The sequence below is a fragment of the Salvelinus fontinalis genome, chromosome 4 (assembly GCF_029448725.1).
Source record: "Salvelinus fontinalis isolate EN_2023a chromosome 4, ASM2944872v1, whole genome shotgun sequence".
Taxonomy (NCBI): Eukaryota; Metazoa; Chordata; class Actinopteri; order Salmoniformes; family Salmonidae; genus Salvelinus; species Salvelinus fontinalis.
In genome coordinates, this window is record NC_074668.1 from 47,911,830 (window position 1) to 48,157,928 (window position 246,099).

Here is a 246,099-nt window from a genome sequence, read left to right on the forward strand (position 1 = left end):
TCTTGCAACCTTTTCGGTTACTAGTCCAACGCTCTAACCACTAGACTACCTGCCACCCCAAATATAGGTGATCAATGTTTATTTCTAGGCAATGTATTGGCCTAAACTATACTTTAATCATCTGTTTGACAGCCCGCAGGATGAAAAATGCCGACCACGCCCCATTGATCTTTGTCTGCGACCCACGGGAATTGAGCCTTCTCTAGTAGGTAGCCCTGTCCTTGATGCCATAGATGCCAACGAATTGTGGCGTAACTGAACTGCGGAGTGTTTCCACGCATGCGCATTTACACACTGTCTGTGAGCTAGCAACTGGCTATCAATATATATTGAAATACGTTATTGGAGCAGTTTTTCTTTTATTGTTTGGTAGGGAAATGGGAATTCGTTATGAACTGTCACTAAGACGAAGACGAATCGTTTCTATGTACGCCATGGATGTATCGTGTCTAATGTCGACCAGAATGCTAACTACAGTTTACTAGCCTCTAGCTAGTTTTCAGTTAATTCATTGACGTCATTGCAAGAAGAGCGTCCATGATTATTTTATGTGGCTAACCAGCTTGCTTACAAAAATGTATATTTTGTATACGATTATTACTTCATTAGTTTGCTATTTGATTTTGAAATGGATGAAAATGAGGAGATATTGCACGGACTTGAAAAGACTGGATGGGAAAACAGTTATCATTACTGGTAAGGCAGATAGATAGCTAGCTAGCAAATTGGCTAACCTGGTAGCCGCGCGTGCGCCGAAATGGACTCGTTTTAGCTATGTAGACCTAGCGCCAATCGCACATAGCGTAGCTACAATCAGTACCACAGAGTTTCTGGCACTACGTCTGTTAGCTCAGAGGTTTTCAAGCTTTTCTTGCCCAGGGACCACCACCTAGTCGAACCGGCGACCCCCATTAGTAAAACAATTGAAATCATGTCTTCTCATCAGGTATATGATGATGGCAATTAGAAGTAATAAACATTTTAAAATTAATAGATTTGGTAACGTTACAGTTTCGTTATTGTGACCACATTGGAGAACAGTTCATAATAATGTCTGGAACGGAGGTAATAATGGAATGCATCAAACACATGGAAACCATGTGTTTGCTATACTTGCTACCGTTTCAAATATTCTGCTCCAGCCATTACTACGAGCCTGTTTTCCCCAGTTAAAGTGCCACCAACCTCCTGTGAGTGACAGGTATAAACTAGAAAGATATCTTGGTGGCACAGAGAACATTTTGCTGTAAAGCACATTTTCTGCAATTCTAAAAGAAGAAAAAAATCAATTGATCTGGGAGAACATTTCGCAGTTTTGAAGCTAATTCCCAGCAATTATACAGTTTGTCATGGAGCTGAAAGACGATGTTTCTGTTTTAAAGCAAATGTTCTGCAATTCTATGTATTTTGCCAAGGGTAATGCTGTGTTCGTCTGCTCAAGCAATATACTAAAGTCATTGGGCATTTCCCCTGAATACCCAGTTTTGGGAATTTTCTATACTCCCTGACTGTCTACCTTTTATTTGATTGTTAGTTCTCAAATATGGTATTGTAAAAAAATATATGTATAGTTATATGCTTTCTATCTGGTTTTGGTTGTTTAAGTTGACACAAACTGTTTTTCCATCCTGAAAATTACCACTTGCATGGCACGCCTAAGAATTTTCTATACAGAAAAACACTAAATGGCTCCAATGACTGTAATTTCCTCCGTATTAAAGGGATAGTTTGAGATTTTGGCAATTAAGTCCTTTCCCGAGAGTCAGATGAACATGAACAGCTAGCTTGCTAACTGTTTCTGTTGATTTCCAGTCATTGCCCTAACACTAGTTAGCATTGGCTTGTGAAACTACATTTAGCTTCCTTCATACTGGATGCAGAGACATAAGAATGGTGTCCACGGTGTTATTCTGTTGCAGCTAGCGATATTCATAAAATATATATTTTTTCACATAAAAAAAAAAACATGGGGAGCCACAGACCCCAGTTTGAAAACTCCTGTGCTAGCTAATACAATACCCACTTGCAAAGGTTGAGTGATGCATGAATTGATCTATTAACATGAAATAAAACAGGTAACACCTCTTAGGGTTGTTACTAGTTACCGCAGGCACAAAGGCATAAACTCAGCTTTTTTCTACAATTTCTCTTAAAATGTAATTTTAACCTTAACCACACTGCTAACCTTATGCCTAATCCTTACTTGAAATGAAGACCAAAAAGCTCATTTTTGTTTTTATGAATTTATACGATATAGCCAATTTTGACTGTGGCTGTCCTGTCTAGTGTAAACCCTCTCAGAGGGAGGATTAATGTATTTTTTTTAAAGTCACTGAGTGCTGTTAGCAACCATACCCCCCTTATTCAGATGTTTAATTGATGATATCCTCTTATTTCACGTTAATATATTATCACTGTTTCGTTTTTTTAGACTGTAGTCTATTTCACATCATTTCCTGTACATTAGAGCTACATCATTGGACATTATGGCTTTGTAATAATAATCATCATCCATTCTCTCCCTCCCACCCTACCTGTCTCTTTTAGGTGGCAATGCTGGCATCGGCAAAGAGACGGCGGTTGCCTTGGCGATACGAGGTGCCCGTGTCATCATAGCTTGCCGTGATGTGGACAAGGCTGAGAAGGCGGTGAGGGAGATCAAGATCAGGGGTCACAACGTTAACGTCCATCACATGGAGTTGGATTTGGCCAACATGCGCTCCATACAAGACTTCTGTAAGACCTTCCTTCAGAGAGAGAAGAGGCTGGACATCCTCATCAACAACGCAGGTGAGAGAGAGGAGTCTGTGACACCCTCATAAAGAAGCCCTTAGACCACAGGTGTCAAACTCATTCCACGAAGGGCCAAGTGGCTGCGTGTTTTCGCTCCTTCCTTGTACTTTATTAATGAATTAGGTCACTAATTAGTAAGGAACTCCCCTCACCTGGTTGTCTAGGTCTTAATTGAAGGAAAAACCAAACACCTGCAGACACTAGGCCCTCCATGGAATGAGTTTGACACACCTGCCTTAGACTCTTTGGCATTCAGAGCAGAGGTAGTAAACTCAAACATTAAGCAATCTCGCTAGCTAACCTCCCCCCTCCACTCACAGCCATGCCCAGCGTGCTGGACTGGACGGAGGACAACTTCAGCATGTGTTTCGGTGTAAACCACCTCGGCCACTTCCTGTTGACCAACCTACTGTTGGGCCGCCTGAAGGATTCGGCCCCCAGCCGCGTGGTCACGCTCACCTGCTCCAACTACAAGTACCAGAAGTTAGACTTCCAGGACCTCAACTATAACCTGCTGCCCTTCTTCACCTACTGCCGCAGCAAGCTGGCCAACATCTACTTCAGCCAGGAGCTGGGTAGAATGATGGAGGGCAAAGGAGTGACGACATACGCTGTGCACCCTGGTGAGGCTTGAAGCACTACTGTAAACTTAGATTAAATTTGTCACACTGAGACGATGATAGATTATGACTATTTAAAATAATCTAATGGCCAAGAAGACAGAGAGGAAAGGGGTGACCACCTACGCTGTGCACCCTGTTGAGGCTTGATGCACTAGTGTCTGTAACAGTGTTTCCGATGTATTAGTTTAGCTGTGGTCCTGCGCCATGGCAAAATCATTGCTGCCACTGCAAAAACATAGTATTTATACGAAACGTACTTTCAATACAGTTTTGTTATGCACATTCACTTTTCCTCTGTGCATTCGAAAAGTATTCAGACCCCTTGACTTTTTCCACATTTTGTTACTTTACATCCTTACCTAAAATTGATTAAATACAAAATGTTCCTCATCAATCTACAAACAATACCCCATAATGACAGAGCAAAAACAGGTTTTTGTAAATGTTTGCAAATGTATTAAAAATAAACAACAGAAATACCTTATTTACATAAGTATTCAGACCCTTTGCTATGAGACTCGAAATTGGGCTTAGGTGCATCGTGTTTCCTTAGATCATCCTTGAGATGTTTCTACAACTTGATTGGAGTCCACCTGTGGTATTTTCAATTGATTGGACATGATTTGGAAAGGGACACACCTGTCTCTGTCAGGTCCCACATTTGACAGTACATGTCAGAGCAAAAACTAAGCCATGAGGTCAAACGAATTGTCCGTACTACTCCGAGACAGGATTGTGTCGAGGCACAGATCTGGGGAAGGGTACCAAAAACTTTCTGCAGCATTGAAGGTCCCCAAGAACACAGTGGCCTCCATCGTTCTTAAATGAAAGACGTTTGTAACCACCAATACTCTTCCTAGAGCTGGCCTCCCGGCCAAACTGAGCAATCGGGGGAGAAGGGCCTTGATCAGGGAGGTGACCAAGAACCCGATGGTTACTCTGACAGAGCTTCAGAGTTCCTCTGTGGAGATTAGAGAGCATTCCAGAAGGACAGCCATCTCTGCAGCACTTCAAAAATCAGGCCTTTATGGTAGAGTGGCCAGACGGAAGACACTCCTCAGTAAAAGACACGACATCCCGCTTGGAGTTTGCCAAAAGGCACCTAAAGGACTCTCAGACCATTAGAAACAAGATTCTCTGGTTTGATGAAACCAAGATTGAACTCTTTGGCCTGAATGCCAGGCGTCACATCTGGAGGAAACCTGGCACCATCCCTACGGTGAAGCATGGTGGTGGCAGCATCATGCTGTGGGGATGTTTTTCAGCGGCAGGGACTGAGGGACTAGTCAGGATAGAGGGAAAGATGAACGAAGCAAAGTAGAGAGAGATCCTTGATGAAAACCTGCTCCGGAGTGCTCAGCTCAGACTGGGGTGAAGGTTCACCTTCTAACAGGACAATGACCCTAAGCACACAGCCAAGACAACACAGGAGTGGCTTCGGGACAAGTCTCTGAATGTCCTTGAATGGCCCATCGAGAGCCTGGACTTGAACCCGATCGAACATCTCTGGAGAGACCTGAAAATAGCTGTGCAGCAACACTCCTCATCCAACCTGACAAAGCTTGAGAGAAACTGCTGAGAAGAATGGGTGAAACTCTCCAAATACAGGTGTGCCAAGCTTGTAGTGTCATACCCAAGAAGACTCAAGGCTGTAATCGCTGTCAAAGGTGCTGCAACAAAGTACTGAGTAAAGGGTCTGAATACTTATTTAAATTTGATATTTCCTTTTTTTCCTAAAAAACTGTTTTGATTTGTCATTATGGGGTATTGTGTGTAGATTGGTGAGGAGAGAAAACAATTTAATCCATTCTAGAATAAGGCTGTAACGTAACAAAATATGGAAAAAGTCAAGGGGTCTGAATACTTTCCAAATGCACTGTAGATCATCTGTCCTGGTACAACATCGTTCTGCAGGTTATTTAGTCCGGGTACAACACCGTCCTCGATACTGCTCTCTAGTCACTGGAGAGACAGGCTGAGCGTGCCAGTCACTGTTACGGAATACAAATTAGGAACTTTGTCATTCCTCATCCTCACCCCTCAATTAGTAAAGTCTCAACCTTTTGGGCGGCAGGTAGCCTAGTGGTTAGAGCGATCGACTACTAACCGAAAGGTTGCAAGATCGAATCCCCAAGCTGACAAGGTAAAAATATGTTGTTCTGCCACTGAACATTTAAAATAAGAATTTGCTCTTAACCTGTCTGGCTCTGGCGTTCCGCCAGCGGAACTCCTCCCACATTCCACTGAAAAGGCAGAGAGCGAAATTCAAAAGATATTTTTTTTAGAAATATTTAACTTTCACACATTAACATGTCCAATACAGCAAATGAAAGGTACACATCTTGTGAATCCAGCCAACATGTCCGATTTTTAAAATGTTTTACAGCGAAAACACCACATATATTTATGTTAGCTCACCACCAAATACAAAAAAGGGCAGACATTTTTCACAGCACAGGTAGCATGCACAAAGCAAACCTAACTAACCAAGAACCAACCAAACTAACCAACAAACAACTTCATCAGATGACAGTCTTATAACATGTTATTCAATAAATCTATGTTTTGTTCGAAAAATGTGCATATTTCAGGTATAAATCATAGTTTACATTGCAGCTACAATCAGAAATTGCACCGAAAGCAGACAGAATAATTACAGACACCAACGTCAAATACCTAAATACTCATCATAAAACATTTCTGAAAAATCGATGGTGTACAGCAAATTAAAGACAAACATCTTGTGAATCCAGCCAATATTTCCTATTTTTTAAGTGTTTTACAGCGAAAGCACAATATAGCATTATATTAGCTTACTACAATAGCCTACCACACTACCACATTCATTCATCAAGGCACGTTAGCGATAGCAATAGGCACGTTAGCGATAGCGAATAAACCAGCAAGATATATAATTTTGACTAACCTTGATAAGCTTCATCAGATGACAGTCCTATAACATCAGGTTATACATACACTTATGTTTTGTTCGAAAATGTGCATATTTAGAGCTGAAATCAGTGGTTATACATTGTGCTAACGTTGTGCTAACGTAGCATCTTTTCCCCACAACATCCGGATATTTTTCTGACACTTTTTCTGACACACATATTCTGACCAAATAACTATTCATAAACATAACTAAAAAATACATGTTGTATAGGAAATGATAGATACACTAGTTCTTAATGCAATCGCCGTGTTAGAATTCTAAAAATAACTTCATTACGACATCCAGCTTAGGTATAGAGAGAGTACCCAAAAGCTGGGCGCAAACGACTAGTTCACATGTACAACAGATATATGAAATAACATCATAGAATGGGTCCTACTTTTGCTGATCTTCCATCAGAATGTTGTACAAGGGGTCCTTTGTCGGGAACAATCGTTGTTTGGTTTTAGAACGGCCTTTTTCCCTCTTGATTTAGCAAGCACACTTGCCAAGTGGCACGAATCTCTCCATCGTCAACAAACGGAAGAGAACGGAACACGGCAAAACTCCCGAAAAAATTTCAATAATCTGATTAAACTATATTGAAAAACATACTTTACGATGATATTGTCACATGTATCAAATAAAATCAAAGCCGGAGATATTAGTCGTCCATAACGTCAGCTTATCAGAAGGCAAATCCAGGTCCCTCCTCGCGCTCTCCAGAAAACAGGAAACTGGTGACACGTCATGCCAAGAGCTATAATTCGAGCCCAGATCAAGTTACACACTCCATTTCTTCTCTCACTGCTTGTCGACATCTAGTGGAAGACGTATGAAGTGCATCTAAACTAATAAATATCAAGGACTTTAATAGGCAGCCCCTAGAACAGTGCATCGATTTCAGATTTTCCACTTCCTGTCAGGAAGTTTGCTGCAAAAGGAGTTCTGTTTTACTCACAGATATAATTCAAACGGTTTTAGAAACTAGAGAGTGTTTTCTATCCAATAGTAATAATAATATGCATATTGTACGAGCAAGAATTGAGTACAAGGCCGTTTAAATTGGGCACGATTTTCCCCCAAAGTGAAAACAGCGCCCTCTGTCCTCAACAGGTTTAAATGACTTGCCTAGTTAAATAAAGGTAAAACATTTCATTTTTTTAACCTGCCTGCACTAGTCAACCCTCTCCCCTCTCCCCTAGTCAGCTAACTTCTTAGAGAAAATGTTTCTGTTTTAAAGATAATTTCCTGCAATTCTACACATTTTGCCATGGGAGAAAAATGTGCAGTTTTATAGTTAATTTAGTTTAATTCTAAACGTTTTTCCATGGCTTATGACATGTTTATATGCTATATGGTGAGGGGGCCCAAGCTTTAGGGGATAGTCTCAGCTTTCTGTAAGTATACATATTTCTCAACTCTTAATTTTGAGGAAATACCACCACTTTACAAACGGAGTAGCCTATGTAATTTAGATGATGCGCTGGCAGAACGGAACGGAGCACGCCATTTGCGATGAATACATGAAGTAGCTTATAGACCTACCCATGGAAAGTTTTTGTAGGACAATCATTTTACTGTTAAATTATAAATGACTTTGAGCTATAATATCATATTTAGAGTTAGCAATCTAGCTAATGTGTTTTGAGTTCCTACTTCCTTAGGTGGTTATTTATGTAGCATATATTAGCCTAGGCCAATGTGCACAAAAAAAGATGCAAGCAAAAATACATCTGGTAATTCTGAATTCTATTTTGACATGTTGCACATCACAATATCCATCATGGTGGCAGGTAGCCTAGGGGTTAGAGCGTTGGGCCAGTAACTGAAAGGTTGCTGGTTCGAATACCCGTGCCGACAAGGTGAAAAATCTGTCGACGTGCCCTTGAGCAAGGCACTTAACCCTAATTTGCTACAGGGGAGCCGTAGTAGGGGGAGCCGTAGTACTATGTGACAATAAAACATCTTATCCAGCATTCATGTTAGATGAAATAGCTAACTTCTATCATGTCTTACTTGGCACTGGAAAAACTGTCTAGAGCCCTGCAGCTAATGGAAAATAACTGCATAAAAAAATACATAGTTATTGAGTAAAATGGGTCAATTTATTGTGATCTATTTTTTTCTCTAACCTGCACAGTATACTGTATACTGAAGCATTTATAATATAAAATCAACTCCCCCCTCTGCTACTACAATTTCCAGAGGAAACACTGGTCTGTATACTGTAGATTATATACGAATACAGTCATAGCTATAGATCAAATAGTCATATAATGAAACGGCCAGGGTGATGGAAGAGATGGGCTGACTATTTGTCTCACAGTGGCATGCACACAGACATGGTTTCAGAAAATGGAGGCACAACTCTCTTGTCGATTGAAAGTTAATTGGTAAGTGATTAAAAATGTAAAAAAGAAAAGACAACACATTTTTAAACAAGGATAGCTACTTGATACCCCCATTTTGGGGCACAGAATCAGTGTGTGGGAATTATTTTATGCATCACACTTACATCTCCCTCCGTTTTCCAGGCTATGTTCAGAGCAGTTGGACATATCACTACTCCATCCTGTTCCGTATGCTGGTGCAGGTGATCATGTTCATGTTTTTCGTGCCGTGTGAGATGGGCGCTCAGACCGTGGTCTACTGCGCCGTGTCGGACGAGGCTGCCAAGCACAGTGGGGGATACTTCACTGACTGCCAGCCCGCCACGCTGAGACCTTTCGCCAGAGACGCCGGTGTGGCCAAAAAACTGTGGGAGGCCAGCGAGGGGCTGGTCAAACTGGCCTGAGAAAGGATGAAGGCTTCGGAAGGCTTGTAGACGTTTTTAGCCTGGAATACTCACTGAATATCACTCTGTTTTACTACTGTTTTTTTAAACAAAAACAATGGTTTAAGGGGTATGATATTCAGTTTTGGATTTCCAGTCCAAGAGTGTTTTCCAGGTTTCTTGAAATATTAATGACTCAAATAAAAAATACATTCCCTCACACTGTTGGCTTGCAATGTTTCACTGTTATGATGAATAAAAGTTACTGACTGTTAATGTTTTGATCAAAGCATTAAGAAGGTCAGTAGACCAAAATGTTAACGATCAAATTATACTGTGAAGCTTTGCAAGAAAGAAATGTGTGGGGACATTATTTTGGTCAAACTAGCCTGAAATTACTTTTATTGTTTTTGTTATTGTTTAAAAAAAACATTTATTTGTCTTCAGGGGACCTTATTGTGAAGTATGTCTGTGTTTCTTTTTATGAATGGGGAAAGCATTGTTTAACATTTTTATGGTTAGCCTTTTTATTGCTGTCCTGAAACACTTGAATGGTGATGTAAAACATGGCTGATTTTTTTTCTGTTGCAATAAAATCTGTGGCAATAAAGTCCTGTCTGATGTCTTGTTATTAGTCAAAGGATACTTGTATGTTTTTTTTCTTCAATTAGAGTGTACAGGGAATGTGGTGTTGTTTAGTAGAGCACATTTCAGAACACTCGGTAGGAGAAGCATGCAGCTGGTGTCCACAGAGAAACAGATCAGGGGAATTGGATGTGCTTCACCAGTTCCTGAAAGAGGAAGATGAGGCCAGACTGGCTGCACTGAGGGAGAAGGAGGCGGGAAAGATGATCGCCAGAGAGATACTGAAATGATCTCAAAACATCATTGCACTGGAGCAGAAACTCTCCAAAAAAAGAAGCTGTCATTTCTCACAGACTAAAAACACACCCAGACAAGCTACAGTGCACACTGCCGGATCCACAGCTGGTCTTAGGAGCGGTGATAGCTGTGGCCAAACACCTGGGTAACCTGCAGTTCAGAGTCTGGGAGAAGATGCAAGGGATCGTCCAATACACTCCTGTGATTCTGGACCCCAACACTGCTGAATGTAGGCTATATCTGTCTGATGGTCTGACCAGGATGTGAAATTTATGTAAAAGGCAGCATTTCCCTGACAACCCAGAGAGGAACTGGGCTCTGAGGGGTTCAGCTCAGGAAAGTACAGCTGGGAGGTGGAGGTGGGGGACCAGAGAGTCAGTCAACAGGAAGATGGAGTTATATGTAGGCCTAATGTATGGAGTCTCGGCTTTACGGCTGAAGAGCAGTGAGTATTGGGCAGGCGGTAAGACTCCCCCTCTAAGGAGACCCCAGAGGATCAGTTTTCAGCTGAACTATGACAGCGGGGAGGTGTCCTACGAAGCCAAAGGCATGACACACATCTACACGTAAAGACACGTTTACTGATAAACTGTTCCCATACTTCTCTATAGGAAAGCCCTGATATACAGATCTGACAATCAGAGGTGTCTCTGACAGCGATGTAGTCCCGTTGAGGTGTGTGTGTGATAAATATTAATGCTTTGTTTTCTAATGAATATGTTTTTCTGTTTTGGTAATACACACTAAGAACTGTTTATTTATGCGTAGTGAATCACAGAGTAATGCTTTTAGGGTTGGGTTGTAACCCTGCTCTCATGCTGGGGATGTTGCACTGCTAGGTTTCCGTCATCTACATGTAACTGTTCTGGCTCATAATTACGGCCAGAATAGATCAAATGGAATGGCATCAAACGCCTGGAACCCATGTGCTGGATGTATTTGATACCGTTCCACTGATTCCGCTCCAGTCATTACCACGAGCCCGTTCTCCCCAACTAAGGTGGCACCAACCTCCTCTGGTTTGTTATGAAGATTCATGAAAGAAATAGATAAGCTTTGTACTACAAGTCACCAGATTTCTACACAAGACTAATTTCACTGAATAGGACTTAGAGGACAAAGGCCAAGGGCATAATGTCTGTGATCAGTTCAAGTTTAACTCTAGGAGAGTAATATGACAGTGTGTGTTTATAGAGAGATGATGACATAGGGAGGATCAGATTGTCTGTATTTGTAAATAATTTCTCCAGAGGTCTGTTCTGTATGATTTCTATCTCATTAGTTTTTGTTATTTCAAAAATAATTTTTCAAAAGAAATATTGACTTTTAAATATTGAATGAATAATATATGGGTAGCCTTATGCTTTATCTGTATATGCTTTACTAATCAATATCAAGTATGATATTCTGATTTGAATAATATCACATATTATTTATCATGAATCATCATCCTGTTACATCAAACTATGTATGAATCGAAAGTATAAACTGTTAACCCAGTTACACTGTCAACATTATATTATTGTAATATTATTTGCTAATCTCTGTATTGGATTAACCATTGAAAAACAAACAGATTTCTCCTCTCATCAATAAAAAGCAAAAGGAGGACGTCTGACCATTAAAATAATCATTAACTTATTTTTATTTAAATTGTCATTTTATTGATAACACCTTAACACATTTCCTTAAGTTTGAGAAACACATGTAGCACATTGGGGTAGCACAATAATCAGAAGAATCAGAGAAATATAGGTTAAATATATTCTACAGAAGAAACCCAAACGGACAAAAACAAAACTAAGACCCAACTGCAGAGAAATTATTGAATAAAGTTTTTTAAACAGAGGGACTAGGAAAAGAGTTAAATAAATACTACAGAGAGATACTAGCTCAGTGTTGTCAGTACAGGTGGTCTAGTCACTGGATGGATGCACTTTGTATTCCTATTGTTTAAAATGTTTCCAAAATTAACTAAACGAAACATAGTCCAGTGGGTTCTTCCCTCTAAAGTCTATTGGAACTGATTGCTTAAAAGTTTGCTTTTTGGAAAGTTACTTCAGCATCCACAGCCTTTACAATCTCAGACAAATCTGCCCCCCTATCAGCTAGTTGTGCTTAATTACATGTAAGAGTGCTCTCTAATGGGGTTACAGAGGAACTGCAGGTGTGCTTTATGTATCCTTTTTGAGTAAGTCATTATTAAGTGCTGTTCCTCTCAAAGGGCTGAATCCTAACTTCCATTTACAGTGGTTCCTCATTTAAAAGTTGTGTCATACTGTTGTGCAGTATGCTGTGGCTAGGATTCAGTGCATCGCAGTGCATGCCATTAATGATCATTTTAACCACCAGAGGGCATCTTTGAGCCCGTCTAGGCCTACTCCATTTTCTACTATCTTTGATTGTTGCTGTTTGAGATGATGCATTCCCTGTAAGTAAAATGTCCACTTAGTCTACAGTACCAGTGACATCAATGCAATACTCTGTTAAAAATGTACTTAAGTGGAAGATAGGATTTCCCCCCAAGTCCACATGCAAGTTCAGTTGAGCAGGAGTCACTGGAAATGCTTATGGTTTCGAGGTGATCCTCTCTCTACTGTATGTATAAAAGTAAACCACTCTGGATTGACAACATTGAGCTCCATATAAAAGCATGCTATAGAATCATCATTACATGTTCATCATCATCATCCTTGTCATAATCATCAATATCAAAGTCAGCCTCTCATCTATCTTTGTTATGTCGTCTCGAGACAAAAATAGTTTTATGCACTTAAAAAGCTCAGAAAATAGATTGAGAAAGGTTTAGTATACCAGCATTCAGTAGAAAATGAAAAATTAAGAGACAAATCAGGGTTAACACCAAAACTAGTGTCCTGTTGACTATCATGCAAAGAAATGCCAGCTAAGATGCTAGTTAATACATGCTGCTTTGTACATGCTGATATTTCTTATTTTTTTGGAGAGGGGGAAGAGGTCGGTTCACATGTTTGGTTAGCTCGATCACTCAGGAACACTTCAAGGGACATTAGAAGAGGACCTCCCTTTACATTTTTTTTAATTCAACCTTTATTTAGGCAAGTCAGTTAAGATCAAATTCTTATTTACAATGACGGCCTACCGGGGAACAGTGGGTTAACTGCCTTGTTCAGGGGCAGAACGACAGATTTTTACCTTGTCAGCTCGGGGATTCAATCCAGCAACCTTTCGGTTACTGGCCCAATGCTCTAACCATTAGGCTACCTGACGCCCCAAATCACAATGCAACAGAGAGTAATTTAACATTTACGTGAGCTGTATATCGAGGGGAAAACTAAATAAAACATTGAAGAAAAAGCACATAACTGACCAATAAAATAAATAAATAAATAATAAAATAAATATAAACCTGAGGACTAACCAACCGGCTGACCGCCTCACTATCCATTGAGATGGTCAAAATTGTCGGGCCAATAGTGATGAGACACTTCCAAAGGCAGCCAATCACAGGCAGGCATAGCAACTATGGTGGTAGGACGGCAAAAAAAAAACACTCACTTAGATCCAAAATGTGAAACTTCGATCAACTTCCTGGCTGGCTATATGTTGCAGACACCTGACAGATCTCACAGCGTCTGGATAGGCATTTAACATATCAGCTAACCCCATCCTATAATATATTATAGTAATCGGATACCCGACTGCACAGTCCACGATGTGACACGCAAACCATCTGTTGATGAAATGCAACGACTGTGATATAGTCGGCCTGCAACATTACCAAACACTCCAGAGCTGATTTTTCTTCATATACATATACATGGGTGTGTGAAGCCATCTCTTCCTATAACATGTAAATCCACCTGTCCATCTCTCGCTGGCACAAACACAATGAGTAGTAACACTAGTCAATAACATGCAATAGTAACACAAGTCAATGAAGATGATATTACAAATGTGAAAATATAATAATATACATAAAAATCATAACAACTGTAAGTCGTGGACTGAAGGCAGAGGACTGATAGGACCGCTGAAATAAAGCCTCTCTCTCCTCTAAAATCTCCATCATGTGGAAAACCAACACAGGAGCTATCCCCTTTTACACACTGTCTTCTGGATACCCTGAGACCTCAGTCACATTTCTCCACTCTAAAATGAGCAGCAACAACTAGAGACCACAGGACAGAGGGACAAGGTGTATGCAAAGTAAACACCCACACATGTACTTGACCTCACCACTAAAAACACCTGCTACCTGCAGACTGCACAGGCCCACATCTCTCCAAACCAACAGCCTTGCCTGTTAGCTCTCCATTAAACCCCACTAAACATATTAAACAGGCATGGAGCCCTAGGCACGGCTCTATGCAATGCACGACCTCAGTAGCGATGCAGTTTCCAGATTTTATATAGGTTCAGAGTGCAACTGGCTCAAGGTTGACGTGTGAGAGAATGGACAGTTGCACCTTGCGACGCAGTATGGATTTAAGTGTGTAAAGGCTTCATCTCTCCTCACCAAAGGTTCTATAAAATATCCCTGTACAGAAAGATGAGATGTGAGAGGTGTTATAGGTACTGGTACTGTTTAAAAGAGACTGCAAAACTGTTTTAAGATGTTGAATAATAAGTAGTGAAGCTGATATGTATGGACACTATAGCATAATACTGATGTGTTATTGTTTATTCACTTGTTCTATAGCGGCTGTAAAATTCTATAGAGGCCTCATTTGCAGTGTGTGCAGTGCAGTGCAGGAGGTGCAGTGCAGTGTACTGCAATATCTAATCGAACCACCGGGAGCACTGGGGATCACAGAGCCTTCCCACACACCAACGGCCAACACCAGAGAGTAAGAGAGAACCGGTAGGTTTATCCTCTGAGATATGTTAATAATAATAATAAACACAACAAAGGCAAAAACATGATTCATGTGAAATACAATAAAAGCTTCTGTTACTGTTGAATCTCATTTCGTACAGTTGATTGTGACCAGACGACGGAAGACACCAAACCAAGCCAACCCCATTTCCAGCTATTCACATTACAAAGCTGAAAATTCAAACCAGTTGATCAAACCGGCCACCTGTGGACTAATAATCCCATGTACTTGGTTCCACACACACACACACACACACACACACACACACACACACACACACACACACACACACACACACACACACACACACACACACACACACACACACACACACACACGTACGCACAGAAACACACACGCACACACTTCTAACATTCACACACTCGCTTCCTCCACACCACGTCAAACACCCCCCTCCTCCCCAACGTTGTTTTTCTTAAACATGAGCTTTGGTCTAGTATAATAGAATAGATTAAATGCAAGGAGCTTATACAAAAACTGCCAATACCATTTTGTCACTTAAAAGCCACAATAGAAAACAGCCACTGTGAATATTGAAAAACAACATGCTTCCTTAAAAAGATAGAGAAAACTAAAGATTTCCTTCAACTCTAGAAACCACTGGCATCAATCATTTGAATTATACAAATTACATATACAATTTCAATTGTGTAATAGTAATAATCATAATAATAATAGATTTGACTTAAAACTTTACATACTGTATTTCCTGTGTAGTGTTACCCAACACAAGTGAAGATTCACAAGAGGAAGAAGAGGGAACATCATGTGACATAAGACAAAGAATCAAATGCACAATGCGGCCAAGAAAACACCCCAACACCCCCCATCATACCCCTTGAAACACTCCCTACCCACAGCCCAATATTAGCCAGTGGTTGTGTTGGAGGAGTTGGGGTTGGAGAAAAGGGGCAAAACGTGAACTGTCCAAAGTTTTGGCTTGAGGGGGAGAAGGGGGTTGTTGTTGGAAAAACAATAGATTGTTGTCGGATGGTTGGTTGGTTGTTGAGATGGTTGTTAGTGGGTACAGTGGCGGGTGGCGACAGGCAGTCGTAAAAAAGAGATGCATGCTAGGTAACTAGTGTGGGAGGCGTCTGTCGCTGCGGACTCAGAGCCACCCGACACTGGACTTGATCTCCCTCTCCCTCTCTCTCTCCAGCAGAGCACTCGTGTTAGATGTGGCTATGACATTCTACTCCTGAAACACAGGAGACACAATTTAACAGACATTTCCATTTCACGTCTTATATTCCTGAAAACAAGTTTTCAAAACAGTGTGTCTGTGCATGACTGGGAATGTGTGTACACGCACATGACACAAACATGTTCTACACACCTCACTGGAGTGGCGCGGCAGGCGCACCCGAGCAGTGGAAGTGAACGTTCTGCCACTTGGAGTCCCGGCGGTGCCATACCCTAGTCTCCTCTGATTGGCTGGAGCGCGGATGGCCCTGGCCATCAACGAATTGAGTGAGGCGGATGTAGGCGATGCAGGCAGCGTCCTCTCCAATCAGGTGGACGTGGGGATTCAGGATTGTGGTGTGTATAGGCTTACTGTTCTTAGACAGGACTGGAGGGAGGGAGGGAGGGAGGGAGGGAGGGAGGGAATGGTAAAGAAAGGGACACAGAAAGTAAAACACTAAATCGAAATGGTGATTTGAGAGAATAGGTTCGGTCATTCTACATCTAAAGATCAAAAGGTCCTTCAAGAAAATGAGTCCCAAACTACAGTATGATATCGCTTTCTGGTTCTCCCCCAATCCTTGATGCTGGATTAGGTGCATGTGTTTCCCCCAATAGAATATAAAGCATCTCTGCAGTTCTTACGGTTCTCAAAGTAGAATCTGTGGAAGTCCATTCCCTCCACCAGGTTGCCCAGGGCCTCAGGTTCAAAGGAGGTCAGACCAGGATCACAGATCTTACTGGGGAGAGGAAACACGCATTCATGTCGTACACATACAGGCACGCATGGACGCACACACACATTCTGATACATGCTCACACTAAAAATGACTATCAATCATAAAATCCTTCTTCTAACCATCACACACACACACACACACACACTGATGAACTCACGCGTATGCCTCGAAGTCTCCATTGTTGACAGCCTCGATCAGCTGTTCAGTGATCTTGATGATCTCTTGTTTGCGTGCTGTAGGAGGAACACAGCATAGAGTCAGACACACACGCCAGTGGAGAGAACTAGTTGCGTGCAGTTAATGTGCACAGTATCCACCTCAGACACCCAAACACACACACAAACCAACAATCTTGATCACGCTTATAATAAGCAACAAATCCCGTATTGCAGTTTTTTTCAATCACTTTGGTGCAATTTTCAAAAGTATTTAGTCAACTTTCACAATGATCTTCAAAAAGGCAGTTATTTCATACCTCTAAGCACATGTTCAATTGAATAAGTAAAACACAAATTCATATAGTCTCCTTTTCACCAGACTTAAATCAGTGTTTCATTTAGAAATACATGTTTCGCATTGTAATACACGTTCATATAAAGTAACTGCTTTTCACAATGCAATGTTCACATTACATTGAGAAGATATCATTATGTTGTATTTTGGTGATGAAATCAATGTTCTCATAGTATTTCACAGAAAACTTATATTTTGGATGAATGTTTGTGTGGTGAAAGATGTATCCAAACACAATGAACGAACAATGAAAGGTGTTGAATATGAGACTTGCGTTACAAGTTCTGAGTTTTGTACTAAGATTTTTGAAAAGGCACCACAGCGATTGAAAAGAAACTGTAACCAACACCAAAACGACAAACAAACACAACCAGTTGATAACTCTGGCATTATATCACTCTGCAGTGGATGTTAGTTGCTACATGTTACACCACACAACTCACCATTTTCACTTCTAATAACAAAAAAAACAGCACACAGTTAGTTGTGTTTTCCTTATTTCCCCTAGGTAGGATCCAAAGACCCTAAAGCAAATAAAGGCCTTTACAGCAAAACTCAAAACACGCTGCAAACCCACCAAAACAATCTATTCAAACCAGTAAGCCTAGAGGCCCCTTTTACCCAACAGAGCTCGGCAAGAGGCCAGCCTCGCCTGATATATAAGGCTAGAGAAACCCTCGTTAGGGCTTTGGAGTGCTTACCAAACACGAGTGGTGTCACAACATGCCCTATACTATACCGTGAGTACAGCCTTCTGATTGGCTGACACTCTGGGGTCAGGGGTCATGTCCAGTACTCACTCTGAGAGGTGAGGGAGAGGCTGGAGGGGGACATGGAGGGAGGAGGGGAGGTGGGGTGTGATGAGGGGGGGCTGGGCCTGGGGGCTGGTGCCACCTCTACCTCGGGGGGCGCAGGTTTGGCGAGGGGAGGGGCTGGGGCAGGCGACCGGCGAACATTGCTCACTAGGTCTGAAAGACGGGACACTGGTCGCAGGGACAGAGGGATAGAGAAAGAGAGAGAGAGAGAGAGAGAGAGAAAGAGAGAGAGAGAGAGAGAGAGAGAGAGAGAGAGAGAGAGAGAGAGAGAAAAAGGAAGAGAGCGCAAAGGAGCAGGAGAAAGAGGGAGAAGGTGTAGGGGTAGAAAATATCACAAAATTAAATGACGGTGAAATATTTTTTTTTTTTTATAAGTATAAACAGAAAAGGGACATGTTCCATTCGAAATTGACTTATTACAAACTGACTTAGAAGGAAGAATATGAAACATATTCATGAAGACCTCTCAAAACACAGATCCTTCTCTTATGAGTGAATAGGGTTCCATTTCTGATGCGGCCCTGCTTGTCTAAATACTCTGGTCCTGCTATAGTCTACTTACGCTGCATGGGGGTGTGAGCCATGGGTGGGGAGGCAGCGACAGAGGGGTTGACTGGAGGGGGTGGAGGTGTGCTGGTGGCCGCTTCCCCGTCAGACATGGGCCCTGACGCCTTGCGTACAACGCCAAACAGGTCTGACAGCTTGGTGGCTGGACGGACGGACGGACGGACGGACGGAGGAGGGGGGGGGGTGATATGAATGAACTGAAAAAGAAACTGAATAGATTCACACAGAAGACGGCATGCCAAAAATAAGAATAGCGCAAGCAGAAACAGAATCCCTGCATGCGTCCATTGGGACTATGATGCTGCGAGGTTGCGGTTCTGTATTTGTCCACACGAGGGAGACAGTGAGCTGCTACACACACAAACACACATTGTGGGCGGAATAGGGATGGCTCCAAATCAAAAGACAGGAGAGGGGGATGGACAGGTGGAGATAGAGAGAGGGGAGGAGTGAGTGATGAGATGCATCAGATCAGTGTGTGCATCTTTAAGTCTCTCTACATGGATGCCACAGACAGCTATTGTATGCTAGGTTAGGCTAAATGATGCTTTTAGGCTAGGTTAAGTTTAGTCACTGAGTTGAATGTGACAGTGTGGTGAATCTAGTCATCTTTTCCTAAAACAGGCGTTATTCACAACAGTCTAAGGACAGGACTGTGTTTAACATTTATATTAGCCTTTGAAAGCCTTGGATGGGGCGCCTAAGCGTTTTTTTTTTTTAGATTTGAGAGAAATAAGGTTTTTGTGTATATGGAAAAATTATGGGATATCTTATTTCAGCTCATGAAACATGGGACCAACACTTTACATGTTGCATTGATGTTTTTGCTCAGTATATGTATGTATGTATGTATGTATGTATGTATGTATGTATGTATGTATGTATATATATTTTACACACATTTATTTTACTAATATGTATTTGTTGTCATTCATGTGTTGGTGTCAAACTGGTGGCAGTTGTGAAAAAAGTCAATAGTTGGAAGAGTTCCAGAGTTCATTTAAAGGCTGCCATTGTGTGGCCTGTGTGCACATGTATGCCAAAGCCTAAATGGTTTTGTATCCGGCCCACTGCCCTTTGACAAGAAAATTATGAAACTAAAGGTGTTGATTAGATGCTTTTTACATTAACTGAATTATTTGATTAGATGCTTTTTTAAATTTCATTATTGTCTCTTGAAGCATATGGTCTATCTATTAGAAACTCATAGACAATACGGACACAGATATATTTATATATGAATCGTTTTAAAATAGTTATTAAAGTGTAAATTACCAAAGTTACCATAGATTGCCATGCATTTTCTGTTAATGACCAAAATCAACAAAGATTCTGGTAACTTCGGTAGATTACCGGTAGTTTTGCAACCCTAGTCAAGCCACTCATCATTCAAGGTTTCAGTGTTCTAAAAAGATGATATGATGGTGAGTATACACACAGGGGGGTTGTGTTAGCACTAAGTCTTGTGTGTCTGAGCGTCTATACGGAAGTGGGTATGTGTGTGTGCGCGTCACACTGCACTTCGGGGTGTGCTGACTTACAGTACATAGCGGGCGAGGGGACCTGGGGCTGTGGGACAAAGGTGTCAGGCTGGGACTCGGTCTTTACTGAACTGTCTATACTCTTCCCTGATCACGCACACACACGCACACGCACAGGACGACAGATTAACGAGAAGAGATAGAGGGAAAAAAAGGAGAGGGTGAATGAATGAAAGAATGAATTAACAAAAGAAAGAAACACAAGATTGAGCAGGTGGATGGAAAACAAAGGGATAAAAAACCTACTAATGATTTCCGAGCTCTGTATTTAATCAGGTTTATTTTCTGTATCAGTAGAACAGATGTATTATTATACGTATTTGAAGGCAGTATGTGTGTGTGTGTGTGTGTGTGTGTGTGTGTGTGTGTGTGTGTGTGTGTGTGTGTGTGTGAGTTATTAAACACCTCCCCATGTCTTTTCCATTTCCCCTTAGGTCTATGTTGTGGTAAGATGTCAATAAGGTACCTCATTTGTTATGTGGTTTAATGGGACGTTAATGGCCAGGCTGTCACCGATATAATTATGATCACAGTGATAATGACTATGGATGTGTCCCATCCTATTCCCTATACACTGAGTATATAACATTAGGAACACCTTCCTAATATTGAGTTGCACCCCTCCCTTTTGCCCTCAGAACAGCCTCAATTTGTCGAGGCATGGACTCGACAAGCTGTTGAATGCGCTCCTCAGGGATGCTGGCCCATGTTGACTCCCACAGTTGTGTCAAGTTGGCTGGTGGACCATTCTTGAAACACAGGGGAAACTGTTGAGTGTGTCTTGCCCATTTACCCTCTGAATGGCACACATACACAATTCATGTCTCGAGACTTGAACGTACTTCTTTAACCTGTCTCCTCCCATTCATCTACACTGATTGAAGTAGATTTAACAAATGACATCAAAAAGGGATAGTAGCTTTCACCGGGATTCACCTGGTCAGTCTGTCATGGAAAGAGCAGACATTCTTAATGTTTTGTATACTCAGTGTATATGCACTACTTTTGACCAGGGCTCTGGGCACTATGTAGGCAATAGGGTGTAATTTCTGACGCAGGCCATGATAATTGGGAATAGTAGTAACACAGATGAACACCGGCATCTGTATGCTAGGCATATCTGTCTACAGCACAGGCTTTCCAACTAAGCACAATGTCATTCCTCTGACTGCTTGGAACTAGTGATCTGTCTACGGTCTAATACAGTAATACTGTCGAATACAGTAGACAGGAGAAAGAGCAACAAGTGATGTCCTATTCAGAGAGTAGAGACGAACATACCAGGAACATACCGTACCATACAGATAGATAGTGTACTGTAGTAGAGGAGGAGGTATTCTGCCCAGCTCAACAATCCACCAACCCAAAATAAACTTTGAGCAAATCCAGTTCACTTTTACATGCCAGTCGACTCTTCATTGTCTCGTCACAATCATAAGCACGCATGAACACACACCCAAACACACACATACATTATACGCACACACACACACACACAGACATACTCACCCGTACAATCTAAGAAGTCCAAACACACACAACCAGATAACCTATTAAAACATGAGCACAAAATCCAACCAAACTCCCATGCCGTACTCTCTCTCACCTCAATCGAGTAGATTCGTGTCATGATCACATCAGACTAAAGTAGTGAGACTTACGCTACAGTAACAGCACATCTATTAGCGCTCTGGTGCTATGTATCCCAGGTGGCGCTGCTACAGTAATGCGTCTCCGACTCCTCCACATGGCTCTGTTTCCTGCCACAAGCTAAATATACACACAAGGTGCCCTTGGCCTGCTTCTGTGGGGGGCTACTAGTGCAGGGAGCTGGATACCTAGCAGTGGCACAGAGAAGGACGGTACAAAACAGCTCACTCTTACTTTGGGGGTTAGAGTTTTGGGGTCGGAGCATAAAAGGAAGGTAGAATTCAATATGTCAGGGAACATCAACTAGATTCAGCCGTGGGCCATTTTTTTCTTGATCGCTGGTCTGGGGGACGGAATATAATTACAAATAATTTGTAGATTGCAAATTGACCGCAAGAAGCCCAAACGTTTGACTAAAAGATAATAATTTCAAACCTTGCTTACATTTGTATACGGTCATATGTCTCTGTATTATGTGTGGGGATACTTGGGGACAGATTTCTTAAATTAAAATCACTTGGAGCTGATTTTCAGTCTTTTATGTCCAACATATTACAGGGCCGCCAGTTGGGAAACCCTGCAATACAGTCTCTACTGTAATACTTCACACTGGACCACCACATTAGTGACCTGCTTTAGGGAGATCTTATTGTTCTCAGCTCATGGACACACACATACACACCTCATTGGAACTACATCACTGTCAGAGCCAGATCTGATTGGCAGATCTGTACAGTGGATTTCTTCACATTCTATTGTGTTACAAAGTGGGATTAAAGTTGATTTAATTGAGAAAAAAATTCCATGATCTACACAAAATACTTTGTAAGGTCAAAGTGAGAAACAAAAATAATATTTAAAAAAAAAAGTATGAGAAATGTAACACTAATATACCTTGATTAGATAAGTATTCACCCACCTGAATCAATGCATGTTAGAAACACCTTCGGCAGCGATCTTCTTGAGTTATTCTAAGAGCTTTTCACACTTGGACTGTGCAATATTTGCCAATGTTTCCTTTAAAAAATTATTCAAGCTCTGTCAAGGTGTTGGGGTTCATGGCTAAATCTTTCATGGATTTTTAAAACATTTTTTAAACTATATATTAGGTTTCCCATTAGCCAACACCAATGGTGACAGCTTGACTTACTGGGGTCCGACACATAAAGAAAAATACATTACAGACAAAAGACTACAATTTACATACATCAAAATGTACTGTAGTGTGTGTGTGCATCTATCAGTTATACATACTGTACATTTCAGTACATACACACAACAAGTAGGTCACATGGGGGAGATGCGTTGTGCCGTGAGGTGTTGCTTTATTTGTTTTTTGAAACCAGGTTTGCTGTTCACCTGTGCTATATAAGATGGAAGGGAGTTCCATGCACTCATGGCTCTGTATAATACTGTACTTTTCCTTGAATTTGTTCTGGACCTGGGAAGTGTGAAAAGACCCCTGGTGGCATGTCTGGTGGGTTGTGTGTGTGTGTGTGTGTGTGTCAGTGCTGTGTGTAAGTTGACTATGCAAACAATTAGGAATTTCCAAGAGGTGATGCAGTCAGTCTTTCCTCAACTCTTAGCCAAGAGAGACTGGCATGCATAGTATTTATATTAGCCCTATGATTTCAACGAAGAGCAAGACATGAGGCTCTGTTCTCTGTTTTCAAGCAGATTTAAGTCAAAACTGTAACTTGGCCACACAGGAACATTCACTGTCTTCTTGGTAAGCAACTCCAGTGTAGATTTAGCGACAGGGTCTAGCAGTGGTTTCACGCACAATGAAACGCTGCATTCACGGCTTATGACCTGCTTGGAGCAGCTCCTCTTTGTACAGTAGCTCAGAAGGACACGTATACACACAAACTCGGACAACATCCACACAGATCTTATTTCAACCCACATGATACTGTCTCCTTCGATACTCAGCTCCTGTGTACTCTACTGGGTACAGTGCGCTACCTTGACCCGTCTCTCTACTGTCTCCCAGGGTCTCCAGTTCTTACCTTTGACATCTTCGTCCTCCACAGTGTTGCTGCTGTCAGATGACTCCTACAGAGGGGAGGGAGAAGCGCCATCAGAGAGGAACACACTCGACACACACACGTACGTGCAGGCACACAAATACACCCACACAGCTATTGAAACACACACTTCTTATTAAGAACACACATAAAACATGCAAATCGCTAACTCAATTGCCACTCTTGTCACGGCTTCGTGAAATCAAATCCACGTTCAATTAATTCAAATCAATGAATCAATTCATCAAATGACAGACAAACACCTTTGGGATGAGTGTAAGTTTAGTCAACGTCTCATATCTGTCTTAGAGGGACCAACAAGGATTGAGGTATACAGATGTAGGATCTTCAATTTGAGCCAGTTTGCTACAGCAGGAAAATAATCCTGCAGCAACAGGAAATGTGAATTATTACGTGGATTATAGTTAACGGAAATATTTGTAGGGGTTGCTAGATTTTTTTCGTAAGCGAAAATCAAGTCTGAAATGTCAAAGTAGAAATTACAAACTTCAGCGGCCGTTTTAAACCTCAAATACACTACAAGGAAAAAAATGTCCTCATTGCAGGAAATTCTCCTGCAATAAGGTTATCAAATTAAGATCCTACTGTCGGAGACACCTACAGTATTCAGGACGACTCACAGAGACACAGTACACAATGAACAGACCTTGACTTCAACAAAACAGCAGACCATGACTTCAATAAATTACATCTGACAAAAGCATTTAGCTTAAAGCGTGAACCTGTTTCATGTCAGTAAACTCACCCATGGGCATCCCACAGAAAGCCGCATCACTTCAGGATCCAACCTCTAACCTTTTACCTCAGCTTGACCCCCTCCCTCATCCCATCCACCTTCCAGTCCCCCTGCTGCCTAATCTCATCAACATGCTCCCAGCTACAGCTTCCAACCAGTCGCCCCTTCTGTTTACTTCCATTCCCATAGAAATAGAATCACCACCCATCACAGAACATTGACCTGAATGGGGATACCCGTTTTAGTCATTCCATTTCTATCTTCACTCCCACTTCATCTGTCTGTGTCTGTGCAGCCTGCCACTAGATAGAGATGTGAGGGCAGGCCACAGAGATACATTAATTATATGTGGTAGGCATCAATGTGGCATCCGTTCACCAATCTATTCCATTAAACTACTAGCCTAAGCTGTTTCTCTCTGCGAAATGCTGTGTCTGTATCTCTCCCCTGACCTGCCAGAGGAAAAGTTTGAGACTTTTTCCTATATGGCACCATATTCCCTATACAGTGCACTACTTTTGACCAATGCCCTATGAACCATGGTCAAAAGTAGTGCACAATGTTGGGAATGGGGTGCCATTTGGGATGCAAGCCTAAGGAGCTCTGGTTTCCAATTAGTGGATTAAATGGGCCTATTCCCCAGCATGATAGGATATGGATACTGGGCCCTCATTTGGAACACTTTTACACTGGAGAATTCCACAGAGGAGTTTGTGATTGAGTGTGTGTCGTGTGAGAAAGAGAGAAGAGGTCACCTGTGTGTGTGTGTGTATGTGTGTGGGTGCGTGCGTGCGAGTGTGTGTTTGTTCTTCCGTCTCCCAGACATAGGATGTGCAACAAATGGCACACTATTCCCTATATAGTGCACTACTTTTGACCAGCGTCTTCAAAAGTAGTGCACTACATAGTGAAAAGGGTGCCATTTGGGATCAGCCATAGCTCTATTGCATAGGCTACATACAGAACACGAAAAGAGACTGTCACTGACAAACAGATCAAACAGATTGATAGATAGATGGAAATATCATGAAACCAGCTGATACATAGCCTACATTACAAACATAAACACTGTACAAGCTCACAATGCCAGCCCTAGCCTGGTCAAACAGACCGAGTGACTGCTGCGCTCATGTTTCATTCCACTTAACAGAATGTGAGCTATTGCAAGGTTAGGCTGGTTCCAATGGGCACTCCACGTCATTTCAACATGGATAATTGGGTCATATTTAGTTGAGACATTGATCACTGAGATTCCAACCTATATTCAGTTTGGTTGTCAACGCAACCAAATATCAACATTTAAAGGAGATGTACTGTACCTACTGCTTGGATAGTTCCATCTGTGCCACTGACTTAGTCTGGCTTTAATTTGTCTACAAATGAATCATTGATGGTAATTGGATTCAAGTCTCCATCTCAACCAAAAATCTAAGTTAAAGAACAGGACTAAATCAAATCAACCTTTTAATACACTTTAAATAAAGCAATTTCATTTTGTCCTATTTTTTTAAAATATTTTTCTTAAAGAACATATCAGTTATTCATTGGAAAGACAAACTGGAATTAAAGCCAGACTAAGTCAGTGGCACAGATGGAACTATCCAAGCAGAAGATACATCTCCTTCAAATGCGTTGACAACCAAAAAGATCACTAAGGATCATTGCATTTTAAATCAACTAGAGCTTGCAACCCTAGGCCTATTGTAATGCCAATTTTTTGTTGAATTCTGGGTTGAGTTGAAACAATAGCTTTTGATGACTTTGCAAATGCTACATAGACGTACATAGCATCATTGATAAAGTATGGTCACAATTCATTTGCTCTGTAAAAGCTATTATTTGGCATGACTTCGAAAGCAACATTGAATCTATTTTGTTTTTAAGTGGAGATCTCGTAACAGTCACTCTCACGATAGCACATTGGTAATAGTCAAACATCATAGCTGGGCTGGGCTTGGTTAAAACCCCGGATGGGAGACCAATGGGTAGCTGTAGATAGATCAATTCTCCAGTCGGAGGTGCTGCCCAGCCTATAGTTTTTAATCTGATAGTGGACGTAACGTTGAAGATCTGACAATGTTTTAAAGGTACAAATACAACATGTTTTATTCAAAGTGTGTCTATGTTGAAATTTGATTATCGTGACATAATCCTGTGGTTGAAATTTCACCCTCAAAACAACAGTTGATTACTTTTTTCAAATCCAATGTATTTTGCAAGCAGATTCCACATCAGAATACGTTGATAAATTACGTTGAAACAATGTTGATTCAACCAGTTTGTGTCCAGTGGGGTGAAAGCTGTGATGATTTACACAAGGCCATTGGTTGGTTTCAGGCTATTACATAAATCCTGTAGTTCTGGTGTACTAAGCAAGGCCACATGGGGACAGTATTGTGTACACACACACGCGCACACGCACACACACACACACACACACACACACACACACACACACACACACACACACACACACACACACACACACACACACACACACACACACACTCTCTCTTAGAGACAGATTTAGTTCTGTAAGAATTTGCCTCAGTGTAAAGTAACTTTGCACCTCAATAAATAAAACACAAAGGGATAGAACTGTAGCGGTTTGATTTGAAAGGTTAGTGAATGAGAGGTGTTAATTTAAAAAATGGTTCGTAAATCTGTCCGTCGCTGTCTGTAACACATTTAAGTCCCTGAAGAACTGTGTGGACTAATATTGAGCACATTTTTACATTCAAAGATCCAAGTTTAACCAATCAAACTATTGGTTTCCAATTGACATTAGTGTGTTGAAATTGTCTCCACACAAACACACATGCATACTCAGTATACACGCTATTAGAGATGTGCTTAGCGGGGTGCTGGATAAAACATAAATAACAGTGCATAATTGCACACACCCACACACACAAACACAGGCACACAGAGCCTACAGTACACGCCTCTGTAATGACACACACACAAAGATGTGGAACGGGGGGGGAAGCAGATCAAAGAGAGGATGAGAGGGAGGACAGGAGAAGGGGGATGTACCTTAGTCCCATCCATTGGATTATGGATAACAGTGGTCTGAGGCTCCTACAGAAAGAGAGGGATGGAGGGAGAGAGAGAGATATGGAGGGAGATGGAGAGGGAGAGCGAGAGAGAGATGGAGAAAAAGAGAGAGATGGGGAAGGATGAAAACAGAAAAATGGGAGAGAGAGGTCGAGGTAGAAAAAAGAAAAGAGGGGAGGGGAAACAGGTGGAGAGAAAGTGTGAAAAAGAGAGCGAGAGGTATGCGTGTAGAATGACGATGAAGCAAAAGGCGAGAAAACTGGTTAAGGCTGGAGGTGAAGGAGGGATGAAGATTCTTCTGGAGTGATAGAGTTGAGGGGGTGGATGAGCTGAGGACTGTCAGTTTTTGTCAATTCAGAAAACACACACACGCTCTGAGCATAGGGAGAGAAACATTGCTGAAACGTAGAGAGAAAAGTCTGTGCCACACAGTTACACGCACACACACACACACACACACACACACACACACACACACACACACACACACACACACACACACACACACAATAACATCACAGAAACCCTGCAGGAATGTTGCACCCTAAAAAAAGCACATAATGTACAGTAAACCATACAGTATGAAGAAGCCACCTCTTGAACAGACTGTACCTGACACATAACATTTTGGTAATATGGGCACAATCTCATGGAAACTCTCCTGAAATAGAGCCACCACATTTGGCAGCTACAGCTGGTTCATTTCCAGAGTATGACGAACACTTAAAGGCATCGGGTAGCCGTCCTATTGCCTTTGGCCAGCATTTACCGACGATTCTACATGTTTAATCGCCACCGTTCTTCGACACCCAGCAGGTGATCACTAACCCATCGAGGCCATCCGCTGCTTTTAGCCGTTCGTCGGCACAGTGGTTTTGTCCAAACTGGAGACTGAGGAGTCAATTGAGGTCATTACAATTCGAGTGTTGTACTGTAGTGGATGGGTACATCAGTGTCTGCAACTGAGTGTGTTTACGCGGCACAGAAGAGTTTGCAGTGCTGTCATGGTCAGTGCAATAACAGCTACTCTGAAATACCATTGCACTCGAACAGGACCCAACCTGCCTTAGAAGGATGTTTTTGCAAACATCTAAACAGCTAAGCAGATAACGACTCTATCCTTGTAATGGTATTTCCTCTTCAATCTCACTCTGTTTCCCTCTCCCGTCATCTCTTTCTCTCTTTTCATCTCTTGCCCCTTCTACCTCTGTTTCCCTCCCGCGCCGACTCTCTCTCTATTCTGACAGTTGTGTTAGAAGACGTGTTTGACACGCATGACACACAGGGACACACACGCACACACTTTCCACCACACCATTCTGAGCGCAACCCCCCTAGGATGTGACACCTTCCGATGACCAATCACCAGCCAGCTGTCTCCTGCATGATGATGACATTATTGTCATGACAACGGTCACCCGGGGCAACAGCTTGAGGAACAAGCAGAGAGAGAACAAGTCAGGGAGGGACTCACTGACTAAGAGTTTTTAAAAAAGAAGAGGGGTTTGTGTGATATTTTAAAGAGGATAAGGCTTATAATCACTGTCGGGCACTCATAAACCTAGTCTACCTTACACTGCCTCATACTTCATGCACAAGCCCGATTGCATAACTAGGTCTTTTCCAGAGGCTTTCAAATACCACTACTACAACAATTACCTAAACTTCCTGTACCTCTAAACCATTGTCTATAAGTTTGGGGGAAATATTCTGCATCAAAAGAGAGATTATGTGAGATTTTACTTAAAGTATCAGTATCTATTAGTATTAGTATAATAGAAGAGGCTACAGCACCAAATAGCACAATAATGAGCTACGGTAGCAGAAGTCCCCCCCCCCCCCCCCCCCCCCCTTCTCCTCCCACACACAGACACACACACCAAGCATTAAAGGGCAAATGTGAGGGCTCCTAAAAATATGCTGATATATGGCTGCATGTGTTGTGCTGGTGTTGCGTATGGTAGAATGCCTGTCATTTCCCCCCGTCTTTCTCCAGCTCTCTTCTCTAACTGGCCTGATCCCTGTGAAGTGTATCACCCAGTAGTCAGGCAGATCCTCCACATGGTTCACCATAGGCCACCCAAATGAACAACTAGTCACAGGAGAGGCAGTGATTCAGTAATATACGGCAATTTAGCACTTTTATCCAAGGTCATTTAAGAGTGAATGTATTCAGGATATCTAACCAACGTGGAAAACAAACCCACATTGAAACTCTGGTGTTGCACCGTGCTCCAAGTAGCTTACAACCATCTAGCAGTTTTATTGGCATAATGTTCACCAATATTCTGTAGATCTCTGCTATAGGGAAGAGAGACGAGTGTCAGACAAGAGACAAACAACCGCCCACAGTCTCAGATCTCTGCTCCTCTCCTGTCGAAATACCAAAAGAATCAAAGGCTGCAAGATTATGGAAGGAAACGCACACAGTAACAGTTGGTTACAGTGAAGCGACAGTTGGCAAATCTCTATAACACACGGTGGCAATCTTTAACAGGGAAGCACATTTTGACACAACCTGGCATTTCTGGCTTCTCTCCTTGCAGAAAGCATCTGACACACACTTGACAGAGACAACGAAGAGCCATCGAGCCAACCACAGCTGCTCCAAAGTGACAACAAACATCTGAGACCGACGGAGGGAAAGGAGGGAGGGAGAAAAGGAAATAGGACGAAAGGAGGGAGGGACGGACAAACAGTCAGAAAAGACAGACGACAGATAAACGGTTAAACGGACAGACAGACCGACAGACACACAGACGGACGGGCAGAGGGAGGAGGGAGGATTAAAAGTAAATACCAGAACAGGAGTAGGGACGTTTCCTTTAGGGCTGGTGACTATGCTGTTTTTGGTGCTGTTTGTCTGTGGTGTCTGGGGCTGTGCAGGTAGAGGGGAGACAACACAGGGTTAACAACAGTGGCTGGTGGGGTGAGATACTGTGGATGGGTGATGGATGGGTCGTGGTGGTGGTGAAGGGGTTAAAACAAACAGACCTGGGTTCAAGTACTATTCAAAGTCTTTCACTGAGCGTTTTGTTCTACCTTGATCGTTGTTTGACCAGATGATGAGAGAAGTGATGGTTTTAGCTGGCATGGTGTGTAAGATGTAAGATAAAATACAGCATCACAGAAGATCAAGGGAAACAGAGCAGCAGTGACGGTCAAGCAGTTTGTTAGCCGTGTGTTAACCATGGAGAGAGAGAGAGAACAGAGAGAGAGCGAGAGAACAGAGAGACAGAAAGAGCGAGCAAACAGAGACAGAAAGAGCGAGAGAACAGAGAGAACAGCAAGAGAACAGAGAGAGAGAGAGAGAGTAAGCTCGAGAGAACAGAGATAGAACAGAGAGAGAGAGCGAGTGAGCGTGAGAGAACAGAGAGAGAGAGAACAGAGAGAGAGAGTGAGAGAACAGAGAGAGAGAGCGAGAGAACAGAGAGAGTGAGTGAGAGATAGAGAGAACAGAGAGAGAGTGAGAGAACAGAGAGAGAGAGCGAGAGAACAGAGAGAGTGAGTGAGAGAGGGCGAGAGAACAGAGAGAGAACAGAGAGTGAGAGAGAACAGAGAGAGAACAGAGAGAGAGAGCAAGAGAACAGAGAGAGAGAGACAGAGAACAGAGAGAGAGAGACAGAGAGAAAGAGAGACAGAGAGAGAGAAACAGACAGAGACAGACATAGAGAGAGACACGGAGAGAGACAGAGAGAGAGAGAGAGAGAACGCAGAAAGAGAGAGACAGAGAGAGAGAGAGAACACAGAGAGAGAGAGGGAGAGAGTGAGAGAGAGAGAGCGAGAGAGACAGAACAGAGTGAAAAAGAAAGTGAACAGAGAGAGAGTGTGAGAGCGAGAACAGAGAGCAAAAGAACACACACAGTCGTCAGTGAGCGAAAATTGCACCAGGGGCTGGCAAACAGACACCGATAACAAATCAACATCTATAGAAAATCCACACACATACAAATACAGCCACAAGATACACATAAGCAGTCACACACACTCACACAAATCAACCAAAGCAGTTCTCCAGCTCAGACAAAGCTTCGCTCATCAGCCATCAGATCTTCATACGCAGTAGCTCACTCATCCAGAACACAGAAACACATACAAAGAGATACTTTCTTACACGTTTGAGTAAAACCCCGTTTCAAATTCCAATCATCTTCCCAGCTGCAGTAGTGGCATACAGCACACAGCTGAGATCCTGAGAGCACGGAGAGGAGGTCATATGTGTATTCATGTCTAGGGTTCGAGTTCCACTGGGACATCTCTGAGGACACTCTGATCATCCACAGACAACGGCGCACAAATAGCAGTCCAGGCCCGGGGCAAAACATGCTAACCTCTCCAATTGGGAATATAATGCTGTGACACGGCACACTTTCCCTCGTCAGAAGGGAAAGGTAGAGGTTGAAGTTAGGTTCGGTAGATGAACTGAACTCCAAGCTCATAAGATGGGGGGAAAAAGGGAAGAAATATAAAGAGCACTTCCATGTAGGACTCTGGCAAACTCAAGGTGGGAGTGGAGGTGGAGATGGGGGGAGAGGAGTGGATGAGGAGAGTGAAAGTGAAGAATCGAGGAGAAAAGTGGAACGGCGGAACGAGGGAGTGGGGAAAAAGGGAGGGAGAGAGAGGGAGGTCCAGGGATGTTAAAATGGCATGCTCACCATGTGCCGCACAGCGGAGCTGGACTTACGTTTCTGTCCCGGGCGGAGAGAAAGACCGGACGACAACAGACGAATGGCAAGTAGTGAAGGATGAGCATTTCAAATAAAATGAGAGCCCTGGTTAGTGAGCATGGTGGACCAATAGGCTCAAAACCCACCATAAAGAAGTTCAATTTCACCAGTTCAAGAGAGCAGAGGAAAAAGAGGATCTCACATAGAAAATGTAACTTCTATGGTTTCTCAAGAAAAAACATAGATAGAAAGAAAGAAAGAAAGAAAGAAAGAAAGAAAGAAAGAAAGAAAGAAAGGGGAGGGTGCGCAAGCGGAGGACAGGAACAGAGGATGGTGTGGCGTGAGGAATACAAGGAAAAGAAAAAAGAGAAAGGTGCGGGAGCAGCTAGGGAGGAGCCCTGACTGGGAGTAAAATCACCAATCGTTCTCTTGTGATGAGGAAAGAAGGAAAAGAGTCTTTCGTGGAGAAAAGAGCAGGAGGGAGAAACAATTACGTCGCAAAGAAAAGCTATATAACTGATTTGTTAAAGGGATACTTCAGGATTTGGGCCGTTATCTACTTCCCCTAAGTCAGATGAACTCATGGACACCATTGTCATGTCTCATCTATTATGAAGGAAAATATCAATTTAATACACATTCAAAAGTGGCATCCATTATGATTAAAAAGCAGAACAATAACCTTTAAACTGCATTTGCAATCTACAGGTAACTGACAAAATAACGGAAACACCAACGTAGTGTCTTAATAGGGCGCTGGGCCACCACACGCCACCAGAACAGCTTCAATGCGCCTTGGCATAGATTCTACAAGTGTCTGGAACTCTATTGGAGGCATGCGATACAGCAGCCTCACAGCAGTGCAGTAGCAGCTAGTGCCAGAACAGCACAGAAGAGAAGAGAGCACAACGCGGCTGAAGCTGGTGTTTGACTGGTGTGGAAAACGTCAGGTGCTGTCCGGTTCTGCATTACAGAGCAAGAAAGAACAGAGGACACAAGGATCTGGGTCAGAGGAGCGATACAAACAGGGAAATAATTATGAGAGAGGGAGCAAAGAGAGAGAAAGAGAGGGGGGAGGAAAGAAGAACACAATTGAAATATTTTAAAACTGTTAGGCTGAGTTTGTCGGGGGGGGGGGGGGGTCTGTTGCTAGGCAATGATGAGCGTGGCACAGAGAAGAGCAGGGGAAGTGTGTGTTGTGTGTTTGTGTTTGAGAGAGAGAGAGAGAGTCTATTTCTGGCCGGTCAGTTTCCAGGGTTCAGACTCATGGCTATTCCTGGAACTGGTGTCACATTCCCTACTGAGCACACACACACACATACACACAAACACACACGTGCACACACACACACACACACACACACACACACAAACACGTACACAAGCTCCCTAATTTACATACTCACAAGAACAAACATGCTCATACTATTCCCCAACCTCCATCCGCTCTGCCTTTCCCCCGCCCACATACACATGCACACATGCACGCACAATGCGCGCAACAATGTGTTGGTGCATTAGGTGAGATGGGGTGAGGATGGTGACAGAGATTCATTAAGGCTCGTCAGCCAGCCGGAGAGGGTTTCAAATGGTTAAAGAGCAGATGGGGTGAGCCGGAAATGGAAACCGTGATAGAGGGGGAGGTGGAAAAGAAAAGAACAGAGGGATGAGATGGGGGGGAAAAAGAGAAAGAAAGAATGCTGGAGTGACAGATGGCATAAAATTAACAAAAAAGCGTAAAAGACGGGGTGCAATGAGGAGACACAGGCATGAACGGATGCACACTCTACACTTGAAACCACTATTTTGTGATGGTTGCAAATTGAGTCAACACTCTCTCCCACACACACACACACACCACAGTCAGCCACCACAGCACACACTGACATCAAGACAGGACATTCACGAATCACTGAGCAAGAGACACTTTCAGCTACACAGAAACACGCAAGCTAAGCAAAAGCAGAGAAAGAGATGTAGAGAGAGGGAGCGAGAGAGGGAGTGAGGGTGGGGGGGAGAGAGATAGCCACAACCAGAGAGGGAATAGAGAAGAGGAAAAGAACCAGGGGCTGGATTCACAAAACATGACTTACGAAAAAACTTTAAAATTCCTGAAGAAAATAAATAAGAAGGTTATAAGATGGTTCGTAAATGCAATTCCTCAAAATGTTGTTGGGAATCCGTCGTTTTCTCAGGAACTTTGAAAATACCTTTCAGAACTTCGTAAATATCTTCTTATGTGGCATTGACATTAGCGACGTGCTTGAAACCAATAAATACGTCTATGTGACAGGGATGATAGGATTTGGTTATTTTGTTATTGTTCACACATTACAGCCATCAGACTAGCTATATCAAAACCAACAGTGGATAACCAAGGAAAGCGCAATAAAAACTTAAGCAAACAAAGAGCTTGAAGTGATGGTGGAGGAAATAGCAGCCAGGAAAAGGTTGCCGTTGGGGAGACTTGAGACCAAAAAGAGAGGATGGGCGAGAGTGGCCGAGTCTGTCTCTCCCATCAGGGGTATAGCAAGGGACAGTGACGCCGTAAAAAGGAAGTCCTCCGACATCAAGTCGGCTGCTAAGAAGAAGGGAACTGAGAGACCATTTATGTGGACCAGCTGGAGGAGAAGGTGTCGTCCATCATAGAGATGGTGGTAGAGGGACTGTGCGACCGGTAAGTTAGGTAGCTACGTTAGCTAGCTAGCTAACGCGTAACGACACTATAGCCAACATATCTAACGACATTAACGTTAGCTAAGTTAGCCAAGTTATTCTTTGTAAATTGACAAGATAGTGCTAGATATTAAACACTTCTGGAATATTGTAATATATTGTTAATTACTAGCTAGCATGTTTCATTTGTTTTCTTGCTGTATTTAAATATCCGGTAGCCAACTGTGTCTGTGGTGCAATAAAACGTTTATGGTTACAAAAGTACCCATTCGTCTCAAGACACGGGTTTAGCGGTCCTAAAGCTAAGTACATTTCCAAGAAGAAATCCTAAAACCTTATTATCTTCTTACCTTTTTTCTCAGGAAGAAACATAGGGGAAAAATGAAGAACATTTCCAAGAACTTTATTGAGGAATAGTAACTTTGTTTAACTTTCTTCACAAGTCTATAGTTAAGGGAAAAAAGGCAATTAAGAAGAAATATCTTCTTAAGAAGGTTTTGTGAATCCGGCCCCAGGGCCTAAACCCCTGATAAGTTAAACGAAGAGAAAGAGGAGGAGGAAGATGGGAAGGTTTGGAGCAGGAACGTGTAAATTGAACAGGGCCTTACCTTGACATCTGCCTTCTTGTTGAGCAAACTTTTGGCTGCTGCAATAGGAAACAAAAGAAGAGCGACAGCAGGTCAGAGACGCAGAGAGAACACAGGAGAGATCACATAGAGACAGCGGCATCAACCTGTAGGAGTCATGTTCATTGGACTGCAATTCAAACAGAAGGCAACTGAGGCCTTTTATTGACAAGATAGGAAAGTTAATTTAACTGTGTATTGTAACGCTGGAGGTGAAAGAGAATCAAAGACAGTAGGAGCTTAGAGGCATTAATTACTAGCATTGTGGTAGCAAGGGGACAAGGTAGTCATCTGTGACATGATTCAATTGACGGACCACTTATATAACTACTTGAGAAGCACAATGTTCATTAAAACACAACAATAGACGGCTTCCTAAGTACCATTGTTGGTAGGACAATAACATTAAGAGTGGACAATGTGTTATTCCCTTATTGGACTAAACTATTACATCCTCCTAGTGGGAGAGGAGAGTAGAGGAGGTGTGTTCACTGATACTATGGGCAGTAGTCCGATTAGCACAATACCCATAATCCTCAGCAACAGGGGAAATGTCATACAGACAACAGTCAGTATCCTCTCCAACTACTTCACCAGGACACACACACACACGTGTAAACCTATGTAATAGAAACAGACACACACACATACTTGTTCCTGGGTTAGGCCCAGCGAGGGTTGATGTGGGTTGTTGCCGTGGGCAACAGAACCTCATTTTAGGAAACTGGTTAATTAGTTAATGAGGCAGAGATAGAAAACGAATTTTGGAGAGAAAGAGACAGATTCTGGAGTTTGTCCCCCTGGTCCCCTTCAGGGCTAGAGTCCAAAATGGGTCCTCCATCCATTACATTACCAGCGAAAATGTGCAATCGGATACTTTTGAAAAACTAGATGCTTACTTCTAGGATTACTTTTAACTTCAGAAAGGATGTTTACAAAGAACAATGACACCTTTCTGTTTTCTCAATGACATTCAAATCAGCAACAAAAAAAAAAGGCGCAGGTTTAAGTTTGTTTCTGAGTTTGTCAGAGACCACTATAACGACACACCAAATGCATTTGATGGATCGCGGGAAGAGAGCAGGAATAGGCTTTTGTAGGCGTCAGTCCAAGCTATGTCTTCCAATGGTGCGACTGCTGTCGGCACCCAAAGGTTATACATCCAATTTGAATAAACGCTTGGAGGTAAAAAGGACAGTTGTGTAGCGTGTAGCTATATGTGTGTGATAAGAATATCACTATATAGCGCAATTGTGGTTGTTGTGGATGGCTGTTCACAAATGTAATCCTAAATCGAATTTGTGCCAAGTCCCCCAAAAAATCCATAGGTCTAACGGTCACATGCTCAAACTTGCACACGTAAACATAAAAAAAAAACAATAGGCCTATAGCAAATTCAGCATTTTTTCACACGCAAATAGCACATTTCGGTAGTGCTCAAAGCATGCCATTCCATGAGAGCAGCATTTCTTTTTCAACTCGAAGCAATGACCCCAATCAGTCCTCCATGACAACAAAACATAAACAACAGAGTAGGTTATTAAGTCCTTAGTTTTTGGGCTATGTCCAGCTAAAACAATTGGGCCAATCTATATTTCCAAGTTGAAGAACAAGGGTCATTAAATTCATTGGAATGACTGAAAATCTGATAGACTTTGTTTTTTAAATGTAAAGATATGGCCTAATTGTATTATCAATAGAAAGCAATGGGTTACAAGAAGCCTACATAACCATCCCATAAAGTAAAATTCAACATCAATTTATGGCCAGCTATGCACACTCTAACATTGATTTATCCTGCAATAAATGTTGTTCAATTGGTAATATAAATTGTTTTCTTCTTTTAATGGCTCTGAAGGGCAAAGTAATCTAAAAGTAACCGGAAGTAATCAGATTACAATATTGAGTTTGGGTAATCCAAAAGTTACGTTAATGATTACAATTTTGGACAGGTAACCAGTAACTGTAACGGACTACATTTAGAAAGTGACCTACCCAACCCTGCCTCCCAACACACACACGCGGCATCTCACTGTACTTGTGCATCCTTTACCTCGCTGTCAATCAACATTGTCTCATCAAGCAGGTGGGCTCTATACCTGTCAGAGTAAGACTGTCCCAGTCTCACTCCCCTAACTCTACTAGACATCATCAGCTCCACTGCTACTTTTAAAGGCCTGAGTCACATTGACAGTCTAATCACATCCTATCACAACATCAACACTACCACATTACATAAAACGCTATTTCTGGCATTCTGGATTATTCTCTTCTCTCCTCCTTTTTAGCTCTCTCTATATAGCTCATGCTCTCCCCTCTCTCTCTCTCTCTCTCTCTCTGTGTAGCTCTGTCTAGCTCTCTCTATCTACACACAATGCACACAAATCTGCAGTGAATTTTAAATAGAGGTTTGACTTCCATGAGAAACTAATTTCTGGAGGAATTGGAAGCAAGCAAGAGAAGCCTGTTCAAAGTGTGCTTGAGGCCACGAGAGGAGAGGAGATGGCGATGAGACAGGAGAGCCCGCTCTTTAGAAGTCAAAACATGGTGGTGGGTGTGGAGAGAGAGACAGAGAGAGAGACAGAGAGAGAGACAGAGGGAAAGGAAGACAGAATGAAAGACAAGAGGATAATGCAACTCGCAATTTATTTTCCTCTGCTTTTCCCCTTCCTTCCTACACAGTATCCCATTCCTCTTTCCATCTTCCTCAATTGATATAGAAACTCATTTTTACCAGCATACAGATAGCTAAATGTGCAAATTCCTCCGTTTACTAGGTACATCGGGCAGCACGATAATCACATGGGCCCTGTTTCCCAAAAGCATCTTAAGGCTAAGTTCATCGCTTGAACCTTCATATGAGCATCATTAAATCTCCGAGCTATTTCCCAAAAGTAGGGCTGTGGCGGTCATGACATTTTGTCAGCCGGTTATTGTCATGCAAACAACTGCCTGTCTCACGGTAATTGACCGTTAATTAACAAATACGTTTTGCATCTCTGGCTTCTAAGCATAGCCTAAAGCCATGAAGCCGACAGAAACAGCTGTAGGCTATTTTGCGCAAGGGAGCAGAGCATGAGCATGATATTTTTCCCTTCCACGCTGAGTGGTTATGAAAAGGGAGCGAGCTGAAGAAAAAAAAATCCATTGAGGAACTATAGTCATTCTCAATGGATGTAAAAACAGACTTTGTTTGATTGCCGTTTGAGGTGAAGAACACATTACTTTGAGAAGCTCCACAGCTTCGTAATAAATTCATTATTTTAGGTAGGTCTAAATAAATATTATGACATGAAGAAAATGTCAGAAGAACAGAATAGCATATTCAGAGTCGTCCTTATGTCAGGCCCTGATCTGGCTATGCCATAAGAACAATACAATTGATTATAGGTGAATAAAATAGAAAGGATATTTTCCCCCAAACAATTTCAGAGGGACTGAGCACACACGGCTATTCTGTTTTGAGCAGTTAACAAAGAAACGGGCCGATTCACAAAGCATTACTTCCGAGAAAGCTTAAGCTGCTTAAAAAAAGTTCATAAGATAGTTTGTAAATGCAATTCCTCAAAATGTTCTTAGGAATTCATAGTTTTCTTAGGAACTTCATAAATATCTTTCTTAAGAACTTCGTAAATATCTTCTTATGTGGCATTGACATTAGTGACGTGCTTGAAACCAATAAATAAGCCTATGTGACACGGATGATAGGATTTGGCCCACTATAATAAAGTGTTGGTATTTCAATTTTATTACATTTCTTTTTTTTGCTTTATGTCTCGAGAATAAAAATGTTTTAGTTGGCTCGCGAACCCTTTACACACAAACAAAAAAACATAATTTTTCACACATTATAGCCATCAGACTAATGTTAGCTACTGTACATCAAAACCAAAAATGGATAACCAAGGAAAGTGCAATAAAAACTTCAGTAAACAAGAGCTTGAAGTGATGGTGGAGGAAATAGCAGCCAGGAAAAGGTTGCCGTTGGGGAGACTTGATAACTGCAGAGACCAAAAAGAGAGGATGGGCGAGAAAGGCCGAGTCTGTCTCTCCCATTAGGGGTATGGCAAGGGATAGTGACGCCGTAACAAATAAGTGGTCCGACATCAAGTCGTTAACGTTAGCGTTAGCTAAGTTAGCCAAGTTCTTCTTTGCAAATTGACGAGATAGCGCTAGCTATTTAACACTTCTCGAATATTGTAACATATTATTTAATTACTAGCTAGCTAGATAATGCGTGTTTAATTTGTATTCTTGCTGTATTTAAATATCCGGTAGCCAACTGTTTCTGTGGCGCAAGAAAACATTAATGGTTACAAAAGTACCCATTCGTCTCAAGACAAGGGTTTAGCTGTCGTAAAGTTAAGTACATTTCCAAGAAGATATCCTAAAGCATCATTTTCAAGAATCACATTTCTTCTTAACTTTTTTCTTAGGAACATTTCCAATAACTTTATTGAGGAATAGCAACTTTGTTTAACTTTTTTCTTAAGTCTATAGTTAAGGAAAAAATGCCAGTTAAGAAGACATTTCTTCTTAAGAAGGTTTTGTGAATCCGGCCCCAGGTCCTCCATAGTTATTTATGCAACTTTAGTTGGGATACAAACTTTATGGAAATATGTGTTGATTTCTAATACATTTTAAGCCTGCATGATGCAACTAATGATTACAAAAAAGTTGTATGAAAGGGAAGCGCTCTGCTGTGGTTCTTGCGCAGACTGCACACACTTCATCAGTTTCTCCTTCACAGTTTGACAAGGACTTGATAATATTCTCACAGACGATTTTCAATATAATCTGGTCTTTACATATAGCCTACTAATATATATGTGTGGATTTATTTCTTATTCAGAATGGCCGACAAAAAAATAATATAATAATCCGTAGCCTGCACTCGAATAGCGAATGGAGGTTACGTGCAATTATGTTTTTGATATGCTAGGTGGGCTACACCGTTTGTAAAGCGGATTAATGAGCTTAATTTTTAAAGAATTTAGCAAAAAATATACAGTGCATTTGGAAAGTATTCAGACCCCTTTACTTTTTACAAACTGTATTACGTTACAGCCTTATTTTAAAATGGATTAAATTATTTTCCCCCTCATCAATCTACACACAATACCCCATAATGACAAAGCAAAAACAGGTTTAATGGATTTTTTTGTAAATTCATTAAAATAAAAAAAACTGAAATAACTTATTTAAATAAGTACTCAGACCCTTTGCTATGAGACTCAAAATGTAGCCCAGGAGCATCCTGTTTTCATTGATCATCCTTGAGATGTTTCGACAACTTGATTGGAGTCCACCTGTGGTAAATTCAATTGATTGGACCTGATTTGGAATCATCAATGAAGGTACCCAAGTCTCTGAATGTCCTTGAGTGAGAAAGCTGGCCAGTTAAAACTCTGTTTTCACACATTATTGCGCAGTGGCTGGGCTTATAAGAAGATGTTTCACTAGGCTCTGTAGGCTAATTGGCTCTCCAACAATGTTCCAGGGGTCTTGTGCCTATTGGCTACTTTTTAAGTTATTTGGACATTTGCGATACAAACCTTATCAAAACATATAGGCCTATGGGCTAGGCAACATGATGCATGTGACTACATTATGATTTGAAAAAGTCGCACTGGGCCTCATTCACAAGTAATAATATACTCACCATTCAGACTATTGTCAATTTAATGTTGTCTTTATATATACTAAATAATATGTGCGGAATTAGTTTTGATTTAGAATGAGCCGTTATCATACACCTGTCGGAACAAGGGCAGGGGGTAAAAAAGACGTAATCCGTATGCACTTGAATAGCAAATGGAGGACGCTTTTCCCATGGTTCCTTTTTCATGGCAGCCAGGTAGGCTACTCCGGCTGTAAAAGAGAAGCAATGTGCTTAATATATGGAAAGTTGAGAAATAAATATAGTAGGCATATAGAATGCTGATGGGATCCTCTTTTTAATAGAGGCCGTCAAATCTGTTTTCTCACGCAATTGCATAGCATAGCCTATAGAAATGTTGCGCAACAGGAGCACGTATTTTATTCCATGTATCAACCAGCTATGAGGAGCTGGCTCTCGCTGCGCTACAGGTGACCCTATTCCGCTCAAACTCTGACTGCCAGGGTTCTCGTGAAGTGTTTGATTTGATTTTCAATAGCATTTGCATTGATGTCAGAGTCATTAAAGGGACAATAGAGCGCCGAGTACCGGGCATTAGAGACTGGCCATTAGCAAGTTTGGTAGGCTACTAATGAGCATCAGAGGCATCAGAGAGCAGTTTTGGAGAAACCTAATTACTATGACTCAACGGTTCGATGCGTTCCATACCAGGTCACTTTATATCAAATCAAATGTAATTTTATTTGTCACATACACATATTTACCAGATGTTATTGCGGGTGTAGCGAAATGCTTGTGTTCCAAGCTCCAACACGACTCTGATTTCTCTTCATTACGCACAAGTCTTTCACCTTATACACAGAAGATCTCTGTTAAACATAGAATCAATATGTTTATCTGTCTTTCTGTGACTGCCGATAACTTCAAAGTGGACAACAAATACAATGTTACCAATGTCTTTGCATTGTTACACACAAGCGAATTATAAAATTATGCTTCAAATGAAAACCCGAGATGACTGCATCACGGTTTTCATTCAATTTCCTTGTATTTGGCTCTCTATCATTTTCTCATCAATATATTTCATGATGTGTAGCCTACCGTGCACAATGAGCACAAATCTTAATTTAGTGTATTATTATAAGATATGCATTAGAATAAGCAGCCTCCATATTTGCAGCCATAGGTGATATCTCTCTAGGAGCAGATCCGTCGGCAGTATTGTGGAATAATTATAAAGTTAAGGTAAGATTTGAATGGAGAAAGCAGATCCGAGAGCAGCACTGCCTTTCTTTCGATCCTTTCAGTATCGACACGCCTCAACGATGCACTTAGCGAACGTTCTCTCTGCGTGGTGTTTTGGGAAACACGTTACATTTTCGGGCCTCTGTAGGAAAGATGCATCATTAAAACACTCGTAAGCCTAAATTCCATTGCTATCGGGAAACTGGGCCCAGCTCTGTTATCCAAAGAGCACTGTTCGAATGTCAAGAGCGGTAGGATTTGTGTGGAGTTTTCCTCCACTGCCTCTCACTGGCATGTTTTCATTAAGGGACATAAGTGTCAAGTGCATTCTCGCATCTTGTTTGAAGTCTCAGAGAGAAAGAAAGATAGAGAGGGATGGATGGAAGAGAGAAGAGGGATGCTTTTGCCCCAGCATTTTTCACACAATATTTATTCCAATAAACGGACATTGTTTTTCCTTCCACTATAGAACAGACCAGAGCATTCTATCTGAATAAATAGAAGCTTCTGGAACACTTTCAGAAAGCTTAGACAGACTCTAGAATGGAAGTGGTCTGAGCTGCAGAACAACCACTGAGTTGCAGTCATAGACAAACACTATTTAGCCCTCTTTGTGTTTACATACATCATTGGTTGCAGTTACATTCACTCTCAGATCGCTCAGATAGATTCCATAAAATGAGAAAAAGTAGAATTCCATGGTGTTTTACCCCAACCTGTAAACCCAAAGGTCATGCTGTTCTTAAACCCTGTAGAGCAGGGGTAGGAAACCCTGTTCCTGGAGTGCCCTAGGTACTGCAGGATTTTGTTCCAACTAGGCACCACACCTGACCAACTGAGCTAATTGATCAGTTCAGTGATTGACTAAATTCAACACACTTGGTCTTCCAGATCGGTTAAATCAAAAACATGAAGTGCCTTCGTCACTCCAGGACCAGGGTTGCTTACCCGTGCTGTAGAGGAAGCAAGAAGGCTCCTTACCTTGCCACAAATTACAGAAGCAAGAAGGAAGGAAGGAAAGAGGGGAGGAAGAGATTAAGAGAAAGAAGACAATGGGTCATATTGGTTAATACCCATTAAGATGGTCACTTACATTCCTGTAAATAGCAGGCCCTACAGGAAGAAGCAAGGATGGAGGCTGATTTGTAAAAACCTTTGCCTGTCTGTCTGTCTGTCTTGTGCCACTGTATATGTCTGTCTGTCTTGTGCCATTCGGTATATGTCTGCCTGTCTTGTACCTGTCTGTCTTGTACCTGACTGTCCATCTTGTGCCAGTCTGTAAGCATCCTGATGAAGGCATCAAGCCAGAATTATTTAGGTTTTTCATAAGAAGAAACATTTCAGTGAACTTCTTTTTGCCTCTTGGGAGGCTAACTGTATCCTGTGGATCCTGTGCGTCTATCTCTGTCTCTCTAGTGGAGGAGGAGTAGATCTAATGTGGAGAGACAGACAGGTCAGTATGAAGTTGCAATATTTGATCAGTCTTGTGGAGACAGTGGGAAGTGGAGAGGACAGCAAAGCTGATTGCATCAGCTCTATCCCTACGCTGTAAACATTATATACATTAAATTGAACAGTTAGCCAATGCTAGTATTGCTGAACATACAGTACAGTAACTAACAATAAAATGTACTTAGAAGACTGATAGAATCTTTCCCTACACTAGACTGTGTAGTGGTTATTCTATAGCATTTGTATTCATCAATTGTGGTGCAATTACACACTCAACTACTGGCAAACTAGCATCCTTCTGTTGTTATGTCATACACAAACTTTGGATCGTTACAGATATAAAAACTATTTTTCATGAGAAGCCCCAACCTTGCATCTTTCACTGTGTTAACCACGAGTCATATCCCTGTAACCCCCTGTGTTAGAATGCATGCACCAGTCCAGTGCCCCATGCAGCATTCATCGACAGCACATGGGCCGTTCCATCCTTAAAATGACGGGGGTAAACTTTCCAGTGTTATTAACAGAGAAAAATTGAGGAAAGAGGTAGAGCAGGGGAACAAGGAAGGAAATAGAGGTATTATATGAAAAGAGGCAAATGAAGATGGGATTGAAGCTGTATGGAATGGTGTGTTAGAAGGAAAATTAATGAGAGAGAAAGAGAGATCAGAAAGGGAGAAGAAGGACGGGTCTTGTTGGGTCAGGCATGCTCCACTGTGCTGCTATGTGCAGTGAAGGAATGGAGAGATGGAGCTGGAGAGGAGGAAATAGCATGTGAGTGGAGAGAAAGAGGCCAGGTGGCCAATGAGGTGTGGCGATGAAAGTGGCATGCTCTGAACACCCATGCTAGGAGGAAAGGAGAGGAAGAGAAGAGAAAAGAGGGAGGGAGTGAGGAGGGTAGCACCCCCAGGTGTGCCGGGCTACCTTGTTCCACCAGCCCAGTGGTGGAGCCCGCTGCCGCGGATGCAGCTGCCGCAGCGGCAGTGATACTGATTGGAGCGGTGGAGCGACAGCCGACTGTTTGTGTCCCACACACACAGTCGCCACAGAGAAAGCGGGGGGGGGATAGTAGAGAGAAGGGAAGAGGAGAGGAGGAAGTTGGAGGGATAGAGGGAAGAGGGCAGAGAAGTAAGGAAGAAATGGAGAGAGGGAAACAAATATGGTTCATTAGTCCAAAAGAGAGGCGGATTAATAGAGCACACAGAGAAACACAATCCAACACAATATCTTCCTGACAGAAGACATAAGTTGTCCAAGTTCTCCCAATGTAGGTTATTTTCCTCTATACTTTATACATCACTGCCACCAACACACTGAAATAAAGCATCAACAGAGTTCATTGCGAAGTGACTATTAGGAGTGAACACAGCTAGTGATACATCTAACACCATCATCTAATACCCGACTGGAACAGTTCATAAGGGTTAGAAGGAGATGTCAAGGATACCTAAGCCTTTATCTTTCACTTCTCTTGTCGGCCCCTCTCTCTTTCCATCCCTTCTAAGACCCCCTCCCATCTCGCCTCTCATTCTCTCTTTCACATCCTACTCTATCTCTTAAGCCTTCTCCACCCTCTCCCTTATCTACAGATGTAGGATCTTAATTTGAGCCAGTTTGCTACAGCGGGAAAATAATCCCGCAGCAACAGGAAATGTGAATTATTAATGTGTACTATACTTAATGGACATTTTTGTAGTGGTTGGTGCATTTTTCGTCAGGGAAAATCAAAGTTGAAATTACAAACTTCAGAAGCCTTTTTAAACCTCAAATACACTACACGTTTTACATTTCCTGCAATGCGGGAAAGTTCTCCAGCAACAGGGTAATCAAATTAAGATCCTACATCTGTATCTCCCCCTTTCTCTCGTCTCTCCTTTTCACTCACATCTCCCTTTCCCTCATCCATCATTCTTCCTCTCCTCATCCATCATTCTTCCTCTCCTCTTTCTACCTTATCCATCAACCCGTCTCCCCTTGCTCTCCCCCATCCGTCTCTCTGTCTCTCATATCCACCTCTTCTCTGTGATTCATCCCTGGATGACCTAACTCTAAATAATGGCTCCTCTTCCTGAGGAGATGAGGGTGTTGGAGTGGGGATGCGGCACACGGGTGTGCGTGCTTGTGTCTGTAGGTGCTTGTGTGCGTGTGGATAAAGCCGGGGGAGGACCTCAGATCATTTTACAATTTAAGGCCTGCTGTTACGATCACAGTGACTCATGTTCACTGAAGCAGCAACCTCCCAGACAGACAGACCGACCGACTGACACGCTGCTGATTGTGTAGCATATGAAAATGAGTTATATACTGTTGAAAATGCACATATTTGCTACTGGACTCAACTTCCCAAATAGCTGCCACATCTGTGTGCATCTTGTCAGTGGCCTTTTACCCCTTGACTTTAGGGAGAGTTAGCTGATCCTGACTCTGTGCCTAAGGGCAACTTCTAGCCAGAGCCCCACACCCTTGCGGGTTCCACACGAAGTAAAGAGTAGGTGTGTGTGTTGACGCAACACTTACCAGAGAAGTTCCGTGAAACCAGCATAGCTGTGAGAACGGCCCCCTGAGAGAGGAGAAGAAGAGAGGAAAGGGTAGGGAAGGAGAAAGAGGAGAGGTGGTCAACCCAAGACTGCTTTATATGACAGAGTCACTTCAGATTATAATATTGTGCAAATCTTTTCCATTCATTTGAGATTCAGGCATATAGCTAGTTTCAAGTTTTAATGACAGTGAGATGCCTTACATGCTCTAAACCCAACAATGCAGTAATCAATATCAATGTAGCTAAATAGCTACAAAACAGGCTGTAGCTATAGCTGTAGAACAAGTGGCATGGAATCGTCTTGACTTAAGAAAACTTTTGAGGTCTGAAAACCACTCACAAATGAATTGAAACAGACACAGAATACCAAAGTCATCCACTGACCTTGAGTTTCCTCCTGGCGTTGAATTTCTTCAGGCACTCCACGGTCTCCTGTCTGTGCATCATGGATGCCACTGTAGAACGTTGCTGTGTGTGAGAGAGAGAGACAGGGGGATAAAGAGAGAGACAGACAGAAAGAGATAAAGAGACAGGGGGATAAAGAGAGAGACAGACAGAAAGAGAGAAAAATAGATAAATAGAGAGAGAGAAAAGAACAGAGGGAATGTAAGTCACATGAGTCAAAAGTCACGGAGACTTAGTTAAATCTTTGCGCCTTTGTGTGTATGTATATGAGTGGGTGTTTATCTCTCCTGGATATATTACAATACATAGTGACATGTGTACTTACGCAGACCCATGGGTGTTTGAGGGCCTCCTGGGCGGTGATCCTCTTGGCAGGGTTGATGGTCAACATCTGGTTAATCAGGTTCTTAGCCTCTGGAGTGACTGTGTCCCACTCTGGGGAGGGAAACTACACACACGCACACACACACACACAAACACACACCCTGGCTTGATCAGGTTCTAGGCTTCTGGACTCTCCATTTGTCTATATAATACTATATCATTGAAAAGTATTACAGTGGTAATCAATACAATTCTATCAGCAATGTTTCAAATTTTCCACTGCTCTGAACAGGTCCCAGGTGAGTGCACTCGCTGGCCAATCAATTACATTGAATGATCAATTATATAACTAAGTACCAGGCAGAAGAGAAAGCCAGCAGACACACAGCCAGCGTAATACCCTTAGTAAATATACTGGGTACTCCTCTCCATATAAGACTGTGTTTATAGATGTGGTGTAAAAGTGTGCTATCGCACCATCCTTACTAAGATAATGTATGTCCCATATAAATAATGTATTCACAAATAAATATATAACATTGGGATGTGACGGCAAATTGTCCGCAAGCGATCTGGGACAATGTGTCTTTTAATAATAGGTTTTGGGGTGTTAAACGTCATCGTAGCTCAATGACAATCTCCATGACATTCTTTCCTAAAATGGGACTAGTGTGCTCAAGGTACTGTAGGCACTTTCTCGCTCCTCTAAACTATTAATGAGGTGATTTAGTTACTTCTAAAAAAGAAACGGGGGAAGAGATAGAAAGGAGACGCTGTAGGGAAGAGAGTGGACGATCGAAATAGGGAGAGGGTAAAGTGAGTAAGATGAGGTGTACAAAAAGAGAGGAAAAGAAAAAGAGCGAAAGAAAGAGAGAACAGGAGAGAACAGGAAAGCAAACAGAGAGCAGTGTGGCAGTTAGAAAGTTAAGAAGTAGAGGGGAGTGAGGAGAGGAAAGGACAAAGAAAGAGAGGAGGACATGACGAAAGGAACGGAGAAAAGGAATCGAGTGAGGGGATGAGGAGAATAGAGAAAATGGAGAGGAGACAAGAGAAGATAGGAGAGGACAGCAGGTAGCAATGGAGAGGAGAGCAGGCCTAGTACAATCTTGTATAACTCACATCGTATGCCCCGGCTTTAATCTGTTGGTACAGTTTGTGCTGGTCCTCGTCCCAGAAGGGAGGGTAGCCCACCAGCAGGATATACAGAATCACCCCTGAGAAAGGGAGACAGAGAGAGCGTGAGAGACAGAGAATGCAAGAGAGAGAGAGCGAGATTGAAAACGAGAGAGAGAGTGAAACACACAGATGGAGAAAAACACAGAATCAGCATTTTTTTATTAATATTTACTTTGCTTTTGTGTCCAAGCATTTGTGTCTGGGTGTGAAGGTATACATGTGTGTATAATTTCTGTGTGTGCATGTTTCTGTGTGCCCAAAAGAGTGTGTGTGCGTGTGTGTAAATGTGTGAGATGCTCACCGCAGGCCCAGATGTCCACAGGTTTGCCATATGCCTCCTTTCTCAGAACCTCAGGGGACAGGTATCCCGGTGTGCCAGCAAATCCTGCAGCACGACAATACACACACACGCACGCACGCACACACACACAAACAAACACACAAATAGAAAAACAACTCCTCACTCCAAGCTTAGCACCGTCACCCCTAGTGGGATGAATAAAGGTTGGAAACATGCTGGTGTAGAACCACAGATCTAGGGTCAGAACGTACCAAACCAGGCTTGCTGATCCCCCTGTACCTCGATGGCCAGGCCAAAGTCAGCCAGCTTGACGGCAGCATTCTTGCATTTGCTGGCCAGGAGCAGGTTCTCTGGCTAAGGGGAGGAGAGGGGCGCTAAGGTTACCCTGCTTTGAACTATAAGAGAAAGGAGAAGGGGGAGAGACGGAAGACAGACAGACATCCAAACACTCTTGTGGTGTTTAATAGTGGATGGCCACCCAGTTTATTTACACACATACACAAACAGTAACAGAAAAAACACATAGATGTACCACATGAAAACACACACACCGGAACACCTATAGTTTGCTGTGGTTTAGGGTATATTGGTTTGGGCTGTGGTGTGGTGTGGGGAGCTGGTGGTGCCACCCCTCTCCTCTCTCTCTGTCCCAGATAGAGCAGCCTCATTACTCTCTGTCAGAGGGTGACTCTAATAAAGGGCTGCTATCCCCACTGTCTCTCTCTCTCTCTCTCTCTCTCTCTCTCTCTCTCAGTACAGTACGTGTCTCTCTCCCTCTCTCTCTTTCTTTCGTTCTTCTGCTTTCGCTCTCTCTTTTTCTCAGTTTCTCTCTTTTTTCTCTCTTTCTCTCCCTCTCTCTCTCTCTCTCTCTCTCTCTCTCTCTCTCTCTCTCTCTCTCTCTCTCTCTCTCTCTCTCTCTCTCTCTCTCTCTCTCTCTCTCTCTCTCTCTCTCTGCAAGGCTACTGTGCTGTAGACCTACTGTAGCCTAACATCACTCTACATAATAGAAATGTGTCACCCTATTCCCTTGCCTTAGTTCCCATTGCTTGGATGTTTGCAGATCTGAAGGGACTGGATAGGTATAAAGGATGACTTCTGGCATATTTACTTCACCTAGCTAGTTTGTATGATAGAGAGTGAGGCACTATCTAGCCCAGACACACATTATCTGTTACTTCCCTCGCAAACACACGCCTGTAGAGAGTGTGTGAGGTATAAACACTGTGTTAAACAGTGTCACTGCTGACCCTGCATTGCAGTAGCTCATGTCATTGCAGCCTGTCTTCCTCTTTATGTCTCATTATTACCCCCCCCCCCCCCCCTCCTCTCTCTACCTCTCTCCCTAACTTGTTTGGAGCCGTAATAATACTGACTGTGCATTTTCTTTTTTACCTTGGCAAGTCAGTGAAGAACAACTTCTTATTTTCAATGACGGCCTAGGAACAGTGGGTTAACTGCCTTGTTCAGGGGCTGAACGACAGATTTTTACCTTGTCAGCTCGGGGATTCGAAATTGTAACCTTTCGGTTACTAGTCCAACGCTCTAACCACTAGGCTACCCGCCACCCCAAATGTGGCAATAACAACAAAACTTGGGCTCTGCGCTGCTCGGATGCAGAGGAGAGAGAGAGAACAGAAGGAGAGAGAGAGAAAGAAAGACCTCAAAAGAGAGAGAAGGAGGAAGAGTGAAAAAGAGAGTGAAAGAGAGACAGGGAAAGAGATAGAAGAGAGCGAGAGAAAGAGAGCGAGTGAGTGAAGGGAGAGATAGAGAGAAACAGCAAAAGAGAGAGCGAAGGAGAGGAAGAGAGAGAAAGAGAATGAGGGCAAGAGAAAACGAACGAGAGAGGAACTGTAATCCTGAGGCGGTTACCTTACTTGGTGTCATCTCCCCCTCAGCCACATCATATGATTCAGGGTTTACTCATTTGTATGGAGAAAATTAAAACTTGCCAACACTGCAAGCACTAGGATAATCCCTGCTATGATTGTGGGTGGAATTTAGATTAACTACAAGCTTCCAATAAATAGATTTCAATATCCAAACACAATGTCCAGGCCACGCGCACAAACACACAGAAATTCACCACGCACAGACAGACAGACACAGAGACAGACAAACATCTTTCTCTGCACATCGCATAATAGCAGCCCTCTGCAGCAACACACAAATCTAGGTCCTTCCCGCCTTCCCTCCCTCCTTCCCTCCACACACACAATAAAGTGGGTTAGGTGAGGGAATGCGAGTGTGAGAGATTGCTGCGCTGGAGAGCAGTGAGGGCCTGTGTGTGGGTGTCTGGGATGGAACGATTCCCAGCTCTCTCTCTCTTTCTCTTTCTCCCTCTCTCTTTCTCCATCTTTCCTTTCGCAGGAGCAGAGTGGGAGCTGTTGCAACATTCCAGACATGGCTCTATCTGCTCAGATTCCTTCTGAGGGAGTGGAGGAGAGGAGAGAGAGACGAGATGCAGACAGACAGACAGACGGGCAGACAGGCCTCCATTGAAATGGCAATCCAATTGTGAAACCAGAGTAATTAAGTAATTTAGCCTAATTTCTCTGTTTTGGGACTTTAGAAGAAACATATCAACAGAAGAGTGTGCCTTCTTTGTAGTCGTGCTTTACTTTTCACACTAATCAATTATTCATAATTGTTTGGTGGTCCCAACTTGATTTGTTATTTGCTGATTCGCGCTTCCAAGACGGGAGTGTTCGTCTCACCACTCAGATACTCTCAGAGGTTGTCCTCAGTCATATCACACTATGACCTACTGGGTGAACCGCCCCAGTATTGCGGACTGTAACCTGATAGGTGTGGCCGCTAAATAAAGAAATAGACACAACAGTTCTGATAAACACAACACTACTTCAAGAGGAATGCTGCCACAGCCCGGGGGCCCGGGGGCCACTGGCATTAGCATAAAGGGCAATTCCAATTCCAAACTCCATTTTGGATGAGACTGACTTTTATGACCAAAATGTTCTTATTTACACTTTGTAGTCAATATTGAGAGTATAAAAAATGTTTATGACTCATATCGACGCCACATAGGCTGTTTTCTAAATGAGAAGTTGTTTTTTAAGGATAGTTGCTCTTTAACAATTTCCATTAAACATTTTACAAAAAAATATTTCCTTCAATAGTGCAGATGCAAAGTTTGGTAACAGAATTGTGTTGTTTTCTGTTTGTGCCGTAATTCTGACACCATCTGCACTGTTCAAGTAAATGTGTTTCTGTAAAATAAAATAAAATATGGCGGAAATTGTTCAAAGTAGTCCTTGTGCAAAGAGTTCTATGGTTTATTTAACTTTGCAATCATTGGTTTTAATTTTAAATACATTTTTAAGTGAAAAATCTGAGTCTCAGCATCACTCTGTTACTGTGGAATTGCCCATAGACTACAGCGGCAGACTAGCATCATGAAAAACAAGGTATAGCTTTAATAATAATAATAATAATATAATAATAATAGTTATAATAACACACAAGCTTGCTCACAGACCCCCAAGCATACACACAGACACACAGGATAGGACTGAACAGGAAAGGACTGCCCTGACCGCAAGCCAATCACAGTAGACTCAGTAAACGGCAACTGCTTCTGTTGCAGTAGTTTCATCTATAAATACAGTCTCACTGGAAGCTATACAACTCCATTGGAAGCACCATAGAGACAAATAAATTGGACAAAGCGATTGCCATTTAGAAATCCGTAGGCTATTGGGAAACAGAATAGCATGGGGCTCATTTTAATACAGCAGCCTGAAGACTAGGAGAAACAAACCCTGTTCCAAGAGAGGGCTGGCATAGTACAGCACAGCATAGCATAGTTTAGCAAAGCATAGCAGAGCCATCAGTCAGCTAGCGTAACACGCACGCATATTGGCATTCTCCACAGACTAGGAGAGGTGCTGTTTCAACAAGAGGACAGGAAAGAGAGGGTCTGCATTTGGCAAGGGTTAAAGCTGCTGTTTCAACAACAGGAGAGAGATAGGGGAGCAGCATTTGGCATGACACAACCAGATAGGCCAAAGGTCACAGAACACATGGTGCAGAGAGAGATGGTGCTAAAGTAGGTGGAGAATCTGACCTGACTGCTTTTGATTGTTTTTTTAATATGCAAACTAATGGGTAGGCCTGACAAGCTACAGCATAACAGAAGATACAAAATCCTTATCTAAAGCTACAATCCAAACAGTGATGCAGGAAAATGTCACTTACACCAACACACAAATAGAGGATAGACACACTGGACACACGCTGAAGGGGCAACAGTTACCCACACGCACACATACACATTGGACACACACAGGAGACAACATACAGACAGTAAGGTGATACCTGTCACTCACCTTCAGGTCTCGGTGCACCACGCCCATTTGATGGCAGTGTAGCACCGCCTCCAGGATCTGCTGGATGCAATGACTGCATGCAAACACCAGGGGGCGCATGTTAGTCTGAAGAGCATTGCTACATTCCCGTGCAAAGACCAGGGGATGGGGGGGGGGGGGGGGGGGGGGGGACTTCTATCACACAGACACACCTTCTTGCAGCCTCATCCAACCCATGGCAAAGTTAATCGCCCAATGGTTTGGCAATAAGAGCGACCAATTATCTAAAAGATGAGCTACCAATTAGGTGACCAATAATCTAAAATAATTATATAGATGTGAGCAATATGGTGGTGCCTTGTGGATTGGAGTTCCCACCATATAACTGGTCTTCACCCATCCAATAAATGAAAGATCAATGGTCAACTTTCAAGTAAAAAGGAGAAGTCAACATCAAATGTATGATGATTTTATGAAAAGGTATGAGAATTTATGAACATGTATCTGTGTGGGGAGGAGACGGATATATGGTAGAAGGCCTGGTACATGTGTGCATAGATAGGTAGCATTTATATTATCATGATCCAACACAGGGAGGTGTGCTGCTGCATGCACACACGTGTTGGGTTGGAGGGGCTGTGTGAGAGAAAGGGAGTGTGTTGAGATGCAGGAGTGTGTGTGTGTGTGCGTGCATGTACGTACGTGTGTGTTTTTTGGGGGAAAGGGGAGGGTAAAAAAGGTTCAGTGGTTGGTTGGTTGGGTTCTTTGTCAAGCAAAATGTCAAATAAAAGTAAAAACTACTTAATTCTAAGAGCAAACTCTAAATTAAACGATCTGCAGTGTGTAGTTATTTCAATCTATTGATGCAATATACTTATCTAGCAGTGGCATCTGCAGAAGATGTGTGTTGAAATAGACTGCAGTAAATCATTATTTGTGTCTAAAATACACAGTACATAGAATATTGACTTTTCAGTATGCAATTAAGAAATCATATACTGTCTATGAGATATAATGCCACCAAGTGAGAGAGAGAGAGAAAGAGAGAGAGGAGAGAGAAAGAAAGAAGAGGAGAAGAAGAGAGAGGAATATTAGAGATTAAACAAGGGAGAAATAGAGTTTGAGAAAAAGAGAGAGGGAAGGAGAGAGAGGATATTATGGGAGTGTCTTGGTGTGAGCTAGCTAGCTGATTGACTCCGGCTTGGACCGGCCTGGCAGTAAAGTTCAGGGCTATATATTACGATCCCTAGTCTTCACCAAATGAATAAACACTAGCCAGGTCACATCCGCAGGCAGCACAGTGTGTGTGTCAAATCTAATTTTATTTGGTCACATACACGTGTTTAGCAGATGTTAATGCGAGTGTAGGGGGGAGGGGTGTGTGTGTGTCTATGCACATAGACAAAGATATCTACCTACAGTTGAAGTCGGAAGTTACCATACACTTAGGTTGGAGTAATTAAAACTCGTTTTTCAACCGCTCCACAAATTTCTTGTTAAGAAACTACAGTTTGGCAAGTCGGTTAGGACATCTACTTTGTGCATGACACAAGTAATTTTTACAACAATTGTTTACAGACAGATTATTTCACTTATAATTCACTTTATCACAATTCCAGTGGGTCAGAAGTTTACACACACTAAGTTGACTGTGCCTTTAAACAGCTTGGAAAATTCCATAAAATGATGTCATGGCTTTAAAAGCTTCTGATAGGCTAATTGACATAATTTGAGTCAATTGGAGGTGTACCTGTGGATGCATTTCAAGGCCTACCTTCAAACTCAGTGCCTCTTTGCTGCTTGACATCATGGGAAAATCTAAAGAAATCAGCCAAGACCTCAGAAAAAAAATTGTAGACCTGCACAAGTCTGGTTCATCCCTGGGAGCAATTTACAAATGCCTGAAGGTACCACGTTCATCTGTACAAACAATAGTACGGAAGTATAAACACCATGGGACCACGCAGCCGTCATACCGTGCAAATCAATCCCAAAGGACTTTGTGAAGATGCTGGAGGAAACAGGTACAAAAGTATCTATATCCACAGTAAAACGAGTCCTATATCGACATAACCTGAAAGGCCGCTCAGCAAAAAAGAAGCCACTGCTCCAAAACCGCCATAAAAAAGCCAGGCTACGGTTTGCAACTGCACATGGGGACAAAGATCGTACTTTTTGGAGAAATGTCCTCTGGTCTGATGAAACAAAAATAGAACAGTTTGGCCAAAATGACCATCGTTATGTTTGGAGGAAAAGGGATGGAGGCTTGCAAGCCAAAGAACACCATCCCAACCGTGAAGCACGAGGGTGGCAGCATCATGTTGTGGGGGTGCTTTGCTGCAGGAGGGACTGGTGCACTTCACAAAATAGATGGCATCATGAGGCAGGAAAATGATGTGGATATGTTGAAGCAACATCTCAAGACACCAGTCAGGGAGTTAAAGCTTGGTTGCAAATGGGTCTTCCAAATGGACAATGACCCCAAGCATACTTCCAAAGTTGTGGCAAATGGCTTAAGGACAACAAAGTCAAGGTATTGGAGTGGCCATCACAAAGCCCTGACCTCAATCCTATAGAAAATTTGTGGGCAAAACTGAAAAAGTTGGTGTGAGCAAGGACGCCTACAAACCTGACTCAGTTACACCAGCTCTGTCAGGAGGAATGGGCCAAAATCCACCCAACTTATTGTGGGAAGCTTGTGGAAGGCTACCCGAAACGTTTTACAATTAAACAATTTAAAGAAAATGCTACCAAATACTAAGTGAGTGTATGTAAACTTCTGACCCACTGGGAATGTAATGAAAGAAATAAAAGCTGAAATAAATCATTCTCTCTACTATTATTCTGACATTTCACATTCTTAAAATAAAGTGGTGATCCTAACTGACCTAAGACAGGGAATTTTTATTCTGATTAAATGTCAGGAATTGTGAAAAACTGAGCTTAAATGTATTTGGCTAAGGTGTATGTAAACTTCCGACTTCAACTGTACATCTCTGTCTCACTCCAAGACAATATATTTGACGTTATATATGACACTGTAGAGTACAGTAAATAACATCCTCCACATACAACACCCGTTCTGCCAGTCACATTCTGTTAAAGGTCCCCAAAGTACACACATCCCTTGGTCGCTCGTCTTTTCAGTTCGCTGCAGCTAGCGACTGGAACGAGCTGCAACAAACACTCAAACTGGACAGTTTTATCTAAATCTCTTCATTCAAAGACTCAATCATGGACACTCTTACTGACAGTTGTGGCTGCTTTGCGTGATGTATTGTTGTCTCTACCTTCCTGCCCTTTGTGCTGTTGTGTGTGCCCAATAATGTTTGTACCATGTTTTGTGCTGCTACCATGTTTTGTTGCTACCATGTTGTTGTCATGTTGTGTTGCTACCATGCTGTGTTGTCGTGTGTTGCTGCCTTGCTATGTTGTTGTCTTAGGTCTATCTTTATGTGTGCTGTGTTGTCTCTCTTGTCGTGATGTGTGTTTTGAGCCTATATTTATATATTTTTATTTTTAATCCAGTCCCCGTCCCCGCAGAAGGCCTTTTGATTTTGGTAGGCCGTCATTGTAAATAAGAATATGTTCTTAACTGACTTGCCTAGTTAAATAAAGGTTAAATAAAAAAATAAAAAATATATTGTTTCGATCACACACCACTTTTTTTTATGTGAAATAATTTTTTATCATCTGTAACCCTGTGTTAGCCTTGTCAAACTAAAGTGAAAAAGATCTCTCGTCCCTGCGATTCAAAAAAGGCGTCCGAAGAGAGAAGGAGTAGGGGAAGAGAAGAGGAATCGAGGAAGATCAGAGTGAACAAGGGATGGGTTTAGAGACCTGGGGCCTCATTTATAAACGCTGCATATGCACAAAATATGTGCCTAAACATGCGTGTGCCAGTTTTTATGCAAAAGTTGGCATTTATAAAAACTGAACTTGACGTGAGAATGTGCTATCCTCCCGCAAACGTTAGACCATGCGTACGCACAGTTTCTACTGGTTGAGATATTGCATTGCAAGAAGGCAAAAGTAGCCTAGAAGTAGCCTTGTGCAAATGGGAAATATATGTTAACACTCTTATTCATACAAAAAAATGATAGCTAAATATAATAAGATGTAATCATTTGCCATTAGTGAGAAGAACAAAAATCGATTTATTTTATCTTTGCATTGGAAAATAATTCTAAATAGTCATCTATTTCCTGTTATTTATTTAATTTCCATGATCATGGAATAAATTCCTCACCTTTTCTGACTGTGATATGGTTTCATACTTCTGAAATAGCCTACCAGACCTACAACAAGTTAGGTTTCCATTCGTCCCTTTTCTCATTTAATTGGACCCACTTCACAGAAGTAAATAGATGAGCTATTTCAAGTATTTTGCTCTATGCGATCCGATCCCGAAGCGCAGTTTAACAGTAGAACCTTTTCCATTAACGTTTGTAGGCTCTCTCTGAATATTGCAATGTCAAATTTCTCGAGTAGACAATGTTTCATTTGTAAACATAATACATATATCATAACCATTGCAGAATAACTTATTACAAAAGATTTCCATGCGCATCTGTCATTTAATTGGGCCTATTGATAAGCTATAATAATTTCAAGTTAATGCTCCATGTATTAGAAAGGGAGCACAGTTTATAACACAGTAGAATTTAACAGGTGAACAGACAGTTGATAATTTGCATTGAAGTGTGTAGACTACTGTAGTAAAAGAGTAGACAATGTTTCCGATTTCCCGGGCAGTGCAGCATATTTAGGTTAGGTTAAAAGTAAACACAAAACATTATTGAATTCAAACAATCTGTTTACAGGTCCACAATAATTTGCAATAGATTTTTTTGTCTTTCGGAAACTTTCTAATACAACAAAATGTCACTGCAAAAGAAAACATTCTGCCAACAAGACATTTGATCAAGTTCGCCATTGCTATTGAGATACCGTCTCGGCCTAATTCTAATACTTCCAAAGTATACAGCAAATAAATACATTATTGGCACCATAAAAGGTGAATGGTGGCTGTTTTTCAGGCGGTGCGGTTTGGGACGCATCCTCGGGAGTGAGAAACGGTCGCTGAAGCCTGAGAAGCTGGGCAAGTGCACTGGTGGGGGTCCCAGGTTGAGGGGGTTGGAGGGGGGCGAGGGATGAGGGGTCAAATGTTTCGGGAGGAGGACGGAGGACGAAGTCAGACAGTCAGTGCAACAAGAGCAACATAGAAAGGCTAATGCAGGAACCTTAGACTAAAATAAACAAGCACATCAAGACGCAACAGAGCAACAGACAGACTGAACGACTGGCAGAAAAACACACGAACGGACAGGGAGACTGAGACGGAGGAGGCGAGGGTGCAGGCAGAGGTGCAGGGGGTGGAGATGTCGGGCAGAGGACGGGGGGAGGAAGAGGAGTGCAGCTGGTCTCTACACATACTGACCTTCAGGTCCCTGTGCACTATGTCATGTTGGTGAATGTGATGAACACTGTCTAGAATCTGAGTGATACAGTGACTGTGAAGACAAAACAGAGAGGCGGAGAGGGAGAGATGGAGGAGAGGGAGAGATGGAGGGAGGCAAGGTGGAAGAAGAGAGGATGGGAGGGTGGAGGAGAAATGTGGACAGGTGAAAAATATTGGCAGGTGAACATGATTTTGAAAAGCAAGAAAAACAGTGAGGACGGAATATTGAACAGTATGGACGGAATATTGAAGAGTGAAAAAAGAATGCACATTTGATGGATAGAACAGAGAAATGGAGTAGGAGAGATGGCAGATATGTTGGAGCCAGAAGGGTAGAGGAAGAGTAGGGAGGGCAGGTGGAGATGGAGAGAGATGGGAGGAGGAGATGAAGTGGATGAATGCAGTGAGGGATTAGGAGACAAAACCGTTTTCAACATGATGAGACACAAGACTACCAACAACAGCACAGCCAGATGTGCTTACAACATAGAGAAAGAGAAGAGAGGGAGGAGAGAGAACGGGAGGAGAGCAGCGAGAAAAGGAGGGAAACAGCTTGAGAAAAGAGGGAATAAGAGATGATAGAGGGCAAGAGAGGAGGGAGAGATAGGGAGAGTAAGAGACTGACATGAGAAAGTGAACAAGGCAGAGAACAGAAAATGAGAAAGAGAGAGATAGAGGAGAGCAGTGGATTGATGTGTAACTGTTATTTCAACCAACAAGTGGATGGAAAAAATTGCGCAGTGAAGGGGTTAATGTGCCTTACCACTCGTGTGTGTGTGTGTGTGTGTGGTGAAGGAGTTAAATGTGCAGGATATAATGTGACTAATAGCAGAACAGGAAGACAGCCTGCAGGATGGATACTGAGTGGGAGGACACACACACACACACACACACACACACACACACACACACACACACACACACACACACACACACACACACACACACACACACACACACACAGACGCATACGTGGACATGGCAAGCACTTAAGTACTTAAGTTGGAGGTATCTGTACCAATATACCACGGCTAAGGGCTGTTCTTAGGCATGACGCAACGTGGATTGCCTGGATACAGCCCTTAGCCGTGGTATATTGGCCATATATCACAAACCCCCAATGTGCCTTATTGCTATGATAAACTGGTTACCAATATAATTAGAGCATTAAAAATAAACGTTTTGTCATACCCGTGGTATACGGTCTGATATACCATGGCTATCAGCCAAATCAGCATTGAGGGCTCGAACCACCCAGTTTATAAAGTAGTTTATACCAGGGGATTTCAAAATGTTCTTGCACAGGAACAAACAGGCGACCCAGGAACCCCCATCATGTTAGCGACCCCCCCCAAAAAAGAAATCACGTCTTGTCTGATCATCATCAGGTGAATGATACTGGCAAGTAGAAGTAACTGGTTGCCAGTCATTATTTTGACCTCCCAATTAATATGAAGAGGAAGTGTAAACTCTAACTTGGTCTATTAGCTAGAAAGGTATCTTGGCAGCGTAAAGAACATGTTGCTGTTGTAAAGCAGATTCTCCCTGACGGTCTAGCTTTTATTTGATTGTTGATTCTCAAAGATGGTATAAAAATAAAATATATATAATACCAGTGAAAAGTTTGGACACACCTACTCATTCAAGAGTTTTTCTTTATTTTTTACTATTTTCTACATTGTAGAATGCCAAGAGTGTGCAAAGCTGTCATCAAGGCAAACGGTGGCTACTTTGAAGAATCTCAAATATGAAATATATTTCGATTTGTTTAACACTTTTTTGGTTACTACATGACTCCATAATGTGACCCGTTTCAGGAAACTAGGCGTATATCACGGGTCACTACTTCACAGGAGAGCCGTTTGAAAGTAAACTTTTTTTTGGTGTCAGAAATGCCTTCTTGAACATGTGAACTTTCATGTGCCTTAAATAACAAACTTGTATACCACCTGTAAATACGAATAACCTTTTTAAATTACGAGCCTAGTTGGTTTAGCCACAGAAAAAGCCATGATTGGCTGAGATAATGAGTGGGCTGGAAATGCTGAGAGATAAGTTTGGTTTTGTATGCCATATAGCATGCTTCTGTCTAATTGAGCTGGTCAGTATGTCTAGGTAAAACTGTCTAACGCAGCTTTTATTTTTTATCGTGTAGTAAAACTGCAAGTGTTGCTCTCTACTTTCTGGAGGACCGAGTTTTGAAATCAGTGGAATTTGAGTACGATAGCTAAGGAGATGGAGAAAACCCCTTTCTCTGGATTACATCTTCAAACTAAGGGCAACCATGGCATCCGACAGGAGACGCGTCCATCCATGAATGATGTATACGGACGGGTAAGACAGTCTAGCTAGCTACATTTTCAGATATTACACGTTTCTAATATTGACAAAGTGGTTTCATTTACGTTAAAGTATGCTGTAAGCTAGCTAGATAATGTTAGCTGGCTGGCTCGCTAGCTAACATTACGTGTATGATCTTATTATTCATATCTCAGAGCTATTTGTTTGGCTAGCTATAGCCTAATGTTAGCTAGCGAACATTGAACCTGGTTGGTTAGCTACCTGCAGATTCATGCAGGGTAGTAATGTCATGAGTAGGAATTATGGTTCATTGTTTACCTTGCTAGCTAGCCACATGTCTTAACAAAAGACAACACTATGCAAGTAACCATTTCGGGTGCGTTCGTAAATTCAGTCTGGCCATCTACTCCAATTTAAGAGCACTCTGGTCTAGTGTGTCAAAATAACTGATGAATTTATGAACGCTCAACACCCGTTGAATTTGCCGGTGTCAGTAAACATCGGCAAAGAATCTGAATTAAATTGTTGCCAGCAGCACAGTTACAGTCACCAACGTTATGGATAACATGAAAACAGCCTAACCAGCTCTGCTAGGGTGAGTAAAATGGTCAGAGTGTGGTGTTCTCTCATTATGTGTCTGGAAGTAGCTAGCAAGCTAGCCAATGTTAGCCAGTTATCTTGGGTGCTTGACTGCCGTTGTGAGGTCAGAACATTCGAATCAACCCTACTCATCGGCCAGAGCGTCCAGTGTGCACTCAGCGCAAAACGCTCTGAATTTTTCGAACAGACAATCTGACAGCACAGTTGCAGTCACCAACGCTCTGGATAACATAACAGCCTAACCAGCTCTGCTAGAGAGAGTAATGTTCCATGAGCTGTTCTCTCATTTGTGTCTGGAAGTAGTTGGCAAGTTAGCTTGGGTGCTTGACTGCTGTTGTTAGTACATAACGCTCGGATCTACTCTTAAAGAGATAGGTGGTGCTAAAACTTAAGACGATGTGAATGATGCTGAATGGGTGTAGACAAAGGGCTCTCCAGTAGTAGTACCAAATCATTCAAAGGCCATTTTCTCAGAAGTGAGTTTACAAGTTTATCAACTTTCAAAGCATAATTATTTTCCCATTGTTCCTCAAATGCAGTGTATGATATGCCATTTAGTAGCTCTGAGTCTCTAATTTTATCCAATGTAAAAAAACACAAGTTCAAATTATGCTACATAAAACCGATTTGAGCCGGTCGGTCACGTGTTATTTCATAGTTTTGAGGTCTTCACTATTATTCTACAATGTAGAAAACCCTTGAATGAGTAGGTGTGTCCAAACTTTACTTGTACTGTATATATGTAGTTCAATATCTTTTCTGCATGCTTTCTATCTGGTTTTGGTGGTTTACGTTGACAAACTGTTTTTCCATCTCGAAAATTAGCACTTAGGCGGCTGACCTAAGAATTCTCTACACAGGAAAAACGATGTAATTGGCTCCAATGACTGTAATTTCCTCCATATTAAAGGGATAGTTTGAGATTTTGGAAATGAAGCCATGTATGTACTTCCCCAGAGTCAGATGAACAAGGAACAGCTAGCAGACTAACTGTTCCTGTACACTTCCAGTCATTGCTAGTTAGCATTTTCTCATGAAACTACCTCTAACTTCCTTCATACTGGACGCAGTGACATACAAATGGTATTCTGTTGCAGCTAGGGAGGATTATAAAATAAAAAATGTTCACATAAAAAAATACCCCCCCCCCCCCAAAACTAAACAAATTGCAGACCCCCTACAGTACCTCCGCAGATTTTGCAACCCTAGAGTGGAATAATGCTCTGTTATGAATCAGCTCAGTGAGTTTATTGGAGACGGTCTGTGGTTATTAGATATGCCGTAAGGGGACATTTAAGTGCTTTTTAATCAGTGAGTAGAGGGGAATTTTCTGATTACAATCCGTGCCCATTTGACGCTCTCTCGCTCCCTCTCTCTCTCCATCCCATGGATTTCTCTGTTTACTAGGTCCTATGGAGGACAGAAAAACCCCAGTCACACTCTTCACACTGCCCATATATGTGACTGGGTCAGCAGTTTGAGCCACAATCGCACTCTTGTCTCAGAAGGACAGAAAACAGAAAGTAGCCTCAATTTGATTTTGGGTGTATTCATATTCATTGAGCTAACAACGTCGAAAACATTTCGCTTGTGTCTAATGCCAGAAAACAATTAATATCCTGTTTTTTTGTTTTGCCATGGCAACTCCAGTACATGACAGAAAAAATATATCTACAATTTTAAGCTATACATTTTTTTTTGTGTGACTAATTATGTCAGCTAATTAAAAGGCCCAGTTATCGCTGGTCTCCTAGGAAACAGGGGGCAAGGCTGACCTGGATGACTGACACACACACCTACTCTCATCATCTCCATATTCACACATTGACATTCAGTGCATAGACAGATGCACACTTGTCTTTACACATACTTTGTTTCACACACACACCCCAACTTTCACACACAGGTCCAAACACACACACACACACACACACACACACACACACACACACACACACACACACACACACACACACACACACACACACACACACACACACACACACACACACACACACACACACACACACACACACACACACCCTTACCAGTTCACACACTAACCAATGTGTGTGATGTGCCTCCTCCAAACAGCCATTGTGTGTGGGGTGTAATATCAGGAGTAAAAGACTGGCTGAATACACTCACTGGAGAGATAAGGCAGTTTTCTTGCCCCACCCTGCCCTGTGGTGTGTGTGTATATGTGTGCTACAGTACTGCTCTGATAGGGTAGCTGTAGAGGTGGCCACACTGCGTCAGTGAAAGGAAGAGAGAGATGACAGAAAATGAGAGAATCTGGGATAGGGGGAGAGAAAATGAGTGACAGAAAGTGAAAGAGAATGAGAAAGAGATAGAAAGAGGGAGAAATAAAGAGAGAAAGAGAGAAAAAGATAGAGAGGAGGATACAGGAAGCCCAGAGAGAGGCTGCAGAAGGACAGGGTGTGTATAGCTTCACCGTTATAGCTCATATCATGCTTATAGCTCATATCTGACTGGACTAGACAGTATGGCTACTGAGACACAGACGGGGTCAATCTCAATACTCTCCACTGGCTTCCTTCCCTTGGTCCGATGTCCTTATTATTGCTTATCTCAAAGAGCTAGATATCTGACAGCGATGACATTCCACTTCTCTTTCCCAGAGCTTTTGATAATAGTGCTTCTCTTGCACCTTATCAAACCAAGTCAGACCTGAGAATAGGAAGCTGCTTCAAAGTACTGACAAAGATAGTACAGTTTGAAGATAGGCAGAAAAACTGCCTCTCAAATCCCTGATCACACTTGTAGGCGATGTCTTGGCGACGTTAGCTAGCTAAACTCGTGCAGAAACACGTCACCGGGTCTAACGGTCGTGTTGCCCCAAACTGTGCATGTGCAAGCCGTTAAATCAAAGACACTCCTTTGATATAAAGTTGATGAAAATGAAAAGTTGTTAAAAAAAAAAACGAGAAAATTAACAACTAATTAACAACTATGTACGGATTTTTTACTTCTCCCATTGACTTGCCAAACCCCAAACCCTGGTCTAGTCTGCTAAGTCTACTTCGCAAGTGGCCCCGGAAGTCTCACGATGTTGCGCCTCTGGTTTTCGAAACACTGGTGTATTGAGATTCATGGTGTGGACAAGAAACAAGGCAGAAGAGGATGGAAGAAGCAAAAGGAGAGTGGGGTAGTGAAAGGAGAACAAGAAAGGGAGATGAGTGAGAAAGCGATAGAGAAAGAGAGAGAGAGAGAGAGAGAGAGAAAGAGGGAGAGAAAGAGAGAAAAAAGAGAGAAACTGAGAAAAAGAGAGAGCGAAAGCAGAAGAACGAAAGAAAGAGAGAGAGGGAGAGAGACACGTACTGTGTGTGCCAGTCTTACCTGGCATCAGCCTCACTGTAGTACTCTCTGGCTACGATGTCCTCGAACAGCTCCCCTCCAGTCACCCTGTCAACAAATCAGAAACAAGCTCATTAACCAATCAGAGAGCAGCTCATCAGCATTCCCCTCAGTCAGGTCTGAAGCCCCTCTCGCTCCGGCTTGCTACACCAGGACTCCCGTTACCCTCGGCAACCCTACTCTCGCTCATCCTCTCATCCCCAGTGCCAGCTGTTACCATGGAAACTAGAACTAGTACGGTTAACCGGCGGAATCTCATGGGAGAGAGCGAGGGAGGGAGGGTATAAGAGAGGAGAGTAGTGTAAAAGAGTAGGGGGATTTTAGTGAGTGGATAGACAAATGACAGAGGTGTAAAGAGGTAAAACATTTGTAAAAAAGGAGAGGAGAGAGAGAGAGAACTTACAAGTCAAACAGGAGATAGTGGAAGCCTTCCTCTGATATACTGTCATGAAGACGAACTGAAAGAGAGAGAGAGAGAGAAAGAGAGAGAGGGAGAACTAAGCCATGGAGGGGTCAAATGAAATCTGTATACATTCACATTTAGTCATTTAGCAGACACTCTTATCCAGAGCATCAATCAGCAATCGGTGCAGTCAACCAAAATAGCTAAGACAACCACATATCAAGATCATTGCAAGTAAAACCTTTTTCCAAATAGCTTTCTGATTTCAAACACATCATGGCATTTGGATTAAAGTGTACAGTATAAGGCTCAATGAAACAGTGGAAGAGTATTCTTTGATACTAACGTAGCTGTCCGAGAGCTGTATGTTCTTGTGAAAACGGGGGATAAAGAATGACTTGGAACAAGCAACAAGAAGAAGTGCGAACAATCAGGTAGTGCGAACACTGCAAAAGCATTAGGGGGCAAAAACTCCCCAAAAATGTAAACTCAAGGCAATCTCACGCACGCCACGCGTAGAAACGTTAAAAAGCCTTTTATTCATACTTGGCCAGTAATAATGCATGGCAACGGAAGGATAAATCAAAACGCACCGAGGCCAGACCCAGGAACCTGAGCCTTCCGTCGCCATGGTACTGAATGTGGAATAGTCAAACAAGACGTAGATATCAAAACTTTGTGCCGGCTTAGAGATTCATATAGATTCATTATAGATGATAGATTCATTGAATCAGCAAACTTTATAGTACAGAATATATGTATACATGTATGTATATAGATAGATATAGATATATTGAAGATTGATAATGGCAGATTGAAGCAGCATATTGCAGCATACTGTAGGCAGGTGGCATTGCTTTGGTGCGTTGGTTAGTTACAGAAAGACTCACCGATGTTGGAGTGCTTGAGCAGGCGACAAATACGGGCCTCTCTCTCTAGCTTCTGGTGATCTGAGGAGGAAATAACAAACACTTACACACATAGACCTGAATACTGTAACAGATGCAATGTAAAGTTATATACGTTGACTACACTTTATTTTGGTGTAATACACAAATGCACATAAGTGTAACAGAACAAATGGATACAACTCGTATGTCAGCATCTCTTTAGTACAGAGCCACTGGCTGCTTGGACTAGGGAGGGACCCAGACCTAAAACTATTTCTAACAGAGTGGAGTTGACAAAATGTAGACTGCCTAGTGACTGACTAACTGCCATGGAATGCAAGTTGGAGATTATCATAAAAGTTACATAAGTTACATAGGGTTTGTCGGTAAACAGATGTTCAAATCGTCATACCGTTTCTGTACCATACCGGGGTATACAGTATTACCGGACGTGCACCCCTCAAATGTATGGGGCAATCTTGATCCAGGAGGGGATTGAATGTCTCTAGTCTGGGTACCAGTCTTTTTAGCTAACATTCCACTCCTTGCCACTCCATGTCATTGCCAAAGAAACGGGCTTTTCGGCAATCTCAACGTTCAATATGCAGATGAGTTTATGGTGGAGTTGCTCATTGGTCGTTGGAAATAACATTCATATTTTCCATGACAACATCATGAGCCTCAAAAATATAATTATAACAAAGTTAAAAATAAACATTTAGCTGTTAGGTAAGCAAGAGAATTTAGACATGAGCTAGCACATTTTGACAGATTGGTTTCCTCTGGACAAACAAAAAATGGATACCAACATGTGTGGAGAAAAAAAAAGGTGATATAGTTCCAATTAAGTGATAATGCCCGAAAAATCGATGTTCGGAGGACATATTGGCACGGGTGTTGTTAGGCGCGGAAAAATGTGCCAATATACTGTATCCTCTAAACACCGGCTTCGAGACATTATCTCTTTTATACAATGGGTTATCAAAATATTCAAATAATGATTTATGAAAAAATTATTTATTCATACGATTTCATCCTTACACAAGAAATAGTCCCAACACAAATCTAGGGTTGCTACCCAAACCGGCTTGTTGTTCGGTCTATCAGTTCGGTTGCCAGAGACGTGACCCAGTTGTTAAGTCTTTTTGTTCTATATCTATGGAGATGATCCAGTCGTTCGTTGTAAATGTTCTATTGCCATACTGGCTGGCAACGTTCTTATCCCTTGCTTGCTAGATAGCCAACTACGGCTAACTTACAGTTACTTCAAACAGTACAGCCAGAACAACGACAAAGTAGCTGCATTTGCATTTGTTTAAGTTGTTTTCTAGTGACATTTAACAATGAGCTAATGATGCACAATTTTACCTGGCATAGAAAATGCTCTCCCGTCAGGACACTATTGTTCAGAGGAGCTAGCCAACAACACAGCTAGCTAACACGATTACTTCAAACTGAAGCTGGAAATACTGCAAACTAGCTGCAATTTGTTTCCTTTGACCTGTTTTTTATTGATATTCCTTTCTATATATCCATACAAATTATACTGATTTTGACTGGCTGAGAAAAGCTGCCTGCCAGTATGGCTCATCCTGACTCCCGACACGTTAATTACTATGCGACAGCTGGAGACTGAATTTGTATATTGAAGCAATGTTGCAAATGTTGGAGAGACAGACAGCAAGGTCTACACAAATCTCCGCTGTTGAAAACGAAATGTTAGTCGAAAAGAAATCTGAGATAATGTCTAGATGCTTTTTATAGTGGAGATCAAATTTATAAAATGACCTGTCTGGGCTGAATAAAACAGTGGATTGCACAGTCAGACGGAACAAAGTAAATATGCATTTTAATGTCACAGATTAAGCCGATGGCAATTTGTGGAATAGACACCGGCTGGAATGCGGTTTTAACCATTCAGCATTCAGGATTAGACCCACCCATTGTATAATATTTGGATAGTCATTTTGATTGGAGGATATCGAATCAGGATCAACTCCTCTGTTCTCCTGAGGCCATTAATGATAGAATGTTCATACTTGAAGATGACAGAAAGGCCTTTGGCAGTGAATGGAATGGAATGTTAGAATGGGTTAGCTAAAGAGACTGGTACTCAGGCTAGAATGTCTCTGCTGTAACGAAGAAGCTTGATCTTGACATGTTTTTATTTAACCATTATTTAACCAAGCAAGCCAGTTATGAACTAATTCTCATTTACTCCAGCCAAACCATAATCCGGACGACACTGGGCCAATTGTGCACTGCCCTATTGGACTCCCAGTCACGGCAGGGTGTCAAACAGCCCAGGATTGAACCAGGGTCTGTAGTGATGCCTCTAGCACTGAGATACTGTGCCTTAGACCGCTGCGCCACTCGGGAGCCCATAAATCTAGCCAGTTACCTAACAAGTTAGCAAACCAAATGCAAAGCTGGAGCCCTGAGCTGGATATCATTTATTTGATACATCTTACATTTTTATAGTTATACTTAACGTATGAGCAGTGACATAGCATGCACCCCACACAGCCCCCAAACCCCCCAAATAAGAAACGGTATTGAAAATCATACCGTCTGTATTTCAAATCCCAGTGTTCTTTCACCTCAAGGTGAACTCCACACAATTGGCCGGCCTCCTGGCCCTCATTTGAATATTATGCAACACCCCCCTCTCACTGTCCAACAGTCTCTATCACATTCAAAACCTATTCAAATTGGAACAATCACTTAGCAATAGGTCACACATATAAGGTGTATCTCAATAATCAGAAATCAAATCAAATTCAATTTTATTGGTCACATGCACATGGTTAGCAGATGTTAATGCGAGTGTAGCGAAATGCTTTTGCTTCTAGTTCTGACCGTGCAGTAATATCTAACATGTAATCTAACAATTTCACAACAACTACCTTATACACACAAGTGTAAAGGAATGAATAATAATATGTACATATAAATATATGGATGAGCGATGGCCGTGTGGCATAGGCAAGATGCAGTAGATGGTATAGAGTACAGTATGTACATATGAGATGAGTAATGTAGGGTATGTAACCATTATACACTGCTCAAAAAATAAAGGGAACACTTAAACAACACAATGTAACTCCAAGTCAATCACACTTCTGTGAAATCAAACTGTCCACTTAGGAAGCAACACTGATTGACAATAAATTTCACATGCTGTTGTGCAAAGGGAATAGACAAAAGGTGGAAATTATAGGCAATTAGCAAGACACCCCCAATAAAGGAGTGGTTCTGCAGGTGGTGACCACAGACCACTTCTCAGTTCCTATGCTTCCTGGCTGGTTGTTGTCCTTGATGATCTTTTTGGTCTTCCTGTGACATCGGGTGGTGTAGGTGTCCTGGAGGGCAGGTAGTTTGCCCCCGGTGATGCATTGTGCAGACCTCACTACCCTCTGGAGAGCCTTAAGGTTGTGGGCAGGGCAGTTGCCATACCAAGCGGTGATACAGCCCGACAGGATGTTCTCGATTGTGCATCTGTAAAAGTTTGTGAGTGTTTTCAGTGACAAGTCAAATTTCTTCAGCCTCCTGAGGATGAAGAGGCGCTATTGCGCCTTCTTCACCACGCTGTCTGTGTGGGTGGACCATTTCAGTTTGTCCGTGATGTGTACGCCAAGGAACTTTCCACCTTCTCCACTACTGTCCCGTCAATGAGGATAGGGGGATGATCCCTCTGCTGTTTCCTGAAGTCCACGATCACCTCTTTTGTTTTGTTGACATTGAGTGTGAAGTTATTTTTCTGACACCACACTCCGAGGGACCTCACCTCCTCCCTGTAGGCCGTCTCGTTGTTGTTGGTAATGCCTACCACTGAAGTGTCGTCTGCAAACTTGATGATTGAGTTGGAGGCGTGCATAACCACGCAGTCATGGGTGAACAGGGAGTACAGGAGAGGGCTGAGAACGCACCCTTGTGGGGCCACAGTGTTGAGGATCAGCGGGGTGGAGATGTTGTTTCCTACCCTCACCACTTGGAGGCGGCCCGTTAGAAAGTCCAGGACACAGTTGTCCTCAAAGCGAGCAAAGAAGTTGTTTAGTTTGTCTGGGGGCAAGACGTCGGTGTCAACGACAGGGCTGGTTTTCTTTTTCTAATCTGTGATCGACTCTAGACCCTGCCACATACGTCTTGTGTCTGAGCCGTTGAATTGTGACTCTACTTTGTCTCTATACTGACGCTTAGCTTGTTTGATTGCCTTGCGGAGGGAATAGCTACACTTTGTATTCGGTAATGTTTCCGGTCGCCTTGCCATGATTAAAAGCAGTGGTTCAGATTGGTCGGACCAGCGTTGAACAGACCTGAGCATGGGCGTTTCCTGTATTAGTTTCGGTCTCTCTCTCCTTGTCTCCTTTCCTTCATCCTAATTGGTGTGAAAGAACTGGACAGGTGAAACCTCATGTTGGCTGGTGGTGTAGGCAACCACCATATCAAATCAGTGCAGATAAAGGAAAACAGAAGAGGAGAGTATTAGATTATTGAGATGCATCCAAGAGTTTCTGAGATGAAGAGAGTTGAGACTATTGAGATTTACCCAAAAGCTTCTCCATCGACTAGCAACAAGCCAACCAAAGACAGCCAGCACTCGTAAATAAAGTTATTTTGATTTATTATATAACAGCTGTCTTTTTTTCAAGCTGGTCTTTGCCAATAGCAAAGCCTCTTCACATAAGCGCTGCTAAAATACAATTGCACTGTGTACCTACTACCCACTGCCCACTTCCACTCAGACAGGGAAGATCTTATTTTGTCTTTTACCACCTTCTGTCAATTGATGAAAGCTAAACCTGTAGCAGACAGACATTGACTCAATCTGCTTGTTCAATCAATAGACAGATCTGGTCTCGTAATAGTCCATGTTTTACTCCAAAATGGCCCATACAGATGTAGGATCTTAATTTAAGCCAGTTTTCTACAGCAGGAAAATAATCCTGCAGCAACAGGAAATGTGATTTATTATGTGTATTATAATTAAGGAGTGTTAAGGAGTTTTTTGTAGGGGTTGGTGCATTTTTTGTTAGGGCAAATCCAGCCTGACATTTTGCATTTCCTGCCGTGCAGGAAAATTCTCAGCAACAAAAGAGTGATCAAATTAAGATCCCACATCTGTAGGCCACAGACAGAGACACTTTTTAGGAAACCAGCTACCTAAATCCCGATATACTGAGGACCACAGGATTACCAATACATTATATCATTATTTGTGTGTGTTATGTGTGTTACTACAGCAGGTGTTTGTATGTAGACATTAGGGATGCAACAGTACACAGTATGTTGTTGAACCGTTCGGTACGCCCCCTATGGTTCAATACGCACACATGAACCGCAGAATTACGATATGCCTGTCATTTTCCTAGAATTTCCTAAACTTGTTTATTGCGCTGCGGACTACACGCACGTTGTACATTCAGATCCACAGAACCATACACGCAGCTTGTGAACAGGTTTGGCAGGCAACTGCTTGAGGCCCCAGGCCGTTAGGGGTCTCCTGAGGGCTGACAAACTTTACTCCACAGCAATGTCTCTAAATGTGGCTGCTACAGTGAGCGCAACCCCCTCCCCCTTAAACAACCAATGGAAGATTTGCAATGACATTTCAGTAGGAAACCTACCTGAAGGAGCCCCATGAAGAGAGGGGAAACTAAAAACAAATAATCTCTCCGCTCAGCACCAACGTGACAATGGCGAGCGCTAGCGAGACAGAGAGAAGCAAATTTGAAGAGGCACCGCCGTCTTTCAAACCCGCTATGTGGGAACATTTCGGATTCAGCGCTCAATACGATGACGAGGGTAAGAAGACCGTAAACAAACAAAGTACAGTCTGCGAGCATTGCTTTGCCACGGTCGGTTACTCGAGTGGAAACACTTCTATCATGATGTGTCATTTACGTCGCCATCACCCAGCCGTATCCCTTGCAGGTGGAGCTGAAGCAAGGAGAATCCACCCGCTAGCGAAAACACAACAATCACTTGCTGCTGCCTTCCAACAACAATTTGCGACAAATTCAGAAAAACATAAAGAAATAACAAAAGCAGCGGGAGTATTCAAAGCCAAAGATTTGCAGCCCTATTCGGCGGTTACTGACTCGGGATTTCGTCACCTGATGAAATAAATTGAACCGCGTTACAATGTCCCCTCCAGCACACATGTCAGCACCTAAGTAATTCCCAAACTCTATGAAACATCACGGAGATAAAATGAAAACAAATTGACACAGACAACCTATCTAGCTCTCTCCACTGAGAGTTGAACCTCCAGAGCAACTCAAAGCTACCTCACTGTGACGGTTCAATATGTACTAGATTAGGAGATGAAGATCTACGTGTTGCAAACTCGTCCCCTGTATGAGAGTCATACAAGTGCACACTTTTCTTAAATATAAATATAAAGATACAGAAACCGTACCATGGCCCACAAACCGTGATACATACTGAACCGTGGGCCCACTGTACCGTTGCATCCCTAGTAGACATACAGTAAAATGTCAAGACTAATGTCACATTCAGGATGGGTTTGTCTTTGGACTGACAGTACATTGAGAGTGTGGGTTAGGTGTGCTGGGCAGGGTCATGATTTCCACACCAAAAAACAAATACCATAGCGAGCTGAATTTTATATGAACCGTGTGTGTTTAGGTTAAACTACGGTCAACTGTAAGCTAGGCTTGTCCAGTACATCTCTGCCTCTCTGTCACCTTAGTAGCTGTAGCTGTTTTCTGTTCTGCCGTGAAGCAGCTAGCCTAGCCTATATCCACCCAGCCTTCCCTTTCTGTGATGCAGCAGAGTAAATAAGAGATGAGAGGAGAGGGAGAGGAGGAGAGAAGGAGGTGGAGGACGGGTCCTGAGGGGGAGAAGAGAGCATGAGCAATGTGTTCACTGGGTGAGAAAATCCACAGGAACGACCTCGCCGCTGCCCAAAAACCCCACAGCGATCGATGAACTCCACTCAGTGCGTGTGTGTGTTCATGCATCCATGCGCATGTGAGAGTGAATGAGAGCGAGACAGAAAGTGTGACTTTGCCCCTGTGTGCATACATTTGTGTGTGTTTCTGTGTGTGGGCATGCATGTCTGATACTGTGAGTAAGTCTATGATATTGAGTGTGTGTAAACATTATTTTGGTGCTCTCTGTCTGAGGTTTTTGCATGCTTGAGTGTGGGAGGGAAGACTGACTATCTGCGACTCATCATGTCACTGAGGAAAGGAGAAGAAAGAGGAGAAGACTATGTTATGGCATGACTCCAACAATAAAGGAATACATTAAACACACACACTTGTGTCAAACACATCACCACATCTCATATTCCACCAGATTGACATGGGTTTCAAGGAATACCAAACCAAAATATGACCACTTGTCATTTTCAATCCGTTAATAATGTATGCGCTGCTTGGTTCTAGAAGTTCTTTACGACAAAAAGTTCATCTACTAGGTCAAAACCAACCTACACCAAAGTGCTGATCTTTTTTGATTATAAATTATGATGAAAAAATACATCTGTTTAACTTTGTAAAGTAAAGGTGTGTTTAGAATTATTTTTGTTGTATTAATGCTATTTAATCTCTCCTCAGACTAATATTATTCTGTTTGTCCTGTGGGTACCTTTGCCACTGTTCCACCCCTTGTGTATTGCGCTGTCATGGTGTATTTGTGAAATGTTATTGTTTTCCCTAACAACAGTGGTGAAACTAACCAATACACATTTTAGTGCTATTTTATTTCCTCATTCTGTGCTGCGACTATTGCTGTATTTTTATTTTATTTTTTATGTTGTTTTTTTTGCTGTATTTTTTATTTTTTTTGTATGTTTGTTTTCCAACAATTATTCCACGTATATTATTATTAACAGTCAATGTTTTCAACAGCACAGCTCAAGTATAAACAGTGTGTGTGATATGAATAATCATCATCATCATCATGTGTCCAAGACACAATAGCCATAAGAAGCATATGGGGAGAAGATACAATTTGGCCATTTTCTCCCAGTCAGTCAGTCATTTTACACCCAGATTATGACACAAATAGGCCTAAATACAGGTCATCCTACTACAACTTTATTGCAGGTGATTCTGAAACAGCACACACACCACCCCCACGCACACTCTCTCTCTCTCATCGCCAATCTCTATCATCTCCCCATTGAGAATATATTGGCCCAATAGCTGACCTCCTGCAACCCTGCCCAATATGTCTCATATTCCCATTGAGAATATATTGGCCCAATAGCTGACCTCCTGCAACCCTGCCAGTCTCCACATCAATAAACAAGCTCTCGGATTGGCTGCGGGCTGTGCCAACAGCCCCACCCCACTACCCCTGACATGTGGCAGCTGACATTAACTGTTCGTCTGCTGGACTGGACAGTTTAAACCAAGAGTTGTAACTGAAATTATTTTCCAATTGATTCGTTCTGAACAGAAACACTATTCGTTTCATTCCATTCCACTTTCCGAACAGAAAAATACAATTCTGAACTTGTTCGACCCCTCAAAAAAGTACCGGTATATATTGTTCCTTTCTGTTCCTTTTTAACCTGTGAAATCATTTTTTTTTTTACATTTAGCTCATTACATTACTTCACCAATCAGCGCAGATAAAGCAGGAAAGCTAGTTCTTTACATGCGTGATGGACAGACAAGAGTAACCTATGGTGCAAGATGGGACTGACATTTTGCGGGTGGGGAGAGAGCGAGAGAGGTTTGAGGAGGAGGCCTGAAGCGCTGGGCATCTTGTTATGACATCTGAATTAGGTCCACAGAATTACAGTGCAAATATGTTCAGCTTGCAGACAGACATTGGAATAAGTTTCTGAGTAACAGAATAAATTATCTATTGATTCGGTCTCTTCGCAGCAAAATCTAAGATCTGAGATTGTTGTATGCCCCAAGATATATATATATATATATATATATATATATATATATATATATATATATATATATATATATATATATATATAGCATTCTGTTGGCGGCAACAATTTTATATAATAATTTAAATTGAAAAACTAAGTGTTGAATCAAGTGTAGTTTTTTGTACCAGTTCATAAACCAAATGCCATGGAAATGGTACATCGGAAATCTCTTCCCATTTATTTTGCAACCTGTATGGCACAGCGGTCAATATTATGTCCTCAAATGAAACTGGTATATTTTTATATTTATGCCAGTTCCTTTCAGCCAATTTGTATCTTTAATATATGACAGGCAAACAAGTTCCCTACCTTCTCCCTTTTCCACTTTCCACCTCCATTTTTGTGGTAGTGCTGCAATCAGATGGTTGTAAGTTTGGATTGAACAGATATTCCTATATATTTTCGATAACTGCATATGTGACATAAAACTCCTCCGTTTCTATTCATAATATCACTAACAAATATAATACTTTTTTTTGTCCATAAAGAATGTTTTTTTATTAATCAGTATATTTGAGTTTAACTAACTTCCGTAGGATAAAACTGAAATTGTAACCAGCTTTGTATGGCTTGTTTTAGAAAGGGCGATACTTTAAACAAAATATAATTAGTCGGAAATGATAAGTTGTAATCTGTATAAAGACAAAAAGGCAATTTTTGAACAAAGGATGAGCCTTTCTTAATAATCTACTGGAGAACCATTTTGGGTTTAAGTATAACTTATGTATGAGTCAAGCTTTTAGTAAGAGGTTTAAAGCTTTAATATTTTAACATGTTAGCCCCCCAAACTCATATTAATTATATAAATAGGCACGTTTAATTTTGTCTGGTTTAGCATTCCAAACAAAATGAAATATTTTTTCCTCATATTATTTAAAAAACTAGTTATCTGGAGTAGGCAGTGTTATTCGTAAGTAAGTAAACTGTGATAGGACTAAAGAGTTCATCAATGTGATTTTTAGTATTACCTCTCCATGGTTGCAGAGTCTTATCTATTTTTGCTAACTTTCTATTGCGATTAATTGTGGTAAATTCATTTATATTTTTTGAGATGTCATTACCATGTGCGTCTAATTCACCATCCGCCCATTTTATTGGTAAACTACAAGGTAGTGTAAACACTATTTTTAATGATCAAATACGTAATATTGGATTCATTGTCATAATTTGGTTTTAATCCAGAGAGGCTATAAAAGTGATCAAGACTGTGCAGGGATCCATATTGCGGATTTAAGAAAAAACTAGAGTCATCGGCATACATTGACACTTTTGTTTTTATCTCCTGGATTTCTAACCCCTTGATGCTCTTGTTGGATCTAATTTTAATAGCTAGTATTTCAATGGCCATAAATAGATATGGAGACAACAGACAGCCTTGTTTTACTCCTCTTTAAAGCTCAATACTTTCTGAGAAATAACCATTATTTACCATTACCACTATTTTACATCTGGGGTTGATGCACATAACTTTAACCCATTGTATAAGAGATTCATCAAAATTAAAGTAATCCAGGCATTTATATATAAATTCTAGTCGTACTTTATCAAACGCCTTTTCAAAATCTGCTATGAAGAGCAGGCCTGGTATCTTTGATGTTTCATAATGTTCAATTGTTTCAAGTAATTGTCGAATATTATCTCCAATATATCGTCCATGTTCAGACTTGATTTGCCCCTACAAAAAAATGTATATGAATTATAATCCACATAATAATTCAGTTTCAGTTGCTGCAGAATTATTTTCCTGCTGTGAGAAACTGGTTCAAATTAAGATACGGCATTTGTAATGTATGACTGAGTTTGTCCTAACCTAATGGTGACTATGAGAAGAGTTTATGACTGTGACTCATCATGGTATTGGATTGGAAGGCAACCAAATTTTCCACCTTACTCATGAATAAGGGAATAAGGGACAGGCTGAATCTTCTACTATATCCAATACAAGTCCAGTAGGCTAGCATTAGGACTCTTGGGTGGGTGGGTGTGTGTGTGTGTGTGTCAGATGAGAGTCCCGTGCTAAAGGCATGTAAGAAGCACAGACGCATGGCCCACAGCTTTCAAGTGCCTGGGGTGCCTTCTCTATCTCTATCCCCCCCACCCCCTCACACACATTCATCTGTCAATCTCACTCTCTTTTCCTCGAAATCCTCCTGCTCTATTGCCTATTTCATCATATCTTGTAACATTTGATTTGAACAAAAACATAAATACGATTTGGCAAGTCAAAATCATGTTCATGTCCATTTGTTTCACCAAAATGAAATGTATCTTTGAATGGGTAATATGTTGACTAAAGTCCATGTAGTGAAACATCAAGAACAGTACCCGTGAAGTACCCCCTCGTGTGCATTTTACCAGTAAGCCTATGGTCTCATGAGTCTTCTCAAGTACCCCCTGTGGATAGGCCAAATACCCCCAGGGGTCCTAGTACCGCTGTTTGAGACCACTGATCTAAGCCTGTAGCCTACATCCCCTCAACTCAAATACTAGGACATTGAGGTACAGTAGATACATAACACACAGCTAGCTATCTTCTGCCATATAGGTAGAGAGTATATACACTGTGTATACAAACCATTAAGAACACCTGCTCTTTCCATGACATAGACTGACCAGGTGAATCCAGGCAAAAGCTATGATCCCTTACTGATGTCACCTGTTAAATCAACTTCAAATCAGTGTAAGGGGAGGAGACAGGTTAAAAAATATTATTTGAGACAATTGAGACATGGATTGTGTATGTGTGCCATTCAGAGGGTGAATGGGCAAGACAAAAGATTTAAGTGCCTTTGAACGGGGTAAGGTGCCAGGCGCACCAGTTTGAATGTGTCAAGAACTGCAACGCCGCTGGGCTTTTCACGCTCAAGAATAGTCCACCATCCAAAGGACATCCAGTCAACTTGACACAAGCGTGGGAAGCACTGGAGTCAATATGGGCCAGCATCCCTGTGGAATGCTTTCGACACCTCATAGAGTCCATTCCCTGAGGAATTTAGGCTGTTCTGAGGGTTTTGTACACGCAGTAGTACAATACAGCAGAACTAGATGTAATGTTTCCTTTCTTTTCATACTACAGTGCATTTGTCAAGTATTCAGACCCCTTCACTTTTTCCACATTTTGTTACATTACAGCCTCATTCTAAGATGGATGAAATCATCCCCCCAGATGTACACACAATAAATCATAATGACAAAGCAAAAACAGGGTTAGAAATATCACCTTTACATAAGTATTCAGACCCTTTACTCAGTACTTTGTTAAAGCACCGTTGGCAGCAATTACAGCCTCAAGTCTTCTTGGGTATGACGCTACATACTTGGCACACCTGTATTTGAGGAGTTTCTCCCATTCTTCTCAGCAGATCCTCTCAAGCTCTGTCAGGTTGGATGGGGAGCGTCACTGCACTAGCTATTTTCAGGTGTCTCCAGAGATGTTCAATAGGGTTCAAGTCCGGGCTCTGGCTGGGCCACTCAAGAACATTCAGAGACCTGGCCCGAAGCCAATCCTACGTTGTCTTGGCTGTGTGCTAAGGGTCATTGTCCTGTTGAGGTCCTGAGCGCTCTGGAGCAGGTTTTCACCAAGGATCTCTCTGTACGTTGCTCCATTCACCTTTCCTTCAATCCTGACAAGTCTCCCAAGTCCCTGCTACTGAAAAAAAAACACAGCATGATGCTGCCACCACCGTGCTTCACCGTAGGGATGGTATTAGCCAGGTGATGAGCGGTGCCTGGTTTCCTCCAGAGATGATGCTTGGCATTCAGGTCAAAGAGTTCAATCTTGGTTTTATCTAACCAGAGAATCTTGCTTCTCATTGGCCTGAGAGTCTAGGTACCTTATGTCAAAGTCCAAACGGGCTGTCATGTGCCTTTTACTGAGGAGTGGCTTCCGTCTGGCCACTCTACCATAATGGCCTGATTGGTGGAGTGCTATAGAGAGGCGAGAACCTTCCAGAAGGACAACTATCTCCACAGAGGAACTCTGGAGCTCTGTCTGATTGACCATCGGGTTCTTGGTCACCTCCCTGACCAAGGCTCTTCTCCCCTGATTGCTCAGTTTGGCCGGGCAGCCAGCTCTTGGAAGTCTTGGTGGTTCCGAACTTCTTCCATTTAAGAATGATGGAGGCCACTGTATTCTTAGGGACCTTCAATGCCGCAGAAATGTTTTGGTACTCTGTGTCTCGACAGAATCTTGTCTCGGAGCGCTACGGGCAATTCCTTCGATCTCATGGCTTGGTTTGTGCGCTGACAATCATTGTCAACTGTGGGACCTTATATAGACAGGTATGTGCCTTTCCAAATCATGTCCAATCAATTGAATGTACCACAGGTGGACTCCAATCAAGTGGTATAAACATCTCAAGGACAATAAATGGAAACAGGATGCACCTGAGCTCAATTTGGAGTCCCATAGCAAAGGGTCTGAATAGTTATGTAAATAAGGTATCTGTTTTCTATTTTTAAAACATTTGCAAAAAAAATTACAAAACTGTTTGGCTTTGACCTTTTGGGATTTTGTGTGTATATTGATGAAGATGTTTATTTATTTAATCAATTTTAGAATAAGGTTGTAACGTAACAAAATGTGGAAAAAGTCAATACTTTCCAAATGCACTGTATATACAGATGTAGAATCTTAATTTGAGCCAGTTTTCTACAGCAGGAAAATAACCCTGCAGAAACAGGAAATGTGAATTATTATGTTGATTATAATTTACCTTTTCACATGTACCAACAAACGGGTGTGATCATTCTACAGTGGTCCTTGCAGCATACACTCAAACCCGTATGATTAGAACGCTTATTTAGAACGTTCAGTTTCAGTTTCAACAGTCAGCATTTGAGCTAGCCACACTGTTTTTTCACAGGAACATTTTGCACAAACACAGTCCTTACAAAGTTATGTCCTGAATGCGACCAGTTTATTTTTGGATGCAATGTTCATTCATTCACAGACGTAGCGACAGCACACACAATCAACCAAACTGGAAAATGTAGGCTACATTAGTCCTAGTGCTAGTGCTAGTGCTAACTTAGGAAAGATTGATGTATTTAGATAACTCTCGGCTGTCAGAAACCACAATATGAATTAGCTAATAGCAATTACTATTTGTAATTCATCCCATCACGTGTGAGCTTACCATTGATCTAAATAATTGAGTTAAACACTTTCTAGTAATCAAAACTAATCCAGTGGTTCTTCCTTTAAAAGTTGCAAGTTGCAAGCTTACACCGCGGGACTTAGAGGTACCCAGCGTCACGGCTTCAGCCAGCAGCATACCACCCTGCATACCACTACTGGCTTGCTTCTGAAGCTAAGCAGGGTTGGTCCTGGTCAGTCCCTGGATGGGAGACCAGATGCTGCTGGAAGTGGTGTTGGAGGGCCAGTAGGAGGCACTCTTTCCTCTGGTCTAAAAAATACCCCAATGCCCCAGGGCAGTGATTGGGGACACTGCCCTGTGTAGGGTGCCGTCTTTCGGATGGGACGTTAAACGGGTGTCCTGACTCTCTGAGGTCATTAAAGATCCCATGGCACTTATCGTAAGAGTAGGGGTGTTAACCCCGGTGTCCTGGCTAAATTCCCAATCTGGCCCTCAAACCATCATGGTCACCTAATAATCCCCAGTTTACAATTGGCTCATTCATCCTCCTCCTCTCCCCTGTAATTATTCCCCAGGTCGTTGCTGCAAATGAGAACGTGTTCTCAGTCAACTTACCTGGTAAAATAACGGTAAATAAATAAATAAATTGCTCCAGACCACCACAAGGGGGAGGTAGAGCACTCATTATGCATTTGGGTCCCAATGTTTTTATATGGCCAATCATATAGAGTGGTTCCAATGACGAATTTGACTCCAGCCACCTGTCCGTGGTGACTTTCTTCAGCAAAGATGGTTGACAAAACACTATGGGGGAAGCAAATGTAAGTAGTTATAATGTCATAACGAGTCACGCAAAACATTTACAACTGAGAGGAAAATTTTTGTTAATGTAGAGACAAACGATTGTGTATATTTTTTGTCATAAAGTTCATTTACGAAAATCACTATTTAGTAAGTTTTTTCCCAGTCATATCCAATACCAGGTGTATCAAACTCCATTATTTGAATGATGCTGTGTCTGCATGTATGTATTACAATTATACACTTCAACAGTGTTTACCACTCTTGCTCCTGGGACATCAATGATTACACATTGTAACTATGCAATAGACTAGAATCATGATTTAAGTAAAGGCTGATTTGTAATTCATATATACAGAATAAAAAACAGTACATCCTGCCAGCATGCCCACAAGCATGCTGAATGACGTGTGGAAAAGAGCGAAGAACGAGATGGGAGGTAACAATCCAGGATATTTGCTCTGAGATCGGCATAATAATGTAATGAAACAAGCAGGAAGCAGATTTTGAATCCTCAACATTCTAGCCCTATGTCCAGCACGCTATCGATTGTGCCCAAATGTATTAATTGGGGTTGGGGACGATTGTGGCTAAAAACACTTTGTCAATTGGAGTCTTTAACATGTGGAAAGGGGAAAAAGTGTTATTATTCGTTTTTCACAAGCGTAGCAGGATAGGCTATTCGCTGAACAATAGACTATTCAACCTTTACTAAAGAATTGTCTAATAGCCAAGCTAGGTGTGGACCCCCCTCCCCCCTCCCCAACTTGAGCTACAGTTGATGTCGGAAGTTTACATACACTTAGGTTGGAGTCATTAAAAATCGTTTTTCAACCATTCCACAAAAGTCTTGTAAAAAAAAATATAGTGTTGGCAAGTCGGTTTTGACATCTACTGTGTGTATGACAAGTAATTTTTCCAACAATTGTTTACAGACAGATTATTTCACTTATAATTCACTGTATCACAATTCCAGTGGGTCAGAAGTTTACATACACTAAGTTGACTGTGCCTTTAAACAGCTTGGAAAATTCCAGAAAATGATGTCACGACTTTAGAAGCTTCTGATAGGCTAATTGACATAATTTGAATCAATTGGAGGTGTACCTGTGGATGCCAAGACCTGAATTTGTTTTTGTAGACCTCCACAAGTCTGGTTCATCCCTGGGAGCAATTTACAAATGCCTGAAGGTACCACGTTCATCTGTACAAACAATAGTACGCAAGTATAAACACCATGGGACCACGCAGCCGTCATACCACTCAGGAAGGAGACGCGTTCTATCACCTAGAGATGAACGTACTTTGGTGCAAGAAGTGCAAATCAATCCCAGAACAGCAGCAAAGGACTTTGTGAAGATGCTGGAGGAAACAGGTACAAAAGTATCTATATTCACAGTAAAACGAGTCCTATATCAACATAACCTGAAAGACCGCTCAGCAAGGAAGAAGCCGCTGCTCCAAAACCGCCATAAAAAAGCCAGACTATGGTTTGCATCTACACATGGGGACAAAGATGGTACTTTTTGGAGAAATTTCCTCTGGTCTGATGAAACAAAAATAGTACTGTTTGGCCATAATGACCATTGTTATGTTTGGAGGAAAAAGGGGTGGCTTGCATGCCGAAGGACACCATCCCAACCGTGAAGCACGGGGGTGGAAGCATCATGTTGTGGGGGTGCTTTGCTGCAGGAGGGACTGGTGCACTTCACAAAATAGATGGCATCATGAGGCAGGAAACGTATGTGGATATATTGAAGCAACATCTCAAGACATCAGTCAGGAAGTTAAAGCTTGGTCACAAATGGGTCTTCCAAATGGACAATGACCCCAAAGCATAGTTGTGGCAAAATGGCTTAAATACAACAAAGTCAAGGTATTGGAGTGGCCATCACAAAGCCCTGACCTCAATCCCAGAGAAAACTTGTGGGCAGAACTGAAAAAGTGTGTGCTAGCAAGGAGGCCTACAAACCTGACTCAGTTACACCAGCTCTGTCAGGAGGAATGAGCCTGCAGGATGCAAAGTTCTTTGTTTGTCAGACGACATACAGATTGCCTTTGCCGATCACTCATCATCTTCATGAATATAAGCAAGTGATGTCTGCTAAATAATCAAGTTAGGTTTCTCCAGAAATAAATAATTCTAAATAACAAACTGGCTTTATTGACAAATTAGTGAGAATGTCTCACCCCATGTTCAAGAATTGCCTTTTTCTCGCTCACTCTAAGTTATATGAAAATGAAATCTCCAAAATATTGTTACTTTTTAAACAAAGCGATTATTATTATTAATTATTTTTGAATTATATAAAAGCCCTTAGGATCTGTGACAGTATGTGATAATATCTAATGGAAAATGCCCCTTAGATATTAATTTAGAGTCATTCAACCCTCTAAATGTAATAATTGGCGGAGAGTCACGTCATTGAAAAAAAAATCCAATATTTCGCCTATGGTTAGCCTACAGTATGAGTCTCACTAGTGTTGAGTAATGTACTGTTAAAAACTGTGTAGGTCTTATTTATTTAAAGAGCATATTGAAGTTAGAAGCAAAAGCCTACAACTATTTTACCACCGTTTCGCGCTCCTCTGAGGCAAGCATGGGGACTGGTTTTGATAAATCAATGAGATTTTTATTTTCACTTAATCTCCGTTTGGATATTGGTTAGACAAGTATTAGAAAATGAGAGTGCAGGAATGGTATGCTCTTAGTGCAACCTTTATTTAACAAGGCAAGTCAGTTAAGAACAAATTCTTATTGCAAGGACATCCTACTCCTTCCTCGTGCCCTGCGGGGATTCTTTAGCTAAATAGCCCAGTATTGTACAGCCGACCGTCACGTTGTACAGCGCCATATTTTTCATTCCAGCAAGTACCAGTCAAAAGTTTGGACACGCCTACTCATTCCAGGATTTTTCTATATTTTTACTATTTTCTACATTGTAGAATAATAGTGAAGAGATCAAAACTATGAAATAACAGATATGGAATCAGTTAAGAACAAATTCTTATTTACAAGGACAGCCTACTCCTTTGAGAAGTTGACAAGTTGAAACATAGCTTGGACCTGCTGTTTCGACTCTCTCTCTCTCTCCTCCTTTTTCTCTGCCCTCATTAAAACTTCTGGTGTGTAACAGTTTCATCAAGTCAATCTGCGTGACTAGTGTTAGCCGGGGCCTTATGGTAATGCAGGCAGGATAATCTGGTCATGGCAGTAATGTCATTACATTCACTAATGTGTTCCTAGATCCCCAGGCCCACTACGAGGAAGGACAGACAGCCAGAGCCTTCAAAACAAACTGTTGCCTAAAAAGATTGGAGATAAACTAGTCCTTGTATCGTCAATTCAGCTACTGTATAGACAACAACCTGGAAATTAATACCAAAAAGATTCCAAATCAAACTTAATAATTTGTATCAAAATAGATCTATGACATCTGATCATCCTGAGGTAACACAACCATTTAAAATTGACAAAAAAATGTCAAGCTGAGTGGGGGTCAGCCATTTTAATTCCCAAAGTCAAAAGTGGAATTGACCCCAACGACCCAGATTCGAGTCCCTGTTGTGTCATTCTAAAACTGGTCTGACAGTTGCCACCAGACAAAGAGAGAGAGAGAGAGAGCCAACACCGGCCTCTTCAAGTTCCAGGAGGATCCCCCCACTAATACCTGTTGAAATGTTTGTTCACCACAATAACAAGTAGCCCTCATCTGTCTGTCTGTCAGACCTGGGCTGAAATACTATTTGAAATCATTTCATATACTTTAGCTGTGCTTGATTGAGTTTGCCTGGTGCAATGGACCCAATCAAATAGCTGTAGAAGAACACTGCAAACTCCGTCCATCTGGCACCACAGGCAGGCTCATGCAAATGCTAAAAGTATTTGAAAGATTTCAAATAGTATTTGAACCCAGGTCCGCTGACACCTGGCAGGGCAGAGCCGCCTTAGGGCTCCAGTTACGAGGCAGAGAGGGCAGCAGGAGATTTACACTGTGCAGCTGGAGGCGTGAAACACACCCTGCAGTCATTGTGGACCTAGAGGCCCTGAGTGGATCTCATGGCCATGGCATTTGGCCTTGGCTTTTTCTAAAACAGTTCCCCAACACGTGTGATACTGATTAACATTACGACGAGTGGGAAATACGAGTGGGAAATACAGGCCAATGCTTTTTCATGACAATATACAGTATACTGCACTGTAGGATACGTCTTTTTAATGCTGATGAATATAAGGTGTTTGTAAATAGTTTTAATAATAGGGGTTCCCCAAGGTTGAGCAACACTGGATCATGGCCTATTCAGATGGTTCATGGATAGTAGGATACAGCAGTGCAACCTAAATGTAAACATTAAAAAAAGACAGCACAGAGCTTAAAAATGCTTACCTCTTGCAGATAGCTTTTTGGTGTTGATTATTTTGGCGGCATATTCCTGTCCAGTACACAGCTTGACACATCTGCGCACCACTGAAAAGGCTCCCCTGTAGACAAAGAGAAAAGGAACAGAACATCCGGTCAGACATATTACATAGTGTTGTCATGTCTGGACTATCATTAAATGTGAAGACTTATTTTATCAAATCAATTCTCGAGCTGTAATTATTATTACGTGATTAAGCTAATCATGTAAACTTTAACTAACTAGGAAGTCGGGGCACCTCATAATTTTTTTATAGTCTCTATTTCCCGAATCGACTCTTCAGATATTTTCATATCTTATCGAGTACAGTCTTCTATGAATTATTATTAATCTTTACCTCATTAGTCTCATTCAAATGTAGTAAAATGTTTGGTTATCTGCACGAATCCTAGTTTCCATAATGAATCAGCAATATACAAATTGGCTTAATTATTTATTTACTAACTAACTAAATAATCACAGAAATGCATCACAAACAAACAGTAGATATTAGTTACTAACAATGATAGAAAAGCCCGTAGTGGGCTAAGCCGATATGACGGCTTGGTAGTCAAAGGAAATGGGTGGGGACTGAGAAAGAGCGGGAAATACAAAATGGATTCACTACACACAGTTTATAATTATATTTATTGAAATGCTAATCCTTTCTACATGAACGGGCGCTCATTCGAGAATAATTGCAATGTATATACATTTACGCCCGTCTGTCGTTGTTGTCTTCTCTGCTGAAATCCTCGATTGTCCTGTTGGGTTCATCAGAGTCTCTGGTTAACTTTCCCAGAAGTCACAATGTCTTTCGTGGTTGTAGGTGGTTAGAATGGATACTTCAGAGCACCATTCAGAAATATTCTCATAGTGTAGATGCTTCGTCAGTTGTCTGTATTCTCGTTCTAGACTCACGTAATGTCTAGCTGCAGACTAGTAATTATACATCTAAGATTTGCTCTTATTCTGTAGTGATCGATAGTCTCAGAGTTTAACCATTTCCAGCCATGTAGCCAAAGCGTAGTATGGTCTTGTCCTTTGGTAGAGTTGTAGTGCCAACTATTTCAACATGTCGCGTCAGCTGCATGTTTTCTAGTCTGGTCCGAATATCTTCAGGAGTGGGTTTTATCCTCTGTCGAAGAAGGGGTGGATCTATGACGGCTAATGTGATGTCTGGGCTCATGGGGGTATGGCCACTGACTAGTTCATCTTTATTTGAAAATCCATACTCTCATTTAGAAGGTTAATATCACATTACATCTTTTCACAAATAGTTTCATGTTTAATCACATACATTTCACAATATTTAGATGTAAACCTGACAGCTGGGACATTTTAAGAGATACCGTTATGTGTGTTCCCTGTCCTTCATGAGATCACCAAATGAAACACACTCATCATAACTGTCCCTCAACTGTCCACGTACCATTCACACATTCTCAGAAGTGGAAATATTGTTTAATTCTCACATTTTGCGGATTTAGGAGTTTTGCCAAGTCTCTCTTTGTTCTGGTAGACTCTCTCAATACTGCATGGCAGTTTCTACCAGGTATTTATGACCTGTTATAAAGTCATAAAACTGTAGAGAGAGAGAGAGAGAGGAGGGGGGGCTATGATCCTCCCCCCAGGGCACGTCATGACAGTGTATAACATTAACATTGCAATGAAGAAGCCATAGTTTCTCTGAATGTAATACAAGGGGTCTTTTCTAATAACATTTTTTTCCAGCACAGCAGTGTGTCTGCCTTCTGTCCTTGGCTGGCGTGCTACTGGTGGTAATAGAATATACTATAAGAGTCTGGATAATAGGTTCCCCTGAGGTTCCCACCACAAAGTCAGCAAACACCGTAAGATCAGTGTGAGTGTGACACGTGCAAAGGTAAAAACACAAAAGCATTTGTGTTGTTTTGTTTGTTGTTGTTTTTTAAACCAAGTATGCCCGCTGCAAAATCTGTTCTGCAAACACTTTCTTTTCATGTCAATATTACTGAAGTACGAAAATCCACATTCAAAAAGAATCACAGTTTAGTTACAAATACTTGCTTTATCAGTTTGAACTAAATCAAACTGTACTAACTGCACTAGTTCACAACATTCCTTTCTCCTTCAAATCAAATGTTATTAGTCACATGCCCCGAACACAACAGGTGTAGACCTTACAGTGAAATGCTTACTTACGAGCCCCTAACCAACAATGCAGTTTAAAAAAACGGATAAGAATAAGAAATAAAAGTAACAAGTATTTAAAGAGCATCAGTAAAATAACAATAGTGAGACTATATACAGGGGGGTACCGGTACTGAGTCAATGTGCGGGGGCACCGGTTAGTTGAAGTAATATGTACATGTAGGTAGAGTTATTAAAGTGACTATGCACAGATGATAACAACAGAGAATAGCAGCAGTGTAAAAGAGGGGTAGAGGGAGGAAATGCAAATAGTCTGGGTAGCCATTTGATTAGATGTTCAGGAGTCTTATGGCTTGGGGGTAGAAGCTGTTAAGGAGCCTCTTGGACCTAGACTTGGCGCTCCGGTACCACTTGCCGTGCGGTAGCAGAGAGAACAGTTTATGACTAGGGTGGCTGGAGTCTTTGAAAATGTTTAGGGCCTTCCTCTGACACCGTATAGAGGTCCTGGATGGCAGGAAGCTTGGCCCCAGTGATGTGCTGGGCCGTACGCACTACCCTCTGTAGCGCCATACCTGGCAGCGATGCAACCAGTCAAGATGCTCTTGATGGTGCAGCTGTAGAACCTTTTGAGGATCTGAGGACCCATGCCAAATCTTTTCAGTCTCCTGAGGGGGAATAGATTTTGTTGTGCCCTCTTCACGACTGTCTTGGTCTGCATGGGCCATGTTAGTTTGTTGGTGATGTGGACACCAAGGAACTTGAAGCTCTCAACCTGCTCCACTGCAGCCCCGTCAATGAGAATGGGGGGCGTGCTTGACATTATCACTGATATTACACCGTTTGGAAAATATTACACCGTTTGGAAAAGGAAAAGCAAGGGTTAAACTTCAGCTATTCAGACATGAATATTAACACTTTCACAGACACACATTCATGTTGTCACACATTTCAACAAACAATTCAACAACACATCCATAAGGAGGACCGAGTGAAGCCCACACTCCTTGCATGTCTTCCCTGCCTTGAGCACAGCTGGTTTGTGTGTGCAGGTGGGCTAGGCAGAGCTCCCAGCTACCAGAGTCAATATCTTAACACAGTGCTCTTTATTTTTTCCTGTTTCTTCCCTGTATGTCTCTGAAGAGACGTTAAAGTGATTTATCTTGTCAGCCTACTGGGGCATGGAGGGGTGGAGGGGGAGGGGGGCCGTGTGGCCTTTCCCCTCCTCTTCTGAGCCACTCGCACCTCGCCCCGCATAGCTGGAATGACTGAAGGCTGCTGGGAAATCAGAAAGCTACACACTCAGTGCACATAATGGGGCCTGGCAGAGACACATGGACGAGCACATACACCCTACATATAATGGCGACTGGAGAGAGACACACTGAGAGACGCACTCACACACTGAAACATACACGTCTTACTCTTTTTCATTTTACACACACACACACACACACACACACACACACACACACACACACACACACACACACACACACACACACACACACACACACACACACACACCACAACAACTGCGCCTGGGAAGTTCACACTCGGCCAGGTCTCTTTTTGGGAGGCATAAACACACCACAGAGAGAAACAGCATAGGCCTACTTAGCCTTTCCATAACACAGCGCAACACAGTTAGAAACCTACAAGATAATGGACATGAATGTTATTTTTTAATAGTTTGACACCCTGTTTGTAAGCTTTCAAAAAAATATAAATCTCAACCGATTATCTTTTCCAGTGATGAATACATGGATGTCTCATGGTATGGTGAGGTATGCAAAATGGGTGAACTGAATGTTTTGGCATTCAGGTCCAAAATGTCACTTTCTAAGCACTTCTAATATGTATGGAAGGTTTAGTTCAAATCAAAAGGGATGCTGTCAAAAAGTGATTGAATTAAAAGCAACACTACAATCACAGCTCGGTCGTTACACAAGATGAGTGCCTATGATATTTTAAGTAGAAATGATGCTCCAATATTAAAAATCTGTTATACGAAATTAAGTGCACTTTAATATAGTCCACATGGAGAATTCAATAAATCAGTTTTTTTTTTTTTAAATAAAAGGTTGATAAAGTGCCAAAATTCAGCATGTTGACATGTCCCTCTGTCAACCCTGTGTCACTTTTAGGAAGAGTTCAGTCAAATTAATCCAAAGATTACTAAATTTCACCATCATTGTAAAGGCCTAGTGATTTTGCTGTTTCGACAAAGTAATTTCAGAAGATTATTATTTGTATTCATGTGATTAGCGCAAATATTTTACCCCTTTAAAATATCATACCATTCCCACAATATAAATTATTCACAGCAGGTTACATCATTTGGGTCTTCTGAACAGTATGGTGGAAAATGAAGTAAGTTCTCTTTTTTTGGTCTATTTAGTTTGTTTATCATCTTTGACTAGGGCTGGGCGATAAATCAATATCAATAATTATCGAGGTAATTACTTCCCTCAATAACAAAATAAAAATATTTAGAATCATTTTCGATAATGTCGATATAGAGTCATTAAGTACAGCAGTCCATTTCACCTCTGTGAAACAGCAGGAACGTGTGGAGAAGTGACAATATGCACGTGGAGAGGTATACGCCCACTATAAACCACTTAGCACCTCGAGTGATGGAGTAGCCACAATTAACCACGAAAAATGAGTGATGTAGGCGAAAACAGTGGCAGTGATAGTCATGGAGAAGGAGCAGCTTCCAACAATTTTTAAAAAAATAAAGATAAAAACTCTTTCAGTAATTTGGAAGTGGTTTGGCTTTTTGAAGTCCGGCAAAAAGCAGAGCAATGTTCGGTGCAAATTGTGCCGTAGACAGGTGGCTACGAAGTCTGGTAATACGACAAACCTTTTTCAACATCTGAAGCAAAATTCACTCTTTGGAACATGGAGGAAGTTTGAGTTTGCACCATGGTATTGATAAGCGTCCCTCAAGCACCAGCCAATCTAGGGATGTTTGCCCGAAGCAGTCAACACTGACAGCGTTTATGCACTACAAGCAAACATCGAAAAGACAAAGACATCACAAATGCTACCAATTAGCACAGTCGAAAAGGAAGGTTTCAAGAGGCTTGTCAATTTAATTGACCCTAGGTACGTGCTCCCTGGCCGCAAACATTGAACAATTTTCCTTCAAGTATAATTGTATGTGTAGCTCACATAATATTAAAAAATGTAACCTTTATTTAACTAGGCAAGTCAGTTAAGAACAACTTCTTATTTACAATGACAACCTACCGGGGAACAGTGGGTTAACTGCCTTGTTCAGGGGTAGAACGACATATTTTTACCTTGTCAGCTCGAGCATTCGATCTAGCAACCTTTCGGTTACTGGCCCAACGCTCGAACCACTGTTTGTTCAGACATTCTTGAATTTGAAGAAGATATACACCTTTAAACATTATTTGATTAATATCATGATAATTATCGTTATCGAATGAAAATATTTAGATGTCGTGATAATTTATTTGCCATATCGCCCAGCCCTAGAACACATGAATAATTCCTAATTTGATGAACACCATGTGGTCCCATGCTCTTCACCACTTGAGTAATGGCCGATCTTCACCTAAAACCTGAACCCTCTTATTGTCAACCCTGTTAGAGGCCCAACGGTAACTTTATCAGGTTAACATTATGTGAGTTTAAATTGTACAAGGAATACTTAAACAAATCAAATAAAAATTAAATGAATCGCAAACATGCATTTAAATAATAGTTGGGAAGTTACATACACCATAGCCAAATACATTTAAACTCAGCTTCACAATTCCTGACATTTAATCCAAGTAAATATTCCCTGTCTTAGGTCAGTTAGGATCACCACTTCATTTTAAGAATGTGAAATGTCAGAATAATAGTAGAGAGAATTATTTATTTCAGCTTTTATTTCTTTCATCACATTCCCAGTGGGTCAGAAGTTTACATACACTCAATTAGTATTTGGTAGCATTGCCTTTAAATTGTATAACTTGGGTCAAAGGTTTTGGGTAGCCTTCCACAAGCTTCCCACAATAAGTTGGATGAATTTTGGCCCAGTCCTCCTGACAGAGCGGGTGTAATGGAGTCAGGTTTGTAGGCCTCCTTGCTTGCACACGCTTTTTCAGTTCTGCCCACAAATTTTCTCTGGGATTGAGGTCAGGGCTTTGTGATGGCCACTCCAATACCTTGACTTTGTTGTCAACTTTGGAAGTATGCATGGGGTCATTGTCCATTTGGAAGACGCATTTGAGACCAAGCTTTAACTTCCTGACTGATGTCTGGAGATGTTGCTTCAATATATCCACATCATTTTCATTCCTCGTGATGTCATTATTTTGTGAAGTGCACCAGTCCCTCCTGCAGCAAAGCACCCCCACAACATGATACTGCCACCCCCGTGCTTCATGGTTGGGATGGTGATCTTCGGCTTGCAAGCCTCCCACTTTTTCCTCCAAACTTTTTCCGCCAAACAGTTCTATTGTTGTTTCATCAGACATTTCTCCAAAAAGTACAATCTTTGTCCCTGTTACGGATACAGGTATCCTGTGTGCATTTGTTTTCTCTCCTTCTGCCCTAGTCACAGGTGGCAGTCATCAGTCGCCACTGAAGACACACCTGCTCCTTTTCCCTTACCCAATCAAATCCCCTTTCCCTTGGTTTAAAAACCCAGTCAGTTGTTTTCCCAAACTCTCTCTCTCTTTGGATTGAGTTCTCTCTTTTGTTTTTGCACCTACATGTCACATTTGTCCATTATTATGTGAGTATGTATTGTTATGGTGTATGACTGTTTGCTTGTTGGTGGGAAAAGGGGGTACAATGCCAAGTCGCCCATGGGCATACATTACCAATAGGAAAACTTTGTCTAAGTACACTATTTAGAACTGGGCGGACCACCCACTGTATTTTATTGGTTAGTTAGCTAGCTGTGCTTGAAGCAGGTAAGACTAGCTTAGGGTTTTTTGGATATTTATTATTTCTTTCCTTGGGTCCAGCTCAGCCCCCCCTCCCCCTCCCTTTAATCGTTTGACGGTAGATTTAAGTTGTCTGTTATTAGTTCCCACTGTTCCTTTTCACTGTTATGATTTGCATGAGATATGTTACGGGTCTTGTTTCCATCCCCCCTAGACTGCAGGGCCAAAGGGGTTTGTAACAGTCCCCGTGTGCAGATGCAAACCGTAGTCTGGCTTTTTTATGGCGGTTTTGGAGCAGTGGCTTCTTCCTTGCTGAGCAGCCTTTCAGGTTATGTCGATATAGGACCTGTTTTACTGTGGATATAGATACTTTTGTAACTGTTTCCTGCGGCATCGTCACAAGATCCTTTGCTGTTCTGGGATTGATTTGCACTTCTCGCACCAAAGTACGTTCATCTCCAAGAGACAGAACGTGTCTTCTTGCTGAGCGGTATGTCGGCTATGTGGTCCCATGGTGTTATACTTGCGTACTATTGCTTGTACAGATGAACGTGGTACCTTCGGGCATTTGTAAATTGCTCCCAAGGATGAACCAGACTTGTGGAGGTCTACAATTTTTTCTCGGAGGTCTTGGCGGATTTCTTTTGATTTTCCCATGATGTCAAGCAAAGAGACACTGAGTTTGAAGGTAGGTCTTGAAATACATCCACAGGTACACCTCCAATCGACTCAAATTATGTCAATTAGCCTATCAGAAGCTTCTAAAGCCATGACATCATTTTTTGGAATTTAAGCTGTTTAAAGACACAGTCAACTTAGTGTATGTAAACTTCTGACCCACTGGAATTGTGATACAGTGAGTTACAAGTGAAATAATCTGTGAACAATTGTTGGAAAAATTACTTGTGTCATGCACAAAGTAGATGTCCTAATCGACATGCCAAACTATAGTTTGTTAACAAAAAATGTATGGTTGAAAAACAAGTTTTAATGACTCCAACCTAAGTGTATGTACATTTCCGACTTCAACTGTAAGTGTCTAAGAGGGTTGACATATATTGTGGTACCGTAGCAGATCAAATAAAATATTCTTAGTTCACAGGATTTAATGCCTGAGATATATTTTCTTCTAAGTCTGTAGGCTCAACATATCCACCATGCAATTGAATGTTGAAAGAAGAGATATTTTAAAGTGAATTCCGTAAAAAGCTTGCATGTCCAAAAGGCACCAATTGTGTGGAATGACCCAGCTACAGCAGACCTACGTAACAACCCACAGCAGCACTACAGTTAGAGCTACGGAAGGCAAGTCTGGTGGTTTACGATTTAGCTTCAACAGTGTAATTGCACATCCCAACATAATCCACAGGTGCTGGACCTGAGAGAGAAAGGAAAGGCAGCACACGGTATATGCCGCTCCTGTGCTTTATGACAAGGTTTCAGTGGGCTTATACTGTAGCTCAATGCTTTATATGCTCTGGGTTGGAGACATACAGTATAGACAGCTTTACAACACCATCCATACTTTAGATGTTGGATTTAGTGTGGCAATAACCCCTAGAGTCTATTGACGCATTTGTCAATATAAGTAACATAACACCGATATGTCCGTTTTTGGTTTTGGCTGCTTCTCAATCCACCACATCTGCCTATGGGGGCCTTCCACATCTGCGGTGGAAGATGGTTGAGCTATAGCGGTGTTTGTCTCATGAAAATGGCTATAGCTACCACTCTATGGAAAGGGGAGACTCTCACAAACACGATGGTGGTCTCCGTTTTGCTCCACGGCCCCCCCAAAAGTGGCACAGGACTCGTCTGACGGTAACTGGTACCCGGTTTATAAAATTAATGGAAGTATGGAGGTAGTTTTGTGCATATCCCAAAAAAGGAGTTAAATATGTGTATTAAAAAAACGAATTTCCTGAGCTTTCCTATAGCTCCTAGATATAGGACAGATACTTCAAAACCTTATTTCTTAAGAAAAAAAATTTATACAGTTTTTTTTGCCATTTTATGAATGTTATTCAATGTGTTTCTATGGGAATTGGTACTAAAGGCCAATTTCAATATTTTAATCAAATAATTGTTTTATATATATATTTTTTATACCTAAAGGGGTCCTAAATATACATTGTCATATTTATGTGGTTAAAAACGATTGCCATTTAAAGGGCCGGTGTGTCAACATTTCGTCCATTGATCCTAAAAGACAATGACCAAAAATATAGCTTAGTTTTCTTTATTTACTTACCCCATAGCCAGAATTAGCGTCGCTGCTAGTGAAACAATAGGAATGGTAGGGCCTATGGTAGGATGCTTAAAAAAGCAAGCCCAAATCCTCAGTCCCTTCAAACCAAATGGTATAGCAACAAAAATACCATAACAAGTTTCACATATAGAATGTGGATATTATAGGAATACTGGTATTTATAGAACATTTCCTGTAAAATAACTACTTTCAGAGAATACACACCAATACTGCACTATGTGTACATATAGAGGGTAGCTGGTTTCTCAATTACAGTGAAGTATTCATACCACTGACAGGCTTTTCTGAGCAGTTTTGACTGCAACTAAGCTTAGAATGTTTGATTGATTAAAAACAAGTTCATTGATTAAGTCATGAAAAATAGGAAGAATTTAATAAACCACCGTTGGTGCTATGGTGACAAATATACCTCTGTGGTCAAAATGACCCCAGTTGGTTGTATGAAGGTTAACACAAGCAGGTGATCTGTCTATCTGGTCAAAATCACTCCAATAGGTACCCCTTCGCCCTCTGGTAGTATGGATAACTTAATATTATGTCTCAAATAAATACTTTAGATTTTCTCTAGAAAGACTACCTTTTAGATCATACACACCAATACAGCTCTGGATGTAGATTCAGAACATATATATGTTCTGTATTGCAGTTCTACCAAGTATTTATAACATTGGCAGACGTTGTACACCATTGGCAGATTTTTATATGCACTAAAATAAAGGTTATTTTGGTTTTTAACACAGCCATATGATACGTGGTATAGAAAAGTACAATCTTAGGTGAGTACATGGAGAGCTATATCTCTGCAGATTATCTGTTTATCTGGTCAAAATCACTGTTACAGGTCCCCCATCACCCTATGGTGGTACACACAAAAAGGTTTCGAAAAGGGTTCTTCAGCTGACCCCATAAGAAAACAGTTTTTGGTTCCAGATAGAACCCTTTTGGCTTCCATGTAGAACCCTCTCTGCAAAGGGTTTTACATGGAACCCAAAAGGGTTTCTACCTGAACCAAAAATAGTTATTCAAAGGGGTTCTCCTAGGGGGACAGCCAAATAACCCTTTTAGGTTCTAGATAGCACCTTTTTTTCTAAGAGTGTTTGGATAACCTGGTATTATGACTCCGGAAAAACATACACTGAGTACACAAAACATGAAGAACATATTTTTCCATGACAGACTGACCAGGTGAAAGCTATGATCCCTTATTGATGTCACTTGTTAAATCCACTTCAATCAGTGTAGATGAAGGGGAGGAGATTTGTACGGATTTTTAAGCCTTGAGACAATTGACACATGGATTGTGTATGTGTGCCATTCAGAGGGTGAATGGGCAAGACAAAATATTTGAAAGCCTTTGAATGGGGAATGGTAGGAGGTGCCAGGCGCACCAGTTTGAGTGTGTCAAGAACTGCAATGCTGCTGGGGTTTTCACGCTCAACAGTTTCCCGTATGTATCAAGAATGTCCACCGCCCAAAGGGCATCCATCCAGCCAACTTGACACAACTGTGTGAAGCATTGGAGTCAACAAGGGCCAGCATCCCTGTGGATTGATTTCAACACCTTGTAGAGTCCATACCCCGACGAATTGATGCTGTTCTGAGGGTTAAAGAGGGGGGGGTTCAACTTAATATTAAGAAGGTGTAGATTCAAATAAAAGGTCCTATCTATCAAATTACAATAGGTGGAATTGGGTGTTTTTGGCTGGGGTCCATATTGCTACCAAAACTAGGGCTGGGCGGTATACCGTATTTTACTATATACCGGTATAGATGAACAGACCGGTTTGAGTTTTTACTTTACCTTCTATAATGATATTTCAATGTTTGGTTTGTTAAATGTGATACACAACTCCAGCGCATCTAATGTCTGTTTCTATAGTTTACTCTGTTTGCTACTTGAGTCATCTCTCTCCTTCCTCCTGTCGCTGCATTCACCTAACCACACCAAGCCCCGCACCCTGTCACTCAAGAAGAGAGCCGCCGCTGGACCACGGAGTCACGAGCACTTTATAGATTACCATTAGCGGCTAACACAAATGATTTTAGCAATAAACTAGCAAACAGTAGTTTGCAGACAGTAAGATACACACACCAATAGTGTAATTATAGACCGCTTGTGGAAATCAGCATGTCACCAACATTGTTGCATCCATCTGCACATGCAGAGTGAACGTCAAGAAAGTAAGAAAGTGCTCGTGACTCCGTAGTCCAGCAACTGCTCTCTTCTTGAGTGACAGATAAGTTGCCTATATCATACAGCACGGTACAGTGTGTAAATGATAATAAAAGTGTAGGAAATGCAGAAATGTATGAAAATGCTGAAAATTATTTTTGTTTGGAGTTGGATTGAACAGTATAAATGGAGAAAGACCCATTGAAATCACTTATAATTTATGTGTTGCCACAATAGGGTCAGGAGATACTCAGAAAGCATATTTAGAACTGTTACTATTCAAAAACATCAAATACCATCAAAATGATATATTTTGTCCATATCTCCCAGCCCTAACAGAAACACTACTAAACAATGATTTAGAATGTTCAATTGATTAAAAACAAGTTGATTGACAAAGTCAATTTAATAAACCACTAATGGGCTATGATGACAAATATACCTCTGTGGTCAAAATGACCCCAGTCGGTTGTATGAAGGTTAACAAAAGTCCCCCGGGAAGAACATACCTTCATCAATGGGTGCTAAAGGTAGTTTGTGTCTATGAATAGGCTACTGCCATAATATGCATCAAACTCAGAGGCTCAGGTTGTGAAAAAAACACATGAAAATTCATCTCAAATTAACTTTCAATCGGCCTATCTCAACCGGTGGCCTCTTTTTGGTGAATGTTTAGAACCGAATCTCATCGGTGAAAGAAACGTTCGCTCCCTAATTTGAATACTGCTACTACTGCTTCTTGAGCTGCAAACAACAATTATCTGCAAATAAATTACAAAATCGTTGTCTGAATTTGGTGAAACCTCACTGCAGAAACATTAGTATTGGGGCGAGCATGTCATTTTGGTCCATGCTATTTATTTAAGTGCTTAAAAATATTAATTTAGAATAACAGGAAATTAGCTTTAAAACTGCAACATTTTCTCTAAGCCTCATGGCACAATGTGTAGAATAGCAGGACATTTGCTCTAAAACAGCAACATTTTCTCTCAGCCTCATGGAAAAATGTGTAAAATAGCATGAAATTAGCAATAAAACGGCACATTTTTCTCTGCGGTGGCTTGCTCGAAAGTTGCAGCGCAGCAAAATACAGCCGCCCCATTTATAGACAGCTCAAAATGTCAGTCTCCCGGACCGCTACCTGTGGTTGTCGCCTGTTGATAGGGTGATAGGGGGGGAGCCAGGGAGAGAGCTCGCCAACCAAAGCAATATTACCCAATGCCTATGGAGAGCTTTGTTTAAACGCATTGACCAACTACTGCTATAATATTTTTAAGAGCGCAGGGAACAAGAATCTCGTGTGTGTGTGAAGAGAGACAGCGTATTTTGAGCGAGCTGTCACCCTTGCGCCGCTGTCACCCCGAAAAAGACCACCGCAACAACACAAACCCACACCCACGCAAACGACAAGTCAGCGACTGCAAATTACCAAAACAAATATGCTTACTTTCCCAGCTCTTCATATAGCTGAAATTCGTCCGTGAATCGTGTACAGGTTGTCACAGCCATGTCTCTGTATCTCGTGCTTCTCTCACGGCTGCTCCTTTGCTTGATATGATCCTCCTGCGCGGTATGTAGCCAAATTCTTCCCAAAATATGAGTACTCTTTCTGCGCTGCAGGCGACTCAAAGATTCCCTAATACGGCAGCCGATAGGTTATGGTTTGATAAGGATGGCAGGTGTGCGTCTAAGGTGGTTATTGACTCTCGTCTCCCCCACTATTTTCTACTGTAGTGTACTGTATCGTTCCTCACCAGTTCACTCAACTGTGCAAAGCGAAGCGCTCCAAAGCCCTATAGCTCGATCTGCTCAGCGCTGCCCTCGATTGGGCGCTGCGCTTAACTGCGTGCCTGGGTAACGTAATCGCGGCGCCAGTGCTTCCAAATAGGGACAAATTTAAGACCTAGGTTATTTGTGTTTTGCGTAAGGCGCATAATGTAGATTTCACTACAGATATAAAACGTAATGACAATGTAGTACAAACAATAGCCTAATACATATATTATGTTAACCATCCTGCTGTGTTCCGGTCGAATTATAAGTTCTCTCTCTGAAAAATGTAGTTCGTTTAATAATATGATTGTCATAAAGTTCCATGACTTTGTCCACACAGGGCATCTGAACACACAATATAAAATTTGATGATTTTTCATGACATTTTGTGTGTTTTATTTAACTTGTGTACACCTGTGGTGTTCCCGGTCAAAATGACCGATCATTAGAAATGAATGGGTGAGATTACTGTATAAAATTGAATTCAGGCACATGCCCATTCATCAGATGGACACACTTCCTCTCCCAGGCCCCCACATGCATGTGTGTTTGAACACACACACCCCTTCTTGGCTTCCATGGCAACCCCCACAGGAACCTTTCCCCCACGGAACCACACCTGTTGGCATTCTCACAAACAATCGCAACATTGTTTCAATAATATATAGCACTTTTCTCGCAGCTCTGGTATATAAAGCTTTTTTGAGGCCTTGCTCACAATTCATTCTGTGGCAGCACAATAATCAAACGATATACTTACTGTATGTGAGGCTCTTGATCATATCTTTAATCATGACACTTGTGAGGAGAGAGTCCTTGTTAAACTTTGACACAGAGTAGTGTGTGATAAATAGCACTATGTTCCATCTGAATATTTGTTATAGAAGGCCTGTTCTTAAGGGCTGTTCTTAAGCATGACAAGTGCCTGGACACAGCCCTTAGAATTGGTATATTGTCCATATACCACAAACCCCCAAGGTACCTTATTGCTATTATAAACTGGTTACCAACGTAATTAGAGCAATAAAACAAAATGTTTTGTCATACCCGTGGTATACCATGGCCTTCAGCCATTCAGAATTCAGGGCTCAAACCACCCAGTTTATAATTAAGCAATAAGGCATGAGGGGGTGGGGTATATGGCCAATATACCACAAACCCCCAAGGTGCCTTCTTGCTATTTATAAACTGGTTATCAACGTAATTAGAGCAGTAAAAATACATGTTTTGTCATACCTGTGGTATACGGTCTGATATACCACAGCTGTCAGCCAATCAGCATTCAGGGCTCTAACCACCCAGTTTATAATACATGCTATAATACAGTAATGCTGCTATGAAGTAATTTTAAAACAAATAATATCACATAAAACATTTTGTAGAAATGTTGTTACAGTCATTGGATAGCCTACATGTGGTTGTGGTGTGCAACAGTTACAGTAAATCATGTTGCTGTCAAATACACATGTCACAAATACACATCTTTACACATGTTACAGGATGTGGTCTAAGGGCTGTGTGTCTGACTTGATAGAATACTAGAACAGTTTCATTCTGTTGTCACGTTTCTAACCAAAGTGAACTTAACCAGAGAGTTTAGAAAACCTCCTACTCTACTATATTTGACAACTTGCATGATCCACATGGTCCAATCCAACCCAGGGAAAAACACAATTGGGTAACTTTGGGGGGAAACTAACAAAATCCTTAGTGTTTCCCTGTGGTTAGCCAGCCTCCACTCACCATATGAGTCTCAAGCTAACATGAAAGAAAACGTGTTTGAAATGAATGGTAAATAATGTATTGTGTTATTTGATTCATTGTTATTGTAAATAAGAATAATACCTAAAACCTACATTAATGTGTATGCTACCATGGTTACGGATCATTCTGAATGAATCGTGAATAATGAGTGAGAAAGTTAGACGCACAAATACAGTATCATTACCCCCCACCACCACAAATGTTAACCTCTGATTGTAATGCTGAGATGTTAGCATGTCTTGGGCTTATGATATTTGGGCGTCCTACATTCTCACTCATCATTATTCACGATTCATTCAAAATGATCCGTAATCATTTATGTAGACCATTTATGTAGACGTGTTTAGAGACAATTTCTTTCTTATTTACAATAAAAGTGACAATACATTATTTACCATTCATTTTTATTGTGCCCAAAATAATCTGAAACGCAACCAAAACAAACAGCAAATGCGTCCAACAAATTTGTAGAGTCACAAGCTTGATGTAGTCATTGCATACTATGAATATGGGACCAAATACTTAACTTTAATACACATAAGTGAAATTCCCAATACTTTTGGTCCCCTAAAATGGGGGAACTATGTGCAAAGAGTGCTGTAATTTCTAAACGGTTCACTCGATATGGACGAAAATACCCTCAAATGAAAGCTGACAGTCTGCACTTTAACCTCATTGTATCACCCACCATGCTGGAGTACAGAGCCAAAACAACAAATGTGCCACTGTCCCAATGCTTTTGGAGCTCACTGTATATAGTTTGATGTCTATTTATGTTAAATAATGTCTGTATAAATCAGTTTGATGCAAATCAGGACAGCTGTCATATAAAGGCTTCCCATGTATTGAGTCAATCTTTAAAGGGATAGTTCACCCAAATAACAAAAAGGACAAATTGGTTTCCTTTTGCTGTAAGCAGTCTATGGACAAGGTATGACAGCAAATCCATGTTTTGGCACTGGCACTGTTTCCACATGCTAACGTTTCAGCATTTGTGGCACAAATCCCATTCAAGTCGTAAGACCAATATTAGCATTTTTCGCACATCATTTCAATCATTCAAAAGTATTTACAATTTATTGTGAAGCTCAACAAAGTCAGGGATAGATGTTTTCAACATGATGCGTGAAAAAGGAATTCACTGTCAAAGACACCACTGGTTGACAGATTTGCATATCAGGTGGTTGGCATCCCCAGCCTTTCCATTAGAGAAGTGTGGGAACATTCTCTCAGTAAACGTGTCTTTATGAGTGTAGATGTGTCATGTCTTTGGTGTTGTAGAAGGATACCTCCCCCTGATAATCCAGCTGCACTCTGATCCTCTGGGGTATCTTCTTCGGAGCGAAATCTACAGTTACCACTCCTCAGTTCCACAGTCCAGGTTGTAAATCCTTCCCCATTCCTGTGGATTGACTCTTCGGCCACGCCTATATACCAGTGAAGGTGGTCCCCCACCACCTCCCACCTGAACCCCTTAGATGCCAGAACCTGGGCATTTAACCTGTTCCTCTCTGGGTTGTCAGGGAGCTGCATGTTTTGGGCTAAGGTGTTTCACACTGGTCAGATCATCAGACAGTGAGAGGCAGGGGTTTGCAGTGTTATATACTCACAGGAGTATATTTGATGATCCCTTGCATCTTGTCCCAGACTCTGAACTGCAGGTTTCCCAAGTGTTTGGCCATGTCTATCAGCGCTCCTGAGTCCTGAGACCAGCTGAGGATCTGGCAGTGTGAACTGGGCTCTGAAGCGTGTCTGGATGTGTTCGTAGCTCTTGAGGAATGGCACCTACTGTTTCAGGAGTTCCTGTTTCACCGCAGAAATGCATGGTGATCTGGTCCTGAATGTTCTGCATTTCTGGCGATCATCTTTCCCTTCCTCCCTCAGTGCAGCCTGTCCCTCTGTTGGGTGTCTCAATAGAAAACCCACCTAACTTTATATTACTTTATTCCTTTTGCTTTTGTCAAAAGTCGATTACAGTTGATCAGAAAACGTTTCTCAGTTAAAGAACGACTGCCCCTGAAAACCAACTAATCGATTAGAAAACAGCCTGTGTGGCATTGATATGAGTCAGATACATTTATTCTAGTGTCAAAATTGACTAAAGTGTAAATAGAATAATTTTACTCATAGTCAGTCTTGTCTAAAACTGAGTTTGGAACCTAAGTGCGCCCCACGTAATTTAAGGTAGGGTTTGGATTGTAATAATGGCAACAATTCATGTCCCCTTTTGCCAAGATCCAACTGTAATTCATCCAAACGTCAGCCATGGTGGTGAGTATACCAGTAGCTAGATCAAATTGTAATAACATTTTTAAATTAACTAGGCAAGTCAGTTAAGAACAAATTCTTATTTACAATGACGGCCTCCGGGGAACAGTAGGTTCACTGCCTTGTTGAGGGGAAGAACGACATATTTTTACTTTGTCAGCTCAGGGATTTGATCCAGCAACCTTTCAGTTACTGGCCCAACGCTCTACCCGCCGCCCGAAACATTTCCTTCGAGCCGGATCAAGGGCCACTTCATTGCTTGACGACTTTTGACGTAAAGAATGAGTGCTGCGAGAATGAGAAAGGTGGACTCTGAATGTCATATGTTTAAAGAATGGACAGCAAAATACTGTACTAATATTGGATATAAGGCGGTATATCTGATATGGCAAGAAAGTGTTGTCGCTTTTAAGGAATATAATCTCGATCGACGGTTTCGATCTTTTTTCTATAGCACTGGATGCAGCTATTAGCCAATTTAGGTCTGACTACAACAGTGCACTAACAAGCCGCAACAAACCAAACCCGACCCATAACAAAACATGTCACCGTTGGTTGCATAGGGTAACGGTGTCTCCGGCCTGAATCTAATCCAATCTGGAGTCAGTCTACATCTGTAAAGCATAGAATAGGCTTCCAAACGAGATTGTTATTTCTCAAGCTGTGTTTATAATTGAGGGATGATGACAATCGTTGACCCTGTTTTTCTGTTAGACAAATTGCACAGTTGGGTGCCAGACTGATCGTTTGGTCATGAACGGATGCCGGGCCTTAACAGAAGGAAAAAGGTAGGTATCATACCATGTCCAGCAATGTGATTGCAATGGTTTAGCGACCTCCAAAAAATAATTGAATTCACTGCTAAACGTTGTTTTCACAGTTTATCGGGCAAGACCTCAGAATAAACGTATCGTGCGACATGAGTATCCCTGTTCCACCTCCCTCAACTCCTAAGAAAGACACTCCATCATGAGGCCTCTGATAGTGACCTGAGGTACTGCGCTGAAAAACTAGTAGGCTAATTCCCCAGCCAAGCAGATACAACTAGCCATTTTGGTTGTGAACTGCATTAGCAAAAATGCACTTCACAACCAAAAATCCGTTCTTTAGGACAAAATGCAATTTACCACTTGGCTGTCTATTATAATACCCTGTCACAGGCCCTCCTAGTCAACACCACCTAATAAGATTGCCTGCTGCAGTTTTTCAAAAGATGTCCAGTTTGCAGCAGAACATGCAGCATAGAGAAGACCAGCAATGGAGCCCTCATAAGCATCATGCCGACATGCCCTTGCTGTGAGCATTCCTATGAATGGAACAGTATTGCCAAGCATCCAGCCAGCAACCTTCACCTGTCAGGGGCAACAGCTCTTCACAGGCACATCATTTGTACAAATACAGAATGTAATCTACTTTGACAAATTAGATAACACTATTGTGAAATATAATTATTGTAAGCTGATTTTTTAGAGGAAAGCTCAGCTTTAATATTGCAGATATATTGTGGCATCTATCAATTTAATTGTCTGCATAATTTCCAGTCCCCAATATATATTTTAAATGTACAGTATCAGTCAAAAGTATGGACACACCTACTCATTCAAGCCCAAATAAATGCTTCACAGAGTTCAAGTAACAGACACATCTCAACATCAACTGTTCAGAGGAGACTGCATGAATCAGGCCTTCATGGTCAAATTGCTGCAAAGAAACCACTACTAAAGGACACCAATAATAAGAAGAGACTTGCTTGGGGCAAGAAACACGAGCAATGGAAATAAGAACGGTGAAAATGTGTCCTTTAGTATGAGTCCAAATTTGAGATTTTTGGTTCCAACCGCCGTGTCTTTGTGAGATGCAGAATAGGTGAACCGATGATCTCCACGTGTATGGTTCCCACCGTGAAGCATAGAGGAGGTGTGATGGTGCTTTGCTGGCGACACTGATTTATTTAGAATTCCAGGTGAAGCTGGTTGAGACAATGCCAAGAGTGTGCAAAGCTGTCAAGGCAAAGGGTGGCTACTTTGAAGAATCTAAAATATATTTGAATTTGTTTAACACTTTTTTGGTTACTACATGATTCCATGTGTGTTATTTCATAGTTTGTCTCCACTATTATTCTACAATTTAGAAAATAGTAAATATAAAGAAAAACCCTTGAATGAGTAGGTGTCCGAACTTTTGACTGGTACTGTAATGTGAAAAAATTACACTTGTCTTTCATCTTCTATTGTCATTCACAAGCCAATACAGATATGGTACCCATCGGCATTTTGTCTGGTGGTACATGTTAGTCGTCATCCCTTCGTATGATGTTCCATATGTCCCGATTCAATAAAGACAAAAAGTAAGCCTAATCTTGTATAATTTTTATGCTGAGTGCACGGCTTCTCAGTTCAGACATCTGTATCAGCCTTTATTTTAGTCAGGGGACTCCATGACAAACTCTCTCTTCCGTCCTTCATTTGTAGAAAAGGTAAAGTTGATAAATACAGCACTGATTACATTGTCAATGGCTGTTAGGTGAATTCCAGGACAGACAACTGATATCTGGTTGTAGTTTGACATACTCAAATGTGACCAATGTGAAGTGGGTTTGGTACCTGGCCACATACTGCCTCAGCCTTTTGCTCCTGATATGGTAGGGGGTTCCCACAACACTACTGAATAACAATCCACCAGGTTTTTTAAGTAGCCTTTGAATTAAATAAAAAATAAAAAATCACTCAAACATATATTGGGAGAAATTACTTTAGTTTGGAAGTAATTATACTAAGAGTGACTAAGTGCAGAATAGATTCAGGCCAATAATGCTGACGCCGTGACTATGCAACCAGCATTACATTGCTGAGTGCTTGCTGACACTAATTTGTAGCATGTTAGCTAAAAAGACTGGTACTCAGGCTAGACGAGTACCATTTTTACATTTATTTTTACCCTAGAAAATACACAGACTTACGAGAACAGGCATGTTGTTTTAGCATTAGTAGCAGACCTTATAGGCAGGTGCAACGTTAGCTATGCAAATCTTCCTCTATGACATTACATCACATAAACTGTGTTCGAATACTCATACTAACTGTACTATTTGTGACATGAATTGAGCAGATCGTATGCTTATCGGTCATAGTATACATAAAGTTCCTGGATGTCGTACTAAATTTGCCAATATATGAAGTATGCACGCAGAAGATACAGTGTACGGTCTAAACACATAAGTAACACCCTCGTCCACTTAACCTCGCCTTGTGCCCTTGGGGGAATCCCTGTCGCCATCTTGGAGCGCGGTCCAAATGATTAGCCAAGCAAGGGAAGTTTGCAACGTAAGCCCCTCAGCCCTCGTTTTTAGTAGGCTTTGCGATTGTACAATTATGTTCACTCCGGGGCCTGAACCTCCCACAATTAAATTCGCAACGATTGTACTTTCGGTAAGAAAAGTCTGAGAAAACTTACAAACAAGATCAATGGAGAAGTCAACATACAAGTGTAAGTAAAAACAAATGCAAATAAGTTACAAATTGTGCTACTAATACACATGACGGCACAAACACGTTTCGTAAAAATTAAATATGTTTTTGTTTGGTTCTCTTTTGGAAAATATAGAAATAAAACATTTCCCTTTTTCAGAAGTTCCAGCTAGGCAGGCTAACGTTAATAAGGTAATTCATTTGCTAGCGATCATACAGTAGGATTATATATGTAATATAAGTAGACATGCACTCAATTGACTGTAGCACATATAAAGCACCCACAAGCTACCGGTGGCTGAAGTATACTCGTCAAACGTCATGATACGTTTTCAGAAGTGTCCACTTAATTTGAGGGCTGAGTGGATAGGGTGTCTTTTAAGTGTTTGGACCGCAATCAATATTTCCCTACTTTAGGATCCATAATGCAATTCTTCAGGAAATAGGTGTGGCGTCACAACATTTTCAGATTTAAAGAAAATGGTGTAAAATATGCAGCCGACGTCCAATGATAGCTGAAAACAAATTAGTTGCTTTAACTAATGACAACTGTGAACAAAATGTTGAGCTATGCAATAAATTACTTTTCAATTAAGTTACCTTACATTGGCTGACAATTTATTAGCTACGCTGTCCTTACGAACCACATAGCATATCATCACAGCAGTATGTACCGGTATGTTAGTTGGCTACTTATAAATTCAGCAGAAAAAGAAACGTCCTCTCACAGTCAACTGCATTTATTTTCAGCAAACTTAACATGTGTAAATATTTGTATGAACATAACAAGATTCAACAAGTGAGATAAACTGAACAAACTCCATAGACATGTGACTAACAGAAATGGAATAATGTGTCCCTGAACAAAGGGGGGTCAAAATAAGTCAGCATCTGCATTAAGTACTGCAGTGCATCTCCAACTCATGGACTGCACCAGATTTGCCAGTTCTTGCTGTGAGATGTTACCCCACTCTTCCACCAAGGCACCTGCAAGTTCCTGGACATTCTGGGGCGAATGGACCTGGCCCTCACCCTCCGATCCAACAGGTCCCAGACATGCTCAATGGGATTGAGATCCGGGCTCTTCGCTGGCCATGGCAGAACACTGACATCCCTGTCTTGCAAGTAATCACTCACAGAACGAGCAGTATGGCTGGTGGCATTGTCATGCTGGAGGGTCATGTCAGGATGAGCCTGCAGGAAGGGTACCACATGAGGGAGGAGGATGTCTTCCCTGTAACGCACAGCGTTGAGATTGCCTGCAATGACAACAAGATCAGTCCGATGATGCTGTGACACACCGCCGCAGACCATGACGGACCCTCCACCTCGATCCCGCTCCAAAGTACAGGCCTCGGTGTAACACTCATTCCTTCGACGATAAACGTGAATCCGACCATCACTCCTGGTGAGACAAAACCGTGACTTGTCAGTGAAGAGCATTTTCTGCCAGTCCTGTTTGGTCCAGCAACGGTGGGTTTGTGCCCATAGGCGACGTTGTTGCCAGTGATGTCTGGTGAGGACCTGCCTTACAACAGGCCTATAAGCCCTCAGTCCAGCCTCTCTCGGCCTATTGCGAACAGTCTGAGCACTGATGGAGGGATTGTGCATTACTGGTGTAACTCGGGCAGTTGCTGTTGCCATCTTGTACCTGTCCCGCAGGTGTGATGTTTGGATATACCGATCCTGTGCAGGTGTTGTTACACGTGGTCTTTCACTGTGAGGATGATCAGCTGTCCGTCCTGTCTACCTGTAGCGCTGTCTTAGGCGTCTCACAGTACATACATTGCAATTTATTGCCCTGGCCACATCTGCAGTCCTCATGCCTCCTTGCAGCATGCTTAAGGCACGTTCACGCAGATGAGCAGGGACCCTGGGGATCTTTCTTTTGGTGTTTTTCAGAGTCAGTAGAAAGGCCTCTTCAGTGTCCTAAGTTCTTATAACTGTGACCTTAATTGCCTACCGTCTGTAAGCTGTTAGTGTCTTAACGACTGTCCACAGGTGCATGTTCATTAATTGTTTATGGTTCATTGAACAAGAATGGGAAACAGTGTTTAAAACTTCTTAGAACTAGGGGGCGACATTTTCACTTTTGGATGAATTTGTACCAAAATTAAACGGCCTCGTACTCTGTCCTAGATCATATGATATGCATATTATTATTACTATTGGATAGAAAACACAGTTTCTAAAACTGTTTGAATTATATCTGTGAGTAAAACAGAACTCATATGGCAGGCAAACTTCCAAACAGGAAGTGAAAATTCTGAAATGGGTCGCTGTGAAAGGCATCGCCTATTCAATTGCCTTATATTTATGGATCTGTATGCACTTCATACGCTAGATGTCAACAGGCAGTAGAACGTGGAATGAAGCATATAGCCTCATGTGGGACCGGATGAGAGCCTTTAGAGAGACAGGTCAGGCAGATTGCCAGTTCTTGGCCACGCGCAGAGGGAATGTGATGTCTTTGTCTGCACTGCGTTAGATAGACATGAAGAAATGCTCCATTTGGGACGTTATTGGATATATATGAGAAAAACATCTTCAAGATTGATTCTCAACTGAGTTTGACCAGTTTATTCGACTTTTAATATCACTTTTTGAAGTTTTCATTCATTGCGCAAATGTGTACGGACACGTGAGCTACACATGCTAGCCAAAGTTGCTAATTCGACAGTAATGGACATTATAAAACAAAACAACGATTTATTGTGGAACTAGGATTCCTGGCACTGCATTCTGATGAAAGTTCATCAAAGGGAATATTTATGATGTTATTTCGTATTTCTGTTGACTCCAACATGGCGGAGAATGGCTGAGCGCTGTCTCAGATTATTGCATGCTGTGCTTTTTACGAAAGTTATTTTTTAAATCTAACACAGCGGTTGCATTAAAACTTCTTGTCAATAGGGGGGCGCTATTTTCACTTTGGAAAAAAATCGTGCCCAAATTAAACGGCCTCGTACTCTGTTCTAGATCATACAATATGCATATTATTATTACCATTGGATAGAAAACACTCAGAAGTTTCTAAAACTGTTTGAATTATATCTGTGAGTAAAACAGAACTCATTTGGCAGCAAACTTCCAAATAGGAAGTGAAAAATCTGAAAACAAGGCTCTGTTTCAGGGCCTGCCTATTCAACTGGCTTTTATTTACTGATATGTATGCACTTCATACGCCTTCCACTAGATGTCAACAGGCAGTAGAAGGTTGAATTGGGTGTCTAGCTTGATCTGAGACCGAATGAGAGCTTTTGGAGTGACAGGTCCGGTATTTTGTCACTTTTCCACGGCGCACGGGGGATCTCAACATTGTCTTCTGAAAAGCGTTCGGTATACATGGCGAATTGCTCCGGCTCTGATTTTATTTGATACATATGAGAAAAACATCATAAAGTAGGATTTTTCAACCGAGTTTGATCAGTTTATTCAACGTTTATTGGGACTTTTGGAATTTTCCGTTCTTTGCGCCAAGAGTTGATGGGCATGTTCGCGCCACATGGCTAGCCAAGGTTGCTAATTCGACAGAAGAAATGGACATTCTAAAACCAAACAACGATTTATTCTGACCAAGGACTCCTTGCACAACATTCTGATTGAAGCTCAGCAAAAGTAAGACACAATTTATGATATTTCGTATTTCTGTGGAATATTTTGACTCCACAGGGCGGAGAATATGTGAGCGCTGTCTCACAATAATGCATTTTGTGTGTTGTAGTAAAGTTATTTTTAAAAATCTAACACAGTGGTTGCATTAAGAACCAGTGTATCTTTCATTTGCTGTACAACATGTATTTTTTAGTAAAGTTTATGATGAGTTCTTTGATTAGATTAGGTGACTGTCCAAAATATCTCCGGAGATTTTGGTGAATTGTTGCTACATATTGACAATGTATAACGACGATTTGCAGCTCTAAATATGCACATTTTCGAACAAAACATAAATGTATTGTATAACATGATGTTATAAGACTGTCATCTGATGAAGTTGTCCAAAGGTTAGTGATTAATTTAATCTATATTGCTGTTTTTGTGAAATCTATGCTGGCGGTGGATAAATAGCTTTGTGTGTTTGGCTATTGTGATGAGCTAATATAATTCTATATTGTGTTTTCGCTGTAAAACACTTAAAAAAAATAGGAAATATTGGCTGGATTCACAAGATGTTTATCTTTCATTTGCTGTACACCATGTATTTTTCATAAATGTTTTATGATGAGTATTTCTGTATTTCACGTTGCTCTCTGTAATTATTCTGTCTGTTTTGGAGCCATTTCTGAACATGGCGCCAATGTAAAACCACGATTTCTGGCTATAAATATGCACATTTTTGAACAAAACATTAATGTATTGTATAACATGATGTCACATGACTGTCATCTGATGAAGTTGTTCAAAGGTTAGTGATTAATTTTATCTCTATTTGTGGGTTTTGTGAAAGCTATCTTTTCTGTGAAAAAATGGTGGTGTGTTTTTGGATATTGTGGTGAGCTAACATAAATATATGTTGTGTTTTCGCTGTAAAACATAAAAAAATTGGACATGTTGGCTGGATTCACAAGATGTTTATCTTTAATTATGTGTACAACATGTATTTTTCATCAAAGTTTATGATGAGTATTTCTGTATTTCACGTTGCTCTCTGTAATTATTCTGTCTGTTTTGGAGCCATTTCTGAACATGGCGCCAATGTAAAACCACGATTTCTGGCTATAAATATGCACATTTTTGAACAAAACATTAATGTATTGTATAACATGATGTCACATGACTGTCATCTGATGAAGTTGTTCAAAGGTTAGTGATTAATTTTATCTCTATTTGTGGGTTTTGTGAAAGCTATCTTTTCTGTGAAAAAATGGTGGTGTGTTTTTGGATATTGTGGTGAGCTAACATAAATATATGTTGTGTTTTCGCTGTAAAACATAAAAAAATTGGACATGTTGGCTGGATTCACAAGATGTTTATCTTTAATTATGTGTACAACATGTATTTTTCATCAAAGTTTATGATGAGTATTTCTGTATTTCACGTTGCTCTCTGTAATTATTCTGGCTGTTTTGGAGCCATTTCTGAACATGGCGCCAATGTAAAACCACGATTTCTGGCTATAAATATGCACCTTTTCGAACAAAACATAAATGTATTGTATTACATGATGTCATAAGACTGTCATCTGATGAAGTTGTTCAAAGGTTAGTGATTAATTTTATCTCTATTTGTGGGTTTTGTGAAAGCTATCTTTGCGGTGAAAAAATGGCTGTGTTTTTTGGGATATGGTGGTGAGCTAACATAAATATATGTTGTGTTTTCGCTGTTAAATATTTAAAAAAAAAAATCGGACATGTTGGCTGGATTCACAAGATGTTTATCTTTCATTTGCTGTATTGGACTTGTGATTTCATGAAATTATATTATATGATATCCCTGTGGCGCTAGGCTAGGCTATTCTAGTCATCGTTTCTGATGAGAATGATCCCGGATCCGGGATGGGGGGTCCGTAGAGGTTGTTTAAACCCTTTACAATCAAGATCTGTGAAGTTATTTTGATTTTTATGAATTATCTTTGAAAGACAGGGTCCTGAAAAAGGGACGTTTCTTTTTTTTGCTGACTTAACATCAAACTTGGCAGTATATTAACTATAGGCTAAAAACCTACCCAAAGTTTATTAACTTGATTATTTCCGTCATTCTTAGCTTAGCTAAATGGCATAGTCATTGTGCGTTCTCAATTGACATTCGGATGCTTTTGTAAATTCGCTCTGGCTTTCTACTCTGATTTCAGAGCACTCGTCTGAGTGTACCAGAGCGCAAAATAAGGAATTTACGACCTTTCAACACCCATTGAATATGGCCGGTGTCAGTAAACGTCAGCAAAAAAAGCTGAATTAAATTGTTGCCAGCAGCACAGTAGTCACCAAAGCTCTGGATAATATGAAAACTGCCTAACCAGTTCTGCTAGGGCAAGTAAAATGGTCTGAGTGGTCACTCATTTGTGTCTGGAAGTAGCTAGCAAGCTACCCAACATTAGCTGAATTTACAATCTGACAACGTTCTGAATTTACGAGCACACTCTGGCACTCCAGATTAAATTTAAGAACACACCCAAAGTCGTAAAATGTCTAACTAGTCATTTGTTGTGCTAACTAGCTAGCAAGAGGATGCATAGCAACAGCATCACCTTCCAGTAGACCGGCAAAGAGCTAGTATGCTCAACTGAAAGGATACTGTTTCGTTTACAGTATACTAAAATTAACTAATAGTATATACTCATTAAGTATGTAGTATACAGTATGTTAGTATAGGTATTCTGACACAGCTATAGTGTTTCATCTTGGGGCTGTAGCTGTCTTGACATTATGGCAGCTGGTTATTGTCATGCAAAAGACTGCCGGTCTCATTGTATTTGAACGCATTGTGTGACTAGGATATTGATCATTTGAGAAAATAGCAAAAGGTTGCGCTCTGTTCCTCGCCTCAGTCTGCACAGCTGTTCACTCAAGTGATCATCTATTTACCAATCAGACTTTAGTTTAATCTCGTCTTTACTAATATGTATAGAATTAGCTTTGATTTAGAATGGCGTATTATCAAATTGGGAACAGTGGCAGTGGAAAAAATGTCATCGGTGTGCACTCAAATAGTGAATGGAGGCTGCATGCTTCCCTGACAGTTTTGTAGGTCATGGCAATGGTTATAGCAGAGCATGTGCTTAATATGAGCAGCTGAGAAATAAATATTCCACTCCATGCATCAACCACTGTTTGAGGAGCCTTTTCTTGCTGCGTGACAAAACCCAAAATATATTTGAGTTTGTTTAACATCACCCCTGGCCACCACATGACTTCACGTGCCCCCACAGCCCTGGAAAGAGTGGAACAAGTGACTCTATGCGCTACTATTTGGAATTACAGTGTACAATGCTTTCAACACGTGCTACATTTTTACAATAGCCAACTGTTTTACAACTTTAAACTTACACCCCTTTTCCCCTGTACCCGTTGCCCCGACAGACGGCCCATGTATGCCATGGGCTACCCAGTGCTTAATTTGGCAAACCAAGTGAAATCTGTTCAGTAACATGTTTTTGCAACAAAAACATATTTCACAACTTGCTGAAGAGTGATTAGTAATTATGTTATGGCACCCAGACCATCCGCTCAACAAAAAAAACTATAATAGTCCTGCCTTGGCTGAATTTAGTTGATGATCCCTGGCCGAATTTAGTTGATGATCCCTGGCCTACGGCTACACGTTCTCTCCCAGACTCATGGATAGATATACACACATAGGAGCGTAGCATAAGAGAATCAGTCCATCCAGGATGCATAATACAGCCCACACTCAAAGGCAATTACACAAATTTGTTTAATTTTGGAGTCTAGGCTAGACCAATGACATCTTAAATCAGTTTTGTTTAATGTTTTTCTGCCATGCGTAATATGCGGTAGGTTATCATTTTAGTTTAGGTTATTTCATTTTATTTCTGGCCTGGGCTCATAAGCATAAGCTCTTACATGCATATGAGTATTTTGAATTAAGGCCAGATCGTTCAAGACGTTCATAGATAACCAGTAGGATCAACTAATAATCAGTGGTTGTAGAGGGTGGAGCAGAACAGCACCTCAGGAGTAAATGTCAGTTGGCTTTTCATAGCCAGGCAGAGGTCGAGACAGAGTGATAGAGGGACAAAAACAGCAGGTCCAGGACAAGGTAGCACATCCAGTGAACAGGTCAGGGTTCCACAGCCAGAACTGCAGAAACTGAATCAGCAGCACCGCCAGGTGGACAGCCAGGAGTCATCAGGCATGGTCCTCGGAGTGAGCGAGAGAAGGTAGTTACGGGAGGATCAAATCGGAGAGATAGGTAGGAGAAAGTCCATGTAATGCTTTGTGGGTTAACAGTAAAACCTTGAAATCAGCCCTAGGCTTAACAGGAAGCAAACGGTCTTGTTCAAGTTTTAAATGGACACAACACCTGTGTCCAAATGTGTCAGCTAGAGATGACGTGCAGGAGCTTGTAGTTTTGCATGTCTACTTTGATGCTAATTAGCCTTTCCAAATCTAAGTATAAATAGAGCCAAATATATTGATAAGTCCACTTGTCCGAGAGAGATTTACATGGTTATCAAAATGTCACGCCCGGGTAATGCTACACGAAACAGCCCTTCAGTGTTTCTAAAATCCTCTAAGGGGAAAATTGTTGGTGGAACAAAAACTGGAACCATTTCCGTTTGACTGCTAGGTTTTATTATAGCTCCTGTGGGTCTCGATTGGACATAATTGGCAAAAGTGTCATGCAAGTAATCCATACCCAACTCATCCATACCCGTCGTAATGCACTCACTTCCAAATCTAGTTTTGGATTAGGGACTGATCAAAATTATCCTATTTACTCTTTATAGTCAATTTTGACACTGATTAATGTTTCTGACTCATATTGATCACACATAGGCATTTAAAAACAGAAGTTAGTTTGAGGCAGTTCCCATTTAAGACCTAACCAATCAGGGGAGGTCCTAACTAATCAGTTAACTTAATTGATCAAGTACAAGGGAGGAGCAAAATTCAGACACTTCCGGGAATAGAGTTTGGCATCCCTGCTCTGTGGTGACCTCTCAATAGAGACTGAACCGGTCTGATAGTCAGGCTTTTCCTCATAATTCTAGTTCAGTATCCAGTCTGGGTTTGTATTTATCTTTTTGGTCAAACAATAGTATGAAATAAAGGTATATTCTAGTTGATCAGAAGAGGTCTCTGTCTCAATTCAAAATGTACTTTAATCTTGGTCAATTAATACTGATTACCGCAGATCTGATTAAATCCTGGCCTTACGACAGGATGCATAAAGAACACCTGCAGTTCCACTGTAACCCCACTAGAGGACACATGTAATAAAGCACAACTAGCTGACCAGGGGGTAGAATTGCCTGAGACTGTAAAGCACTATATAGCTCCTAAAGTAACTCCCCAATATTCAAGACCATCAGTTCCAGAAGACTTGAGGTGAAAACAGTGAACTGTTTTTTTTAATTTATTTTTTACTGTGAACTGTTTCTTTAGATAATGTGGAAAATGTTTAACATATGAATACAAAGTGCATCCAGCCAGTGACATCGCCACCTGCTGACAACACTGAGCTCGTATTTCTAGTTCATTTCACTATATTTATAGTCCCTCTATTTAAAAACCTAATTTCTCTGCAGTTGGGTCTTTATATTTTTCCTGGCTGTGTCATTTTGTAGAATATATTTATTTGATTCTCACTCTGTTCTCCAAGGTGCGACGCACTTAGAAATTAGGGTTCTTCGGGAAGGGTTATGTTCTGTGTGGAACCGTAATGACTAAAAATGCTGAGCCCTTCAAATGGTTCTTCGCAGTTCAGAAAATGGCTTTTTCCTCTTTTAGTGATGTGGAGGCAAATTACAATATTTTGGGGTGTAGCTTGCTCACAGCTGTTGTGCAACCGTGAGTCATTCCAGTTTCTGTTGTGTTATGCTGTGAAAAGGCTGGCTGATGCCTAGCTGCTTTTAGCAAAGCATGTCATTTTATTTTACATACAATTGGGAGCAACGCTAGTGTATCGGGTTGCACAAAAACAGAACATTAAATACAATTCTATTTCAACTTACTTTGCCATTGGGCATGATGGTAGCCGATGCCCTTCACATTAAAAGGTTTTCACTGAAAGTCAAGAACAGTTCTTTCTCAAAATGTGAGATTTATTTGAATAAATACATAAAAACAGCCTAAAACAATTACATCTACCAGTGCTCCTGAGACCAGCTGTCTGGCCTCTGGAGCTTGTCTGGGTGTGTTTGTAGCTCTTGAGAAATGACACATCCTGTTTCCGCAGGTTTTGTTTCACAGCAGGGATGATTTCCGTAAGAGAGGTGATCTGGTCCTGAATGTTCTTTCTCTCTGACGATCATCTTACCCTTCTCCTTCTCTTTCTCCCTCCGTGCAGTCAGTCTGGCCTCCTCTTTCTCTCAGGAACTGGTGAAGTTTCTCAAGCTCCCCCCTGATCTGCCTCTCTGTCGCTCCCAGCTGCTTCCTGGAGGATTGCATGTCTCCTCTAAGTCTTCACATTTGGTCTACTTGTCCTGCAGTGACTAAAACAGATGTTAGTTTTTCCTTCAGGTCTTGCACTGCCTGCTGTAAGGGTATGAATGTGTGTCCATGGTCATCAGGAGATTCACATTTGTGACCCACAGCTCTCTGCTTCACCTTACATAACCACTTTGGTTCATCTGTATGTTTACTACAAATGATCTCTCTGTCATCCTTTGGATAACTATCATCCCTCCCTTCCCTGGACGCTCCTGCTTTCTATATCCCTGCATATTTGTCAGCCAGCTCCTTTAATGCAAAATGAATTGCAGCATCCTTAGAAGAATTCCTCTTACAGACTAGACAGTTCTTGTTTTTGGTCTGATCCCAGTATTTGTCCAGGCAGCTGGAACAGAAGCTGTGGTGGCAGTCCAGAGAAACAGGTTCTCTGAAAGTCTCTGAACAGATGACAGCACAGGTAAGTATACAGGAGAGCTTTCTCAGCCATTTTCTTGAACAGTGCTGCTGGTATCCTAGTGTCCTTTGATTAGCAAAAAAGACAATTGACACTAGAACAACCACTTCACTTCATATGCTTAAGCATACATTATCAGAGTACTCTAAATTGTAGTTTTAACGCTAAATTGTAATTATTTTGCCACTATGGCCTATTTATTGCCTTACCTCCCTAATCTTACTACATTTGCACACACTGTACATATATTCTTCTATTGTGTTATTGACTGTACATTTGTTTATCCCATGTGTAACTCTACGTTGTTGTTGTCCCACTGCTTTGCTTTACCTTGGCCAGGTCGCAGTTGTAAATGTCGAACTTGTTCTCAACTGGCCTACCTGGTAAAATAAAGGTGAAAGAAAATAAATATGACCAAAATAAAGTAAGAAAATAAGTATGTGTCCGTGGTCAGACGCCTCACAAGTCCTCAACTGGCAGCTTCATTAAATAGTTCCCGCAAAACACCAGTCTCAACGTCAACAGTGAAGAGGTGACTCCGGGATGCTGGCATTCTAGAAAGAGTGGCCATTTTGAGCCTGTAATCGAACCCAGAAATGCTGATGTTCCAGATACTCAAAAGGCAGTTGATAGCTTCTGTATGCTGGCTTTGACTCAGGTCTCACGGTAGAATTGGTTAAGGACCATGCTGAACACCACTTTCACAATTGTCAGCCAGTTAGAGGGGGTGTTGAAGTTCACACTGTTCTCTGCCGAATTATCTTCCATGCATCTAGACACCATCTGTGGTCACCTTCGCCATAACCTAGAGAGAGGACAGACCACAACAACAGTTTAGTTTAGGGCATTTTCTGATTCAAGAAATCCAGACTTCTAGGACAGATGTCTTAGAGAATAACAACACACTGTTGAAATAAAAAAAATCTTATTTTTTTTTACATTTCATCGGCTTATACTCCCCTATCATATTGGCGATCTCACTGCATAGTTACATGCCAGGGAGTCAGAGTGCTAATCCTTAGGAAGAAATCCCAACCATTCAGCAGACCCAATCTGGTGAGATTTGTTATTAAAGCAAGACAAAAACAAAGAAAACAACACAACAACGGCAATACACATTTCACTGGAGGTGGGGTAAACTTCAAATAATTTGAAGTAACTGTCAACCATTACCGACATCTCTTTTTTCCTTTTACAGGCAGGCATGTGAATAAAACAATTTGCATATTTACCAAAGGGCCCCAGGGGACCAGTAATTCCCCCTTTGGATACATAAACTAATCAGAATAAAAAAAGAAAATTCTCTCTTGATAATTCCATAAGTAAATAATTGTATCCCATAAGGTAATGGTCAAATAGACTAAAGACAGCTCTCTCTGTGTCCTTCTTGTGGTCCGAATTACACATAGGACTATTGATGAATTATAAACTTCTTCCTAATTTTTTGTTTTTGCGTAGCCAATAAAAACAATGTCTGCTGTCTTTCTAGTGAGGGTGATCAGACCTCACCAGGAAGTCAGAACAGAAGCCAGAGGTCAGTCAGCCCTATTAACCTTTTACGGGGGCAGCCCGACACCGGTACACTTATGACAACATCCAGCTTAAAGTGCAGGGCGCGAAATTCAAAATCTATTTTTTTTTTATATTTAACTTTCACACATTAACAAGTCCAAGACACCAGATGAAAGGTGCACATCTTGTGAATCAAGCCAACATGTCCAATTTTTAAAATGTTTTACAGGGAAGACAAAATATGTAAATCTATTAGCTAACCACGTTAGCAAAAGACACAACTTTTCTAACTCAATCAGTTTTTTACTCCATCAGGTGCTATCACAAATTCGACCAAATAAAGATATAAATAGCCACTAACCAAGAAACAAATTCATCAGATGACAGTCTGATAACATATTTATTGTATAGCATATGTTTTGTTCGAAAAATTTGCATATTTCATGTATAAACCATAGTTTACATTTCAGCTACAATCCGAAATTGCACCGAAAGCAGCCATAATATTTACAGACACCAACGTCAAATAGCTAATTACTCATCATAAAACATTTCTGAAAAATACATAGTCTGCAGCAATTGAAAGACAGGCATCTTGTGATTCCAAACAATATTTCCGATTTATTAAATGTTTTACAGCGCAAACAAAATGTATCGCTATATTAGCGTAGCTACAATAGACAGAAATAATTGGGCGCCCACGGCCAGTTCACATGCACGACAGATATATGAAATAACATCATAAAATGGGTCTTACTTTTGCTGATCTTTCATCAGAATGTTGAAGAACGTGTCCTCTGTCCAGATGAGTCGTTGTTTCGATTCAGAATGGCAAATGTCCCTCTTCAATTAGCATTGGCACTAGCCGAGTGGCATACATTTCTCCAACGTAAACACAGTCAGAGGACGGAACACGGCAAAACTCCCGAATAAAGTTTCAATAATCTGATTAAACTATATTGAAAAAACATACATTACGATGATATGGTCACATGTATCAAAAAAAATTCGAGCCGGAGACGTTAGCCGTTCGTTACCAAGGCAAAACAGAAGTCAATCCCACTTCCTTCAGAGTACCGGAAGTGGACGGTCACGTCAAAGAAATAGGTTTTTTTCCACCACAGACCAAGAGGAGCAAAAAAAAATATTCTCTGACATCCTCTTTACACCAATAGGAAGGCGTATAGAGTGTCAGCAGACTCCTAAGTGTTAAGACCATGTATAGGCATCAAGTTGAAAAGAGCATCGATTTCTGACATTTCACTTCCTGTTCAGGAAAAGTGCTGCAGAAGGACTTCTGTTTCACTCAGAGAAATAATTCCAACTCTTTTAGAAACTAGAAAGTGTTTTCTATCCAAAAAGAATAATAATATTCATATTGTACGAGCAAGATTTGAGTAGGAGGCCGTTTGAAATGGGCACGATTTCACTGGCTACTCAACACTTTGCCTTGCTGCCATAAGAAGTTTTAAGTGAGTGTTTGTTTTCCTGTACCCCAGACATTATTTCACTTCTTATGGCTGCAGGCGGCGTATTGAAAAACTGGAAAATATGTGCCCATTTTCAAACGGCCTCTTAAAGATATTTCAAACATTTTGTGTATCAGGTTTACATTGGGTTTTTCAGTACATTTCTTCTAAGAGAATTTACATGTGTGCAACCAAAACTTTGACAATAGAAACTTTTATTTGTGTACAGCATCATTTCTAACCTGTGAAGACCCCACTAAAACCAAATAAAAGAACACACACTTCTAAATAAAATAGAATATTAACCACTAACAAATATGAATTAATAGGTGGGTTGTGTGTGGGTGCTAATGTGTGTGTAGCAAAAATCGTAGGGTAAACACAAACAGAATGGCAAGGCCTTGCTTAATTTGGGAGTTTCCTTAACTGCTGATATCCAGGCACTTTTAACTGCTCTCCTAAGCCACCTGCCTCAGGAGGCCTTTCAAAGGGAGAGATACAGAATAATTGATAAACATAAAAAAAAAACTTGGTAGCAGACATTCCATCAGCCCTGGAAGAAGGAAAATAAACATGTACTTAATTTTCACAATGCTACATTTGAATCAGTCCTAAAAATTCTTAATCATTAATCGAGTTTACTGCATCTTGGGCAGGAAGTCTCAATAAACCCGTGCGTATACAGAATTATACTTCAGACACACTTATACCTCAGACACATCAGACGATAGAGTGTCCCATGAAGCTGAATTGGGCACCTTTTATGGTAAACAACTTTCTTTAATCGTAATCTTTTTGACCTGTTGCATTGACATGTAAATCTGTACAAACGGTCCCTAATTTCCCCACTGTGTTGGTCACAGCCTGTTTGAGTTCAGTGTGTACTGGCGGCTATCTATTGTTCCACAGGAAGGTTATCTCTAACCCAAACAACAGATGACTTAACCACGAGAGCAGTGGACCAGGCCTTGAAGAGTGAGCAGCATCTAATTTAATATCAGTGCCAATGCTCAATCCATCTGTCTTACTCCTTCAAATTACTAATATATTGCCTTATTGGATTGCTATCTGAAAGCCAATTACCATTAATTTTGTTACTTTCAATAGTGTCCATAATCTGTTTACTTCAACTAAAACCATTCGCCTCTTTCCAGTAGAAAAAAAAGAATCCTCAATCACTACTCCTAATACACACGGATCACACTCAAACAATGTTCTGCTTTTCCCCCATTGCAAAGTTTAAAACAAAACAAACATGATAACTTTCTCCATATTGGGAGGCATTGTTTTCATTTTAGTATACCTTCAAAAAGTTACTCTATATTTTTATTACCCGTCTCTGTCGGATATTCACTTTCTGCTTCAATATTTGTTAAATGTCTATTATTTCAAGATTCATATGTAATGCTTTGGAGGGATCAATATGTATTAACTGGGTTGGCACTGTATCAGTCCCCAGTAGATGTCATGCTCCGTCCATAATAAGTCTCTACTTAACACTTTAAATGGTTGAGTAGGTGAATACAGAAAATCATTGGTTCTATTTAATTCTTGGAGCACGGATCCCTTTAGCGGGATAATTGTCATCAACAACCGCTGAATTGCAGAGCGCCAAATTTAAAAAAAAAATGGCAAAAAATATTTATATTCATGAAATCACAAGTGCAATATAGCAAAACACAGCTTAGCTTGTTGCTAATCCACCTGTAGTGTCAGATTTTGAAAATATGCTTTACAGCGAAAGCAATCCAAACGTTTGTGTGAGTTTATCGATCACTAGACAAAATATTACGAACAGCTAGCATCAATGTAGATTGGTCACGAAAGTCAGAAAAGCAATCAAATTAATTAACCTAAGATGATCTTCGGATGTTTGCACTCACGAGACTCCCAGTTTCACAATAAATGTTCCTTTTGTTCGATAAAGAGGATTTTATATCCAAAAACCTCCATTTGGTTTGCGCGCTATGTTCAGTAATCCACAGGCTCGTGCCGGTCATGAAGGGCAGACAAAAATTCCAAATAGTATCCGTAAAGTTCGTAGAAACATGTCAAATGTTTTTATAATCAATCCTCAGGTTGTTTTTAACATAAATAATCGGTAATATTTCAACCGGAGGGTAAAGTATTCAATACAAGACAGAAATAAAATGTCGAGCTACCACTTTCGTGCGCAAGAACTAATCAAGGACACTGACGCGATTTGATAAATCTCGCTAATTTTTCAGAATATAAGCTTGAAACTATGTCTAAAGACTGTTCACCACCTGTGGGAAGCCATTGGAAAAGGAATCTGGTTGATATCCCTTTAAATGGAGGATAGGCAGGCAAATGAACAGGGATTTTTCAAAATAAGAGGCACTTCCGGGTTAGATTTCCTCAGGTTTTCGCCTGCAAAATCAGTTCTGTTATACTCACAGACAATATTTTGACAATTTTGGAAACTTTAGAGTGTTTTCTATCCTAATCTGTCAATTATATGCATATTCTAGCATCTGGGCCTGAGAAATAGGCCATTTACATTGGGAACGTTATTTTTCCAAACATAAAAATTCGGCCTTCTAGCGTCAAGAAGTTAAAACTTCTTATGGCTGCAAGGGAAAGTGTTGAGTAGCCAGTGAAATCGTGCCCATTTCAAACGGCCTCCTACTCAATTCTTGCTCGTACAATATGGATATTATTATTAATATTGGATAGAAAACACTCTCTAGTTTCTAAAACCGTTGGAATTATTTCTCTGAGTGAAACAGAATTCATTTGGCAGCACTTTCCCTGACCAGGAAGTGAAATGTCAGAAATATGTGTTCTGTTCAACTTGATGCCTATATATGGTCATGACACTTAGGAGGCTACTTACACTCCATACGCCTTCCTCTTGGTCTCAAGAGGATGTGAGAGAAGAAATTTTGTGTTCATCTTGGTCAGGGGTGGAATAAAAGCTATTTCTTTGACGTGACCGTCCACTTCCGGTACTCTGAAACGCGCGACAAGAAAGTTCCATTGCCTTCTGTTTTGCTGCCGTAATAGATGAAAACTATCCCCGGCTCTGAATTTTTTTGATACATGTGAACATATCATCGTAATGTATGTTTTTTCAATATAGTTTAATCAGATTATTGAAATTTTTCTGGAGTTTTGCCGTGTTCCGTCCTCTGACTGTGTTTACGTCGGAGAGATTTGTGCCACTCGGTTAGTGCCAATGCTAAGTGAAGAGGGAAATTTGCCATTCTGAATCCAAACAACGACTCATCTGGACAGAGGACACCTTGTTCAACATTCTGATGAAAGATCAGCAAAAGTAAGAGCCAATTTATGATGTTATTTCATATATCTGTCGTGCATGTTGACTGGTCGTGGGCGCCCAAGTTTTTCTGGTTTTGCTGTTAGGCTAATATCACGCTACATTTTGTTTGCGCTGTAAAACATTTAATAAATCTGAAATATTGTCTAGAATCACAAGATGCCTCTCTTTCAATTGCTGTACACTATGTATTTTTCAGAAATGTTTTATGATGAGTAATTATGTATTTGACGTTGGTGTCTGTAAATATTATGGCTGCTTTCGGTGCAATTTCTGATTGTAGCTGAAATGTAAACTATGAATTATACCTGAAATATGCAAATTTTTTGAAAAAAACATATGCTATACAATAAATATTTTATCAGATTGTCATCTGATGAGGTTGTTTCTTGGTTAGTGGCTATTTTTATCTTTATTTGGCCGAATTTGTGATAGCTACTGATGGAGTAAAAAACTGATTGAGTAAGAAAAGTGGTGTCTTTTGCTAACGTGCTTTACATATTGTGTCTTCCCTGTAAAACATTTTAAAAATCGGACATGTTGGCTTGATTCACAAGATGTGCACCTTTCATCTGGTGTCTTGGACTTGTTAATGTGTGAAAGTTAAATATTTAAAAAAAATATCTTTTGAATTTCGTGCCCTGCACTTTGAGCTGGATGTTGTCGTACGTGTACCGGTGTCGGGCTGCACCCCTAACAGGTTAACAGGGTATGGGCTTATTTAGAAATGTCTTACCAGGGTGGAGGAAATCACATACGCATGTGTAGTTTTATTGGTTAGTGGTAAATCAAGTCCCGTTCAATGTTTTAACCTCATCTTCGTCAAATGATCCATAAAGGGACCACTCTGAACAGAATACCTTTTACACCACTTACGAACATCTGCATGTGGGTGTGCAAGTTGTATATTATTTATTTTTCTATTCTTACTTCATCAGATCATCATCGTAATAACCCATTATACAAATATTCTGTTACTTTATCTCTAGTAACCAATTATGCATTTGTATACATTTATAAATGTATACATCTTTAGGTTTTACCTCCACACTACAGTAACAATCACAGCGCAGCAGCCCGAGAGGTACAAATATCTTTCAATGGCTTCTCCTGTTAGTCCTATAGATCTAAAAACTCAGCTCACACAGAACTGGTTGGGGTATCCATTTTTGTGAAAAACCGTGGCTCAAGACTGGAAAAGGACCAGAAAAGTGACCACACGTGTCCGGAGAGACAAGTAAAGACTGTTCCCGCCTGCTGCTGTGATTGAAATGGCTGATTCATTACTGGTGGAGCAGCTAAAGACCGCAAGGACATCAGCGAAGCGTCAGTTTTCCCGTCTGGCCAATAATGTGCTACGAATGCATACAATGATGTCAGAAGAGGAGCTCAGAGACAATTTTAGGAAGCTCACTGCAGAAGCTGGCAAAGTCCTGGAAGCCAACGATGATGTAGAGCGAGCAGCAGAAGTCTGACTTGGTCAAAACAGCCAATGAGTGTGAGAAAAAACTGCAAGAGCTAAAGGACCTCATACAAAAGACATTGTGGGCCAATTTCGGGGAATATAAACTGACACAAGCAATTACAACAGCAGAGTCGCAAGCAGAAAACGTGGGAGCTGTGGACCCAAGTAAAAACCCAGATGCATATCTTTTCATGATCGGACAACTAGAGAAACTTGTGAAGGCTGCGAAGGAGGTGCATAAACATTGGAAGTGCTGGGCCCCCCCAGCAGAGCAACAACATTTCCAGAGTCGTATCAAAGGCCTTGAAACTATCCTGCCAAATCTCACAATAAGACAAGCAGACTTTACAGGGGCACACGTTGGAGGAGAAACCAGCAGATTGAGTACTACTTCAAACAGTTCTGTGGCCACACCAGCAATTAAATTAAAGCCTGCTTCCCTCCCAAAGTTTTGTGGCATCCGCCGAGAGTTTCACCGGTGGAAAAAAGACTGGGAAGCGCTCCAGATGCAGGGAGAACCTACTGGATCCAGAGAGGTTAAAAAGTTCCAACTTCTCGACAGTGTGGATGAGAAGACCATACGAGACCTTCACCTTACAACTTACACAACCGCTGAGGAGGTTTTCCGGGTCTTGGAGAACCGCTTTGGAAATAAGACAACTATAGCCCTTGAGATAGTAGAAGAGCTCCAAAGACTCCAAGCAGTTAAAGGTAACCAGCCCAGGAGGTTTGTTGAGCTCATCCAATCAGTAGAAAAAGCCCTGGTCGATCTGAACGAGCTTGGCAAGACCGGTGCTATAAAGAACCCTCTTGTAACAAGGACAATAGAGAGTAAACTTCCTAATGGCCTGAAGAAGGAATGGCTTCTTCATGTAGCTGGCAAAGGTGATGAAGCGGAAGAAGACAAGCGATTTGACTACCTCCACAAGTTTCTTCAAGGTCAAGAAGCCATCTATGAGAAGCTGGACCAACTGAGAGAGGAGGAACCAAAACCGAAATCTGAACCTCGGCAAGCTCGAACCAGAACCTCCACCCAACTAAGCGAGCAGGCTCAAGGATGTGTGGTCTGCGGAGACTGCAAGCATAAGAAAAGGCTATATTTCTGCCAAAAGTTTCGCACGCTTAAGCTGTCAGAGAAAAGAGATGCTGTCAGGAAGCTGGGAGCCTGCAAAAGATGCCTGGAGATTCACAAGGAAGGTGACTATTGTAAATCAGAGTTTCTGTGCAGGAGGCCAGACTGCATAGAACAGCGTGCTGCAGAACACCACTATTACCTCTGCCCTAGAGCTGGTACATCCAAAGGGAATGTCGTCCAGAGGTCCAATAACAGCAAAGTGGGAGGTGACACAAGAGAGCGTTATACCCAAGCCCAAGAAGAGTTCATTAAAAGTCTCTCACCTGAACTTGCAGAGAAGTGTTGCGATGCCTTTTGCAACACTATAGCCAGAACCTCTCTGGTGTCCAACCAACCTAGTCTTCTAGCAGAGAATGGAATAGTGGAGTGGCCAGTCATCATGATGCTCTTAGAGGTCACGGCCAATGCAGGACAAAAAGTTGGGACTTTGATCGACCTGGCATCGGATACAAACTATATAACTCATGATGCAGCTGAGAGTTTGAACCTTAGAAGTGAAGCCATAACCCTTGTTGTCCATGGTGTGGGAGGAATGAAAGTTCAAGTCACCACAAAACGGTACCTCCTAAAGATCCGGGTCCGCACAGAGCAAGGCAATGTCAGATCCCACCAACTCCTCTGCTATGGTTTGGACAGCATTGCAGAGATTCACAAACATGTGACAGCCAAAAGACTCCAAAAATTCTTTCCAGATGTCCCCCAAAATGAACTTGTTAGACCAAGACAGATACAGCTTTTGATAAGCCATAAGGAAGGGCGACTAGTCCCACAGAAAATACGCACCGTTGGGGACCTTGTACTATGGGATGGGCCATTGGGAAAGACAATTGCAGGGACACACCCTGGTCTGTTTGAAGAGGCTACAGTTACAGCACACCAGTCCAGAGCGCACTTCGCCAGATCCATGAGAACAGCAGCATTGATGTATGAGGAACATATCTGCGCCAAACCTACCATCAGGTCTTCTTGTTCTGCTATTTCCACTCGGGATTTTATTGATTGGTGGAGATGGGATAGCATTGGCGCCCCCTGCACCCCAAAATGTGGAGGATGTCGCTGCGGCAGTTGTCAACTTGGTGGCAAAGAAATGACTCTGGCTGAAGAAAGGGAGCTGGAAGTTGTTAAGGGTGGCCTGACTTATGTTGGTGCTGATGACCACAGTGATAGTCCACACTGGCATGCAAGGTATCCATGGCTCATTGACCCATCTACATTGCCAAACAACATAAAAGCAGTAGAGGCAACCTTTCTCAGAACGGAGAGACAGCTCGCCAAAGAACCGCAGTGGAAAAAAGCCTATGGTGCTCAAGTCCACGAAATGGTTGACCGCCGGGCTGCAAGAAAGCTGACCAAAGAAGATCTAACCAACTGGAATTTACCTGTCTGGTATATTAGTCATCTTATCGCACCCAACCCCCACTCTGTTACAACTCCGGTAAGACTTGTCTGGAACAGCAGTCAGAAGTACAAAGGCCAAAGTCTCAATGACCTTCTGATGAAAGGCCCTGACGTTCTCAATCCGATTCGAGCTGTCCTCCTCAAATTCCGCCAAGGCTCCTACGCCGCTCTAGGAGACGTCAGAAAAATGTACAATTCTGTGTGGCTCGAGGAGAGGGAAGTCCATCTACACCGGTTCTTGTGGCGGGATTCAGAGGGCGATGAGGTGGAACAATACGCCATAACCAGAGTGAATATTGGGGACAAGCCAGCAGGGTGCATAGCACAACTGGCCATGAGGGAGACGGCTAACCTGCCTCAATTCAGCCACCTCACAGATGAATGCCAAGTATTACATGAGCACAGCTACGTCGATGACATCTTGACATCCCACAACTGCCGTGAAAAACTCGAAGTCATCACAAAGAATGTGGAGCTGATTCTAAAAGCAGGAGGGTTTGCACTGAAGCCTTGGGTCTTCTCAGGCCAAAATAAAGGAGAAAGCGAAAAGGCATCACCAAATATTGTTGTCCTGCCAAATCAGCTTAAGGAGGAAGACAACAAGGCGCTCGGTCTCGGCTACATTGTGGATGAAGACATGTTGCATGTCATGGTGAGGGTCAACTTCTCCAGGCGGAAGAAAAAGATGAGACTTGGGCAAGACTTACTACTAGAAGAAGTACGAGCACAGACACCAGACCCGCTGACAAGACGTGAACTGCTGAGTCAAGTTGCTGGTTTGTACGACCCAGTTGGCCTGACAACGCCATCAAAGCAAAGAGGGGCTATCTTGGTCCGAAGGGCATTCCAAAGTACAGATCAAATCAAAGTACAGCATGGTCAAGGACACATGGGACCTTCCCCTGTCGGATGAGCTCCGCAAAGATGCAATTGGAATTTTTGAGGAGTACGTCCAGCTAAGCAAAGTAATGTTCCCAAGAGCTCTTACTCCACCAAAGGCAACAACTGAACCAGTCGCTGTCACTTTTTCAGATGGCAGTGAAAGCTCCTATGGTGCTGTCTTCTACCTGCGGTGGAACTGCAACAAACAATTAACAATTCGACTAGTGGAGTCAAAAGCAAAGCTGACACCACTAGACCAGAAGGGGGATGCAGTCAAAGCAGAACTTTGCGGTGCAGTCTTTGCAAGCGCCTGAAAAAGTACTTTGAACAGCATCCCCAGATCCAGATAAAAAGGTGGTACCATTTGTTAGACAGTCAGACTGTTCTTGGAGCTATCCAGCGAGAAAGCTATGGATTTCAGACTTTCTTCGCTAATAGAATTGGAGAGATCCAAGAGAGCACACGGCTACAGGACTGGTGGTGGATCCCTGGACCACTCAACATAGCCGACATTATCACTCGAGGAGCTGGGCCAAAGGAACTTGATGCCCATTCAGAGTGGCAGCAAGGGCCAGAGTTTCTATATCTTCCAGAGAGCGAGTGGCCAATTATGTCGTCAAAAGATGTGTCTGTGACAGCTCGAGAGAGCATTAACAATATGCAAAAGAAGTCATTTGTGGCAGCACTCACCAGAGCCCAAGCGAGAAGAAGTCTTCCAAGTCTGGTGGGACGATTTCCTGCTGGTGCAGCTGTCCTAAACTTGGTGGATGAGAGGCGCTTTAGTAGCCTAAAGTGTCTAGTCAAGACTGTTGCTTTGATCTGGAGAGCCGCCAAAAAGTTTAGATCTGCAACAAAATCCATTGAGACCCCAAAGTGGGAGGCGATTCCCACAAAAGGAGTTATCACCGCCACAGAACGTCAAGAGGCAATAAGAGACATCTATCTTGCTGCTCAAGAGGGGGTGACGTTCCCAACTACCACTACGGACCGCTTGGTTGTGTACAGAGAGCCAAAATCTGGGTTACTAGTCTGCAGTGGGAGAATCCATGGCTTCAGGGAGGATGGCGCTGCAGTTCCCCTTCTGCCTTTCAATGCATGGGTCTCTACTTTATTGGCACGGGAGGCGCACGATGAGGGTCATGACGGTATGGCTGCAACCCTGCTGAAAATGAGGAGGAAAGCCTGGGTCATCCAAGGAAGAAAAATTTCCCAAAAAGTAGTGGATAACTGCCATTTCTGCAAAAAGTCAAGAGCAAGAAGGTGCGAACAGGTAATGGCTGACTTACCTGCTGAAAGAGCCACACCTGCAGCTCCGTTCGAGTTCACTACAGTCGACCTCTTCGGACCGTACCTTGTCAAAGATGACATCAAGAAACGGGTCTCAATGAAAGTGTGGGGTGTCGTCTTCAGCTGTATGGCCAGCAGGGCAATTCATGCAGACCTGGTCAACACAATGTCGACAGAGAGCTTCTTGATGGTTTACCAACACTTTACTGCAATTAGAGGGCACCCAAGAAAGATCTGGTCCGACCCGGGGACAAACTTCATCGGCGCCAAACCTGTCCTAAGAGAGCTGTACCAGTTCCTGGATGCTCAGAATAGAACTTCAATAGAAGAGATGTCGGCTCAAAAAGGTACCAAATGGGAGTGGACAATTCACCCAGCTGACTCACCTCACCGCAATGGGGCTGCTGAAGCCGCTGTTCGCATTCTCAAGAAGGCACTGCAGAGCCTGGGCAACAACACTGGCCTTAGCTACAGTGAGCTTCAGACAACACTACAACTTGCTGCAAACCTTGCCAACGAATGCCCAATAGATGCCAGGGTGCAGAGTCAAGAAGAAAGCGTGCAGTATGTGTCACCCAACACACTTCTCCTGGGCCGGGCCTCTCCAAGCGGTGAGATCAGAACATTTGACTTTGCGAACTACCCTTACAAGAGACTCCGAGAGATGCAGAACCAGGTCAACAAATTCTGGAGGTCTTGGAGCCAGCTTGCCGGCCCAAACTTATTTCTGAGAAGTAAATGGCACACTTCATATCGCAACGTTGCTGTCGGAGATATTGTCTGGTTGTGTGACCAAAATGCAATGAGGGGCCAATTCAAACTAGGACGGGTGATGAGCGTTAATCCAGATGCTAAGGGCATTGTTCGAGACGTGAACGTCAAAGTGGTCCAAAGCTCCTGCCTTCCTGTCACAAAACCCGCACTAAACCGACCATCGGCCAAAGTCCTGAAAGAAGCTACGCAAACAACAGTCCTGCACAGAGATGTTCGACGCTTGGTTGTCTTGCTACCAGTTGAGGATCAAACTCGGAGCTGACCGGCAGTATGTAGGTGCTGATTTACAATCTTTCCATCGGTTCCCGTGGGAAGATTGAGTGGGAGGTGTGCTGTCAAACTGCCTGGGAGCTCCTCAGTGGTGAAACTCCTCCTCCTTCAATCAGTGGTGAACCAGGTGGAACAAATCTTCCAGGCAATCTGGGCGTGCCAGCACCTGGCTCTGCTGTTGTCTTTAGAACGCAGTGAAAGGAGCATTTATAAAACCACAAGACCAAGGAAACTTCATCTATGTGATCAAGGTGACTGTGCAAGTCCAAGCCCTCCACAAAACTGTGAAAGACAGCCGGTAAGCGCCATATTGGCCATGTTTTGTTAGACTGACTTAAGCAGTGCACTGCTAATGATACTCTGGAAAACACAGACTTAACTTTTAACTTTGATAGGACTTTTGCAGTGGTATTTATAACTTCAAATGTTGTTTGTGGGGTATAAAGTAAGAAGAGCCAAATTCATTGTTGATAGAACTTGTTTGAAATGGTTAAAAGTAATTTAAACTTTGTAGAAATCTTAGTAAACCAAGTTCTTAATTCAGTAACAAATGTATAGTCTGGAAAATCTTTGGCTAAAAGATGTAGGATTTGTCTGCTTAACTGCTGATTAGAAAATAAGTGTGTTTTTTTTGCTACTAGAGGTATTTTGAATGTGTTTGGCTAAAATGCAAATTTGGATAAAAGTGTACTGATTCTGCTCATTTGATTAAAAATGGTGGGTTTCTATTTTGGGAAACATTTGCTTAACAGTGGAAACCTTGTATTTGATAATGGCAGAAATGTGTTTGAGGTGAATGTGGATAATTTTGTGTATTTAATTAGGCTGTCAACTCAAATAATCACTTGTATTTGTCATCTCTTTTTTGAGGTTTTTCACCTGTTTACTGCCAACCAAAGAATGGTAAATAAAAGACAAACAACTGATTCTATGGCTGTTTATTGAGTGAAATCCAGTTAAAATCTTCACGTGGAGGGATTGTCCTTTTCAAGTGGGGAATTGCACAAGAAAGAGGTCAAAACTTGACATCATCGTAATAACCCATTATACAAATATTCTGTTACTTTATCTCTAGTAACCAATTATGCATTTGTATACATTTATAAATGTATACATCTTTAGGTTTTACCTCCACACTACAGTAACAATCACAGCGCAGCAGCCCGAGAGGTACAAATATCTTTCAATGGCTTCTCCTGTTAGTCCTATAGATCTAAAAACTCAGCTCACACAGAACTGGTTGGGGTATCCATTTTTTAAACCCCTCAGTAATCTTCTTTCACACTGGAGCTCGTCCCCTGATAGCTCTCATTCACTCTGTACAGTCAGCTTAATATCCACATTTCAATCTCTTAACATTCAAATTTCAATCAATCATTTTATTATCCAAATTCCAATGAGCGTATTACCCAAATGTCAATCAATCAGCTTAATTTCCAAATTTCAATCATCTTAACACGCCCTTTCCACACTCACACAACCATACACAACTTTCACATCCACATTCAATTAGTACTATTCCCAAACACACTCGGTAATCTCCCTTATTAGCACATGTGCATCTTCAACAATTCTCTGTCATTACTTCCTATGCACCATATGTATCTTCACTATACATATAAAATAGCACAGTGTGCACCTTATGCTATTCTCTACCAGTGGCTGCAGACCATGTAGACATTTCTCTTATAAATACCTACAGACAGCTGTCAGCGGGGCATGGTACCATTACTTGCCCTCGCTCTAGTCTTCTCTCTAAGACTAACTCTAGCCTTCTTCCACGTCATATGTATTTCAACGGTTCCTCTATAGTCTCTACAGTCGCCATAGTCTTTACAGTATCCATGATCCCTGAACATTTGTAGTCCCAAAGCATCCATAGTCCCAATAGCATCCATGGTCCCTATAGTTATGGCAATCTATTTTCCCTACAGCATCTATAGTCCCTCAGCATCATAGAATCAATAGTTTATATAGTCATAAACGCTATGGTTTCTATAGGCTCTTTAGTCTTGCCACTTCCCGTACATGTACATAACTCCCCGTATTCAAAAACACCTTGTGTTATTATGTAGGCTAGCAGAACCCTCCTTCTACATCTTTATGTTCAATTTTATTGGTTTTATGTATTTTTTTTTAATACAGATTTATTTAAATTGACTTACTGAAATCAGTTGCCGTCCCTCAATTGTTTGCAGATGATGTGTCTCCTCCTGGGCAGCTCACAGTAAGGGTCTGGTCTGGGCGGGTCCTCTTTTAGTCAGATGGGATTTCCCCTCACGCTTCATAAAATGCTCCACCGGTTTTCCTCGCAGACCCCCACTGGAAAGCTCTGCAGGCTGAATCAATCATGCTGTTCGTGATGCCAAATTGTTTTGGAAATTCTTACACAGGGACACTCGAAGTCAATGTTAAATGAATCATTGTTTATTTGTCAGTGCGCTGGAGAGGTTCCAACCAACTCAATTTACCATGGTACGCATGCCAATCAGGAGCTCTTCCTGGGAAGTCTCAGCAGTTGTCTTATATACGGGTATAAACAGACAGTTTATATTTGCATGATTTAGCATAATTAATTCATCATTACCATTTTGTTTCATTCATGTGACCTACCAATACTGGTTCATAACATGTGATAGACCAACACCTCACGAGGCTTCTTCTCTAAGCTGAGACCTTGAAACTGAGATATATTTTGTTCTCAAAACAAAGTTCTGGGTGTACTGTCAAATTGCAGCTACTGATAGTGAGGATTCGTTCAGTCAGTCACTTGCATGAACACAGGTAACGGTTATTAGAAAAGCACATGAATAGAATACAGAAATGTGTTATTAGAAAAGAACAAACATTAAAAATGTCCAGCACAGGGCCACTAGGTCATTTGACTGCAGGAAAGGGCTAGTGTGTTAATCAAATTTTTCATCTTCGAACTTTCTGTAAAACTTTCTTTTCTATGTCAAACAATTTTGTTATATTTCAGTGTTTTGTGATGTGTATATAAAGTGCAATATTGAAATGCAAACTAAAAATGGAATACATTTCAACTCTATATCTGACATGGTACAGGTGTCTTCTTTTTTAAGCCAATAATCATGTGTGTGAGGTGTATACTTTTGTTTCAAAGTAGATTTGTTTAAGATTACCAAGAAACACTATGTGACCCTGATTTAGCCCACTGCACTATAAGGTTAAACGGGAACATTTTCTCCAAATTCATATTGTTCTCGGTGTACAATGACTTTGTAGAAGAAAGATGGGCACTTCCCACTGCTCAATTACCTTCCTGTACCTGCAAGTTCAGCTTTCGCAGCCTCCTTATCTCCAAGTCCTTTTATTTGAATTGCGCCTGCATCTCCTCAATGTTCTTCTGCAACACTTTATCATTCTACTTTCATACTAGGAGGGTTTTTGCTTTCTTGCATAGCAACAGATGTGATACAGAAACAGTATAGTTGAAAACAAGCATCTCTTGGCATCCCGGGTGGCACAGTGGTCTAGGGTACTGCATCGCAGTGCTAGCTGCGCCACCAGAGTCTCTGGGTTCGCGCCCAGGCTCTGTCGCAGCCAGCCGCGACCGGGAGGTCCGTGGGGCGACGCACAATTGGGCAAGCGTCGTCCGGGTTAGGGAGGGTTTGGCCGGTAGGGATATCCTTGTCTCATCGCGCTCCAGCGACTCCTGTGGCGGGCCGGGCGCAGTGCACGCTAACCAAGTGGGCCAGGTGCACGGTGTTTCCTCCGACACATTGGTGCGGCTGGCTTCCGGGTTGGAGGCGCGCTGTGTTAAAGAAGCAGTGCGGCTTGGTTGGGTTGTGCTTCGGAGGACGCATGGCTTTCGACCTTCGTCTCTCCCGAGCCCGTACGGGAGTTGTAGCTATGAGACAAGATAGTAATTACTAGCGATTGGATACCACGAAAATTGGGGAGAAAAGGGGAGAAAAATAAATAAAATTAAGAAAAAAAGAAAAAAGAAAAAGAAAACAAGCATCTCTTAAATACATTTTTCTCAGTCAGACAATCCAAGATAAAGGCTAATAAACATTTTCAGAAGCAATAGAAATGATGACTGCAAAAAAAGAGAGAAGGGTTTTGAGTAATCAACTACAATAAAGAGTAATGAAAGCCATGCCTCTTAACTAACTCAGTGCCAGCGTCTACCTTTGTTGACAGAAATGTAAAAGTTCTAGAATGCACACAATTTCAAATGGGAGCCTTATAAAAACAACTTGTATGTGTCTATCATATTGGGGGAGACTTAGAATGTGGGCATTCACATTGCCTTGGCACAGGAGTTAGAGTTAATCTGACTCTAGCTACGTGCACTGAACAAAAATATAAATGCAACATGTAAAGTGTTGAAACCCATGTTTCATGAGCTAAAATAAAAGATCCCAGAAATGTTGCATACACACAAAAATCCTATTTCTCAAAAATGTTATGCACAAATTTGTTTACATCCCTGTTAGTGAGCATTTCTCTTTTACCAAGATAATTCATTCTTCTGACAAGTGTGGCATATCAAGAAGCTGATTAAACAGCATGGTTATTACACAGCTGCACCTTGTGTTGGGGACAAAAGTCTACTTTAAAGAATGTACAGTTTTGTCACACAACACAATGCCACAGATGTCTCATGTTGAGGGAGTGTGTAATTGGATGTTAATTTCTCTACCATAAGCCGCCTCCAACGTCCTTTTAGAGAATTTGGCAGTACGTCCACCAGCCTCACAACTGCAGACAATGTGTATGGCATCGTGTGGATGAGAGGTTTGATGATGTCAACCTTGTGAACAGAGTGCCCCAATGTGGCGGTGGGGTTATGGTAATAGCTGGCATAAGCTACGGACAATTGCATTTTATTGATGGCAATTTGAATGCACAGAGATACCGTGATGAGATCCTGAGGTCCATTGTTGTGCCATTCATCTGCTGCCATCACCTCATGTTTCAGCATGATAATGCACGGCCCCATGTCGCAAGGATCTGTACACAATTCCTGGAAGCTGAAAATGTCCCAGTTCTTCCATGGCCTGCATAATCACCAGACATGTCACCCATTGAGCAAGTTTTGGATGCTCTGGATTGACATGTACGACAGCATGTTCCAGTTCCTTCCAATATCCAGGAACTTTGCACAGCCATTGAAGAGGAGTGGGACAACATTCCACAGGCCACAATCAGTAGCTCTATGCGAAGGAGATGTGTCATGCTGCATGAGGCAAATCATGGTCACACCAGATACTGACTGGTTTCCTGGTCCACACCCCTACCTTTTTTAAGGTAGCTGTGACCAACATATGCCTGTATATATTTTCAGTTGTGAAATCCATAGATTACGGCCTAATTCATTTATTTAAATTGACTGATTTCCTTATATGAACTAACTCAGTAAAATCTTTGAAATTGTTGCCTGTTGCATTTATATTTTTGTTCAATATAGTTAGTTAGTTGAACCTCAACCTAGCTTATTATTATGAACACATTCTTCATCACTAACTAGGTTTCTATGATCATGCTTTTTTATATGTTCTATTTATACCTGTAAATCAACCAATGAAATCAAGCCACGCCCAGCTATGATTACGGACACCTGTGTGTCCATTCAAACAATTTAAATTAGTCACCCGAAGTATTGTCATTATATCCTGATGAAGACAGCTTGCCTGTCGACACGTTGGTTATGAAATTATTGCGTCTGAGCTCCTAGAGTGTGAGGATCTCCTTTTCTTTTTCAAGTGTTCTGCTCCGCTAGCCAGCACCTCGCCTAAACAGGTGTGCGTTTCTTTCACATCCAGATTTTCCGTCCAATTGGTGACATATTTTCAAGAGAATATTCTAAAATCAGCATGAATAAATTATGCGCATTTTCCCATCAGTGGGTGTGTTTCCACCAAAAGGAGTTGTGGATAAAAACCAGTGCATGTGATGTAGTGCACACAAACAGGGCAGGATTAAGAAACCACAGGCCCTGGGGACTTTTGTTTTATCTCGCTCAAATGTTGTGCACAAGTTTGTGAGCATTTCTCCTTTGCCAAGATAATCCATCCACCTAACAGGTGTGGCATATCAAGAAGCTGATTAAAAGGCATGATCATTTAGGGTACTAGGGGGTAACTAGCCCCCTGGGGTAACTGTACCCCCACCCCCATAATTCACATTAAGACCACAAGATGTCACAATTATTTCCCCAATACTTTCCCTGGCTGCCACTGCTCTTGCTCAACAACAAAAAATGCTCTGTGTCATCACAACTTGGAGATATTTTCACAAAAAGATTTTGTTGTAAGTTGATCTTGAAATTTGGAAAAAGTTGTAGATATATCGCAATGAAGTTAGATCTATGACTGCTTTTTATATATATATGCACAAGTAGGAAAGCCTTAAGATAAATAATCCACTTGTTTAGTGCAAAAAAATGTAGATACTTTTTGAGTAAAGTAGTAATATGTTGGATGAGTGTGTTGGGGGAAACTAACCCCCCCCCATTAAGGGGTAACTGACCCCTGTTACCTTATAGTACTTCATACTTTATAGCCTTTTGCTATTGCTATTAAATGTTATATTCTAATGTTATTTAATGTTATATTCCATTCCAGTATTATATTCCAATATTTTTATTTATTTATTAAAACTATTGAAAAGTCCTGAATGTAATTTTAATGGTTACATGTGTTACAAATAATGAAAATAAGACTTTAAATATTACTCACTAAAGAATTTCAAAATAAAATGATACAATTGATTTTAAAACATGCCATAATCTTCTACCGGGGTAAATGGCACATCCAGATAACCAGATAACCCATGGAAGTAGGGGGGGGGGGGGGGCAGTTACCCATGTACTTTCATGAAATAACAAACAAAAAAAGTAAACTATCCATTTATTTCCCTTTATAGTTTATTCGCCTAAGCATGACCTTCATCCACATTTGTTTCTCCAAACATTGCTTTAGGGGGGTCTAGTTACCCCCTAGTACCCATACACAGGTGCACCACAATAAATGGCCACTCTAAAATGTGCAGTTTTGTCACACACAATCCCACAGACGTCTCAAGTTTTGGAGGGAGTATTCAATTGGCGTGCTGACTGCAGGAATGTCCAAAAGAGCTGTTGCCAGAGAATGTTATGTTAATTTCTCTACCATAAGCCGCCTCTAATGTAGTTTTAGAGAATTTGGCAGTACATCCAACCGGCCTCACAACCGCAGACCTCGTGTCACCATGCCAGCCTAGGACCTCCACATCCTGCTGCTTTAGCTGGGGGATCATCTGAGGAGGGGGAGATGGGATTCTGATGAGTATTTCTGTCTGCAATAAAGCCTTTTTGTGGGGAAAAACTAATTCTGATTGGCTGGGTCTGACACCTCAGTGGGTGGGTCTGACTCCCCAGTGCGTGGGCCTATGCCCTCCCAGGCCAACCATGGCCAGTCATGTGAAATCCAAAGATTAGGGCCTAATGTATTTATTTAAATTGACTGATTTCCTTCTATGAACTGTAGCACAGTAAAATCTTTGAAATTGTTACATGTTGCGTTTATATTTTTGTTCAGTATAATTTTCAGTGGCACACTGACTCACCTAATGATGAAGATGAAGCCATAGGCTACTCACGTTGATGGCCGATGCACTAATTGTGGCAATAGTGTATCTCAGAATGAGCTACTTTGATAAACATTGCCGCTGTTGTTTCTATTGGTTCTACAGACAGGTTAGGCTTCTCTTTTCAGCAGTAGGCATTTGCTTTCCAAACTACGTTTTTCTGCCGATTGTATTTTGAAATCTGCGAAAGGCAAACAGACATCCGCAACCAACCATAGAAATATAATCCATAGATGGCAGTTCCCATTCAAGTCAGAAGGATTGGCATACATTGTTAATTTACCCATGAGTTTAACTTCTTTGAGCTGCAGGGGCAGTATTGAGTAGCTTGGATGAAAGGTGCCCATTTCAAACGGCCTCGTACTCAATTCTTGCTCGTACAATATGCATATTATTATTACTATTGGATAGAAAACACTCTCTAGTTTCTAAAACCATTTGAATTATATCTGTGAGTAAAACAGAACTCATTTTGCAGCAAACTAAAGTATACATGCACTTCATACGCCTTCCAACAGGCAGTGAGAGAAGAAATGGAGTGTATAGCTTGATCTGAGGTCGAATAAGAGCTCTTGGCATGACGTGACACAAATTTCCTGTTTTCTGGAAGGCGCGAGAAGGAACCGGGGATTGCCTTCTGAAAAGCTGTCGTTATAGACGGCTACTATCTCCGGCTTTGATTTTATTCGATAAATGTGACAATATCATCGTAAAGTATGTTTTTTCAATATAGTTTTATCATATTATTGAATTTTTTTCAGGAGGTTAGGCGTGTTGCGTTCTCTGCGTTTGTTCAGGAAGGAGAGCTTCGCGCCACTTGGCTAGTGTGCTTGCTAATTCAAGAGGGAAAAATGCCATTCTAAAACCAAACAACGATTGTTCCCGACAAAGGACCCCTTGTACAACATTCTGATGGAAGATCATCAAAAGTAGGACCCATTTATGATGTTATTTCATATATCTGTCGAACATGTGTACTATTAGTTTGCGCCCAGATTTTGGGCGCTCTCTCGTCATAACGTAAGCTGCATGTCGTAATGAAGTTATTTTTAGAATTCTAACATGGCGATTGCATTAAGAACTAAGCTATCTTTAATTTGTTGTCCAACATGTATTTTTTAGTAACGTCTATGAATAGTTATTTGATTAGAATAGGTGAGTGTCAGAAATATATCCGGACATTCTGGGAAAAAGATGCTAAGTTTTCCCAATGTATAACCACGATTTGTGCCGCTAAAAATATGCACATTTTCGAACAAACCATATATGTATTGTGTAATATGATGTTATAGGACTGTCATCTGATGACGTTTGAGAAGGTTAGTGAAAAAATTTAAATATTTTGCTGGTTTATTCGTTATCGCTACTGTTGGCTTGAATCAATGCGGTTGTGTGGTTGGCTATTGTAGTAAGCTAATATAATGCTATATTGTGTTTGCTGTAAAACACTTAAAGAATTGGAAATATTGGCTGGATTCACAAGATGTTTGTCTTTAATTTGCTGTACACCATGTATTTTTCATAAATGTTTTATGATGAGTATTTAGGTATTTCAATTTGGTCTCTGTAATTGTTCTAGCTGCTTCGGTGCTATTTCCGATTGTAGCTGCAATGTAAAACTATGATTTATACCTCAAATATGCACGTTTTTCGAACAAACCATAGATTTATTGTATAACTTGTTATAAGACTGTCATCTGATGAAGTTGTTTCTTGGTTAGTTTGGTTGGTTCTTGGTTAGTTAGGTTGGTTTTGTGCAAGCTACCTGTGCTGTGAAAAATGTCTGTGCTTTTTTTGTATTGGGTGGTGAGCTAACATAAATATACGTGGTGTTTTCGCTGTAAAACATTTTAAAAAATCGGACATGTTGGCTGGATTCACAAGATGTGTATCTTTCATTTGCTGTATTGGACTTGTTAATGTGTGAAAGTTAAATATTTCTAAAAAATATCTTTTGAATTTCGCGCCCTGCACTTGGACGGGCTGTTGTCATAAGTGTACCGGCACCGCCCTGCAGCCATAAGAAGTTAACTGTCAAATTGCCAAGGTTACAAAACCCTTTTATGGATTATATGTCTATGGCCATAACGCAACAAGCTGTATATTTGGCGTGCATGCTGCCCAAACTACGGCCTTCCCAGCTGTAGGCATACTTGGGCCCCCTACAGGCTTGGGCCCAACTCCTGACTCACACAATTGACATGTCACATGTATTTATTATGCAGTTTATTTATTTATTTTTATTTATCATTTACCCAATCAAGGCAGGGCTCCCCACGTACCCACATGGGCCCCCTACCTCCTCTCCTCCCCCTTCTGATGATTAGCAGAGCAGCAGAAGGAAGCAGCAGGCTGTCTAAACTCATTGAGAACGGGCTCCTGAGTCTTCCTGTGGTTGGCGGTTGCATTAAAACACTAAATACACTACAAAAGTATGTGGACACGTGGAACATCACATTCCAAAATCATGGAGTTGGTCCCCACTTTGCTGCTATAATAGCCTCCACTCTTCTGGGAAGATGTTGGAACATGGACTTGCTTCCACTCAGCCACATGAGCATTAGTGAGGTCGGGCACTGATGTTGAACGATTAGGCCTGGCTCGCAGTCGGCATTCCAGTTTATCCCAAAGGTGTTCGATGGGGTTGAGGTCAGGGTTCTGTGCAGGCCAGTCAAGTTCTTCCACACCGAACTCGACAAACCGTTTCTGTATGGACCTCGCTTTGTGCACGCAAGCATGTTCATGCTGAAACAGGAAAGGGCCTTCCCAAAACTGTTGCCACAAAGTTGGAAGCACAGAATCGTCTAGAATGTCATTGTATGCTGTACCGTTAAGATTTCCATGAACCATGAAAAAACATTATCCCTCCTCCACAAAACTTAAAAGTTGGCTCTATGCATTCAGGCACGTGGCGTTCTACTGGCATCCGCTAAACACAGATTTGTCCGTTGGACTGTCAGATGGTGTAGCATGATTCATCACTACAGAGACCGCATTTCCACTGCTCTGAGTCCAATGGCGGCGAGCTTTACACCACTCCAGGTAACGCTTGTCATTGCGCATGGTGATCTTAGGCTCTTGTGCGGCTGCTTGGTGATGGAAACCCATATTCATGAAGCTCACTGAGCTCTTCAGTACGGGCCATTCTACTGCCAATCTTTGTCTATGGAGATTGCATTACTGTGTACTCGATTTTACACACCTGTCAGCAATTGGTGTGGCGGAAATAGCCGAATCCACTAATTTGAAGGGGTGTGCACATAATTCTGGCAATGTAGTGTATATACTACATGCTGCACGTAATATATACTGTATATATTTGTAAAACTTGTAATAAGGTACAGTGCCAGTCAAAAGTTTGGACACACTTACTAACTCAAGCATTTTTCTTCATTTTTACTGTTTTCTACATTGTACAATACTAGTGAAGACATCAAAACTATGAAATAACACATGGAATCATGTAGTAACCAAAAAAGTTTTAAACAAATTAAAATGTATTTATATTTTAGATTCTTCAAAGTAGCCACCCTTTGCTTTGATGACAGCTTTGCACACTCTTCACATTCTCTCAATCAACTTCACCTGGAATGCTTTTCCAACAGTCTTGACGGAGTTCTGACATATGCCGAGCACTTGTTGGCTGCTTTTCCTAAACTCTGCAGTCCAACTCATCCCAAACCCTGTCAATTGAGTTAAGGTCGGGGGACTGTGAAGGCCAGGTCATCTGATGCCTAGGTCATCTGATGCCTAGGCAGCACTCCAAATCAAATCAAATCAAATCAAATTTATTAGTCACATACACATGGTTAGCAGATGTTAATGCGAGTGTAGCGAAATGCTTGTGCTTCTGGTTCCGACAATGCAGTAATAACAACAAGTAATCTAACCTAACAATTCCGCAACTACTAATATGTACATAAAGATATATGAATGAGTGATGGTACAATTTTTTTAATCGTATATTCAGTAGTTCCTCCCGGCTGTATGTAATGAAACTTAAGATCACCCGGGGTACCAATGTAAGAAATAACACATAGAAAAACAAAATACTGCATATTTTCCAAGGAACGCGAAGCGAGGCAGCCATCCTGTTCGGCGCCGGATGTATGTATGTCACTCTCCTTCTTGGTCAAATAGCCCTTACACAGCCCGGAGGTGTGTTGGTGTCCTGTTGGAAAACAAACGATAGTCCCAAACCAGACGGGATGGTGTATCGCTGCAGAATGCTGTGGTAGCCATGCTGGTTAAGTATGTCTTGAATTCTAAATAAATCACTGTCACCAGCAAAGTACCCCCACACCACCTCCTCCATGCTTCACGGTAGCAACCACACATGCGGAGATTATCCGTTCATCTACTCTGCGTCTCACAAAGACAAGGTGGTTGGAACCAAATATCTCAGATTTGGACTCATCAGACCAAAGGACATATTTCCATCAGTCTAATGTCCATTGCTTGTGTTTCTTGGCCCAAGCAAGTCTCTTTTTCCTATTGGTGTCCTTTAGTAGTGGTTTCTTTGCAGCAATTCGACCATGAAGGCCTGATTTACGCAGTTTCTTCTGAATAGTTGATGTTGAGAGGTGTCTGTTACTTGAATTCTGTGAAGCATTTATTTGGGCAGCAATCTGAGGTGCAGTTAACTCTAATTAACTTATCCTCTGCAGCACAGGTAACTCTGGGTCTTCCTTTCCTGTGGCGATCCTCATGAGAGCCAGTTTCATCATAGTGCTTGATGGATTTTGCAACTGCATTTGAAGAAACTTTCAAAGATATTGAAATTTTCCGGATTGACTGACCTTCATGTCTTAAGTTAATGGTGGATTGCCATTTCTCTTTGCTTATTTGAGCTGTTCTTGCCTTAATATGGACTTGGTCTTTCAGCAGAGGGATTTCTTCTGTATACCACCACTACCTTGTCACAACACAACGGATTGGCTCAAACGCATTAAGAAGGAAAGAAATTCCACAAATTAATTTTTAACAAGGCACACCTGTTAATTGAAATGCATTCCAGGTGACTACCTCGTGAAGGTGGTTGAGAGAATGACAAGAGTGTGCAAAGCTGTCATCAAGGCAAAGCCCTTTACTGTACTAACAAATGGCTGAAATAAATGTTACATTCTGTACATAATCATCTTTACTTTATTTAGATGTGATAGGTAATAGGCATACCCTACTTTTTTTTAAAGCGCCCCATTTAATTAGGGGGAGTAGGGGAGAAAAAGGACATGAGAAAAAGTGAATGTACTGTATAGTTAATGAATTGTCTCTATGATGTACAAACACATCTGTCCAAGGGTAGCAAAACAGAATTGGCTTTACCATGTTTGTAATATCAAACTGAAGCATTTCCTAATTAGAAGTTAGAACAATCACAATGATGCCAAACTCTAAAAGGTTATTGGCTCGTGGGCTGAGTCTGCCAACTGATTTGCCGACCCCCCAGATCCCTTGATGACACAGTGATAATCCCCTAGTTTGGAAACGAGAGAAATGATGCATCCAAAATATCACCTTATTGATTATATAGTGCACTACTTTTGACCAGGGCTATGGGCTCTGGTCAGAAGTAACTATATAGGGAATAGGGTGCCATTTCGGACGCAAGCAAAGACAGAAAAGGAGCAACTCCCCAATGAGTCAGAGCTGACTAACGAGGCCTCGTCACATTTTTCTGCCTTAAGACCCTTTCCTGCAGTCAAATGACTAAATCGCCATCTAGTGGCCTCATGGGTGGAATATTATTTATTTCTTTATTTTTAAATGTCATAATATTTTTTTTTTATTATGTCATTTGGTTTTGTAATATTTCAGTCTTCTATGATGTATATAAAGTGTAATATTGTGTGGCAAACTCAAAATGGAATACATTTCAACTTCTTTTTTGTAAGCCCATTGTAACGGCTCTCGTTGGTGGTAGAAAGAGTAGACCAAGGCGCAGCGTGGAAAGTGTTCATGATTTTAATTCCAAAAAACACTCAAACAAAATAACAAAATAGAAAACGAAAATGCACAGTTGTCAGGCAACAGTAACTAAACAGAAAACAAGATCCCACAACTAAAGGTGGGATAAAGGGCTGCCTAAGTATGATCCCCAATCAGAGACAACGATAGACAGCTGCCTCTGATTGGGAATCATACCCTGCCAACAAAGAAATATACAAACTAGAATACCCACCCCAAATCACACCCTGACCTAACCAAATAGAGAAATAAAAAGGCTCTAAGGTCAGGGCGTGACAGTATCCCTCCCAAAGGTGCGGACTCCGGACGCAAAACCTGACTCAATAGGGGAGGGTCCGGGTGGGCATCTATCCTCGGTGGCGGCTCCGGTTCGGGACGTAGCCCCCGCTCCGTACGCTGATCTCTCCGCTTCTGTGGAACCGGACCGTGGATCGTCGCCGGAGACTCCGGACCGTGGATCATCGCCGGAGGCTCTTGACTGGGAACCCCCGCTGGAGGCTCTGGACTGCAGATTGTCGCCGGAGGCTCTGGACTGGGAACCCCTGCTGGAAGCTCTGGACTGCAGATCGTCGCCGGAGACTCTGGACTGGGAACCTCCGCTGGAGGCTCTGGACTGCGGATTGTCGCCGGAGGCTCCGGACTGCGGAGGCTCCGTGCCATGGATCATCACTGGAGGCTCTGTGCCATGGATCATCACTGGAGGCTCTGTGCCATGGATCATCACTGGAGGCTTTGTGCCATGGATCATCACTGGAGGCTTCGTGCCATGGATTATCACCGGAGGCTTCGGGCCATGGATCATCACCGGAGGCTTCGTACGTGGAGCCGGAACAGGACGTACTAGGCTGGAGACACACACTGGAGGTCTGGAGCATAGAGCTGGCACAACCCGTCTTGGCTGGATGCTCACTTTAGCCCGGCAAGTGTGGGGCGCTGACACAGGACGCACTGGGCTGTGCAGGCGCACTGGAGATACCCTGCTTTGAGCTGGCGCAGGACATACTGGGCCGTGCAGGCGCACTGGAGGTCTGGAGCGTAGAGCTGGCACAACCCGTCCTGGCTGGATGCTCATTTTAGAGCGGCAGGTGAGGGGCGCTGGCACAGGATGCACTGGGCTGTGAATGCGCACTGGCGACACTGGCGACACAGTGCGTAGAGCCGGCGCAAGATATCCTGGACCGAGGATGCATACTGGAGACCGGGAGCGCTGAGCCGGCACAACCCATCCTGGCGAGATGCCCACTCTAGCGCGGCAAATGCGGGGAGCTGGCACAGAGCGCACCGGGCTGTGAAGGAGCACTGGAGACACATTGCGCATCACTGCATAACACGGTGCCTGACCAGTCACACTGTCCCCACGATAAGCACGGGGAGTTGGCTCAGGTCTAAACCCTGACTCCTCCAATCTCCACGTGTGCCGCCGCCCAACATTTTGGGGGAGCTGTCTCTCGGGCTTCCGTTGTTGACCTAACTCCTCGTATCGTCGCCGTTCCGCTCTCGCTGCCTCCATCTGCTCCCTTGGACGGCAATACTCTCCGACCCGCGTCCAGGGTCCTTCTCCATTCAGGATATCCTCCCATGTCCACTCCTCCTGGCCACGCTGCTTGGTCCGTTTTTGGTGGGATTTGCTGTAACGGCTCTCGTTGGTGGTAGAAAGAGTAGACAGCTTGGAAAGTGTTCATGAATTTAATTCCAGAAAACACTCAAACAAAATAGAAAAAGAAAACGCACAGTTCTGTCAGGCAACATTAAAAACCTCTACCGCTTCTCACTCCCGGATCCGGTATTCTCCTCATCAAAAAAGCTGACTAGCATAGCCTAGCCTAACGCGACAGGGATATCATATAATTTTCATGAAATCACAAGTCCAATACAGCAAATGAAAGATAAACATCTTGTGAATCCAGCCATCATTTCCGATTTTTAAAATGTTTTACAGCGAAAACACAATATGTATTTCTATTAGCTTACCACAATAGCAAAAGACTCAACCGCATATTTTCACAATTTTTCTACCGCATAGGTAGCTATCACAAAACCGACCAAACAGAGATATAATTAGTCACTAACCAAGAAACAACTTCATCAGATGACAGTCTTATAACATGTTATACAATAAATGTATGTTTTGTTCGAAAATGTGCATATTTGAGGTATAAATCATAGTTTTACATTGCAGCTACCATCAAAAATATCACCAAAGCAGCCAGAATAATTACAGAGAGCAACGTGAAATACCTAAATACTCATCATAACATTTATGAAAAATACATGGTGTACAGCAAATGAAAGATAAACATCTTGTGAATCCAGCCAATATTTCCAATGTTTTAAGTGTTTTACAGCGAAAACACAATATAGCATTATATTAGCTTACCACAATAGCCTACCACACAACAGCATTAATTCATGGCAACAGTATTGATAGCGACAAAACCAGCAAAATATATTAATTATTTCACTAACCTTCATCAGATGACAGTCCTATAACATCATATTACACAATACATATATGGTTTGTTCGAAAATGTGCATATTTAGAGTTGAAATCCGTGGTTATACATTGTGAAAACTTAGCATTTTTTCCCCCAGAATGTCCGGATATATTTCTGACACTCACCTATTCTGACCAAAAAACTATTCATAAACTTTACTAAAAAATACATGTTGTATAGGAAATGATAGATACACTATTTCTTAATGCAATCGCCGTGTTAGAATTCTAAAAATAACTTCAGTACGACATGCAGCTTACGTTATAGCGAGAGAGCGCCCAAAATCTGGGCGCAAACTAATAGAAAACATGTTCGACAGATATATGAAATAACATCATAAATGGGTCCTACTTTTGATGATCTTCCATCAGAATGTTGTACAAGGGGTCCTTTGTCCAGAACAATCGTTGTTTGGTTTTAGAATGGCCTTTTTCCCTCTCGAATTAGCAAGCAAAACTAGCCAAGTGGTGCTAAGCTCTCCTTCGTGAACGTATTGTATTGTACGAGCAAGAATAGAGTACGAGGCCGTTTAAATTGGGCACGATTTTTCCCCAAAGTGAAAATAGCGCCCTCTATCCTCAACAGGTTATACAATACATTTATGTTTTGTTCGAAAATGTGCATATTTGAGGTATAAATCATAGTTTTACATTGCAGCCACCATCAAAAATAGCATCAAAGCAGCCAGAATAATTACAGAGAGCAACATGAAATACAGAAACACTCATGGTGTACAGCAAAGGAAAGATAAACATCTTGTGAATCCAGCCAATATTTCCGATTTTTTTAAGTGTTTTACAGCGAAAACACAATATAGAATTATATTAGCTTACCACAATAGCCAAACACACAACCGCATTTATTCACCGCAAAGGTAGCTTTCGCAAAAACCAGCAAAAGATATCAAATTAATCACTAACCTTTGGACAACTTCATCAGATGACTGTCTTATAACATCATATTATACAATACAATTATGTTTTGTTCGAAAATGTGCATATTTATAGCTACAAATCCTGGTTATACATTGTGAATACGTAGCAACATTTTCCCAGAATGTCCGGAGATATTTTGGACACTCACCTAATCTGACCAAAGAACTCATCAAAAACTTTACATAAAAATACTTGTTGTATGGCAAATGAAAGATACACTGGTTGTCACGTTCTGACCACAGTTCTTGTGTGTTTTGCTTGTTTTAGTGTTGGTCAGGACGTGAGCTGGCTGGGCATTCTATGTTGTGTGTCTAGTTTGTCTGTTTCTATGTTTGCCTAATATGGTTCTCAATCAGAGGCAGGTGTTTTGTGTTGTCTCTGATTGTGAATCATATATAGGTGGCTTGTTTTGTGTTGGGTTTTGTGGGTGGTTGTTTCCTGTCTCTGTGTTTTCTCTGCACCAGCTAGGACTGTATCGGTTTGCCACATTTTGTTATTTTTGTATTGTTGTAGTGTTCACAGTTCGTATTATTAAATATGTTGAGCACCAACTACGCTGCGTCTTGGTCCGATCCCTGCTACACCTCAGACGAAGAGGAGGAAGGCTGCCGTTACAGAACCACCCACCAAACTCGGACCAAGCAGTGTAGTAACGGGCAGCAGCGACAGCAGCAGCAGTAGCGAGTTCAGGAGTGGACATGGGAGGATGAGCTGGACGGAAAAGGACCCTGGGCAGAGCCAGAGGAATGTCGCAGCCCCAAAGCAGAGCTGGAGGCAGCAAAAGCAGAGAGGCGGCATTATGAGGCGCTAGCAAGGCAGAGCGGCTGGAAGCCCGAGAGGCTCCCCCCAAAAAAATATTGGGGGGGGGCTAAAGGGGGGTGTAGCTGGGTCAAGTAGGAGACTTGAGCCAACTCCCCCTGCATACCGTAAGGAGCCAAGGATGGAACCAGAGCCGGTGAGGGCGGATTTGGAGGTGAGCGAAGTAGAGACTGTGAAGGATTTAATGGGGAAATTGGAGGAGAGAAAAATTAGGGATTTGCTGGTTTGGTGCATGAGGCACGACATCCGCCCGACGGAGCATGTCGGGGATTTGATGTCACCGGAGTCCGCTCTCCATACTCGTCCTGAGGTGCGGGCTAGCCGTCTGGTGAAGACTGTGCCAGCCTCACGCACCAGGCCTCCTGTGCGCCTTCCTAGCCCTGCACGTCCTGTGCCAGCTCAGCGCACCAGCTCTCCTGTGGCAGCCCCATTCACCAGCTCTCTGGTGTCGACGCCACGTACCAGGTCTCCAGTTCCAACACCCCGCACTCGCCTTGAGGTGCGTGCCCTCAGCCCAGTACCATCAGTGCCAACACCACGCACCAGGCTTCCTGTGCGTCTCCAGAACTCATAATATGATGTTATAGGACTGTCATCTGATGAAGGTTAGTGAAATAATTAATATCTTTTGCTGGTTTTGTCGCTATCAATACTGTTGCCATGAATCAATGCTGTTGTGTGGTAGGCTATTGTAGTAAGCTAATATAATGCTATATTGTGTTTTCGCTGTGAAACACTTAAAAAATCTGAAATATTGGCTGGATTCACAAGATTTTTATCTTTCCTTTGCTGTACACCATGAGTATTTCTGTATTTCACGTTGCTCTCTGTAATTATTCTGGCTGCTTTGATGCTATTTTTGATGGTGGCTGCAATGTAAAACTATGATTTATACCTCAAATATACACATTTTCGAACAAAACATAAATGTATTGTTTATCTTCTTATGGCTGCAAGCCCGATGTCGGTACACTTATGACAACAGCCAGCTCAAGTGCAGGGCGCGAAATTCAAAAGATAGTTTTTTAAAAATATTTAACTTTCACACATTAACAAGTCCAATACAGCAAATGAAAGGTACACATCTTGTGAATCCAGCCAACATGTCCGATTTTTAAAATGTTTTACAACAAAAACAGCACGTATATTTATGTTAGCTCACCACCAAATACAAAAAAGGACAGACATTTTTCACAGCACAGGTAGCATGCACAAAGCCAACCTAACTAACCAACAACCAACCAAACTAACCAACAAACAACTTCATCAGATGACAGTCTTATAACATGTTATTCAATAAATCTATGTTTTGTTCGAAAAATGTGCATATTTCAGGTATAAATCATAGTTTACATTGCAGCTACAATCAGAAATTGCACCGAAAGCAGACAGAATAATTACAGACACCAACGCCAAATAACTAAATACTCATCATAAAACATTTCTGAAAAATACATAGTGTACAGCAATTGAAAGACAGGCATCTTGTGATTGCAGCAAATATTTCCGATTTATCGGAATAATATTTCCGATTTTTATTTATTTTACAGCGAAAACACAATATAGCGTTATATTAGCTTAGCACAATAGCCAAAAACACAAGCAATTTCCCAGTAGCAAAAGTAAGCGATCGTAACAAACAAGCAAAAGATATATAATTTTTGACTAACCTTGATTTTCTTCCTCAGATTACAGTCCTATAACATCAGGTCATACATACACTTATGTTTTGTTCGAAAATGTGCATATTTAGAGCTGAAATCAATGGTTACACATTGTGCTAACTTAGCTACTTTTTCCCACTACGTCCGGATTTTTCCTGACACTTTTTCTGACACACATATTCTGACCAAATAGCTATTCATAAACATAACTAAAAAATACATGTTGTATAGGAAATGATAGATCCATTAGTTCTTAATGAAATCTCAGTGTTAGAATTCTAAAAATAACTTCATTACGATATGCAGCTTCGGTATAGCTAGAGTACCCAAACGTTGGGCGCCCACGACTAGTTCCCATGTACGACAGATATATGAAATAGCATCATAAAATGTTTCTTACTTTTGCTGATCTTCCATCACAATGTTGGACAAGGTGTCCTTTGTCCAGAACAATCATTGTTTGGATTTAGAATGGCAACTTTCCCTCTTCAATTAGCAAGCACACTAGCCAGGTGGCACAACGCTCTCCATGTCAACAAACGGAAGAGAACGGAACACGGCAAAACTCCCGAAAAAATTTCAATAATCTGATGAAACTATATTGAAAAAACATACTTTACGATGATATGGTCACATGTATCAAATAAAATCAAAGCCGGAGATATTAGTCGACTATAACGGCAGCTAAACAGAAGGCAAATCCATGTCCCCCTGCGCGCTCTCTAGAAAACCGGAAATGAGGGACACGTCATACAAAGAGGATTTATTCCACTTCAGACCAAGATAAACACGAAATTTCTTCTCTCACCGCCTCTTGACATCCAGGGGAAGGTGTATGAAGTGCACGTATACTCTTACGTATCATGCCCATGTATAGGCAGGAAGTAGAACAGAGCATCGATTTCAGACTTTCCACTTCCTGGTCAGGAAGTTTGTGCCAAATGAGTTCTGTTTGACTCACAGATATAATTCAAACGGTTTTAGAAACTAGAGAGTGTTTTCTATCCAATAGCAATAATAATATGCATATTGTACGAGCAAGAATTGAGTACGAGGCCGTTTGAAATGGGCACCTTTAATCAGAGCTACTCAATACTGCCCCTGCAGCCATAAAAAGTTAACGACTGTTCCACAGGTGCATGCTCATTAATTGTTTATGATCCATTGAACAAGCATGGGAAAATGTGTTTAAACCCTTTACAATGAAGATCTGTGAAGTTATTTGGATTTTTATGAATTATCTTCGAAAGACAGGGTCCTGAAAAAGGGATGTTTCTTTTTATATTCATTCTACCTTCCGAAAATACCTAATCTTTTCTGACAACTGATGTTTCGAACTGCATGTAACTGTGTTGACAGTGTCACTCCTGTCAGTGTCACTCCTTTTGGTTTCTTCCCCAGGCGTTATTGTTTCTGTTTCAGTTTCCTGTCTTTGTGTTGTTCGTGTTTCTTGGTTTGTTTATTACATTTTGCACTCCCTGAACTTGCTTCCCAACTCCCAGCGCACTCATTACAATTCATAATGAAAAATACTGAACAGACAAAAGTCTTCACAATTTACATACCTGAAAAAACATTATGTAGTGATTGTGTGCATCTATCAGTTACACATACATGTCAGTACATACACACAACAAGTAGGTCACATGGGGGAGAGGTGTTGTGCCATGAGTTGTTGCTTTATTTGTTTTTTGAAACCAGGTTTGCTGTTCACCTGTGCTATATAAGATGGAAGGGAGTTCCATGCACGCATGGCTCTGTATAATACTGTACATTTCCTTGAATTTGTTCTGGAACTGGGGAATGTGAAAAGACCCCTGGTGGCATGTCTGGTGGAGTAAGTGTATGTGTCAGTGCTGTATGTAAGTTGACTTTGCAAACACATTGTTTCTTAAAAAAACAAGAAGCGACTCAGTAAGTCTTTCCTCAACTCTTAGGCAAGAGAGACTGGTATGCATAGTATTAATATTAGCCCTCTGATTACAATGAAGAGCAAGATGTGCCGCTCTGTTCTGGGCCAGCTGCAGCTTAACTAGGTCTTTCTTTGCAGCATTTGACCATTTGACTGGACAATAATCAAGACAGGATAAAACTAGATCTGCAGGACTTGCTTTACATTTCATTCAGCAGATGCTATTATTCAGTGACCTACAATAAATGTATTCTAAGTAATAAATCAATGTATACCGCTACGTAAAAAGACGTTGCGGTATTGAAGGACCAAAAATTGGACACAATCTTAATGTGGCCGCGGCCTAATGCTCTTTTGTTGATATTATGTGAATAATTTGGCTCTTTTTATTACAGTCAGATGTCACTGAAAATACATGTACTTTTTTGTACAATTGCTGTATTGTTTGCATTTGATGGTTGTAAAAGGTCCAATGCAGGTGTTTTTATCGCAATAATAAATAATTTCTAATTAAGTACATTACTGTGAAAAAAAAATTACGTTTTAAATTAAAACAAACAAAAATAGCTTCTTAGCAAAGGGCAATATCTCAAGCAAGAATTTTGCTAGGACTTTCTGTGAGTGGTCTGAGTGGGGAGGGGAAAACAGAAAATTTGGTTTGGAACTCTTAACTAATGGACCGCATGGGGATGTCGACATGGAAGGCCAAAACTCCATCCCACCAAAACAGCCTGAAATATAAATATAAATATATATATATATATAAACACTTAAAAATCATGTTTTTGACTGCACTGGACGTTTGATTTAAAAAGGTATTGACCTGTTTAACATTTTTTACATTTGAATTCTTCCTGAACGACAACACACTTTATATCTGAACATTCTGTAACTTTGCAGCCTTCTGAACAGACCCCATATTACAGCTTCAGTGACTTTTGATGGGTCAGCGTAGGTCAAGGTTTATGGGATGAGCAGGGAATGACCAGCTGCTGTTGACCCCGACATTGTTTTATATTATAGGATAGTTGACATATATGGCATGTGTTACTGGAGTGCCAGTTTGACGCCAATGTTTTGGCGTCACACTGGTGGCAGTTGTGAAAAAAGTCAACCAACTATTGCAGAGTTAATTCAAAAAAAGGCTATTGTTGATTAGATGTTTTTTTCCCCTTATTAGGCTATTTTCTATTTAACTATGTTCTATATTCTAGAAACTCATGGACAATAAGGTCAGAGATATAATAAATGAATACTATATATGAATAAAAAAATAGACAGTTATTCAAGTACTAATTATCAGAGTTATGATAGATTGCTATAGATTTTCTGTTAATTACCAAAATTACTGAAGATTCTGGTAACTTTGGTAAATTACCGGTAGCTTTGCAACCCTATATATACATATAGCTCTGATACTGTATATCCAAGGACATACATGAAACATAATAAAAACAATAAGTTGTCTCACTCTCTCCCTCCTTCTTTATTTTGAATGACTTTCTCTCCCGGAAGAAAGATGAAGAGAACATGCAAGGAAGAGGAGGGAGAGAGAGTGGTTTGATAGAGAGAAAAAGAGAGAGGTGGAGAGCAGTGGAGACTCCTCCTCAGAGGAGGAAGAGGAGGACCATCAACATCAGTGAATTTCATAACATTTTTCATTGTAAAACATTTAAAAAATTTGTCATTTTTAGATAAAACTATACTAAATATAATGACGTCACCAAATAATTGATTAAAACACTATTTTGCAAAGAAGGTCTACAGTAGCCTCAACAGTACCATGGTAGGGTAGCACCATGGTGTAGCTGGAGGACAGCTAGCTTCTGTCCTCCTCTGGGTACATTGACCTTAATACAAAACCTATGAGGCTCATGGTTCTCACCCACTTCCATAGACTTACACAGTAATTATGACAACTTCCAGAGGACGTCATCCAGCCTATCAGTCCACCCAATCAAAGGATTAGAGAATTAATCTAGTACTGAAAGCATAAACTACAGCTAGCTAGCACTACAGTGTATAAAATGTGGTGAGTACTTGACTCAAAGAGAGAGAAAGACAATAGTTGAACAGTTTTGAACAAATTCATTTATTCCAAAATGAAGGAGAAGCAAGAGAGAAAGAGAGAAAGATTGTCATTTTTTTCTGTTTCACTTACTTAGCTAGGAAATGCAGCTAGCTAGTTTAGCCTACAGAAACACCTTGCTCAAACAGAGGGTTGCTATGTTAGTTAGCTGGTTATGACTTTACTTCACAACACTGGAATTCTTTCTAGTCAAGGTAAGCTTTTGGTATTACTAATTTATTGCCACCCGGGCCCGCATGGATTTGACTGCTTGCTGACTGTACACTGTAACGTTACCGCATGACTGTAGCGAGTTTACTAACCTGTTAGTTCTATTAGCTATGCTGACTATGACATTACTTTAGCTAACAATGACAACGATGTAGGCTGTGTGTAGCGGTTTGGCTTGGAAAGGTATTTTTGCCTGGTCACATACAGCTGATGTGTTGTGCATTGAAGTCCACAAGCGAAGGGAATAGGTGAGAGGAGGAGAGCGCATAGATGTGACAAGGAATACAATGTGGCTGCTATGAAAGTGATCTGTGTTGACACGTGATCAGGGGTGTATTCATTCCTCCGATTCTCTTGAAAAACGTTTCTTAAACAGAAGCAAACGGAACAAAAAGGGGATAAACATACCTGAATTTGTCCAATAGAAACTCTTGTTTGCAACTGTTGGACTAATGATTACACCCTATATCAGCTAGATGCAGGCAAGAGTGTGCAAAGCGGTATTGAATGTCGGTACTGTCTGTTCATGTGTCACTGTCTGTTACCTCAAATTTGTCTCTCGACCTGTGTGCACCTACGTTGTAAACTTTCATTCATAGGCTAGGTTGTAGCAACCTCATGATGGTATAAGGGAAATTTGAGTATCATGTAGTAGCCTAAACATATACATGTTACATTGAACTGGTTGAATGGAATATGAATGAGAGTCATCCAATATGCTGTAATAGAAATAACGGCATGGTCATGAAAAACAAATCGTCCTCCCTCATCTTAAACGGCACTGACCACCATTGGTGGAGAGGCATTTTGAGTCAGTTCCTGGAGGGGGGCCAGTGAAAGCCAGGTCATGTTCATGGAAAAGATCATGGCTCTTTTTAAACATGGCTGAATTATGCACTGGCTGTTACTGGAGGCGCATTTTAAAGGAGCGTTGGGAGGCTTAAACCAAGGCCAACGCCAATAAATAAAGGTTAAACAAAAAAATAAGGGTTCTACGGTTTTGAGGTAACTCCACAAACAAACACACACAGATATACACACCGAGATACAAAATCCCACACCCATAGACACAGTCTGAAGGTTGTTTGCCTCTTGTTGACCATAGTAGAATAAACAACATTTTGATTTTTCTAAACCACATGAAACCAACATAATCATTTCAGAAAACTTCCGTCATAAATCCAAAATCTGAAAACTGAGCAAGAGTTGTTGGAATGTTAATAGAATGCCATAGAAAAAAACTTTAACTACAACCATACATGTTTGGGTGCTGGAGTCATTGCTATGCAGACAGCAGGCATAGCGTGTGGTTTGTGGTACAGTATGCTCTGTTACTGTAGGCTCTGGCAGATGCCTGAATCAAACAACAATCTCCTCCGGCCACAGAGGAATAAACAATCACTGGAAAGAAGAGAGGAGGGACCTACCTGGCAACGCTCTGATCCGGAAAACACACCTTGTACCCACACAAGCACACGCACACTTGCACAAACACACTCCCACACACACTCTATAGGGGTCCCTCAAGGAAAAAGCTAATTTGTTGGCCATGGCGACAGAGGAAGTGGAAAAGGACATTTGACCTGTATGTATAAGAAAATACACACACACAGGTGTTTACACCTAATTTTACCTGAAACATTGTGTCCCCCGTATACGTTGTGACCTCATCTGTACCTCAACTGATACTGTTAGTGAAACACCCCGTCCTCTTCACATATCAACTTCTTTAAGATCTGTGTTTATGAAGAATAAGCTTGTAAATAAATTGGACTAAGCTACAATTATTGGGAAATTGGATTGTCCAGACTCCCCACTGAGTTCAGTGCTTGACAACAACTCTGGACACACACCCTAGAGGACAGTCGGTAATGGGGTGCGATCTTAACATCATCCTTTCATCATCATTACTGCCGAAAGAGACCAAGAGAAGATCTGCAGTCCCAGCTGACTCCTCACACACACACAGACACACACTCATGCACGCATACACACTTTCTCCCTCTCTCCGTCTCTCTTGCTCTTTTCTTTCTTTCTCACTCTATCCATCTCTCTTTTCTTTCTCACTCTCTCCATCTCTCTTTTCTTTCTCACTCTCTTTCAAGGAGTCTGTCTGGGATGGATCAGTACCAGTCTTGTGACCAGCTGTCTATTATCATTATCAGGCCAAGCCTCATCCTCATACTCAGCTGTCGGCCAGTCTGGCTGGCTGATTGGACTGTGGATCATTAGGTGCCATTTCATCTTGGCCCATTGGTTAGTTAATGATTCCAGAACCATCCTCAGGGAAATACAGGCCACTTGGTTGGGTGTCTGTCAGCAACTCTGTCTGTGTACACACATGGATAGTGACATCAGCAACTTCTGTGTACACACTGTGGATTTAGCTCATTTTAATTAATGAACATAAAACGTATAGCCTCACTCTGCAATAGGCTACTTACAGCCGTTTTCAAACCAAGCGGTAGGACTGTCGTTTTGTTGTTTTCGAATCCTGGATTATCTCTTTAAAGGGATATTTCTCCCAGATTTCGAATGTCGCCAGTCGTTAATCTGACTACTTAGCTTGGATGTGATCTGTACAGCAAGACACTGATCACTTCCTTCAGGAAGGTGGAGTAGAGGGGATGAGAGACATTACTGCATTAAGAGAAGAATTAAGTCTGAGCTGCTAACCTCAATATACTAATAATCAATGTGGAAGAGGGAGGATATCCATGTAATTTACTCAATCCTCTTACTGCTTCTGAGGTAAACAACAACAAAAGCAGCATCCTGGGTTTGAACTCAAATCTGCAACCACCAGAGTAGGTTTAAAGATTAGATCAGAAACACACACACGCAGTCTCACACTCATACTCGCACAGTGTCACACACACACACACACACACACACACACACACACACACACACACACACACACACACACACACACACACACACACACACACACACACATAGTTTTTGCTTACAAGCAAAGGTTTGCATTTTAAAGACAAGCTTTTACCTTGAAAAGGACATTGGATGGAAAAGTGGCCTCAACCCCTGTGGTACATCATAAATGCTTTCCAGCTTATACTGTAAACAAGGCTGTGTAAAGTGACGTAAAATATAAAAAGAACCACAAGGAACAAATCGGTAGTTGACCCCTTAGTTGTTCAAGATTTTTCATAAAGTGTATGCTATTATTCTAGGTTGTAACATGTTGTGTTGTTCTACAACAGAATACAATTAATGTGAGATCTCTCCCTTTCTCCTCTATCTCCACCTTGCTCTACTGGCTCTTATGAGCGTCACAGTGATGCTCTCACAGGCCCGGGGCTCCAGCCACAACACACCAGATAGACCGAGAAAGAGAGAGTGTGTGTGTGTGTGTGTGTGTGTGTGTGTGTGTGTGTGTGTGTGTGTGTGTGTGTGTGTGTGTGTGTGTGTGTGTGTGTGTGTGTGTGTGTGTGTACGGTACATTGAGGCCTCGGGTTCTGTGTGTGATTGAGGTCTCTGTAATTGTTACCCACCCTGACAAACTCAGACCTTGTGAAAATACTTTTCCTGCCAACAATTGCTTTTCCTCTCCTGAGTCACATAGCAGGTAATTAGTTTGACTCCCAATCCACACAGACATCCGCAAACACATACACACACCTTCTTACATCACCTGGCTGGCCACATGCCTTACACACACACCAGAGAAGGCTGGTGGGAGGAGCTATAGGAGTACAGGTTCATTGTAATGGCTGGAATGGAATCAATGGAACGGAGTCATAAGTGGTTTCCATATGTTTGATGTGTTTGATATTGTTCCATGTACAGTGGGAAGAAAAAGTATGTGAACCCTTTAGAATTACCTGGATTTCTGCATAAATTGGTCATAAAATGTTATCTGTCACAACAATAGACAAACACACTCTGCTTAAACTAATAACACACAAACAATTATACGTTTTCATGTCTTTATTGTACACACTTTGTAAACATTCACAGTGCAGGCTGGGAAAAGTATGTGAACCCTTGGATTTAATAACTGGTTGACCCTCCTTTGGCAGCAATAATCTCAACCAAACGTTTTCTGTTTTTGCGGATCAGGCCTGCACAATGGTCAGGAGGAATTTTGGACCAAAACTGTTTCAGTTCAGCAATATCCTTGGGATGTTTGGTGTGAACTGCTAACTTGAGGTCATGCCACAGCATCTCAATCGGGTTGAGGTCAGGACTCTGACTGGGCCATTTTCTTCTGTTGAAGCCATTCTGTTGTTGATTTACTTCTGTGTTTTGGGTCGCTGTCCTGTTGCATCACCCAACTTCTGTTGAGCTTCAATTGGCGGACAGATAGCCTTACATTCTCCTGCAAAATATCTTGATAAACTTGGGAATTCATTTTTATGTCGATGATAGCAAGCTGTCCAGGCCGCAAAGCAGCTCCAAACCATGATGCTCCATTCACCATACTTTACAGTTGTGATGAGGTTTTGATGTTGGTGTGTAGTGACTTTTTTCTCCACACAGTGTTGTGTGTTCCTTCCAAACAACTCAACTTCAGTTTCATCTGTCCACATAGTATTTTGCCAGTAGCGCTGTGGAACATCCAGATGCTCTTTTGCAAACTTCAGATGTGCAGCAATGTTTTTTTTGGACAGCAGTGGCTTCTTCCGTGGTGTCCTCTCATGAACACCATTCTTGTTTAGTGTTTTACGTATCGTAGACTTGTCAACAGAGATGTTAGCATGCTCCAGAGATGTCTGTAAAGTCTTTTGCTGACACTCTAGGATTCTTCTTAACCTAATTGAGCATTCTGCTCTGTGCTCTTGCAGTCATCTTTGCAGGATGGCCACGCATAGGGAGAGTAGCAACAGTGCTAAACTTTCTCCATTTTTACTGACAGTTTGTCTTACCGTGGACTGATGAACATCAAGGCTTTTTTTGTGACCCTTTCCAGTTTTATACAAGTCAACAATTCTTCATCTTGGGTCTTCTGAGATCTCTTTGGTTCGAGGCATGGTTCACATCAGGCAATGTTTCTTTAAGCACTGTGTTTGTCTATTGTTGTGAATTAGATGAAGATCAGATCAAATGTTGTGTCGAATTTATTCAGAAATCCAGGTAATTCCAAAGGGTTCACATACTTTTTCTTGTCACTGTATTCCATTCCAGCCATTACAATTAGCCGGTCCTCCTATAGGTCCACCCACCAGCCTCCTCTGACACACACATCCTACTCTCTTTCTCTCAATACACAACCACTTGAATATTATTTTTGCACTATGTCAATGTTAAAGAAAATACCTACAAATGCACTGAACAAGCTATATTCACTCACTGTATGAAATAGTTTGTCACTGCAAGCTAAATAACAATAGCCTGGTCCGAGATCAATTTGTGCTATCTTACTAAATGTGATAGTGATCATAGTTGACAGCAAGACAGCTGGAACCAGGCTAAAGCAATAATGCAACCACACAGCAAATTGGCCAGTGTTACCGAGTGATGATTTTTCAGTGTAACATTTCTAGTGTTGATTCAGGTGCTACATTAACTCAGTAAGTATTAAATTAACACTCATTGGTGTAAACAAACGCCAGTCGGTGTTGAGAACCCTTGTTAAACAAAAAAACAGCATGCTCTATTGCAGGTTGATTTTTTAAATTGTTTGTTTCATGTACATTGATTGATTAATTAATCTTATGCTACTCAAATTTAAATAACATAAATGTTTCTAAACTAATCCAATCTGTTACTTGGGTTTATTGCACCCGTTACTGAAATGGTTGTTCTAGTTTAGATGGTGTAGGTAGTCTAATTTCTTAGTCTTCCCAACCTGGCAGTCATTCTGAATTCAGGTTACAGGTGAATAAAAATTCTAATTGTTGTATATCCCAACTCTGGCTGGATTCCAATAGGAATTACACATCACTTTGCAAGCCATCATAATGTGACTTGCAGGCCTGAAAACCTTGTAGAACTAGGGCTTTGAAAGAGTAGAACTAGGGCTTTGAAATAATTGTTGTATTCTGTTAAAGAATTACAAATGTATTATATATTAGTTTAGGATCTTACTTGGTAAAGGCCACAGGAATGAAAATGGATAAATGCAACATTCATATCTCTGACACTGTAACACTGAAAAATGCTATAGACACTGGACCAGTGTCCAATTTAACACTGTCAGTAGCTAGGTTTCCATCCAATTTGCAACAGATTTTCATGCAAATATTCTAAAATATGCATAGAACAATATGCGCATTTTTCCACCAAAGATGTTTCAATCAAACTGACTTTTTACGAATAAAAGATTGCGTAATGACATAGTGCACATAAAAATTACTTTTGACGTTTTAAATTCCCATATACCGAATGCAAAATACAAGTTAGATGGGTTTCCATTGCATTTTCAACTCTACTGATGGTTTTGTCACAAAAACAGTTGCATTATATAGCAAATGTGCCCACTCTGGTCTTGGTAAATGTTGCTTTAGCCAACAGGTTGCATATACAGTGCGGGTAGGTTACCTACACTATGAGATTATTATGGATAAGAGCGATATTATTTGCATTTGTCAAAGAGCAGCCAAGCATCAAATCATCATGTCACCAGAATAAGACCCTCGATATTTATTGGAAAGGAGCATCAAGCTCATCACCTTGTACTTTCACCACCCTGTGACGTCCATCATCATTTATTTAATCTGTAGCTTAATAAACTGTATGCTTTCCAGAGTCGTAGTGGGAGGACCACACAATGTATCATCGAGTGACTCCCAAGTTTACTTCGATATGAGGGTTATTACATCAATATTTGTGCATAAAGGGGTTTCCACTGACATTTCTTGCATAACTCATTTTAAAGACATAAAAAGAAACCACCATGTCGAATGAAGAAATTGTCTGTCGGCATTTATAAAATGGTACCGGCATTCCATGTTTCCATCAGCCTGGTCGTGACTTCTTTCATGTGTCAGGTAATTCATCCACATGAAATGGTTGGATGGAAACGTGGTTAGTGGTGAGTTAACACTGGAGAATTTGCTGTGCACCACCAATCCTTTTTTCCCCAGCAACCCTTCACATATGGTTTCCTCCCAGCTCATTACCTCCATTGGAACACACTCAAAGACAGAGGTCCAAACAAGTGCCTTGGCTTGAAGTTCAAACAACTAACTTGATGCAATCACACAGGCCTTAGCCCCATAGGAACCCATCTCCATGGTGACAGGTGGGTCCTCACTTACTTCCTGGGCACATTCACAAACAGGGAGACACAAAAACACCACGGCCTGTATTCATAAAGCCGCTCAGAGGAGTAGGAGCGCTGATCTAGGATCAGGTCCCCCATGACCATATCATCTTATTCATTATTATCTGAAAGGCAAAACCGATCCTAGATCAGCCCTCCTACTCTGAGATACTTTATGAACACAGGCCATTGAGGGAAAGCAGGAGTTCACCCACCCCATCTGGCAGTGGTTACCTAATTACACAGAAATGTATTTACTAGAACAGACATTCCCATTTAAGTCAATGTTCTGTAATTCCATTTCTATGCTTAATTAGGGTCTCTTTTTTTTAGTCTGGCTCAGCAGCCGCGACTACACAACGCATCAATAGCTAATGAACTTACTTTGGTCACCTTTGAATTCTAAAAAGAACCATAGATGATTCTAAAGAGAACCATATGCCATAGAACTAAGAGACTCCCAACTAGGAGCGGTGCTGCTGTAAGACTGGGCCAAACTCTCTTTGACCAAATGTTCCCAGAGTGGGTTTGTCTTGTGTTTTTGACTGTTGAATGATCTCATTTCTGATTGAAGAAGAGAAAAAGATCATTGGTGCATTCGTACTCTGAGGAGAGAAAATGCTAAGAGTGTAAAGAGAAAAAGAGTCCAGGGTCCGTATTCATAAAGGGTCTCAGAGTAGGAGGGCTGATCTAGGTTCAGGCACTGAATGAAACAATGAAATTACTTCTAAATAGTTGCTGAATGGTTGCTTTTCCCTCTCTCCACATCTACTCATTTCTTGTCTTACTCTAGTCGTAAAACATACCAGCCAAAGCCAACAAAACAATCTTCATAATTTGCACATCCAACTTCTCATCATTGGTTAACAGCAGCTGGGTGCTGCTATATGGATGGTGGATGAGTAAAATGGCAATGTAAAGCACTTTGAGACCCAGTGAAAAGGCACTATATAAATGCACGCCATAACAGCCAAATGCAGCCCTTAATTAAATGAGGTCTACATTTCATAGTCATAAGGTTATTTTTAATGGAGGAGGCAATAGAGAAACCGAGTGAAGCGAGACTTCAGGATGGAGAAGCAACTTAACGACTATAGCACCTATTCTACTGTCTGACAGTGTGCCATCCCTACAGATGTTTTTATAGCACGCACACACACGCATGTACGCATACACACACCTACACACAAATGGCAGGTTGTAAATTAGAGCGGTTCTTGTAGCTGCTTTGTTGTTGTTGTGGGGTTTGCTTCCTGTCTTGCATTATTAATTTCTGATGTTCACAGTTGGCTTGTCTTTCACATTATTTTGGTAGACCATCTTTAGAGGATCTACAGACTATCAGAAACATTTCAACTAACTCTCTAACCCTAACCTTAACCTTTATTCTAACCTTAAACTTAACCCTTAACCTAACCCTAACCCTTATTCTAAACCTTACCCTAGCCGTAGCCTTAGCAAGCAGTTTCATGTCAACAGACAGTGTGTTGATAGTATGACCATCTGTAGAGCATGTACAGATGGAAAATCCAGGCTATCCAAATAAAGTGTTACCAAAAATAAAGAAGCGCGCGCGTGAAAAAGTGTTTATCATGAAGAAGATAAAAAAAGAAGGGAGGAGGAGGGGGGAGGAGGGGGGAGGAGGAGAGGGAGGGCTGCGGGGAGAGAGGAAGGAGATAAGCTAAGAAGTGTCTGGGAAGAAAGTGGTAGACTTCAGACCCAGACACAGTCTGATAAGGAGACATAGAGGAAGAGAAAAGTTGGGGGCCTTCGTGGAAACTGGGATCAGAGCTATAGGTAGCTGGAGCATCGGAAGGAGATGAAGAGAGGCGGATGAGATGATGAACTAACAAGGAAAGAAGGGAGGGAGGAGTGGGTGATGAGACGAAAGAGGGAGGGAGGGAGTGGGTGATGAGACGAAAGAGGGAGGGAGGGAAAGGGGAAGAGAACAAGGGTTGAGAGGGAGGAGTAGAGGAGTGGGGAGTGAATCCCATGGGTCTAGGATAAGAGAATGAGCAGTGTTGCTCGGTGAAGTGCACCCCCCAAGGAGAACCTCGACAGTGGTGCAGCTTTTCATTTTTGAAAAAAACCCCAGCATAAAATCCCTCCCTCTACGCCCCCCCCCCACACACACACACTAAAAAAAACACAGCAGAGAGAGAGAGCGCAGAGACGCAAATAGAGATTAATATAACTGTTGAAAAGGGCATATGCAGCAAATAAAGGCTGTGTGTGTATGTGGGGGTTGGGGGAGGTGTGTGTGGGGGGGAGATTTTCTGAGATCTCTTTTGTTCGAGGCATGGTTCACATCAGGCAATGCTTCTTGTGGGTAGCAAACTCTAATTTTGTGAGTGTTTTTCATAGGACAAGCCAGCTCTAACCAACATCTCCAATCTCGTCTCATTGATTGGACTCCAGGTTAGCTGACTCCAATTAGGTTTTGAAGAAGTCATTAGCCTAGGGGTTCACATACTTTTTCCAACCTACACTGTGAATGTTTAAATTATGTATTCAATAAAGACAACAAAAAAATACAATCATTTGTGTGTAATGTCTGTTGTTGTGATGTAGATGAAGATCAGATCAAATTTGATGACCAATTTATGCAGAAATCCTGGGAATTCCAAATGGTTCACATACTTTTTCTTGCCACTGTATTAGAAGAACAGATTATGGGGATAAAACTGAAGAGTGTAATCGGTCCAATGGAATGAGATCAAGAGACCCCTCCAATACACCTGTCTGGGAGTCTTATCCCAAGGGTCACTTGAGGATCTTAGTTTTATTCAATCGCCTTTCAGCCACGCATGTACTTTTAGATATTACTATGGTAACTTAACAAAGGCTTTCAGGCTTACAGTCAACATACAGTCTGTACAGTTTGTATGTTGCCCAAATAAAACCCACAATTCTGTTGATAAAAGCACCATGCTCTGACCTCTAAACAAATCTGAACAATATTAGAGATGTTCACCTAGATTGTATGAATCCAATAAACTCATTCAGAACACGCATTCCTGACTAAAAGTTATAATCGATGCATTGATTGTCTGTGGAACTTTGAGCATTTTGATAAGTACATTGGAAACTGAGGTGGACTTGGTACATTTGCTGCTCTCATCTATTCTACAATAATTACTACTGCTAATACATTCCTATCAAAATCAAGGAAATTACACAAAGGCTAAGATGTGCTTGCCTTTCCCAAAGCTTTTAACAATCTTAATTGAGGAGAGAAAAAACATTCAGACCTTATTCATAAGTGCCACTAATTCCACTTTATGTCAAGTGATAAGCACAGTCTCTCAGCAAGAAACTAAGATTTTTTACTCAAAGTCTCATTCTCAAATAACTGTCTATACTGAATGGTATGAGGAATGGGAAGGTAGAAAAACCCACTAACATTTGTATTCAAGTAAAATCAAACGCTGTTATATACTCAGCCTTCACCTTCATCTTTAGATGTCTGGATAAATCTTGAATGACACACAACGTTGAGGCTTTAAAGACACGTCATCATTTCCCAAGAAATATCTTCACAGTAAGATGTCTCAAGACGTCTTCACAAATATGTCTAAGAACGTCTTAAGGCATAGTTATGGCTGGAAAGAAATTGTCAAAATAAGCATAGTAACAAAAAGGAGGGAAAGATTCAAATGTTAAGTCTTATGTCCCTTCAAAGTGTTGGGATGAAAGATTGACAGAGAAAGTATGTGAAAGACAAATAAATCAGAGAGAAGAATGGGAGAGAGGGGTTGATGGAGAGAGAGCAGGGGGCAGGTGGAAGAGGGAGGCGGGAGTTGGGATTTCCCTAAGGGGTCGATGTGTTTGTGATAGCTTTGCTCTCTCTCTCTCCCTCTCTCTCTCTCTCTCTCTCTCTCTCTCTCTCTCTCTCAGTCAGTCGCTCTGACACTCAACGGAATCACACTCAACACCACACTCTCACTCACTCACTCTTTTTGACACAGAGGCAGAGACACACACACACATCTCCTCAGTGTAACGCGGGGCAAGCACACCACAAACAGCAGAGAAGAGGAAAGAGGAAGAAAAGGAAGGAAGGAAATAAAGGAGGAGAAAGGGAAAACATTGAACGGAGTTATCTGACACTTAGATTTTCTCAGAGGCTTTCAACGGAGAACAGACACAGAGGAGTTGAGAGAAGAGGAAAAGAGGAAGACAGCGGAAACCCTAGACACGGGTCCAGTGTCACAGTGACTCAGGTAAGACCTCTCTCTCTCTCTCTTATTCACACACTGAATTCTTCACACACTTTTAATAGTAAGATCCTTTGAAGTATCAAAAAAGATATATACAGAATACCGTTCAAAAGTGTGGGGTCACTTAGAAATGTACTTGTTTTTGAAAGAAAAGCAAAAAAAATTGTCCATTAAAATAATATCAAATTGATCAGAAATACAGTGTAGACATTGTTAATGTTGTAATTGACTATTGTAACGGCAGATTTTTTTATGGAATATCTACATCGGCGTACAGAGGCCCATTATCAGCAACCCTTACTCCTGTGTTCCAGTGTGTTAGCTAATCCAAGTTTATCATTTTAAAAGGCTAATTGATCATTAGAAAACCCTTTTGCAATTACGTTAGCACAGCTGAAAACTGTTGTGATGATTAAAGGAGCAATAAAACTGGCCTTCTTTAGACTAGTTGAATATCTGGAGCATCAGCATTTGTGGGTTCAATTACAGGCTCAAAATTACCAGAAACTAAGCACTTACTTCTGAAAGTCTATTATTTTTCTGAGAAATGAAAGCTATTCCATGCGAGAAATTGCCAAGAAACTGAAGATCTCGTACAACGCTGTGTACTACTCCCGTCACAGAACAGCACAAACTGGCCCTAACCAGAATAGAAGGAGGAGTGGGAGGCCCCGGTGCAAAACTGAGCAAGAGGACAAGTACATTAGAGTGTTTAGTTTGAGAAGCAGACGCCTCACAAGTCCTCAACTGGCAGCTTCATTAAAATAGTACCCGCAAAACACCAGTCTCAACGTCAACAGTGAAGAGGCGACTCCGGGATGCTGGCTTTCTAGGCAAACTTGGATTAGCTAACACAACGTGCCATTGGAACACAGGAGTGATGGTTGCTGATAATGGTCCTCTGTACGCCTATTTAGATATTACATAAAAAATCTGCCATTTCCAGCTACAATAGTAATTTACAACATTAACAATGTCTGCACTGTATTTCAGATCAATTTGATGTTATTTTAATGGACAAAAAAATAGATTTTCTTTTAAAAACAAAGACATTTCTAAGTGACCCCAAACTTTTGAAAGGTAGTGTATATACATATTTGATGTTTTAATTTGGCCTTAATTGGCTATTAGTTTTATTTGGCCTTATTTGGCTATTAGTCCATACAAACGCATTGAATAATAGATTCACTACATGGAACCATAGACAGTCTCCAAAAAGTTTGTTCTGAAGTGTGGTTAAATACATGTAAAAAAATATATATAAAAAATGTTTGCTGATCTTTATTAGACCTCTCAGATATTGGAAAGATCAGGAATCATTTACAAATTATACATGGATTTAACCCGTTATTTTTGGCACTAAACAGTTTCCATGTACTGTATAGTTCCATAAAATGTTTCAACTGGCAGGTACGTGTTTGTGAGAGTCTCACCTTTCCACAGAGGTGTCATATTAGTGTGTAGCCCAAACTGTTCGGACGCTACAGACAGAAGTTGGCTGTACCGTCTTAAGACGAGTCCCAAGACGCTTGTGGCGGTCGTAGAGCAAAACGGGAGAACGCCATCGTGTTCGTGAGAGTCTCATCTTTCCATAGAAGGGTAATTAACCTTTCGGACGCGGCATACGATTTTGTGAGAAAAACGGTTTTTGGGATGTCTCATGGTCTGGAAAACATCGCTTTAGCTCTGTCACCACAGATGCATAAGTGGGACATCGGCGGATGCGGTGGATTGAGATGCATCCAATACAAAAAACCTGATATCAGGTAGCTAAAACGGACAGATTGTTATGTGGATTTTTTTATTATGCTAATTACATTTCTGCAGGGGTCCGGACATCGACTCTAGGGGTTAGCTTAAATTCAATGACATGGTGACATTAATTGAAGTCGGTGGCCAGTGGGAGTGGTCTGTGAATTTCACGTGTGTGTGTGTGTGTGTGTGTGTGTGTGTGTGTGTGTGTGTGTGTGATATAGATGCTGGTAGAGAGAGGAAGAGGAAGAGAGAGAGCGAGAGAGGGGGGACAGATAGATGCTCACAGAGAGAGAGAGATAGTGTGATATGATATGGTCTTTTAAGCAGCAGCTAGTGGAGGACTTGTGGTATGTGGATAAACAGGTAGTGGTGGACACCCAGCATGTGTTGTGGGCTGCATATATTACACACCCATAGTGAATCACAACTCCAGCGTGGTATAAACCACAACTGCCTCGGACTCTGAACATCGTATTCATGATAGTCATATCCGTCATGTTGTAAGCCAACCTCTCTAACTAATCTGGCATGTGTGACAGTCACTGTACTAGTGGTAGTTTACAACTCCAGGTTAGTGAAAACCAACCACAACAGTCTGATTCAGTATGTGAATATTATGTTCTTGATCCTGTCACATCAATCATGTTGTGAGTTAGCCAACCAACCTCTCGAACTCATTCCAGATTCATTGTAAATCAATTGCCAAAGTAGGGGGTTTTGCCATTCTCCTTTTATTCTAATTTAAAATGAGCCCACAAAATGTATATTTTCAGATTTCCCCTTCCCATTTCCAGCAAGCTTGAGGAAACCACCAGCCACAGGAGTAAAAGTAAAACTAACCAAATAATGTTTGACCTTTCTAATGTTTGGAAAGTACAGATGTGGTCAGAGAGATATTGAGGGAGCGATAAGGGGGAGTGACGGAGAGGGGGAGTGATAGGGAGGGGGCGAGATAGAGAGAGGGTGAGAGACATGGTCGGAGTGAATAGAGCCTCTGTCTCTGAATCAGTCGCTAACCGGGACAACAGCACCATGTGATGTGAGGAGTTGTGGCGTTATCTTTATCAAGACACCATGGCTCATCAAAACAAAATCCCCACATGGCCGGGTCAAGAGTGCATTATGACCGATTCAGGGATAAACTTTTTACTATGCCAATAGTGGTACCATTACTTTGTTTTAGCTGTCTTAGAAAGTCATGTAAAAAATCACATAGTACTGTACTTTGAAAATAGTTATTTTTATCATACAGAATGTGCCCTGGTGTACTGTACATTAAAACCTCGCTTCATTCAGACAGCACTCACCTCCTACGCAGAGTCACAAAGGCACTGTTACATATTGATGAGGTTTACTCTGTCGTAATACCGCACCCTGGCTTTGTCACACTGTGTCCTCAAGCTACCTGAGTCAATGCTCAGTCAGAAACTATGATGCATGTGTGGGAAAATTGATTGAACCCATATTGATTAAGCTGCTGTTGACATAGAGATGTGGAAGCTATAGAGAGGGCGTCAGGTAGCCTAGTGTTTTAAGATCGTTGAAGAATCCCCTAATTGATCGTGTAAATCGCTCTGATAGGACAGTTCACACTTACAGTATGCTTCAGTGGTTATAGTTACATACATGAGAGAGAGAGAGAGAGAGAGAGAGAGAGAGAGAGAGGAGAGAGAGAGAGAGGAGAGAGAGAGAGAGAGAGAGAGAGAGAGGAGAGGAGAGAGAGAGAGAGAGAGAGAGATGAGAGAGAGAGAGAGAGAGAGAGGAGAGAGAGAGAGAGAGAGAGAGAGAGAGAGGAGAGAGAGAGAGAGGAGAGAGATGAGAGAGAGAGGAGAGAGAGAGGGAGAGGAGGAGAGAGAGGAGAGAGAGAGGAGAGAGGAGAGGAGGGAGCGAGAGGAGAGGAGAGAGAGGAGAGAGAGAGAGAGAGAGAGAGAGAGAGACCAGAGAGTCACCCAGCCTCCCTGTGCACTAGCCTGCACTGTATAAGGGGTCTCTGTCCGTCACCGTGTCACCTGGCCCTGTGAGTGTGTGAGTGCAGGCCAGGGCCAGGCTGTGTGGAAACTGTGTGTTTGGGCACATTAGGAGGCATTAGCAGGGGGAGCTTGCGAAGCAGCTGTGAATAATACATGGACATTCTTTATGAGCAGAGAGCATGTCCTCTGGAGGGCAATGAGGCGCATGCTACGGCTACACACTCCAAAAGGTTACAGTGGGAGGGGGGACGGGAAGTGTTTGTTTACTTTACATTCTAAATCGATCGAATCGACAATACCTTTCCCAGTCTATTTTCTCACCAGAAATAGCCAACTGTTGATAATGTTGAGGTCATCTAGCGGAGTGTTATTTAAGTGAGTGTGTGTTTAGCTGAGGGCCAACAGTGTGTGTTTACAGGAGCTCAGGGGGAAAGTTCATTCATCTGGCAATCATCCACCATGTCAGTCAGATTTGGGGCAAAGATCCTCTCTCCTAACAGTACAGGTGGCACAAGTGCACAATGACCTCAGCTAATCGTAGAAACACACGCGCACGCACACACACACACACACACTCTAATCTTTGTGGAGACAGAGTCAGTGTTTGCTAGACCATCACACTCCAGTTGGTTTAAGGAGAGGTGACAGGACCACCCACTGACCACCAGATGGAGGGAGCAGGAGAGGTCCGACATTACACAGACGCCAACAGACAGACGGACAGACTGTGTTTCTGGGGTTGGGCTAGGTCTGCCTCTTTGGGTCTGGGGTTTGCTCTTTGAGGTTGCTGAGCAGTGGTTAAGAAAAAGTGGGATAAAGTGAGGCAGAGAGTCAGGACCTCAGGGAGCTCTGGGTGGGCTGTTTGGATGAGCCTAGTCTGTGTGGTCATGAAGCCCCTGGGTAGGATTAGGGTCCGGGGAGTAGGGTAGTAGGGTGGAAGGGCGGAGGGTAAAGGGCATCGGAGAGGAAATGCCAATATAGGACTGGACTCTAAAGACCAAGTCCTATAACACACCCACTGACTGAAAGAGCTTCCATGCTGTTGTGTCAATCAATCAAATCCTAATCAATCCAATTTGTATATTTATCAGTTTGTTCAACTGTAAACTGTCTGTCCCAAAAAACAGACCAAGGACACCAGACAGTGACATTGGCAAATCTCTGTTCGGCAATACTGTACTACTGTAAATGGCATTGGTTTGACCTTGATGGTGAAAACACCACAGGAGGGGTTTCAAGCTGAAAGCCCAAGGTGGGAGTGAGGGATGAGGGAGGGACTGAGGATGAGGGGGGGTTATCCATCGCTGTCTACACTCATTAATTTCCAGGCACAATAAGAGCCTGAGGACTTAGGGTATGGGGAGAGGAAGGGCGGAGAGGTAGGGTGAGAGGGTGGTGAACAAGAGGATGAGGAGGGCGATGAAGTCATTTAATAGTCTTAAGTGCTTGGTCAATCAAAACCCTCCTGCTAAAACCCCGATGTTCTAATGTTTCCACCTCTGCCCCCCTCGTCTCAGTGTGTGTGTGTCAGTCTGGAGAAGCAGTGGGGTATACAGCACGGAGGCACACAGGCTATTAGATATGTCACATAGAACCACTATGAGAATACGAGGGACAAGAGAGAGAAGGACAGCAAGAGAGGACAGATAGGACACAGAGAGAGGACACACGGAGAAAGAGAGAGAGAGAGAGAGAGAGAGAGAGACACAGAGAGAGAGAGACACAGAGAGAGAGAGACACAGAGAGATACACAGAGAGAGAGACAGAGAGAGAGAGAGGGAGAGAGAGAGAGAAATAAAGAGCCACCCTCTTCCCTTTTCATCTCACCTGCTGAATCAACTAGCCCTGAAAATGGATGGCGCTGGAGCGCTGGGCCCATACCCGGCCGGGTACATTACTTCTACCAATCCTCTTTCTTTGTCTTTATCGGTTCCTCTTTCTCTCCCTTCCTTCATCTCTCTGTCTTAATCTCATTGCCCCAGGTGAGAGGGTTACAAAGAATGATTTTAGGTCCTTCTCTCCTCATTCCTCTCCTTTTGCTCTCCACCCTACAGTACTTTTTTAATTTTTTTATTTAACCAGGCAAGTCAGTTAAGAACAAATTCTTATTTACAATAACAGCCTACAGGGGAACAGTGGGTTAACTGCCTCGTTCAAAGGCAGAACGACAGATTTTTACCTTGTCAGCTCAGGGATTCAATCCAGCAACCTTTCGATAACTGGCCCAACGTTCTAACCACTGGCTACCTGCCGCCCTATCCTCTTCTTTACTCTTTCTCTTTCTTTTTTTCTCGCCCTCTTTTCCTCTCCTCCTGTCTTCATCTCTTCCGTACCCTCTTCCCATATTAAATCTAGATAGGCAGAGTTCAGGACCCACATTGGTGGGAAAAGTACCCAATTGTCATACTTGAGTAAAAGTAAAGATACCTTAATAGAAAGTGAATGTCACCCAGTAAAAACACTACTTGAGTAAAAGTCTAAAAGTATATGGTTTAAATATACTTAAGTATCAAAAGTAAATTTTATTGATCAAATCTACTTATGTATCAAAAGGACAGATAAAAGTATAAATAATTTCACATTCCTTATATAATGCAAACCAGACAACACAATTGTATTGTTTTTTAAAATTTACAGATAGCCAGGGGCACACTCCAACACTCATAATTTACAAGTGAAGCATTTGTGTTTAGTGGGTCAGCCAGATCAGAGGCAGTAATGGTGACCAGAGATGTTCTCTTGATAAGTGCGTGAATTGGACCATTTTCCTGTCCTGCTAAGCATGCGAAATGTAACGAGTACTTTTGAGTGTCAGGGAAAACGTATGGAGTAAAAAGTACATTACCTTCTTTAGGAATGTAGTGGAGTAAAAGTAAAAGTTGCAAAAACTATAAATAGTAAAGTAAAGTACAGATACCCCAAAAAACAACTTAAGTAGTACCTTAAAGTGTTTTTACTTGAGTACTTTACACCACTGTTCACTGGCCCATAATGATATTGACCAGACAGACCTCCCCCATATGTCAACGTGCCCCCATTCCAAACAACCATACGCACATCCCCCAAACCACATACACACACCCTTGCTCATGTACAGTACAGTACAGTACAGTACAGTACAGTACAGTACAGTACAGTACAGTACAGTACAGTACACAGATACACACACACCCTGCCCACACACATAGATCCTAATTGACTCTGTCACAGACTCTCGGTGGACACAGACTCTCAGTGGACCCACACACAGACACACACAGACAGATCAGAATTGACTTCCTCTTGACAACAAACAGCCAGTGAAATGAGTGACTGGAGTTTGGTACCAGGTGCTACACAAGCACACAAGATCCATCACGGCTTAATGAGAAAGAGGAGTAAAAAGAGGAAGTGAGACAAATAGAGAAATAGAGAAGAGAGCAGCCCCCGTGTCCTGCTTTCACTCCATCAGTGATCGACATGTCAAACCTGGTTGTTTATATCCACTGTGATGTCATGTGCCAGATAGTGACAGCAGGCTGTCAGAGCTACAGTACGTTACTGTGTGAAAACCAACATATGTGCTACATTGGACTGTGAGCATGTAAACAAGGGTGTGTGTGTGAGGGGTGGGGGGGTGTTGTGTGTTTGAGTGTGTGCGCGCACACGTGTGTGTATTGGTTGGCTGACATGTGGGTTGAAGGGAGGTGCCTATATGCATCTGTGTGCTCTTAGCTACCTCTGTGCATTTGTTTCAAGCCTACATCTGTGCATGTAACTGTGTGTGTGATTCAGCATCAGGAGTCAGCGCTCCACACTACACTAGACTGTACCCAGGGACATTCTGGTGCAGCTAAACAGACTGACAGCCAGCCTGTTCTCTTTCTCTTTCTGACTGTCTGTCTGTTTGAACCTCTCCAAATCTAAATGGCGCAGGCTGCCATGTTAACACACGCACGCTCACACGCATGCACTGCCCTGTGCCAGACTGCTATGAACAGTAAACTCACACTCCAGACATTAGCATGGGGTGTATGCCACTGCCTGCGCCCAGACACACTTGCATGCCAAAGGCACCTTTAATTAGATCCCAAACACACACACACACACACACACACACACACTTTCCCGCTCTCTTTTACAAACACATACACACTCCCCCGAAACCCCCTGTTTTTAACCCAGACACCCCCCTGCTCATCTTTCTGACACACACACACACACATACACACATCACCATCCTCATTATCAATGCGCCATACACACACACAGACTATAGAGAGCTCTTTTGAGTGTTTGATACGATTGACCCAGATCTTAAAGCGCGAATGGCTGGGGAGGGGGAGAAAAGGGTGTCTGGGGTGGGGTGTGTGTGTGTGTGAGAGGGGAGAGGGTTGGGCGGCTGGTGTGGATTTTTTGTAAAGAGTCTAATTTGAAACCCAGTCGGGGGTCGGTGGGCAGATTTCTGCGGTCAGTGTCTTTGCTGGAGAGAAGGGGAGAGAGACAGAAAGAGCAAGAGGGAGACGGAGCGAGAAAGAGAGAGGGTAGGGAAATAGAGACTTTTTGGACCCCGATAACAGGCGTTATCTCGAGAACTTCTCTCTCCCTTTCCCCCTCCCTCTCTTTTCAACCCTCATTCTTCTGAAGAAAGAGATCTGATGTTCAAACTTAAGCCTGTTCATGTAAAGGAGGAGTACACTCCGAGGGGCTTCTTAAGGCTTTAGGAGTGCCTCTTTGTCACACAAACACACACAGATACTATAACAAATTCCGATGCTGCGTGGGCTCAAGAAGACATCATTAGTCTTACTCCTCAAGGTTGTGACCCGTCTGTCAATGAAACAAACGTTGTCATGTAGACACATTTCCCAGCCGCGTTCTGAAAAGTCGCACACACAGTTCTTTCCCAGAAAGGGTAGCTTGCCTGTGACAGGAGTTGTTCCTGACCATGTGAAGTGAACAGGAAAAACTCATGTTTACCTAGTCAGGTCATACAATTAGAAAGTTTTCCAGATCCTACATTTGATTAGCTTTGTTGTGGTAGCTAGTTTATGGAATAGCAAGAAAATGTTTGAAGTAGTCCCAAACTCATGCAATGAGTATGACAGATTTGTCTCTCTCATGTCCTTGTTGAATTTGTTTATAGATGTTCCCCTTTGGATGATTTGTCTATCCACACATGGAATGAAAATATAATGAGACTATATGAAGCCTTCATTAGATTTTCTTTGTCATTTGTGTGTGCAAATACATTATATTGAATAATATGGTTTGGGTTTGTTGTGATAGTTGTCTGAAAGAATGATAACACATTCACAGTAGTAATGTGAATACATGCCATTTGGCTGACGGTTTAATCCGAAGCGACTTGCATGCATTTTTCATATGGGTGGCCCCAGTGGGAATTGAACCCGCGACCCTGGTGTTGCAAACGCCACTCTCTGAGAAAGAGATAGGAGGAGACCGAGAGAGAGAAAGGAGGCGACCGGGAGAGAGAAAGGAGGAGTCCGAGAGAGCAACAGAGAAACAAATGGAGAGCAGGAGACAGTAACAAATAGAGAGAAAGAAACAGAGACATAAACAGAGAAACAGAGAGAAAAACATAGAGACTTTATCTACCGTCCAACAGCCTTGGTGATATGGCTAGGCTGGCAATCTACTGGATTTCACCATGCCACCCCCTACTAGGGCCAATCTCTCTGCCTGCGTTACACACACACACACTCCCGCTGAGAACACACACACAGACAGGGAACTAACACACAGGGAACAAGCACACAGACTACATCTGTCCCCTCCATCCCTCCCTCTGTCCCTCTGTGCAGGATAATCCCTGACACCCCCAACCACAAATACCAGCACCCACCAAAAGATAGTTCTAAGGCACAGGACAGCAAACAGAGACGTGTGTTCATATACACACACACACACACACACACACACACACAAAGAGTGCAAACACATGCAGATTTAGATACAAAGTAAGAAGCAGCTCACCAAACCATGCAATGCTCAAACTAACAAAATCCACACACCCATAAACTAGACAGAGCAAGAGGAGAAAGAGAAAACAGAATAAGCACTGCTATATTATATAGTATATTATCAGGTTTCAGGTATGACCCAGATGCAGACAGTGTCGAAGAAACAAAAGTATATTTATAGTACAGGGGCAGGCAAATGACAGGTCAAAGGCAGGCAGAGGTCGGTAATCCAGAGAGGGTGAAAAAGGTCCAGAACGGCAGGCAGTCTCAGGGTCAGGGCAGGCAGGGGTTAATAATCCAGTGAGGTGGGGCAAGGTACAGAACGGCAGGCAGGCTCAGGGCAGGCAGAAAGGTCAAAACCGGGAAGGACTAGAAAACAGGAGCAAGGGAACAAATGCTGGTAGGTTTCACGAAACAAGACGAACTGGCAACAGACAAACAGAGAACACAGGTATAAATAAACAGGGGATAATGGGGAAGATGGGCGGCACCTGGAGGGGGTTGGAGACAAGCACAAAGACAGGTGAAACAGATCAGGGTTTGACAGTATGTTATATCTATATTTCACAAATAATTAGATGAATTAAAGTTTCCTCTCTCAGCCTAAAAATACTGTTAGTCCATATGGAGCTCTCACAGCCCCACACACCATGGACAATCCAAGCCTTGTTTTTGTGGTTTTTGCATGGTGCCAAATTGGAGTCACAAGGAGTAGCCTGCTGTCTACTAGTGGGAGAGAAGCTCTCCTATTGAACAGAGCTGAACTAAAAGCTGGCTAGAGCAACAAGACCTCACAGAATTGTGAAATTGACTTCAGAATTCAATGTTTGTCCACAGGAGGTTAAACATAGATTTTTGAAGGTTAAGTTGAGGCAGTCATTCTGGTTAAGGGTTAAGGTTTGGGATAAACACATAAAAGACATGTGCCTAGCACTGGGATCTGCCTGGGCTAGAGGCCCTCCTCTGACTCTATAATGAAACACCAATCCCTCCCCATTCCCAGTGACTTTAATATGATAGGTGTCCTTTTTTCATGACTTTACCCTTCATACCAAGTATCTAAAAGTAACTGGATGTACATACACATACTACTCCTGAACTCCTCTCATATCAGCCGCCTCTGTCAGTGTTGTGCTAAGAGCGAGAACATTCATGATGTACTGTATTTCTGACTGTTCCCAAAGCAAGTTTCTGCCACTCTATTCTCACCGAAAGAGTTTTTAAAAAGTTGTGAGATTAGAGCATTTCAGGGAACTGAGTGTGATGCAACGTGGGATTGTAGAATGATTCATTGATGAGTAGTTATAAGAGGTTTCTGTGTGCGTTGCCATAGGCTTTAGGGTAATTCCTCAGCTATCATATATTATATTCATGTCTGTATCTTCATGTGAGTAATATATAGGGATATAGGACAAAAAGGAGAGAGGAGAGAGAAAAATGTTGACAGAAAAGAGGAGAATATAGAGAAATGGGGAACGAGAATAATAATAATTAATAAAATGGCTTTTGTAAAGAGAGAGCAAGAGAGAGGGTTCATTAGACTGTTCAATGATCCAAGGCCAGCTCAGGTAATCCCTACCATTGTGACAATGAGTCATCATAATGCTGCATCAAATGTACATGATCCTAGGGGCATTGGCAAACACAATGTAAGTCACTTTATTTATGTTCCCCTAATTGCACCGACTACTTATGTTTATCCTACAGCTAGTGTATGCAGTAATCATGAGCCTATGAACCAGAGTTACACTGTTGGCACTGAGGCGGTGTGCCCTAGTAGGAAGACCACTATGTGCAGCACACCCTGCACTATCAGCTCCAATATAAATAACATGAGTAAGTCTACTTCTGATTAGCTTCCCAGTAAAGCATTAAATACAATCAAGCAACCCAGAAAACTGATAGAAATAGCCCATATATGCAGCTTAAGAAACATGGTCCATGAAGTCAATAACTTGCTTGTAATAGATGACATCTCTGAAACTCTGAATACCTATGATGATACAGTGATAGCAATACATGGTTATAACATCTATTGAAAATGCAGAAATGCCAACGGGGGCGGTGTTCTGGTCTATATTCAGAACCACATTCCAGTAAAGCTTAGAGACTGTTGAAGTAATATGGCTGCAGGTTAATCTGTCTCACCTAAAGCCCATTCTTGTGGGAAGCTGCTATAGACCACCAAGTGCTAACAATCAGTATCTGGATAATATGTGTGAATGTAATATCAACAGATAAGTATATTTTCTGGGTCATTTAAATATTGACTTGCTATCATCAAGCTGCCCACACAAGAAAACACTTCAAACTGTAACCAGTGCCTGCACCCTGGTTCAGGTTGTCAGTCAACCTACCAGGGTAGTTACAAACAGCACAGGAATTAAATCATCAACATGTATTGATCACATATTTACCAATGCTGCAGAAATTTGCTTTGAAGCAGTATCCAAAATCCATAGGATGTAGTGATCACAATATAATACCCATATCTAGGAAAACCAAAGTTCCAAAGACTGGGCCGATAATAGTGTATACGAGGTCATACAATACATGTTGTTGTGATTCATATGTTGATGATGTAAAGAATATTTGCTGGTCTATGGTGTGTAATGAGGAGCAACCAGACGCTGCACTTGACACATTTATGAAATTGCTTATTCCAGTTACTAATAAACATGCACCCATTAAGAAAATGACTGTAAAACTGTTTAATCCCCTTGGATTGATGAGGAATTGAAGAATTGTATGGTTAAGAGGGATGAGGAAAAATGTCTGGCAGCCCAACTGATTGGCAAACGTACGGCAAATTAAGAAATCATGTGACTAAACTAAATAAAAATAAACTATACTATGAAACAAATACATTATATAAAGAATGATAGTAAAAAGCTTTGGGGCACCTTAAATGACATTTTGAGGGAAAAAAGCCAACTCCATCATTCATTGAATCAGATGGCTCATTCATTTTGAGGGAAAAAAGCCAACTCCATCATTCATTGAATCAGATGGCTCATTCATTTTGAGGGAAAAAAGCCAACTCCATCATTCATTGAATCAGATGGCTCATTCATCACAAAGCCCACTGATATTTCCAACTCCTTTAATGACTTTTTCATTGGCAAAAATAAGCAAACTTAGGGATGACATGCCAGCAACAAACGCTGACACTATACATCCAATTATATCTGACCAAATTATGAAAAACAAGAATTGTCAGTGTGTCAGTGTGGAAGAGGTGAAAAAATTATTGTTGTCTATCAACAATGACAAGCCACCGGGGTCTAATAATCTGGATGGAAAAACTGAGGATAATAGCAGACGATATTGCCACTCCTATTTGCCACATCTTCAATAGCCTACTAGAAAGTGTGTGCCCTCAGGTCTGGAGGGAGGATAAAGTAATTCCGCTACCAAAGAATAGTAAAGCCCCCTTTACTGGCTCAAATAGCCGACCAATCAGCCTGTTACCAACCTTTAGTAAACTTCTGGAAAAAATTGTGTTTGACCAGATACAATGCTATTTGACAGGAAATAAATTGACAACAGACTTTCAGCATGCTTATAAGGAAGGGCACTCAACAAGCACAGCACTTACACAAATGACTGATGACAGGCTAGGAGAAATTGATGATAAAATGATTGTGGGTGCTGTCTTGTTAGACTTCAGTGCAGCTTTTGACATTATCAATCATAGTCTGCTGCTGGAAAAACGCATGTGTTTCGGCTTTACACCCCCTGCTATAATGCAGATAAAGAGTTACTTGTCTAACAGAACACAGAGGGTGTTCTTTAAATGGAAGCCTCTCAAACATAATTCAGGTAGAATCAGGAATTCCCCAGGGTAGCTGTTTAGGCCCCTTGCTTTTTTCAATTTTTACTAACGACACGCCACTGACTTTGAGTAAAGCCAGAGTTTCTATGTATGCGGTTGACTCAACACTATACACGTCAGCTACTACAGCAACTGAAATTACTGCAAGTTAGTTTCAGAGTGGGTGGCAAGGAATAAGTTAGCCCTAAATATTTAGCATTGTCCCAAGCATTGTACTTGGGACAAAACATTCACTAAACCCTAATTTTCACTAAACCCTAAACGCTAAATTTTGTAATAAATAACGTGGAAATTGAGAAAGTTGAGAACTGTTCAGTCGTGTGGTCAGGTGCCATAAAAAAGGCAGCAATGCCTGCCCTTGGATGTACACAGAGAGCTAATATTAAAAATATGCATGTCAATGTCTCCTGGCTCAAAGTGGAGGAGAGATTGACTTCATCACTACTTTATGAGACATATTGACATGTTGAATGCACCGCGCTGTCTGTCTAAACTACTGGCACCCAGCTCAGACACCCATGCATACCCCACAAGACAAGTCACTCTTCACAGTCCCCAAGTCCAGAACAGACTATAGGAGGCACACAGTACTACATAGAGCAATGACTACATGGAACTCTATTCCACATCAAGTAACTGATGCAAGCAGTCAAATTTGATTTCAAAAATTGAAAAAAACACCTTATGGAACAGTGGGGAATGTGAAGTAACACAAACATTGGCACAGGCACATGCATACACACACACACACATGATAGCATATGCGCTATACACACACATACACATGGATTTAGTACTGTAGATATGTGGTAGTGGTGGAGTATGGGCCTTAGGGCATACTGGGGGGGTGTTGAAATCTGTGAATGTATTGCAATGTTTTAAAATTTGTATAAACTGCCTTCATTTTGCTGGACCTCAGGAAGAGTAGTTGCTAATGAGGTTCCATAATAAATACAAATACAAATTAGCAGAGTGGAAGTCAAGCTGAATGTGCTGCGTCTCAACGGGAGGGATACTGTATACTCCAACATACTAGGGAGTCACAGGACACACACACACACACACACACACGGGAAGCACCCACCCACTTCCCACTGGGACATAATGGTTGAATCAACGTTATTTCCACATCATTTCAATATATAACTAACAAAAATATAAAAGCAACATGCACAAGATCGCTGAAATAAAAAGATCCCCAAAATGTACAGCATTCCAGATGATTCTGTGCTTCCAACTTCGTGGCAACATTGTACAAGATCGCCTTTTTACATGATTTGTCAACTCTGCTTGAAATTGATCAGCTTACAGTGTATCAATGAAATGTAGATAATGAGTGGAATATATTGTTATATACAACCCAGGTAGCCCATTTCAGCAGTGCATTGTACACTACACTATAATTTCTAATGGTAGCACATAATGATTCTTTCCACTTTGCCCTATTGAAGCACACTGGCTGATGGAGAATCGTGTAGTATTTACAGCTTTATCCATATATGATATCCAACGTATATTGATGTCAAATTGCTACATTTATGAGGTAAACAATATTACAGTGTTCAGCAGTTATCAAACTATAGGGGTAACTAGGCACATGCTTTTCGTTCAGTAGTTATCAGTTTTGAGCAGTTTGTTTCAGTAATATTTAATTAAATTGTTAACAAATGACAGGAAAATCATATCAAAAGTAAAGTGAATATTGCATTTTAAAAAGCAGATACTTAGATTGAATATGTATCCAAATCCAAAGAGTGATTTGATGCAGTGACAAAATGACTTTGTGAATGTGTTCGTTTTGAAACACGAGCCATTTTGATGATCGGTTTTGATTTGTTTTGATAACTCTAAGCGAGTTACTTTGTTACTTGTGAAATTTCACCAACGTGATTGAAAAAACCTGTAATATCATACATTATTGAAAAAAACTAGCCAGTAGCCACCACTTTCAGAGTACATTCTTCAAAGACAAACTAAACGAAACACCAGGACAAACCCTTCAGCCTTGATAGCTGACTTGATGAAGGTAATGATGACAAAAGAGACACCGGGCAGGGACTCTAGACAAACTCTCGGGGCGGCTGGAGTAACAACATTCCCCTAAGGTGCAATTAAAAAGGAACACAGGAACCGAACACTGACGAGGTTCTTCTTCAGGACCACACAACACCCACACACACAACAAGTGAATAAATAACTCAGCCCCATCAGGCTGGCCTGAACACAATAACAACAACAGAAACAGAGAGACAATGTCAGAGGTATTGACACCGCTGTGTGGTGATGTTAAGGCCTGGTGAACACAAACATAGCAACAAACTAGGCACCATGGTGCCTTGACTTTGCAATCGCTCTCTACAAGTCCTCCTCCTGTGACTGGTTGCCTGTCTGTTGAGGACAAGTGACAGACAGAACCACCCACGCCAGGACTGAGAGATACCCTACTTATTCCACCTAATTAATAAGATGGAGACGTATCATCTAAATTGTGTGGAACTGTTCATTCTCTAATGTTAGTCCATATCCACATAGTTCAGTGTCCATCACTTCCATGTGGTTATTAAAAAATAAACTGAACTTGAACATTAGCCTACTTTTACCATTTGACATTGCACCAAATGCTTTGTTTTTTTCTTTCAATTAATGATTTAATTAACAATATTGCTCCCCAGAGGGGAAACTGAGTTTGACACATGCAGGGACAATACGCACTAGGGTTGGTATCTTTCAAGGATTTTAGTGGCCCTTTTGGGTAATTCAGATTATCACAGGTGTGTGTAATCATCTCTGCCCCTCTGTGTGGCCTCATCACATCGGCTGATGTAAAAAGGGCTTTATAAATACATTTGATTGATTGATTGACCACATGTCAAATACATGAAATAATTAAAGAAAATCCTTTTTAAATAAAAAATAGAATTACAAAGCTGCAAAACATTATCCTAAACATAAACCATCAACTAAGTGAATACCATTGGTGTTTAATATGAGGGTTTCAGCATGAAATAAATATCCTTTTTTACTATGCCAATATGTATTGGTTGTCAATGTTTTGACGTCACACTGGTGGCAGTTGTGAACAGTCAATAGCTGGAAGAGTTTCAGGGTTGCCATTGTGCCATTGTTGACTAGAATCGTTTTCATTAATTGGGCTATTTTGTATTTAACAATATGGTCTATATACTAGAAACTAATGGACAACATGGACACAGATATAATACATTTATAATATATGAATACAGATATTAAAATATAAATGATCAAAGTTACGATAGATTGGCATTCATTTTCTGTTAATTGCCAAAATTACTGAAGATTCCAGTGACTTTCTAAATTACTGGTAGCTTTGAAACCCTAATACAGACAAGAAGTTCCAGTCTTCATGAGTTCTCTGCCCTAAATGTAGCTAATTTATATGACCTAAAATATGAACTCAGATATTTAAAACTGCTTTTGACAGTGAAAAATAACTCTTCATTTGCAGGCTCTTCACTGAAGACCCCTGGATCCTGAACCCATTTCCCCTAGGAGCCCCTACCCCCACACTCCTCCTCGCCCCAGCCCCACAGCCTGTGGGTATCTTCCTGTACCTGTGTGTGTGTACCTCCCCCCTCCTCATCCTCCCACCTTCAGAGCCCATAGTCCACCATGCTGTGGACTGTTCTCCTAGCCCTGCTGGTTCTCCTCCTACTGCAGACCCAGCTATGTGTCTGTCTACGGGTGCTCAGAGTTGCCGGCTATTCCTCCCCCTCATCCTCCCCCTCTCGTAATGCCACCAAGCAGCGACTACCTGGAGCCATCATCATCGGCGTGCGTAAAGGTGGCACCAGGGCCCTCCTGGAGATGCTCAACCTCCATCCGGACGTAGAGGTGGCCAAGGCTGAGGTAATGAGAAATAGAAACATCATCATGACCATCTTGACTTAAATTGTAAGGCACTGTCACACAATAGACTACTCTCAAAGCTTTAACATAATGGTATGAAAATAGTCATGCAGCATAACAGAATGAAAGAACAAGATAAAATCCTAGAATACAGACTTTACAGAAGTATATTTTTTGGGGGGATAAGGTATTAAACAACACGACATACTTTCTTTTTAGGTGCACTACTTCAACGTGGAAGAGCACTACCGGCGCGGGCTGGCTTGGTATCGTGCCCAGATGCCCTTTACCCTGCCTGGGCAAGTGACGGTAGAGAAAACCCCTGGCTACTTTGCCTCTCCCCAGGTCCCTCAGCGGGTCTGGGAGATGAACCCTGCTGTCCGACTCCTGCTGATCGTCCGGGACCCCGCTGAGCGCCTCGTCTCCGACTACACCCAGGTCCTCCATAATAGGGTGACCCGCCACAAGCCCTACAAGTCTCTAGGTAAGTTGCACCGAGGTTAGAGTGGTGACCCAGTCACTGAAAGGTTGCTAGTTCAAGTCCCAGGCGATAGATAATTGGGGACTGCTTGTTTCAGATCATCACTACCACCACCGTCATTCACTTGAGAAATGCAGTTAACAACAAAAATGTAAATCCATCCACCTCAGATCCTGTTTCTCCTAACCTATATGTGTGCCAAGAGTTAGGAAAAAGCAAAGAAAACATACATTTCTGCTCTAAAATAAAATATTATATTCTACTCTATTTTATGTATTCTACTGTAGAAGAGCTGCTGCTCCGCCAGGGCCACATTGACCCGGCCTACAAAGCCCTGCAGAGGAGTCTGTACCACCAACACCTGGACCGCTGGCTGGATGTCTTCCCCAGGGAGCAGGTCCATGTGGTGGATGGAGAGGCCCTCATCAGAGACCCCTTCCCAGAGCTCCGGAGGGCGGAGAGGTAATGTTATACATAATGTAATTTGTGGGTGTGTTCCTTAAACACCCTCTGGTCAAAAGTAGACATTATAAGATTCTGACCTTACGATCACTGTAAGTACATCTTCCCTGTAAGGTCGGAACGGCAGGCTGCCCAGGAAACCATGGAGCCGGCATGAGATATAGCTCAGAAAACATACCTCAATCCAGGGATGGAGATGCTAGGTAGCCAAAGCCACAGCAGCCATTTTCGAAGGATAGTCAGTCAATCAGCTCCTTTGTTGCTCAACATGACATTCCATAATGGGATGGCTAGTCAAAAATACTACACTATATAGGAAATAGGGTACAATTTGGGACACAGTCTTATTCTTGAATAAAATGGACTAAATTACACTTTCTCACCATGCACTTTAACTTGTAGCCTACATATTTAACCAACCATGCCTTTTGAACACATTTAACCTCATGTCTATTGTTGGTAAAATTCACAGAAATGAGCACCCCAAACACAACAAACTGGAAGTTCATTGAAAGGACCTGGAAATAGCAGTCTTCTTCTTATTCATCTTATATGTTATTATGGCGGTCCACAAACACATGTTAGAGGTGCATGCCGCCACCTACTGTACAGGTGGTAAACTATAGAAAAAATATCCATTGTATTAAAGAGGGATAAAAACGACATCATGCAAACAAACAGAAATTGACACCAAAAAAAAAAACATCACATCCCTACAAGGGATCAGGGGCATGTGAGGGCGGAGCATCCTTTGACAAGATTTCTTGCAATGCCTCGGCTGTAAACTCACTCAAAGAGTCTCAAAAAGCATACTGCTGCACATTAATTACAATTTTCTCTGATTTCTTCTTTGTTTGTGCCGTACAGTTTATGACCATTGTAATAAATGCTGCAAAGTCCACCTTTTTTTACATGTTATATATCAGGATCCCTTGATTGCCGAGAAACATTCACTGGTGCAGTCTCAATTACCATTGCATCTTCAACGCCACTCGCTCCTTCTACTCTTTTCTCCGCCTCCAGATAGGAGACAACCTGGACAGCCCTTATTCTCCCCACCTCTGTCTCCTTCACCCTAACAGCGCAAACCAGGGACTAGGGCATATGTTCGCCACCACCAGTGGAGGCTGCCGAGGGGAGGACGGCTCATAATAATGGCTGGAACTGAGCAAATGGAATGGCATCAAACCATGTGTTTGATGTATTTGATACCATTCCACTTATTCCTCTCCAGCCATTACCACGAGCCCGTCCTCCTCAAATAAGGTGCCACCAAACTCCTATGGCCACCACAGTTGCAGAATATAACCTCAGCTGGCATACAATTTCTCCCATCTGCATACACTTGAGACATGCCCAAATCTTTTGCATTTATTACACCGGAGGAGCTTAAGCACAACAGCTCTTAAAGGATATTTCATAAAGCCTAGCTTTACATGAGAAGGGAGAAACTTTATAATATGGGCGAAGTGGGTTTCCTTACTCCATTCACCACACAGGTCAGTCAACATGCACCAATCACTTCATCTACTTCCTCAGGTATATCATCTGCATCTACTTCATGAGCAACCCCAGAGACAGGCGCCCTGCTTCGTAAATCCATACACAAAACTGCATTCAAAAATCTTTTTGAGGCGCAAAGTATGTTCCGAGGACACACAAAAAATCGAAATAAAACCAGGATTTGTGGCTGCCACCAACGCCACCTCACCCAATGCACCCATGATACTTCTTAGCTTCCATCACAACTTTACTTATTTTGTTTCCTTTCTTTTTCATGACTGTAGCCCAATCATTCTCACTCTCATCTTTATCCGGCCCGCCATCAGTTTCGAACAGAACATCCATTTCCGCCATCTCCCCTCTCCTAGCAGTTTTTTGGATTGCCTGATTAAATAGGGGCCTGAATAAAAAAATGGCCTCCAAGAGAGGATCCTTTCATGGCCCACCTGTTACTTTTGTCTGTATGTAACTTATATTGTGTAAGATGCTATTCAGTTGCCTCATTGAGGAGATTCAAGTTTTTAATCTAATCTCATCTAATGTAGGCCGTCATTGTAGTAGGCCATCATTGTAAATAAGAATTTGTTCTTAACTGACTTGCCTAGTTGCCTAATAAAATAAATTATCTATAGGTTCCTGGACCTGCTGCCCCGCATCACTCCCTCCAACTTCTACTTCAACACAACTAAAGGTTTCTACTGCCTCCTCTCTGCCGGGGGCCATGACAAGTGTCTGGATGAGTCCAAGGGGAGGCCCCACGCTCCTCTCAGCTCCCGGGCCTTCAAGAAGCTCTGCCGATACTTCAAAGAACCCAACCGCCTGTTCTTTGAAATGGTGGGACGTTTCTTCTCTTGGTGCTGACTGTGGATCAAGAAACAAAAGACGCTTTATTGCTCTGATACCACCTTTAATGGGACAGAGAGAGGGGACAGACAGGGCCAACTGGCGATATTGCCCATAATAGCAAAGATTTGGGATGCCTTTGAAATGGTCACCTGTTCCCTATGTAGTGCACTACTTTTGGGCAGAGTGGGTACCATTTAGAACGTAATCTTAGAGATGCTTTAGAGACACTAAGAGCAGGTCAACAGTGAAAAGACATTGGCCTGTGTGAAGTTTCTGTTGATTGGACGGATAGATAGATTGGTGCGTTGACTGTCAGGTAGGGGGGTGGATGGGGTGAATGGACGAATAGATTGGTGTGCAGACTGTTGGGTGTGCGGATGGATTAATTTATGTGTTAATTGAAGGGTGTGGGTGGATGAATTGACTGAGAGATGAAAGGATAAAACCACGGATGCACACAGATGATTTTAAAGATCTTTAGAGGTGTTACGTTTTGAGTGTTCTCAATTCTCTTACTGTCAATGAGCTGAACCAAGCCAGGCCTGGGAGTCAAAAGCACAACAAGCATAGACTGTATAAGATAACTCTCACTGAGGGACACTATTTCTAACTACCCATAGAAATAGATGATGGGTACATTCAATATGGCAGCCGGTCCACCCATCACGGAACATTGACTTGAATGGGAATGTCTATTCAAGTGATCTGTTTTTTTTTATGGTACTACCTGCTGGAGAACATGAACTGAAGTGCCCATTCTCTAATACTGTATGCCTGTTGGTCCTAATATCACCTGATCATGACTCTTGCTGGTGCCTGTCATCGTTAACCTTGGGTTGCACAAACTAGAATGAAATTGAGTGTAAGAAAATAACTACAAACTGGAATGAAATCAAGTGTAATAAAATAACTACAATAAACTGTGCCATATAATTGAACAATCAAGACAAAAACAAATCTTGTCATTTTGATGGTCAGTAAAATGAGTTTCAGAGCAGATACCATTGGAGGAAATGTATAAGTGTACAGAAAATAGAGGGTAGAAGAATGTTTTGAAATTAGATGGGGCTTATTGTTGCACTATAACTGAATGCTTAATTGCATAAAAGGTCAGTCCATCTGTAGATCTACTGTACCAATATGAAGCTATTTCAAACCGAGTCTCACGTTTTAGACTGCTTACCATTTTCACAAAATGGTTTACCATTGTAAAAAGTATGCCTGTGAGCTAAAATAATGTCCTCATTTAGATAATCATGTGTACTTATCTTGTTATTATTCTAATATTTTACTTTCAAATGTTCAATAGATATGTATATTTTTGGGATTGTTGAATTTAAATTTGAAGGTGTTTGAGCTGTAATGCATTGTAAGTATGTTTTCTAAAATCTTCTTCAATAAATGTGTACTGTTGTACTTTAACCCAGAGAAAATAACAATATTTAATAGAACATAGTGATGGGGGGGTGGGAGAGAGAGAGGGAGAGAGAAGAATAATGTAGGGTACCAACCAAAATGCATTACTAGGCCTAGACAGAACGTATTGTAAAGATCATATTGTAACGTCTGCTTCCAACCCACACCCTCAAACACGTAGATCCCCTGAACGCAGCTCACTTTCCAGCGCACACTCTCAAAAACCTAGATCCCCTGAACGCAGCTCACTCTCCAGATCCCAATCACCTGAATTCTAATCACCTGTTCACACACCTGTATGTCATTATCACACACTATTTTGTTCAGTTCTTTGTCCCCATCACTGTGAGGTATTATTTGTTTTGTGACACAAGTCTATCGGAGCAGTTTTTCCCGTGATTTACTCCTCCCTTGTATGATAGTTTTTGCCTGACTCACTATCGGATTTCCTGTTATATACCTATTTCCTGATCTCCCGGACTACGTTACTAACCTTTTCCCTGCCTGTACTGTTGCCCTTTTGGGCAACAGTACCCAGCTACCTGCCTCCTCCTGTGGTTCTTTGGAATAAACACCTGCTGCGCCCTGCGCTTAAAACCAGCTCTCTGTCTCCCATTGTATTCATTACACATATGTCCTATCTCAGCAGGTCAAATACATAATAACACTTAGGGCTTTAAATACACATACAGTGTGTTGACTTTTAACAATTGTGTGTATTAGCTCTACACTTACAACAGTTACAGGTCAGCACCCTGTATGTGCTATTCTAAAATATAGTCAAACCACAATCTATATTATTATTATTATGTACAACCAGGTATATAATTATTGGTACCCTTGAAAAAGATTATCAAAAAAAGTATTACAAAAAAAAAGTGCATTTATATTATTTTACACCAGGGTTGCCCAACTGGAGGCCTCCGGTTGTTTTTATTTGGCCACCCAAGTTGATGATAATTAACACGGGCCCCAGGACCAGTGGAAGCAAAATAGCCCCATAACATCAAAGATGCACCACCATATTCAAGGGAAAGGGGATACCTAGTCAGTTGCACAACTGAATGCATTCAACCGAAATGTGTCTTCTGCATTCAACCCCTCTGAATCAGAGAGGTGTGGGGGGCTGCCTTAATTGACATGCACATCATCAGTGCCTGGGGAGCAGTTGTTATTCAGGGTTAACTGCCTTGCTCAAGGGAAGAACATCAGATTTTTTCGACCTTGCCAGCTCAGGGATTCAAACCAGCAACCTTTCAGTTACTGGCCCAACATTCTGAGCCACTAGGCTACCGCAGGTATGAGGTACTTTTATTCATATGCTTACATTTTTCAAAGCCAAACAGCTCTATTTTCATGTCATCTGGCCATTGCACCGCCTGTAGTTTGATAAATGGCACTGGGACTTGGACTGGAACCCTGCTTTGGTAAGATGACATGAAAATAGAGCTATTTGGCCACACACACCACTGCTGTGTTTGGCATTGACAAACAGAAGCATATGCAGAAAAGTACCTCATACCTACAGTAAAATATGGTGGTGGATCTTTGATATTATGTGGCTATTTTCTTTTTAGATAGCAGTGTGATGTCTGTAACACCAGCAAGACAAATCTTATTTATTTATTTTGCTCCTTTGCATCCCATTATTTCCATCTCTACTTTGCACATTCTTCACTGCAAATCTACCATTACAGTGTTTTACTTGCTATATTGTATTTACTTTGCCATCATGGCCTTTGTTTTTGCCTTTACCTCCCTTATCTCACCTCATTTGCTCACATTGTATATAGACTTCTTTTTCTACTGTATTATTGACTGTGTGTTTGTTTTACTCCATGTGTAACTCTGTGTTTTTGTATGTGTCGAACTGCTTTGCTTTATCTTGGCAATTGTAAATGAGAACTTGTTCTCAACTTGCCTACCTCGTTAAATTAAATAAAGGTGAAATAAAAATAAATAAATACAATAGGGGGAGAGGTAGTTGTTTGGGCTAAATTATAGATGGGCTATGTACGGGTGCAGTAATCTGTGAGCTGCTTTGACAGCTGGTGCTTAAAGCTAGTGAGGGAGATAAATGTTTCCAGTTTCAGAGATTTTTGTAGTTCATTCCAGTCATTGGCAGCAGAGAACTAGAGGGAGAGGCGGCCAAAGGAAGAATTGGTTTTGGGGGTGACCAGAGAGATATACCTGCTGGAGCACGTACTACAGGTGGGTGCTGCTATGGTGACCAGCGAGCTGAGATAAGGGGGGCCTTTACCTAGCAGGGTCTTGTAGATGATCTGGAGCCAGTGGGGTTGGAGACGAGTATGAAGCGAGGGCCAGCCAACGAGAGCGTACAGGTCGCAGTGGTGGGTAGTATATGGGGCTTTGGTGACAAAACGGATGGCACTGTGATAGACTCTATCCAATTTATTGAGTAGGGTATTGGAGGCTATTTTGTAAAGGACATCGCCAAAGTCGAGGATCGGTAGGATGGTCAGTTTTACAAGGGTATGTTTGGTAGCATGAGTGAAGGATGCTTTGTTGCGAAATAGGAAGCCAATTCTAGATTTAAAAATAACCCCAAGCACTAAGGAAAATCCACAAAGAAAGGGTTAATTGACCACAAAATCAACATTTGGCAATGGCCATCTCAGTCTCCGGACTTGAACCCCATTGAAAAGCTGTTTTGAATTGAAGAGGGCAGTGCATAAGAGCAGACGAAGGATATCAAGGATCTGGAAAGATTCTGTATGTAGGAATGGTCTAAGATCCCTCCCAACGTGTTCTCCAATCTCATAAAACATTTAAGAATAAGGCTTAGTGTCGTTATCCTAGCAAGGGATATTGAAAACGGGTGCCAATAATTTTTACCCTTCTCCTTTTGAGATTTACTTGTTAGACAAAATCTCTTTCTATGAGGAATAATATTTGTATAAATAAATATAATTTCCCAATTTTTTGGAGCATAGCTCAGTATTTGTATAATTTTTAAAGTATTTTTTGCACATCTTTATCAAGGGTGCCAATAATTATGAACCTGGCTGTAGTTGTTCAAGTGCTTTGATATCTATCTTTGGTGTGACAGTCTAACACTGGATAAACATGTTGACTGTAAATGCAGGTTGACAGCAGAAAGTTCATCTTCGGGTCAGACTCAACAGTGAGGAGACTCAACAGTGTAACATTCAGAGAATAGCTGGTTTCTGTATTACAGTTCTACCAAGTGTAGTGGAGGGTAAACGCAAGTAAACACTTTTTTTGCGGTACAGTTTACTCACCTTTTGCAGAAAAATGTATTGAAAGTGTAGGAAGTTAACACACCTATTTTTTTTTTTACCACTACCTCACTTTGAGTAGGGCTGGTTGAGTAGGGTAAAGAGAAACAGACCTTGCCTAGGTGTGTGTGTGTGTTTGGAGAGAGAAAGAAAGAGAGAGAGAGAAAGAGAGATGAATAAACATCAGTAGACTCTCAGGGGTCTTGTCTCAAACAGAAGAGGCAGAAGATGTGTCTCAATTGCCACAGAGATAGGGCTTTCAAAGGCTATGAGTGAAACAAGGGGATAGGTTTCCCTTCATCTCTCTTAGCTCAGTGGATGTGCTTGCATTCTGCAGAGAGAAAGAGAGAAAGAGAGAGATGACATCAATATCACAATTATTCAGAGGTGGAAACTTTCCGTGGGAATTAACGGGAATATTTATGGGAATTAATGGAAATATATGCAAATGAATATTAATACCATTTAAATGTAGATGTTTTTTGCATTGGATATATTTACCATATAATATGGAGACAGAAACATAAACCTTTTACCTTATCATAAGTAGACATAATTGCAAATGATTAAATCCTTCCAAAAGGAAAAAAAAAACTATTTAGTTACAAATTGAACTTTAATTAAATGAGCTAACTCTTCACATGGGATGATTTCACTGAACAACAAAAGAAAGGGAATATTGAATGATCCCCAATGATCCATCGCATCTCCCAAAAACGTTTTCAACATAAAATGTGATGGGGTCAAATTGGGGTCATGATAGGGGCTGCACCAAATGTTTGATGTATTATAATAATTGATTATTCTTATGTTGTATTAATAGAAGGGGAGGGGCTATGGGACACATTGGGACACACCCTCTCAGGGGCTATGGGACACACCCTCTCAATGTGGGACACATTGAGAGGGTCCTAGACTACAGATGAACAATACATATATTCATTGTAAGGTTTTAGAATTGTTCCAATCTTTTCTAAGTCTCTGCCTCTTACAAAGAAATTGGGTCTGTGAGAAAGCATTACAAAGATGAACAAAGAGCCCTGCAGGGGAGTAGAAGAGATAAGAGGCTAGTCAGACATACCTCTATAAATCAACTTGGGGGAGTGGACATTTACTGCTGAGGCCTCGAACTATTGTATCTCTTGCAAGTTAGTATAGCTGTGTATGCATGGGTTTGGCCTGAGGAATAGCAGGTAATGACGTATGCAGTGACATCACATGGGGTTGACGACAAGCATGATACAAGCAACTTGGACTTTCCTATGGGGCAGAACTCATGAGAGACATCAGTTGTATGTGTGATGTTTGATCATTGACTTCTGTCTACCGCTGTATTTTGATTAAAATTGTTATGATTTACAAGTGCACATTTTGAGTGTTCCTTATTTGTCAAGTAAATAAAACGGAGCCATGAAAAACGGAACCAACAAATGATAGTATAAAAACTAACGCTTTGGTTGTCTTCCTCTCAGGCTTCCATGTCTTCTCCCTGGACCTCCTCAATGTCCACCTCTTGAACATCAGACTCTGAGGCCTCATCTTCACTGTCACTTTTCAACCTTGTTGAGGATGGCTCGTCATCAGGCTCAAAAAGCCAAAAATTTGCCCGGATGGCCACCAACTTTTTAACCCTTGTATTGGTCAGCCTGTCGCGTGCTTTGGTGTGTGTGTTCCCAAACAAGGACCAGTTGCGCTCTGAGGCGGTTGATGTTGGTGGGATTTGGAGGATGATGGAGGCAACGGGGAAAGAGCCTCAGATCCACAAAGTCCCTTCCACTAGGGGGCTGATGAGATATGTTGGCATGACTGCAATACAGCATCTCCATCCCAAAGTCCTTGCTTGGAAGTGTACTTTGCCAGACTGCCAAGAACCTTACCCTCATCCAGGCAAAGGTGTCGAGACATGGTAATGATGACACCATAGGCCTTGTTGATCTCTGCACCAGACATGATGCTCTTGCCAGCAGACTTTGGGTCCAACATGTACGTTGCGGCGCGTATGGGCTTCAGGCAGAAGTCTTCACGCTTTTGATGTATTTCAGAACTGCAGTTTCCTCTGCTTGGAGCAACAGTGAAGTGGGCAGGGCGGTACGGATTTCTTCTCTTACATCTGCAAGCAGAGTCTGAACATCAAACAGGATGGCATTGTCTCCCTCAATCTGTGCAATGGCTACTGCTATAGGTTTCAGAAGTTTCAGGCTGCTTACCACTTTCTCCCAAAATACATCATCCAGGAGGATCCTCTTGATGGGGCTGTCTATATCAGCAGACTGTGATATGGACATTTCTTGGAGACCCCTTCCCCTCCAGGAGACTGTCAAACATGATGACAACACCACCACAACGGGTGTTGCTGGGCAGCTTCAATGTGGTGCTCTTATTCTTCTCACTTTGCTTGGTGAGGTAGATTGCTGCTATAACTTGATGACCCTTCACATACCTAACCATTTCCCTGGCTCTCTTGTAAAGCGTATCCATTGTTTTCAGTGCCATGATGTCCTTGAGGAGCAGATTCAATGCATGAGCAGCAGATGTGAGGGTAGGACTTTAGACCAAGCAACCTTCATGTTCGTAGCATTGCCTGTCACCAGTGCAAATACCTTCTGTGGTCCATGGTCATTGATAACTGTCTTCAGCTCATCTGCAATGTAGAGACAGGTGTGTATGTTGTCCCTTGTGTCTGTGCTCTTGTAGAATACTGGTTGAGGGGTGGAGATGATGTAGTATGCTTTTGTCACTTCTAGGTTAGACTACTGCAATGCTCTACTTTCCGGCTACCAGGATAAAGCACTAAATAAACTTCAGTTAGTGCTAAATACGGCTGCTAGAATTCTGACTAGAACCAAAAAAGTTGATCATATTACTCCAGTGCTAGCCTCCCTACACTGGCTTCCTGTTAAGGCAATGGCTGATTTCAAGGATTTACTGCTGACCTACAAAGCATTACATGGGCTTGCTCCTACCTATCTTTCCGATTTGGTCCTGCCGTACATACCTACACGTACGCTACGGTCACAAGACGCAGGCCCCCTAATTGTCCCTAGAATTTCTAAGCAAACAGCTGGAGGCAGGGCTTTCTCCTATAGAGCTCCATTTTTATGGAATGGTCTGCCTACCCATGTGAGAGACACAGACTCAGTCTCAACCTTTAAGTCTTTATTGAAGACTCATCTCTTCAGTAGGTCCTATGATTGAGTGTAGTCTGGCCCAGGAGTGTGAGGATGAACGGAAAGGCTCTGGAGCAACGAACCGCCCTTGCTGTCTCTGCCTGGCCGGTTCCCCTCTCTCCACTGTGATTCTCTGCCTCTAACCATATTACAGGGGCTGAGTTACTGGCTTACTAGTGCTCTTCCATGCAATCCTTAGGAGGGGTGCGTCACTTGATTGTGTTGAGTCACTGACGTGGTCTTCCTATCTGGGTTGGCGCCCCCCCCCCCCCCCTTGGGTTGTGCCGTGGCGGAGATCTTTGTGGGCTATACTCGGCCTTGTCTCAGGATGGTAGGTTGAAGATATCCCTCTAGTGGTGTGGGGGCTGTGCTTTGGCAAAGTGGGTGGGGTTATATCCTGCCCGTTTGGCCCTGTCCGGGGGTATCATCGGATGGGGCCACAGTGTTTCCTGACCCCTCCCGTCTCAGCCTCCAGTATATATGCTGCAGTAGTTTATGTGTTGGGGGTCTAGGGTCAGTCTGTTATATCTGGAGTATTTCTCCTGTCTTATCCGGTGTCCTGTGTGAATTTAAGTATGCTCTCTCTAATTCTCTCTTTCTTTCTTTCTCTCTCTCGGAGGACCGGAGCCCTAGGACCATGCCTCAGGACTACCTGGCATGATGACTCCTTGCTGTTCCCAGTCCACCTGGCCGTGCTGCTACTCCAGTTTCAACTGTTCTGCTGCGGCTATGGAATCCTGACCTGTTCACCAGAAGTGTTACCTGTCCCAGACCTGCTGTTTTCAACTCTCTAGAGACAGCAGGAGCGGTAGAGATACTCTCAATGATCGGCTATGAAAAGCCAACTGACATTTACTCCTGAGGTGCTGACCTGTTGCACCCTCGACAACTACTGTGAATATTATTATTTGACCATGCTGGTAATTTATGAACATTTGAACATCTTGGCCATGTACTGTTATAATCTCCACCCGGCACAGACAGAAGAGGACTGGACATCACTCATAGCCTGGTTACTCTCTAGGTTTCTTCCTTGGTTTTGGCCTTTCTAGGGAGTTTTTCCTTGCCACCGTGCTTCTACACCTGCATTGCTTGCTGTTTGGGGTTTTAGGCTGGGTTTCTGTACAGCACTTTGAGATATCAGCTGATGTAAGAAGAGCTATATAAATACATTTGATTTGATGTAGTTAATTATTCCTAGCCCCCGAACATTCGACCATCCATCAGAGATGATTGCAATACAGTCTGCTTTCTCTATGATTTGCTTGACCTTCACTTGTACTCTGTTGAACTGGGCATCCAGCAAATTAGTAGATAAAGCATGTCTGGTTGGAGGGGTGTATGCTGGGCGAAGAACATTCAGAAATCTCTTCCAATACACGTTGCCTGTGAGCATCAGAGGTGAACCAGTGGAACATTTCCGAAAAAATGCTGGAAATTTACCAGAAAGTTTCCAACCCTTTGCAACCATAATCACAAGTCCCCCTAAACACTGACACAATCCCCTAGCATTATGAATGTAATTAGCCCCACCTGCTATAACACCCCCATACAGGAAATTAGATTTAAAAACAGGTTCAGCCCCTGGTTCGACTGTGATTTACTCCACCTCAAGAATTCCATTTGGCAAATCGCTTAGCACACGCATAACTCAGGCTGACTGGCTCTCTGGGGAAGGAACCAAAGGGAGTGACAAATATAGGGAAGGTAATCAGGGAAGTGATGGAGTCCAGGTGATTCGGATGACACGCAGGTGCGCGTAACAATGGTGACAGGTGTGCGCCATAACGAGCAGCCTGGTGACCTATAGGCCGGAGAGGAAGCACACGTGACAGTACCCCCCTCCCCGTCGCACGGCTCTCCAGTCGCAGGACGCTGACCAAAATTATGCCAGTTCAGGCAAATGAGAAATAATTGCACTCAGGCTATCCAGAGGGCCAAAGTTAGTTACTTTAAGGAACAGTTCTCTCACTGTGGGTCTAACCCCAAGAAGTTCTGGAAAATGGTTAAAGACCTGGTGAATAAACCCTCCTCACAGCTGCCCATATCCCTTAATGTTGATGATGTGGTTATTACTGACAACAAGCACATGGCTGAGCTCTTCAATCACCACTTCATTCAGTCAGGATTCCTATTTGACTCTGCCATGCCTCCTTGCACATCCAACATTTCCTCATCTACTACTCCTTCTAATGCGACTATCCCCAATGCTCCTCATTATTTTTCCCCTACCCGCTACAAAGTTTCTAACTGCAAGCGGTCACTGAGTCCGAGGTGCGAAAGGAGCTCCTTAAACATGACCCCAAAAAAACATCTGGGTCAGATGGTTTAGAGCCTTTCTTCTTTAAGGTTCCTGCCCCTATCATCGCTGAGCCTATCTCAGACCTTTTTAGCTTGTCTCTCTTCTCTGGGGAGGTTCACATTGCTTGGAAGGAAGCCACGGTGTCCTTTATTCAAAGGGGGAGATCAAGCTGATCCTAACTGTTATGGGCCAATTTCTATGTTGCCCTGTTTATCAAAAGTGTTGGAAAAACAAGAAAAATAATCAACTGACTGGCTTTCTTGATGTCTATAGAATTATTTTGGGTATGCAATCTGGTTTCCACTCAGGTTATGGATGTCTCACTACAACCTTAAAGGTCCTAAATGATGTCACCATTGCCCTTGATTCTAAACAATGTTGTGCGGCTATTTTTATTGACTTGGCCAAAGCTTTTGAAACGGTAGACCATTCCATTCTTGCAAAGCAGTATTGGTGTCTCTGAGGGGTCTTTGGCCTGGTTTGCTAACTACCTCTCTCAGAGTGCAGTGTATAAAGTCAGAATATCTGCTGTCTCAGTCACTGCCTGTCACCAAGGGAGTACCCCAAGGCTCGAACCTAGGCCCCACACTCTTCTCAATTCACATCAACAACATTGCTCAAGCAGTAGGAAGCTCTCTCATCCATTTATATGCATATGATACAGTCTTATACTCAGCTGGCCCCTCCCCGGATTTTGTGTTAAACGCTCTACAACAAGCTTTCTCTGCCCTTAACTTCTCTGGGGCAGGTGGGACGCAAACGTCCCACCGGCCAATAGCCAGGGAAAATACAGCGCGCCATATTCAAATAACATGATATAAAAATCTAACTTTCATTTCACACATGTAAGATACCAAATTAAAGCTACACTCGTTGTGAATCCAGCCAACATGTCAGATTTCAAAAAAGCTTTTCGGTGAAAGCATAAGATGCTCTTATCTGATGATAGCATAAAAGTAAACAAAGAGAGAAGCATATTTGATCACTGCAAGCACGACACAAAACGGAAAAATAAAATATAAATCATGCCTTATCTTTGACGAAATTCTTTTGTTGGCACTCCAATATGTCCCATAAACATCACAAATGGTCCCTTTGTTTGATTAATTCCGTTGATATATATCCAAAATGTCAATTTATTTGTACCGTTTCATCCAGAAAAACACAGCTTCCAACTTTCGCCAAGTCACTACAAAATATATCAAAAGTTACATGTAAACTTTACCAAAATATTTCAAACTACTTTGGTAATAGAACGTTAGGTCATTTTTAAACGTTAATAATCGATAAAGTTGAAGACGGGATGTTCTGTGTTCAATACAAAAAGAAAACAAACTGACGCAACTTTTTTCGTAACGTGACTCAAAATATTTACTTCATGTGACCCTCATTTACGATAGCCCTGTTTCTTCACTACACAAAGGAACAACCTCAACCGATTTCCAAGGACTGGTGACATCCAGTGGAAGCGGTAGGAACTGCAAGCAAGTCCATTAGAAATCTGGTGTCTAAATAAACTCATTGAAAAGACAGTGACATCAAAAAAATACAAATTCTGAATGGTTTGTCCTCAGGGTTTTGCCTGCTACATAAGTTCTGTTATTCTCACAGACATGATTCAAACAGTTTTAGAAACATCAGAGTGTTTTCTATCCAAATCTACTAATAATATGCATATCTTATATTCTGGGGATGAGTAGCAAGCAGTTGAATTTTGGCATAGTATTTTTCCCAAAAGTGAAAATGCTGCCCCCTGCCCTCAAGAAGTTAACCTTGTTCTGAACACCTCCAAAACAAAGGTCATGTGGTTTATCAAAGCTGCAGGCTAAGGTTAAATCTAGACTTGGTTTCCTCTATCGTAATACTCCTCTTTCACCACAGCTGCCAAACTAACCCTGATTCAAATGAACATCCTACCCATGCTAGATTACAGAGATGTAATTTATAGATTGGCAGGTAGAGTGCTCTCGAGCAGATAGGTTGTCTTTACCATTCGGCCATCAGATTTACCACCAATGCTCCTTATAGGACACATCACTGCACTCTATAATACTCTGTAAACTGGTCATCTCTATATACCCATTGCAAGATCCACTGGTTGATGCATATTTATAAAACCCTCTTAGGCCTCATTCCTCAATATCTGAGATACCTACTGCAGCCCTCATCCTCCACATACAACACCCGTTCTGCCAGTCACATTCTGTTAAAGGTCCCCAAAGCACACATATCCCTGGGTCGCTCCTCTTTTCAGTTTGCTGCAGCTAGCGACTGTAACGAGCTGCAAAAAACACTCAAACTGAACGTTTTATCTCCATATCTTCATTCAAAGACTCAATCATGGACACTTTACTGACAGTTAAAAATAAAATACATTTTTATTGGTCACATAGACATGGTTAGCAGATGTTATTGGAGTGTAGTGAAATGCTTGTGCTTCTAGTTCCGACAGTGCAGCAATATCTAACAAGTAATCTAACAATTCCACAACAACTACCTAATACACACAAATCTAAGTAAAGTGATGGAATAAGAATATGTACATATAAATATATGGATGAGCAATGACCAAGCGGCATAGGCAAGATGCAATTCTGCAAAGCAGTTGTGGCTTCTTTGTATTGTTGTCTCTACCTTCTTGCCCTTTGTGCTGTTGTCTGTGCCCAATAATGTTTGTACCCCGTTTTGAGCTGCTACCATGTTGTGCTGCTGCCATGTTCTGTTGCTACCATGCTGTATTGTCATGTGATGCTGCCATGCTATGTTGTTGTCTTATAGGTCTCTCTTTATGCAGTGCTGTGTTGTCTCTTGTCGTCATTGTAAATAAGAACTTGTGTAGTGCCGTGTTGTCTCTTGCCGTCATTGTAAATAAGAATGTGTTCTTAACAGACTTGCCTAGTTAAATAAAGGTTAAATAAATTAAATATAAGCTACGATATGAGGTCCTAAACTTAGCATGAAAGTGCATCCTTGAAGCTGTGTGGGTTAATATAGCCAAAACGTTTGCCTGAGCCAATGGCCACCAACCCCATACAAATTATGATTCATTACATTTTGTCAGTTTTACACATAGTATATGTGTCATGAATATGAACCCAAGATAGCATTTTTATTGGTACAGAGCAGACATAATCATGCCCTGTGTGTACAAACGTAAAACAATCAGGGGTCTAGCCCCCCCTTGAAGTTCTTGAGCAGCCAAGGAAGTGAGAGAAGGGAATGAGTCCATTCGAGCAGCATCAAGGGATGGCCAATTAAGTTCTTCCACACTGATCTCGACAAACCACTTCTGTATGGACCGCGCTTTGTGCATGGGGCAATTGTCATCCTGAAAATGGAAAGGGACTTCCCCAAAGTTGGAAGCACAGAATCGTCTAGAATGTCATTGTATGCTGTAGTGTTAAGATATCCCTTCACTGGAACTAAGGGACCTAGCCCAAACCATGAAAAACAGCCCCAGACCATTATTCCTCCTCCACCAAAATGTACAGTACAATGTACAATGTATTCGGGTAGGCAGCGTTCTAGCATCGGCCAAACGCAGATTCGTCCGTCAGACTGCCAGATGGTGAAGAGTGATTCATCACTCCAGAGCACGTGTTTACACTGCTCCAGAGTCCAATGGTGGCAAGCTGTGCACCACTCCAGCCAACGCTTGCTATTGCGCATGGTGATCTTAGGCTTGTGTGCGGTTGCTCGGCCGTGGAAACCCATTTCATGAAGTTCCCGAAGAACAGTTCTTGTGCTGACGTGGCTTCCAGGGGCAGTATAGAACTCGGTATCAAGCACTTACAGTTGACCGGGGCAGATCTAGCAGGGCAGAAATTTGACAAACTAACTTGCTGGAAAGGTGGCATCCTATGATGGTGCCACGTTGAAAGTCACTGAGCTCTTCAGTAAGCAATTCTACTGCCAATGTTTGTGTATGGAGATTGCATGGCTGTGTGTTCGATTTTATACACCTGTTAGCAAACGTGTGGCTGAAATAGCCAAATCCACTCATTTAAAGGGGTGTCCACATACTTTTGTATATATTGTGTATTTTGGTACAGCTACATGGAAAGATGTCAGATATTGATTCTGGTAGTATTGGTAAGAATGGATAAATTCAGGGTGTCTAGCAGCTTGATCATTATGGTACTTTTTGGTAGTACATTTACAGGCATATATTATGGTAAGATAAATTGATACTCATCTCTCATCATTGTAAGTGGTAAAATAAGTATAGCTAGTTATAATTGCAATGGTTTAGTAGATTATAATAAAAGAGTATCAGTCATTACCTGGCTAAAAGAAAAGGAATATAATATCTATTATTTACAGGAAACTCACTCCACAATTACAGATTAGGTTGTAATGAAAAATATATTTCTGTTATGGGCAAAGAAACTCAAAAGAGGTGATGATCTTAATTAATACAATTTGATCTGAATGTGCAAACTCTCCAAACAGATTTTTTATTTAACTAGGCAAGTCAGTTAAAAACGAATTCTTATTTACAATGACAGCCTGCCAGGGAACAGTGGGTTAATTGCCTTGTTCAGGGGCAGAACTACAGATTTTTACCTTGTCAGCTCGGGGATTTGATCCAACAACCTTTTGGTTACTGGCCCAACGCACTAACCACTAGGCTACCTGCCACCAAGGTAGCCTAAATAGGGAGGTGGATCATTTAAAATATGCTACTGTACGATAAACAGATCTGGCTAATTCATCTACATGGTCCAAATAATGATGATCCACACTTCTTCCAAACTACATATACTAATCTATCTAGCTCACATGCAACAAATGGCTCTTTCATTATGGTGGGAGATTATAATACAGTTTTAAGTACACCAATGGATAACAAAGGAAATCTCACTACAAACTATTACCCTCATGCACTTAGGGAAATTATGAATATCATGGACATAGAACTAGTGGATATATGGAGGCTTAAAAATCCAGACTTAGTGAGATATACTGTACATGGAGGAGGCTTAATCAAGCTAGTCATCTTGATTACTTTCTTGTATCCTTCAAGCTGGTACCAAAAGTAAAAAAAAAAAAAAAAAAAAAAAAAAAGTTTGATGGGGGCAGAATGCAGTCAGACCATTAAATAATTGGTATCCACATTACTCTTACAGAATTTCCACGTGGGCGAGGATATTAGATATATTTTTCCTAATAATGGTGTAAAATGAACAGCTGTGTGAGAAAAGAAAACAGAAAGAATTGTGTGAGGGCCAAATTGAGGAATTTATTGATGCAATTAAAGCCTGTAGGCCAGGGGAAACTCCAGGGTTTGATGGCATACCAGTTACTCAAAGTTCCACTATTAGCGTGTTTTAACCACTCCTATAAAAATGGTAAACTATCAGGTACTCAGCAAGAAGATTTGATTTCATTATTACCGAAACAAGACCCGGGTGGTAAGTATAAAGATCCAACCCTATCTAAATAAAAAAAACTGGAGGCCCCTTATACTTCAGTGTTCTGATGCAAAAATCCAAGCAAAATGGATAGCACAAAGAATTAAAAAGGTGTTGTCGGATATTAATCACCCTGATCAGACAGTTTTTTTACATGAAAGATACATTGGAGATAATATAAGACAAGTACTTGAAACAATAGAACACTGAAAAATCCAGGAAACCAGGTCTTGTATTCACAGATTTTGAAAAGGCTTTTGATAAAGTATGACTAGGATATATATGTAAATGCCTGGACTAATTCAATTTTGGAGAATCACTTATACAATGGGTTAACGGTATGTATAGTAACCTTCTCAGAAAGTATTAAACTGTCAAGTGGAGTAAAGCAAGTTACTTGTCTAACAGAACACAAAGGGTGTTCTTTAATGGGAGCCTCTCAAACATAATCCAGGTAGACTCAGGAATTCCCCAGGGTAGCTGTTTAGGCCCCTTGCTTTTTAAATTTTTTACTAACGACATGCCACTGACTTTGAGTAAAGCCAGAGTGTCTATGTATGCGGATGACTCAACACGTCAGCTACTACAGCGACTGAAATGACTGCAACACTTAACAGTTGCAATTAGTTTGAGTGGGTGGCAAGGAATAAGTTAGCCCTAAATATTTCTAAAACTAAAAGCATTGCATTTGGAACAAAACATTCACTAAACCTCAACTAAATCTTGAAATAAATAACGTGGAATTTGAGCAAGTTGAGAATAAACTGCTTGGACTAACGCTGGATTCAAAACTGTCATGGTCAACATATTGATACAATAGTAGCTAAGATGGGGAGAAGTATGTCCATAATAAAGCGCTGCTCTGCCTTAACACTATCAACAAGGCAGGTCCTACAGGCCCTAGTTTTGTCGCACCTTGACTACTGTTCAGTCGTGTGTCAGGTGCCACAAAAAGACTTGTGAAAATTGCAATTGGCTCAGAACAGGGCAGCACGGCTGGCCCTTGGATGTACACAGAGAGATAATATTAATTAATAATATGAATGTCAATCTCTCCTGGCTCAAAGTGGAGAGATTGACTTCATCACTACTTTTATTTATGAGAGGTATTGACATGTTGAATGCACCGCGCTGGCTGTCTAAACTACTGGCACACAGCTCGGACACCCATGCATACACCACAAGATATGCCACAAGAGGTCTCTTCACAGTCCCCAAGTCCAGAACAGACTATGGGAGGCGCACAGTACTACATAGAGCCATGACTACATGGAACTCTATTCCACATCAAGTAACTGATGCAAGCAGTAAAATTTGATTTAAAAAACATAAAAAAAACATATTATGGAATAGCAAGGACTGTGAAGCAACACAAACATAGGCACAGACACATGCATACACACACACATGATAGCATACACACTATACACACACATGGATTTAGTACTGTAGATATGTGGTAGTGGTGAAGTAGGGGCCTGAGGGCACACAGTGTGTTGTGAAATCTGTGAATGTACTGTAATGTTTAAAATAAATATATAAACTGCCTTAATTTTGCTGGACCCCAGGAAGAGCTAATGAGGATCCATAATAAATACAAATCGTCATTTCTATTTATGGCCATCGAAACGTTAACTATTAAAATCAGATCCAACAATAATATCAAAAGGTGTCATTGTATGCTGACAATTCACGTTTTCTTTTAAATCCACAATCTGGATCCCTGCACAGCCTCAGAGGATCTAGATATTACAACCGAACTACAGTATGATAAGTGTACATTATTATGTATTGGATCACAAAACAAATACTACTTTTACATTACCGTGTAGTTTACCATTAAAATGGTCTGATGGTGAATTGGACATACATATTCATATCCCTAAAGAAATAAAGGAACTTACAACACATTTTTTCAGGAAGTTAGCAAAAATAGATAAGATCTTGCTAGCATGGAAAGGTAAATACCTGTCTATTTGTGGAAAAGTCCCCCTAATTATTTAGTCATATCCCAGTTTACCTATGGCCCTGCCTACGCTGAATGATCTGTTACAATATTTGAGCAAAACATGTTTCACTTTATTTGGAATGGCAAGCCAGACAAAATTAAAAACATACTTATTTATATAATTAATGAGTCGGGGGGGCTAAAATTATTAAATATTAAAGCATTAAACCTCTCAGTAAAAGCATCAGTCATACAAAATTAGACTTAAACCCGAACTGGTTCTCCAGTAGATCAGTAAGAATCTCATCCTTTGTTCAAAGATTACATTTTTTGCCTTTATCCAGATTACAACCTCTCACTTTCAGTTCAATGAAAATGGAACCTTTTTCAAAACATCACCCTTTGAAAACAAGCCAAACAAACCTGGCTGCAATTTGTTTCAACCTCCAGAAAAGACAACAAATAATATGGTTAAATTCAAATAGTAATTGATTTAAAAAAAAAAAATACATTCTTTATGAAAATAAAATAAAAGTTATTATCTTTGTTAATGATATTATGAATAGGAAAGGTTGGAGTTGTCACATGTGCAGTTAAAACATATGGAAATGTTTGCTCTATCCAAAATTACAACCAACTGATTGCAGCGAAAATGGAGGAGGCAAGTGGAAGGGGGAGAAGGTAGGTAAACTTGTTTGCCCTTTAGAAAAAGACCAAAACTGTCAAAAACAAATAGTCATGAATAAATACAGGTCACAAAATTGTTGGGAAGAGACTTTGGATGTGCCGATTGCGTGGCACATGGTTTATGAACTGATACAAAACATGCTTGATTCAAAACGTAGTTTTATTATACAACATTCTTGCCACAAACAGAATGTTATGTATATGGGGCATACAACCATCTCAGCTCTGCAGATTCTGCTACGAGGAGACAATCATTAGATCACATATTTTGATATTGCCCCTATATAGCTTGTTTCTAGTCAGAGGTTCAGGAACAGCTGAAAAATCACAATTATCTAAAATAAACCCAACAAATAGCACTGTTTGAAAAACCAGTCAATTAACAACATAATACTTTCAGTAAAAATATGTATCTGTAGATACTATGTGACTAGACAGGTTCAGAATTTATGTGAATCATCACAGCTGAAAAATACATGGCACAAGGAAATCTTAAGAGCGCGGTTTACAGAGTTACAGGTAAGTGGGATGGACAGAGTAGCTGAGGTGTGGGTTTAATGCTAAATGACTTAAATGTTTAAAAACTCATGTTCTATAATAGTTATGACTGAAAACACAATTTATAATGTACAAGTAATATCTAGATGTAATGTACTGTATATCAAAATACTTTACTCTTGCTCTGTAACTACTGTAAAACATTTTTAAGTGCCATGTATGTCAAATGTGTGTAGAACGTACATGCAACAAAAGAAAAAGCTGTGAAAAACAAAGTACATTTTTGTCCTTGAAGAGGTGGGGTGGTGGAGGGGCATCAATGTATTTTTGTAATAAATTAATAAAACATGTACAAAACAGAGGCTATGATAGAATAGCAAATCAAATTTTAGTGGTTACATACGTGTTATGCAGATGTTACTGCTTGTGCTTCTAGCTCCGACAGTGCAGTAATATCTAACAATTTCACAACATATACCCAATACACACAAATCTAAGTAAGGAAAGGAATGAAGAATATATACATAACCTCAGAAAAAAAGAAACGTTCCTTTTTCAGGACCCTGTCTTTCAAAGATAATTCGTAAAAATCCAAATAATTTAACAGATCTTTGTTGTAAAGGGTTTAAACACTGTTCCCCATGCTTAATAATTAATGAACATGCACCTGTCGTTAAGACACAAACAGTTAAGGTCACAGTTATGAAAACCTAGGACACTAGAGGCCTTTCTACGGACTCTGAAAAACACCAATAGAAAGATGCCCAGGGTCACTGCTCATCTGCGTGAATGTGCCTTAGGCATGCTGCAAGGAGGCATGAGGACTGCAGATGTGGCAAGGGCAATAAATTACAATGTCCACTGTGAGACGCCTAAGACATCTCTACAGGGAAACAGGAATGACAGCTGATCGTCCTCGCAGTGGCAGACCACGTGTAACACCTGCACAGGATCGGTACATCCAAACATCACATCTGCGGGATGGGTACAAGATGGCAACAGCAACTGCCCGAGTTACATCAGTAACGCACAATGCTCAGTGCTCAGACTGTCCGCAATAGGCTGAGAGGCTGGACCGAGGGCTTGTAGGTCTATTGTAAGGCAGGTCCTCACCAGACTTCACCGGCAACAACGTCGCCTATGGGCACAAACCCACCGTTGCTGGACCAGACAGGACTGGCAAAAAGTGCTCTTCACTAACGAGTCGCCGTTTTGTCTCACCAGGGGTGATGGTCGGATTTGCGTTTATCGTCGAAGGAATGAGCGTTACAGAGGCCTATAATCTGGAGCGGGATCGATTTGGAGGTAGAGGGTCTGTCATGGTCTGGGGCGGTGTGTCACAGCATCATCGGACTGAGCTCGTCATTGCAGGCAATCTCAACGCTGTGCATTACAAGGAAGACATCCTCCTGCCTCATGTGGCACCCTTCCTGCAGGCTCATCCTGACATGACCCTCCAGCATGAATGACAACGCCACCAGCCATACTGCTTGTTCTGTGCGTGATTACCTGCAAGACAGGAATGTCAGTGTTCTGCCATGGCCAGCGAAGAGCCCAGATCTCAATCCCATTGAGCACGTCCGGGACCTGTTGGCTCGGAGGGTGAGGGCTAGGGCCATTCCCCCCAGAAATGTCCGGGAACTTGCAGGTGCCTTGGTGGAAGTGGGGTAACATCTCACAGCAAGAACTGGCAATTCTAGTGCAGTCCATGAGGAGATGCACTGCAGTACTTAATGCTGCTGGTGGCCACACCAGACACTGACTGTTACTTTTGATTTTGACCCCCCCCTTTGTTCAGGGACACATTATTCCATTTATGTTAGTCACATGTCTGTGGAATTTGTTCAGTTTGTGTCTCAGTTGTTGAATCTTATGTTCATACAAATATTGACATGTTAAGTTTGCTGAAAATAAAACGCAGTTGACAGTGAGAGGACGTTTCTTTTTTTTCTGAGTTTATACGGACGAGTGATGTCAGAGCGGCATGGACTAAGACACAGTAGAATACTATAGATATATATACATACATACACACGATGATTAATGCAGTTTGTAAACATTAAAATGACTAAGATACAGTAGAATAGTAAAGAAAACAGTATATTCTTATGATAAGTAATGCAAGATATGTAAACATTATCAAAGTGACTAGTGATCCCTTTCTTAAAGTGGCCAGGGATTTCTAGTCTGTCTTAGGTAGCATCCTGTGTTAGTGAAGGCTATTTAACAGTCTAACGGCCTTGATAGCTGTTTTTCAGTCTCTAGGTCCCAGGTTTGATGCACTAGTAATAACCTCGCCTTATGGATTATAGGGAAAGGGGCATACCTAGTCAGGTGTCCAACCAAATGTGTTCAACTGAAATGTGTCTAACGCATTTAATCCAACCCCTCTGAATCAGAGGTGCAGGGGGCTACCTTAATGAACATCCACGTCGGCGCGGGGAACAGTGGGTTAACTGCACAGTAACAGATTTTTACCTTGCCAGTAACTGGATCAATGCTCTAACCACTAGATAGCGGGGTAAACAGGCAGGGGCTCGGGCGGTTTGGTATTTTATTAGGATCCCCATTAGCTGTTGCAAAAGCAACAGCTACTCTTCCTGGGGTCCACGCAAAACAGCAATAGAAAAGAACATTTCAGTTTGTCAGTGATGTGTAGTCCAAGGAACTTGAAGCTTTCCACCTTCACGGTCATCTAAAACAAATACAAATAGAATAAGTTCAGCTTGTAGTCCTAAACCAGAAATGAGTCAACTCTGGTTCATTAAGACCAAAGACTGTAGTGGCCAAAAAGCTATTTTAGCATGGGCAAGGCCATTGAGGGCTTCCGCCATTTTAAAGTAGTCAACCGGGTGGGGATTCCTATGGGTTGTAGCCTCAATGGCGCTGCCGACACTGTCACAGACACTAATGAGTCCATCTCTTAATGGTTCGGCCATTCCTATGGGGGAAAGGAATTGGGATAAATACTGAAAAATGTGCGTGGTTAACAGGCTCAGGAGATCATAAGTGAATAGCTGATTCTCATAGAATAAAACATAACTCCTAAGCCTGCATTTACCAGAGTATTTTTGTGTCGTTTATACATTTTTTAAAAAGCCATTAATTTCTTAATTGGCTTTGGCCAACTCTTTATAAACCTTGAAAGTTTAAAAAGTTTTCAGTAGTATACCCACTCTTTGCAACCCTAGCCTTGATAGTCTATTTGCAAATTAAGCCATTACAATACTTATCATAGCATAATGTGCCGAAGTTTCATAACACTACAGGATTATCTAGTAATTTAGCCAAACAAATACAGAAGAAAACCACAATCAGCTTCGTTTTTATAAAAATGAGTTTTAATTCCATTTCAGTATAAAACATTTATGAAGCCCTGCCAATCAAATTTAACTGTCACAATCTGACAAAGGTATGATTATTTCCTCTGTCCGGCCCAACAATCTAAAACGGCATACAAATTAGGGCTGAGCGATCTAATTAATTTGAGCGATATTCCAAATGCTTATATCACAAGAATCAATGTTTGTATTTTTCATTTTTATGAGTGTTATGGTCTGCTTGTTCTCATGTCTTTTTGGTCTCGACTTAGTAGCTCCTTCCCACTAACACCAGAGAACTGTATATCATGACAAGATGAACGTCTCCACCCTAAAAATGGGAGTTGTCCAAAGATGGGAAGGCAGGGGACAAGCTTAAATCCAAGCTAAGCTCAAACCATTGGGCTCATTTTGGACAGATCTGATAATTAAGGTTTGGTCCATCATTTAAAAAAAATCATATGGACACTTTAGAGAAGTTAACAATACCCTTTGTCTGAACTACTGAAATTGCACACAGAGCAGACTAACAGAATTTATGCTCAGTTTGTCACATGCAGCATTGCACTTCCAAGTACAGCGAGCAGCATTTTAGCAAAGACGTATACTAGCGGTCTAGTCTTAAATCTGCAATAAGGATAAAATAATGATTGGCAATGTCTCGTTCTGATTAAGTAGGCCACTTAATTTAAAAATCTGAACAAAGTAGACAGGATAGCATGCTGTTTAAACCGTTGGAGACAGAAGGGTGTGTTCATAACTCCACTGTTCTGCATGGTTAGCTAGCAAATAGATCCAAGTTAGTAAAACTTGAAATATAAAGATTAGCTGGCTACCTACTAGCAAGTGGGCTTGTACTTGAAACCGGTGTTAATTTTCTATAATGCCTGCTACAATAAGTTAATTATTAGTGAATGTATATTATGCATGCTTCTGGTTAAATTTGTAAGAAAAGGGAATTTTAATAAACTTGAAAGCTAGATCAGTGATTGCAAAAAAGCATTTTAAACTACTATGATAAAATAATTAGTGTGTTGTGGAAGGCTTATATTTAGCCTAGGTATAATTTTTCAAGCCCCAAATTAGATTGTTGCTTGACTGTTTTAAAATGCAGTGTATGACCATTACAATAACTTTTTTTTTTTTTTTTTAATTACATTTAGGAACGTCCATAAGTTGAGACAAAGGGGGAATCAGATTTTTAGACCATAATCGCCCAGCCCTAATAGAAATGTGTTTGTCTTAGAGTTTCTTTCTTGTTATGGGAAATATTACAATAATGAAAAAAACCTTAATCACTCATTGTTAGCTATAACATTAATAATAAAATATCAAATGTGAAGTTCTGGTCAGTCAAGTCAGTCTGAATACAAGCGTCTGCGAACACAGTCCAGTCAGAATACAAGCCTTCACAGTCAACAAGATGGTCTGTCTATGCAGTCTTCTGCTGGCCCTTCTTCCCGATCAAGGACTTGTGGATGTGAGGGATCACACCTAGAAAAAGCAGCAAACAAGAATACGATTGAGTGTATGCATGCTACAAAATGTATTTCGTTAACACGGTCTCCATGTGTACTACACAAAGTAATTGATCCAAAAACAGGTGCATATGCGTGTTTGTTCGTATAACGGTGAGAGCAAGTGATCTAATAACAGTGTGCCGCCTCAACTCACCTCCTCCAGCAATGGTGGCCTTGATGAGGGAGTCCAACTCCTCGTCTCCACGGATAGCGAGCTGCAAGTGGCGAGGAGTGATGCGCTTCACCTTCAGATCTTTAGAAGCGTTGCCAGCCAACTCCAGCACCTGGAAACAAAAAACAGCAAACCTTAAACTCAAAAATATAACAATTCAGAGGTCTACTATTCAATAGCACTCTTAAAACATCTTTCCAATCCCACAAATGGATAAATGACATTGCTGTCATGACAGTCTAATCCAACAATGTATTGGTGTCAGATAGTGTGTTAGGCTCACCTCAGCGGTGAGGTATTCGAGGATGGCAGCACTGTACACGGCCGCTGTGGCTCCTACACGGCCATGGCTGGTAGTACGAGTCTTCAAGTGCCTGTGGATACGACCCACTGGGAACTGGAAGGAAGAAACCAGGGGGAAAATGAGAGGATGAGTGGCTTTTTAAATATAGCAATATTAGGTGGGGAGACAAGCAAGTGGGAGAACCATTGAGAAGGGCAGACATAGGGATTTAATCTCGTCTGTTGGACAGTTGCCAGGGAGTGTTGCCACTACACCACGGATCTGCGCGGAATGAGTGGTTTCTAGTAATAGCCTTACAAGAGCACTGAAACATGAAAAAATAAATAATGCAAAACAGTTGATTGGAAGAGTTCTTTTGTAATACCAGGAACATGCTAAATAGAATTGCTCCTCTTGCTTTGAAAAGAGCATAACAGCACGGAAAATCAAGGTCCATTATAATGAATGACAAGGTGCATATACAGTGCATTCGGAAAGTACACTGCTCAAAAAAATAAAGGGAACACTTAAACAACACAATGTAACGCCAAGTCAATCACACTTCTGTGAAATCAAACTGTCCACTTAGGAAGCAACACTGATTGACAATAAATTTCACATGCTGTTGTGCAAATGGAATAGACAAAAGGTGGAAATTATAGGCAATTAGCAAGACACCCCCAAAAAAGGAACGGTTCTGCAGGTGGTGACCACACACCACTTCTCAGTTCCTATGCTTCCTGGCTGATGTTTTGGTCACTTTTGAATGCTGGCGGTGCTTTCACTCTAGTGGTAGCATGAGACGGAGTTTACAACCCACACAAGTGGCTCAGGTAGTGCAGTTCATCCAGGATGGCACATCAATGCGAGCTGTGGCAAGAAGGTTTGCTGTGTGTCAGCGTAGTGTCCAGAGCATGGAGGTGCTACCAGGAGACAGGCCAGTACATCAGGAGATGTGGAGGAGGCCGTAGGGGCTTCCGTCTGGCTACTCTACCATAAAGACCTGATTGGTGGAGTGCTGCAGAGATGGTTCTCCTTCTGGAAAGTTCCCCCATCTCCACAGAGGAACTCTGGAGCACTGTCAGAGTAACCATTGGGTTCTTGGTCATCTCCCTGACCAAGGCCCTTCTCCCCCGATTGCTCAGTTTGGCCAGGCAGCCAGCTCTAGGAAGCATCTTGGTGGTTGCAAACGTATTCCATTTAAGAATAGAGGCCATTGTGTTCTTGGGGACCTTCAATGCGGCAGAAATGTTTTGAATCCAGGCTGTATCACAACCGGCCGTGATTGGGAGTCCCATAGGGTGGCGCCCAATTGGCCCAGCGCTGTCCGGGTTTGCCATTCATTGTAAATAAGAATTTGTTCTTAACTGACTTGCCTAGTTAACTAAAAGGTTACACACACCGGCCATAAAGTAAACATTTACATATCAAAACCCAATTTCTTTCACTTGCTATGCTGTTTCATTGTTCAGTCGTTTCATTCTTAACCAGGATTTCATCATACATGTCAATTAGGTGTGAAACGGTTCACAAAACTCATGGTTCGGTACAGTACAGTGGTGTCGATACATTGACAAAATAAATGTGCAATAAATAAAGAGTGCATAGTCCAGCAGCATATAATCAAAAATAAGTCACAGCATTGCCTTAAACAAAATAAGACCACTTGAGACTGGTAACTTAAATTTTTTTAAATCAGATTTCAGTTTCTTTAAGATTAGTCTATCCACATTACCTGCAGTGAGCACAGATCGGCTTGCTGTGACAATGTCAGCTGCTGTGGAGAATACCCTCTTGCTAGGGACAGATCCCAGGCACAGCCAGGTAGCGCCTTGCTTACATGAGGGTATATTAACTCTTTGGTCTTCCACTATGTAAGTGGATCAGCATCCAGGGGAATTACAGTCCACGTCCCTGTATGAGGTGTTTGAAGGACATGGCTTTTTATCTTCCACTCTGCTGTAATGAAATGAGCCGTTACAGTAAGGTAGCTCTCAACGTCCAACTGTCTGTTAGCGTGACAGACCGCATTTGACAACTCGCTCGGAAGTTGTTCTTTGTATAAGGCAGGTATTAATGTCTGGGCAAAATGTGTCCGGGAAGGAATAGTGAAGCACGGCTCGACCACTTCAAACATGTTCCTGAACCCCGCATTCTCTACCATAGAGAAGGGTCTCATCTGCCGCTATGAATTAAACTATCGCTGCATTGATTTCTTATGCCCTACGGGAGTCAGCCGCATATTGTTGCCTGAAGGCTGTGTGGAGAAGTGGTTGACGTTTCATTTTTTCACCAAATTGGAACTTTGGGGTGATGTTGGCAGAAATGAGTAGTCATGTTAGTCTATTCGAGTGGCAATACGAGTATCAGCAATGATCAGAGCCTTCATGTAGTAGAAGTTATCCACCACTCGTTGACAATCCCTGTTATAGTTTACACGGAAGCCGAAATGTTACCAGACCTGAATGATCTCGGGCGTCTTCTAGTCCTGGTTCGCCAATGCGTGCCATGTTGCTCCTTTGCATTTAGCTAACTGCTAATTCCTTCATAAGCTAATTGCTGCTACGACGGTCTCAGCTCTGTTCTCGCTGCAGCGAAATAACCAAATGAGCGGAGCCGCACACAGCTACAAAACAACTTTTTCCTTTTTTAAGACAACTAATACTATGTGGATATTTTCCCTACGTTTATATATCATTGCATAAATCAACTCGGCAAAAAAAAGAAACGTCGTCACTGTCAACTATTTTCAGAAAACTTAACATGTGTAAATATTTGTATGAACATAGCAAGAATCAACTGAGACATAAACCTGTCACAGACATGTGACCAACAGAAATGGAATAACAGCTGTTCATGAGGGACCCTCCACCTCCAAATTGATCCCGCTCCAGAGTACAGGCCTCGGTGTAACGTTCATTCCTTCGACGATAAACGCGAATCCAACCATCACCCCTGGTGAGACAAAACCACGACTCGTCAGTTAAGAGCACTTTTTGCCAGTCCTGTCTAGTCCAGCGAACGTGGGTTTGTGCCAAAAGGCGACGTTGTTGTAAGACAGGTCCTCACCAGACAACAGGCCTTACAAGCCCCCAGTCTAGCCTATTGCAGACAGGGAGCACTAATGGAGTGGTTGTGCGTTCCTGGTGTAACTCCGGCAGTTGTTGCCATCCTATACCTGTCCCGCAGGTGTGATGTCCGGATGTACCGATCCTGTGCAGGTATGGTTACACGTGATCTGCCACTGCGAGGAAGATCAGCTGTCCGTCCTGTCTCCCTGTAGCGTTGTCTTACACGGAACCCAAACCGGCTGCACGCGTGTCATTGTGCATACATTTATTTTGTCCCCCTACACCAAACGCGATCACGACACGCAGGTTAACTTCCTGTCAATATGGGGGCGCTGTTTTCACTTTGAAAAAATTCATTCCCAAATTAAACTGCCTCGTACTCAATTCTTGCTCGTACAATATGCATATTATTATTACTTTTGGATAGAAAACACTCTAGTTTCTAAAACCGTTTGAATTATTTCTCTGAGTGAAACAGAACTCATTCTGCAGCACTTTTCCTGACCCGGAAGTTCAAAGTCTGAAATCGAGGCTCTCTTCCTCTTCATGCCTATACATGGGCAATGAACATAAGAGTCTACGTACACTTCATACACCTTCCTCTGGGTGTCAAGAAGGCTGTGAGAGAAGAAAGGAGGTGATTATCTCGATCTGGGATGGAATAAAGCCTCTTGGAATGACGTGTACCCAACTTCCGGTACTCTGAGGAAAGCAATTTGGAACTTGGGGTTGCCTTTTGTTTTGCTGACGTTATAGGCGAATATTATTTCCGGCTTTGATTTTATTTGATACATGTCACCATATCATCGTAACGTATGTTTTTTTCAATATAGTTTCATCAGATTATTGAAATTTTCTCAGGAGTTTTACCGTGTTCGGTTCTCTTCCGTTTGTTTACATGGAGAGATCCGTGCAAACCGGCTAGCGCTTTTGCTAAATGGAGAGAGAAAGTTGCCATTCTGAATCCAAACAACGACTCATCTGGACAAAGGACACCTTGTTCAACATTCTGATGAAAGATCAGCAAAAGTAAGACCCAATTTATGATGTTATTTCATATATCTGTCGTAGTCGCCGGCGCCCAAGTGTTTCTATTGTGCTAAGCTAATTTAACGCTACATTTTGTTTGCGCTGTAAAACACTTAATAAATCGGAAATATTGTCTGGCATCACAAGATGCCTGTCTTTCATTTACTGTACACTATGTATTTTTCAGAAATGTTTTATGATGAGTAATTAGGTATTTGACGTTGGTGTCTAAATATTATGGCTGCTTTCGGTGCAATTTCTGAATGTAGCTGCAATGTAAATTATGAATTATACCTGAAATATGCACATTGACAAAAAACATATGCTATACAATAAATATGTTATCAGACTGTCATCTGATGAGGTTGTTTCTTGGTTAGTGGCTATTTATATCTTTATTTGGCCGAATTTGTGATAGCTACTGATGTAGTAAAAAACTGATGGAGTAATAAAAGTGGAGTCTTTTGCTAACGTGGTTAGCTAATAGATTTACATATTTTGTCTTCCCTGTAAAACATTTTAAAAATCGGACATGTTGGCTGGATTCACGAGATCTTTGTCTTTCATCTGGTGTCTTGGACTTGTTAATGTGTGAAAGTTAAATATTTAAAAAATATATCTTTTGAATTTCGCGCCCTGCACTTGAGCTGGATGTTGTCATAAGTGTACCGGTGTCGGGCTGCAGCCCAAACAGGTTAAAGACATCATAATGTAGTTATTTTAAACCGAGTTATATCAGTATATTGCGATTTTAGGATATGTCTTTGTGCTGCGTTAAAGAGTTGGACACGTCTGGGCCACATAGCTAATGTTTGCTGCTAATTCCTAAGTTGAAGACGTCAATCTACAACCGAGCAACAATGATTCTGGACAAAGGACCACTTGCACAAGATTCTGATGGAAGCTCATCAAAAAGTAAGAACTTTTTATGATGTTAATATGTTGTTCTGTTGAAAAATGTAAAACTACTATTCCGCCATTAATTTCGATGCGGTCTCGCTTTAACGCACGCTGTATGTCGTAGTAACTTTAATTTTACAAATCTAACACAGCGGTTGCATTAAGAACTAATGTATCTTTCATTTGCTGTCCAACCTGTATTTTTTAGTCAAGTTTATGATTAGTTACTGATTAGGTGCCTCTACCAAGATTTCTCCCGACATTTTGTTGGCATCTTGGCTACTATTCTCATTGTATAACCACGATGTGCCGCTAAATATGCACATTTTCGAACAAACAATATATGTATTGTGTAATATGATGTTATAGGAGTGTCATCTGATGAAGTTGAGACAGTTAGTGAATTTTTTTATATCTTTTGCTGGTTTATTCGCTATCGCTAACGTGCATGAATCAATGCTGCTGTGTGGTTGGCTATTGTAGTAAGCTAATATAATGCTATATTGTGTTTGCTGTAAAACACTTAAAGAATCTGAAATATTGGCTGGATTCACAAGATCTTTGTCTTTCATTTGCTGTACGCTGTGTATTTTTCATAAATGTTTTATGATGAGTATTTAGGTAATTCACGTTGCTCTCTGTAGTTATTCTAGTTGCTTTGGTGAGAGTTGTGATGGTGGCTGCAATGTAAAACTATGATTTATACCTGAAATATGCACATTTTTCGAACAAAACATATGCTATACAATAAATATGTTATCAGACTGTCATCTGATGAAGTTGTTTCTTGGTTAGTGACTATCTTTATTTGGTCGAATTTGTGATAGCTACCTATGCAAGAAAAAAAAGGCGGGGAAAAAAAAAAAAGTTGTCTTTTGCTATGGTGGTTAGCTAATAGAAATACATAGCGTCTTCCCTGTAAAACATTTTAAAAAATCAGAAATGATGGCTGGATTCACAAAATGTGTAACTTGGACGTGTGATTTCATGAACATTTAATTATATGATATCCCTGTGGCTTTAGGCTAGGCTAGTCAGTTTTTATGATGGGGGGGGGGGGGGGATCCCGGATCCGGGTTTGTGACTCGTTAGAGGTTTTAAGATATCAAAACAAACTCTGAACCAATTACATTAATTTGGGAACAAGTTGAAAAGCATTAAACATTTATGGCAATTCAGCTAGTTAGCTGTTGCTAACTAATTTGTCTTGGGATAAACGTTGAGTTATTATACCTGAAATGCACAAGGTCCTCTACTCCGCCAATTAATCCACACATACAACGGTCACCTGAATCGTTTCTAGTCCTCTCTCCTCCATCCAGGCTTTTTCGTCTTTGAACTTACATGGTGATTGGCATCTAAACTTTCATAGTATTACTACAAAGACCGGCAACACAGTTCATCTTTCAATCGCCCACGTGGGTATAACCAATGAGGAGATGGCACGTGGGTACCTGCTTCTATAAACCAATGAGGAGATGGGAGAGGCAGGACTTGCAGCGCGATCTGCATCAGAAATAGGAGTTCTATTTTTGCGCATGGCAACAGACACTCGTTGAGGCGAGCGAACAGTGTGGGTGCAATAATTGACAGATTTCTAACTTTATTTTGCAACGCGAGTGGTGTGGTCAGCCTATTAATAAGCGTCTCAGTACGGACATTTCTATTTATTGCCCTTGCCACATCTGCAGTCCTCATGCCTCTTTGCAGCATGCCTAAGGCACATTCACACAGATGAGCAGAGACCCTGGGCATCTTTCTTTTGGTGTTTTTCCAGAGTCAGTAGAAAGGCCTCTTTAGTGTCCTAGGTTTTCATAACTGTGACCTAAATTGCCTACAGTCTGTAAGCTGTTAGTGTCTTAACGACCGTTCCACAGGTGCATGTTCATTAATTGTTTTTTGAACAGGCCTGTGAAACAGTGTTTAAACCCTTTACAATGAAGATATTTGGATTTAAGAATTTTCTTTGAAAAGACAGGGTCCTGAAAAAGGACATTTCTTTTTTCGCTGAGTATGTATGTGACATATAGATATATCTACACCCCCCCTAGCTATAATATATGATTCCTGTATTGTTCAGTTCAGTGCCTACCCCACCGTGGACCCTTTAACGAAAACGCACGTACCATTTCACCCCATGAAGTCAAGCAGTCTTTCCTCGGCGCACACCGTCCATTTCCATCTTGTCCAGCTGTGTACGTAACATTTCACGTAAACCCCGTTTCTTATCGGCATCGAAGTAGTGGTCCTTGTACGTAGCGTCGAGCATGGTGGCGACACAGTAAAGAGGCTCAGAAAACGCCACAGTCGCTTGTTCACAGCCTTGAGTACATGTCTAAGTTATTCAGCAGTTTTGTTGAGCAGGCGTTTCAATGCCATGACAGAGGGTATCACGTCTGCTGCAGACGCAGTTGATTAGCTGATCATTCACTGACCATTCCTGATCATTAGCTCCTGATCATTAGCTGACCATTCCAACAACTGATCAGTTGTTGGAATGGCGTTAGGAATATGTTCATGTTTCCAGTTAAACGTTCTCAAATGCCATAGAAATGGCAGCAGCGGTATGAGAACCAGCACTTTGAGCATGTAATACCACTTTCCTCTGTACGAAATCTTTGTCGACCCACTGTGCTGTCAGACTCAGCATGCTCATGGGGCTCGTGAAGCTAATAGCAGTGACGCCCATAGATGTGCATTTCAACAATACTGTGCAACTCCGGTAGGGAAACATCTGAAAAATATCACCTACTTTGTAGTGTGTACCGGGGCGCGAGGTGCTCAACCAGTCGGTGAAAGCCAACAAGGGCAATGAATTCCATTATCTTGGCGTTAATGAATTTCGCCTTTGAGTTGTCTCACTGAAATTCTTACTCTTTCAAATGACTGCTCGACTTGAAATTGTTGAAAGTGTGGCATTTCTGCTTTTGTTATGTTTAGCACTGTATTTTTCGTTGCATCTACCTACGTTATATTAGGTATGCACCTCAGCTTTGACGTCGGGCCGATGCGTCAGATTACGATATATCGTGCATCCCTAGTAAATAAGGAACTCCATAAAAGTATATATCTCACATTGGCGAACATGACTAAAAACCTGTTTTCGCTTTGTCATTATAGGGTATGGTGTAGATTGATGAGGAAAAATAATGATCCATTTTGGATAAAGTCAGTCTAAATACTTTCCCAATCCGCTGTACACAGAGAACAATATAAAAGGCAACAATTTCAAAGATTTTACCGAGTTATAGTTCATAAAGGAAGTCAGTCAATTTAAACAAATATGAAATGTGTTAAGCAGTGCCTAATTTGTAAAATCGTGAGGTGCTGGCCCAAAGTGCGCATGAGGGGAGGGTGACCTGGGGAGTGAAATGTTTATCAGCTTTATAATAAAGCATTGCATGCATATTGTCACATTTGCGTCATGGTATAGATCAGTAGAGGGACATACAGATGTGGCACAAACGGGAGTGTTTTTAGTAGCCTAGGGTCCAGGAAAAATGTGGCCTTTTATAAACGCATTTCATGGAATTCTATGTCATTTTACACGACTGGAGACTTTGGCAGAATCTTTTTTAATACCGCACAAATGATCGGAATGGCAGGGTACTTTGACACTGACAAAAAGATCAATAAAAACTACCGTGTCAAGATTCCATCAATAGCTTACGTGTATGGAGACATACCGTAGGCTACAATAAAAGGGGGAAATGAAACTGTAAACCATTTTTTAGGATCACCCAATGGGCAGCTCACTCGCTGGTGATTGTCAAAGCGCCCATGCCAAAAGCCTCTCGTAAAACAATATTTGGAAGTTGATCAAATATTTTGGTAGCCTACATACTCTTCCCTTTTCAGCAGGAGCCATTTGCTTTACAACGCGTTTTCCCTTAATTGTATTTGAAATCTTGCGAATGGGCTGTTGTCCGCATGATTTTTTTCATTGACAGATTTGCCGCACATTGCTGACTGTAGCCTATTCCTTGTTATTGGGCTACAATCCGGCTAGGCTATTCCCAAAGCCTAGCTGGATGGTGTAGTAGGCTAATCTGAATTATTTAATTTCTGAACAGACAGCAGTCATTCTATAACTTTGGCAAATGTGTTTACAATTATCAGGGGTGCTGCAGTTCGTTCAGAACCCATCCCATGGCTATGATTCTAAGGAAATAAATTACATGCAACGCTAAAGAGATGAGTTGCAGGCTCACATCTAGCAAAGTAGAGAGATCATAGAAAGTGAATTTCATTCTAGTTATGAAACATAATAGGCGTGCTTCACAACACAGCCACACGTTGGTCTCAAACATAAGTCACAATGTCGGGCAAATCAACCCAAATAAACTTTTAGAATATTAGGCCCAGCCTGAAAAAAATAAATAAATCAACTTAAGTGATTTTTGTGTGTGTGTGTGTGTGTGTGTGTGTGGGGGGGGGGGGGGGGGGGGGGGGTAATTAACAGAGGCAACTCAAATTAACTTTGATAGCTTTTGTTAGAATTGACATATTGGAAAAGGTGAAAATTATTATTCATGCAACGAGAGGTTCCAGATACGGCCAAATATGTTCCGGAACAATACAGCCCCAAACTGAGAGGTGCCAGATCCTGTTCCAGCAGGCTCCAGCTCAAATTAAGCACTGGTCCCATGTTTCACAAGCTGAATAAAATATCCCAGAAGTGTTCCATACGCATGAAAAGGTAATTGCTCTCAAATTCTGTGCACAAATGTGTTTACATCCCTGTTAGTGAGGATTTCTCCTTTGCCAAGATAATCCAGCCACCTGACAGGTGTGACATTTCAAGAAGCTGATGAAACAGCACAGGGACAATAAAAGGCCACTAAAATGTGCATTTGCCACAAAATGCCACAGATGTGTCAAGATTTTAAGGGAGCGTACAATTGGCACGCTGACTGCTAGAAAGTCCACCAGAGAAATCTACATTCAAGTCTTTGGCAACAGCTCTGATAGACATACCCGCAGTCAGCATGCCAATTGCGCACTCAACTTGAGACATGTGTGGCATTGTGTGACAAAACTGCACATTTTAGAGAGCGGCCTTTTATTGTCCCCAACATAAGATGCACCTGTGTAATGATCATGACATTTAATCAGCTTCTTGATATGCCACACCTGTCAGGTGGGTGGATTATCGTGGCAAAGGAGAAAGGCTTGTCAATAGGGAAGTAAAGATTTGTACACAGAATGAGAGAAGTAAGCTTTGTGCATACAGAACATGTCAGGATAAATTTCTCAGCTAACGAAACCAACACTTCAAAGTTACATTTATATTTTTGTTCAGTATATAAAAGGTGTCTGTAGTGGTATTCAAATCTTACCTGCAGTCCAGCTCTCTGGGAGCGCGACACCGCTTTCGCCTTGGCTTTGCCACTGTCTTTCCCTGCCTTACCACCAGCCTGGAATAGACGGTACAAAACACAGTATTACAAGATTAGCCAGTAAAATGGAACTTTTAAAATAATGCGTGCAAATGACATGGTTTCTAGTCAAGTACCCCTTCCCCAAATGACCAGACAAATCCCCCAACTCATTAATTGACCCACCACTATTTTATTGGCCTATATTACCTCTTCAGACAAAGTACCCATTTTGACACATACATTTTACACACAGCATTCACAACAAAGATTATTTTTTATATACACATGTATACCGTAAATGTCTTAGTGTTACCAGTAATAACCATGAGTTTTTTAATCCCAGCCCACCTATCTCTGTAGCACACCCTCTTGATTTCCATGTGCCATCTACTTTAACTGTTAAATTCATTTCTAACCTTAAAATCGCATAGTATCCAGTGCGAGTTAAAGATACCTTTTCCTATGAGTATTATTATATCGTTGACTAACTATTCTTTCCAAATAGCCCAACACTGCTATTTGTAGTGTTAATTTTAAACGAGTGTTTATCAGCCATTCACACATGTGATAAGAAACAATCTACATTTGGGAATTAATAATATATTATCTAATGATTGTTGGTGGCAATAATTTTGAATAATAATTTAAATAGAAAAACAGTTGAATTTGTTCTGTTCATCAATTCCTACACCATCTACCATGGAATTCGTACAGCGATAATCTCTTCCCAGCTATTTTTGCACATCTGTCAACATTTGTCATCAAATGTCAGTATTTCTTAATCCTTGGGACCCAAAGGGAGCCCAAATAACCTGACTGTGTCCGAGGTCACCAACCTTCACTTGCCTGGCTGACATAGCTAACGTTACCTAAACAAAACAACTCAAGATTGATTCATGTCCATATATAAATAGCTAATTATGAAGATGGTTAGCTAGAAAGCCAGGCGAATCACCCCATTTTGGTTTTACGTTTCCCGCCAATTCTTGACAAGCAACAACTCAGCTGGCATCAAATGAGAACGCTAACTAAGATAAATAACAATATTGCAAAGTGGAACGTTTCATAAACGCATTGAATTAGCCATTTGCTGAAATTCACAGCAATGCTAAAAGGCCAAGTATTAGCATCTAGATAACCTCGACAGATATTGCAATATTGACATGATACAGAACTGCCGCGAAACAACCAGACCAGCCAACTCGAAAAAAACAGCTAGGCTAACGTTAGCTATCGAAATTAGTTAACGTTAGTAGCCTACTTGATCAACCACATGATTTGCATGCGGAAATAGCAGAAGATATAATTCATGTGGGAAATATAACACCAGCAATTACCAAACATAAAATAAAGTTAAAAAGTAAGGTTAGTAGCTAGGAACGCGAACTTGCTAGCTTAGCTGGTAAACGCTAGTTTAGCGTTGCTTTTCAGTCAATTTGAAGTAGCACGTAATGCTAGCGAATGTACAATTAAAGCATAAACTTATTTTAAATTCTATACGAATCTGTAGTTAATAAACGTATCGCTACATATAATAAACACATACCATTTCGTTATTTGGTTGTGGAACTGAGGAGATCGGAAACAATTTCGGTTCAAGACCAAGAGAAAAAAATTAAGCCCTTAACAATACTATACCCAGGACTCCTTGCGAATGGACGTTGACCAATGGGAATTCCTGTTGTTTATTTTAATATTTTTTTCTGACCAATCACAGCGCTGCTTCTACAGATTTCTACCCCCCCCCCACTCAAATCGGCGTTTCTTTCTTTGCGCACGAGACCAACAAGTAGGCGGGTTCGCTGTAGCTAGAAAAATTCACTCAGAATGTATGCTTTAAAAAAATTTACGCTCAATATTATTCACTTGCTTGACTAATACAATTTTGAAATATACTACGTGCATGCGCATAACTGGAGATTGCATACACAACTCGTCTTTGATAATGCATGCATATATGTAGCCTAGGCAGCCGATAGCGTGCGTTAGATCTACACCACAGCTATAACAATGAGCTAACAATGGGTTAGTTATAAAAATCTTTGTCTGCATCTATATTGATGTGCCCAACCGGTATACCACAGACAGAACAATGAGACAAATATTTCACGGATGTATAAAAGTGAAGCTACCGCTTGGCGTTTCCACTTAGTGAGAGAAGTTGGATTTGAGACGAAATTCTGCACATTTTCTCATCTATGAAACATTTGATCTCAATACAGTTTTCTGTATCCCAAACTAGAATATGCTATACGTAGTAAACTATGTTTTGTAGACCTTACCCTTTGAAAATTGTTTTAAAAATTGCATTAGAAGGAGTGCAAAGGCGAATTGAGTTATTGCACACGCGCATTTCACCGAGTAGGCCTTCCCTAAGGGAAACATGCAGATGTTGCTAGAACGCGCAAATAAGATCTCGCTAGCTCGAGCTTGGTTCGGCCCACTTTGACTAATTTGTTTCCATTTGAAACGACAGTTTGTAGTCTGTCTTGGTTTAGTTATACATTTTCTGACAATTGATGATGCACATAGCGTTCAGCCAAGGTTGTATAACATCCTAAATTATCCTAAAATGGTGGTGGAAAATGGTGTTTTATTAAGACAGTACACATTTTCCCAGTTTTTTTTCTAAGGCCCGCCATTAAAGCTAGTTAAGGAGGGAAATGACGCCTTTGCAGCCTTGTGTACAAGCTGGTTCACGGTTGACACGTGTATTACTGGGCACATCAATCCTAGACCATAGTGCAGATCTAGCGACCACTATCAGCTGCCTAGCATAGATGCAAAGTTGCAAACTAACTGCGTGACCTAAAATATTCATTTGCCTCACAAAATAAATTGGTATCTAATTAGTACACAATTAACTCAATACTCAGCAGTATATGCTAGTTTAGCTGAGTATCATATTTTAAAACAGACCAGGTTTTCCAACACATTTCAAATGTAGCTGTTTTTTTTAACCAAATGTAGCTGGGGTTTTTTACCAGGTAAATTGATTGAGAACACATTCTCATTTATAGCAACTACCTGAGGAATAGTTACAGGAGCTGAATGAGCCAATTGTAAACTGGGGATGATTAAGTCACCATGATGGTCAAATTGTGGATTTAGCCAGGACACAGAGTCAGGACACCCATTTAACCTCCCATCCAAAAGACAGACCCCTAATCACTGCCCTGGAGTATTGGGATATTTTTTTTTATACCAGAGGAAAGAGTGCCTTCTACTGGCCCTCCAACACCACTTCCAGCAGCATCTGGTCTCCCATCTAGGGACCAACCCTGCTTAGCTTCAGAAGCAAGCCAGCAGTGGGATGCATACCACCCTTCAATTACTTTCTTTGATTTCATAGAATTAGGAGGGCACAATTTATTGTAAGAGAAATCTAGTAGTAGAAAATCTATACTGAACATGAATATAAACGCAACATGTAAAGTGTTAGTCCCATGTTTCATGAGCTGAAATAAAATATTCCAGAATTTTTGCATATGCACAAAAAGCTTATTTCTCTCAAAATGTTTGTTCACAAATGTGTTTACATCCCTGTCAGTGAAAATGTATCCTTTGCTGAGATAATCCATCCACCTGACAGATGTGGCATATCACGAAGCTGATAAAATAGCATGATCACTACACAGGTGCACCTTGTGCTGGGGGGCAATAAAAGGCCACTCTAAATGTGCAGTTTTGTCACACAACACAATGCCACAGATGTCTCAAGATTTTAAGGGAGTGTGCAATTGGCATGTTGACTGCAGGAATGTCTACCAGAGCTGTTGCCAGAGAATTTAATGTTTATTTCTCTACCATAAGCCGCCGCCAACGTCATTTTAGAGAATTTGGCAGTACATCCAGCCGGCCTCACAACCGCAGACCATGTGTTACCACGCCAGCCCAGGACCTCTACATCCGGCTTCTTCACCTGCGGGATTGTTTAACCTGTCTGGCTCTGGCGTTCCGCCAGCGGAACTCCTCCTACATTCCACTGAAAAGGCAGAGTGCGAAATTCAAAATATATTTTTTAGAAATATTTAACTTTCACACATTAACAAGTCCAATACAGCAAATGAAAGGTACACATCTTGTGAATCCAGCCAACATGTCCGATTTTTAAAATGTTTTACAGCACGTATATTTATGTTAGCTCACCACCAAATACAAAAAAGGACAGACATTTTTCACAGCACAGGTAGCATGCACAAAGCCAACCTAACTAACCAAGAACCAACCAACCAAACTAACAAACAAACAACTTCATCAGATGACAGTCTTATAACATGTTATTCAATAAATCTATGTTTAGTTCGAAAAATGTGCATATTTCAGGTATAAATCATAGTTTACATTGCAGCTACAATCAGAAATTGCACCGAAAGCAGACAGAATAATTACAGACACCAACGTCAAATACCTAAATACTCATCATAAAACATTTCTGAAAAATACATGGTGTACAGCAAATTAAAGACAAACATCTTGTGAATCCAGCCAATATTTCCGTTTTTTAAAGTGTTTTACAGCGAAAACACAATATAGCATTATATTAGCTTACTACAATAGCCTACCACACTACCGCATTCATTCATCAAGGCACGTTAGCGATAGCAATAGGCAAGTTAGCGATAGCGAATAAACCAGAAAGATATATAATTTTGACTAACCTTGATAGGCTTCATCAGATGACAGTCCTATAACATCAGGTTATACATACACTTATGTTTAGTTCGAAAATGTGCATATTTAGAGCTGAAATCATTGGTTATACATTGTGCTAACGTTGTGCTAATGTAGCATCTTTTTCCTACAACGTCCGGATATTTTTCTGACACTTTTTCTGACACACATATTCTGACCAAATAGCTATTCATAAACATAACTAAAAAATACATGTTGTATAGGAAATGATAGATACACTAGTTCTTAATGCAATCGCCGTGTTAGAATTGTAAAAATAACTTCATTACGACATCCAGCTTAGGTATAGCGAGAGAGTACCCAAAAGCTGGGCGCAAACGACTAGTTCACATGTACGACAGATATATGAAATAACATCATCAAATGGGTCCTACTTTTGCTGATCTTTCATCAGAATGTTGTACAAGGGGTCCTTTGTCGGGAACAATCGTTGTTTGGATTTAAAACTGCCTTTTTCCCTCTCGATTTAGCAAGCACACTTGCCAAGTGGCGCGAATCTCTCCATGTCAACAAACGGAAGAAAACGGAACACGGCAAAACTCCTGAAAAAATGTCAATAATCTGATTAAACTATATTGAAAAAACATACTTTATTGTTGCATATTGTCACATGTATCAAATAAAATCAAAGCCGGAGATATTAGTCGTCCATAACGGCAGCTTATCAGAAGGCAAATCCAGGTCCCTGCTCGTGCTCTCGAGAAAACAGGAAACTAGTGACACGTCATGCCAAGAGCTATGATTCGAGTCCAGATCAAGTTACACACTCAATTTCTTCTCTCACTGCTTGTCGACATCTAGTGGAAGACGTATGAAGTGCATCTAAACTAATAAACATCAAGGACTTTAATAGGCAGCCCCTAGAAGAGTGCATCGTTTTCAGATTTTCCACTTCCTGTCAGGAAGTTTGCTGCAAAAGGAGTTCTGTTTTACTCACAGATATAATTCAAACGGTTTTAGAAACTAGAGAGTGTTTTCTATCCAATAGTAATAATAATATGCATATTGTACGAGCAAGAATTGAGTACGAGGCCGTTTAAATTGGGAACGATTTTCCCCCAAAGTGAAAACAGCGCCCTCTGTCCTCAACATTAAGGAGGGGGAGTGGGGTGCTGTGGAGTATTTCTGTCTGTAATAAAGGCCTTTTGTGGGGAAAAACTATTTCCGATTGGCTTGGCCTGGCTTCCCAGTGGGTGGACCTGGCTCCCAAGTGGGTTGGCCTACAGTGAATTCGTAAAGTATTCAGACCCCTTGACTTTTTCCACATTTTGTTACATTACAGCTTGATTCTAAAATGGATTTCACATTTTTCCCCCCTCATTAATCTACACACAATACCCCATAACGACATAGTGAAAACAGATTTTTTGAAATGATTGCAAATTTAAAAAATTAAAAACAGAAATACCTTATTTACATAAGTATTAAGACCCTTTGCTATGAGACTCGAAATTGAGTTCAGGTGCATCCTGTTTCCATTGATCATCCTTGAGATGTTTCTACAACTTGATTGGAGTCCACCTGTGGTAAATTCAATTGATTGGACAGGATTTGGAAAGGCACACACCTGTCTATATAGGGTCCCACAGTTGACAGTGCATGTCAGAGCAAAAACAAAGCCATGAGGTTGAAGGAATTGTCAATAGAGCTCCGAGAGAGGATTGTGTCGAGGCACAGATCTAGGGAAGGGTACCAAAAAATGTCTGCAGCATTGAAAGTCCCCAAGAACACAGTGGCCTCTATCATTCTTAAATTTAAGAAGTTAGGAATTACCAAGACTCTTCCTAGAGCTGGCCACCCGGACAAACTGAGCAATCGGGGCAGAAGGGTCGGGGAGGTGACCAATAACCTGATGGTCACTGACAGAGCTGCAGTATTCCTCTGTGGAGATGGGAGAACCTTCCAGAAGGACAACCATCTCTGCAGCACTCCACCAATCAGGCCTTTATGGTAGAGTGGCCAGATGGAAGCTACTCCTCAGTAAAAAGCACATAATTGCACATTATAGCCTGCTTGGAGTTTGCCAAAAGGCATCTAAAGACTCTCAGACCATGAGAAACAAGATTATCTGGTCTCTGGTCTGATGAAACCAAGATTGAACTCTTTGGCCAGAATGCCAAGAGTCACGTCTGGAGGAAACCTGGCACCATCCCTGTATGCACCCACAGTCCCACAGTGGTGGCAGCATCATGTTGTGGGGATGTTTTTCAGCGGCAAGGTACAGAGAGATCCTTGATGAAAACCTGCTCAGTACCTCAGACCAGAGTGAGGAATTCAGCCCGAGGTCAGATGAAGTGAGAAGGAACAGTCACAACTTAAGTTCCTGCCTAGCAACAGAGCTGTATTTGATGTCTAGATGTGCAAGGAGTTGACTCCGCCTAATAGGATGGTATAAATACTTATGCTGGTGGAAACATGTCTTTGTCTTTTGTAGCTGTTTGACCCATTGGGGGAATAAACTTGGTTTGAGCTTTTCCTAGTCATCCGTTTGAGTTTTTACTCTGTTTGTTTAGAACCTAACAGTATGTACTCACTTACCCTGCCAAAGTGCTTTGTTCTTCCGTCAAGCATTTCCACAAAGGCTTGACGGGCGCATCCTGGGGCCAACACCTTCGTGTCTTCAAAGGACTTGAAGAGGTCCACTGTGAAGATGGTCTGGTGAGTCACGGTGGCTGGCCAGTAGCCACTCTTTACAAGTTCGTCCACCCCCACTGTCCAATGTCTCAGACACCCGGATGCAGTTCAGAGCAGGAAGTGACAGGATGTAGCGCCCTGAGTCAGGAGTAATTATTAGAAGGTAATGAATTACGTTTTTTAAAAACATGTGACTAGAAGTCCTTAAAAACCAAATACTTACCATTTATTCCAATCAGGATGACCTGCTTGCCACTCATCACTGTTAGGGCACTGAGGGTGCAACCACACTGCTGTGGCACAGCTATTAGCAAAAGACAAACTAAAAACCAAACTGTGACACCAAAAACTGTTCTATATATTTGGACTGTAAATACAGACACATTGAAAATAGCATAACTAAAAAGTTGGTATTGCAGGAGGTGCTACCCATCAGCTCCTGTACGTGTAGATTCATGAAAATATTACTGAAAATAATATCTTGGCTGTGATAACAAATGTTAAGGTTGGCATGGCATTTGCTTGGCATTTTAGCACACTGTACCTGTATCTTGTGGGATAGGTGCAGGAGCATTGCTACTGCAGCAGGATGGGTACTGGTAATGGAAACTATTAAATACAAATGGTGTTATATTTATTAATCAACTTAATACCCTATAATGACAAAGCAAAAACAGGTTTGTAGACATTTTTTTAAATGTATTTAAAAAATATATTTATTTATTTATTTTATTTTACCATTATTTTACCAGGTAAGTTGACTGAGAACACGTTCTCATTTGCAGCAACGACCTGGGGAATAGTTACAGGGGAGAGGAGGGGGATGAATGAGCCAATTGCCAATATATATATATTACATTTACGTAAGTATTCAGACCCTTTACTCATTAGTTTTTCGAAGCACCTTTGGCAGCGATTATACCCTAAAGTCTTCTTGGGTATGACACTACAAGCCTGGCACACCTGTATTTGGAGAGTTTCTCCCATTCTTCTCTGCAGATCCTCTCAAGCTCTGTCAGGTTGGATTTGGAGCCTGGCAGCACAGCTATTTTCAGGTCTCTCCAGAGATGTTCGATCGGGTTCAAGTCCGGGTTCTGGCTGGGCCACTCAAGGATATCAGAGACTGGTCCCAAAGCCACTCCTGCATTGTCTTGGATGTGTGTTTAGGGTAGTTGTCCTGTTGGAAGGTGAACCTTCACCCCAGTCTGAGTTCCTGAGCGCTCTGGAGCAGGTTTTCATCAAGGATCTCTCTGTACTTTGCTCCGTTCATCTTTCTCTCGATCCTGACCGAGGCAGTAGTGTAATGATCGCCAAAGGGAGATCTTGCTCTTGGCATCTCCCTTGGGGTTCCTTTAGGGGAGGGTTTTCCAAACCTCTCCTCAGGCCCCTCCAGACATCTCACATTTTTATTTTAACCCTTAACTGGCTCACATGGTTCAATTAGTTAGCTAATCATCAAGCCTTTGACTAATTAAATCAAGTGTGGCAGTTTAGGGTTAAAAACAAATGTGAAGAATCTGGGGGAGCCGGTGGAGAGGGTTGGGAAACCCTGTTTTAGGGTCAGATGCCCCAGGGTAAAGCTCTTTTTAGGGCGATACGCACCCCCACCATTAGCTGCAATATGGTCACCCATTCCGGTAAGATCAATATCCTCCGCTGTGATGTTTCATGACAATAATATTCAATTAACATGAGGCAGCCAGGACTGGCATATGCTATCTATATAGAGAAAATGGTTACACTTTACATGCGTAAACAAACACACAAAACGAAATAGGTACATAACACTTACTGTGTCTTGAGGCGTTCTTAGACATTTTTTTTGTCCAAAGCTGTGTTCGAATACTCATACGAACCTCACTAACCGTAGGGTAATAAAAGTGTGGAAAAGTGTGTGTGTAGGTGAAAAGAAGTAAAAATTTAACAAAAAGGTTTGCTGTGTGCCTTCACTGTCTTCCTCTTCCCCGGACCTGCTGTTTCAACATAGCACCAAGAACCTGACTGTCTCCCTGCCTGTCTGTCTGTATCCTGCTTTTCTCGCACTCTTTACCCTTTGTAGTGTGTGAAACTACATAATGTCTTGTGGGAACCTGCATAATGTTATTACAATACGTTATTTCGATACATTGTAAAAAATAAAATAAAAAATCGGTATTTTCCCACACTCTACCCCAGCAAGGTGTAAGTTGGGGGAGGGACACAACAAATAAATAGCTTTGCATGTGTGGCTACTTACTGCAATCAATTAGATTGGCAAAAATAATCTCTGCTCAGAGGGCCTTAAAAATATTTTTTTCAGAGAGAGAAACTAGTGTGGAAGGAGCATCTTCCACTTTGGAAGATTAAGAATTTTCCAAATATGAGGATCATGCCTCTATCAATTTGGATTCTGACAGTGAGTTGGAAGAAGAGGGTGGGATTGACCCTAGTCCACCCCCAGCATCAGCAGTCTGGAGGAGGGCCAATATGGATGTAAAAAAAATGTGAAATGGAATGGTTTTATTGCCCAAGGAATGAGCCACCTCACATGGCTGCCAATGTGATGAGAATGCAACCTGGGCTGACGCAGATGGCTGTTAATCATGTGCAGGACATCAAGTGTTCTTTTGAACTGTTCATCCCAGAAACCATTGAGAAAATCATTCTGGACTGCACTAATTGGAGGGAAGGCATGTTTTTGGAGAGAGATGGAAGGAGATAGACCAAACACATTTACATGCATACTTTGGGGTTCTTATCCTTGCTGGTATTTTCAGATCCAATGGTGAATCCACAGAATCCCTTTGGGATGCAGAAACTGGCAGAGAACTTTTACGTGCAACAATGTCTCTGGAAAACTTCCACATTATTTCCAGGATTATCCGCTTCGATAACCGAGACACCAGACCAGCTCGGCGGTAGAGAGACAAGCTAGCTGCAATCAGGTCAGTGTGGGACAAGTGGATGGACCGCCTTCCCGTTTTACAACCCTGGGCCCAACGTTACTGTTGATTAGCAGCTTATGCCATTTAGGGGCCACTGCCACTTCAGGCAGTACATATCGTCTAAACCTGCAAATTATGGAATCAAGATCGGGGCTGCCTGTGATGCTGCTTCATCATATACGTGGAACTTGCAAGTGTATACAAGGAAGCCAGATGGAGGAGCCCCTGAGAAGAACCAACGAATGCGGGTTGTCCTGGACGTGACATACGGACTCCGTGGCTACAACATCACATGCAATAACTTTTTTACTTCTCACAAGCTGGGGCAGGAGCTCCTCAAGAGGAAGCTGACGACGGTAGGAACAGAACGAAAAAACAACCCAGAGCTCCCAACTCAGCTGTTGAATACACGGAACATGCCTATCAATTCCTCTAAGTTTGTGTTCACAGCTGACATGTCCCTAGTGTCCTACGTGCCAAAGAAAGGCAAAAATGTGGTACTCATGAGAACGCTGCATAGGAATGGGAGAATCTGTGGCCAGCAACAACAAAAAAACTGAAATCACAATGGATTACAATGCCACAAAAGGAGGGGTGGACAATTTAGAGGGGTGGACAATAGTATGGATATAGTTACATTCACCAAAATATGAAGTATACAAGCAGATGACACCATTTCTGTGCTTTTAGGGCCCATAATACAATTCAAACAGAAAATGGGCGTGGCTTCACGTTTTCAGATTTGAAGAAAATGGCGGAAAATATGCCAAATCTTAAGAAATGTAATAAAGTAATGACTTTTCAAATAAGTTACCTAACACGTTATGTTGGCTGACAATTTGTTAGCTACACTATCCTTACGAACCACATAGCATTACAGCAGAATGCACCGGTATGTTAGCTAGCTATAGTGTCTTGCAAAAGTATTCCTCCCTTGGCATTTTTCCTATTTTGTTGCCTTACAAGCTGGATTTAAAATAGATTTTTCAGGGGTTAGTATCATTTGATTTACACAACATGCCTATCACTTTGAAGATGCAAATAATTGTTTATTGTGAAACAAACAAGAAATAAGACAAAAAAACAGAACTTGAGTGTGCATAACTATTCACCCCCCAAAGTCAATACTTTGTAGAGCCACCCTTTGCAGCAATAACAGCTGCAAGTCTCTTGGGATATGTCTCTATAAGCTTGGCATATCTAGCCACTGGGATGTTGCCCATTCTTCAAGTCAGAACTGCTTCAGCTCCTTCAAGTTGGATGGGTTCCTGCTGGTGTACAGCAATCTTTAAGTCATACCACAGATTCTCAGTTGGATTGAAGTCTGGGCTTTGACTGGGCCATTCCAAGACATTTAAATGTTTCCCCTTTAACCACTTGAGTGTTGCTTTAGCAGTATGATTAGGGTCATTGTTCTGCTGGAAGGTGAACCTCCGTCCCAGTCTCACATCTCTAGAAGATTAAAACAGGCTTCCCTTAAGAATTTCCCTGTATTTAGCGCAATCCATCATTCCTTCAATTCTGACCAGTTTCCCAGTCCCTGCCGATGAAAAACATCCCCACAGCATGATGCTGCCACCACCATGCTTCACTGTGGGGATGGTGTTCTCGGGGTGATGAGAGGTGTTGGGTTTGTGTCAGACATAGCGTTTTCCTTGATGGCCAAAAAGCTAAATTTTAGTCTCATCTGACCAAAGTACCTTCTTCCATGTTTGGGGATTCTCCCACATGCCTTTTGGCAAACACCAAACATGTTTGCTTATTTATTTCTTTAAGCAATGGCTTTTTTTCTGGCCACTCTTCTGTAAAGCCCAGGGTTATCTTTGGTATCTTTGTTGCCTCTGATTAATGCCCTCCTTGCCTGGTCCATGAGTTTTGGTGGGTGGCCCTCTCTTGGCAGGTTTGTTGTGATGCCATATTATTTCCACTTTGTAATAATATATTTAAATGGTGCTCCGTTGGATGTTCAAAGTTTCTGATATTTTTTATAAGCAACCCTGATCTGTACTTCTTCACAACTTTGTCCCTGACCTGTTTGGAGAGCTCCTTGGTCTTCATGGTGCCATTTGCTTGGTGGTGCTCCTTGCTTAGTGTTGTTGCAGACTCTGGGGCCTTTCAGAACAGGTGTATATATACTGAGATCATGTGACAGATCATGTGACACTTAAATTCCACCTGTGTGAAATCTAACTAATTATGTGACTTCTGAAGGTAATTGGTTGCACCAGATCTTATTTAGGGTCTTCATAGCAAAGGGGGTGAACACATATCCAAGTACAACTTTTAAATGTTTTAAATTTGTTTGAAAAAAAATGTTTATTTCACTTCACCCATTGGACTATTTTGTGTATGTCCATTACATGAAATCCAAATAAAAATCAATTTAAATTGTAGATTGTAATGCAACAAAATACGAAAAAAGCCAAGGGGTGAATACTTTTGCAAGGCACTGTATGATTACACTCTTATTCATAACAAAAAACAGTTAGCTAAATATAATAACTATATGCAATAATTTGCCGTTAGCGAGAAGAGCGAAAATTTTTCCCGATTATCTTTGCATTTTAAAATAATTACAAATAGGCATTTATTTCCTATTATTTATTTCATTTCCATGATCATTGCAGAATAAATTCCTCACCGTTTCTGACTGTGATGGTTTCATATTAGCGAAATCGCCAACCAGTCCTACAAAAAGTTAAAATAGGACACATGCGTCCCTTCTCTCATTTATTTTGACCTTTTCACAGTAGTAAATAGATAAGCCATTTCAAGTATTTTGCACTATGCGACCCGAAGCGCAGTTTAAAACTTCTTGCCACTAGGGGGGTGCCATTTCGACATAGCACAAATTCGTCTCCAAATTAGACTGCCTCGTACTCAATTCTTGCTCGTACAATATGCATATTATTATTACTATTGGATAGAAAACACTCTCTAGTTTCTAAAACCGTTTGAATTATGTCTGTAAGTGAAACAGAACTCGACTCAGAGCAATTCTCCTATGAGGATTTGAAAATAGTGAAATCTCCACGCTGTTCCCAGACCTGTAGATAACCCTGACTGTCTTCTATTTGTTGAGATGCACTGCTTACGCCTTCCCCTGGTTGTTAGCGAATAGGGAGAGATGAATGGAGTTTCTACGCAGTTCAGAAAGTTGATAAATTGGTTGGAATCGAGGTGTCCAGCCTTTTTGGACCTTCGCGCTGGCGCAGAAAGGGTCTTGGAATGTCTTTTTAGAAGCTCTGGTTTTAGAAACTAGATATATCCGGCTCTGTTTTTATTCGATATAGGCTTTAAAGACATCATAATCTTGTTATTTTAAACCGATTTATATCAGTTTATGTCAGTATATTGCGATTTTCGGGCATTTCATTTTCTGACGTTGTATTGAGTTGGGTATCTCTCTCTCGAATGCCATTGTGTACTGCTAATTGCAACGTCGAAGGAAACATTCTCCAACCCAGCAACGATTATTTTGGCCAACGAACACCTTTCCCAAGATTCTGATGGGAGTTCAGCTAATAGTAAGTACTATTTATGCTGATAATTCGTTGTTCTGTTGAAAAAGTAAAATGCATAAGAAGACATTATTTTCCATGTAGCCTTGCGCTATCGCACCCTGTATTGCACCCAGTATTGCGCAGTAAGGTTAATTTTAAAAATGTAATTCAGCGATTGCATTAAGAACTAATTTGTCTTTCATATGCTGTCCACCCTGTATTTTTTAGTCAAGTTTATGATTATTTATTGATTAGACTAGGTGACTCTCCAAGATGGCGCCCAAAACTTTCTGGGGAGCTTGGCAACTTTTCTCATTGTATAAGCACGATTTGTGCCGCTAAATATGGACATTTTCGAACAAACTCTATATGCATTGTGTAATATGATGTTACAGGACTGTCATCTGAAGAATTCTGAGAAGGTTAGTGAAAAAAATATTATTTTGGTGGTGAATACGTTATTGCTATGTTTGGCTGGAATCAATGCTGTTGTTTGGTTTGCTACTGTGCTAAGCTAATATAACGTTATATTGTGTTTTCGCTGTAAAACACTTAGAACATCTGAAATATTGTCTGGATTCACAAGATCTGTGTCTTTCATTTGCTGTACGCTGTGTATTTTTAAGAAATGTTTTATGATGAGTAATTAGGTAATACACGTTGCTCTCTGTAGTTATTCTAGTCGATTTGTGATGGTGGCTGCAATGGTAAACTATGATTTATACCTGAAATATGCTCATTTTTCTAACAAAACATATGCTATACAATAAATATGTTATCAGACTGTCATCTGATGAGGTTGTTTCTTGGTTAGTGGCTATTTATATCTTTATTTGGCCGAATTTGTGATAGCTACTGATGCAGTAAGAAAATGGTGGAGTAAAAAAAAAGTTGTCTTTTGCTAACGTGGTTAGCTAATAGATTTACACATTTTTTCTTCCCTGTAGAACATTTTAAAAATGAGAAATTATGGCTTTATTCACAATATCTGTATCTTTCATTTGGTGTCTTGGACTTGTGATTTCATGAACATTTTATTATATGATATCCCTGTGGCTTTAGGCTAGGCTATGCTAGTCAGCTTTTGTGATGGGGGGGCTCCCGGATCTGGGTTTGGTAGGCGTTAGAGGTTAATGGTAGAACTGTATGTCACACCCTGGCCTTAGTTATCTTTGTTTGCATTATTATTTTAGTTAGGTCAGGGTGTGACATGGGGATGTATGTGTTTTGGTTTGTCTAGGGGTTTGTACGTTTAATGGGGCAGTGTCTTGTCTAGGTGTTTGTATGTCCATGGCTGCCTAGATTGGTTCTCAATTAGAGACAGCTGTGGTTGATTGTCTCTGATTGAGAGCCATATTTAAGGCAGCCATAGGCATTTGGGTTTTGTGGGTAATTGTCTATGTTCCATGTTGCATGTGTGCACTTAGTTCAGGTTTAGCTTCACGATTGTTTGTTTTGTTCATTTTTTAAGTGTTTGTTTTTTCCTTCATTAAAAGAAGATGTATTTTTCACGCGCTGCGCCTTGGTCCTCTCTCTCTTATCAAGACGATCGTGACAATGTAATGAACCGGACCAAAGCGCAGCGTGGTAAGTGTTCATGATTTTATTAAACTGAACACTAGAACAAAATAACAAAGTGAATAAATGAAACCGAAACAGTCCTGTCAGGTGCAGAACACTAAACAGAAAACAACTACAAACAAAACACAGGTGGGAAAATGCTACCTAAGTATGGTTCCCAATCAGAGACAACGATAGTCAGCTGTCCCTGATTGAGAACCATACCCGGACAAAACAAAGAAATACAAAACATAGAAAAAAGAACATAGAATGCCCACCCCAAATCACAGCCTGACCAAACCAAAATAGAGACATAAAAAGCTCTCTAAGGTCAGGGCGTGACAAGAACAGACAGGTCAAATTTTTCAAGTAGACAATACTTCATTTAACCATTGCAGAATAAATTCCTCACCTGTTCTGGCCATGATGAGTTCATATTCCTGAAGTAGCCATCCAACAAATTACCATGAGCATCTCAATTAATTGGGCCAATTATAATTTCAAGTTTTTGCTCAATATATCTAAAAGAGAGTGTGGTTTATAACATACAGTCGAATTTAACAGGTGAACAGAAAGTTGTTTTTTTGCACGTAAGTGTGATAGCTACCACTGTAAGTAGGCCTACCTGCAGTTTACATTTTTTTCAGAGTAGACAATGTTTCAGATTTCCCAGGCAGTGCAGCATATTTAGGTTCAGAAAAAAGTTAATTAAAAACATTATTGAATTCAAACGATCTGTTTACAGGTCCACAACAATTAGCAATTGTTTTTGTCTTTTAGAAACAGTCAGATACAGCAACAGTTATAAATTAGGCCCTAGGACTCTGTGTTCCTCCAAATATCTTGCTCTCGCAGTGAAGCAGAGGCTGAATCACAAATGGCACCCTATATCAGTGGTTCTCAAACCTCAGGAATCCCAAGTTGTTCCATGCATTTGATCTGTTCCAGAGCTAGCACACCTTCAACTTGTCAACTAATCATCAAGCCCTTGACTAGGTGAATCAGCTGAGCTATATCAGGACTACAACAAAATTGTGAAACAGCTGGGTGTCCCCGAGGAGTGGTTGGAGAACCATTGCCCTACACAGTGCACTACTTTTAACCAAAGCCCTGACCGTTTCAGCATAATTCCACAAGTATTATGTGTTATGACTTTACTTTCATTAATCTGATGACTGTTATTTATCGAATCAACTATGTTTAATTGTTACCTGATTAAATTAATAATGTAACCATTAACTCATTAGGAATTTGGGGCACCACAAGAGCGGTTCTTTAAAGAGTTACAATCTCCCGAATTAAACTCCTAAAAGTTCTTTACCTATCACATCCATAAAACAGTCAACGTATTAATAACCTCTTATCATATCTTCATTCTGAACAGTCGTAACCTCCTGCATCTGCAAAATCCCCAGCCTTATGAGTCAGTACTACACAAATTGGTTTAATTATGTATTTACTAGCTAAATAAATGATAACACAGGATAAACATACACACTTAATACATTAGGAAAAATGAAGTCTGTTTTTATATCCGTTGAGAATGACCATAGTTCCTCAATATATTTGAAAAATCTTTCCAGCTCTCTACCTTTCGATAACCAACCAGAATGAAAGGGAAATATGTCATGGTCTGATCCAGTGGAAACTACATAAAATATGCCTACCTGTTTACTTCTTATCAGTGCTTGACTTGGACTGAAATAGTTTCCGATACTCTTCTTGGGTGCTGGTACCGTTTATATTTAGGTGCATGAGCTCCACAATACTTTTGAGTAAATATTCTATAAGAGGAACAGGAACTCCAGCAGCAGAACATTTGAGGTGCCGGTACTCAGCTCCGGTGAGCACCTGCCCAAGACAAGCACTGCTTCTTATCCCTTGCACAAATAGTCTGGGCCGGACCCAAGTTAATACGATGTTTCAAGTTTGGCTACGCATAGCCTCACTGCAACAATGTGATTTATACCAGAGACAGATCTCTCTCTCATATATACACACACACAACCGTTCTAAAGTTTGGGGTCACTTAGAAATGTCCTTGTTTTTGAAAGACAAAAAAATGGGCTTTTGTCCATTTAAAATAACATTAAATTGATCAGAAATACAGTGTAAACCTTGTTAATGTTGCAAATGACTATTGTAGCTGGAAACGGCTGATTTTATATGGAATATCTACATAGGCGTACAGAGGCCCATTATCAGCAACCATCACTACCGTGTTTCAAAGGTACATCTGGGATGCTGGCCTTCTAGGCAGAGTTGCAAAGAAAAAGCCATATCTCAGACTGGCCAATAAAAATAAAAGATTAAAATGGGCAAAAGAACACAGCCACTGGACAGAGGAACTCTGCCTAGAAGGCCAGCATCACGATGTCGCCTCTTCACTGTTGATGTTGAGACTGGTGTTTTGCCGGTACTATTTAATGACGCTGCCAGTTGAGGACTGGTGAGGCGTCTGCTTCTCAAACTAGACACTCTAATGTACTTGTCCTCTTGCTCAGTTGTGCACTGGGGCCTCCCACTCCTCTTTCTATTCTGGTTAAAGCCAGTTTGCGCTGTTCTGTGAAGGGAGTAATACACAGCGTTGTACCAGATCTTCAGTTTCTTGGCAATTTCTTGCATGGAATAGCCTTCATTTCTCAGAACAAGAATAGACTGACGAGTTTCAGAAGAAAGTGCTTTGTTTCTGGCCATTTTGAGCCTGTAATCGAACCCACAAATGCTGATGCTCCAGATACTCAACTAGTCTAAAGAAGGCTAGTTTTATTGCTCCTTTAATCAGAACAACAGCTTTCAGCTGTGCTAACATACAGTTGAAGTCAGAAGTTTACATACACTTAGGTTGGAGTCATTAAAACTTGTTTTTCAATCACTCCACAAATTTCTTGTTACTTAACAACCTACAGTTTTGGCAAGTTGGTTAGGACATCTAGTAATTATTCCAACAATTGTTTACAGACAGATTATTTCACTGCATCATAATTCCAGTGGGTCAGATGTTTACATACACTAAATTGACTGTGCTTTTAAACAGTTTGGAAAATTCCAGAAAATTATGTCATGGCTTTAGAAGCTTCTGATAGGCTAATTGACAGAATTTGAGAAAATAAACATAATTTGAGTCAATTGGAGGTGTATCTGTGGATGTATTTCAAGGCCTACCTTCAAACTCAGTGCCTTTTTGCCTGACATCATGGGAAAATCAAAATAAATCAGCCAAGACTTGTAGACCTCCAATACTCTTATACAGCCAAGACTTGTAGACCTCCACAAGTCTGCTACATCCTTGGGAACAATTTCCAAACGCCTGAAAGTACCACGTTCATCTGTACAAACAATAGCACGCAAGTATAAACAGCATGGGACCACGCAGCCATCATACCGCTCAGGAAGGAGACGTGCTCTGTCTCCTAGAGATTAATGTACTTTGGTGCGATAAGTGCAAATCAATCCCAGAACAACAGCAAAGGACCCTGTGAAGATGCTGGAGGAAACAGGTACAAAAGTATCTATATCCACAGTAAAACGAGTCCTATATCGACATAACCTGAAAGGCCGCTCAGCAAGGAAGAAGCCACTGCTCCAAAACCGCCATAAAAAAGCCAGACTACGGTTTGCAACTGCACATGGGGACAAAGACCGTACTTTTTGGAGAAATGTCCTCTGGTCTGATGAAACAAAAATAGAACTGTTTGGCCATAATGACCATCGTTATGTTTGGAGGAAAAAGGGGGAGGCTTGAAAGCCGAAAATCACCATCCCAACCGTGAAGATCGGGGTGGCAGCATCATGTTGTGGGGGTAGTCGGGGTGGTTTGATACAGAAGGGACTGGTGCACTTCACAAAATAGATGGCATCATGAGGTAAGAAAAATGTGGATATATTGAATCAACATCAAGACATCAGTCAAGAAGTTAAAGTTTGATCGCAAATGGGTCTTCCAAATGGACAATGACCCCAAGCAAACCTCCAAAGTTGTGGCAAAATGGCTTAAGGACAACCAAGTCAAGGTATTGGAGTGGCCATCACAAAGTCCTGACCTCAATCCTATAGAACATTTGTGGGCAGAACTGAAAAAGTGTGTGCGAGCAAGGAGGCCTACAAACCTGACTCAGTTACACCAGCTCTGTCAGGAGGAATGGGCCAAAATTCATCCAACTTATTGTGGGAAGCTTGTGGAAGGCTACCCAAAACGTGTTTAATCAATTTAAAGGCAATGCTGCCAAATACACTCAAATAGTATGTAAACTTCTGACCCACTGGGAATGTGATGAAATAAATAAAACCTGAAATAAATCATTCTCTCTACTATTATTCTGACATTTCACATTCTTAAAATAAAGTGGTGTCACGCCCTGGCCTTAGTATTCTTTGTTTTCTTTATTATTTTAGTTAGGTCAGGGTGTGACATGGGGAATGTTTGTGTTTTATAGGTTTTGGGTGGTTATATGGTAAAGGGGGTGTTGGGTGTAGTGTATGGGATTGTGTTGAGTGCATGTGTCTAGCGTTGTCTATGTTGGTTTAGTTGTCTAGGAGAGTCTATGGTTGCCTGAATGAGTTCCCAATTAGAGACAGCTGATTTCTGTTGTCTCTGATTGGGAGCCATATTTAGGGTAGCCATAGGCTTTCATGTGATGTGGGTAATTGTCTATGTTATACGTTTGTAGCCTGTATGTGCACTTCGTTCATAGCTTCACGATCGTTTTCTTGTTTTGTTAGTGTGTAAGTGTTTTTGTTTCATTTTTTTCCTTCGTATTCATTAAAAGGAATATGGCTTATTTTCCTACTGCTGCGTTTTGGTCCGTCAATCCTCCACACGATCGTGACAAGTGGTGATCCTAACTGGCCTATGACGGGTAGTTTTTTACAAGGATTAAATGTCAGGAATTGTGAAAAACTGAGTTTAAATGTATTTGGCTACGGTGTATGTAAACTTCCGACTTCAACTGTATTTAAGCCAGTCAAATAAAAAATACATTCTATTTGATTTCAAAAACGAATGAGGTGGCATTGTGTGACAATAAATGGTGATATTTTAGTTTTTGTGGTCAGAAATGGCGTAGGCCTAAACCTATACCATGAGTGTAGATCTGGAAGTGAAATTCAAAGATTTTAAAAGCAGAAGTGGGGGGTGTCAAATATCATCTTGAGAAATCCTCGACAGCTTTCTAAACATGTTGAATCACTGGGAAATCCGTTGGTAAACCGGTTTTGTGAGATCCATAACCACAAAGACACAGTCTGTGTCTGGAAAGTAACCCAATTCTCTATATAGTTCACTACTTTAGACCAGGGTCCATATTTTACTTATCTGGTCAAAAGTAGTCTACTATATAGGGAATAGGGAGCAATTTCAGACACATGCCAGATAGTTATACCTTGGTAGGTTTCTGTGATTTAGTCAACATTCTAATCCCATAGGTTTCATACAGCCTACAGGGGTGATAAGGATCGATATACTGTTACACAACTTTCTTCGTCATGTTCAACGGTTATTCTATACAGGTGAAACGTTAGTGAGCCAAACACAATACATTAGAAGAATACTCGTTTTGTGGCATATTATTGAACGTATTGACCAGATTGAGCATGTTTCCATAGGGAGTTCAGATATTATACAAAAATCCTGATATTTTAGTGAATTTGGGAGATTCACCCAATGGGTTCTAACAATGACTGGCAAAGATAGGCTAATATGGTAGTAGGTAGCTGGACACAGTCCAAGATTCTGTCTGTCTGTTGTCCTGTCAGATTGTGGTCTATGTTCTAACCTCTCGTGACGACTACAGTACTTCAGGAAGTGGGGAAATAGTAGAGGAAGTCCCTTGTTACTTCACAATATGATGAGCCGGTATCGAGGAATTTACTCACATCTGAAAATTCATTAAATTTAAGCATGCCTGACATAATCAGAAATGACAAGATTAGGAAATTATAGAATAGAACAAAAACATATTGTCACGTTCCTGACCTGTTTTCTGTTAGTCTTTGTATGTGTTAGTTGGTCAGGACGTGAGTTTGGGTGGGCAGTCTATGTTTTCTGTTTCTATGTTGGTTAATGGGTACCTAATATGGCTCTCAATTAGAGGCAGGTGTTTTTCATTTCCTCTGATTGAGAGTCATATTAAGGTAGGTGTTTTCACACTGTTTGTTGTGGGTGGTTGTCTCCTGTGTCAGTGTTTGTATGTTAAGCCACACGGGACTGTTCTCGGTTTGTTTGTACGTTCGTTCTTTTATGTAGTCATTTTCCTGTTCATGCGTTCTTCACGTTATATGTAAGTTCGTGTCCAGGTCTGTCTACATCGTTTATTTGTTTTGTAGTTAATCAAGTATAGTTCGTTTTGTATCTTGTTTAAATAAATAATATGTCAAGTTACAACGCTGCGTCTTGGTTCAATCCATGCTCCTCCTCTTCGGATGAAGAGGAGGAGGAGAACCGTTACAGAACCACCCACCTCTCCAGAACGAAGCAGCGCAAGTTCGAGCAGCGGCCAAGACATCAGGACTCATGGACTTGGGAGGAAGTATTAGAGGGAAAAGGACACTGGGCGCACATTGGGGAATATCGCTGCGCTCGTGAGGAGATGGAAGCAGCGCGAGCCAAGGAGCGGTGGTATGAGGAGGCAGCAAAGAGACGTGGCTGGCAACCGGAGAATGAAGCTCAAAACCGGATTTATGAAGGTACAGGCTAGCACGGAAGCCCGTGAAGAAACCCAAAAAAATTCTTGGGGGGGGGCTAAGAGGTAGTGGGCCAAGGGCAGGTAGGAGACCTGCACCCACTTCTCAGGCTAACCGTGGAGAGAGGGAGTACGGGCAGACACCGTGTTACGCAGTAGAGCGCACGGTGTCTCCTGTACGTGTGCATAGCCCAGTGCGGGTTATTCCACCTCCCCGCACTGGTAGGGCTAGATTGAGCGTTGAGCCGGATGTCATGGAAGCCGGCTCTACATATCTGGCCACCAGTACGTCTCTTTGGGCCGGCTTACATGGCACCAGCCTTACGCATGGTGTCCCCGGTTCGCCTACATAGCCCGGTGCGGGTTATTCCACCTCCCCGCACTGGTCAGGCGACGGGGAGCATTCAACCAGGTAAGGTTGGGCAGGCTCAATGCTCAAGGGAGCCAGTACGCTTGCACGGTCCGGTATTTCCGGCGCTACCTTCCCGCCCCAGCCCAGTACCACCAGTGCCTACACCACGCACCAGGCTTCCAGTGCATTTTCAGAGCCCTGTTCCTCCTCCACGCACTCTTCCTATGGTGCGTGTCTCCAGCCCAGTGCCTCCAGTTCCGGCACCACGCACTAAGCCACCTGTGCGTCTCCAGAGCCCTGTACACACTGTTCCTTCTCCCCGTACTCGTCCTGATGTGCGTGCCCTCAGCCCGGTGCCACCAGTGCCGGTACCACGCACCAGGCAAATAGTACGCTTTGAGAGTCCAGTGTGCCCTGTCCCTGCTCCCCGCACTAGGCTTGAAGTGCGTGTCTCAAGTCCGGTGCCTCCAGTTCCGGCACCACGCACCAGGCCTACAGTGCGTCTCAGCCGGCCAGAGTCTGCCGTCTGCCCAACAGCGCCTGAACTGTCCGTCTGCCAAGAGCCGCATGAACTGCCCGTCTGTATTGAGCCTTCAAAGCCGCCCGTCTGCCATGAGCCTGCAAAGCCGCCCGTCAGCCATGAGCCTACAGAGCCTTCCGCCAGACAGGAGCCGCTAGAGCCTTCCGCCAGACAGGAGCAGCCAAAGCCTTCCGCCAGACAGGATCAGTCTGAGCCATCCGTCTCCGCAGCGCCATCTGAGCCATCCGTCTCCGCAGCGCCATCTGAGCCATCCGTCTCCGCAGCGCCATCTGAGGCATCCGTCTCCGCAGCGCCGTCTGAGCCATCCGTCTCCGCAGCGCCGTCTGAGCCATCCGTCTCCTCAGCGCCGTCTGAGCCATCCGTCTCCCCAGCGCCGTCTGAGCCATCCGTCTGTCCCGAGCCGTTAGAGCCGTCCGTCTGTCCCGAGCCGTCAGAGCCGTTAGTCAGTCAGAAGCCGCTAGAGCCATTCGTCAGTCAGGATCTGCCAGAGCCGCCAACCAGACAGGATCTGCCATGGCCGCCAACCAGACAGGATCTGCCAGGGCCGCCAACCAGACAGGATCTGCCAGAGCCGCCAACCAGACAGGATCTGCCAGAGCCGCCAACCAGACAGGATCTGCCAGAGCCGTCAGTGAGCCATGAGCGTCCAGAGCCGCCAGTGAGCCATGAGCGTCCAGGGCCGTCAGCCAGCCATGAGCGTCCAGAGCCGTCAGCCAGCCATGAGCGTCCAGAGCCGGCAGCCAGCCATGAGTGTCCAGAGTCAGCCAGCCCGGAGTTGCCAGTAATCCAGAACTGCCCCTCAGTCCAGAGCTGTCTCTCTGTCCGCAGCTGCCTTTCAGTCCGGAGTTGCCCCTCTGTCCTGAGCTATCTCTCTATCCTGAGCTACCTCTCTATCCTGAGCTACCTCTCTATCTCGACCTACCTCGCTGTCCTGAGCTACCTTGTCTTGGTGTTGCCCCTTATATTAGGTGGGTGGAGAAAGAGGGTGGTCATTCTAAGGGGGAGATGTAAGCTGGGATTGACTATGGTGGGGTGGGGACCTCGCCCAGAGCCTGAGCCACCACCGTGGTCAGATGCCCACCCAGACCCTCCCCTAAACTTTGTGCTGGTGCGCCCGGAGTTCGCACCTTAAGGGGGGGGTTATGTCACGTTCCTGACCTGTTTTCTGTTAGTTTTTGTATGTGTTAGTTGGTCAGGACGTGAGTTTGGGTGGGCAGTCTATGTTTTCTGTTTCTATGTTGGTTAATGGGTACCTAATATGGCTCTCAATTAGAGGCAGGTGTTTTTCATTTCCTCTGATTGAGAGTCATATTAAGGTAGGTGTTTTCACACTGTTTGTTGTGGGTGGTTGTCTCCTGTGTCAGTGTTTGTATGTTACGCCACACGGGACTGTTCTCGGTTTGTTTGTACGTTCGTTCTTTTATGTAGTCAGTTTTCCTGTTCATGCGTTCTTCACGTTATATGTAAGTTCGTGTCCAGGTCTGTCTACATACGTTTATTTGTTTTGTAGTTCGTTTTGTGTCTTGTTTAAATAAATAATATGTCAAGTTACAACGCTGCGTCTTGGTTCAATCCATGCTCCTCCTCTTCGGATGAAGAGGAGGAGGAGAACCGTTACACATATATTATTTCACGAGGGAACAACAGGATTAGGCCTACTCTCCATTTATTTTTATGACCTCAGACAACTTTGGAAATGCTTGAAGTTTAGTTTCCTAGGCCTTTAGGAAGATGGATTTAAACATACAGTAAATATTGTATTTGTATTTACATATACATTAAATTTTTTGTCATTTAGCAGAGGCTTGTATCCAGAGCTACATGCACTGACTGACTGTAAATACATGTAACTAAATTGAGTAGGGAAAAACAACAACATATGATACCACAGTCATTTCAACTACAGACCATTCTTTGCACTTTAACCGTAATGTATGAAAAGTAATTTACAAGTAAAATTATAATGTAAGCTAGTATTATAATACGTTTTATTATAAAGTCAGGTGTAAAGTTGCTTAATCTGACTCATCTTTCTTAGTGTTGACATGAACAATGTTTTATCTTCTATTCATTTAGTTATATTGAGATTTGAAGTCATGAAAATACACAAATGTCTTTAATAAAGTATATTGGCACTATTACAATGCACTTACTCTATCAACCAGGTTAGTCCCGTTGAGTTAAAAAACGTATTTCTTTGAGAGACCTGGAGCAAGACAACAGCCTCAACACATCAGTATCAGACAAACAGGCACATGACATCAACCAGAAGAAGATAAATCAATACAATAAGTGGCACGTCAGTAACGAGCATGTACACAAGCCAGAATTAAACATTTGAATGCAATACTGTACGTCAAACTGTTGCGAGTCCAGTATTTCATCACCAACATCATTAAAGGGGCAATCTGCAGACGTTGCATTCATTTTTGGAATAAATTAATGACATTTAAGCATACCCATTGATTCTTGAATTTATAAATGCCTCATGAGCATATTTCAGGATATCTATAGTACCCCATCACAACCCAAAATATAGCTTGTTTTACTACAATGTTTGTAAACAGAACATTTAAACAAACACTATATAGCTTCAAAACATGGTTAAAACGGTATTTTTTTATATCGTGGATGGTCAGTCATTGCATTCATAGCTCTGCCTCTGAATTTGAGAGTGGTTACATTTCTCCAGACCCATCCCTCAGCTTTTTACTGAAACAGGGGCGGGAAAACGCTTTGTTTATTGTTTGAACTGCGGATTATCCTATCGAACATTAGTGGGCAGAACTGAAAAAAGCGTATGCGAGCAAGGAGGCCTACAAACCTGACTCAGTTACACCAGCTCTGTCAGGAGGAATGGGCCAAAATTCACC

General features: G+C 41.5%; 5 protein-coding genes and 1 pseudogene across 20 annotated transcripts; 3 read left to right on the forward strand and 3 right to left on the reverse strand.

Annotated features, from left to right (window-relative positions):
- The first annotated feature begins 235 nt into the window (after positions 1-235).
- Positions 236-9,734, forward strand: si:dkey-174n20.1 (uncharacterized protein LOC796174 homolog). Its single transcript, XM_055920410.1, has 4 exons — positions 236-696; positions 2,548-2,790; positions 3,114-3,416; positions 8,886-9,734. The coding sequence occupies exons 1-4, from the start codon at positions 549-551 to the stop codon at positions 9,143-9,145; spliced, it is 954 nt and encodes a 317-aa protein (XP_055776385.1). The 5' UTR covers positions 236-548; the 3' UTR covers positions 9,146-9,734.
- A 1,899-nt stretch (positions 9,735-11,633) lies between these two features.
- camk2b1 (calcium/calmodulin-dependent protein kinase (CaM kinase) II beta 1) lies at positions 11,634-98,672 on the reverse strand. Of its 16 annotated transcripts, XM_055920407.1 has the most exons (24): positions 98,287-98,672; positions 85,342-85,436; positions 66,125-66,184; positions 65,235-65,289; positions 64,814-64,879; positions 53,113-53,185; positions 49,018-49,120; positions 48,767-48,850; positions 48,409-48,503; positions 47,291-47,413; positions 46,945-47,028; positions 46,539-46,581; positions 44,946-45,038; positions 35,687-35,724; positions 30,536-30,613; positions 27,715-27,759; positions 23,904-23,949; positions 20,245-20,331; positions 18,699-18,845; positions 18,122-18,304; positions 16,966-17,041; positions 16,714-16,808; positions 16,223-16,456; positions 11,634-16,084 (listed from the first exon to the last, which is right to left on the reverse strand). In XM_055920407.1, the coding sequence occupies exons 1-23, from the start codon at positions 98,346-98,348 to the stop codon at positions 16,224-16,226; spliced, it is 2,064 nt and encodes a 687-aa protein (XP_055776382.1). In that variant the 5' UTR covers positions 98,349-98,672; the 3' UTR covers positions 11,634-16,084; position 16,223. The 16 variants fall into 16 exon arrangements, with proteins under 16 accessions (XP_055776382.1, XP_055776369.1, XP_055776368.1 ...); XM_055920394.1 differs by lacking the exons at positions 18,122-18,304; positions 18,699-18,845; positions 20,245-20,331; positions 53,113-53,185 and adding an exon at positions 58,532-58,604 and having other exon boundaries at positions 98,287-98,669; XM_055920393.1 differs by lacking the exons at positions 18,122-18,304; positions 18,699-18,845; positions 20,245-20,331 and having other exon boundaries at positions 98,287-98,668.
- A 2,848-nt stretch (positions 98,673-101,520) lies between these two features.
- Positions 101,521-117,440, reverse strand: LOC129852885 (nuclear factor 7, ovary-like; annotated as a pseudogene).
- Positions 117,441-129,021: 11,581 nt separating this feature from the next.
- LOC129853908 (uncharacterized) lies at positions 129,022-131,060 on the forward strand. The gene is made up of 2 exons (XM_055920411.1): positions 129,022-130,432; positions 131,005-131,060. Exon 1 carries the CDS (start codon positions 129,077-129,079, stop codon positions 130,124-130,126), a length of 1,050 nt encoding a protein of 349 aa, XP_055776386.1. The 5' UTR covers positions 129,022-129,076; the 3' UTR covers positions 130,127-130,432; positions 131,005-131,060.
- Positions 131,061-164,932: 33,872 nt separating this feature from the next.
- Positions 164,933-187,391, forward strand: LOC129853909 (heparan sulfate glucosamine 3-O-sulfotransferase 1-like). Its single transcript, XM_055920413.1, has 5 exons — positions 164,933-165,272; positions 182,277-182,677; positions 182,897-183,161; positions 183,446-183,620; positions 185,756-187,391. Exons 2-5 carry the CDS (start codon positions 182,441-182,443, stop codon positions 185,982-185,984), a joined length of 906 nt encoding a protein of 301 aa, XP_055776388.1. The 5' UTR covers positions 164,933-165,272; positions 182,277-182,440; the 3' UTR covers positions 185,985-187,391.
- A 20,589-nt stretch (positions 187,392-207,980) lies between these two features.
- On the reverse strand, positions 207,981-221,991 carry LOC129853910 (histone H2A.V). Its single transcript, XM_055920414.1, has 5 exons — positions 221,884-221,991; positions 220,296-220,373; positions 209,957-210,070; positions 209,656-209,785; positions 207,981-209,475 (listed from the first exon to the last, which is right to left on the reverse strand). The coding sequence occupies exons 1-5, from the start codon at positions 221,884-221,886 to the stop codon at positions 209,414-209,416; spliced, it is 387 nt and encodes a 128-aa protein (XP_055776389.1). The 5' UTR covers positions 221,887-221,991; the 3' UTR covers positions 207,981-209,413.
- Positions 221,992-246,099: the final 24,108 nt, after the last annotated feature.

Excerpts from the sequence above, each read along its gene's own strand:
- si:dkey-174n20.1 (XM_055920410.1), top strand. The coding sequence starts at position 549 with ATGTGGCTAACCAGCTTGCTTACAAAAATGTATATTTTGTATACGATT. Across the intron at positions 2,791-3,113 it reads CATCCTCATCAACAACGCAG|CCATGCCCAGCGTGCTGGAC; the intron begins GTGAGAGAGAGG and ends CTCCACTCACAG. Across the intron at positions 3,417-8,885 it reads GACATACGCTGTGCACCCTG|GCTATGTTCAGAGCAGTTGG; the intron begins GTGAGGCTTGAA and ends TCCGTTTTCCAG.
- camk2b1 (XM_055920407.1), bottom strand. The coding sequence starts at position 98,348 with ATGGCTGTGACAACCTGTACACGATTCACGGACGAATTTCAGCTATAT. Across the intron at positions 23,950-27,714 it reads ATCCAATGGATGGGACTAAG|GAGTCATCTGACAGCAGCAA; the intron begins GTACATCCCCCT and ends TCCCCTCTGTAG. Across the intron at positions 18,846-20,244 it reads CCCCTCGCCCGCTATGTACT|CCACCAAGCTGTCAGACCTG; the intron begins GTAAGTCAGCAC and ends CCGTCCGTCCAG.
- LOC129853908 (XM_055920411.1), top strand. The coding sequence starts at position 129,077 with ATGGCTGACTTACCTGCTGAAAGAGCCACACCTGCAGCTCCGTTCGAG.
- LOC129853909 (XM_055920413.1), top strand. The coding sequence starts at position 182,441 with ATGCTGTGGACTGTTCTCCTAGCCCTGCTGGTTCTCCTCCTACTGCAG. Across the intron at positions 182,678-182,896 it reads TAGAGGTGGCCAAGGCTGAG|GTGCACTACTTCAACGTGGA; the intron begins GTAATGAGAAAT and ends CTTTCTTTTTAG. Across the intron at positions 183,162-183,445 it reads CAAGCCCTACAAGTCTCTAG|AAGAGCTGCTGCTCCGCCAG; the intron begins GTAAGTTGCACC and ends ATTCTACTGTAG.
- LOC129853910 (XM_055920414.1), bottom strand. Across the intron at positions 209,786-209,956 it reads TCGAATACCTCACCGCTGAG|GTGCTGGAGTTGGCTGGCAA; the intron begins GTGAGCCTAACA and ends TTTTGTTTCCAG. Across the intron at positions 209,476-209,655 it reads GGCCACCATTGCTGGAGGAG|GTGTGATCCCTCACATCCAC; the intron begins GTGAGTTGAGGC and ends TGCTTTTTCTAG.